The following is a 288,358-nucleotide window of genomic DNA, read 5'->3' as shown; positions in this document are numbered from 1 at the left end:
ACAATTTAAAAAACATCTTCAGTAAAAGATGTGTAATTAAAACCTGAGCGCAGAAAGCCCAAACTCCAAATCTCTATCTGTTCCCAGTTGAAAGTTACACTTGTAAAATGTTACAAGGCTGGTCCAATGGAAACCTATGGGAGAGCAAGTCCTTGAGATAGTGAAAAACGAATTTGGCAGTATTTCACTATCAGGACGTGTAAAACACACCATTACCTATCTTTCACATACACTGCACTCTGCCCACAGGAGTACCTTGGGCCTAACTTAGGTGTACCTTAAACGTAGTAAAAGTCAAGGTTAGGGCCTGGCAAGTGGGTGCACTGTCCAGATCGACATTGCAGGTTTAAAACTAGACTCATAGACACTTCAATCGCAGGCTGGAGACATGTTTACTGGGCTCACACATGTAGGTGGCACAACCAGTGCAACAGGCCCACTAGTAGATTTGATTTACGAGCCTAGGGCACACACAGTGCACATTACTAGGGGCTTACCAGTAAATCAAATATGCCAATCATGGACAACCAATAAGAATCACAATTTATACAGAGAGCATATGCACTTTAGCCCTGATTATTGTAAAGTGCCCAGAGTCCTAAAGTCAACAAAAACAGGTCAGAAAAATAGGATGCAAAAGGCAAATAGTCAGGGGATAAACCCGCAAAAAGGGCCAGGTCCAACAAGTGCTGTATAAATAGTGTACACATTGCAAGCCTAATTGCTTTGTGCCAGAGGATTAGGCACAGGTTTATTTAGTGACTTATTTGGCTCATCCATTTACCATAAACTCTTTCACATTTTGTAACATCTCATCACCATTCATTCTATCTAGCCATTCCCTTTTGCTTAAAGCTCCACTCAAAACTGCACTGATTTCACTCACCACGCAAACTATGTCAACATCGTCCACATCCTCTGCTACGCCACTGTCATCATGCTAAAGGCAATCTAGCAAAGCAATCAGCCGCTAAGTCCTTTGCAGCTGACACATGTTCCAGTCAATCATGGAATTCCAAAAGATGTTGTTGCCATTTGGCAATATGAGGAATTGCTCTTCCTCCCCCACAGGTGCTGAATAAATCAACAAAGCATTTATGATCTGTAATTAAAAGGAATTCAATGCTCCACACAAAATCTTTGCAGCATTAAACACGGCACCAAATTGCCAACGCCTCCTTCTCTATGGTTGAGTAAGCAGACCCTGCACCAAGCAAAGCCCTAGATGCAAATGCTATTATCTCTTCACTTCAAATACATAATTTTCCATCAAAGCCGCCCTATCCAAAATTGCTGATATCAGTCATCACTATTCTCATATCACTTGTATTGAATGATTTCAAATTTTCAGCAGAGACAATATCCCTTTCTACCTGGTCAAAAGCTATTTCACACTCATCATGCCATATATATTTGTACAGGCTCCTATACTAATAAGTCCCTTCCGCATTGACGGTGATGGTCAATCTGACCGGACTCTATGCAGGTCTATTCGAAGCCTGTAATTTCCACATGGACGTTCTACTGCAATTCTACATCTGAAAGCAGTTTTCATATCCTCTAAGTTCATTTCCATGAATAATTTTTATCTTATATGCGCACTTTAGGTGATACACATTTCAATGTTATCATGCTAAGATGTGGCTCCTTCTAAATCGTAGGTTCTCCTCTATACAATTTTCCAAGGTTATCTATTGTCCTGAAGAGACCCCCGCATCCTTGTAGGGTCGAAACACCGTCGACATATTTGCATACAAACTGCAAATGACTACAGCACTATGTACCATATTCACTGTTTGTCATGTTTTTACTCGGCTATGGTAATTCACTTGGGATTCACTCCACACACAAAGCTTTTTTACTATTTTTTACCATCGTTTTAATATTGCACAATAAACATAATTGTGATGATTGTCACCTAATAAGAATACAGATTTTCTCTTATGCTTTCGGTACAACAGTAATTGTGCTCAATCATTGTTATATGTGGTTACTTGAGTTCCATGTGGATAATTGTATAAGTTTTACTTAAATACCCATGTTCACATGGACATGTGGGCCGCTCTTGCATTTCTTTACTATCAAGCTATACAAGAGTCTTAGGGTAGGTCAGTATTGTATCCAATTGTCAAGAAAGGTCAATGCCATCTAGTTTTAGGGTACAGCACTAGTAGATGAAGGTTTTGTAAAAATACTGTAAATAAGTAAGACAAATGTATTACCTCACTGGAGCTCATACCATTCAAGCAGTCAGGCTTTCAATCGGCCATGGGAACTCTAGATTATATCTTGGTTTTATTCATCATTGCAGAAATATTTATAGCCTCTGAGACTGTGATTAATACTTGTTTTGTTGACCTTAAGTCGGCGTTCGATAAAGTAAATCTGAACCATTTGTTGCTCAAACACATAGGGGCATATTAGCAAGGGCTGGCGATATAATTATCACCGCTTTAGCGTCCGTTTTTGGGCGAAAAGCGGCGATAATTATATCGCAATCTCATCAAGGACACGCTAGCGCGTGTTTCCTTGATGTAGAGCCCGTTTTTTCACAGCCTCGCCTCGCATCGCTAATGAGATGCAAAAGAGGCGTGGCTGTGAAAACAACACATGTTAATATCGTGAAGGCAGCTTCCCGATATTAACAAGGAGGTGCAGCGATAAAAAAAATTGCGCTACCTCAGCCTTAACTCAGGAATTTAACACCTGTTAAATTCCTGACTAAGGCATACTTTTAATGGGATATGGATTATGCTGATAGGACCACAGGGTCCTATCAGCAATGTTATCGCTGTTTTCAATGGAACATCACTGGAAAACCAGCGATGTTTCATTGAAAACACCGCTCTCGCTGAAATATTATCGCCATAGCGCTATGCGTTGTAAATATAGCGTTATCATGGCGATAATATTCAGTGATAGCTGGCGATAAATTTTCTACCGCTATGATAATTATCGCTGGCCGTTGATAATATGCCCCATAGTAAGTTAAGTTTTCCATCACTGTCCTATGATACATTTACATGGGTGAAGGTTAAGCTTGGCTTATGTGATGCAGAGTCCCATAAGATCTTGACTAGAATAGGACATAAGCGAGGGTGTGTATTAGCCCCACTACTTTTTCAATGTATATGTATCAGATCTTAAAAATTGGCTCAATAATGCAACTTCACAAAACCCAAAAATCGGAGGTCAACTAAGGACATCCCTCTCACATGCTGAAAAGATAATGGTCTTAGTGAGAAAAATAGCCATAGGCATGCAGAATTATCACTGCTGTGGGGCTTGCTTTGCTTTAGCAATGATATGGAAATACATTTATAAAAAAACTATGGTAATTTTCAGGCAGCAAGTTAGAGAGCCTGGTACATGCAGGGTAGGTTTTCTTTTTGATGAACAAGCAAGCTTTAACCAGCACATTTCCACTCTAAATTCAAAGACAAATAGTTTTGGGTTTGTTTTGAGCACTCTAGGGAAGAAAATGTGCTGCTGCTTGATGTAACCAACCAATGTTGAGTGTGAAAGAGCAGATTCTGATGCTTGCTCTTAGCAAGATATGGCATGTGATTAAAGAACACACTGAGATGTCTAGAAATCCTAGAATATGCACTGACAAATTCTTAGCATTTGAACCTTTGTATGCCAATTCAGTATTGTACACTGTGACTGACATATATTACTTTTAAAATATACTTAAGTGTCAACATTGTACGAAGTTGGAGATTTGTTGAAATTATTAGATTTTTAGTTTGTAATGTAAAATCTGATTTTAACTTTGGTTTTTGATAATTTTCATAATGTTTAAATTAGCTGTGCAAAATAAATATGAATTCAGGTTAAAATATAGAGAGAGCTGAGGGCCTAAAGGGAGTAATATGGGTATCCAGATGGATCATTGTAGTGTTGTGTCCTTGGGGCAGCAGTGGTAAGTTAGAGTAGCTACAGAGGGTTGTACTTTGTAACAAGTGACACCCCAGACCTCAGTGGAAACACATCACAGGATTATGGCTCTTGAATGCTTCGTTTGTTAACTGAACACTTCGGTTTTCAGGTCCTGGAATGTCACTCTCTCCCCCAATCCTGAAGGGAACCGGGCATCACCATCTTCAACCTTAAAGGCGCACCACCTTAAACATACCCCTCTGCCTTGAAGGTACCGGAATGAGGAACTACATCAAATGACCCTTGAGTGGAGAGACACCATCTAAAATACAGTCCAACCATCTCACTTTGATCGCCAAAGATCTCCTGGTAGCATGTATCAGCACACCTCAGTATCCCCTATGGGCTGACATGATTGGCCCCCATAATACAAATCACCTGTACATGTCTGTATGTCTTTGGACTCACATTGCGTTATCACTGCCCTCCTTTCTGATTAGACAGCTGTATCCTTTACTTACCTCTAAGACATGGAGCAGCTGAAGGATCACCACTTCAGGGAACAAATGTGATCTACCAGTAACAACATGTGCTGCACGCCAGCATAACCACCGGATGAAGAGAGCGCCCTGTTTCAGTATTATGTTACTGTATACCTCCCTCACTTTTACAGGATGCGGTGTTTTACTTCTAGCTTTACTTCATGATCATACTGAGTCACCTTCGAATCACAAGACCTTTCAACCGCACTTGACCTGTGGCTTCACATGGCTACAGAGCTCCACATTGACTTGTATCATCCATAATATATCGAAATGGGTGTACATAGGTAATATTAAGATTATTATTAGAATTACTATAGTTATTATTCATATATTATTATTATTAATATTGCTGTCATTATTATTGTTATTATTACTAATAATAATAACAACAACAATAATGCTCCTTTGATTGGGGACTACTGCAGGGCTAGACTTCTTTTTTGGGGAACACTGGCATCGCAGAAATCTCCTTTGTTTGGGGCTGAAGCAAGGCCACACCCCTCTTGCTTTTCTTCTGGGCCTATCTGTTATCTGCATTACACTGATGATTCTTTCCTTGTTATCGGTTGCTATATGTTCTTCTCTTGTAGTGGCTGAGATGTTCTAATGCCTTGTAGTGCTATGTGTGTGAAGGGCTGGCGTGGCTGTGGGGCTGGCTTGATCTCACTTGTGGGGTGCAGGTGTGGTCAGTCACAAGGATGGCTTGAACTTAGTTGCTCTGCAGGGTCATTCTATCCAGTGATTTGGGCTGGAGGCGTGTGTAATGTAATTTCCACCTTAATGCATTTCATAAACCCCAGCCCGATTGTAGACCTTCATTACCTGATTTGTCTGTGGCACTGCTGAAAGACATATCGTTATTACTTTCCATCTATGATGACAAAACCATAACAATGGACGGGTTGGCAAATGATCTTAACATACAACAAACATTATACTATTGAGAGTGGTTTCCAAAAACATTTACACCACAAGGTATGCACCTAAATAGTATAGATGTTTTTTGGAAACATGTTACAGATGACCTTTTCGTCTAGAGGATAAAATGAATAAGAACAGAAGTAGACTTTTTTCAGAAAATCTAACAAGGGAGGAAAGAATTGCCCTTTTTGATCTTAAAAACAACACTTCTTTAGTTATACGTGAAGCTAATAAAGGAGGAAATGTTGTTCTGATGAATTGGCTAGACTATGAAAAAGAAGTCCATAGACAACTGGACAATACCATTTGTTACAAGAAGCTAGATGAGAATCCATATACCAGTGCCACTACAATTATCAATGACTAGTTAATACATTGGAGAGAGATTGGGCTACTATCTGAGTCTGAGTTCGAATTTTTGAAGGTTATACATCCAAGGTTCCCTTGTCTGTATTTGTTGCCTAAAATATACACAAAAAGCCAAATTTCAGGAATATCAGGAATTGGCTCCTTAACGGAACATATGTCACAATTTGTTGACTCATTCCTTAAGCTCCTTGTTTTGAATCTTCCCTCATTTATCCATGACACAATAGATATTTTAAACACATTTGAAGATCTTATATGAGATGATTCAATGTGGTTGGTAATCTTGGATGTAGAATCCTTGTATACTTGCATTAAAAGGGATTTTGGACGCCCTGCACTTTGATTTGTTCATGAGAAGGGTAAATTATTTGGAACATAACATAATGATTTTGGAAATTATTAATCTTATCTTGACTAACAACTTCTTGTATAATAAGGACTGGTATCAACAACTGCAGGGAACTGCAATGGGTTCTAAATTTACCCCATCCTATGCAAATCTTTTTATGGGTTGGGTGGAACATACATTTGCTTGTGCACCAGGAGCAGCTGAATGGACCAAGAAGATTTATTACTGGGGCCGTTACATCGATGATGTTATTATAATTTGGACAGACACAGAAAAAAAAATGAGGACCTATTTTGATTATCTGAACGAAAATGCCTTTAGTGTTAGCTTTACTCTCAAACTGTCAAATACTCGAATTCAGTTTCTTGATGTGGGGATTTATAGAGCAGACAACAAACTGCAGAATACCCTCCTTAGAAAAGAGGGTAATAATATCTTACACTATGATAGTGCGCATCCTTTGTGCATTAAATGTGCAATTCCGTATGGAGTATTGATTAGAATACGGGCAAATTTCAGTGAAGATCACCGGTTTGAAAAACATGCAAAACATACTGTGGATAGACTAGAGAAAAGGTATTATAAATGACAGAATCTTTTCAAAGCGGTAAATAGAGCAAAAAAGACAACAAGAGTTAACACACTAAAGGTACAGTCTATGTTTGGAATAATCTAGCTTTCTCACTGTTTTGTTGTGTTTTTTCAATCTTTGTTTGTGTCTGAACTGTTACTGTGGATGTTGGTTCTATCACATCAATGATAGTGTTTGATGCAAATTTAGGACTATTTGCATTGGATAGGATTTTTTTTTAAATAGTAAAACTTTACAAATAGTACGTTTTCGAATTAACAGATTGTATTTAACCAGTATTTACACTTTTCTAATTGTGAGAAATGTGATTGTGTCATATTTGCAGCCCTGATGAAGCCTTTTTGAAGGTGAAACGCGTTGGCTGCCCTTGCATGAAAACATATATTAAAGAAAAGTTTTGGCTTCCACACTGAAGACTTAAGAACATCTTTCTTATTACTCTCACATATTTGTGGCCTCTCTTTCATGAATGTATTGTCTATAATGTATGGTCTATGAGCAGCGGGCCATTGAGGTGGGCAACAGTGTTCTCTACAAATTTTCTTGTAGATATTTGTGACGTATCGGGCAGTGTGACCTTGTATCCCTTGGCTGCATTTTGAAATTTATGTTTTACTGTCTAAAGACTCCATGGGAATTGACATGGAAATTTTTTTTTTTTGCCCCCCCCCTTTTTCTCAGCCCACGCTTGACAGATCACCCTGAACCTTTCCCTCCACAACTAGAATCACCAGAGCACTTTTTTTTGGAAACTTTCGTGAAGAATCGTCAAACTGCACCAAAGATATAGGCAAGTCAAAAAATGCTTTTCCTATGGAAACATGGTCCTAACTATAACTACCTACTTGTGACCGCTATTAGGTAATATAGCACAGTTTTATGTAGCACAAACACTGTCCAGGAACATTCGGGCACCAGATTACATTACATAAGAGCCAACGGATGCCAAAACTTGAACCTGGTCCGCTTGATCCAATGTCAGCAGCTCTGACTGTTGGGCCACATCCATATTTTTCAATTTATGTGTGGTGAATATCATGCACAATTGTATTATCACATATAGTTAGCATATTCTATGTTGAAATGCTAGAGTCAGTGTTGGCGCTAACAACGCACTGATGGAAAGCGCATGGAGTACTCCTTCTCTCTCTGAACTAAAGCAGGCTTTGGTAAGCTCTTGGCACTGCTTCATGACAGATGTTGGTAAGGATGTAACAACAGCACTCAAAGGCTACACAGTTGAAATTCACATGATCCAGACAAATAGCTACCTAGAATTTCTGACCACGATTCAATAATAATTAATAGCAATCAAGTAGATAATTAAGTGCCAAACATTTCTTATAATAATTGCATCTACAATAGCACATCAACAGAATAATTCAAAATTCTATGGCCGAACTCTAAAAATGTGAGAGCATAGTCACATTGCAGACATCCATTATATCACTGATTGTAGCTAATATATTGGTCAAATGTAAATACTGGAAGAGGCCTGCTTCAAGAAGCTTTGAACTTGTAAGTAACAAAGGGCCTGGACCCAGTGGCGGTCATTTATCTCTAATACCTTTGATTTGTTGACTTCACATGGTTCCTGTAGTGATCCATTTCTGTCACAGGTACTGGGCCCAGCCGCACAAGTAGGGTACAGTTTTTATAAATGTTTTGCATCCATGAAGACTTACAGGGCATTCTGGATAAGAATACATACTTAAATCCACTCTGGACTCCCCATTGATATCATTTTCAGAAACGTTTATGTTTAGTAGATTACCCTGGGTGGTGGCCTAGTCATGGGCCCAAAAGCCGCTGTTACCCACATTGCCAATATGCGTTTATTTTGAGGGTGAAAATTTGATGTCTTCATGTTACTATTTGGGGCTTTTCCTAGGGCAGGTGCTAGGCCCACCCATACACGTAGGGTACTGTTTTGTTTGGGAGAAGTGTAGGAATGCTGTTTGGTATGCATTTTGTAGATCCCTCAGATTTCTGGCATTTCTTTCACAGAAATATGAAGAAATTTTGTGATTTTTGCCAAAGTTTGAGGTTTGCACAGCATTCTGGGTAAACAAATTGTGGGATCCATGCAAGCCACATGACACTGGACTCTTCTTAGTTTCCAGTGTTCAGAAATAACTAGTTTTAGAAGGGTTCCCTGGTTGCCGACTGACCCAGAACCTGAACATTGTAGCCATTCACCATGGCAAATTGGAGGAAATTAGAATTAACCCCCATCTGCTGGCCCCATATACTCAAAAGATCCAAAATTCCACTTGCTAACCATGGGGTTGCTCTAGTCCTCAGGGGAGAAGAAAGACAGTAGGGGGCTTTAGGATTGGAGGTGCGGCTATATGTCAAGAAAGGCTGCCCCTACTCCATTATTATTTTTTTAAACATATCCCTGGCATCCACTGGACTTTCTGCCCTCTACATGGACAGTTAGGGCCAATCTTCCAATCTTTCCCTGGGGGCATGGCCTAGAGCCTTGGAGTGTCAGCCCCACCCTATTTTTTGTCATTTTTTCCCTGGTATCCTTAATGTATTGTGAATACGTCATCCTTTATAATGAGGTGTTCTATAGTAGAATGTTAAAGACTGGTAGAGGCAGTACAGGGAGGCTGTTAGGGAATAAGGACATGCATGCTGTTGATGCTGAAAAAATATATGTAAATAATTTCAATGCTTCATGCCTACTTTTCAACACTGGGGATGAGCTGAGGAAACAACCTGCCTGTAGAAGTGTCGGAGAGAGTTTTCATGAGGAGTTTGTGCTCATCGGACTGCAGACAGCTCTCCGACCAGAGGACTGAAAATTGGCATAATTGAAGACACTGCTGACAACAGAATTCAGCACAGCTGACAACACTAGGAGAGGTGATAGGCAAGTGGAATAATATTAATGCAGATTTAAAGTGTGAACATATATTTTTTTTTAAAGAACTGAAGTGTAAATAATGAGATAAAATTATGTGCAAGAAACTGACTAATGCATAAAGATCACACACCTCTACAAGACACCATGAGCAACAGCCTTGCCAAGTGCCACGCATCAGACGTTAAAGTAACACATTTTGGGTGTATTCCCTGCATAACCACATGGATACGAGATTCTCAATTAATCATCTGACTATATATGTTGATTGTGTTCGTGCCTGGTGGCTGTGCTCAACACGATTTATTTTCCTCTGTCGGGTTGCAGGCAGTGACAAGAACAAATTGGGCCTGATTTGCTTAGCTAAATGATGTCCTGCGATCAATCAATCAATCAAACAGCATTTATAAAGTGCAATACTGTCTCCCCTATGGGTATCTGAGCGCTGTGTCCACATCAAAGAGCCAGGTCTTGAGTCTCTTTCTGAAGTCTGCCAGCGAGGGAGCTGTACGGAGCTGGATGGAGAGGTTGTTCCATGTCTTGGCATTGATGTAGGAGAAGAAGTGAGCACCGCTGTGATGGATGCAGGGGGTGTGTTTGAGGGCGACGGAAAAGAAGACTAGGTGTCTAGAGGCTTGGTGGAAGTTTGGTTGATGGTTGATGTAGGCAGGTCCTAGGTGATGGAGGGCTTTGTAGGCATGCATGAGGATCTTGAACTGGCATCTCTTCTGGATGGGGAGCCAGTGGAGGCCTGTTAAGGGGGGATGTGGGTTCATTTGGGGAGGTCTTGGATACGTCTCACTGCAGTGTTCTGTATGGTCTGGAGTCTTCTGAGGAGCTGGGTGGGAATTCTGACATAGAGGGCGTTGCCCTAGGCGAAGCGGCTGGTGATGAGTGCCTGAGTGTCTTTCTGGTGTTGGCTGGGATCCATCTGAAGATTCTGCAGAGCATGCGAAGTATGTGGAAGCAGGAGTATGAGACTGCGTTGAATTGTTGTTTCATGGTCAGTCGGCTGTCTAGGATGATGCCGAGGTTGGTGGCCACCAGCTGTGGTCCCATGTGGAAGTGTTCTTCCTGAAGATCAGTACTTCAGTTTTGTCGGAGTCAAGTTGGAGGCAGTTGTCTCCAATCCATTTGGCTACATTGCTCATGGCATTGGAGGGGTCCTCGATGAGCGAGAGGATCACTTGAGGGTCATCTGTGTAGGAGATTATGTTGAGTTCGTGGGATCTGACGACGTCTACGAGGGGGGTCATGTAGATGTTGAGCAGGGTGGGATGAAGGATGATCCTTGTGGTACGCCGCATATGATGAGGCAGTCAGATGCTTTGTGTGTGTCCTGTAAGGAAAGGAAGCGATCCACTTGAGGGCATCTTGCTTGCTGTAGGTGATCAGCGCTCCCTCTGATTGGATGGTTCCGTTTATTTTCTCATTGGCTAAAATAATGCTTCATTGGCTGTGGTTAAACCCACCGCTGCCATGGATTAGACGTGCTGCGTGTGTTCAAGTGTATTTTTTATTTAGAAGCCCTTAACAGCAAGAAGTCATGGGTGATGGGAGAAATGACGGGACAAGTAACAATAGCACTGCTGCTGAGAGTCATTAAGTCAGACATGGCATGCATCCCTAAAGTAAGAACAGAAAACAAGAGTCTTTGACAATAGTTTATATAAGTTTAAAAAATCATAGTGTCTCATTTACGAGGTTTTGGCGAAGCACAGCAAATCACTTCGCTGCACTGCCCGGCATCAACAGGAAAGGGCAGGAATGCACTGTATTAATGATACACGGTGTATTCCTGTCCTTTCCCACTGCACTGGCGCCATTTTGGTTGCCTTGGGCCAATGCAGGCCCCCGTGCACCATGCTGCAAGCATGTCTGTGGTGTTGGCATGATTGTTTTTGTGCAGCAAGAGGCACCCTCCTGCACAAAAACAATAACAAGAGAAATTGTCCTCATTCAATGTGTGCTGCAGATTGCAGTACACATGGAAAGAGATTGAAAGAGACAAAAACATGGAAAGAGATAAAAACAAGGAGAAATGAAAAAAAATCTCCTCATTACGCCTGCTTTGGGGAGGCATAGGGTTTTGGTGCTGCCCCAGGTTTACGTGATTTTGTAAATCTGTTGCAGCATAAAAACCCATGGGTGCTGCGTGGGAACATCCACGCAATGCTCATGGAATGCCTCCTTGCTGCAGAGTAAGTTGCCTTATTCCATATCTATGAGGCCATACAAAGCCACCCAGGGTGGCTTTGAATGGCCTCATGGATGTGATTGAGAGGCTTGCACCGATGGAGTGTCAAAAAAAGTGATGCTCCGGCGGCACAGGCCTCTTCTGAATAAGCCCCAGAGCCTGAACCTTAGCAGCGCCCACAGTTGACCCATGCGAAACACGGCTGTTCCTTGGTTTCATGACATTGCACTTAACTTTTTAATTGTCCTTCTGGGTGCCTTTTATGAGACCCAGTCCTTTGGGATTCCTTTCTCTCCCTGGCCAAACTGTGACAAGTATGCCCTGCTCAGGAAAGTTTCTCTTTTCTCTGCTAGACATTCTGTCTGACATTAGGTTGTCCTTGCTGCTTGTTTTAGAATGTTGCTGGTAATACACAGTGCACACCACTTCTCGCATTACTCAATTTAGTTTAGGCCACCTCCTCTAAATATTCTGCCCTGTGACGTGCCTCGCTTGGTGAGAGGATCTTTTGTTGGACGAGTCCCTGCTTCTAAAACACTGCTTTTATCAAGGTGTGAGCCACTGCCCAATGTCCCTAGAACAAACTTGTAAAGATGCAGCCACCAGGACTGTCGCCCAGCATAGTGAAGTAACAGTGTCGCTCAGCGCTGTTCAGGGGAGCCTGAGCTCCAGGGTGCCGAGCCCCAGGAGGCCCCCTTTGGCACTGTGCACGGGTGGCAGCCCCCTGGCCTGAGAGCTTCTGACTGGGTTCAGGAGCATGGGTGATCTCCTCCATGTACTTTGCAGGGGAGGGTCCTCAGGTTTCATTATGCCACTGGCCTGGGGTAGTGAGTTGCAGAAGGCTCTCTGACCATCACCAGAAAAGAACAAATGATGGAGAATTGAAACCACCAAAGGGAGGCGATAGAGAAAAATGAACGGCAGTGTGCAGGAAAGTGAAAGAATGATACATTTGGAAAAAGGGGAGAGAAACAGATGGGAACCAAGAAAATGAAAAGAGGAGAATGAGAAATTAAAGAGTCGAAAAACGAAACAACAGAGGTAGGGGTTGACTAATACATGCAATATATGAAGAGAGGCAGTGTCAAGAATGTTCTCACCTGTAACAAGAAGGGAAGGATAGATAATGTATCAAACATATTTTATTACACTTTTCACTCAAATTTATCATACATTTCCAATATGAAGAGTATTCTGCAGTCCACGACTGGAGTATCCTTTCCACGAACATTTATTTTGGCAGAGGAAATACTGTTGGTGGACCAGTATCCAGAGCCGCTTCAGCGCTCTTCTCATGGGTGTAGCTGTCAATGGCGCAACAGCAGCCGCGGCCCGTGCAGGTAAGAGCGGTGGGGCCCGGTGGTAGTGGGATAGCGACTGACAATGACGAGGGAAAATTAAATAAATAATAAAATTTCCCTCGTTATCGTCCATTTGAAATCCCCCCCAACGGGCACCACCGCTCTTACCTGCACAGGCCGCAGCTGCGCAACAGATGCCAGGGGTTTGAGGAACTGTGATTATTGTGGTATGTTTCCGCACAAAGGAACCTATTGCCCTTGTTTGCATGAAGACCCATGGCTCCTTGTCACAGCATTATTTCTTTCTGTGTATGACTCTTGACAGACTAGGTACAGCAGAAAAGGATCTCAGGTTATCCTCATGCATGTTGGACCTGCCTGTGCCCATAAGCTCCCAATTGTTGCACTCTGTAGATCTGATCTACCATTGGACTGATTGAATGTGTCTAACTGTCACAAGCTAAGAATACTACAAGTGAGCTGCCACAAAGGGATATGTGCTCCATCTGAGTACTATTAAGTTGATACCTTTTATACCCTCTTTTAAGGCTTCTTTGGGCAGAGCGTTTTAGAAAAGGGATAGTTTCTGAAATTAATCTCAACTGCCTTGATCCATTCATGATAAAATGTCACTCCAAGTGTCACGCAAAGAACTGAAATGTCACACATAATAAGCAAGCTGCAAACAAAGATGTCACACATAATACACAAACTGAAAGTTTGGCAGCCATGCAGAAGGTCCCCAACCAGCCAATCACGCTCAGCTCATCACGAGGCTGCATTACAATACATTTAAGGAGTATAAAACCTTGTCAAATGCAGTTTATAAATCAGGAAAACATGTTTACCTGGCGTTTGGCCACCGACTGATCGTTCGAAATGTACTGAAAGGTTTACAAGTCACGTGGGCCTCACGCTTTAGTTTAGGACATACCGCCATCTAGCGGATACTTGTGTTATGTGCACTGACTGTATAATTCTATTCATTGTTACAGCAATCGCCATTCTTTAGCAAAACAAACTTTAAGAAAACAAAGAAAGCATAAAACAAGTTTGAAAACAACATTCGCATTATTTTATAATATATTATTACATTATTAATATAGAATTAACTACAGCAAATAAAACAATATTCAACATTACTCAAATTAGATCTGGTGGCCGTACAGAAGAATATATTTCTAGCAAAATATTTAGACGACCTCCACCGTTTGATATGACTGAGTCACAAAATTGGGGTCAAGGTGGAGAAAATGGCAATGGAGATTTGAGCATTATTTAAAAGTGACATATACGAGACTCACAGATGAGCAAGCAAGAGATCTATTAATTAATGTAATAGGGGATGATGTAGAAGAACTATTAACAACATACTTACCCGAACAAATTGAGACGTATGAAGGCATACTTAAGTGCTCAAATGAACGATTTGACCCACAAAGAAATATTGACTTTGAGAAATATACATTTAATATGACAAAAGAAGCTGATGAAACCATGGATGATTTTGTAAAGAGGTTAAGAAAATTAGTAAAACATTGTGATTTTCACAATTTCGGTAACAAAGATGCAATACATGTATGTGTCATTGGAGGATTTCACTCTGTCACATTTAGGACAAAATTGTTGCACGAACCATTTAATTTACCAACAATTTTACAAATAGCTCGCTCAGAAACAATCATGCGAATAGCATGGAAATTGGACGAAGTAAAATAATAGATCAAGTCAAACACAGGACTACAAGAGAAAATTCAAAAGCTAAAACAAACGTAATGATGAACAAAAATGGAAAATTGTGTTATAGATGTGGAATAACATTTCCACTCTCGGAAACCTGCCCAGCCATAGAACAAAAATGCCAGACATGTGGCAAAAATACTCATTTTGCCAATGTTTGCAAGGACAACAAACAAATGTTTAAGCCAGAAGTTAACATGAAACATGAGAGATCAGAAAAATTATTAAGGCTTATTAAGGCATCATGGGGAATATTCACAATGAAGTGACGGAGCATGACGTTAGCCTTCTTGGCTTAACACCGCACTCCGCCACTTCAGAAATGCAGAGCTGCACCGTATTTACAAGAATACGGAGTAATCGTGTGTTTCTCCCTGCGCTGGCGCTAATTGTAGCTGCCTAGCGCCAACACAGGCCCTCTTGCACCATTGTGCAAGGGTGCCTGCATTGCAGGGAAAGGTTGTTTATGTGTAGGAAGGTGTCCACATAAACAATCACCAATGGCATTGTGTAACTTCTATGTGTGCTACGGGATGCAGCACACATAGAAGCTGCAACGCGTCATTTTTGTTTAAAGATTGTTTGTGTGAAGAAAGGGACACTTTCATACACATAAACAATCAATGATGTTTTGCTGTTTCCATGTGTGCTGCACAATGCAGCACGCATAGAAACATAAAAACGAGGAGAAATAAAGCATTTCTCCTCATTTCACCAGGGTAAGACCAGGCTTTCTTTGGTCTTAATTTTGGCGCTTTCCCATATTTATGCCACCTGTGTAAATATGAGGCAGCATCAAAATCAATGGGTGTTGCGGTGGAATGCCCACCACAACACCCATTGCCCTCCCCTTTCATGCTAAGTATAGCTTGAAAGGGTGTCTTATTTACAAGGCAGCGCTAAGCCACGTTAAATGGCTTAACGCTGCCTTGTTAATAAGTCGAAGCCCGTATCGCCACCAGAACATCAATAAAAGTGACTTTCTGGTGGTGATAGGGGATTGTAGTAAATGGAAAGCAGTGATGGAGAGGATGAAAGCGATATGTTTCCTACCAGAAGTGTAATGGAGTAGCCTCACTTAATAAAAGACAAAAGTGATTGTAATTTAGGTTGCTGTGAACAAGTGCATTATTTACATCACAAACAAATAAAAAAGACAGTTTAAGTAGAGTTAAAAGCAGGACAACACTCGTTTGTAGTAGACAGTGGTGCAACATGCAACATAATATGTAGGCCTGGGCGGTAAATTCCATTCTGCTCGCGGAATTTGGGTAATTTTGCGTTCTGTGGAGAATGCGGAATTGCCAAAAATTCTGCGATCCGCGGCTTCACGGAATTTTTTGCTTGTTCGCGCTTTCAAAATGCGTGTTCGTGAGATATTTCTCCCCGAGCACGCAAACTGCGTTCGCTAACAAGAAAAAAGCATCGCGAACGGGTGGAATAAGCATTCCGCATGTTCGCGGAACTGTTGCGTGCTCGCGGAGATTTTTTACCGTTTTGCGGAGCTCTGAGTAGCACCGCTAAATATGCTTATCTGAATATGAAGAAATGACAAACAAATTAGAACTGACAACACCAAATGTAAATATGTTTCAATGGGGGTCAAGAAAACCAGTGGAAAATTTAATAACATTCAGACACACAATTACATATGAGAATGTATTATTGTTAGAGGAATACATGTGTTGAGAGGAGATATTGTTAGAGGACATACACGTGTTAAGAGGAGATATTCCTCCATGTTTGTTAAGCAATGTAACAGCACAAATGATGGGACTAGTGGCCATGACATATAGTATATCAACTGAGCACCAGATAGATAGGGAATTTCCAGAGTTATATCAGGTCTTGGCAAATGCGAAATACACAAGTTACTCTACATATAAATGAGGAAATATGCTCAGTTGCTCAGAACCACTGTAGAATACATATACATTTGCAAACTGAGTTAGAGGAAGAAATTTAAAGTTTGCTAAAGCAGGAATTATTGAGCCAGTGGTAGGACTAACACCACGGGTTTCTCCAATTGTAGTAGTACTCAATAAAAGAACAGATAAAATTTGCATCTGCGTTAATATGCGCCAACCTAATCTAGCGATAGAATGAGAAAGACATCCTAGTCCACATCTCGGAGATATGATTACTTGTTTAAATGGAGATACTACAGTGTTCGCAAAACTAGATTTATGCAAAGGTTACCACCAGCTTGAATTAGATAAGCAGTCTCATTATATTGATACCTTTTCAACCCATATTGGGCTGATTCATTATAAAGGACTACATTTTGGCATATCTTCAGCCACAGAGGTTTTTCAGGAAACCATAAGGAAAATAGTTTGTCCTATGAAAAAGTGTTTCAATTACAGTAAAGACATTCTTGTATTTTGAAAAGCTCATGGAGAACATGCAAATATCTGATTGAAGCAGGCTTAACATTGAATAAAGACAAATGTGAATTTGATTAAACAGAACTCAGTTTTTCTGGTCACATTTTTTCTAGTCAAGGAATGTGTCTTGATTCATCAAAAGTAGACTCCATATGTTGTACACTACTACCAACTGATGTATCAGAAGTCAGATCTTTCTTAGGCATGGCAAGTTACTGTTCATGCTATGTTCTGCAATTTTCTAATATCAGTGCACCATTAAGTGAACCATCAAAGAAAGGGCAAGTTATTGATTGCATTAAAAAATGTACTGAATCCTTTAATAAAATTAAGGAAAGGGTTACTTCAGCAGAAAATATGGCATATTTTGATCCCAGTCTAAGTACCGAATAACTGCGAATGTGTGTTGCTTGTTAAAAATCATGCTTTCTGCTCGTGAGCTGTCTTAATTTTGGGCAAGATTGTCAGGCCCCTGGAAACTTTTGTTAGTCTGGCCTTTCGAAGCATGCTGCTCTTTACCTACTCACTAAGCCAATCACATTTCATAATGTGCACTGTACCTTTGAAATTTTGGCTGTCCTACATGATTGGCAAGCATTTTTCAAAGCCTCAGATTGTATTGGGATTCATTTTTTTCCTCACCAGGCGGCCAAGTGTGTAAGATCCCTCACTGAGCCATCATTCAGTTTTAGAAGTGAATATGATGCAAGCAGTTGTCACGATCTCTGACAAACGGGCACTTAAGGGAAACCCTAAACACTCCACAGCGCAAAAGCAAGTGTAAGGAAATTCATATTTCAAAGCAGGCTTACATTATGACAACTAGTTTGAAATTCACCTGCACAGTTATGAACTTTGAGAATCAAAGGTCAGTTTAATGTCTGCTAACAACATTTTGGTAAAAAGGCACACTAGCAGCTAAAGCACAATGCTATTGTAGAGTTTAGATACCTATTCCTTTGTACTGCAACTGGTCACAGGAAGTGAGCTGCACCGAGTCCCGACCCAATGCCTGGCATACCTGCGTGACCGACACCCGCAGCGACACTCGCGAGTATCTCTCGCACATCCTGCCAGCCACAGGCGGGGAGTTCGTCACCTCTCTCGCCCCCGGGGCTCCATCCCGGTGGCTGGTGGTGGCATCACAGTGCGACCTGTTTCCGTACTATCACCAGCGCCGCCATCTTGGGATGCGCACCTCCCTAGCCGGGGACGCGCCGGGCGACCACCGAACGCATCACTCGAACATCGATTGCTCGACAATGAAACAACCTAGCCATGGTCTGTGTAATATTGAGGGTGACTAGGCCAGTCGCATTAATGACTACTCGGACACACAGGTGTGGTGTTGGTGGTTAGCCACGAACATAACCATGCCCAGCGCCCTGGGCTTTTTATTTCCTTCCTCATGTGGTCTAGACCTCCGTCGAGCCCACCTTACAAGTCGCTCTTTGCGGGAGTGCTTACTAACATCTCTTCCCCTGTTATTGTGAGAGACGTGGGCTGCCCCACCGTCTCTCGCGATACTACATTCCTCCTTTACCAGAAGGCAAATTAAAAGGAACACAATAGTAAACATAAACATAAGCTCTCAGTCCTGACTGTTGGCTGCCGGTCGAGTTCTAACATAATGAAACAGTCTTACTTGGGAGCTTGTGGCGACGGCTCACCCTGGCTGCGACCCGACCTCCGATCGCCGACTAGCCACTGGTCACATAGTCCTTGTACCTCTGGGAGGGTTTGGGGCAGGGCCGGAGGTGGTACCAGCCTTGACTGTTCCGCAGCTGCGAGTCTGGAGACTGGACAACTGGAGCACAGGTGTAAGTCAAACTTTGCCCTCCACCGGACTCCTGGGCTGGTGGCGGCGACGATGGCAGGTTGGCAGAGCAGTCCGTGGGGCCTGATTGCCCACGTTCGGTCCTTCTGTTTCTCGGAGTTGCAGGTCTACTTAGGGGCATCTCGTCCTGATCGGGGGTGTCTGCAGGGTCGCATTCTCCAGCGGGCGGGACCTTTTTAAAGAATGACACATTGCGGGTGACTGTCTCGGAACCTCGCTGTGCGGTCATCATGGTGCCTTTGATGGCAATGACAGTCAATGGATGCCGTTCGAACCGTGTCCGGAACTTTCCCCCGGGGTGTCGATCTTGCACAAGTACGTGGTCGCCCACAGCGATCGGGCTTTCCATGGCATGTCTCTTCTGAGATGCCGCTTCGTTGGTTTTTTGTCGCCTGAGGTCTGACAGATTCGGAGGATTCGCTGCTTCTTCCCACGTGGAGTGATGGGGAATGGTGTCGGTGACTGTTCGGCCAAAACACAGGCGGCTCGGGGATATGCCCGTGGTACAGTGGGGGGTGAGCCGGTCTGCCTCCGCACCATCCGCAGAGGCAGACTTTGGGATTCTGTCCGGACCTTTGGACCGAGGGCTTTCTGGGTCTCTGCCTCGGGCCTCGTGGATTGGGCTGAATAGCGCAGACTGGTTCTTCTTTGATGGCTACCGCAGCTTTGAGTTCCATATGGGCCGCCCTGGCCTTGGACAATTCTTTGGAACGTCCTAGGGTCAGTATGTCCTTCATTGCCATGTTGAGTTCTTCGAGAATGCGCTCGCGCCGTTTTGAGGAAGCCCACCCTTGAATGAATTGTGCCCGCACTTCATCATCTTCATCAGGCAGGGTGCACGTGCTTGCTAGCTCTTTGAGGCGAGCATAGAATACGTCAACAGATTCCTCTGGGAGCTGCTTCGCCTGGCGGAGGAGGAACCGCTCGTAGTCTGGGTTGGCATACGGCTTGAAATGCGCAGCGATGGCATCGCGCAACGTGGCATAGGTCTTCGGGGGCCCGGGTTCATGGACAGTCTTTGCGATTTTGTGAATGTCCGCACCGCCCAGGTGAAGGAGCATGGACCGCTGTCATCGCTCTTTTATTTCCGCGGCTTCGAAGAACGTCTCCAGCCGCTCCACCCACTCTTTCCATCACGCAGCTTGGGAAGGCGGCAGACCAGTCACGGCGAAAGGCTCCAGAGGTGGGACGGTGATCATGGTGGTACCGTTGCGGACGACCACCTGGGGCGCAGGAAGGCTATGCAGCGGCGTCGATGGGGCACTGGAGCATCAACAGCAGGAGAAGACGTTGGTGAGATGCCACACGGTGGCGCGGAAACTGGTGGCAGAGAAGCAGGAGGCGGCAGCTGGGACCTTGATAGGGCGTGCGCACCACGGGCAGTTGGGACCGTCCCACAGCTGGGGGTCACGTACTAGTGGCTTTTACCAGTTCCTGGGCCAGTGCGGGGGTGTTACCCTGATGCAAGGCAGCAGAGCACCGTGGGGCACAATGTATGTAGTGGCAACTTGAGGGGTAGGCTCCCCTGATGTGTCTGGCAGTCACTCCTGTGAATTATCTGTGCTGTTGGTGGCCATAAATATGGGGAAGAGGGCTGTTCCTAGGTGCCTTCAGCGCGCGACTCCCGGGGCAGGGCCACCCACTGGTTTTGCCGAAGGAAGGCCATTACTGGTGCGATGTCTTCAAACGGCCAGAGGGGGCAGCAGAGAGGCCGCGAGCGCTTACCGCTTCGACGTGCTCCCAGCGGGGCACCGGCACACGCGCTCCAGCGCTTCCGCTCACTCCATGCTCCAAGTGAGCACCGACGGTCCAGTTGAGCTTGTGTGAGGCCACAGATGCAGGCGGGGACTCAGGCGACGCTCGTGTTGAGCGAGGCACACCAGCGGGAGGGGCCGCACAGCGGCAGGCATGTGCGCGGCAGCGGCGGACAGCACGGCGGGTCAGAGGTAGGACAGCAGCTTGCTGACACCACCTCGTCGCCAGTGTAATATTGAGGGTGACTAGGCCAGTCGCATTAATGACTACTCGGACACACAGGTGTGGCGTTGGTGGGTAGCCACGAACATAACCACGACCAGCATCCTGGGCTTTTTATTTCCTTCCTCACGTGGTCTCGACCTCCGTCGAGCCCACCTTACAAGTCGCTCTTTGCGGGGGTGCTTACTAACATCGCTTCCCCTGTTATTGTGAGAGACGTGGGCTGCCCCACCGTCTCTCGCGATACTACAGTCTGCTCAAGATTTTGCTTCTGTTTCTTATTTTATTTCACTTTTAAGTGTTTTTTGGAAAAACGAGGAAGCATGGTTGCTACTTTGTTCTTGTGAGCACGAGTCGGACATTATTTAACTCGCTTTGTATTTACGTGGCTTTCACTGGTGCACTCGGTCTCTGACCCTAGGAACATATTTGAACTTCTACAATTATGTTTGTAGGCTTTATTTTGTTATTCCATCAGAAAATGCTTAGTTTATCGATTAAGTATTTTTAAAAATTATTTTGCCTAACGTAGAAAAATAGTCTTTTTACATTTGGAAATTTACTTTAGTTCTGTGGCTTTTTTGTGTCTCACCTTGTTCCCGGAAGAGAGCTAATTGGAGGTTTGGCTGGTGCTCGAGGAAAGAGCTGTTTAGTCAAGTTTAATTGGAACAAAAGACATTGCATTCGCTCTAATCAAAACATCAAGCTTTAAAGTAGAAGGCGGTAGGTGCAAGCGCACACATGTGTATGTTTTGTGTTTTTTGTTGTTGTTAGGAGAGTACCTTCTGGGGATTTGGCTTGAAATATTAACATAATATAATCCAATCAATACCGCTGGACCTATTTTAATAAAAGCTTTTTAAGTGTTGCATTGTTGGATACGTAATACCCGGGTCATCTAATTCCCAGCACCTAGCAAAGTCTGTTGACTGATCATCGCATGCGATTATCTCTAGCAGGGAGTAACCACCATCAATCATTGTCACATTCACAATTTCACATTTCTTTAGAAAGCCCAACATACTGCAACATTAAGCTTTTGAGGAAGCGCACATTGTTACAACTTAGTGACAAGATAATTCCATTTGTTTACTGCTTATAGTGATCATACCTGAATCAATATTTTGCTGTTGCAACAGTAGAATCTCCCATGATCCTTTATGGTCCCGCCCCTAGACTTTCTGGTATTCACTCAACACTGCACATTTAATCTGACAAATCTAGTCTCCATGTTAAACACAGTCTATAAATGCTAATTCAACAAATGTAGGTACCTGCATCACTTTTTAAAGGAAAGTAAGCAACACTAGTAAACAAGCACTGGCATAGCCAATAGGTCTCGCCTTTGGGACGTTATAAGTGTTTAACCATGCAACAGTTGATGTTGTTGCACCAAGGATATTGTGCTGGTTAACTCAATACTTATAAGGTCCCAAAGGTGAGACCTATTGACTATGCCAATGCTTGTTAACTTTTATTTACAGTGCAACTCAACAGGTAAAACGCAGTTCTTTTTTTCCTGATGCAAAGGCTTCCGACTTGGTATGATTGTAATACATGTTGTTAACTCAACCTGTAATAGTAGAAAGTGGATCAATAAAACAAGTATCTGTTGACAAAAAACGAGCTTTTAATACCAGTCAGGAAGGGCTCAACTGAGGATTTTTCTAACTCGAATAGCTCTGTAAATGAAATATAGAAAGGCATGGGCGGGTTTGAGGATTCCAATCATTTACTCTAATAGAACGCTTGTATTGCCAGGCCCGCCAAGGAATCACAGAAATCTTTAAAGGGGAAAAGGGCAAGGAGCAAAGTGACAAGGTAAAATGGTGCTTTTGTGTCTCCCGAGTGAAACTTTTAACATTGTTGGAATATTTGATGGCTGTTGCTAATGTTAATCTACCTTTACATTGAGCAATATTGGTAATTGCAGTATTTGTGTGAATTCATTTAGGGTTTAAACATGCTATATGTTTTCAATGTATGAACTGTAAATACGTTAACATTCATAAAGCAGCTCCAACAATAATACATGAAAGAGCTATTGGCATTGTAAATTAAAAGGCCTATTTTCAATGTGTTTTGAAAACCTGCAAACAGCAGTGCGTAAACACACACTTTGCACTTAGAGGATTTTCTTAAGACATAAATTAAAGGCTTTGTCATTCACAGTGCCAATAGCTCAAACACCCGCAAATACGAGACCTATTGCATTGCAAATATTTGTTTTACTTTGGGGTGGCGTCGACCACCATTTGTTGCTAGGTTCATCCCTTGTGTGACGTCAGTAGGCGCTCCGGAAGTTCTTGTGCATGGTAGCCATCTTCAGATTCTTTTTTCCCCTTTTCCTTACTTGGAAAGATAGGGTCTTACATCATATTGTCTTTAGTTGTTAGTTCTTTATTTACGTGATCTTCTTTCCCCACCTGTTTGCATTCCTCCTCAGAGGGGAGGGGAGTGGGTCGTATGTGAAACTCTTCAAGCTGCAAAACTACTCCTACTGGTAAGTAACCATTTCGATTTGCAGCCTCAATACTTTTCTGTATTCACATGCTGTGCATTAGATTATGTAGCAGTTTCCCTCTCCTTGGGGTGGTTGTGGTAAGATGAGGAAGATTTTGCGAACAGGTGCAGAAGTACCTTTAGCCCCACTTGAGCCTCCTTAGTCATCTGTATATCCACGCAATAACGTTTGGTGAAGGTGTGTGGAGATGCCCATGTTGCTGTTTCACATATAGGGGCCCATTAGTATGTCGGTCGGAAAATCTCCCCGACCGCCATGGTAGCGGGAAAAGAGCGCCCGCAAGGACCGCGACATAACAGCCGGTCTAATTAGGATGTCCCGCAGCCGAAATCCGACCGCGGCGGTTGGATTCTGGCGATTAACTTTGTGGCGGTCGCTGATGCCAGCAGCACCGCCGCGATGTCAAAAAGAGCATGTCTGCACAGTGCCTGCCACCTGGTACAGGGACATGTTGGGAGGTACCATGGGTACCCGCCTAGTGCACTCACACACCCCCAACACATTGGGGGCCCGTAATTGGCCCCCAGAGACATTCTCTGCATGCCTTTACATGGCGGTTCCACCGCCGCGGAAAGGCTGGCTACTGCCAGCATCATAATCTTGACGACGGTGCTTGGCCCTGCTCCGCAACAATTGTAGTGGTCCAACTTCGCCCGCCAGGCAAGCGGGCGGACTGCAACCAGCGGAAAAGTGGCAGGCGGAAAATCACACCGCAGCGGTCGCTACCGCGATGCTAATCAGACCGGCGGTTTTCCGGGTTTCGATCCTCCGCCATTCTAATAGAGCCTATAGTGTCTATTGGCACATTGGCCATGAAGGCCAAGGTTGCCCCTTTTTTCCTTGTTGAGTGGGCTTTTGGCCGTGTGTTTAGAGTTTTCCCTACTGAGGCATAGCATACTTGAATTGCCTCTACAATCCAAAGTGCAACTGTCCCCTTTGTCACAGGTGCTCCTTTGTTGGACTTGGAGTGACAGATGGAAAATTGATTGCCTTTACGGAACTGTCTTGTCTCCTCTAGATAGTATAGTAAAGCCCTTCTTGCGTCCTGGGTATGAAGGCTTCTTTCTAGTCATGTTTGTCGGTTTTTGAAGAAGACTTCTAGCTGTATGCTTTGATTCATGTGGAATTTGATTACTACCTTAGGTAGGAATTGAGTGTTTGTCCTTACGATAACCTTGCCCTTGTGGATTTGCATGTATGGTTCCACAATAGTTAATGCCTGTAGTTCACTTACTCTCCATAGAGATGTCATAGCTATTAAGAAGGCAGTTTTTATAGTGATGTATAAGAGTTCTGCTTTGTGCACGAGTTCGAATGGTTCTCTCATTCTTTGTGGTAGAACTGTGTTTAAGCTCCACATTGGGGCTGGAGCCTTCCTTGGGGATGCAATCCTTTTGGAGCCTTCCAGGAATCTTTTGGTGACTGGTGATGTGAAGAAACGTCTACATGAATCTCCCCTGGTGTAGGCTACAATTGATGCTAGGTGCACCTTGAGGCTTGAGTAGTTGATGTTGCTGTCAAGCAAGTGTGTGAGATATATAAGCACTGTTTCCTGTGTAGGAATTAAATTTAGGGTATTGATTGTATTGTATTGTAATTGCATTAAAATAGCACTTACTACCCCTGACGAGGCGTCAAAGCGCTTTTTTGGCGAGTAGCACTCTACTCCGGAACCCATAAAGGATTAGTGTTGAATTAATATAGTAAATAACTAAAGTAATTTGAGTGGTGGATATGTTTGTCAGTTATTTGGATTGAGAAGGATAGTGGAGGGATAGAAGAGGGAAAAGGTTTGCATTAGTATAGCGCTTGCTACCCCTGATGGGGTCTTGAAGCGCTCTTTTGGCGAGTAGCATGCTACTCCAGAACCCATAAAGGATTAGTGGTGTATTAGTATAACGAAATAAGAAATTAATTTGAGTGGTGGACATGTCAGTCTGTTATTTGGATTGAAAAGGATAGTGAAGGAATGTTTTGGAGCTCAAAGCAGTAGGAGGAGGCTTGGGATGAGTAAGAGGGAGGTGGAGAGGGGGAAGAGTCAGAAGGAAGAGTTTAGAAAGGCTTGATTTGGGTATCGGAATAGTAAATGAGGTATGAGATGGTGGAAGGAGGGGAGGGGTAGAGATGAGTCTAGAAAGGGTTATTTTGGGGATCATAGTAGTGGTTTGGGATGAATGAGAGAGTGGAGGTACAGGATATATTGATTGAGGTATAGGGTGAGAAATCAGGTAGGGCACTGGAAAGAGTAGTAGAAAGAGGTTTGAGATGAGTCAGAGGATATATTGAGCGTGGTATAGGGTGAAAAATAGGGTAGTACTTTGGATATGCGGAATTAGAAGAAAAGTAATAAATATATAGATCCATAACTACATGGAAGGTATATAGATGCATAAAGGAAGGTAGTATATTAAAGATGCATTAAATAAACTTTGGCTTTCAACTTTTTTTGTACTCTAAATTAATTTTATTTATTTATATATTTTTTGTAATTCAATAGTGAAGCACTTGTATATAAATAGTTATGATAAAAGATTTACTTATTTAAGCAGTCACTTATATACATGTTAAACATACAATATTATAACTGTAAGTAATATGTACATTTGTTAAGCAGAACTAACGAATATCTATATTTTTCAAAAGCAATTGTTTTACACGTTTAAACAAAGCAATACACATTTATAGGGATATATCTATAGTATAAATAAATGCTTATACAAAGAGGGATATGCGGTATATTTCTGTTTGCGTATGGTGGTTATGTGGGGAATAAACAATTCTTGAGTAGTTTTCTGAAGATAAGGTGGTTATCTGTGGATCTTATGTTGGGGGCTAAGAGTTCCATAGTTTGGCTGCTTGAACAGAAGAGGATGTGCCACTCTTGGTTTTTTTCTTGTATGTTGAGATTTTGAGTCAAAGTGCCACTCTAGAGCGGAGGTTCCTTTGTTGAATGTGTTGGTGATTTTATTCCTGATGAAGAGTGGTCACGTTCAGTGTATCACTTTGTGGATCAATCAATCAGTACATTTGTAGAGTGCACAACTCACCCGTGAGGGTCTCAAGGTGCTGGGGGGGAGGGCGGGGCTGCTGCTTCTGCTCGAACAGCCAGGTCTTGAGGAGTCTCCTGAAGACCAGCAGGTCCTGGGTCTGTCGTAGGCAGATGGGGAGGGTGCTCCAGGTTTTAGCGGCGAGGTGGGAGAATGATCTGCCGTGGGCAGTTGCTCGACGGATGCGGGGGATGGTGACGAGGGCGAGGTCAGCGGAGCGAAGCTGGCGGTTCGGGGTGTAGAAGGTGAGTCATTCATTGAGGTACGCTGTTCCGGTGTTGTGGAGAGCTTTGTGAGCGTGGGTGAGGAGCTTGAAGGTGATCCTCTTGTTGACAGGGAGCCAGTGAAGGTCTTTCAGGTGGGCTGAGATGTGGTTGTGGCGGGGGATGTCGAGGATGAGTCGTGCAGAGGCGTTCTGTATGCGTTGTAGTCGTTTCTGGAGTTTGGCTGATGTTTCCTCTTAGAGAGCGTTGCCGTAGTCCATTCTGCTGCTGACGAGGGCCTGGGTGACTGTCCTTCTAGTACCGGTGGGGATCCATCTGTAGATCTTCGGGAGCATGCAGAGGGTGTTGAAGCAGGAGGAGGGGACGGCGTTCACTTGCTCGATCATTGACAGTGCGGAGTCCTGGATGACTCCCAGGTTGCGTGCGTGGCTAGTGGGCGTTGGTGCAGCCCTCAGTGCGGCCAGCCACCATGAGTCGTCCCAGGCGGAGGGGGTGGATCCGATGATGAGGACCTCCGTCTTGTCCGAGTTCAGTTTCAGGCAGCTGATCGTCATCCATTCGGCGATGGCCTTCATTCCTTTGTGGATGTTGGATTTGGCTGTGATGGGGGCCTTGGTGAGGGAGAGGATCAGCTGGGTGTCATCGGCGTATGAGACGATGTTTAGGTTGTGTGATCTGGCGATGTTGGCGAGCGGTGCCATGTAGATGTTGAAGAGTGTCGGGCTGAGGGACGATCCTTGGGGTACGCTGCAGATGATCTTGGTGTCTTTGGAGTGGAATGGGGGAGGCAGACACTCTGGATTCTGCCGATGAGGAAGAAGGTGGTCCAGTCCAGTGCTTTGTCGTGGATCCCTGCGTTGTGGAGGCGTGTGCGGAGGGTGTGGTGGCAGACGGTGTCGAAGGCGGCCGAGAGGTCCAGGAGGATGAGGGCTGCAGTTTCTCCACTGTCCATCATGGCCCTGATGTCATCAGTTGCGGCGATGAGGGCTGTTTCGGTGCTGTGGTTGCAGCAAAATCCAGATTGGGACAGGTCCACGATGTTGTTCTTTTCGAGGAAGGAGGTCAGTTGCCTGTTGATGATCTTCTCGATGACTTTCACCGGGAACGGGAGGAGGGAGATGGGCCGGAAGTTCTTGAGGTCCTTAGGGTCAGCTTTGGGTTTCTTCAGTAGGGCGTTGATCTCGGCGTGCTTCCAGCTCTCTGTCAAGGTGGCGGTCTCGAAGGAGCTGTTGATGATCTTGCGGAGATGGGGTGCAATGGTGGAGCTTGCTTTGTTGAAGATGTGGTGCAGGCAGGGGTCGGATGGTGAGCCGGAGTGGATGGTGTTCATGATTTTGATGGTATCTTCGTCATTGACGTGGGTCCAGGAGAGCAGGGGATCGATGTTGATGTGGCTGGGGGGCGGTGTATCTGAGGTGTCTGTGTCTTTCGGGGGCACCTGGTTGCTGAAGCTGTCGTGGATGTCTGCGATCTTGCGGTGGAAGAAGGTGGCTAGGGAGTCGCAGAGGTCTTGTGATGGCGGGGTGTCGTTGGAGTTGGAGCTGGGGTTGGAGAGTTCCTTCGCGATGTTGAAGAGCTCTTTGCTGTTGTGTGCGTTGTTGTCAATGCGCTCTTTGAAGGAGGTCCTTTTGCCGGTACGGATGAGTTGGTGGTGTCTGTGGATGGCGCTCTTGTAGGCTGTGTTGCTGTCTGGTGTCTGTTCGTGGTGCCACTTCTTCTCGAGCCTACGGCAGGCCTGCTTGGATGCCTGGAGGTCGGCGGTGAATCAGATGGCTTTTCTGTTGGTTCAAGGGTTTCTTGATCAGGGTGAGGGTGTTGGCGCAGTCGTCGATCCATTGCCTTGGGTTGCGGGCGGCGGAGTCGGTGTCGGTAGTGTCCGTTGGTGGGTTTCGGGCGAGGGTGGTGACTAGCTGGTCTTCGGTGACTGTGCTCCAGCTGCGGTGGGGGGTCCGTTGTGTGCGGTGGTGCGTGGTGGGCTTCTCGAAGGTGAAGTGGACACAGCAGTGGTCGGTCCAGTGGAATTTGGTGGTGTGGCTGAAGGTGACGTGGTTGCTGGCTGAGAAGATGGGGTGGAGCGTGTGTCCGGCAGAGTGGGTGGGAGTCGTGATGAGCTGTTTGAGTGTGAGGTTGGCAAGGTTGTCGAGCAGGGTTGTGGAGTTGCTGTCGTTGGTGTTCTCGAGGTGGTAGTTCAGGTCTCCGAGGAGGATGTAGTCCGTGGACGCAAGGGCGTGTGTGCTGACGAAGTCGGCGATGGTTTCGCTGAACTGTGGCCAGGGGCCGGGTGTTCTGTAGATGAGGGTTCCTCTGAGGGTGGTGTTGGGGTAGGTGTGGATCTGGAAGTGCAGGTGTTCGGCAGTGATAAATGTGTCGTCAGTGCTGGTCGAGATTCTGAGGGTATTTCTGTGGACGATGGCGATTCCTCCTCCTGTTCTGTTGGTTCGGTCCCTGCGGGTGATCTTGTAGCTGTCAGGGATGGCTATGGCGATGTCGGGTGCCAAGGAGGGGTTCATCCAGGTCTCCGTCAGGAAGGCGACATCTGGGGAGGTGGAGTCGAGTAGGTCCCAGAGTTCGATGGCGTGTTTGTGGGCGGAGCGGGTGTTGAGTAGAAGGCATCGGAGGCTGTTGCGTCCTACGCCGGTGGGCGTGGTGGTGGTTTGGATGCTGGTGTGTTGGCAGTTCCGGCAGGAGAAGGGTCCATGGGTTCACTTCGGGGTGGCCTGGAAGCAGGTGTGTGATCGGCCGGCGTTGAGAGCGTGAAGGGTGCTGGCATCGTAGTGGCATCGGGTGTCGTGGTGTTCGTGGGGGCCAGGGGTTCTGCCGCTGGGTGCGGTCCAGGCGCGGACGGGCGCAGATGGGCTTGCCTTAGGCGCGTCAGAGGCATGGGAGGCGGGAGCAGGACGAATGGGCGAGCGGGGGGTGGGGCCGCAGAGGACGCAGCGGCGGGAAACGAGAGAGCAGAACGGGCGGAGAAATCAACGGCACAACAATGCAAGGAAATACAGGGAATAAAACAAACAGAATACAAGCACAATATTACAGAGTACAATCAAAATACAGAGCGCAGAGTCAAACGGAGGGCAGACAGGAAAAGGGGCAGATCGAGTGCACAAATACCTACGGCCTACCACTGGCCACCAGGGATGAGAAGCAGGTGGTAGCCTGCGTGTGGAAGAGGGCCTCGAACTTGCGGCAGCAGCAGCGACCTGGGAGACACGGGCAAACAGGTGGTGCTGTTGCTTCGTGGGGAGCGACCTGCCTGGAACAGGGTCAAGGGTCATGATACAAAGCAGGGTCATGATACAAAGCAGCTTGAATGTGGATCTTCTGGCAATCAGTAACCAATGCATGGCTTTCAAGGCAAGGGAGATGTGGTCTTGTGGTTTTATATGTAAGAGTAGTCTGGCAGCCGAGTTCTGAATCTGTTGTAGTCTTTACATGGTTGTTAAAGCCGATCCGTGGTACAGGCCAATGGCGTAATTGAGTTTGGACAAAACAAGGGAGATGGTAGCCTGGACCTTGTGTGGAAACCCCAAATGGGGGAATATTTGTTGCAGGGTTTTTATAGTAACAAACCTTCATCTTGCTAGTTTGTTCACTTGGGCATTCATTGATAGCTTGGAGTCCATGGTCATTCTGAGTTTTTTTACTTCCTTTGATACTTTAGGTGGTGTTCCCAGATCATCAGCCCAACCGGCGAGTGGGTCATAATGTTTCCAATCACCACATGTGAGTATTTCTGTTTTGGAAGAATTCAATTTAACATGGCTCCATGTCATCCATTGATCCACGGCTCCAAGACCACTGAAAACTGGTGAGTTTCCAATGTCTTTGGGACATTCCAGTTGAAGGAGTATTTGCGTGTCATCTGCATAGATTTAGCATGTGAGATGAAATTGATTGAACAGTGCAGGTAATGACTTCATGTAGATTTTGAAAAGCCTGGGTGAGATGATAGAGCCTTGAGGGAACCCTGCTTTTGTGAAGTACGATTTGGACGAGAAACGGGGTTTATGGATAACATTAGTTCTGTTGTGAAAATATGATGTGATCTAGTCTACAGCAGTCCCCTCTAAGCCGGCTTCGTAGAGTCTTTGTATCAGAGTGTCATGGTTAACCATGTCAAAGGCAGCCAAGAGGTCCAAGAGAAGTAGCGCAACAACCCCGTTGCGATCAACTGTGTTCTTCAGGTCATCCCAGATGGCAAGAAGGGCAGATTCTGTGCCTCTTCCTGGATGGAATCCCATTTGGAAGTCTGAAAGTATGGCTTTATCTTCAATGAATTGTCTCATCTGAGCGAATGCTGCTCTTTCATCAGTTTGCCCAGGAAATATCCATTTGTAATCGGTCTGTAGTTGTCACGGGTTCAGCGGGTCCAAGTTTGTTTTCTTCAGTAATGGGTGTATGTATGACTGAGTATTTCCTGGAATATTCCGGTAGTTAAGGAATTGTTGATGATTCTTGTTACTGGAGTGGCAGCAAATGTTGTTGGAAGAATTGTCTTGAAGGTTTGGGGTGGACATAGGGCAGAAGGGCTGCCGGCAGGTCTGCTTGCCCTGTCCAGGTCAATAAATTCATTGTGTGAAATTTTTTTAAGGAACCGAGAGGCTGGGTAAGAGAATGCTTGGGTTGTTGTTTTGTAAAAGGGTCAGCGCTGGTGCTTTGTCTTTGTTTTAAGTATGAGTCCAACGTGTCCGATTTAGCCGTGTAATGATTTGCCACTTTGTCTGTGAAATCTTGAGAAACAGGATGTTCTCCTTCTAGGCAATTTGGTTTATAAAATTCACTGAGAATTTTATAGAATTCTTTATTTGCACATTTAGCATTTTGAATTCTGTCTGAATAGTATTTGTTCTTAGATTTTTTGGATAGCTGACTTGTATAATCTGTTAATTATCTGTAGACAAAGTTTGCCTTGATTGGTGTTTGTTTTGAGCCAAGCATGTTGCAGCTTTCTAATTTGATGTTTTATCTCTATATTTCTCCAAGGTGCTGGTTTCTTTTGGTCTGTTGTGTGGTTTTTAGTAGTATCAGGATATCGAAAGCTTCTTGTAGCCACTCATATAGTTTAACAGAATTTATTGTGTCTAGATCTGTACTGGATGTTAGTTGTGTTTGTAAGTGTTCCAAATTGAGTTTGGTCCATGGTCGATAGGTGGATGCATGTAAGGTGGTGTTAGGTGCGTCGTTTAGTGCTTTATGTTGGAAAGCAAGCATATGGTGGTCTGAGCATGTGACTGGAGTCAATGTTTGAAAGGTAACTAGTTATGTATTTGCAAAAATGTCATCTAGGATGTGTCCAGCGATGTGTGTGGGTTTGTGGACGATCTTATGCAGGTTCAATGCATCTAGGCTAACGATGCTAGTTTTCGGATGGGGCAAATTGGGTTTGTCAGACCAAATACTGAGGTCACCCTGAACGCATAGGTTGGAGTGTAATGTTATTAAGTTTGAAACTGTGTCTAGAAGTGTGTCTGGGAATGTTGCATTGCTAGGTGGAGGTCTGTAAAGGAGAAGGAAGTTACAGGAGGAAGACGGTGTAAGATTGCATCTGGTGAAAAGAGCCTCATAATATTTTATGAAGATGCCGTGAGCTTTAGTGATATGTAATGTTTTCCTTAACACAACAGCTAGGCCACCTCCTTTCATGTCTATACGACTTGGGTGATCATTTGATAGCCTAGAGGAACAGCTTCATGCAGGACTGAGGCCATATCGTCTCACAACCATGATTCAGTTATGAAGACTATGTCAGGTTTTGCCAAAGTGCGAAGGTCGTAGATGTGATGTTTGTTTTTACAGAGCAATCAAGCTTTTATTAGTAGACAGTTTAGAGAATGAACTTTGGCGATAGTGTGATTTTGTTTTGTAGAAATGTGAGCAATATTTTGTGGGCTTGCAGCAGGCTTGTCCTTAGTGTTGGTATTAGCTGTATAAGGATAGCAATAGTGTAGCTGTTCTGTATCGTGTTCCTCGTCTAGCAGGCTAAGTAGGCATTTTGATGGGTCTGCGTCTGTAGGCGGTAGAGACAGTGGTTGAAAGTGAGTTGGAGCGCTGTGTTGTTTTTGTAGTGTAACCTTGTTGTGCAGTAGACATGGAGAAGCAAAGATAAAAGAGAGTTGCTGTATATGTGTTAGGTGGGGTGGAAGAGAGAAAGCTTGAAATGGGAGTTTGTTCATTTGTGTAGTCTGAAAATAGGGTGTATGTATTTAGTTTGTGATGGAAAGTATTATGAGGTATTGCGCTTGAGAAATTTTGTTGTGCTGGTGTGAGTGCTATGTTTTGTTTTTGAGGAGTAGTGAAGGGAGGTGCTTAAGTATTTGTTTTATAAGACGGATTTGTTAACACAGTATTATTTGTGATTGGAAGTTGCAAGTTAAAGGGGGTGGAATGTGTTTGTGTGTAGAGTGTATGTTGTGTGTAAGAGGAAATGAAGTAGATTTAAGAGTATTTGTCTTAGACTTGATTGCTGCAAGAGGTAATATGTGTGGTACAGTGGAGTGTGAGTGTTGTGTGGTTGTGTTATTGTGGTAGAAAAAGAGGAGGGTGTTGGTTGGAGAAATGATGGAAGGCTGAGTATAGGTTTGTTAGTGACAAAAAGGGGTCTGTTAGGAGTAATTAGAGCAGGGAGTGTGTGTCTGGATGGGATGTAGTTAAGCATGGTGTGGATTTGGGTGTGTTAGTGATGAGTGGATTGGTTAGGTGGTATAGGAGAGACTTGTGTACTGTTTGTCGGTGATGGAAATGTGCAGTAGCTGGGATAGAAGGGTGTATAGGTTTGAATTCAGGAGTTTTGTAGTGGGTGCTGAGACATTGAACTTTGTCTTGGGTTAGTTTGAAGTGAATGAGTAGAATATATGTGGTGTAAGTGTTTTACTCTGGTTGTGTATGGGGTAGGGTGGGTGCTGTTGAATGAGAAAATGGGCAGCATTTCTAGCCCTAGTCAAGACCAGTCTCGAACAGGCTCAAACAGGCAACTGCCCTCGTCCACTCCACTCTTAGCCTTGATGCCCGGGATGAGATGCCCTGAACCCTGGCCTTAAATAGCCCTAGTAATCAGGTGACCCCTCAGGCCAATGGAAACTCCAGCCCTAACCCTAGCCAATCACAACACTAGCTCTAGGACCAATAGGAGACACACCTCTTACAGCCAATCCCAGCCCTAGTCCCAGCATCCAATCAGGCATGAAACCCTAAGCCCTACGTCCAATAGAAAGCATGACCCCCAGCCCCAGTCCCAACCCTATTCTCAGCAGCCAATCATACAGGAAACCCTAAACCCTATGTCCGATAGAAAGCCTAACCCCAGCCCTAGTCCCAACCCTAGTCCCAGCAGCCAATCACACAGGAAACCCTAAACCCTACATCCAATAAAAGGCCCAGCCCCAGGAACGAATCCAAAACCATAAACCTATCCACCAATCAGATCACTAGCCATAAGCCCAACATCAATAGAATCGTTGACCCAGGAACCAATCAGTACCCTTAAGAACCCAACGAATGAGAACAGTAACCCTAATCCAAAGAAACACCAGATGGAACCACCAATCAGTGCACACACATACACACATACACACCCACACAGCAGTAGCATCCAATAGCAGCCTATATAAGGTCCCTGTGACCACAGGCAATATTTACTAGCCAGGGAGTTGGCAGCTGCTCCTCAATTCAGAATCTCCTAGAAGACAGACAGGCTCAATCCATACTTTGGAGTTCTGCAGAAAAGGACCTAACAAACGTTGTGCTCTAACAATACTGTTTGTACCAAACTTTACTCACTCTCCTAGCCAAAAAATACAAGTGTACAATCCCTAAAAAACACAGCTTAAACAGCTAACAGCAGATTACTGCTGTCTAAGAGCACCCTCTGTTCAGTCTCTGATGTATAATATCTCTATTGCTAAGGAGGAAAGGGGGGGGGGGGGTAATCTGGTTTCACTCACTTGCTAACACAAAATGGAACCTGGGGTGGATTGCTTAACACACAGGTCTGAGCACAGAGCAAGGGAGAAATTAGGAGGGTAAATCAGGCAGTCAGGCAGTCACAGGCAATGTGAAGAAAACAACAGATTTTGGACTCCAAAGCCCACAATTCAACAGGTAAAATGAAACAGTCACAGGCAAGTAAAAAAACACAAATTTCTAAACAGAACAGGTGAAAAATGATGCAATCACGGGCAGGTTAAAAACTTCAATTTTTAAACATATTTATGTGGAAGAACAAATCTGATTGGTTAAGCAAGGCATAGTAGGAAAGTTCTCCACAATGATTCCACCACCATACACTATTACTTTGCTGAGTTTGTTGAGATCCAGATTGGTCCACTGTCCACGTGATGAAAGCTACCATTTCTGGAGGGGGTGAGGGAGAAGGCTTTTGACAGGCTGGAATTCAGAACCTGATCCTCCTTGAGGGTACAAAGACAGACTAGGGTAGTTCACAGGAACTCAAAAGTTTTTAAACAAAGGGTAACACGGGCGGCGTGGCTTAGCGAGCCAGCATGGCAGACGTCTTTTTAGTAGGCTCCGTCCAGCCCTGCATTAATCCTCCATTTATCCTGCTCCTCTGTCCCTGATACCTCTCGACTGCGGTGCCTGGATGTAGCGGGACGTGGCGACATTCACTGGTGGAGATCTGGGGATCGCGGCGGCATTCTGTGGCGGGAGCGTGGTCTGATTGCTACTGCGGCCTGTGGGCTGTGTGAAAGCCGCAGCCTCGAGTGCTACTCGACCGGCGGACTCCGGGTGGCGGAGCGGCGGCTGAGGGAGTGGCCCCCCGCTGGTGTCGTAAGGTGAGGCACCCGGGTGGCGTAAGCTCCTGCGGGGCGGACCCCCCCTTTGGATCGGCGGTCAATCGGGCCACGGGGTGGGGAGCTGGGGCCCAGAGTGGCGCTGTTCTGATCACCTTGGAGGTGGAGATCCTGAGACCCGGGCCTGGCTTGGCGGTTGTGGCTGCTGATGGTGGACTGCCCTGCCGGGGGCTTGGCCAACTTGGAAATAATTGAGCCGGGGCCGGGTTGCGGAGGCAGACGCGCCCATCGTGTCCTGCGAGAGGGTTTCCGTTCCTCCGCTCTGGACCACGGGGGGTCTCTGGTCTGTGCGAGGGAGTGTTCCCCATTGTCGGCAGCCAACTTGGGCTGCGGGGAGGATCCGGGCGACGTGGGGTGAGTGGAGGTATTCCCCGCTAGGCCCGAGCGGGGTCGGAAGTGTTTGAACACCTGGGGGCCCCCTCCCTCCCCCGTCGTCCTCTCCAGCTCTGTGTGGGGTTCGGCGGTACTATCGGACCGCGTGGGGATACGGAGTGGCGACCATGACATGTCGAGACTTTGGGGTCTATCAGATGGCTCAGGGGTGTATCCTGCCCGTGTCTGGGGCCCGGTGGGGGTGCCGTTGAGGTTCAAGTCTGGGGAATACGGTGATATTGAGGCTCGGGTGGGGCCTGGTGCGACGTCTTGGCAGAACTCGCATCGCATGCAGGGCTGGCGGCGGGGCATTGACGGTCGCCCACTGGGCTGCATGGAACGGTGCCACTTGGCACTCAAGATTTAGTGACACGTTGCGAGGGTGCTTTGGCGGCCGCTTCGGCAGTGAGATCACGCTGCGCGGACCGTCGCTAGCCAGTGGGGTCGCCCTGGTGTCACCTACGATACCCCATCAGAGTGTGCGGGGATAGTGCCTGCCTGTTGGGAATCGGATCCCGGCAATACACCCTATTCAATATGACGAGGGAAAAACATCATGGTGGGGGGCCCTCCAAGCAAAGCACGCTGGACAAGTTTGCTGGTCCTGGGGGCCCGGCGGTGGCGGCCGGTGGGTCCCAGGGCAATGTTCCGGACAATGCTGCCCTCATGGCGGCCATCACCCAATCTAGGGATGCCCTTGATGCCAAGATTGGGGCAGTGGGATCAGATGTTATGTTGCTGCGCCAAGACCTGTGGAATGCGGTGGCACGCATCACTGAGAATGAGACGCGTATCTCTGGCATGGAGGATGTGGTGGCGACTCTGCAACACCGAGTTACATCTCTAGAGACTACGCAGCGGGGCTTGGAGTCTAGGGAGGAGGATGCGGAGGGTAGGGCGCACCGCAACAACCTCCGCTTTGTTGGTTTTCCGGAAGGGTGCGAGTCTGGAAATATGGAGACGTTCATTGCCCAGTGGCTGGAGGGATGGCTTCCCCCGACTCCCTCTCCAAATGCTTTGTGGTGGAAACGGGCGCATAAAGCTCTGATGCAGAAGCCTCCCCCGGGGGCTCGGCCGCGGCCGGTGATCGCGAAACTGCTGAATTATCATGATTGGGACGTGATTCTGGAACTGGCCAGGGCCCAAGAACCTTGCAATATAATAATGCTCGTATCCTGATATTCCCGGATTATACTAAACGGACCAAGCAACAGCGGCAGTCGTTCCTTGCGGCTAAGGCCCGCCTGCGGGAACTTAAACTTCCATATGCACTGCTCTACCCAGCCCGACTGAGGGTGGTCTATCGCTCCCGCACGTACTTTTTTGATTCTCCGGAGGAGGTTTTCCATTGGACAGATGAGATGGTGCGGCTGCGCCCTCACTCCCCGCCTGGGAGAGAATCGGACTCTTCCTCGAGTGGAGTGGTCCGGAGTGTGCAAGGTGGTCGGGGGAGGGGGTCTCGTCGCTCCAGGTCCAGGAGGCGTTCCAGATCCGAAAATGCTCCGTTGCCAAGGGGATCTGCTGCAGAACAAGCTGCGCCAGCTGACTGATCAATGTCTTTATGTGTGTGTTTACTTACCTGCGAGATGCTTGTAGGGGGCAGAGGAGCCCATCCAGGGCCGGTATTCCTGTTGGGTGCTCCAGATGGAGATGGGGGCTAAGGGACAATGGACTGTGGTTTGGGGATCCATTGGTGGGTGAGGGGTGTTTCCTCCTGTTGGGGCACGCCTGCTCTACCTGCCGCGACAGGTACTTCATTGTTTTCGAGGTACAGGGTGGGGGGGAAAGTTGGTTGGGTTGTTAAAGGGAATTGTTGGTTTTTCATCGCACTATCCACTTGCAGGTAGGGGTCGCGCTGTGTGGCATGTCGTGGATTTGATGTCTTAGCATGGCTGCCACGAAGGGTGGATTGGTAGGTTCCTTGGGGTCCCTGCGTATTCTAAGCTGGAATGTCAGAGGAGCGCTAGACAAGATTAAGCGTGGCACTATCCTTAAACAGGCAAAACGCGCCAGCACTGATATCCTGATGCTACAAGAGACACACCTTATGGGGACTAAGGTTCTCTGTTTTCAGCGCTTCGGATTTACTCAGGTGTTCCATGCTGGTTTTGTGAGGGGTTCGAGGGGGGTGGCGGTCTTGATTCACAGACGAGTCCCCTATATCCACATCCAAACGTGGGGCGATGCGCAGGGCAGATATCTTTTCCTGCAGGGTACGCTGAGGGGTGAGTCCATGATTTTGGGTAGTGTCTATGCCCCGCCGCCGTTGTCCTGGGGTTTTGTGGAGAAACTGGTGACCGTGTGGACGGGTATCCCAGAGGGCCTGGCTGTGATTGGTGGGGACTGGAACGATGTGCTGGACGTTGCTGTTGACAGGTGGAGGCCTGGTGGGGCCCAATGGTTCGTGGTCCCACCAAGCTGTCTTCCCTCGTGTTGGGGCAGAATTGGGATGACCCATGGCGTTGGCTGCATGGTGGGACTCCGGGGTTCACGTATCTCTCGGCGGTCCACGACTCCTTCTCTCGCATCGATTATTTATTCGTGTCTCGGGAGGCCGCTGGCAGGGTGGAGGAGGCTGATTTTCTCCCTCGGGGTTGTCTGATCATTCGCCGGTAGCCGTTACACTGCGTGCTGGCCTTGCGCGGGGACCCTTCCGGTGGAGCCTCCGACGGCGGCATCCTTGTGGGAGGCGCTGAAGCCCACACTCCGGGGGGTGGACATATCCTTCTGTGTGGCAGCTCGTAGGGCCCGCAGGGAATCTCTCATCCAGGCAGAAGCAAAGATATTGGACCTAGAAATACGCAGCGGAGATGAGGGAGGAGGGAGGTTGGCCCGCCGCCAGTTGTTGTTAGCACAACAGGATTATTCGTCCCTGTTGCTAGAGGAGGCCAGACAGGCGTGGCTGGCAACCCACGGCAGAATTATACCAGTGGGGGGACAAGTCGAGCAAGCTTTTGCATAGATTGTGTCAGGGGGCGACGAGCTCCCTGGTCCTCCTGGGTGTCGGCCATCGCAGAAAGTTTTGCGGTCTATTATGCGGACCTCTACGCTCCCCGGGAAAGTCTATCGGCAGAGGTTATCGCCCGTTTCTTGGACGATCTCCCACCTAGGGCTCTGACGGATAAGGTGAGCGTTGACCTGGATCGCCCGTTCTCGGAAGACGAGCTGAATTCGGCTCTTCAGGTGCTGCTGCCCGGTAAGGCGCCCGGTCCCAATGGCTTCCCGGCTGAATTTTTCAAGCGGTACTACCGACAGCTGGGTCCCCACTATTGTAGGGTTGTGGAGGAGGCGAGGGAGGCCGGCTGTTTGCCCAGAGATTGGCGACATGCTGAGGTGGTGGTTTTTCACAAGCCTGGCAGGCCCCCGGAACTCCATGCATCTTACCGTCCCATCTCCCTTCTCAATGTCGAGGCTAAGGTCTTGGCCGAGGTGCTTGCTAGCCGTCTTCGCCCCCACATATCGTCTCTTGTACATCCCGATCAGGCGGGGTTCATGCCTCAGCGGGCAACCCGTCACAATATTCGCAGAGCACATGCGGCGATAGCAGTGGCCGAGAGCTTGGGGGTACGAGCGGCCCTTTTGCTCGCGGATATGGATCGAGCCTTCGACTCATTGAGCTGGGAATATCTATTCGCCCTCCTACAGCGGTTGAATTTAGGACCTCGTTTTCTCTCCTATTTAACACTACTGTATACGGACATAACAGCGTCAGTACGCGTGGCGGGTTCGGTCTCTTCGGTCTTTCCCATTGGTCGGGGCACCAGGCAGGGGTGCCCCCTGTCACCTTATCTGTTTGCCCTGGCAACAGAGCCCCTAGCTGCATGGGTTCGTATTGATGCACAGGTGTCGGGGCTCGAATGGGCGAATGAACTGTTGGATCGCATCGCTCTCTATGTGGACGATGTACTATTCTTTCTTACTCAGCTGGTTAGGACTGGCCCACGGTTGCTGCGCATTATGCAGGTGTATGGGGAGACTACGGGTTTATATATGAATGAGAAGAAATCTACGTTGTGGGTCCTGGGCGGAGGGGCTGACCCTGGCGCATGGGCTTCCGTGGTGCAGGTGGCGCGTGGGGGGCTGAAGTACTTGGGTGTGTTTCTTTCGGACGTGAGGTCGGTCTCCTGGGAGAAGAACCTGGTGCCGGTGTGGAGCAGTGTGCGTAAGGACCTCCGGGTATGGTCCCACATGCCCCTATCCATTTATGGCTGGTCGGCCATATTTAAGATGGTCTCTCTCCCTCGCCTGCTGTATCAGCTGCAAAACCATCCATTTCCCATCCCCCCAGGTTGGTTCCGGCAGGTCAATACGGCCTTGAGTCAGTTTCTCTGGGGCGGGGGTGTTGTTAGGGTGGCTCTCCGCACCTGCTTTAAATCCACGTACTGTGGGGGACTTGCAACTTCGGACGTTCTCTCGTACTATATGGCCTCACATTTGTTGGTTCTCAACAAATGGTGGTATGGCGACAGGTCGGATCCAGCGTATGCCTTGGAGCGTCATTTGATGGGTGACCACACACTACACACTCTTCTTTACTCTGCGCCACTGCAGCGTTCCCTGCCGAATGTGACACAGTTGGTGTTTCGGGTCTGGAGACAGGCGTTGCGGAGGATGGGCTGGTGGAATCGGCTGACGGGTGAGACGCCGCTTTGGCACAATGGGCGCCTGCCACAGTTGGCGGCTTTGCCGGGCTTCCATGACTGGGATGCAATTGGTATCTCTACTCTGGGTGATGTCATGAGGGGGTCCATCCTGAAGTTGTTTCAGGATGTGCAAAAGGAATTTCACATGCCGCGTACACAATTTTTTTAATACTTACAGTTCCGGCATGCTCTCTCTCCTAGTTTGGTGGGTCTGGTGGAGTTGGCTGACTTCAGTCCGGTGGAGGCCAAGCTTTTCATGGGGGACCTGCGGGATCATAAGATATCGAGGATCTATCAGTCCCTAGTGACGCACTGCTCCCCATCATTGCAGCGTCTTAGTGCGGCATGGGAGGAGGATGTGGGCACGCTTGAGGAGGAGGATTGGGTGGAGGCTTTGGCTTCCCCGCGTGGGGTGGCTATTGCGGTGAGCCTCCGCCTAATTCAGTTTAAATACCTGCATAGAGTGTACTTTACCAGGGTCAGACTGTATAGGGCGGGACTGGTGGCGTCCCCGAATTGCCTCCGCTGCTTGCATGATGAGGGGACTCTACTGCATACCATATGGGATTGTTCTGCGTTGTTTAGGTTTTGGCGGGGTGTACTGACATGCCTCTCGGAGGTCCTGGGCTGGGATCTTCCTCGGTCTCCTAAATTAGTACTCCTACACGTCATGGATGATATAGGGGACAATATTTACAAGCGCCATTTGATGCTCCTGGGTTTCACCATTGCTAAACGTGACATTGCAAGGGCTTGGAAGGCGACGGTCGCGCCCTCCGTTTCAGTGTGGAAGGCAGGATTGGATTTCTGTATGGGCCTGGAGGCCCCCATTTTTCTAGCATGGGGTTGTCCGCGCAAGCATTATAAAATCTGGAAGCGCTGGGCGGACTACAGGGACTGGATCTAGAACCCATTCCAGAATAAGATTTGAATGGCTTGTGGTTTTCTCCTCACTGGTCTGGGGGGGGCATGGAACACACGCACGTTGGGTGGCATGGTGTCGCCTAGACATGTTACACGGTGAGAGTAGAGCTGCAGTTCCGATCATACCTGCGGATGTTGTTGGGCTGGTTGTGCGATAGGGGGTGGGGTGGTGGGGGGGTCCGGGGGGGGTTTGTTTTTACAGGGCAACATTTCATATGCATGGCCCTTCTGTATTCTTCTGTTGGTATTATATGAGAAAATGGTCAAAATCAGGATTTGGTCCATGGATGCTACGGATGCCTCTGGGGTACAGAGCTCCGCTGACTGTACATTTGATTAATAAAATCTGTTTACAAAAAAAACAAAGGGTAACACTGGACTCTGCATTTTTCTTTATGCTGCTCTGGTGGTATAATAATCGGGCAGTAGAAAGGCCACTACTGGGGCCTGTATCTTGGCAAAGACTCATGGGCAGCACCGAGACTGAATGACCGCATCCTGGACTGGTTCTGATGTTTTTTCAGGAATACTGGAAATACTTACAACTAAGTGTCCTGCAGATTTCAACATTCATTCGCTGTTCTGCACAGATGCCAGGACCAAAGTTGAAGTTATGCAGAGGAACAATCAGATCGTATAGATCTAAAATGGATTGGAATTTCCCTTTAAGGTAATACCTCATTGTGGGAGAAAAGTCACTCTATATTGCCCACAAACAGACGTCAACCACAAGTAGCAGCTGTAAGAGCTCTTAAACATATACATTCATCATCACTGATAGGACCAAAGAGCCTGTGGTTATCTAGGCCCAGTGATAATAGTGGAAAGAAATTCTCAAAGCTGAGTTGAGTGACCCTCCCAAGATAATGCTGAGGAGTGTGCTGGTCCCAAGGACGTCATTAGAACTTCTTCTTGTCTGGTGAGCTTGGAAGAAGGGGGCAGTTGCAGCTGAAACACCTCATTTTCTACAGCTGGCTGGTAGCTGAAAGGAATGAGGCTTCTGCTGGTGGTTTGAAGTGAAAGATCAATGGAGACTTGAGAGACTGGCAGGTCTTCACTTGCTAGTAGAGAGGTGGTGGTCAAAGTACGTTTTGGCTGGCAAGACTTTGAACATGATAGTTCTCAATTTGTGCAGCAGAAACTCAGTGGTTGAGAGGTTGAACTAGTTAATTGTATTGAAAGGGATAGCAATTACTTTCTTGGGTCTCTGGCTTACAGTCTGAACATTTAAACCATGAATGTTGATGCAACCACAGACCAGAGTTCATGTTCATAGCGTCAGGATCAATGAAGAGCTCCAACACCCGCGTTTCACTGGTCAGCAGAGTCTTTGACCAGTTTATGCATATTCTCCTCCTTCACAGAGTCTGGGAGCAAGAGAGCCCACCTGTCAAACTAATGGTACAGGTGCAGTCTTTAGCTGGCCATGATGCATTTGCCTTTCTGGGGGAAAGCCAGCATAACTAGTGAACTGTCTTCCTTACATCTTAAGACATTTGGTTCACATGTGAGAGGAGGATGCCTTGGCCTAACCTGATTTAACAACCCATGAAAGACCCTGCTGACCTTGTACAACCAGACAGAGCTGCCCTGGTGAGCTCCATAGTCATTGTGGAGACTTCTAGCTTGACGTCTTGGAGAATGGCTTCCAAAAGCTCGAGAGTGATGTTCAAGAGGGGCTTCAAAAGGAATAGATGTCCTTACTGTTCGGCAAGGTGTTTGGGCCGCAATGGACTGACATTCTAAAGTCTTACTAGAACTGCATGGAAACACCTGATTGGTTGCACTGGTGATTGTAATACCTGCAACAATGCATGAGGGGTGTATCTTTTCGTGCACTCATTGCCATTGCTTCTTATTTTATTCTAGACGGCTTATGGTGCTTCATGTTTAAATGCCAATGAAGGAAACAAGCATTTGCAACGCTATAGGTCTCGCATTTGTTAAAGTTAGAGATGTTGGCTTTGAAATGGCAATGTTTTTTACTTATGTTTCTTTTATTTGCAGTGGAGTAATACTTGCATAGCGCTATTTCTAGGAGTATAAACAAGCATTGGCATAGCCAATAGGTCTCGCCTTTGGGACCTTATAAGTGTTTAGCCATGCAACAGTTGATGTTGTTGCACCAAGGCTATTGTGCTGGATAACTAAACATTTATAAGGTCCCAAAGGCGGGACCTATTGGCTATGCCAATGCTTTGTGCTGACACTGTTAAGCACCCTTCCACCCCAACAGAAAAGCATTGCACACCCAAAGTGGGACGAACTCCATATAGATCACAAAGCAATGCCAACAGATCATCTGTCTCCTCATGTGCCCCTGTCTTGCAAAGACTGCCTAGCATCTTAATCAGACCGCACAATGATGTCACATGCATAACATAGCACTAGAACTACATACCTGCCAACTTGAAGAACAATGTCACTGTGTGAGGAGGGGGTGGGGCCTCGTGCTGAGATTCACTTAAGGGGCACTTTTGAACTCCACCCACCCCTAATTCCCCTCCTCCCAAAGTGACATTGCTGAGGCTGGTGTCGATGTCCTGGGGTATTTCCACACCCCTTAATGGGCTTCGGCAGGTCAAAGCCTCGGAAAACGAGCTGGAAACCCCTATTTCCAGTGGTTGTCACTTTTTTTTCCCTGCCATTGTGTGATATCTGCTCCTCATGTGGAGATCGTGTGATGGGAACCGATATCATGTGTAAAACGGTGGCACCGTGTAAGTTGGCAAGTATGTAATTATGTAACTGTGTCAACACACTCCTCACAACCTACCTCCCAGTACCAAAATACCACCTTAGCTTAACTGCACCACATGCGCCTCACACAGCATCAAAGATATAAATATAGGTGTCCAATGATGAGTAAAGTAGCACAGACACCTCTGAAAATTAAAACCGTTCACCCCTGTGAACTGCAGAATCCTATAGGACGCACAACTGCATAATATGTAACCTACTAAGATCCCTGGTAGAATTGGTCACATCACGTTCATCCCTAAATCCAATATGAACCATTAATAAACAAAGCAGTGAACAGACCCATCTTAATAAAAGGTGTTTATATAGGCTACGCAAAGATGAAGTATTGATGTGGATTTGTTGAGATTCAAACCTGCGACCTTGTCCGTAGCCAGCAACCATCTGAATAGTTTAAGAAGGGGAATCCTTCAAAGTGCTTGAGCGCTTTGCTCCCTATTTAAGAGAAGTTGTGGCTTAGTGGCAAGAATACCCTGTGATTATTGGGAATTCACTTAACCTCCCAGTACCTAGAAAATTGTAATGCATCATGCAATTCACAGTATTGTCCTTGGCCAAAGTTCATGCTACACAGAACTGAAATAGCAAAGATAATAATAGCGCATTCATGTCACACAGTATTACAGCAGCACTATACAGCACAGTTGGCTGAAAAATGTGAAACTTGTTAAACCGACCTGCAGCCATCCCTCAGTTATAACTGAGGGATTGTGAAGAGATCAGTGAACAACTTAGAATGAATATCTCCAATACTAACGGATTGGGCCAGCAGACTTCATTATAAAACAAGCATTGCTATTAGTGGAAAGGCGGACACCGTCAGAGAGCAACAGCTGCAATGTTTGTCGGGGGAGCACGTGCACCTTTCAGGTAGTTTGCAACACTTTTTATCTGAGAGAAGTGGCACTTCACAGCCTGACTAAAATACCTTCAACAGGCAAATGTCTGCTCTTCTTGGCCAGGCTTGGAAGCACTTAACAGACAGCACTGACACTTTTCAACCGGGAGGCAGCACTAAAATACCGGCACTTCGGATATTAGCTTGCAACCTGCAATACTTTGGTACCAGAGTATCCACAGATACTTATCAGGCAAGTTTCAATACGTTTCTTTTATTAGCCTTATTAATTCTCCACCAGGCTGCCATATTTACATACATGCATGCTGACACGTTCAAGTTACGGCTCGTTTCAGTCAGATTGCACTACTTTTATATGAGTGCAAGCACTTATCTCCGTTTTCAGCCGAGTTGGCGTGATAATATATGAGTACTGACACTTCTAATCCGGTTTGCATTTTTAGGTCTCATGCCTAGTGATGCAGTGCGCAGCACTGCTCGCGCAGGCGAGAGTCTTTTTGTGGAGGGTTCCAAATCGGACCCTGGAATCGCACACACTCGTGCGTGTGCAATTCCTTGTGGTCCACAGTATTGTTTTTATATATGGTAATGCCGCATTGCCACCCATGTTCAGTGTCTGTAATACTTTTAGATGAGTATAGGTATTTGTAGATCAGTTTCTAAAAGCATTTTACGGCACCGTTGCAATGCTGATAGTATACATTTACAAGCACTGGACATTCAAGGACAGGTTGAAAATACCCTCATTTTTCTGCCGGTCTACAATATTGATAACATATTGGCAGCACCATTTCTCAGCTGTTTGTCAATGCTGAATCTATGCGAGCACTTGCACTTCTCTCCTGGGTTGTAATACAGATAATATACAAGTTCTGGCACTTCTGGGCTGTGAAATAATGTAATACAAGAACACTGACGCTTCTCAGCTGGTTCTCTATACTGATAATACAGAAACAACGGCACTGCTCAGCTGGTTGGGAGTGCTGATAATACAGAAGCAGTGATGCTTCTCGTCTGGGTTGTTGTAATTTAGATAATATACAAGTACTGCCGCTTCGAGACTGGATTGTCATATATGAGCAGTGGCACTTCTCGTCTGGGTTGTAATGCTGGTAATATATGCGCACTAGCATTTCTCATCTGGGTTGTAATATTGGTAACATATGCACACTAGCACCTCTCGGCTGCGTTGAAAACTGGTTAAATACGAGCAGTGGAACTTCTCCACTGGGTTGCAACACTTGTAATATGTGCACACTAGCGATTCTCCGTTCCGATGAACACTGCATATTTTCTTTCCAAACACTGCCTGCAAGTGGCTTAGCATAGATCTGCCGTCAGTGGGCACGTGGGTATTCATGTTAAATAGGTTCGCCTTTACAACCTACACTTAGGAGACAGGCCACCCCCGCTCTCTAGTGAACACATATTTACATGCTCAGAGTTTAAAGCCCTGAAACACCTTCGGCTTCCCTTAGCAGGCAGAAAGAGCTCGCTGCCAACTCTCCTGTTCACCTGACTCACAACGCACGCGAGCCACCTATTTTGATCAGAGCTGAATGACACACGAGCCACCTTCTATATACAGGGCACCTACACAATGCTTATGTACCTCTCCAGTCACTTTGGCTACAGTGTTATTTCTTCCATGATAAAGTTTACACAAATAAATATTGAAACAGGGCAATAAAATGTTGTTGTGGTAGAAGACAATGTCACTATTACAGCGCTAGGGCTGAAATTAAAAACAAGGGGGAGTGGCAAGGGATGCAATGCCTCATGGATTCACAGGCAGGGGAGCGAGAGTAATTACAAACAGATGGCCCCTGTGAGCCGCTGCTCGCTCCCGCAAGGTGGATGCCACCACAAGCACGAGTGTGAGGAAAAGGGCAGACCAAATTCTGAAGGTCATCTCCTGGAGCAGCGCATGTGCGCTGTGCTCGGCTCGACCTAAAAATAAAAAGTAAAAACACCATTGTTTTGAACTCTAAGAGCTTTAACTTTAACGAATGGAGGATGCATGGCAGTTCGATGGCCCCCAGTGAAGGCTGATTCTATCGAAGTGTTCATGGTGCTGGCGGTGAATTTTTCCTACAGTGCAGCCCCCAGCTTTGAAGGCAGCAAGAGGGCAGGAGATCCCAGCCCCTACTGCATTGCAGGGGCACAGCTTGAAGCACCATATTCCTCTTTTTTGATCTGCAGAAGGCCTGATGTTTACCGCAAACCAAGAGCTTAGTAATAAGCCAAAAGTGCAGTGTGCATAAAAGTAATGCGCATGCCGCCTTTCTCAACCTAAAAGTTAGGCATGTTGCGGGGGGAGAAATGCAGTGTGCATAAAAGGCATCTTTTGCCTTTATCAAAGCGAAATTGTGAATCAATAGTTCCTACATGCTTCACCAAGTAGATACAAGATGTAAAAAGATATTGTAACAGAAATCGCTTCCACGTGCGTAAAAGAGAAGCGGTATCGGAAATATTGTGATGTAAATGAAAGTCATATACTGAATTGAAAGCGACATCCCAACATAAATAAAAATATTGTGACAGTTAAAAGCAGTTTTCTTCTTTGCAGGTGCTTGTTGAGAACTGCTGTCATTTGTACAGCGCTTGCGACATTTGTAGCACTATACCAGAGAGAAATGAAATAGAAACATATGTACGTATAAAGCGCAGCACACCCTGCCCACGCAAAACGGATTTCAACCTGACAGCAGAGAAGGTTTGTTCGGATTGTCAGGGGGAACTTAACTCACTCAACTGGCGGATTCGAGGTCTTCCTGCTCTCTTTATCAATGTAAAAGCTAGGCATGTTGCGGGGGAAGAAATGCAGTGTACATAAAAGGCATCTGCTGCCTTTATCAAAGTGAAAGCGCTGCATGGTGCGGGGGCCAAAATGCAGTTTTATCATACTGCTGTCAGGACAGCATGGTTGCTCAATTCATAAAAACAACTTATTTGGGTGCTTCCCGGTCCACATTATCAAGATAAAAACGAGAAATGAAGACTTTAGACAGACAACAGGAGGTACCGGAAAACAGGCAATGAGGAAGTAGTGACGCAGGGGATCAGAAAACAGGTGATACGGAAGACAGGCGTTGTGTGGGACCAGAAGACTGGCATCGGGTAGGTCCGGAAGACAGACTACACGTGGGACCAGAAGACAGACAACTTGTAGGTCCGGAAGGCAGGCAACTCTTAGGTAGGAAGAAAGACAACTCGTAGACCGGTAAACAGGCAAGTCTTAGAACTGATAAACAGGCAAAGGAGTTCTAAGCGCTTCCTCAGAAACCTACCTTTTGGTGTATCTGACTGTACTCAGCCAGTGTGATGCTGTGTGTGTAGAGATTCCTGCAGTTAATAAACTTTTACTTTGTGATTAGAAATATTTGTATATAGTTATTATTAAATCCACTAAAATGTTATTTAATGATCTTGACTTAATTTTTCTTGTTCCCATGAATAACACTGTTGAATTATCTTTATGGTATAGTAATGTTATTAAATTGAATAGGAATGTTAATTTCTGGTTTTCATGGATTAAGGCTGGCATTTTTTATCTTAAAGATGTCTATTCTAATAATACGTTTATTTCTTTTGAAACGTTGCAAACAAGTTTTGGTTTATTTGAATCTGATCTTATTAAGTATCAATATTTGTGCAATTCAATTTTAGACTCTTTTCCTACTGCCATCCCCTCTACTGTTACAGTTGACTTAGCAATTTATATTCAAACAGTTTCAAAATCATCTCATGGGGTGTCTATTTTATATAAAAAATTATCTGATACTCTAGGTAGCAATATAGAGAGGATTTCCACGTTTTGGAATAATGAACTTTCACTTTCCTTGTCCACTGACACATGGAAAGATATTTGGCTTAATAGTATATCTGGGTGGTTGCCTGTTTCAATCTACCAAACTAATTCTTATATCCTGTATAATCGTATATGGACTCCATCACGTTTGTTCCAAGCTAAACTTCTCCCCTCTCCTGATTGTTGGCATTGTAAATCACACCCTGGCTCATTACAACACATGTTTTTTGATTGTCCTTTGGTTTTTAAATTTTGGTCCGAAGTCTGGGATATCATTAAGAAGATTTTTAAATTTCAACTTGATCTTTCCTATCAGTTAATAATCTGTAAATCTGCCATTCTTCCACAAAACATACATGATTTAGAGAGTAAACTTTTTGATTTTCTTATTTCAGCTGCTTTAAAATCCATTACTTTTTGTTGGAAAGATGTCTCTGTATTATCTGTTCATGCTTGGTGGTCATGGGTTATTCTTTCCAGAAGAGGTGCTCAATTATCTATGAAGGGGATCACTCATAATTCTTTTTCTTATCAATCTTTTTGGTTACCTGTTGATGAATATTTATCCATTTAATGCTGTATGAATAATTTTAATTCAAATTTGTACTTAATTTGATCAGTTTTATAATGGCATATAGTAGCTCTGTTTGCATTTTCTACGTCAATTGGTATATTTGTACCTTCCCTTCCCCTCCCTCTATTCTCCCTTTTGGTATTTTTTGATTATGTATTTTCTCATTACCTAAGATAATTTTTTCTATGATTTTGCTTACGATATATAATGTTATTTAGGTATTATTGCTTAATCATAATATTTTATGTGCTGTCTATCTTTTTAGTTGTATTTGAACAAAAGTCAATAAAATATTTTGAACACGAGAAATATTTGTATATTCCACAGAATTTTTACGGCTGTTAGCTTTTCGTGGCGCCTTAATTAAACTGAAAGTGCAGCATAGCGCAAAAATACCAAAAAATTACCAAACTGAAAGAGGGTGAAAAATGCGGTGTGCATTAGAGCCGCCTACCGCCTTTATCGAAGTGAAAGCATGGCATGGCGCGAGGGCTAAAATTAACAAAAAATGATATGGGTGGGCCAAAAAACAACTACTGCAGGGGCTGTCTGCGCTCGGAGGTAAGGGAGAGGGCGTATAACCTGAATCAGAGCGGAATGAAAACAGGAAGAAGCCGCTACTAAATAAAATAAATAAAAAATACAAATTAGGTGCTTGCAAGAAAGAAAAAAATAGTCCATAAATGACCTACGGTGTAAGAAAACTGTAATTGGCCGGTGCTCCTGGTTTAAAAACAGAAGTGATGTATCTGGAGCAACGGCCAATAAGGAGCAGCGATAGAGTTGTCAGCAGAAGGAAAGCAGCAGCTGTAATTGCACTCCTGTGGGGTGATTACAGCAGGTCTCGCAGACAGTACTGCAGACAGTACGTGTGCAATGATGCTCGACCTAAAAAACTGCAACAGGACTGGTGGAAAGTTGCGCAGGGTTAACGGGAACTGCACTGTGTTTGGCAAGAGCTGCACCAGGACTGGTGGCTGAGGGATCTAAGGAGATTACACAATCTTAAACTTTACATTCAGCATATTCAGAAGTATACAAACAAGTAAACAAAAAGTGATGGATGGGATTCTTAAATTAATCACTGCCACTGGTATTTACTGGGGTACCATCCCAGGCCATCACTATTTTGCACACCATGCCATATGATCTTGGATATTTTCAAATCTGTCTTAACCCTGCTCTAATGGGAACAGTCCAGCCCAAACTGCCAGGCCATGTCCTCCCTGAAAAAAAAACACAGCAACACAAGACTGGTTTTAACCTTTTTAGGGTGCATCAGTCAGTTGTAGGTTGGCTGCAGTGGCACAGTGTGCACGGAATCCACATCTACGCATCCCATCTCACTTACGGTATCACACTACAGTATACAAATGTTATAAATGGAATGCTTGAATTGATCTCATTACTTGGGCCGCATGGTGTACCGTTTCAATTTGGCTGTATAGCATTGTCTTGGGTTTGTTTTCTTGCCTCCTTTAATATCTCCATTGTTCTTTGCTGTAAGTTTAAATGTTCAAACTCTATGTATTACGGTGCCAGGCTGCTAGTCTGAGGGTTGCTGGTTCTGGGTGAAAGTTTTTACCCCTTTGCGTTGTGAGACGATCCTTCTCTGCCTTGAATTTGATCCTCTGTCCTCTGGACAGTTTGAATAGGCTTGAGTACCAGGTTTGTCTTGTCCATTGAGGAGCTATAAGAATTAGATTTGTTCTTGGTTGTCTGGCTTTTTCCAGTACCTTTTGTAGCAGAGGAATCAGAGGAAAATCGTATGCAATTGTCCCTGACCAGTTTAGCGACAGGGCATTTCCTATTGATAGGTAGTGTTGAAACCTGGAGACGAAGAATTAGCATTTTGTGTTCTCCATTGTTGGGAATAGGTCTATTTCTGGTGTCCCCCAGAGTTTGAAAACCTGTTGCAGGCTCCTTTGCTCTATCTCCTATTCATGTGAGCTGCTGTTCTCTAGGGTGAGTTGATCCACTTTGGTGTAGTCCTTCCCTGGCAGGTGCATTGTCTGTAGACTGATTCTCCTTGAATTGGCCCATTTCATATTTCCTGAGCTAGCTTCCTTAGGGTAAATGATTCCTCTCCTGTTTGTTGAGGTAAAACATTGTTGTGGTATTGTCCGTCTGGATCAATACTGTCTTCCCCCCCAATGTAGGCTTGGAATGCCTTTAGTGCCAGGAACACCGTCTTCATCTCTAGGAATTTGATGGGCTTTATGGAGTCTGCATCGTTCCACTGACCCTGTACTCTCGAGTTTCCTGAAGGTGCTCCCCTACCCTTGTGGGGCACATCTGTTGTGATGGTCACTGAGGGAGTCAGTGATTTGAAAGGTCTGCCTAGTGTTATGTTCTAGGATGCCCACCATTGTATCTTTGTTTGAACCTTTTCTGTTACATCCACTAGATCCTCCCAACTCCCTGTGGTTTGTGACCAACTGTTGCATTGCCACTCATGTAGAGCGCGCATGTGGAGATGTGCATGGGTGATGAGGGGAATGCATGATGCTGTCAGGCCCATTAGTTTCATGACTGTTCTGTCTGTCAGAGACTGACCCTTCTGATAGAGGTGAGTTTGCTGTTTGATACCTTGTATTTATTGTATTGGGTCGGCATGCCAGTGCAACCTTGGTCTTTAATCTTGCTCCTAGGAAGGATTTTTCTTGCTCCAGTTTTGTTGATGACTTTTTGTGGTTTATCGAAAAACCCTATTCTTGCAACGTTGTGATCACCTGATGAACGTGTGTGTAATATCTTTGCTTTGAATTTACCTTCATCAGCCAGTCATCTAAGTATCGATAGACGGGGATACCTCTCCTACTTAAGGATGCTGCTACAGCTTCTAGGCACTTTGTGAAGACTCTTGGTGTTGATTTTATTCCGAAGGCCAAGACCTTGAATTGGTAAAGAGTGTTCACATGGGTGAACCTGAGGTATCTCTTGTGTGCTTGGTTCATGAGGATGTGCAGATAGGCGTCCTTAAGATCTATTGTTGCCATGAAATTACCTTTTTATAGCTGTGCGATTACTTCCTGTAGTGTTCACATCTTGAAATGCTGTGTGCAAATGAATGTGTTCATGAATCTAAGATAGGTCTTAGCGTGAGATCTTGTTTTGGTACCAAGAAGTAAAGTGAGTAGTTTCCTTTGCTGTGTTCTCTCTTTGGTACCCTCTCTAGTGCATATTTTTGTAGAAGTTCATTTATTTTCTGTCTTAATTTTAAGAATTCTGTTCTTCGGAACCTCTTCTTCCTTGGTGAATTTGGTAGGGGTTTGTTAGTTCTATATAATAGCTGTGGCATACCACATTTAAAATCCAAGTGTCTGTGGTGATGTTTTCCCATTGAAGTAGGTGATGCGCTATTCTGCCTCCCACTGGAGTTGTGTGGGGGGGTCTTCCCTTGTGGGCAAGTCACTGAGTTTGCTCCTCCCCCTCTTGAGAGTTGTCCTCTGGCTCTTCCTCTGCCATAAAAGGACTGACTTGGTTGCTGCTGCCAGGCCTGGTATTTCGAATGCTGGTCTGTTTGCTGTCTGCTGCCCTGTGTTTTAAGTGGGTGGTGGCCTGTTGAGAAGACCCCCCTTCATCTGGGTCTTCTGAGGTTAAAACCTCCTCTTTTGAAGGTGCGCTTCTGCTGCAGGGCTCCAATGAACCTGGCAGTCTCACTGCCCTTCTTTATTTGTTCTAGGGATTCATCGACCTCACTTCTGAACAGGGTGTCTCCTGTGGAGGGTTTTTTAATTATGGAGGTTTAAACTTCTTGCTTGAAGCCTGAAATTCTGAGTCAGGCGTGCCTTCTCAATGTTGTACCTATGCACATTTGTCTGCTGGCTGTATCAACTGCGTCTAGAGCTGATTTCAGGCAGGTGTTTGCTATGTTTCTTCCCTCCTCTATGATGGATTTTTCTCTGTTCTTATCCTCTTCAGGGAGCTTGTTATCAGTTATTCTATGTCGTCCCATTTTAAGTGACCATACCTATTGAGGAGGGCATTAGAGTTTGCAATGCGCCATTGTGTTGCTGCCTGTTTCTCTATCTTTATCCCCACCATGTCCATTCTTTACTTTATCTCTCTGGAGGTGGGCCAGTGGAGGTGTGAGCATTGCTTCGAAGGTATCCTCCTCTTCGCCGGACTCTGTGGTAGTGGAGGGTTTCGTCTGGATTCTGAATTCCTTCAGCTCCTTGTTGAACTTCTTTCATAGAAGAAGTGCCGCCATTTCTGCCTCCAGGTGTATTTTCTTTTTCTCCACCTCGAGGGCCCTTTCGGGAGAGGATCACCACCACATATGCTGGGGTGTTGGGGAAGGGCTTACTCTATAGTAAAAAATAATTTCCTCTGTGGAAAAAAAGAAATATCTGCATGTGCACCAGTGACGGCCCGTGTAGGGCGTTTTACCGGGGCGGTGACGTGGTGCAGAGGAGGGGCAGGGTGGGGGGTTGCAAAATGCGGCTTACGGCCAAGTACAGGTAAGTTACGAAAAAAAATATTTTTATTAATTTTTTTCGTAACTTACCTGAAATCGGCCGTTTGCCGCATTTTGCAATCCCCCACCCTGCCCCTCCTCTGCGCCACGTCACCGCCCCGGTAAAACGCCCTACACGGGCCGTCACTGATGTGCACACGGGGCTGCATTGCCCCTGTGCAGACATCTCCACTAGGAAAAGCTGTGTACATGGGAAATAGAAACCCTTAGCAATAGTCAATCTATCAATCAGTAGATTTATAGAGCGCTACTTGTCACAAGTGAGGGTATCAAAGTGCTGGCAGGCTCCAGTTGTTTAGCCGATTAGTCAATAATACTCCCAGAAGTACACCTGTGCCTCGACATTTTTCCGGAAAATATGTGGGAATGTTTGTAAATGCCAAAATCTGCATGTGCTCTAAGTAATAAAAATCTTTGCATACCCTGAATCTATCAATTCCTAGTTACAGAGTCACATCTGAAAGAAAACTGTCACTGTCTTGCATGTCAGAAAAAATATAAATCAAACGCCAATGCATATAACTTTTTAGTAGATACATTTATTTTTTTAAGGAAATAATCTTTTTGTTACCACAGATGTCGAACACTATAAATACAAAATAAAATAGAAATCTCCTTCCAAAGTTATGAATCCTCTGTAATTAAAACTGTGACATACATAGTACAGTGCAAAACAGTGAAAACCTTGCGAAAATATACCCATTGATTCTGCAATGTAAGTTTAACACAAAGAAAAATGAAGAAATAAGCTTACTGCATACATTACAATAACAAGTGATTGTTGATTTCATATTTTGTCCCTCAGCACCTTGATTAAAAGTGCTTACAGCAATATTTTTGTTGGCATTTATATCACAATTTCATTTTTTTTTATTATTTTTAGAAAGGGGGGGTTAGGGGAATTTATTGTGCATCTTCTTCAGGGGAGATGGCTAATAAAAGAAGCATGAAAATTGGTATTTTGAATTTACTACTTCCCCTTCAAGAAAACGGAAAGATCAGAAGTCCTGGTTCGAAACAAGGGTGACAACAGGTGAAAATAAGGAAATCGTGAAATACATTGTTTCGCCTCACTATAATTAATCTCCAGAACTGCCTTCCAAGTATTTTCAGCCCTGGTATGCCGCTGTGGCATAAGCATTTTTGGAGGCTTTTTCCTTTTTGCTCTCCCTTTTTGCAGCACTAATTCCAGATTTGATGCCTATGGCTGCAATCTGGCGCCCTCTCCTGGAGGCTCCCTATGGCTGCTGCCTAGAATCTCCTTCATGTGGGTTTATCTGAATGCCTGTTTATCTTTCTTCTCCATTCCTTCCCTTTATGACCTTTAATAACTCATTTTCATTCCTCTGCCTTACCTCGGTGCCAGCTGAGGTCAGCTACAGCGAACACTGGGACAAAAGCTTCAACCAAGATATTTAACTGAGAGCTTTGGGACGCACAATGTGCAAGACTCTCCCTAGCTAGGAAAGAGGGTCATGGTTTTTCAGGGGTCTTCTGGTCTTAAGACAGTCTTACGGCTGTATTTTCTTGTTAAGATGATAGAAAACCAGACAAAAACCTTTTGTAAATCTGGTTTATGGTTTTTAACTCCACCACGAAAGAAGAACAAATTCAGCAAATTTCTATTGATATGCTAATAAATCCTCTGTAATAAATTGAGCCAAAAAAATCGCTCACTTGAATCAAGTGCAAATTATCTGTATAATTGTGTAAATATGTAAGATGCTGGGTACCTTGGTATGTAGTATCTAATGATCAAGGTAACCGTAATAAATATCTGGACACTGATTTGAGAGAACTGGAAACTGACAACAATGCCGTAACCTAAATCTCATAACCTGTCATCTTGACCCCAGGCTATAACTTAATTTCACCAGTGTGTGCCATCCAAATTCCACCACAAACTTCACAGCCAAAACAGTCCGCACTGCATGCGTCAAGTTCTCACTTCAATATAAGTGGCTCTTTGATAAAATATTGTGTGTGCACAAAACGTAATGCTGCAAATTTATTATCGATTTTTTTGTCTTTTACCAAACAGATTAAAGTTTTTCTTGTTATAAAATCTATACATTTTTTTCACAAATACATAGAAAGGCACGTGTAAACAACCAAACAAAATAGTCTCTGAAAACACATGGAAATGCACCAAAAGCAACAGCATTTTAAATAAAAAATAAAATGCTTTAATCCTTGCTCTCAAAGAAATGTATTGACTGGAAAGGCCACTATGGTTTTAATCTTGACTTGATAACCCCGAATGGAGGCTGTACAATATCTTAACACAGATCAGCAGCACAAATCTACCCAGTCTGTTTGGAGAAATTAGTGTATCTGCTTAGATATAGGGGGCCTGCTCTACATTACTTAAAGGCCAGGTTGAGATGCAGAAAATGACTTATCTGTAACAACTAACAAGAGCATCAAGTCCTGTTGTGGGCACTGGTGCCCACTTTTGAAGTGGGCGTTAGGCATAGTGCTCCATGAGTCAGGCGTCATATCCATACCGGACTATGTTTATGAAAATTAGTAACGCAGCTTGTTTTATTTCTACAATGAAAACACAAAAATGCATTGTTTTGGTAAGGTCCACATCATCCTAGAATCTGAAATGTACAATTGTACTACCAAACACACTGAGTACAATGAATGAATCAAAATATCATTGAATACATTTTTCACTAAAGTGATTTCGGACTGTGGGTACCTTACTGTGGGCTCTATTCCGAAATGTTGTTTGCATGAAGGGTAGGTGAAGACCGACAATCATATATGTACTCACATTCCCTTTGGAGGTACTTTTCCTGCCCCGCGAGCTTCGGCAAATCTACTCGTATAAAGGGGGCAAAAAAGCACATTTCCAGGGTAGATTTTGGGAGGGAACATTCTTGTACTTGATCTGGATGGAGGAAAAGCTATTTGTCATCGAGGAGAACTATTTAGTGTCAGATTTACGAAAGAAGAAACTTTCAGTTACTGAAACTCTGCATGTGTACATTTTACACATTGTAGTATACACAAGCAAGTCTATGAATATTGTACACTTCAATGAGTAGTCCTGGGCGCCTGTGTGAAAGCCAGAAAAGTCAGAAATGTGGCCTAATCATAGGAGATATTCTATAATGGCAAATTTCAGCTTTTGTTTGTGAATCAAGCAGGGAAGTTGTTTACTCAGAATAATTGCTCTCTTGTAAGGGAACAATTCTGTAATCTTCGCAACTATATTTGTAATCGATTGACAAGAAACAGGGCACCTTGGCAAATGGGACGTTTTTAAGGCTGTTTTAAATAATACCCACCTCTTTGGGTTTTATAACTAGGAGGAAACAGGTGGAGCATAAACTGTGCTTGACAAAGCTACTTCAAATTATTGTAGTGTGCTCGAAATGGCACTCTGACCTCAGAAACAATTCATAACCTAACACTTTAAAGAGACAATGCAATGCGACACAAAAGTCGAATGCATATTGCAAATGAATTGGCACAACAGGGCCCATTTTAACAACAATGTTTCCAATTCAGAAAAACACAATTTGCAGAATGTGTAATTTATGTGTAGTTTGGAAGCCCACACTCTTTCACACTGTGATGAGACAACAAATATTTGGTAAAGAATGGAATGGCAAAGACATCTGATTCACACATAGAAATTAAATGATCATGGACAGTCAATGATAATGGGCTTAACAACCTTAAAAGAACCAAGACAACATTGAGGTTTACTAGTTCTCCATCAGAGGCAAGTGATAGACCTCTGTTTATCCTAGCCGTCACTTACCCACGTTCTAATCTGGCATAAATCAAGAACTGAATTGGTACAAATGGAACATATCACGTAATTCAATGTTCGCTAACAGTACAACTCCCTCCACCGTTGTGGTTTGTTTTGTACCGAAGAATATTCCAATTTAGTTTTCACAGCACTGGGCTATGAGTAAGTTTCCTGTACAGTTTAGGATAAAAATATTAATTTTTTGAAATAACAACGAGAACAAGCTTGTGTTTGCTGCTACTGTCAAATAATCATGCTACAGACACCCGTCATCGAAGCATCCATGTCCTGGAAATGACGCCCCTCATGCATTGACTACTACTGTAGAGTTTATGTTGATCTCCTGAACAGAAGTTGGGAAAGCTCCTAAGAACCTTAAGTGTACCCGCCCACATCATCTTCCATCTAGGATGACCTGAACATGTGAGGTCTTCATTCCTCTACCTGATTTTGATCAAGCAGATGGTTGACCGATCCCTCCGAACTGTACACAAAGCTGTGTACAGTAGAGTACCTGTTGAAAGCACTTGTTTAGGAGCAAGAGGCCATGTCCTAGACCCATCGCTTGCTGCACGAGTGGCAATATAGACTTCATTGAGAGGTGCCTGCTATCACAAGCCTCAGCTCCTCGCAAATCATCCCCACTGTCCCTGTGCCTGTAGGTGGACTTCAGGAAGTAGAACAAATGCTTGAAGACCTATCTTTTCTGTCAAGCATGTGGTTCTGATAAGTTGATCAGTCTCAATTACCCCTGCTCCAATCACATAGATGCTCCCTGTGTCCCGCGCGTTTGATAGCAAACTATACACAAAAAAAATAAATACAAATAAATACATTTGGAAAAGGCGCTGTAGGCTAATGACACTTCATATGAAATCTTGGGAGCAGCACAAGTGGTTTTCACAAGATTTGTGACCCGGCCGTGCTCTCGTCCCACAGTAGGCACAAGTATGGTAAGCAACCCAAATGGTGAAGTCAAAATGTAAGATACTATGACCAGTCAATCAAAACTTCTGTGACACACGTGAATACAGCCTTATTGGATAAGCGGATTTCAGTTTTTAGAACTGGCATACGCTAGCTACACCTGCCGTGGTAGTGTATAGAGTAGCATTTCACATTTGAAGTCTAGTCCTAGCTGGACACATGGCCTCCAGACTCAATTTTTCATGCAGCTTTGCAAGAGCTCATTTCCTTGTTCCATTCACAATGGGTTCTGGACCCTCCACCTTGAGCGCTGCATATATATAGTACCTCCCTCATCTCCATGGACCACAATAGACTACAATTGCAAGCTATGGATCAAGAGAACACATGACAAGGGCTATCAGATGGTTACCTGCCCACAAAACGTAGAAATCTAATGTAAACTATTGCGAGGTAATCCATCAAATATCTGCCATGATTAAAGCTGCAACCACAGTCTGCTACATTTTTTTTGGCTTTGCTAGCAGTAAGCATGTTGTGTACAGCACATGAATCTTGCCATTCTTCGAGGAACCCCTATTTGTGAATACCGAGGGGTGTTGGGAAACATTCTGTGCACAGATCATCTGTGATACTCCAGATTTTCTTACATTTGAATCCTGTGCAGATCCATCTCAAATTCTGTGGACTCCTTGCTTGCTTTTGCAATGTAGATAACAGCATCCATGAGGAGCAGCAAACAGCAAAACACAACACTCTGTGTAACACTGCTGCTGTTCTGTCTTATTGCTTCTGAAAGAGATTGAAAGAGTCATGTTTGTAGCCAAGTGGCTAATTTCTATGAATCAGCCAACATTCAACACGCAGTTTTTTCACACAATTTGTGTCCATTTCCTGAAACAGAGAGTTGAATAAAATAATTCTCCGACTGCATTTTTCCCTTCTGAAAGTCTTCATCTTACCACTATAGTTTTCGTTCAGAGGTGGTTCTGATATCCCAGCTATCAATGTTCTCTAAAGACAAAACGCTTTAGTCCACAATGTCCTCCTGTCATCTGCCCGAGAAGAACTGTATTTTGTTGATCGATCTCAGACTTTCTGTCACGTTCGCCTGAAAATCCCCATCATGCACACCTGTTTTTCGAAAAGCGCTTTTTCCAGTACTTTTCTTTTCATAGTAGTGGTCCCAGTTTCCGTTGCTGTCTGCCCCAAAGCCATACACGTCCACCTGGGGTTAAAAGAAGGCGAAAGCAAATATTAAGAGAAATTGCATCAAAAGAGAGCCTTGTGTAAGCAACATTATGGTCTGCCAGTTTTAAGTACAGCTTGCTGTTCCAGGTGAAATTCACCAACATCAGGGCATTGTACCCAATCCAAACACTGTCAATACAATTTAATAATATAGAATTATGTGTTTCTCGACAATCGTGCCCCGTGCCCAGATCACCTCCTCACCTGAAGCACAGAGCATGCCAAATGCTTTTATACTAAGGAAACAAACATGTGTGATTCTCGAAGAGCCTATTGGTAGCCGGCAAAGGTTCTGAAGCTACACAGCAAACAAAATGCATAACATCTACACAACACAGTCCGGATTAAGCAGCATAGAGAGATCAAGGCACCAGAGCATCACACAGTTCTTCTTCTATGAATTGACTCACCCACAATATCATCCGCAATGCGCAATCAAATAACCCAGTTAGCATTTAAGTAACTCACCGGTCCACTGGCTACACCCAACCAGTTTAGAACCCACCCAGTCATCACCCGCAGATATCGGGCTGTGAACTACTCAGTGCAATTCACAGATTCAGGCTGTGATCAAATCCTCAAAACCCACCAGGATGGTTCAGAACTGACAAGTGATGCAAAGTCTACCAAAGGCAGAATTTTCACCATTTGAATATGTATAACATGAAATAAAGTTTAAAAAACCCCAAGAGTCAGGTTCGCCGGGTGTGCCACCTCAGGAATCTTTCCTAAAGGTCAAGTGATGTTGCTGCAATCAAAAATGAAGTTCAGTGAGTTCTATATCTGATTAAAGAGGACAGATGTTCCTCCCTCAAATCCAGGGATTCCTTATCTGTGGGATCGACACTAGGACCTGTACCAGGGTATTTATTCTGACTGTCTGTAACCAGTGCCTACAGTGGGCGGGTTCTCTGTCTCTCCTGGACGGACTCTCTATGGTTTACGTTTGCTACCTGTAACCGGCTACTTCTTGGTTTGGTCCTGGGTCAGCCCTATCAAGCACAGTATGAAGTTTCTCTTACAGTACCAACTCTCGATAACAAAAAGGTGAACGTTATGTATATTAGCTGTGCATTAGGTCATAGCGTCTTCCCCAGCCAGGGTACCCTTAGATGACTATGCCACACACAAAGCTTATTACTCTTCTTTATTCTTGTGCGTGTTCTTCTACGTGTAACTGCAAACTCAACATTCTAAATCAGCTTTCATTGCATTCTGCTCTAACACCTATGTCACAGCTCTAAGGAGCCCATCTGGAGCCAAAAGTGTTCCATCATTGCTAACTTGCAAGACATTAGAGCTCCTTGACTTGTGAATTCCTGCAATTGTTAGTCTAGTATTATCTTTGTTGTTAGTGAGCCTTTCAGCACTATAGCAACCTTTTGACTTAGCAGACTGCCCCTACTCAGTACGTGCCTGTGGTTTACCCATCTTTCTCTCCTGGGTAGACTCAGAATTTACTTTGGGTGTTAATCATCACTGCTCCTCAAACAACTTTTTAGAGATAGTATATTACGTTGTCCTGTATCCACTGCATGCCTTAGAGTAGCTCCTCTTTCGATTGCTGATGGAACCAGTTCAGGGCTCATGCAATTTGCTGAAGCCAGCGTGTGCCATAGGACGCTCCTCTCTTACCTTAGTGGACCTCCTTTTATTCTAGATGGCTGTAACCAGTGTACCTAGCAAACACAATAAGATGATGGATGGAGTGCTGAAACCTTTCAACCACTCACCTCCAGTCAAGAGATCTGGGTTTAATCTATTTTTTGCACACTAAGCCATCCTAGTTTGGACCAAGCCATATGCAAATCAGTTTTGGCTCTGCTCCTCATGGGAACAGTCCAGCCCGAACTGCCAGTCCTACATGGTCTTAAAAGAAGCATCCTAGGACCGGTTTCATCAGCCAGGCTAGCTGGAATCCAGGGGCACAGCGAGCAAGGGACCCACATATGGGCATACCCTTTTTTTGTTTAAATCTGTTTATTAAAATTTTTCACATTTTACAGCATACAACCATAACAATGCCTCTACACCGTGAGCAGTTATTTGCAAATGTCAAATTATCCAGTACCCATCCATAACACGTCTGGGCATACCCTTGGCCACTTGAGGCAGACATAGCAAACACAACGAGGTGATGGACGGAGTGATGAAACTTTTCATCAACTCACCCCATGCAAGGCGATGTAAGCCAATGCACGCCCTTAAGTTAGGTTTACTATGCCACGATGAGCCACCTTGTGTGGCAGAGTAAATCTGGTGTAACGCTAGGCAGCGCATGTCGAGGCGAGGCGTAACAAGGAGAAATATATTTTTTCTCCTCGTTATTTCCACCTTCTACTTGTGCTGCATTCAATAGCACACACAGAAAGGTGACCATTCCTGCACATAAACAATCCTGGCAGCAGCGGCTCCTCCGCAATGGCAGAGGAGTGTTGCCCCACTGGCTTAGAGCCAGCAAGTGAGAAATAAAAAGATATTTTACTATCATTTTATTTTTCACCTGTTGGCTCAGCCAGCATGTGCAGGGAGGGGCGGGGCCATCAAAGGAGGGAGAATGACTGGTTCCTGCACTGTAAGGGCCCGATTCACAGAACTAACTTAAGACAAAATCCTAAACTTACTACCATTTTGGTATTCACAGAAGGCACTTACTCATTTTGGTATTCACAGAAGGCACTTACTCATTTCGGTATTCACAGAAGTTAAGAGTCCTAACTTTAGGACTCCTAAATGCCTTCTGTGAATACCGAAAGTCTTAAAATTAGGATTTTTCTCAATTTAGTAGTAGTAAAGTTAGGACTCCTAACTTTAGGACTCCTAAATGCCTTCTGTGAATACCGAAAGCCTTAAAATTAGGATTTTTATCACTTTAGTAGTAGTAAAGTTAGGAGTCCTAACTTTAGGACTCCTAAACTGACAAAAATCCTAATTTTAAGACTTTCGGTATTCACAGAAGGCATTTAGGAGTCCTAAAGTTAGGACTCTTAACTTCTGTGAATACCGAAGTGAGTAAGTGTCTTCTCTGAATACCAAAATTAGTAAGTGCCTTCTGTGAATACGAAAATGGTAGTAAGTTTAGGATTTTGTCTTAAGTTAGTTCTGTGAATCGGGCCCTATGTGTGCATGTGTGTTTGGCCGGCTGTCTCAGGCTGGCCAAACACACATGCACACTTAGGTTTCTCTAATTAGGTTTCGCCAGACTTGGCTTTCTCCAACCCGGTTGTATTAGACAGCCTGGGCTGGTGAAGCAGCGGAGACTCTCTGTCCTGAGCAGTGTGTCAGAGCAGCCTGCCCAGTCCAATCCCCACTCTGCTCTCATGCTTGAGAGCTGCACAGGGATTACACAGGGAGTCTCTGATGCTGGCCCAGGGGCTGCTGGGACCCAGGAAGCATCGTAGAACTGAGGTTCAAGTTGGCAGAAACAGCATCAGGTACGTTTTTTTTAAACCTGTGCTCCCCCTCAATGCTCCCTCCCTACCGGGCTCTCCCCTGCCCCCACATGCTCCTGTTGCACCACCTCCACCCACCCCACCACTGTTTACATGTATTGGCCGCCACTGAATCCTGACTGTAAAGTAGGCACCATTGGGCAAGGGTGTCTGTGCTGGAGCTAGGCCTCCACAACCGCACCATGGGATAAAGAGAGCAGGGATGTACCATATATATTATTAATTATGTCACAGTATATCTTGGCCTGAACCCTAAACACAAGGCTTATAAACCCACAATGAAGACAACAAACATGACTGGACAATTGCATCTCTTAACCATTGGTGGAATCCAGTGTCTGTTACCATCTCAAACCTTCTGCTTATCATTCTTTCATGCTGAGCCAATAGTACCTTTTTAAAGCTTTAACGTACAGCTGAAGATTAGTGCCTAGCTCTAATTAAACAATTGTTTCAATTAAATACAGGTCCTCATTTAAAAGACAACTATTTTAGTTGGGCTGTGGGCAGTGCCTTCACCACCTCAACCTGCCCATCAAATCTTTACTTGGCCACCGAGCCAAATATGTTCCCACTGACACAATGGGAGTATCTTTGGGAAAAAGTTCCAGTACTGGACTTTCCATCATGCCATGTTTGAATGATGTTTTGGCTTGCATTTTTCTGTTATTTTGGTGTGGGAGGAATAAATGATCAGTCTCCCTGATGAGCAGAGAGTTTTTTTAGTGCATGGAAACACTGCTAATTTTCTCCTGCCCGATAGCGCCATCTGGCGATCCTGTGAAAGGAAAACAATATGCCACCTTAAATAAGGAGGCCCTTTGGGCACCTTGTTAGCAGGGTGTATTGCAGCATAAAGGGTGATTCCTGTAGAGGAACAAGCTGTGGCTCTGCAGGCGAAATCCCCACACCTACTCCACCATGAAATGAGGCTGAGGATCCAAGAGGCAAGCGAATGGATCATCTGCTGTTTGTTTGCAGATGTCCTGTTACCGCCAACCTCCATTCTTTTTAATAGATTTTTTTTACAAACTTTATTTATTGCTTTTACGTTTTATGTCAACACCCACATTTTGTACTCTTTCATTGGTTTCCTGACATACAGTTGTTACATTGTGTTACATACATTATGTATCTGACTTGTGCTGCCACTAGCTTCCACGATACTGTTACTGCCAACCTCTAGACGTGGTCTTTTTTATTTTTGGTAAAGAATGTGAACAGCTACATATGTACAATATATGTGAGTGCGATTTACCACCACGAATACATGGAATTCCACAGAGAGAAAGGATATGAAACCAAAAGCTGTGAGCTTAATGTACTACTCAATGAGTCTTCGATTGAAGGTTCTTAAAGTTTCACAAGCCTCATGCAGAGACATTGGAATTTTATAAGGAACATGATTTTTGTACTGTTGTCAGGATTATTCCTGCGAAAAATGAGCATTACAACTGTGCATCAGAGATCATGAAATAAGTCTTGATACATTTGGAAAACCAGCACAGAAATTGCATGTCACCCACTTTACCATACAGTAAATTGATCTAAATGTTAGCTGTAACAGCATGAATGAACATCAGATCTATACAGTGCATGTCTTCCAAAGAATAGGGCATGCAGGCACTAAAGAACACAAAGCAAGGAGAGAAGTAAGGACACTATGAGCCAAAGAAAGAATACGTGTTCAGGAGTTTGACAAAAGACAAGTGATTTTCCAGATAGTTCATTGATGGAGGAAGCCTTTTCTATGTACTGGCAAAGACCACTGCAAAGACACGGCCTCCTGATCATGCACGATTGATTTTTGCAAAGCCAACGCATTGGTCTTCGTTGAGTGCCACCATAAAAAATAAACAGCCCTCCCTGTTTCACCAAACTTGCCCTTCACCAAGTAAGGAAAATGCATGTAGCAAACTCTCCACTACAAGGGAAGGATCAGATTCAGTCTTACAATAACTGCCTTAGAAAAGGACCTACAGGGACACACAGACTAGCAGCAAACCATGTACATTAGGCTGAAAAGAGTATTATCTCTACAATATGATCAGTCACTTTTTCAAACTATAATTTTGATCTGGTGACCACGGTATTTCCCGTCTAATTTTTAATAAACATATAACTTCAGCCTTTCAATTGACGAAAATGTCTTCAATACTTTTGCTTATGGAAAGAAGAATCTAAGGTGGTCTAAAACCTCATGTAATAATCATGGTTCTAGTTATCACAAATCTTTATGATGGATCTCAAGAAAGTGAAAGCCGATCAGTGCCAGAGATTCCACAGAGATCTCCTAATTAGAGCTGTCTGTTGATGATCATAGCTTGTCAGCATCATTGAAAGTCCTATATGTTCACAATGATTGATGCTTCTCAGATCTGGACCAAAAGCTTTGGAACACACATCTTCCAGGCATGAAGGCTTTTCATTATCACCTTGCTGCTTCCGAACTCAAGTCCAGTTTTCTAAGATTAGTGCACTGTAGGAGCCACCTGCACACTCAAGCACCCAGCCACCGTCTCCGTTTCTGGGTCGCTCTCTCAATAAATGGCATGATCGGACTGCTTATCAATATTTTTGCCAAGTAACTAGTAGGGCAGATCTATGAACTGTTCCCACAGCTAGATGCATATTTACAAAGGCATTGACTACAGAAATGTCACTTTTACTGACGTTCCAGTGGCGCAATGCCCTACTCCATATTTACAAAGTGGCGATACGACACTGTTTGTGGCGTAACGCCACTTTGTATTATGGTACCCTTTCACACAGGTATCTGCATGAAAGGGGCGACCAATGGGTGTTGCTGTGAGAAAAACACCATGAATGATTGTTTATGTGCAGGTTGGTGTCCCTTTCTACACATAAACTATCACTAAATAATAACGATTTGCTACATCTATGTGTGCTGCAGAATGCAGCCCACATAGAAGTAACAAACACCATTATTGATTGTTTATGTGCTCTTAATGCACATAAACAATCATTCCCTGCAATGCAGGCACCCTTGCACTATGCTGCAAGGGTGCCTGCGTTGGAACTAGGCAGCTAATTTTAGCGCCAGTGCTAGGGGAACCACAGGGGTGCACCATATTGTTGTAGATGTGGTGTAACCCTGTATTTTGGAAATGTCGGAGCACGGCACTGCCAAATTTGACACAGCTTCGGACTCCGCCATTTCATTGTACATATGACCCTTGATTTGCAATTGTTTCTAACGGGGTGTTCTCTGGAGGCTACCTTTCTATTTTCCCACCCCATCTAAACGCTGCTTTCCTTGTCATGCGCACTATGTGAATTTATTACAAGGTCATACTGCAAATTATGCTTTGTTTTAATCACTGCTTACACATACTGTTTCTGCACATTTAATGTAATTTGCCAGAAGAATTCACAAAATTGTACCTGATCACAAACATGGAGTGCAAATATTATGCACATAATTCCAGTGGAGGGATACCGGCCATGTTTTTCCATCCAGTTGAAGTAAACGTAGTTCATGAATGCGGGATTATAGATTAATACCTGCAAAAAAAGAGCCATAAATAAATATATATTACAGAGTTACATTTTAAGTCACCTTACCTTAAAAGTAACACAGACATTGTGTGTGATATGGTCTATATAGCTAAAATGATGACTGTGGAGGCAGAACTGTTTTGTGGTACCAAACTGTGTGATTTCTGAGGTTGTGGAGGATAATGAACTAATTAAAAATAAGGGTGAACTTTTTGTAGCACAGCATATTTAATAACCTCCTGTGACCTTCAGTCTCGAGAGTAATTTATTATGTTTAGTCCAGGAGAAGGATACAAATTACTTTGATAATGATTTTTATTTGGATATGCTACTTTCTATGGTGCCGGCTCTCATGATCTTGTAAAGGGATTTCATTCGCTGACTACTGCTGAAACACAGAGGGTTTACGCATAGGCAGTCCAGAGTGTTTTTTGTAAGTTAATGGGATTGAAAAGAGAAATAAATGGGCCCTGTTGAGGTGTTGCAGATAATGAATATCGTTATATAAAAATTAATAAATACAGTTCCACTGTAGCAGAAGAGAACAAAATATTTTAAACTGTTCGAAAATTCAAAAAGAATACACAAAACAGATGATTGGTTAAATGAGGTTTCCCAGTACTATATGAAATTAAATACTAAAGAGATGGAGGTTCCAATGCAAAAATATTTAGCAACACACACATTGATGGGCCCTTACCCCGCCACCAGCATTTGTACTCAAATATGCTAGTTCTGAAGTTAAATTAGTAATGTAACCAAGCAAATTCGTTAGCAAATGAGTTTGCTTGGTTTAGTAATTTCTATTGGTTTTTAGTTTTTTTTGGCAGATGTTTTTCTATGGCCAATATTTTCTGAGATATACATTTTCGAGTCTTTATTTTTGCAGTCGTTATTTTAGAGGTCTTTTGTTTCTCATGGAAATGCTTTCGTCATCAGCAGTAAGACAAAATTATTACTTATAGGTTTTTTTGATACCGCATCATTTTGAACATAAACATTGCACAGGGCAATCATAACTGTATATTGGCCACTACACTATACCAGCTGAAATCATTAGGAATAGATAATGAGGTAGGAATAGAGTCGATGAGATGAGAACGGGCAACACTTAAATGTTTACATGTTAGAAGAGGCCTCTGGCATCTTAGCCGTAGGCGCGGTGGTCAAAGGGGTGGCCTTCAGACCAAAGAAGATGAGATTGAGGTCATGTACCGTAGGCTGAATTCTGTATTTGTCCTCTATTGTTATGTAGTGTATTTCACACATAACACACTTTTTAGTGTATACACTCTGAACATTTGTAAATTGCACTTGTTATTTGTTCTGCTTCGACCTATCTCTATTATATGGAATGTTCTTGCTTCTATCTAATGTCATTTGTATAATAAATTCAGAGATTTGCAAAACTGTCTTAAAAAGTACATGTATAAGAAAAAATGTGCATTTGAATTTGTAAAAAGCGTATTTGTATAGGTTATGTATAATAAACAGGCTTAAGTTAAGGAAGACATTAAAAAGAAACATGTAGGGAGGCTGCATCTAGTAATAGTAGTAGAAAACTTTATTGCAGTTACCATGAACCATCAATGTGTACATACAATAATACAATAAAATATGCCTAAAAAATAAATAAGTTAATAAATACGATTGCTCATGCTCAAGTCGGTTTAAGATTTTTGCCCTCTCCACGTAACTATAAAATCTCAACGAGTACACATTTAATTCTTCCAAATGATGGATTGATACAAAATTAACTGAAGAACTGAATACAAATAATGTGATTATCAAGGGATTGAAAACCTCAGCAAAATGTTAAAAACATTATAAATATGCAAATATATAATCCAGTGAGTGTGATTGTAAAAAATTAGTATACAAGGTGTCTCAACATGTTATCTCCTTTAGAATTTTACTACGCCTATGCCAAACAGCTTGCAAACATTTGCTGACAGCAAAACTAATAGCCAGTGTTGGGTCACTTTTTAAAATTCTATTGGCCGCTAAATACCCGACAGGCCTAAAGACTGACATATTGGTTAAATCCATTTACGACGAGGCCCATGGTATGCTGAACAAAAAAAACAAGATGTGCATTTCTAGTACCTTGAGAGATGTTTGGTCTCTAGAAATAAAATCATGTTCTAATCGATACTTAATAAAGATAATCAAATAATCCAATAGAAAAGCAAAATGGCATGATGCCTTATGTTTGAGAAATTGGTTTAATGAAAGTAATAAGAAATAGTCATCCCTCCCCAATATACATTCATGTAGAAATACCTTGTCTTTGCTAACGTTGATTTTACGTGGAACTCTAGCATACGTGCTGTAAAAAAATAAAGAAGGCTTATTACATTTTTTATATACAGTACAAACATCTAACAGCTCTACCCCAATATAAAAAAACAACTTCACCCATATTACATACATACTACAAATTTAAACTGTTATGATATTTGTCTGTCTACCACCACCAAATTTCATTTAGACTCATGCTGTTGATAAAACATCTCCACTGCTTATAGTAGAGAAGTGTAGACTTCAGTTGACCTTAAAAGAAGTACATTGTTTCTCCTAAAATGTATAGAACCACTGTAAGTAATGGGGTTATTGGTTCATGGGTGTGAAACCCTACTCATGCAACAACCACAATCCTTGCCAAAGTGAACCACAAAAGTCACTAAGTTACCATGTGTGTAAACCTCTGGTAGCTTGGCACAAAAGCAGTCAGCTGTAACTTGTTAACTACTGTTAAGTATTTATGTTGCACTTAAAAAGTAATAATGGGAAAACACAACACCAGAAAACTTCCACACCAATTTTGCAAAATGTAATAAATAAGATACCAAAACGAATTAAATCCAATCAATAGAACCAGAATTATAAATGTTTAAAGTTTTTAATGAAAACTAGCGCCTAAAAGATCAAAGTGTCAACAGCAGGTGTCTAATGACACAAGCCGGGGCGAAGTCAAAAGACTGACCAGGATGGAGTGTGGTATGGCTACACAAGCTGGTTTGGTCTGGCCTGGACTTACCTTCAGACTTAGAAGAAATTCTGTGAAAAATTCTAGAGGCACATAGAGTTCACCAGGGCAAGGCTGCAAGTGGTGTCTGAGGAGGAGTTGTAGTTGCCAGGGAGCAATGGACAAGGCTTGGGGAAAAATAGCACCTAGCCAGAGATGCTGGGTTCTCAGGCCGAGGAGTGTATCATCGTCAATGGGGACACTGTCGTCGGAGAGCCTACTGAAGATTTTTACCTTTGGACTTAAGACAACTTTTTTGGAAGAGGGGTCGACAAGGCTGGATACCGTTGCTCAGAGGTCCAGCTGAACAGGATTTTCTGCTGGGGTGATGCACCTGGGGTGATTGGCAGGCAGGTAGGTCCTGGTTTTCAGTCAGTTCCCAGGCCACGTTTTGGTGAAAATGTTTTTAAGTCCCAACTTTTAGGATAAATCAGGAGCAGCACCTTCAACACCAAAACCAAGAGTCCAGGACTCAATGGACAACACTTGGGGGGAGGGGGTATGTCTCTCTATTTACCTGTAGCTCACACAAGAGGCCAGTCAAATAGTCCTGGAGGTCACTCTGGCAGGCCTGGGTTTAAGCAGCAAGGCAGACCTCAAGTAGTAGGGGTTTTCTCTGAGGTACAAGGCAGAGCTCAAGAATCAAGGTAGTCCTCTGGTGGCATCAGGGCAGGCATCAAGCAGCAGAGCAGTCCTCTGAAGTCTCTGAGGTACAAGGCAGAGCTCAAGAATCAAGGTAGTCCTCTGGTGGCATCAGGGCAGGCATCAAGCAGCAGAGCAGTCCTCTGAAGTACTGGGCATTCTTTCTAGTGTCCTCCACAGGTCCAAAGGTATAGTGATGAGTGGTGCAGGAGGTCAAATATTGATACCTGGTGCCGGCCTTTGAAGTGGGGGAATCTTCTAGGCTACCCCCAAAATCTGGTTATGCAAAGTTCTTCCCTTTCCCTGCCAAGGCTCGAGTCTGGGGTGACAAAAGGCTAGTGTCAAGTTCCTATGTGTGTGCAGCAGTCAAGTCCTGTGAAATGTAAGTGGGGCTAAGTACAGCTCCACGCCACCCATCCTGGCAAGATGGCGCAACCTGCCAACACCTAGTGCCCTTTTGTCTCACTGTCTGTGGGGATTACAAAAATATAATTCTTTGTGAAGTGTGTGGCTATAGAGTCACCACCTCGTTTAAGACAATGACATTTTAAAATATCCCAATTAGCGCAAGGCAAGAGTGCATATATAGGAATATGCAGGTAACTTCAACAAGTTCCTTGATCACTATGCTTACATTTTATGTGTTTTCAGTGACACCCAGTCATGTGTGCTGTTATATGAATGTTGCACTGAGGCAAACTGCTACCACAAGAACATGATGACACATAGAACACTGAAAATATTGTTCTACGCCCTAGGTGAAAATACAATAACAGGGAAGGTAGGACATTCCGTTTCTGTTTGAATGGTATTTATCCACACACAGTGAAGAACGGGGATCCTTCTACAGCCCTGAAGAATTCCAGAGAACAGTATGTGGCTAAAGGAGGGCAGAAACATGTGGGCAGATTGTTAGGATGCCCTGGACATTGTCGCTGGAAGCATCCACTGGCTATATAACATAGTATTTTTAATCATACCTAAGTAACCCCCAATAAAGGATGCCCCTGTGGTATACCTTAAGGTATTTTTAAAGCAACTGGATTTTTCCAGAAGGTTAATATAGCTCAAGAACTCCCTCAACAAAGGTGCGGTTTAGTCTGCCCTGGAAGTACCTTCTTACCAGGGTGGGATGCGGTGACCAATAATGAAGCATTCTACATTACATGGATGAGGGAGGGGGGTGCACCCAATGTACTTAGTACATAGCTAAGGGGAATACTGTGATCTTCCAAGTTGTCGTGAACAGATGGGGCACGGCGAGGGTACCGACAGTATCAACATGTCAAATGTTTCATATTGCTCACTCCCGGCCAATGTATACTGCTACCTTAAAGGAGTTTGATGTCCGCTACATAAAAGGCAATAAAGTTTGTTTAAAAAAAAATGGATGAGACCACCTCATTAAATATATCCATTTTGGTTAATCACCTAAGATGGAGGGTTAGGTTAAGGTAATAGTAGCCCTCCTATAGCAATCCCTCGCAGCATTCTGTGTGTTAATGAGTCTATAGGAGGCAATAACATGAGTGACCTTCCTTTTCTCTCTTTGTGCTAACAGGAATACAGAAAGGCCACCCCACAAGTTATTCACAGTCATGTGACCCAGGACACAGGCTACATGCACCAAGTGGTTAGGACAAGAAAATGGCAACTTTCTCAAAGTGGCATTTTCAGATTTGTGACTTAAAAATATGACTTCACCACTAAGGAGGATTTTAAATGACCTTGAGGCCAAACATGACATTTGTATCTGTTCCCAATGAAATACGGTTTCTCAATTTAATCATAAGGGAAAGGTAGGCCACACAGTAGTGAAAACGAATTTGGGAGTTTTTCAGTACCAGGACATATAAAACTTAAAAACACATCCTACCATTTGAATATAATGCATACTACCCTATAGGCTGTTTAGAGCATAGATTAGGAGGGAATTATATATATTAAAGAGGGAGGTTTAGTGCTGGCAAAAGGTTTACTTTGGCAGGTCGAAGTGGCAGTTTTAAAAATGCACTTCAGGCTGAAATGGCAGGCCTCAGACAAGTTTTAAAGAGCTTCTTTAGTGGATGGCGCAATGAGTGCTGCAGGCTCGCTAGCAGCATTTAATTTACAGATCTTGCATGCATTTAGTACTGTATAGTTGGGACTTATAAGTAATTAAATGTGGCAATTGGATGTAAGCTAATTTTACCAAGTTTGAGTAGGAGAGCACAAGTCCTTTAGCTCTGGTTAGCACTGGTAACGTTCACAGAGTCCTCATACCAACAACACAATTCAGAGAACAGGAGAGGTGTTGACAAGAAGTTTAGGGGTGACCCTGTAGAGAGGGCCAAGTCCAACAATCACCCGTACCATGAACAAGCCCAGCAAAGTTGTATGAGTTTATATCTTCATTCACAACTAACGAAAATATGACTTACCTGTAATACAACTGGAGTCCACTGTAAAGAACCGAGAGTAAGCCGCAAGCATGCGCGAACAGAGTCTCATGCCTCACATTACTCAGTGTGTCCGTCACGCCACTGTCACTGACATCTTAGTAGCCCAAGAAGTCCAAGTGCAAGGATGCAGATGCCTCCCCAAAGGAAATGGGAGCGCTTGGCCACTCCCACTCTCAGTGATCGACTCAAGAACAAAGGCCTGCGACCATCACGGCAAGTCTTCACCAACTGTTGTCCAGATTCACCACACGGCTGGCAATGCCATCACGCCAGTCCTCGTCAAATGCGTCAAACACTACTATCTCCAGAGTACCGATGGACTGGAGTTCTACACTGTTGCCAAACCAGAAGAACCAGAGGCTACCTGCTAACCTGGCTTACACCTGAACTGCGGCAGCGAGAGCATGTCTTGACCAAGACTCATCCATCCGTGAGGTTTGTGCGAGCGACTAGGTACTGGCTCCTCGATGGTCTTGTGGCTGCCCCCACGTCGGCACACAAGCAGCCCCCGCATCGGCACAAAAGCAGCCCCAGCGCAGCCTACAAGCAGTCCCATAGCAAACCCGACAAAGGACCTTCCCAGGTGGGAGAGTTGGACTTGATATTGCCCCACTGCCAGATTACAGGATACAGTGAAGTTGTCTAACAGAAACTTCAGTTGACAAAGCAACACCTTTGTGAACCTTCACCATGGTCTCCAGCCATGCTCAAGAAGCACCCTGTTTTGATGCACTGTTCGAACCCACCACAGACCATCCTCAACGTCAGCGAAGGGGAGCAACTTCAGACCAAAGGACATGTTCCCACTGGTATGCTCCAGAGTGCAGCTGACGTCTCCAAGCCAGCTTTCGTGCCCTGAACCAGTCAGGTTATATTAGGAGGGCCAGTGAAGATTGTCCAGCTGCAGTCAGTCACCAGCCCCATGTCTGCTGTCTTCCCGCTGCCGGACTCATAAGGCTGATAGACCCTGTGGTGTTTAGTTAACTGTTATTTACCCCCACAGGTTGGACTGGTGTTTTGTTATGTTCTTCAATAAAATTTGGGAGGAATTTAGTGTCCTGCTGGACACGTTCTAGTGTCTCAGCAGGCACTTGTGTTTCCAGCCATTCCCTCGAGGGCTGCACACACTTGCACCCCACACCCATCCATCACAGGTGTCATGAGTGACGTGAACCTGTTAATAAAAGGGCCCGAGTGCACGTGGTTGTGGCCAGTTCCAGTACCCAACTACGCCGTGTCTGAGTGGTCCTTTACCCAGCATGTGGACATAGGGCCCACGACATGACATTGGCAACGAGGGTGGGATCCCCCGCCTTGCCGCCTGTGGCCATCTGTGGAATGGGAAGATAGCCCTCCCAATATACCACCGGTGTCACCTGCTCTGAGAAAGAGATCACGTCGCCCCAAGATGAAGGGCATCCTCTTTGTACCTTGAAGGGAGGAGGGAGACTGCAGCGCCTCCGTCTCCTCGCCTGAATAGCTATCACCCAGTGAGAATGCTTTCCAGGGAGGATAGCGCTATCTGCAGGAGGCCGAAAAAGCATTGACCTGACCTCGCCTATTACGACCAAGCCCCACCAGGCAAGGCCCGAGCCGGCCGACATCCATCCCCACAAGAAAGGAATTGGCAGCATGACCAGAGAGCGCCCCCAATGCCTCCCTGGTAACACCACTGCCTGTGCAGACAGACTGGCCTGTCCCTCCTTTCCACCCATCTGCTGCCACAGAGTCAGCGGTACCCCCGGAGAGAGGCACACCAAAGTGTGCACTGCAGGCCTCAGCTCGTGGCTACATCACAGAGGAGCAGCTACCCACCTGTACAACACCGCGTGAAGCACAGGAAGACTGCTGCGATCAGTGAGCTGTCCAGAGCCGGACCAGAAACACACTCGCATTTTTAAACTCCGTGACTGCATCTTCCTTACTTGCCTGGAAAGAGAAATTAATTACGCCTGCCACGGCCGCAGCACCACCTAGCGGTATCATGCTTGCACCGCACCCATCGCTTTGTGAAGCAGCCCCTAACAATACCATAACGGCACGCAGCGCAGCAGAAATGCCCACTAACAGTAAAACACTGACGGACGGCTGTTTTGCAACTGCTTTGCCTCACCTGCCTTCTAAATGTCACAAGGTGGTAAGAAGAAACGGCAGCCTGGTAAGTGGCTTCGTCGTCCATGCAACCTGCTACTGTTTGAGTGTGGCACCTACTGACAATGAGACTGAGCCCGCATCTGCAACGAATGTACTGAGGCTGCATATGTTGAATGCCCCAGCGCCTATATGCATGCGCAAGAGCTTCATAGCCCACAAGTGAATAAAACTGCCGCGCCACCTAGTGGCAGCCTGTTATTAAGTACCAAATCAGCAAGTGGCTCGCATACTGCGGTGGGAGAAAAGGTAGTACAATACGGCCACCTGCATGGAGTAAAGCCTGTGGCACCCCCGCGATGTTGCATTACATGGATGCCCCGCTGTACAACAACGACAAAGAGCATGCAACAGCACACACTGTTGTCAAGAAAGCTACCCAGATGAACTGCACTGTATGTGGTGCCCACTCCCCAGAGTCAAACAAACACCTGTTGCTCCCAGCAGACCTAGCATGACACTGGCAGTGCCCTGTCTCTCAGCAGAGAGAGAAGATATCTGTAGGGCATACCCCCAAATCAAGAGAAAAGTACTGACTTTGTCTTTAGCATAGGAAGGAGGGACTAGCTAAGAGTGTTCTACTGGTGCTTATCTCTAGCGGTTGGAGGGGAGTGACTGTAAACCCCTGCTGAGGTTGTGCCCTAGGTAACCCACAGCGGCCTCAAGCACCCAAAGAACATTGAATTCACAACACACAGCACGCTGCATGTGTACTGGCCAGAAAGCAGAGGCCACATGTGGACAAGTAATGTCCCAGGTGAGAGAAGACAGCGGAGCAAAGTAGCGAATGCCTGCCACTGCGGTCAAGAAGACATAGCTGAATGCCCCTGGTGGTGAACAACCACTACCGGAAGCGAAGGTACAGGCATCCCAGGCACCAGCTCACCAAGGTGCACCCTGGCAAAGACAAGGTGCAGAGACAATGCAAGAGCCCCAAGATGCCCAAAGCTGCACCAGCCCATACAAGCATCAAATAGACATGAGCAGCAAAGCCCAAGAAGACATAAAGCCCCACATTAAGTACACAAAGAATGTGTATAGAGTGTGCCCCCAGTGGCTGTCTGACGTCACCGCATGTGAGGAAACTGCATCACTCGCCCTCAGTGGTGAGCGGGCAAGCCAATCGCCAGAAGAGGGTGACCATGAAGAAGCCAGAGGTACACAGAGAGAGCTGCACTCGAAAACCTGACAGCACGGGCAGGCGCCCGGAAGATAACGACATCTCCACAGAGAAGAAGCAATGCCGAAGGCAGCAAGGACAGCATCCACATCTCCACCACACCAGTGAAATCCCGCAGCGGGCCTAAAACAACAGAGTGTCCTCCCTCACACTGCCTCAAGACGGAGTTGCCGGGCACCCAAGACAGGCAAGAGGAGAGTTGCACACTCTACGTGGCAAGCTGCCACCACACCACATTGTTCCAAGGACATGCAACACATGCCGGACACCACATGCGTACTGCAAGCATGGAGCGCATCACTCGAAGTGACCAACCCTGCTAAGTATGCCTGAACGGAGGCAGAGGCAGATGTCAAGACCTGAAAAAGAAGAGAGAAGAGTGACTGGAGGTCTCGCCCGCATGGCTTAGAGACCATTGTAGTTGATAGGCGCTGTCGGCCTGTTTCGAAGAAGGTGCATGCTACTGCACCAGGAGGAAGAACTGAAAAGAAGAGTGACAATCCTGTCACCATGAAGAACCGGACAAACACAGGTGTGCTGGAGAGAACAAAAGGAGAAGCACAAGGACTCGTACCACCGCAAGCCAAGAATGCACCCCGAGACAATAGACAGCCACCAAGGTGGACTGACGTCCCTGGAGACAGCCCCGTGAGAGAACCAAACATAAGCCGCAGCAGGCGCAAACCACGTCTTTTCTTAAAGCTTCCCAGTACGACCGTCCATCCCGAGTGTCGGCAGTCCAAGTCAGACGGCATCCCTGCTCCTGACCGCAGATGCTATGGGTGAAGGAACAGCCTCAGCAAGGCAGAGACTTGTAGCTGCGAAGTCCCGCCAGAAATCTCCTCGCCTAGGAGATCATCACCACCTGTCATCTATGTCCAATGGAAACCACATCATCATTGCCATATGCATGACACCGCACCCAGCAGGAAATATGGAAGCGTGACTGACCAAGTTCAGGAGGAGGGGAAGTCGTGAATGGCCGGGTCGGACGTTGAAGAGAACTCGAGCTGCTAAAGGAGTGCATCCTGACACACCATCAGTAAGTGAAGTGGGTAACAACCAGAGAATGGCCTGGCGACCGCCTAGCAGGAGAGCAAGCGGCAAGCATGCACAAACAGAGTCTCATGGCTCACATTTCTCAGCGTGTCCGTCACGCCACTGTCACCGACGTCTTAGTAGCCCAAGAAGTCCAAGTGCATGGATGCAGATGCCTCCCCAAAGGAAATGGAAGCTCCTGGCCACCCCCACTCTCTGTGATCGACTCAAGAAAAAAGGCCTGCAACCATCACGGCAAGTCTTCACCAATGGTTGTCCAGATTCACCACACGGCTGGCAATGCCATCACGCCAGTCCTCATCAAATGCATCAAACACTACCCTCTCCTGAGTACCGATGGACTGGAGTCCTACACCATTGCCAAACCAGCTGACAAGAAGAACGAGAGGCTACCTGCTAACCTGGCTTACATCTGAACTGCGGCAGCGAGAGCATGTCTTGACCAAGACTCATCCACCCCTGAGGTTTATGCAAGCGACTAGGTGCTGGCTTCTCGGTGGTCTTGGAGCTGCCCCTGCGTCAGCACACAAGCAGCCCCAGCGCAGCCTACAAGCAGTCCTATAGCAAACCCGACAAAGGGGCCTCCCCAGGCGGGAGAGTTGGACTTGATATTGCCCCACTGCCAGATTACAGGATACAGTGAAGTTGTCTAACAGAAACTTCCGTCGACAAAGCAACACCTTTGTGAACCTTCATCATGAACACCAGCCATGCTCAAGACGCACCCTGTTTTAATGAACTGTTCGAACCCACCATAGACCATCCTCAACGTCAGCGAAGGGGAGCAACTTCAGACCAAAGGACATGTTCCCACTGGTACGCGACCGGAGTGCAGCTGATGTCTCTAAGCCAGCATTCGTGCCCTGAACCACTCAGGTTAAATTAGGAGTGCCAGCGAAGATTGTCCAGCTGCAGTCAGTCACCAGCCCCATGGCTGCTGTCTTCCCGCTGCCTGACTCATGAGGCTGATGGACCCTGAGGTGTTTAGTTGACTGTTATTTACCCCCACAGGTTGGACTGGTGTTTTGCTTTGTTCTTCAATAAAGTTTGGGAGGAATGTAGTGTCCTGCTGGACACGTTCTAGTGTCTCAGCAGGCACTTGTATTTCCAGCCACTCCCTCGATGGCTGGACACACATGCACCCCACACCCATTCATCACAGGCGTCATGAGTGACGTGACCCTGTTAATAAAAGGGCCCGAATGCACGTGCTTGTGGCCAGTTCCAGTACCCAACTACGCCGTGTCTGAGTGGTCCTCTACCCAGCATGTGGGCCTAGGGCCCACAACACGACAGAAATTATCTATTTTTCTAGAGCTTTACCCGGTATGTAGCTTGTTATCCCGTTCATTATGGCGTAATGCATTGTTGCTTTGGCACCCCCTATGAGGTGGCTTATATTGAGACCGCGAGAGCATGTCTTTATCCACTGGTATTATTGACTCTGTTGGGCCCCCTGAGAATTAAAATAGTGGAATTGAAAAGCTTTATTTCGATCTTTATATAAGGTCAAATCTTCCTTTCGGACAGCCTTTTATGTAGGGTGACCTGACATCACGGATTTCCCCGGACAGTGCTGGTTTTCTGAGGACTGTCCAAACGCTTTTTCTAGTTTCAAATACATGTCCCGGTTTTTGGAATTTGGAATATTTCTGCTAACAGAGCTTATGGCGACTAAATTAGATAAATCTGTGGGCAACGACATTGTCAGAACTCTAACTCCCACAAAGCAAGTTTCTTGTTTTGGCATCAACCAGTGATAAAGGGGACCCCTGGGATGGTTTCGTGGTGCCGCCCCACAGTGGAGGCGTGTTTCGTGGAGCATCAAACAGTGAAAGTGCGTGTGTTTTGGGGTGCCTTACTACAGTGAAGGTGTGATTTTTGGAGCATCACACAGCAAAGGTGCGTGTGTTTTGTGGTGCCTCGCCACAGTGAATGTGTGTGTATGTTGTGGTGCCTCACCACAGCGGAGGCGTGTTCTTTGCGGAGCACCTCACCCCGTGAGGTTAAAGGCTGTGTTTAGAATTATAACCTGAAGTTTATATATTCACCAAATCTAGTGTTACAAGGAAATAGCCACTGGGTGGGGCTAGAGCCCTGTTAAATGTGAACTTGGTGCAGGAGAAAAATGAAGAGGAGAACTGCGCTCGCTCTGCAGGCTTCCCGTTGCCGATCAATCACGGTTCGTTTAGTTCGACATGATGGCTCAACATGCAGTAATTAAGTATTTGTGCACGCTATCTGTGAGCAGAAAACTTCTAACCCATCTCTGTAAAAATTCTATTCTGTAGTCCTGAATGAAAGAAAGCGATTGTATTCTTTTTTTGTAAACCCGATAAAACGCATGAAATATATTTGTTAAAGTAATATGCCCTGAGCAAGTAACTACCTATGTAGAATCGGAGCACCTCGATCTAGAATAAAAAATGTAGCCTATGAAAGTCAGGCCACCACAGCTGGATGTGTGGTCGAATATTGAATTTTTGATTCGTTTTATCCAAGTTGCAGCGGTGCACATGTTCCTACTTTAAACTCCTGTGCAACTTAAAATATCTTAACTTGGTCTGCAATCTTGTGATGCAGCGGATTTCCTTTCTTGGTATCGTCAATGTGGATTTAGTTGCAAGCATTGGCAAAGACAATCAGTCTCGCGTTTGACAGGTGTTAAGCAACCGTTTGGGTTTAGCATGTTGCTAATGCTGAGCAACATTGATTAAAAAAAAAATGGATTGGCAAAAACATCCAAAGTGGCAGTTACCCAATAGGATGATGTATATGTGTGCATGTGTCATCTCGTATGCACACATATTCATCATGACGTTGCTGTAGCCATTTGTTTTAATTTTTTAATAAATTGTGTCAAGACATGACACCCGTCTTGGAGTGGTAGATGAAAAAAAATATTAAAAGTGTGCAAAAGTGCACTGGAGAGGAAGGAGCAGCTCAGCAGGAAAATGCAGCTTCTGGACCATTCTAAAAACAAGCATTGGCATAGCCAATAGGTCTCGCCTTTGGGACCTTATCAGTGTTTAGCTATGCAACAGTTGCATAACTAAATACTTATAAGGTCCCAAAAGCGAGACCTATTGGCTATGCAAAGCGGCCCTGCGGCCGCGAAAGTGAAAGTGATCGCGATCAAACATCAAAGCGGCCGTGCGGCCGCGAAAGTCAAATTAATAGCGGTAAAGCACGGCGCGCGCGCCCGCGCATATGCACTGTAGCTCTAGGCTGGCCTGGTAGCACTTTTTGGAGCCCTCTCAATAAGTCTCGCCAGACCAGCGCATGCGCTGGGTCAGGCAAGACCTAAAAAGAAGAAGAATGCATTTAAGAAAAGAAAGAAAAATAGGGTGAGGGGGTGTTGGATAAACAGGGGTGCAGGTGCAGCTCAACATCAAGAACAGTGGGGAGCAAGAGGCAGCGGGGACAGGGATAGGTGCAACAAAGTGGCTGTGGGATGAGTGGTGGAGAAGCAACACTGCTAGTGCGGGAGACTGGGGATGTGTAGGATAAAACAGCATATGAGAGAGAGTGCAAGACAACACATGCACTACCATGAGATGCTCAAAGATGAAGCAAAAAAAGCAGTTCCCTGATGTCTGCCAAGTGTGTCATTCACTCAAAAGGATGGAAAAGAAGCTATGCTCCAGAAGTGAGACAAACATAAGAAGGGAGACCTCCTTATAGACAGCAAGCAAATGAGAAAGACAAGAAAACCAACTCATAATACGCAATTGGCAGGCCCGAAGTTCGCCTCAAGATTTGGTGTTGTGGACAAAAGGTCTTATGGCAACAAACAGCAAAGCTTTTGAAGGCCAGATCTAAAAATATTACATGTGTTTACTCTATAAAACATGGAAGACAATATGTGGGGTCTGCACTTCTATGCTCACATATATTTTCAAGAAGTAGCAGTTCAGACCTGACCCATTAATGCAGGAAGTATGCCCAGCATGTGATCAACAACACAAGCTGTAAACACCCAGCAGCTGGCTCTGCAAATCACTGCCGGCAAAAATGCAAGTAAGTTGGAACCAACTTTCCATTGTGAATTTGGGAATGATAAGTGGGTACTAAAAATTAGGCCTGGGTGGTAAATTCCGTTACCCTCGCGGAATTTGCGGAATTTGGGTAATTTGATGTTCCGTGGAGAACGCAGAATTGCCAAAAATTCCATGATCCGCAACTTCGTGGAATTTTTTGCTTGTTCACGCTTTCAAAGTGCATGTTCGCGAGATATTTCCCCCCGAGCACGCAAACAGCGTTCGCGAACAGGAAAAAAACATCGCGAATGGGCAGAACAAGCAATTCCGTGTGTTTGCGGAACTCTGCGTGCCCGCGGAGTGTTTTATATCGTTTTGCTGAGTTTTACGTAGCACGACTACGCAAATTCCACCCACCCCTATTAAAAATAGTCCCTTGAAAAGAAATGAGGACTACAAAAACAATTCCGACCTCAGCCACTAGATGGCGTTGTGATGCACAGCACATGGATCCAGTGAAGATTCACGCTGCAAAACGGAGCATAGAGACAATTCAAAAAACCCTTAACATGGTATGTGCACAAGTAATGAAATATCACATTTCAGAAGCAATCATCTTTCCACATTGTCGGCCATCCAAGAGAGGTATTCTTTCAGTCTGAGACATAGCAATCACCTCTCGTAAACTACTACTCTGGTGGCTCAGTGGACTAATGCATCCACTGCAGGGGCCTGTGTTTGACCTTAGGTTCAAATCACTGCGGGTTCACTCAGCCTTTCATCCATCTGAGGTTGATAAAATGAGTGCCATTTAGTTGGGTAACAATAAACATCTGTTATTCAGCGACAAGATACCCCGTTTGGGGCGAACGAGTGCTTTACAAATACATGTTATGTTATGTCATAACTCGCCTGATGTAGAGCAATATGGATGGCACTTTCAGTGCTCAAATTCTCACCCTAGGGACCTAGCTGGTTGCTCTTCTGAGGCTTCTGTTCTCTTATTCTGACTACGGCTGATGTTTATTAGAAACATGTTTATGATGCATGGATGGCAAAGGGCACAGAACTGTGTTATGTGCTAGTGAACTCCTCCAGTATAATGAAATGAGAGACTACTTCATTGCTATGACAAGTCAGTGGGTATGTGAAGTGGCACATTGATAACTTTTTACTGCCTTCAAGGGGTATGTCAAAACTCTCCTAACAGACCCAAACCCAATACACCCTCTCCACCCACAAAATATATGCACAGATAGCAATCTGCAGGAGCCCACCTATTCTTTCAGCCCAAATGGGAGTATACTGATGTCAACAGCAGTCCTTAATTTGAGCCGGTGGTGTCTGGTGCTCGGCACCGGCACTTAATTGTCAACACCAGCACATGTGACTGTGTGGTGCTGTCCAGCTAATTTAAAGATTACCACAACAACAGGTAATTATGAATTCAATATACATTAAAAATCACTATTACCTTCTGCTAAAGCCAACCTTATAGCTTTGGAGGCCTGAAATAGTCTGAACTGTCACACTTGTAGGAGTGTGATGGTGTGCAGTTGTATTGCTACTATCGTCAGCCTAGCAGGGGCAATGTGTAGTACAAGCTGCAGTGGCCTCCTGACGAGAGCCAGGGCACTTATTTATTTACAAATTAAGCACTGGTCAAGAGTCTCTCTTCCCTGCATAGGGTCGTGGAAAAGAATGCGGAGAGGACACGCCATGCAGAGTACCAATCTGTTTTCAAAGCACAGTATTCAGCGCTGGATGCTGAGTTAATTTTCAAAGCTGGAACTTGGACTATCTGATGTACGGACGACTACTTACTGAAGCCACAATGCAATCACACAAGTGGAAAATGCAAAAAACAGTCACACCAGAAGCTGTCGCAGTCTCAGGAGGAAAAAGCTGTAGGCATATAAAAACTTCCTTGAAGGATAAAGACCATCAAATTGTTAATGGAGTATTCCAGAGCACAGGCCTGAATACCAGAAGAAACACCTCCTAGCATTAGCAACAGGGACCAGCAGGTGGCGAGAGCGAGGGTCTGCTGAAGGAGCGCAACCATGTTGCGATGTACCTTCTGACCAGCCTGAGCCCTTTTATCAGAAATAAACAGGAACAGGAAATATTGAAACACCCCATGTGACAATCAAGCAGTTGGATTGGGAAACCTAATAGGAACTAAAGAAATAAAAAGCCATATTAGAAAGAAGAAAAGTAATTGAAAAACTGAGAGCCAGACTTCCTGTAGAGTCCCTTTAAAGCCTAACTTTCAGGCAAGTGATTGCCCTCTTGGAGTCAAGCTCCCCAGAAGGAGGCCAGGAGTGCCCAGCAGCAGCAAGGAGCTGGGAAGCTCTAGTGAAACCAGCCCCATGTAAGCATTTCTCTTTGGCTGCAGCTACAGGCTTGTGGTTTGGCAGGCACCATGGTATTGCAGTTCCTGTGTACCATGACACCACAGCCCCCAACCACTGGTGTAGCAAAGGGGGGGTAGGGTCCGCCCCGGGCGGCATGAGTTTTGGGGTCAAGGGCTTCCCCCCTCTTACCAGTGGCCGTCGCTGAGCGGCAAGCGCAGAGGCCGCCACTGGCAGCCAAAGGTCTAGCTTCGACACTGCATAAACCTGTGTTTGCAACACATATGAGATGTGAAGATATGGATCTGATAGGATCAATCCTGCAGAAGGTGTGACCAATGCCCTTGGGGGGGTTAGTGAGGAAAGTCTTGAGTCCTACAGGCCTGCCAAGCATCACGCATCAGGCGTGACTCCAACGCATCACCGCACTGAAATGCATTGTCACGCAAAATGCCGTCTCTCTGCTGTACCTGCACTGAAGTATTGGCCACGCCAGGAAGTGTGTGTCTGTGACCTGCGCTGGCTCTTCTGCTACCCGCAGACTTGCCAGCTTCCGGGCGCTGCCACCAGCACAGGCTCAGTGAGTCCAGTCCATCTTTAGCACTCACACTACTGCTACAAATGTATCTTAATAGCTGGCTGCGCATTGAAATTCCTGCCACGGCGCCGATTGGGCTGAGTCACTCAGACTACAGCCCAGGCCTGACGTCACTGCCGGGCCGAGGTAGTCGGGGTGCCTAATACTGAGACAGTGACCCCCGCTGGGCAGGGCCTGCCCTCAGTGGTTACGTGGTTACTGGCTGTGGCGTCGCGGGGGGGCCAGGATGTTTCCTCACGTCCTGGTTCTGGAAGGAAGTGAGGTTGGATCAGGAAGCGGGGACTCAGAGGCGTGCCGTGGGCTGGCAGGCAGTTACAGTGTCCCAGCGTGCGTCCTTTCTCCTGGTGAGGTAGTAAGGCCGTCGGACCCCACTCCCTCACATGGTTGTCATTCTCACCTGGTCTACTGCAGTCTGGCAAGGAACCCTGGGAAAGGTAAAAGCATCTGGTTACCTGGTGTGACCCCAAATAGTGAACAACTTGTATCAGCTGAGCTCCATGTAATCGCGGGTTGTTGTGAGCCAAAAATTTGATTAAAAAAATGAGTTGCAAAATAAATTCAGAAGTTGGCCTTGCCGGGAGAAAAAGCAAACAGACTATTTCACTTTGTAGTGTATGCCAAAGACCATGTCTAGAATGTGTGTTTCCTGTGTAAAGTCGTCTTGCAACCTATGAGGCAGTAACAAATAGTTTCTTACCTGTCGGGGTAGTTTTGCAGCTTGAAGATCTTTCTGGATTTACTATGCTGTGCATTATTCCGCGATCTGGTGGTTGGGTCCGGATTCGTAGTCTTTCTTTTGGTTTTTTTTGTGTTTTTTTGTAGCCCAGGTGGGCGTCGACGTCCCACCATTTGGTGCACCTCTCGTGAGGTCGTCGTGCTTCCTGCGGAAGTCCCACCTTTGGGGCGCCATCTTCGGGTTCTTTTTTCCTCTTGTTTTTTTTTATTTTTTTTAACCCTAGGCGAATGATTAACTTATATGTCTCTTTCTGTAGTATTTCATTCCTTCTGTACTTCTCTGTTTTTCCCCCTCTTCCTCCAGCCTCATCTTCCTGGCGGAGGTGGGTGGGTTCGCTAGTGAATCCAGAAAGATCTTCAAGCTGCAAAACTACCCCGACAGGTAAGAAACTATTCGTTTTGCAGCGTGAATCTTTCTGGATTCACTATGCTGTGCATAGACTTTGTAGCGGTTTGTTATCTTTGTGGCTGCTGGGTGGTAGATGAGCGTTGGTCGTTGAATATGTGTTGAAGCACCTTCTGTCCTACTTGTGCTTCCTTGTTCATCTGTATGTCCACGCAGTAGTGCTTGGTGAACGTGTGCACCGAAGCCCATGTTGCCGCCAGGCATATGTCCTGAATGGGCGTGTTTGCCAGAAAGGCAATGGTTGCCCCTTTCTTCCTTGTGGAATGAGCTTGAGGCCCCTCCGTTAGCTCCTGTCCTGCCTGATTGTGGCAAAACTGTATAGTTAGTGCAATCCATCTCGCAATGGTGCCCTTTGTCACTGGTCTCCCCATGAAGCTTGATGCAAAGGACACAAAGAGCTGCTGAGTTTTTCTGTGCTCCTTGGTCCTCTCAATGTAGTGCATCACCGCTCTCCTAGCGTCTAGAGTGTGTTGAGCCCTTTCTGCGTTCGAAGTTGGGTTTTGAAAGAAACTCGGTATCTGCATACTCTGGTTCAAATGGAATGCCGACACGACCTTAGGCATGAAGTGTGGGTCCGTTCTCAGGACAACCCTGTCCTTGTGTATCTGTATGTAGGGCTCTTGTAGCGTTAGTGCTTGCAGTTCGCTCACCCTGCGTAGCGAGGTTATGGCTACCAGAAATGGCGTTTTCATCGTCAACATTTGCATTGATGCCTTGTGTATGGGTTCAAATGGTGCTTTCATCAGCTCCGTCAGGACCACGTTAAGGTTCCATGCCGGCGGCAGTAACCTTTTAGGTGGCGCGATTCGTTTCGCTCCTTCCATGAATCTCTTTACTACCTGTGACGTAAAGAAACTTCCACCCTTCTCCCCTCTTGTGTAGGCTACTATCGCCGCTAGGTGTACCCTTAGGGAGGTGGAGCATAGGTTACTTTTCAGAAGGTGCGTGAGGTATCTCAGCACTGTTGAGTCCTTTGTCATTTTATTCTGCAGGCCTTTTTTGCGACACCATATTGTAAATCTTTTCCATTTTGCACTATAGCATTTGCGTGTAGTTGGTCTCCTTGCCTCTCGCAGCACTCGCATAGTGATTGCAGGCAATCTAAGGTCTGCAAATTCTAACTCTTCAGGAGCCATGCCGCCAGGCAGAGGCTTTCTGGCTCTGGATGTAGAACCTCTCCGTTCTGCATGGAGAGCAGGTCCTTTCTTTTTGTGAATCTGTGGGGATTCCCTTGAGCCATTTCTAGAATTTGGGAGAACCAAGTCTGCCTTGCCCACTGAGGTGCCACCAGGATCAGTGTCATGTTGCTGGTTCTGCATTTCTCGAGCACCCTGTGTAACAGTGGTACCGGCGGAAAAGCGTAGGCAAATGTCCCTGACCAGCTTATCCATAGGGCATTCCCTTGGGATTGCTGATCTGGTTGCCTGGACGCGAAGCTTCAGCATTTTGCATTCTGACGTGTCGCAAATAGGTCTAATTGTGGGAGTTCCCCATTTCCGGAAAAGCTTCTGCGTTTCGTGCCCATTGAGCTCCCACTCGTGTGAAGCCGAGGTCTGCCTGCTTAGCCAGTCTGCCTCCACATTGTCCTTCCCTGGTAGGTGAATCGCTAGCAGGTCTATCTTGAGAGGTATGGCCTATCTCCAAATCTCCTGTGCCAGAGTGGAAAGGGGGAACGACTGTGTCACACCCTGTTTGTTGATACAAAACATGGTTGTGGTGTCCGTTTGAATCAACACTCTCTGGTTGTACAGGTGCTTCTGGAATGCCTTCAGGGCTAGCAGGACAGTCTTCAATTCCAGGTAATTGATATGTCTCACAGCATCTGCCGGGGCCCACAGACCCCTCACTCTGAGTTGGTCCATGTGTGCTCCCCATCCCCTTTGAGATGCGTCCGTGGTGATGGTCATAGTTGGGCTTGGTGGTGCCAGGCTTTTCCCTGTAGTTATGTTGTCCCTGTTCCACCAAGTTATCTCTTCCTGCACTGCGTGCGTAACAACCACTAGATCTTCCCAACTTCCGCTTGCCTGTGACCATTGCTGTTGTAGCCATTCTTGGAATGGTCTCATGTGAAACCGTACATTTGGGACCAGGTGGATACATGACGCCATCATCCCCATGATCTTGCTCACTGTTCTCACTGTCGGAACTCGCCCCTTCTGGTAGAGGCTCGTTTCTCTCAGTAGGGCTTCTGCTCTCAAGTCGCTGGGCACGACCGTCTTGTCTATGGTGTTGATCTTTGCTCCCAGGAAAATCTTCACCTGTTCTGGCTTCATTGATGACTTCCCCCAGTGTATGGAGAGCCCCAGGTTCGTCAGTGTCTTTGTCACCTGTGCTGCGTGTTTCTCGCACTTTTCGTGAGTGTTTGCTTTGATCAGCCAGTCGTCTAGGTAAGGGTACACATGAATCCCCTTCCTTCGTAGGTATGCTGCGACTGCCCACAGCGTTACAACAAACAATTGATGGACGGAATGCTGACAATGCAGACATTCTCCCCCAGTCAAGAGATCTGGGTTAAATCCATCGTTCTTTTGCCCACTACACCACCCCAGTTTAGACATGGCCATATGCAAATCAGTCTTGACCCTGTGCCTCATGGGAACAGTCCAGCCCGAACTGCCAAGCCATGTCTTCCCTGGACCGGAATCAAGCATCCTAGGACCAGTTTCTGGCTATCAGCCGTCATCAGCCAGGATAGCTTGACTCCAGTGGCGTAGTGAGCACGGGTCCCACGTCTGGGAATACCCATCCCACTTAGGGCGAAGAGCGTTACAACAAACAATTGATGGACGGAATGCTGACAATGCAGACATTCTCCCCCAGTCAAGAGATCTGGGTTAAATCCATCGTTCTTTTGCCCACTACACCACCCCAGTTTAGACATGGCCATATGCAAATCAGTCTTGACCCTGTGCCTCATGGGAACAGTCCAGCCCGAACTGCCAAGCCATGTCTTCCCTGGACCGGAATCAAGCATCCTAGGACCGGTTTCTGGCTATCAGCCGTCATCAGCCAGGATAGCTTGACTCCAGTGGCGTAGTGAGCACGGGTCCCACGTCTGGGACTACCCATCCCACTTAGGGCGAAGAGCGTTACAACAAACAATTGATGGACGGAATGCTGACAATGCAGACATTCTCCCCCAGTCAAGAGATCTGGGTTAAATCCATCGTTCTTTTGCCCACTACACCACCCCAGTTTAGACATGGCCATATGCAAATCAGTCTTGACCCTGTGCCTCATGGGAACAGTCCAGCCCGAACTGCCAAGCCATGTCTTCCCTGGACCGGAATCAAGCATCCTAGGACCGGTTTCTGGCTATCAGCCGTCATCAGCCAGGATAGCTTGACTCCAGTGGCGTAGTGAGCACGGGTCCCACGTCTGGGAATACCCATCCCACTTAGGGCGAAGAGCGTTACAACAAACAATTGATGGACGGAATGCTGACAATGCAGACATTCTCCCCCAGTCAAGAGATCTGGGTTAAATCCATCGTTCTTTTGCCCACTACACCACCCCAGTTTAGACATGGCCACAGGCATTTCGTGAATACCCTTGGTGCTGATTTTAGCCCGAAGGCCAGGGTCGTGAATTGGTAATGGTCCTGGTTGATGCTGAATCTTAAAAATCTTTTGTGCCTTCTGTTTATTGGGATGTGCAGGTAGGCATCCTTGAGGTCCACGGTGGACATGAAGTCTCCGTCCCTTATTTGGGGCAGCACCTCCTGTAGTGATGTCATTTTGAACTTTTGTGTTCTGATGTATTTGTTTAGGTATCGCAGATCCAGGATGGGTCTGAGATTTCCGTCTACTTTTGGTACCACGAAGTTGTTCGAGTAGACCCCTTTGTTCCTTTCCTTGTAAGGCACTGGCTCGATGGCTCTCTTTTCGAGCAGCTTCAGTGATTCCTCTCTGAGTTGAGCAAGCTCCTGACCTGAGCGTTGCCTTCGTCTTGGTTTTCTGTTTGGGGGCGTCCCCTCCAAGTCCACGCAGTAACCGTGTTGTATGACGTTCAGTATCCACTTGTCCGTGGTTATACGTTGCCATTCCTGTAGGTAGAGGCCCAGCCTTCCGCCTACGGGTGTTGGATGTTCGTAGGCGATTGGGTCTCTTCCCCCCCTTGTTGTTTTTGCATTGCGCCTCACCCCTGGGGGTATGTCGGGGGTGAGTGTCCCCATGCATGCCGAGTCACTTCGATGAGGGTTGGTCACTCCCTCGTCTCCTTTGGCCACATCCGTTTACCCTCCCGTGAAAGGACTGGCCCCTTGGCTGGTACTGCCAGTTTTGTTTTTGCTGACCTTGCTGGCCGTGACTTTCACCCTGCTGTCCCTGCTGGAACGTCTGGTGCGATGTTCCCTGCTGGTTTACCCCTCTACCGTAGGGTCTTCTAGTTGTAGTGCCTCTTCTCATCCCCCTGAACTGTAGGGCCCCCATGGACCTTGCCGTCTCGTTCTCTTTCTTCAGCTGGGTGAGTTTTTCGTCCACTGTCGCCCCGAACAGTGTTTCCCCGTTGAAAGGGGTGCTTAATATGTTGCTCTGCACCTCCTGTTTGAATTCAGAGATTCTCAGCCAGGCCTGTCTTCGTTCGGTGATCCCAATGGCCATTAGTCTGCTGGAAGTTTCCGCCCCGTCCAATGTAGTTTTAATGCATGAGTTGGCTATGTTTTTACCTTCTTCTACAAGGTGGGATGCTCTTTGGCGGTACTCTTCAGGGAGGTGTTTGACTAACTCCCCCATCTCGTCCCAGTGCTGGTACTGGTGTCGATTGAGAAGCGCAATGGAGTTCGCCATGCGCCAGTGCATCGCCGCGTTCCTTTCGACCTTCCTTCCAGTGAGGTCCATTCTCCTGCTTTCCTTATCGGGGGGTGCCCCCGAGGTCGTTGGCACATTGGCCCTTCTCCTGGTCGTGGAAGCGATGATGGAGTCGGCAGTGACCGCTCCCTTGATGTAAGGCGGGTCCAGGGAGGAGTGCTTGTATTTCTTCTCCGTCCTGGGCGTGATGGACCGGCATGTTGCTGGCTCCTTAAAGGCTTCCTTCCCCTGGTTCATTACGCTTTGGAGCATGGGAAGGAACTGGCTCCTCGTCTGAATGGGGAGCAGGGTCTCGAGAAGGAAATCAGCTTTCGGCTTCTCCTCGTCCAGTTTTACCCCAAAGGCTGCTGCAGCACTCCTGACGACCATATTATACACCCCGATGTCGTCTGGCGGCGAAGGCCTCGAAGGATACGTGTCCACGGGCTCTTCGGGATTTTCGGCGTCGCTATCTTGCCAGTCCAGTTCGTGAGTGGTTGATGGCGCCGAGCCGTAGAATGACTGCTGGTCGGCCTCCTCGTCTTCGCCTTCATAGTAGGTGCCTTCTTCCTCCTCCTCAGGTTCTCTCGGCAGCCCTTCGGCGTAGAATTCGTCCTGCTCCTCGATCTCGACGACATCCGTCGACGGGAGTCGTTGGAATTCGGAATTCTTTCAATTTGGCGTCAAACTCCTTCTTCCTCTGAAGGATGCTCTCCATCTCCGCTTCGAGCCTTCTCTTCTTCTTCTCCATTTCGGAGATGCTTTCGACGTCGACCGCGGCTCTTTTTGACGGAGCTTGCGTCGACGCTGGCCTGTCTTTCTGCGTCGAACGCCCCGCTTCGTGGGCTGCTTTCGATGAACTCAGCCTTTCGGCGTCCTTCTGCACCAGGGAGTCCTTCTCGCAGGATCCGCTCGGCCTTTTGTCCATGGATCCACCCTTGGTCGTTGAAATTTTCGGCGCCGGTGCTCCTTTTGAGGACTTTGACACGGATTTTCGAGAGTCTGTCTCGGGTTTTCGAGGCCCTTTCGGGGGTTTTGAACTCGACGATTCTCTTACCTCATCAGGCGTTTTCGTATCAGTCTCTGCGACCATGAAGACGTTGGGTCCTTCGGCGATGTTGTCCTCATCGTCGGTGGAGAGGCCCAGATCGTAAAGCGACGGGGCTTACCTTTGCCTTCCATGCTGAAGTTAGCTCTTCTCTGGCGTTCTCTCACTCGGAGCGTCTTCGGCGCGAAAGCTGAACAGGCGTTGCAGTCCTTGCTCGGGTGGTCGATCGGTAGGCAAAGGTTGCAGACCGGATGCTGGTCCTTCTGCGCGAACTTGTGGTGGCAGTTAGGGCAGAATTTGAATGGTGTCTTGTCCATTGCGCTCAGAGCCTCTGAGTGCGCATCCTCGAAGGGCGTCGAAGAAAATTCCTGGGAATTCTTCCTTCTTCGCGTCCCGGATGTAGTTTATTCCTCTCTGTTATCTCAGCTGTTTTTTCTCGATGAAACTCGCGTTTTCTCCTTCTTCCTTCGATTGAAATCCTGGAGCTTCTCGATGACGATCCAGACCCAACGGCGGAAAAAAGAATCTGAAGATGGCGCCCCAAAGGTGGGACTTCCGCAGGAAGCACGACGACGTAACGAGAGGTGCACCAAATGGTGGGACGTCGACGCCCACCTGGGCTACAAAAAAAACAACAAAAAAAAAACAAAAGAAAGACTACGATTCCGGACCCAACCACCAGATCGTGGAATAATGCACAGCATAGTGAATCCAGAAAGATTCACGCTGCAAAACCAGTGTTATTCTCGAATCAACTTCCCTGTACTGGTTTAATTAGAGGACATTTGACTTTTGTTTGTGCTTTCATAACAAGCACGGGAAAGGGCGTTTATTGGGTCAGTTGCTCTACATAATGTGGTTTGGGGTCAGATGTATTCTCATAGCCATGATATAAACAATATCTAAGCAATATATACAATTTGTAAAGTAGTTGTCCAATGAGAGCTGGACAAATTGATGTGTGCTAGTCGTTCCAACTGTGAATTTTAATAATACCATCGTATTAAAGGATTTAACAAAATGCTCGCAGTCGTATAAGAGAATGTACTCTCGCAATGATTAAGGTGCCAAATAAAACAGTTTGACTTAAAATATGAGCGGCAAACCGGTGCTGCGGATTTCCGGATATCCGTTTTCATCCCGCCTGATATTATAGTTGTCTTTGTAGGAGCCACATCAAAACACAATTTCATGAACGGCTGCTTAAACACAGCTGTAACTCTTTGATATCTAGTTGTGACGTCAGATCTTTTATCTGTGTTTGCACAGGCTGGTATACAAACAAGTAACCACAGACAACCATGCCTTTCGCTGGTACAATTTAGTGCGAGTTGGTTCACCCATAAATATATTTAAATCAACAATAACTGTTATATAAAGTTGAACCTACATACCCAGCGTTATATAACCGTTATATATTAAAATAAATACTCGGGGCTCAGAGGACCAGGCCCCGTGAACGATTTAACTTAAATTGACATATTCAGATGCTTGTGCCATTTTTTTCAGGTATGTTATTCTCATTCAAGTGCTTTTCTCAGAAATTTCTTTTTGCAAATTAGTGCAGAATTTTTCCTTAAAATGCATGAAGGGCGGGAACTATGACAACAAAGGACCATGGCGTTGTAAAAGCCGTTGTGGGCAGGGGCGTAGCTTCAGCTGATGCAGCAGTGGACTGGGACACAGGCTCTGAGGGCTGGCTGAATTCGGAATCTCCCATGTTATCCTTTATTCAAAAATAATCCCTCACCCCTGGAATTACTGATGGTCACGTTAACTCCGAGCCATTAGCAACAGGTCCTGTCTATCCTTATTTTAATACTCTGATTTTGTAGTGAAGACCTGGAAGCAAGTCATGGTCTCCTACTGGGGCACTGACTTGCTATGCTATGAAAATGTGCTTCTACTGGCCCAGTTACTGTGCTCAAATGGGTGTAATTTCTGATATTTATATTTTCCCTCGTCTTCATTGCTTGATTTTGAGAAAGCGTCACTCATAGTCATTGAAATGTCACTCATAATTACGCTGTAATTATGAAAATGTCACACATAGCAATCGGAAACCTTGGCAGCTACGGTCCTAGGGCTTCTTTAGCTCGGCTACTGAATGTTTTCGGTCCACCATTTGAGATTTTGTGGGATTTCTAAACAACTTCTTCCTGTTTGTGGGTGCCTGCCTCGGAGGGAGACAGAATTGGGCTGTGTGTCCTGTAAACAAGACTAGCTGCATTGTGTGATTCTGTGGCAGCACGGTTTTCTGCATGATTATAGATCTGCCGCACCTGACTCATCATCTACATAAATCGCAGATTTTCACTACAGAAATGTTTCTAGCCAGAAGAAAAAAAAAAGTTAGTAAAAAATATTTACACACATTGCTGCAGAGTGGCAGGCTCTGTGCTCCGCAATCAAAAACGTGTAAAAAGGACAAAACGGGGCCGTAATATTGGCAGAAAATGTGCCGCATTAAGCTGCACAATTTGCCTTTTCTTGCCACTAAATTTAGTCAACCCTGCTGCACAGTTTGGTCCACCCCTGCCGCATAATTCGAGAGAGAGAGAGAGAGAGAGAGAGAGAGAGAGAGACTGTGAGAGTAGTCTCCCCATTATAAGAAGTATTCTTACTGCTTCATTGTAATTAAAACAGAATATTCAGTGTATTGACTATCTTTCCAGTTTAAGGCACATCAGTCCGGTGGAGAAGTGCTTGCTAATTTCCACTAAAACATGGACACCCTGCTGAAGAGATATGTTAAATTAAAATTATAATAGACATTTTAATAAATATAATTATTGTGTCACCCAAACAGTCCTGCATATTGTCATGCAGGGTGGTGCACGCAAGTGGCAGCAAAATTAAAATGAGCTGGTGCTATTAAAACAAGACTTGCGACGGTTTCTGTTTCTCATCCAACATTGTCATCTAGTAGTGCTTTGTTGCAAATGTTATGTTTTCTAGTAATTGCAACCTGCCTTCTTCTCCTTTAAACAGTCATCGCTTTTCATGGATAAGTAAATGAACACCTATATATTTCACTATATTTCTCACAAACCGCTTTTTTATGTGGCCTCCTCTTTTCACAATCCATTTACATCAATCCTAGCTCTAAACAAAATTAAAATGTTACATGACCAGGGTAGGACTGGGGCAGAAAATAGGACTGGGCACTAATATAAAATTGGCTCCTAATAGCAAATCATATTTGTAAACAAGCATTGGCATAGCCAATAGGTCTCGCCTTTGGGACCTTAAAGTGTTTAGCCATGCAACAGTTGTTGTTGCACTAAGGGTATTGTGCTGCATAACTTAATACTTATACGGTCCCAAAAGCGAGACCTATTGGCTATGCCAATGCTTGTTTCTTTAATGAGGTTCCCTTACTGCCCGTGCACTCTCGCCTGCTCCCCCACCCCCGCACTCCCGTTGTTTGTGCCTTTTCGCCCCCTGCCCCCACCCACACTCCCATTTGCAATGCAATAGGTCACGCATAAATTCGAGCCCTATTGCATTGTAAATGCTTGTTTTCTTATGGGAATGTGGCATATAGCTCTTCTTCAACAGACAGGAGAATGATCTAACATTTATGGCTATTAAAATTTAATGTAATTTCTCTGAAATTCACACATTCGCGGCAGCATTAAAAGACAGCAGTCGAGTCACGTAGACGTCTTCCTCTTGTTTTTATATTTATATTGCGAAAATAATAGAAAATGCAGTGCTCACAGGTGAATGGGAATTTTAGTTTGCATGTTTAAGCCACACCCTTAATTGCATTGGCCACACTCTATTTTGTTCATCCCACTTAATGCCCTCCCTGTAACAACCCCTACCTAGATGGCCAAATCACACATCTCGGTAGTTGTCACTTCCGGCCCTGTTGTGCAGTCTAGTGATCCCCAGAGATACAGGGGTACGCAATGCCTTCTATTCTTGTACAGTCACAAACAGATTATGGTTGTATGTCTTGGGGCAGAACTGGATACATGCGTGTGGAGACACACGGTAGAAATGTGAGCACTGCACATGTTATGTTGATGTTAAGCAGATTTGTAGAGTGCAATATTGCACAGGAGGATATCCTGGTGCTGCTGAACAGGTGTGATTATAGCCAAACCGAGGGCCAAATGGGACTACTTGAAAAGCCAGGTCTTCAGCTTCTTGCAGAATTTATGGTAAAGAGATGTCAATCTCCCGGTCCTGATCATAGATAACAAGTCCCTCTCCATTAGACTCTAGATCACGTTAACAGACATCTGCTGGTTGAGCACTAGCATCTCTTCTTCATTATTTGATCTCATTGTGCTATACTAGCCGGACTCTTTCAGTTAACTGAGCCTGCCATAAGTTTGTTTGATCGCCTTTCCAATGAATCCCTTATTGCTTCCTCTCTGAACAGCTGTTCCCTTTCTTCTGTTCTGGGGAGTTTGTGTTTTAAAAAAAAATGTTTTGGGAAGTGCTGGCTTGTTTCCCTCTGGTGCTTGACTCGTTTCTGTGTCGGTGGCTGTGTCAATTCCACACCTATTCCTTGTTGATTCTCACACCTCCAAAAGCCTTGCTTTTGGGCGATAAAGTTCGTTTTGTCACCCTTAATTAGTTGAGATTGAGCAGGCACTTGTCCTTTACCTTAGCATAGTCTAGGCACAAAGAAGTGGCCCGAGAAGTAGACTGTAGCCATACATGATGGTGTTAGCATCCGATTGTCATGTTGAGAGAGCTCTGGGCTGTTACGTTTTCCTGCTATACGTCTCAGAAACATAACCTGATTGTCCATGTGGTATGTTGGGATTCATCCTTCGAAGAATCTGCCATTACCACCACAGACTAAGCAGCACAAATCCCAGATTCAAAGACTGAACTGTCCTTGTGAGCCAGTATTTGTTGTCTATTTACTTTAGGATGGCACACTTGTAAAAAGGCTTCCACCAGTTTTTTATTTGTGTTTTTAAACATAAATAATAGGCATTGTCATTTCCAATGCCAATAGCTTAAACTCGTGTAAATGCGAGACCTGTTGCATTGCAAATGCTTGCTTTTAGCATCTTATCAAATAAAGTGCAGCATCTGGCCCTTACTGCCTTGATTTAGAAGCACAGAGAGAGGCACTGGGAGCAGAGATATCTGAAACTGAGGAAATAAATGCAACAGGCCCAGGAGAGCAGCAGCACATTTTCCCACAATGAGATACAGCGGTTATTCCATATGTTTGATTGAAAGCTGCTATCTCGCATAGTATTTACTGTGAATAGAGTAATCAGCGTGGCCAGCAATATTCAGCTCAGACATTGTCACATCTTTGCTGGCTGCCTGCTAGTGTTGACTATATGTGGACAGAGAGGATTGTCTGGCACCCTGGAGAGGTGATTCTAAAAATGGAGTAGAATCGCCCCGAGCGATTGTGGCCATCGAAAGAGCAAGAATCTATGGGCCTGACGTAGGAACGGTATTTTTAACTTGCATAATTGTGTTCTCTGGAAGTGCAAAACCCACAGTTGTAATGTTTGAAAGGAACAGGAGATGTTTGTGGTGCACAAAGTTAACATTGCAATCACTTGCGACATTAAAGTAAAAGGGGGCAAGAAAAAAGGTGCCACCCGCCCCTCTCCTTGAGACTTTCAAGGATATGTGTTTATGGCTTGCCATACCACTGTGGTGAGAAACAGTTGGTGAGCTAGATACTGGGTGGTAGCCATTGCAAAGGAGATGCTCTGCGTAAGAGACAGCTCCCATCTTGTGCATGTGGGCAGCACTCATCGGGAGAACAGACTGCTGAATGCCCCCTCAAGTGTCACTTCGCCAACATGCCAATTAATAATAGTTTATCTCTTATCCCTTAAATGGTTGGTGGCTGCAATGTTGGCATTCTGTACATTCAAATGAAGCAACGAAGTGCTGCAGCCCCTCTTGGGTTTCCATTCACTGTCATTGGGAAGAATTCACACAGAAAGGTCTACCTCGTGAACAGCATAATAAGTGACAGGCAAGATTGTGCGAAGCCTTCCAAGATGAGGCTTTGCACAGTGACAGATTAGTGAAAAAGAGCTAAAACAGTGAGTGCATTCCACCCAATCCTTTATGCACCAGGCCCCATGCTCCGTACAGATCCTACACTCCAGGTTTTGTAGTTTCCTCACTATTGGCAATGTACAGATTATTGGATTAAGGTAAATAAGACAATTGTGCACTGTGCAGTAAATGCAAATGATGTGCCCATAGTGCCACGAGGTGGAGGATGTAGTGCAGGCTGCCAGCAAGGCTCAGTGAGCCAAATGCTCACCAATAAGATACCAGTGACCGTACAAGGTCAAATTCCGGCAAGGCTATCTCACCTTCCATCCTTCTGAGATGATAAACTGAGTGCCATTATATTGGGTGATATCATCACCTGTTACGTATAGTGCTTATCTCAGAAGTGCGGTGAAAGGCACTTAAGGAAAGAAAAAATATTAATATTGGTGAGTAGTTCAGAAAGACTAGTGTAAGCCCTCAGACGGGTAGCACGATTGGTGAGGAGAAAGGGGAAGGAGCAGACACTGTTCCGAAATGGGATAAGGTAAAATGGGCAGTGCTCTTCAGAGTGAAAGTTGACTGAGTGTGACACTTCTGCCACGGTGGAAGAAGATCAGTAGAAAGGGTTGAGGGGTATTGTGCGTGTTAAATTATTCTTCAATTGATGAAGAGTTTTCTTCAAGAAGTTTGACTGAAGAAAGGAAAAATGGTGTGCTTCTCTCCACATAGTTAAATTAAAATTATTTTCTGTTCTGTTGCTGGCGTCAATTGAACGTTTGCCTGGACGCGTGCCACTGTGAGTTTCATAACAGAACAGTGACGCTGCTGTCTGGAACATCAGCGCTGAGCCTCCCACTGTACACGGCTGCATCATGTGACCCTGCTCCCAGACAGTGAAGCCGTTGGCAGATACCAGTCTCAGCCAGCAGGACGCCTGCTGCCACCCTAAAATTGTACAGTATTGTCCGCCCAAGTCTGGAAACCGGGACTGAGACAGGGTGAGTGGGGGCTCTGCTGGGTTAATTTGCTGGGTTTATTTAATTATTAGAGCCTGAAAGTCCCACGATAGTGCAGAGTGCCAAATTCAAATTAAACTAAACAAAGAGCTCAGGTACTGAGCGCTTGTGTTCTTGCCAGTAACGAATGGAACAAGCATTGGCTCACGGAGAAGCTCACGAAGAACATCAAAAGTGATTGTGATCGCAATCAAACATCAAAGCAGCCGTGCGGCCGCTAAAGTGAAAGTGATCGCAGTCGCAATCAAGCGCGGCACGCGCCCGCGCACATGCTCTGTAGCTTTAGGCCGGCCATGGTAGCATTTTTTTAAGCCCTCACAAAAAGTCTCGCCAGACCAGAACATGCGCTGGGTCAGGCGAGACCTAAAAATGACCCACAATTGCAAATCAGGGCAGTTTTAAACTTGTCAAGACATGCTGTACAGAGGTTAGGCAAGGTAAGGGAGACGACATGCATGTGTGCTTGCTGCACGCACTGTTTGTGCTAGTATCAATGAAGCCAACAGTAAAAACCGACCTGTCAGACCTTAAAACAGGCCCACAAACAGCCAAAGAAAGCATGCACACTGATTTGTGAGCCCAGCCCTTCTGGCACTGTCAGAGTGCGCGATAGGCCACTTCGACCCTGTACATGACTCTCATAGAAAGAAAAGTTGAATGGGGCAGTCCTCCTCCTTATGAACAGTGGCGGCTCCTCCGCTATGGCTGAGGAGCATCGCCCCACTGCTTTTAAGCAGTTCGAAGTAGAAACATTAAATGATAATAATTTTGAGTTGTTATTATTTTATGCTTGTGCTGCTTTGCGGGCGGGGCTGCTCTGCTCTCGGAGCAGGGCAGAGCAGGAGTGATTTGCCCACTACTAAATACACATGACTGTTTGGCCGGCCTTCTCGGGTTGCATCTAACAGTCATGCGCACTCTCCCTGTTCTCCATGATGGCTGCATTACAGCCTGCGTGGAGAACATACCCACGCCCCCATTCCATGGCTGAGCGTCGAACCAGGACGCTCAGACCAATCACAACTCTGCATTGCAGCGTTTTGATTGGTCAGGGGAGCCTGGGTGCCTACCAATCACACAACGCTGCATTGCAGCATTGTTATTGGTCAGTGCGGTCTCCCTGTGCATCATGTTCCTGGAGTTCAACGAGGAGAGCAGCAGCAGAGACGCGTGTCCCGGTGGCAAAGTAAGTTTATTTAAAAAAAAATATATATATATATATATATTGCATACCCCACTGCACAGCCCCGCGCGACCCCATTCCCGTGACCCCCCCCCCTCGTGCACACAGCTCCTCGTAATATCAGAGCTATATCCAGAAGTATTTTGTTACAGCAGTTCGTGTGCTGTTCAGACTAGCGGAAACACTGTTTACCCTGGACATTCGCCAAAACCTCAGTCTACATTTTAACAACAGTGGCAATACCAATGCCGCCATATTGGATATATTTAACTGCACGTTTATTATTGCTGCCTGTGTCAGCTGCACTTAAGAATGGACTTTTGTGAATTTAGATTTAGCCCAGTTATAAGCCTGGCGACAGCCAAAGCCTTTTGATTTTACTAAAATTATACTATATATAATTTACATACTTAAATAAGCTTTTAGCCAGCCTTCTACATCAATTGGTCACTTGTTGTGGGAGTGAAATTTTCGTCTGCCCACTTCGGTACACAGCATGGGGCAGTCGGCCGGCCCACTTCAGCCACTGGCTTACTGACTGTGAGGGCAGGTGATCGGCTCTTTCACGAGGAACATTTCCACAAAATAAGTTGTTCCCTTCCGTGCCAGGATCTACTGTGTGTACTTTTTGAGAACACAAAATATTTTTGCTTTTAGCAAATTCTCTATTTTGGGTGAGGCCCAGTAGCTCCTCAAACAATAAAGTTATGCAAAAAACACGACAAAACGTTAACAAAGGCAAAAGGGCTGACAGCTAATGCCAGACCTACTGCCTTTACCAATGCTTGTTTTAGGTGTATTTCTGCACGGTTGGTCTCACAGTGTCGCGCTTCACTGGACAATCTCTCACCTTTATTGCACATTGCATTAAAAGGAAGCAGCACAGCATTCTTGTGTACCTCCTGCCTTCCTCGATGCCAAGTAAGGCGCTTACACCCTGCAATATAGGAACCACTGGAAGCGGATCATGTCACCTTGGGACTTCAATGTCTGATTACTGCTTCTACCATGTTCTTAATGAGTCCTAATGGGTCATTTATGCTGCTGTCCTTCTTAGACATGTGCACTAATCACTAATCACAGACACAAAATATAGGATCATTTTGAACTTTCGCACTGTACTTCTTACTAGTAAATTCTATTAAAATTATATTTTTATTTTGCAAGGCATACATTTTTTGCTGTGAGTAGAAATGTACACAGATAAAAGACACTCTCTGATCTGGATATTAAATTATTGCATGGTGAAAAACTTCCCAATTTTTTCATTGCGGGCTGTTGCACCATCTATGCGTTTCTAGAACCCCTAAAGGCTGGCTTATGTCTAGCATCTTAGAATAATCAATCATAGATAGGATATAGGCTTGAAGAATGAATATCTAGATAGGTAGCTAGCTAGGCAGTTGGGTTCTACAATAGGTCGCTATCGAAGAACTCCAGAGCAATTTCTTACATTCAATAACACCTTAGATTTCTCAGTACATGGTTTAGGAGGCGGCTAGCTTGGAATTTCACCCAATGCAATCTTGGAACTGAGTGAATAATCCACTACAAATAGATTAGACATTGACGCAGTCGCGTCTGGGTTGTCCCTAGGATGGTAGGGCCGGGGGACAAAAAAATTCAAAAATTCACTTACCTCCATAGAGCGACATCCTCCTCCCTCATGTGTCTTTCAGGAAGCTCCCGATGCAGGAAACTGCACAACCCAATCTTTGCACAGCATGAATGCAGCACCAGGATTGGATAGAGCAGGCTCTCCCAGCGCTCCTATGAGCACTTGAGGCCTGCTCTTTCTCTAACCCAGCTGTCTAAAACCGCTAGGTTAGAGAACTTTAAAATGCGCATTTCTGGCTGGCTGGCCCAAGATGGCCGGCCAAAGAGATGTGTATTTTAAAGCGCACAACTCCCTCCTGCTGGCACACAGCAGTGTTGGCCCCGGGTTGCTGAAAAATAAAATGGTAATAAATAAACTTTATTACCATTACCCAGGTATGTCCTGGGCCACAAGTACATTTGACACAGGCTCTCAGTCACGCAAACACATATATCCCATTCATTCACACACATATATACATCCCCACAGACCATGCACTCACTGATGCACATAGCAGCCCTATCATAGTACCCCTAGTCACAGAATTGTGTTCAAACCATAGTATCGGGCTCCATCGGCATTAGGTTTAAAGTCAATGAAGCTGGGTGAGGGGTGTCTGGTAACAAGGCGTGAGTTACTTCTCCTTCAGTAGCTCATAACAGTTTTCACTGATCAGAGGTAGCTCTCACTAAAGAAAAGGTTGGAGACCCCTGCTTTAGTGTGTACAGAACTACGTTTTTAGAACTTTTCCATATTTGATTAGAGATGGTTTCATAAAATGTATTGATGGCCTTTTAACACGTTATACTTATCCAGTTCTAGGCAGTGGCAAGAGAAACACAAAATGCTTGTATTTATTATTCTAAAATTTCCCCCATGCTGAACACTTACAATTTAATTACCAACGAAGGTATTTTTTGCATGAGGGACTTAAATCCGTCCCAATGGAAAATAATAGCCGGAGTTCTCTGAGAGACATTTAAATAAATGAAGAGAGAAAACCCCAAAACACCCAAGTTTGACCATACTGACAGAGATGAGGAATACATGACCTGCTGCACCACCCTTGAGGGGAAAGACCCCTCTTGTTTAGCGCATGGCCTGCTATTTGCCTCTGCCTTGACCACTAACCAAGAGGCCACATATGGTCGGTTTCATTGAAGGCCGCTGAAAGACTACGAGCTGCCTCATGCCCAATGTGCCGACACGTGTTCCCTGATGGTCAGAAGGATGGCCTGTGTGTTGAGTGCTGTTAATGTTGGACTTCCACAGAACAAGCAAAGAAAGAGCACTGACAGTATAAAAGCTGCACACCTGCCAATGATTTGATAATCTCCTTAGTGACTAGAAAAGAGTACAACGTGAAGTGGAAAACATATCTTCCTATGGGTTTAACAATAATTTATGTTCAGAAGAATGCTGTCTTCAGTGTTGGGCAAACCCTGCTCCGTGTTTTCCTCAGATGAATGACGCAACATGCATGTCTGGTGGAGATGCTTTTTGTGTTTACTGTGCTGTTTGGCAGCAAAGTTTGACTCTGCTAATGGAGCCACTCACACCAGGCTTTGAAATAGCTAGCTGTGGTGGCAATTAGGTTATAGGTTGGGGGCACAAGTCTTTTTTAGCTTTACCCCCGTAGCTTATCCAGTCCAAAAAAACTGGAGTCTTTTGCCCATGTCAATGTGGGGAACATGTTTGAGTGGTGTGTGTGTGCATGTATTTTATTGTGTATGCATCTTACTCCTACCATCTATTTCAAAAATAGGGTGCTGATATTGTGTGGAAAGTTAATTAGGGTCCATGTCATGCAGTATTTGTGCAAGGCCTTTCTTTAGAATTAGGCATGTGATTTAAATATATTCAATATATTCAGTAAATGTGAAATTGGAAGAAAATATGCATGTTTACACTGTGGATGCATAACCACAAGATTTCAATTGTAATTCATCCTTAGATCAAAATCTCACTTCAGCATTAAATTGACATAACGCTGGCATTGACTTGCAATAATGGAAGGTTCTCATCGTTGACACCAGGGGCTGTATTACAAACAGTGCCCAAAGCGCTGGTGCACATAAAGTGCAGGTGCTATCTTCAAGGGGCGTTTCCTCGCGAGCATGTGGGCAAACTCTTTGCCTCTGTGCCCGCACCCTATTATGAAGGTAGGTGCAAAGGCATAGAGGCTGTCAGGAGGTGCACCTACTGTGTGGAACAAATAGGTGGCTTACCGTCAGTGCGACGCCTCAGTGTGACACCTGCAAGAGGTAAAAGGGGGTCCCATGGAACCCCCAGACTAAACTCTGCATGCGGGACTGTGGGTGACTTCACCTGCCTGCTGGAAGATCCCAGTCACTGCATCAAAGTGCAAGCAGATGCTGCCTTCACCCAGAAAGGTGGAGTAGCAGATTCAAATAGCTGCTCTGTGTTTCACTAATGCACTGTCCTTGGGGCAGCATGAGTTTGCGGCTGCCCATGGGGCAGCACATTACTTCTAATAGGGAACACTGTCCCTGTTTGCAACTGGCACACCTGTTTAAAGGTGCACAGTGGCGCAAACAGGGACAGTGCACCGTTACGTAACACGTGCCTACATTGGTGTTGGTATTTGAAACTGGTAAATAAAAAAGGCGGCGGACTAGCTTTGATCTTTCATAACAAACTCTCAGCAAAAGTCACATCTATCCCTTTACCTACTTGCGAGGTTCTATACTTCTCCATTCAGTTAACGGCATCACATACCTTCAAGGGCATCTTACTATATCGCCCACCGGGACCCAGAACAGAATTTCTCGGCACCCTAAATACGCTGTTAGAACCAGCAGCAACTGAATCCTCCTGCACAGTCTTAGGTGACTTCAATTTTCATTTGGAGAACCATCTAGATAGTCAGACTAAAAACTTACTCAATGACATGGAAGCAACAGGTTTACTCCAGCAAATCCAAACTGTCACGCATCAAGCCGGCCATATCTTGGATGGCCTTTTCTCTAACTCTCAGACCATCCGTATTCAAAATATCCTCCCATTAGTATGGTCTGATCACCATGCGATTCTCTTTGAAATTCTGATTAGTGCTAAGCACTCACTTAAAGCCTCTGTCACGAAATTAGGCCCACAGAGAGCTTGGAGGGACACAGACCCACAGCTGTTAAAAAACTATCTATCCTCTATCCAACCTTTACTTTCTTCTGATCCTAATACAGCATCATTAATCTGTACTAATTGGCTCAATGACGCGTTTGATCAGCTGGTGCCCATCAAAAACATCTCGAAAAATCGGAATGCCCCATCAGCCCCATGGTTTTCGGAAGCCCTCAGAGAAAAGAAAAAATTATGTAGGAACTACGAAAGAAAATGGCGTAGATCCTACAACCAGCATGACAAACTAGTTTATAAAATTGAGCTTACTAAATACAAACTACTTATTACTCAGGAAAAAAGCAGATACTACACCACGCAGATTGAGGCTGCACAAGACTCGAATAAACGCTTATTCCAAGTAGTTGTAAAACTATCTGGACAAGCAACTGCTAACAGTGTCATCCCCACTCAGCCACTTTGTGATTCCTTAGCAAACTTTTTTGTTGATAAAGTGAATAACATCTACACCAAGCCCGCACCAGAATCCAACACTACGGCTCAATCAACTGAAAAATACCCCCTCGATCACTCCCTTATGGATTCCGAAAACACTACCACTGATCAGATTGCTAATATAATGTTGACAATCAAATCAGGCTCTGCCAATGATCCCTGTCCGCCGGCGGCACTTATGCCTGTACTGGATCAAGTGGCCCCAGTCTTGTCCACCATCTATAACACTATGTTTACCTCAGGCATATACCCTACAATATGGAAAAAAAACATAATAAAACCTTTATCAAAAAAAGCCAATCTTGATTCCAGTGAAACCAAGAACTACAGACCCATAGCCAGCCTGCCTTTCCCGGCAAAAATTATTGAAAAAGTTATGAATTTCCAAATCTCTAAATACATTGAAGATCACCATCTACTAGATACCACTCAGTTTGGATTTCGGAAAGGTCACGGGACAGAGACCGCACTCATTAAGGCAACCGAGGACATTAGAGTTATTCTGGATCAGGGAGGCACAGCAGTTCTTGTGTTGCTTGATCTCTCAGCAGCCTTCGACACGGTCAATCATAACATACTCATTGACCGTGTCGCAGAACTAGGCATCGGGGGCAAAGCCCGGGACCTGTTAGCCTCCTTTCTTGTTAACCGTACACAGACGGTTAACCTTGGTACCTTCCAGTCCTCTCAACTGAGTCTTCCCTGTGGTGTTCCGCAGGGCTCGTCTCTGAGCCCTACCCTTTTTAATGTATATGTGGCGAACCTAGCTAGAATCATTAGGAGCCATCGGCTGGATCTCACCTCATACGCTGACGATACGCAGCTGGTGCTGGCCATACACAATGACGGTAAAGAAGTAGCTGAAAAATTCCAATGTGGTCTATTGGCCATCAGTGATTGGATGACCACAATTGCCTCAAATTGAATTCTGATAAGACGGAAATCATGATCTTTGGCAAACTAGCTCCAGCTTGGTCCTCTACCTGGTGGCCTCTGTCTCTGGGTCCTCCACCCCCCCTCCCAGTCACCAAGGTAAGAAACCTAGGAGTCCTGTTTGATGATAGACTAACTTTCTTTCCTCATGACAATTCGGTGGTTTCAGCTGCCTTCTATAAATTACGGATGATAAAGAAAATTCTTCCCTTTCTTCCCTTGACTTTAGGAAAAACTCTCATAAGCACCTTAATCATGTCAACCATCGACTACTGTAAAGGGCTTCTTTTAAATGCCCAAAATAAGGTCATTCACAAGTTGCAAACTATCCAGAATGCAGCTGCCAGAATGCTCTCAGGAACCCCTAAATACAAGTCAATATCCCAGGTGATCCGAAAATACCACTGGCTCCCGGTGAAGAACCGTATTATGTTTAAGGCCTTATGCATTGCGTATAAAACTTCACGCAACATAGGACCTCAATTTCTGATCAATGACCTGGCAGCCTATATTCCTACCCGGGCGCTTCGCTCATCTACTTCATCTTTGTTCACAGTGCCTCACACCAAAACAGCCGCCTGGGGCGACAAACGCTTCATTGTCGCAGCTGTCAGACTTTGGAACTCTCTTCCCCTTCATATCAGAACCTCTCAGTCATTACTTTCGTTTAGAAGAATGACCAAAACGTGGCTATTCGCACAATGAGTCTTGGTTTAGGTCTTATGCTGCCGTCCTTAGCGCCGAGACACCCACGGGTATTTGAGTGCTCTATAAATCTCATAAACATAAACATAAACATAAACATAAACAATGAACAGAAGCAGTTGCCACATATTATTGCCTGTTTTCGTATGTGCCATTGTTCTCCATGTATGGTAGCTTTTGCATTTGTTTTTGATTGCTTCAAGACTCTGAAGACGGTGACCATGCATAGGAGTTTCTGGGGAGGGAGTTTGACATGGGGAGCGGCTGGATTAGGCACTAAATGGTGGGACAGTTGACACCGAAGAAGGACTACTAATACAAAGGAGAATACCGGACCCGACCAATAGATTTGCACTGCAAAACAAATCACTGCAGTTCAATCACAAAATGACCAATAAAGCCGCCTCAAACAATGAACTAGACTTAGCCTTAGTATTTCTTCATTCCTGGCACTGTAATTAGCATCTCCGTTGCCTGATGATAAATACAAGGACTTTAAAATATCAGCACCAGCCAAGAAGCATTCTTACATTCTGGGAGGGGAAATATGGCAATGCCCTTCCCTTATCTCAGTGCAGCTAATCAGTGATTCAGTGACACCTGCCTTCCTGTAGTGCTGCCTGTGGCCTAGCAGTGGGGACCTTCTCTTGGCACTGCCTAACCAATCAACATGCATGCCAACACCTTTGCCAGTCTGACCTGGAATGGCGTTCAACTCTTTGTGGGATGCTTATCGGAATTAGAACTTTTAGGCTACGAGTGCTCCGGAGGATACTGTGTTATTTATTGCATCACGTAGAAACCTATACTCTGGGGTCCAGAATCCACCAGGTGCCCTATATAGCACTGATTACATAAATAATGGGGCTTGTCCCAGTATTTGCCAGCCCCTTTTTTCCCTCGTTAAGTTTTCGCAAGCTAGACTGGTAGGTGGCAACTCTATAGCACCACTAGTAATTGCAACCACTGCGCACACAGCTGCTTGCATTGGGGCCTGCACTTTAAGAAGGCGATCAAGGCCTACGAAGAAATAGGCACTTCCCCTAGTTAAGAGATGACCTTTCATTTTCAGTAAAGCTGACAGTTAGAGGGCTCAAACTTCCTGCTATTGAGTCAATCGTTGGGTAAATATTGTCTGTTAGTCGTACGTCAACCAAACATCGAGGGAACTCTCTACATCTGCCCCGAACAGGTGTACATCAAAGATAGACTCTCTGCTGAATTGCTTTATTCCCAAATCAAACTTAGGCAAAAAAAATTCTTATGGCTAATCTATTTTGTTCAAAGCATTTCTGTCTTGATTTTGTGGTATTCACTTTGGCAACAGGAAGTCTTCTTGGTGTCTATGTGCTTTACAAATAATAAAATACAAGTAAGGCTTGGGTGAAGGCTACATCTTCTAGACTCTAGTTGTGACCTGTGGAAGAAGAGGATTTGTATTGCCCTGCATGGATACTAGTTGCCCTGACCACTGGCACATCAGTATGAGTCCCACATGACTGAAGGGCCTGCGTGAGGTGCCAAAATTGCCCTGTAATCACGGCATTCCTGGCACGCAGCTGGCCTGTGAGCAAGAGAAAGGCAACAGTCAAGCATCGCTTGGGTTGTGGAGTTGTGTAGATCATTTCCAGCATTGGCAGTGGTGGGTCAATGCGTCCTAAGCCGGTTCTTACACTTAGCAACCCCATAATTGCCTAGCCTCTTTCTTAGAGGGACCTGGATGTTTAGAACCTTTATGCCTTTTACAAGTGTGGGCAAAAGCAACTTAAATAAAGTCTAGTTTTTCATAGAGCCATCTAGAACACACTCGACCAAACTCTCTTCCTTCGCCACAGAAGCTGTGAAAGATGGCGGGCCCCAGTCCAGTGGTGTATAAACCCAATCCTAGCAAGGCCTTGGCCGAAGAATGTTCACAGTAAGTAGAGGACACAACCACCTTCAACTCTGTCGCGATGAACATCACATTTTCTGTATGGGAGTGGGGGCCTTTCACTGCTCTGGAGTCTCACATCCCTTTCAATGACACAAGGTGGGCCTTTGTAAGTATTGGTTTCTGGGTCCCAAGACTGCATCTGAAGATCAACCCAACGACATGATAATTGGCCCTTTTTTCCATGAAAGGGGCTCATAAAATGTATACGCCCCTATTCCAGAACAGATCTGCAAATGTACTTCACTATTATAAGTAGAAAAGTGCTAAACTGTTGTTTAGTTACATACATTGTCTAAAACGTGTATTTTTTCCACAGCAGAATAGATGTTCTACATCATGAAATGTCGTCCATTAGCTGATGAACACATTTTCAGTGCTCACTCTTAAAGGGCTGGTCGTCGCTGACTTCCTTTCATCCTGGTATGACTGATGAACAACACTTAAGGAAGCTGTTGCTAAGGATTGCCACCCCCTGCTCCTTCCCATGAGCTATTAAATCTCCTGAGAACTTGATTCAACAAAATTTTTAAAGGGCGTTTTCCCACTTCAGTGACTTGATTTCACAATATTTGTAGATGGATGCACACGTCACGTTTGAGCAATTAATGCAAGGTGTGAGAACGAAAAACATGACAAGTTTACTTAATGTAACTTTCGTGTTGCGCAAGGCTTAGCTAAACTAGAAACAGAAACACACAGGTACGATAGATAGATAGATAGATAGATAGATAGAGAGATAGATAGATAGATAGATAGATAGATAGATAGATAGATAGATAGATAGATAGATAGATAGATAGATAGATAGATAGATAGATAGATAGATAGATAGATAGATAGATAGATAGATAGATAGATAGATAGATAGATATTATTATTTCCAAAATTCTTTATTAAAATGCAATGTGCAGAATTTATGTCTAAACATTAAGTGTGTTAAATGCACAAATTGTGGAAGGCAACCCTACTTAAAAGCTATAGGCCTGTAACCTAGTAATGGAACACAGATTCTTAACTTGACATGACTGAAGACGTCACGATTTAACATGAAAGACCATTAATATTGAAATGCTTGTTTTCCACTTTAAATAACTGTGGTACTAGTTGCTTTTCATCTCTTTGCTGCAGGCGCTGCAATTTCAGAAGCTACTGTTTAATGTATACACATTTATTGCAATAGACGACTAACAGTGAGTTTCTCACCGCTAAAGATGTAGACGACAAGGAGGATGATTCACGAGAAGACTTTTTAGAAAACAAGAAAGGATGTGCCACAACATTCAAGGACACATGGTTAAAAGATGATTGCATTCTGGTGAGAAGATGATGAGTAAACCTGTTCCCAGGAGTGTGCCGAAATCGTATTGGTCAACATGAAGAAGAAGGAATATTAATGTTGCAATATGTGTTTTATATTAATGGGTGCTCCTAGACAAGGTAAGGCAGATTGATTCGGATTCTGAAAGAGATCTAGATTTGCATCAGTTGGTGGATGCTCCCTTTTTTCCCCGACTCTCTGAGAGAAGACTCTGTACTGATTTTCTTGGACAATTCTTGGTTTATCTCTTGACCTGTTGATCTTTGAGCTAATAATACTTTTCAGCTTATTATGCTAAAGCTTTATGCTTATGCTTGATTCTTTCATCAGGAACCTTAGTGGGTATCTGAACTGACATCTTTAATCCTTCTTGCATTTATCTTGACTAGTTTTGATTTGCTAAATCGACTTTCCTTATTACTAAATATTGATTGACAGATTATGTTAACCTTTAATGATGAAACCTGGAAAATAATCCATAAGTAAAAGAATGGACAACTAACAGATTTGAAACTATAACCCTTTAACTTACACTGATCTGGACTTGGCTGACAAAGCACTGTAGGAACGGGTTCCATCGACCACTGGACGTGCTTATTCCAGCCAGGTGGTCTAAGTGTTGTAACACCAAGTCCAGTCCATGGTACAGTGACAAGTTAGCCAGCTTGCATAAAATCTGCAAAAGGTTGGAACCGGTGTGGAGACGTGATTATGACCCTATTGCCAAGGGGCATTATCAGGCAGCCACCAAATTCTACCACAGGGCTATCCAGTCAGAGTGGGCAGTCTACTATGCAGCCGAGATCAAGGGCAGTAAAAATCCTGCTAAATGTATCTTTGGTATACTTAAAGATCTCAAACAGGGAGGGTTACCCCCTGCACCTCGCATTACATCAGATGAGCAATGTGAGGCTCTTGCCTCCTTTTTTGTGGAAAAGGTGGAGAATATCTCCAATTCTTTCTCGCCAGTTTCCCCAGTCCTGGGTTCAGCACTTAGCCCCTGCACCACCTACACACTTGCTTCCTTTCCTTCCATATCGCAGAACGAGCTGCGTGTATTATGCAGCAAGGTGAAATCAGGTTCTCCTGCTGACCCCCTTAAACCAGAGCATTTTATGATTTCCTTATCCTTGCTTCTGGCCCCTCTGTGTCAGGTGATCAATCTGTCCCTGTCCAGAGTAGTTGTTCCGAGGACATAGAAACAAGCCAGGCTGACCCCCCTGTTGAAAAAGCCTTCTCTGGATACAACTAAATTGGAGAACTTTCGTCCCATATCTCTCCTGCCATGGATATCTAAGATTACTGAGTCCCATGTCAACTCTATTCTGACAGGCTACTTGGAAGACAACAACATCCAGAATGGCTTTTGCCCTGGCCACAGCACAGAATCAGCCCTCCTGGTAGTGACTGAACATCTGAGGGCTGCACTGGATGAGGGACGTACGCCGGCATTGATTTTATTAGATCTCAGTGCCGCGTTCGATACAGTCTCCCACCAGATTCTGCAGCAACGGCTGGAGGACGCGGGGATCATGGGGTTGGCCCTTGACTGGTTTGCCTCCTTCCTCTCTGAGAAGACCTTTCAGGTGTCGGCTCCCCCTTATTCCTCGTGGACTCATACCATTCAACAAGGGGTGCCACAGGGCTCAGCGTTGAGCCCTACGCTGCTTAATTTGTATGTTCAACCTTTAGCAGCGGTGGCTAGGAGCAGAGGCCTGACACTGATATCGTACGCCGACGATACTCAGTTGGTTGTGGCACTCTCTGGCAATTCAGCTCAGGATGCCAGCATGTTTCAGAGCAATGTTAAGGCCATCTGAGTGGATGTCTGCTAATTGTTTGCAGACCAACGTTAGCAAGACTGAAATCTTGTTGGTTGGGCGGGATGGCGAGTTGTGAAGTGAACAGTGGTGGCCTACTACCATGTGCCTTGTCCCCATCCCCAAACAGATAGTAAAGAACCTGGGAGTCTGAGTGGACTCTGCTTTCAACTTCCATGCCCACACCAAGAAAGTGGCAGGGACCTGTATGGGTATTCTGCGTGGGCTCAAACCATTGCTAGGATATTTTACCCATCTACTCGGCAGGTCATCATCCGGGCTGCCATCCTGTTGAGATTGAATTACATCAACTCACTATACTTGGGGGCTTATAAGTCTGAGATTCTTAGATAACAGAGAGTCCAGAATGCGGCGGCCAGAACCCTTCTTGGCCTCCCGAGGACTTATTCCACCTATGTTGTCATCCGCCGACTACACATTGGTTGCCGGTGGCCAGACAGGTGGAATTCAAATCTCTGTGCGTCGCTTTTAAGATCTTGAAGTCCTCTTCCCTAGCCATCTTGGCCACTCTGCTCTTGCCTTATACTCCCCCCTACAACCTCCGCTCAATGGGCCAATACTTGGCAGTGGTGCCTAGGGTAAGGAGAGCGTGGGCGGGGTTACGTGCCTTTTGCACACTGGCGGCCAAGCTCTGGAACTCTCTTTCACTAACCATCCGTAGCCTAAACAACTATCTGGCATTCCGCAAGGCAACCAAAACCAATCTTTTCTCTTTACTTTAGGCTGTTTGTTCTTCTGGTGGTCCTCTCCCTCTGACTGTTATTAGCGCCGGGACGCCCCTGGGGCTGCTGTGCTCTCTATAAGCCATATAACATAACATAACATTACATAACATTACATAACTTAACTCTCTTTACTGACTGAACTAAAAGTAATGATAATTGATCAAAATGTATATTGACTTCACCTCCTCACATCTCAACCGACATCTAAGATCCATCGACCTGTACGCAGGGTTCATGGTAATGAGCAAGTGACAGTGGAACAGCAGACAGACAGACAGATAGATTTTGTACCCATGTGTGATGACAAACTTAGAGAAACAATAAGTCTCTTTCTAGTCATTCACACATTGGCAACGTTCCAGTGACTAAACATTGATTTTCTTAATTCCCACCGAAGAACACATTGTGAAAGACTGTTTGATCTTTAACATTTTGTTCTCCACATCTATTCTGAGTCATATGTTGCACATACTTGACACTATTGAAAGACAGAATACAGATGCTCTTACTGTATTCAATGAGCAATCGGGTTGAATCAGATATGTTGCTAAAACCTTAACGTCCCTTCCAAATGACTGGGGAATTCCATTAACCCAGGAAGAAATGTGACCCTCCGGTAAATACAGAGAATGCGTGGTGCAGTATTTACTGGGTGCAAAATTACCATAGTATTCCAAGTTCCGCACATTGTGAGGATTAATGTGATAACGATGTGTTTCTTTTTTCTCTTTTCTGAGTTGCCAACACCCAGAATGGTACAAATTTTCCTTACGCAAATTCTGCCTGATTTTACATGATGAAACCTTGCAGGCAAATACCTGCAGGGACGGGTATTGTCAGCAAATCATGAAATATCAACCTGGATGTACATTTGTGTTTGACCCTGAATCAGGATATCCACAACCATCAGAATAAAGCTATATGTGTAAGCAATGTTGAATTTCACCATTATTTTACAGAAAACCTGCATTTTGTTGTCAAACTATCAAGGGCTAGTGAGGTGCAGATTTCTTGGAACTAAGGGATTTATCATTTTAGAGAGTTAGATATTTCAATATTGAGCTTAACTCTTACCTTAACATGAATGTGTCCCTTTAAATGGCTACCAAATTTACACATGTTTAAATTAGATATTGGAAAAGCATTAAATAGTATTGGGAAAGTTGACGGACCATGTGTCACAAAAAGCGTAGGAAAGAATATATCTATTCTCAGGATATTAGTCTGAGAGTCATCTTCAAAATTAATAAAGAATTCTCAGACATGAAAAATGAGAGTGAAAGTATCTGCAAAGGTGTGTTGTGTTCTCATAACATAACATGAATGCATTAAAAATATAGGAAAATATTGGGGATATCCACACAGACATAGCGAAAGGAATATAATGCCTAGCACTTATTGTCTACTCAATTTGCAATACGTATGTGATAAGAAAGAAAACATATATTTATGAATCTCTAGTGGATCATCTGGGAAGAGTCTCATGCTTAAAATATTTTCCTATATTATAGCTAGGGACATCTGAAAATACTGCTATGCAAAATTTGCTACCAAGATGTGTCCGTCACTCTTAATACTATTAATGCTCAGAGTCTACAAAACACTGGGTGGGGTGGTATTGTTGTTTTAATGAACTTTTTATGGAGCACCATCTAAGAGATATGCATTTTGAATGAACAGTTATGGGACTTACCTGTGAACAGTTATATGAGCATTTAAATTAAATGAGATTCTAGAAATATATAAAGAAGGGACAATCTTTAAGCCTTTACCCCTTTCTGAGAGGCATGTGAAAAAAGGACTTTTGCAGGTCTATTAAATGTGTTATTTTTTCTGATCCAGGAAGGGCTCCAGCCTCTGCAATATCTAATGGGGCTTCCCTTTCTTTCTGGAATTTGATGCCAAACACATCCCTTCCCTGTATTTTGCCAATAAAAGATCATTCATCTATGATATGTTATGTTATTATCGTGTTCTTTAAGAATAGTTTAAGGTTTATATTCAGGCTATGTAGGAATATATTGCTCTACATGTGATTACTTCCAGAGGAGGTGGCATTGTGACTATTTCTGTGGTTGTGTGGTGAAGTCAATTTTATTGTATGTTCATTAGTGACAGAGCATTCAATGGTACATCAGTTCATACTTGTCACAGTAAAACAGTGTTTACATCTTTCTTTGTGTTTGTAACTATCAGTGGGTATGTGGCCATACAATACTGATGGAATGTTTATATTACATGGCAATGTTTGTAAGTTGTGGAATGTGTGTTGAAGTATCTTACTGAATGTTTTACTTTACTTCACTTTTATGGTATAATATCTTTGTTGTTTCATGCTGTGATTGTGCTTTGTGTGATAGTGAGATAGTCGGTGTCTTTGTCTATGTTAGCACATTTATAGTGGTTTATGATAGGTGTTGTCTATCTCAATTATGTTGCATGTGTTTTCAAACAGTCTGATTTTGACTTTGGTGGGTGGAGGCGTGGCCCAAAGTTAAGTGCTGAGGCGTCTGCCCCCCTCCTTTTTGCAAGTATGATGAGTGTCTGCCAGGAGGAGCAAGGGTCAGCCAGACAATAAATTCTGGTCAGGCAGCCAGATACTTTAAAAGCGCTTTTGCCTGAACCAAGCTTTACCAAGCTGAAGGTTTCACAGCAGAGAGCATGCCCTTATCAGCCCAGCAAAGCCCTCTGATGTTCTCCTCCTCATGACAAGAGGGGGTGATTGACCAATAGAATCAGACCTGGGCGCTTCAGTGTTAAGCTTTGAAGACCCCAAGGCTAACTGTCTGTCAGTGACTCCTCGTCACAGAGTGATGTGGGGTCAGCAATTCTGATTGAACCCATCCCACTATGTGACGAGTTAGGGAAGGTCTTACTCTCGATGGCTGGCCCTTTACAAGGTCAGCCAATGAGATGAGTCAGTGGGATCTTACGTCTCTCTTCTTATCCCAGAGCCTTCAGGAACCACCAATGCCTTTCTGCTGCTCCCTCCGGCCACCTGATGTCACCGCTGCAAACTGGTAAGTGCTTCTTGAATGTTCTATTCAAGTGTTTATGAATGTATGTGTATCTGTGCATGCATGCTGAAAATAGATGTGTGCATGTGTATGTGCTTGTGAATCGGGGTGTATATGTGTGTAGTTGAGAATCAATGGGTTTGACTGAGTGTGAATATTTATGGGTGGGTATGAGTATGTGTGTGTGCTTATGGGTAAATGGGCAGAAGCAAGTGTGTGCAAGTGTGCCACAGTAGGGGCTGACACTGGGCGGGTGCCCTGCAGTCAATCAGGGTGATTAAGGACACTCTTGTCTGCCACCCAGGCCACACTCCACTCTCTATATTTAGAGATCACCACCAGCTCAGTAGTGATCTTTGCGTCTTCAGAGGAACCACCATCACAGCAGTTCCCTTAAAGCACGGGTACTCATAGTACGGCCCGCGGGCCGCCAGCGGTCCGGCAAGCCTTCCCTGGCGGCCCGCGGACCTTGCAGACATCGTACCTGTGCAAGCACCGCCGGTTGCAGCAGCGCGGACCGGGCAGGCGATTCTTTTAAAAGCCAAGTCACTTGTTAATGAGGCTTTGTTGTATTTCACCTCTTCTTAGCGCCCCTGCATCTCCCCTCTGAATGAGGGGAGATGCAGGGGCGCTAAGAAGAGATCAAATACAACAAAGCCTCATTAACAAGTGACTTGGCCTTTAAAAGACATGTGAAGTACTTGGGCGCGGCGGCGGTTTGGATTCCAGGGAAGCTGACTCAGCGCGCGCCGTAGAACTGCTGTGATATCTGAGACCGACTATCACACAGCGATTGTCAGACTCACATGGGCACCAGCCCCTCCCTGGCTTTGGGATCTGGGCACGCTGCCTCTGCCAGTATGTGAGATCTGTAGGTGTGTGCACACAACTCCTTCCAAAATGTGAAATCTATGTACACAGCATGCAAGCCCTGAGATCTGTGACTGGCTGTGAGATGTATGTCGCCAGTCCCTATCAGACTGTTAGATTTATGTACACTACACACTCTTACCAGATTCTGCGAACTGTGCCAGACCGTGAGTTGTGTGCACACAGTCCCACCTATGCTTTGAGATCTGTGCCTGGCTATGAGATGTGTGCACACATCCAGCAATGCGCTGAGATATGTTCCTGACTCTGAGGCATGTGTATGCAGCCCAGCCATGCGGTGAAATCTGTGCCTGGCTGTGAAGCCCGTGTATGCAGCCCCAGCCATGCGGGGGCATCCGTGCCTGACTGTGAGATGTGTGCACAAAGCCCCAGGAATGCGCTGATATCGGTGCCTGACTGTGAGATGTGTGCACACAGCCCAGGAATTCGCTGATATCTGTGCCTGACTTTGAGATGTGTGCACACACCCCCAGGAATGCTCTGATATCTGTGCCTGCCTGTGAGATGTGTGCACACAGCCCCAGCAACGCGCTGATATCTGTGCCTGACTGAGATGTGTGCACACAGCCCAAGTAATGCGCGGAGATCTGTGCCTGGCTGTGAGGCCCGTGCATGCAGTCCCTGCCAGGTGCTGCCAGTCTGCAGATTCCTGTGTACCTAAAAGTGACACTACCTATTGAAGGAGGAGGGGCGCTAGGATGAGGGAGTCTGTAATGCTCGGATTGTGGTCATTAAAGCAGTGTCATAGCCAGTGTATCATGACCCCTATTGCAAGGAAGGCGGTGGCCCCCTATGTTATCTGTTTGAACTGTAAAATACAGCAATATTCATGGTTCCGTCGACCTTTGAAGCTGGTGCGGCTGAACCTGCTGCACAAATGGAAGCTCCACCCCTGAATTAAATAAGGATGCTTCTGAGAGTACCAGTAGATTACCGAAGGAACAGGCACAACACAATTTGTGGCGTGAACTGCAGTGGCGGCGACCACCTATCGAAAGTGGTAGGGCCGTCGCAGGGGGATAAGGGCCAGGTGATGGGGAGGGGGGAGAAATAATATAAAAGTAAAAAAATAAAAAACATACCTGCCACTCCACTCGCTTCCGCTGACAGACTGCTCGCTGCTCCTCTCTTTGGGCTGGAAGGGGATGGGCCCTCAGAGCATAGGCTCCACACCCAATCCAGACGCTGCTCTCAGAGCATGAGAGCAGCACCAAGATTGGTCTTAGCGGCCTCGTTTGCTGCTCAGACAGTGAATTGGAGCCTGTGGCTTTTCTCCCAACAGCTGTATAACACAGCTCGGTTGGAGAAACATAAGTGCGCATGTGTGTTTGGCCGGCCTAGGACTGTCGGCCAAACACACATGCGCATTTATAAGCCCACTACTTCTGCTCCGGAACATGCCTGGCCCGCCCAATACTTATTGCGGGGCTCAGACAGCAAGCACCTATTGCCATGATTTACACCATAAACATATACTTTTCACTCCCCCATGCCTCGCTTCAAGGTCTCACGGGGTCCACACATTAGTAGATAAACTCGCCAAGCTGCGTTACTTCAGAGATGGTCGCAGCATTCAAAGAGCTGTCTCTGGGTGATGAGCTGCACATGCATGGACTCTGAATCCTGGGGGCACAGGATGGACATGAACCTGGCAAGGGTCAGTGTCATGAAACAGGGAAAGCAGAAACACACAGTTAAGGCATGAAAAGAAGAAGAAAATGCATAGCTAGCAGAAAGAGAGTGGCGTGAGAGGTAAGGTGGTGGAGAAAGGGAGAGGGGAAAGGAGAGGGAAAGAAGAGGATAAGGAGAGCGGAAGATGGAGAAACACAATTGGGATGGGCTGAGGAAGGTTTTGGGAGGAGGTATGATGTAACAAGCATTTGCAAGGCAATAGGTCTCACATTTACGCAAGTTTGAGCTATTGACATTGCAAATAACAAAGCCTTTTATTTTTGTTTTAGTTTTTAAAACAGAAATAAAAGGCATTGTCGTTTACAGTGCCAATAGCTTAAACTCTCGTAAATGTGAGACCTATTGCATTGCGAAGGCGACTGCTGCAGGGGCCTGTGTTCAACCTCATGGTCACAGTTTTTTTTGTTGCTCTAGCCCCGCCCCCTCCCCCACTGACCCCGCCCCCACCGGTGCGGCCCTCTGCCACAAACCACACTGTAAATTTGGCCCCCGAGAGAAAGTTTGTGAGTACCCCTGCCTTAAAGGAACTGCAAGTTTGGGATATTTCACCTCCGCTCTTTTGTGTTTAAAAAACAAACTCCAGAATATCACGGTTATTACTAAAGGAATACTGTTTTGAACACTCTTTTCACTGTGCCCCCTTTAATGAATCAGCACAAATTTAAAATACTAAGAATGAGCTAAGCATGCTAAGACCAAAAAACGTTTTGAAAGCTAATTACTTGAAAACCATATAACAGATTTACAACAACTCAAACAAAGACACTTCATTGAGTAAAGTTTTACTTACATGCCAAGCTTAGTGTAATTCTCTTCATTTGTTTTTTCGAAAACGTCGAGTGAAGCATCCTATCAGGGTTAAAACGGCAGATGTCTCTTTTGGGATCCCTCATTTGTTGGCCTTGGTTTTTTGGATCTGCATTTAACTTGCCCTGAGGACTACAATGTGAATGTATTTTTTTGTGTAACTTTCCATGTAGACCTGTCGGACTGCGTCACTTATTAAGAAAACAGACAAGGCTTTCTCAGTGGAAACTCTCACCTAATCTTCGCAGGTGTTTTTTATTGCACATCGGGCATCACAATAGGAAAATTAAAAAGTGATGAGTGAAATGCTTGAATTAATCTCAGCCACTGAAATTTACTCAGGGCAGCATCTCCGTTCATTGTTTTTTTGACCCCCATGCCACCTGACGAACTGATGAGTGGAATGCATGAATTAATCTCATCTCTGGTAATGACATAGGTTGCATCAAAGTTCATCATTTGTAATATTTATTAATAGCACAACATTGCTTACTATGATCAATAATATATTTTGTATACACACAACCCAGATTGTGTACTCTTTGTCAAGGAATTGAAGAGGTCAGTTTGAAATAATAATATACTACTAGCCTAATGTTTCTTCGTTGAATATATCTATCTATCCATATATCTATTAATAAATATCTATATCTATCTACATATAACATAAGAAAAATGCTACTTATCAGTATGCATCTGTTCTTGGCATGTAGAGCTGTAGATCCACACACTGTGCATAGATCGCTATCTGGTGTTGGGCCCGGATGTTTGCACTTTGTTGTTGTCCTGGAAAGTCTTTGGTAGTCACGGGATAGGTGGCTCCTCCTTTGGACAATAGTGCGCATGGGCATCGACTCCATCATCAGATTGTTTTTCGCCAAGAAGGGAAATGATGGAGTTTTGTAAGAAATAGAAATAGATGTCCATGTATGTTGTATCTAAATAAGATAGTACTGGAACAGATAAAGGTAGCCGATGAGGTGGGTGGGCGTGTGTGGATCTACAGCTCTACATGCCAAGAACAGATGCCTACTGGTAAGTAGCATTTTCCATTCGAGGCATTTTAGCGGTATATCACACACTGTGCATATATTGCATAACAGTACTCCTCCTTAGCGGCAACCACCAGTATCTGTTGCAGCAGTTTGAAATAGTGTTTTGAGTACAGCTTGGCCCACACTAGCTTGTTGTTTTGCCTGCACATATACACAATAGTGTTTTGTGAATGTATGCGGTGTAGACCATGTAGCTGCTTTGCAGATGTCATCTAGGGGAATGATCCCTAAAAATGCCATTGAAGCCCCTATCTTTCAGGTAGAGTGGGCTTTAGGGGGAATAGATAGTGTTCCTTTTGCTTTGTGGTAGCAAATTTGTATACATTTGACAATCCACCTTGCAATGCCAGATTTTGATAAGGGATTGCCTTTATGTGGCGGTGAGAAGGATACAAAAAGTTGTTTTGTTTTATGAAAAGGTTTTGTTCTGTCTATATAGTAAAGGAGTGCTCTCTTTACGTCCAGTGTATGAAGAGCTCTTTCTGCTACTGTTTGTGGTTGCGAGAAGAACACTGGCAACTCAACAGACTGGTTCAGATGGAAGTGAGAGATAACTTTAGGAAGGAATTTGTGATTTGTTCTGAGATCCTCTTTGTTATGATGGAGTTGTAAAAATGGTTCTTGAATAGTTAGTGCCTGTAGCTCACTGACTCTTCTAAGAGATGTAATGGCCACAAGAAAAGCGACTTTCCATGTGAGGAATTGTAGTTCACATTTATGCAGCGGTTCGAATGGAGGACCCATTAATCTTGTGAGGACGATGTTTAGATTCCACACTGGGGAAGGAGGTACCCTGGGAGGAATTATTCTTTTGAGGCCTTCCATAAATGCTTTAATGGAGGGCACCCTGAACAGTGACAGGTGCTGTCTATTTTGTAAGTAAGCTGCAATGGCAGCAAGATGTAACCTAATTGATGTGTATGCTAAATTACATCTCTGAAGATGCAGAAGATAACATATGATGTGCTGAGTGGAAGCATCTAGAGGGTTGATGTTGTTATTGTTACAGTATTTAACAAATCTTTTCCACTTGGCTGCATAGCAGGCTCTAGTGGTGGGGCGCCTAGCCTCTTTGATAATGTTCATGCAATCAGGGGGAAGATTGAGATAACCAAACTCTAGGACTTCAGGAGCCAGATCGCTAGGTTGAGCTGTGCTGGATCTGGGTGTCTGATCTCTCCATGGTTCTGGGTTAAAAGTTGTGGGAGGGGCATAGTTTTTGGTGCGGGACTACTGATAGTTCCAGCAATGTTGTGTACAAGGGTTGTCTGGCCCACGTTGGAGCAACTAGGATCAGTCTGAGCGACTGTTGTTGCAGTTTACGCACCACTAATGGAATGAGTGGAAGAGGCGGAAAAGCATACGCAAACTTGCCTGACCAATTCATCCATATCGTATTGCCTTTGGACAATGGGTGTGGATATCTGGCGGCGAGGCTTGGGCATTTTGTGTTGTAATGTGTGGCGAGAGATCTATCTCTGGCTGCCCCCACGTTTGGAAGAATGGTTGGAGAACCTGTGGTGAAGTTCCCACTCGTGAATCTATTGTGTCTGTCGACTTAACAGATCTGCCATGTGATTTTGAGTTCCTGGGAGATGTTGAGCTGACAGGAAAATTTTCTGGGGAATGGCCCATCTCCATATGTTCTGTGCTAATTGAGAGAGCTGGAGAGAGTGCGTCCCCCCTTGTTTTTGTAAATAGTACATTGCTGTCATATTGTCCGTGTGGACTAAGATAGCTTTGTCCGTGTGGACTTAGACAGCTTTGCCTATTATGTGTTTCTGGAATGATTTTAGTGCCAGAAAGATTGCTGGCAACTCCAAGTGGTTGATGTGGAGTAGCCTTTGCTGAGGTGTCCATGTGCCTTGTATGGTGTGATGAAGTAGATGAGCTCCCCAGCCAGTGAGCGATGCGCCTGCTGTTAGCACAATCTGTGGACCCGGCTCTATGAACGGTCGCCCTTTGGAAAGGTTTTGGGTGTTCCACCACTGCAGAGAGCGATGTGTGCGACCGTCCACCAACACCAGATCTGTCAGCTGACCTTGAGCTTGGTTCCACTGACGTGCTAACCATTCCTGTAAAGGGCGCATCTGGAGTCTTGCCTGAGGTACTATGAATATGCAAGAGGCCATCATCCCTATTAGTTGCATGAACACTCTAGCTGGAAGTGAGTGTTGCGGTTGGAATCTTGCTATAAGAGCTTGCATGCTTGCTATCCTGGCTGGACTGGGATATGCAAGGCTTTTTGAGGTGTCTATTGTGGCACCCAGATATTGTGGGATGGTTGGAGGTGAGACTTTGCAAGGTTTATGTTAAACCCTAAGTGGTGAAGTAGTTGTATTGTAGCGTGTGTGTGATTTACACACTGGATATGTGACTTGGCTTTTATGAGCCAGTCATCTAAATATGGGAAGACGTGAATCTGTTGTCTTCTTAAGTGGGCTACTACCACTGCCAGACATTTTGTGAAGACCCTGGGTGCTGTGGTGACTCCGAACGGGAGGACCTTGAATTGGTAATGCTGGCCGTCTACCACAAACCAAAGGTATTTCCTGTGAGCAGGGTGAATGGGAATGTGGAAGTAGGCGTCCTTGAGATCTGATGTGGCAAGGAAGTCGCCCTGTTTGAGTAACGGGAGGACCTGCTGAAGAGTGACCATATGGAAATGGTCTGATTGTATGTACAGGTTTAATGGTCTGAGTTCCAAGACAGGTCTCAGGGTTCCGTCCTTCTTTGGAATGAGGAAATACAGGGAGTAAACACCTGTGTTTTGGTGATGAAGGGGGAACTGGTTCTATGGCATGTTTTTGTAGGAGGGAAAGTACCTCCTGTTTTAGAAGCGTTAAGTGTTCTGCCGACATTGGATGCTGTCTGGGTGGAATGTGTAGGGGAGTTGAAGTAAGCTCCAGGCAATAACCGGATTGGATGATTTGTCTCACCCACCTGTCTGTGGTAATGTTGTTCCAGACTGGTAGGAACTGTAGCAATCTTCCCCGACCGGAGTAGAGTGGTCCGGGGGGAGTGGAGGGAAGTCATTGTTTAGGGGTGGAGGCAGTACGAGTGTTGGTAGTTTTGCCTCTACCCTTATAGTTATTGCCCCTGTAGCCTCCTCTGTAATAGCCTCTGTTAGATGAGGTCTGTGTTGGACTCTTGTACTCTTGTATGAAGTAGAGGGGTTTTCGGTGGAAAAACCTCTAGAGGCGCCTCTGTAAGAGGAGCGACGAAAAGAACTTCTGGGAGCTTGCAATTGCAAGGCTCCCATCGATTTGGCAGTGTCAGTGTCCTTTTTCCTCCTTTCTAAAGATGAATCTACGTTGGGTCCAAACAGGTATTCTTGATCAAATGGTTGGTTTAATATATATGGTTTGGACCTCTGGCTTGAAGCCGGAAATGCATAGCCATGCATGTCTGCGTAAAAGGACGCTGGTGTTAATAGCCCGGGATGCTGTGTCTGTAGCATCGAGACCACAACGAATGGAGGTGTTTGTTATGACCTTGCCTTCCTGGATGAGATCATGAGCTCGTGTCTTGTATTGATCTGGAAGGTGTTGTAGTAGGGTCTCTCGCTCGTCGTAGTGTGCCCTATCAAATCTTGAGAGCAAAGCCTGTGTGTGGCAGTCCTCCACATGTTAGCTGCTTGGGACGCTGTTTTTTTGCCCGACGCGTCCAGTAGTTTTGATTCTGTATCAGTAGGTGGGGCATCTCCTGTGGTTTGCGAATTGGCCCTTTTCCTGGCGTTAGAGACCACTAAAGACTCTAAGGGTATTTGCCCTTTAATATAAACAGGGTCAGATGGGGCAGCTTTGTACTTTTTTTCTACCCTGGGGTTAATCACTCTGGCTCTAACAGGATCCTTAAACACTTCAGGAGCGTGTTTGATTGCTCCTTTTAAAATGGGGAGAATGGCACTGGAACTTTGGGATGGTTCGAAAGTGTCCATGAGGAAATCTTCCTCTATAGGGTCTGTATGTAGGTTTACCCCGTGGTATTCTGCTGCCCTATGTATCAGTTGAGTGAACCCTATAGTGTCCTCAGGAGGGGATGGCCTAGATGGGTAGATGTCATCCTGAGGTGTGACGTCAGTACTTACGACCCTCTGCCCCGGAGTGATGTCTTCGACGTCGGAGTCGTCGGCTTTGGAGGAGCTGACATCGCTGTGTTGGATCTGCTCCTGTACATTGATGCCTTTCTGGAAGATGTTGTCGGGAATGGATGTCGAAGATCGAGCCATTGTTCTTTAAGCTCGACGGTCCCGAATCGTCTTCTTGGAGCGGAAAGAGGCACAAGCTGGACATTCTTTTGCCTCGTGCTTGGGTGAAAGGCAGAGGTTACACACCTCATGAAGATCTGCATGTGGAAACTTGGATCCATATTTAGGACACTTTTTAAAGGGAGTTCTTTCCATGAGCCGAAGGCCCAATGGCGCAGGTAGGCCCGAAGGCCTGTGTCGACGACTGGAATTGAAGATTTGAAGGTCTGGAGAGATGTGCGTCCAAGGGGAAAGCGATCGAAACAATACCGAGGTATGGGTGAGGATTTCGCGTCGAAAAGATGATCAGTAACGACACCGAACTGGAGTGCAATGAACACATCCAAGCCCGATGGCATAAAAAAACAATCTGATGATGGAGTCAATGCCCATGCGCACTATTGTCAAAAGGAGGAGCCACCTATCCCGTGACTTCCAAAGACTTTCCAGGACAACAACAAAGTGCAAACATCCAGGCCCAACACCAGATGGGGATCTATGCACAGTGTGCGATCTACAGCTCATATGCCTCGAACAATGGATTTTCCATGGAAACAGTGACCTAACGTATAACTACACCCCCAATATCAAGAGGTGAGAGAGTTAAACTCCTCTTGGGAGGGTCCATAAAGCCTACTCTATGCATATATTAAACATATTGGTAACTAAACGTCCAGTGGCAGCTCCACTATCAAGCCAGACCTCAAATGGATTATGTGGTGAAAAACTAAATGCAAAACAACGTCCAGTACAAACTGAGATTACCTATATATACACATACATAAAAACCAGTGACGGGCATATGGCAAATTTTCAGAATTTACAACATATGGCATTATGCATTGAAACATTAATGTGAATGAGTTCCAGAACCGTAATTTGATTGAGTATTGAAATTGGTGAAGATGGAGCAGTGATATCGTAATGTGATAGAGTATTGTAACATGAGTGAGTAATTAAATCAGAATGCGATAGAACTGTGATACCAAAACATGCCTGAGACTGAAAGAGTGATGGGATTGAGTACTAAAACCATAATGTGTCTGAGAACTGAAATCATAAAGGGATTGAGTATTGAAACTGTGATTTGATTGAGTACGAAAATTGTGATTGGATCTAGGCGAATTATGCTCCTTTTAAAAACTTTGAGAAGACTAGAAGGATGTTGAAAGTCGAGGCTTGGTGGAAGGATTTTTTTCACCTAAGTAAACAAACAATTTCCATTCTACACCTTCTATTAGCAAGAGGTGCTTCTATTAAAAATATGGGACGGATCTTAAGCAGCTCCTTAGTATTGCCTTTCAGTACAACCAGTCCTCTGTGAGTGGGCCACAAGGCGAGGTGGCGCAGTGGTGATACCAGGCCACAGACAAAAAGGCCTGAAAAAGACCTTTTCTGTGTATAGGCAGTGACAGAGATGATAAAATTTCTTATTTTATTCAGAGTCCTTTTCCTGAGTCTGCCTGGTAGTCGAGACCTAAAGAAATCCTGAAAACATGGAAATGTCACTTCAGCAGGCACTCCTCGCCATTCTGCTGCGTATCCACAGCGCCAAGACGCCCTTCTTGGGCAACGGCCACGTTTTAATAAAAGTGAAATCAAATCAAAAGCAAATCTATGTGGCTGCTGTCAATACTGTGTAGAAGACAGAGTTCTGCCATACTTACTGGTCGATCTTTCCTGTAGTGAGGGCACTGATAATCCACTCCAAGTCCAGGGTCTTGAAAGGGATGAGTATCAGGGTGGCATTCTCCTGGATATTGTAAGCACTCTCAGGGTAGATGAACTGGTGAGTGGTTCTGCTTCCAACATCAACTTCATATCCCACCGTGACAGCTTTGTTCATTCTGAATCAGACAAGGGAGAACAATACATTTGCTGGTCAAAGAACCCCCGCTTGATGCTGCTTTGACACTGCCCACAGAAGTAATCAGGCAACAGCTGATTTCAAAAATGATGGTGGATTGGAAATACTTTTCTCTGTACTCGAGCCAGCAAAACTTAATAAAATCTGCAAAAATCAATGATTTAGTGGGAACCTTGCTTGTCATATAGAGCTCCGTGCACAGAAAAGGTAAGGGAATATTTCATATATGAGTTATATAAAAGAACAATAAAAAGGAAAAAAAAGAAAAGCAGAATACACCTTCTACTTGAGAATCCCACACCTGAACCCCAATTCACACAAATCCTAGTCAACAAAAAGAAAGGAGCAACCTAATAAGAAGCCTCCATGACAACAAGCAAGGAAACACATATGTAGAGCATGCACTGTCTTGCAGCTTGTTAAGCAAGCATTGCATTGAGGTAATAAGGAGCTAAGATGACAGATTATTGCAATTTGCAAAATGTACAGCAGTTATGGTCTCTACAAAATGTAAAAAATTACAATGATCATGGCTTTGAATGAAGGGAAGTAGGATGCTTAGAGAAAAGGGGGGCAATCAGTTCCTTACAAAGAATGAGACGTGAAGGTGACATTCTCAGGTGAGGGTGTCGCTCCAGAGGCAGGGACCAAAAAAGAAAAAAAAAGATGTTTGTGTGTTTTCCATCTTCGTATTTGGTACTACGAGGTTCGATGGACTGGTGCTCAGTGCTTGAAATGGAAAAATAGAAGTGCAGGTACTCTGTAGCAGAGTACCTGCTTGTTTCTGAGAAATGCCAGTACTCTCCAATGAAAAGTATAGCATGTCTCAGTACCGGCCCATTTAAAGCACTGCTGGTGCTGTGGGCAACTGCTGCAAGCACACCTTTTGGTAAATGTGAGTGTCAGCTGCATACCGCCGAAAGGTAAAGTCTTCTTTGGCTAGGATGAATATGATTGGTACAAAGATGCAACCCTGAGGGACTCCTTCATTAAAAGGGGCCATATTTGTAGGTGCTTGTTTGGGTATATTCGTTTGAGAGAAATAGCAAAAACCTTTTGAGGACTGCCTCAAACTCAACCATTTGCTTGGGAAGAGTTCTAAGTAGTACTTGATGCTGAGAGCATCAAATCTGCTGAGACATCAATTGGATTTGGAGGAGGGCTCACCAATGTCTATGAGGGCGCCATTGAAACCTTGTATGGTCTTTGATGATTTGGTGCTGCAGAGAGGATGTAGGTACAATTGGCAGGCTTCCAGTAGTTTGTGTTAGTCCACATGAATCTGAAGTTGCAGTGCTATTGCTTTTATAAGGGCATTGAGCGGTAAACTGAAAGGCTTACAGGGTCCACATTTGGTTTCTACAGTTGAATCATGGGAGCATTTTGAGGATGAATAAGTGGAATATGTCATCAACATATAGCATTTCCATGGTCATTTCCTATTCTTAGAAAAAAGACACAAAAATGCATTTGTTGCTTTTTTTGGTGTCAGGTGTTAGACTGGAGCTGTGGAAACTTGATGCAGTGGCTTTTTGAGTCATGAGTTTGGGAACAGTCAGGTCTTGCTTTTCTGCTTCTAGATGGATGTTGATCACCCTTTTTCTCTTTTGAGCAAGTTCCGGCGTGTGCATGTCTGAAAAAAGAAAGAGCTTCTTCCAAGGCATTTTTTTAATTTGGGGCTTGATCATGATTTAAGCATTTTTGGATCTGAAGTTTGTCCTTCGACTATACAGTTTGAAACGGGGGCCTTATTTAGAGTTTGGTGGAGAAGGAAGGCTGTGGGAAACCGGCTGTGCTCCTGCTGATACAAACTTGTGATTCCCCCACTCTATTTAAAGTTGAAGGAACCTCTGGCCTGGTGGTCTATCCCACCCTATTGAGGGCATGGCAGCTGTCACTTATGTTCTCTGCCTGTGTTTGCCACGTGATGCATAGTGAACAGGAGAGGGATAATGCTAAATGGCCCGACGTGAAGGGAGAAAACTCCATGCTTGACAAAACCATTTCTTTTGTTTAGTGAAAACAAATTTATGCATTGGGAGTTTGGTTTCTCTAACCCAATAACTTTGCTTAGCAGGCACTTGAACCATGGCTGTCTGTCTACAAACCTTCAGTGCTGTTAAGGAGCTCTCTTCACAACACAAATGTCCCCATTGGGAGGCGATGATCTCTCAATAGAGCAGATGGTCTTCCACCAGGGTTTTGGAAGCCATGGCCTATGCTCCTCTGGAAGATCATTGGACTATCTGCCGGGACCTGAGGCCCAGATTTACTAAGGATGTGCATTGTCCTTGCATGATGCAAATTGTTGCAAGGCAACTCAAGTCCTTAACTTAGCCACGCAAGGGGCAATTTGCATGCCTTGCATGGCTTTGTTAAGAAAAAGTAACACAACACAGCCCCTTGTGCTGGGTTGCATTGCACTGTGTCTGGGAGGAATTCCACTCAGGCACTACCCATGCACTCATTCATTCATTCAGGCACTACCCATGCCCTCATCAATTCACCCAGGTGTTCCTATGCATCCACCCATGGATTTTGGCGCATTCCCAGATTTACTAAAGCTAATAAACTTGGGACAGGGACTGGAAGTAAGAGGTTACCTTTTCCCTCTCTTCTTCAAATCTTCACCTTTTCCTTACTACACTCAAAGCTTGCTCAGGTAAATTTCCACGCTGAGTCGGCTAATGTGCGATTCCCTTAGCTAAGAGGCTGCCCACTACAGTACAGATAGCAAAATTAACAACTAGTTATGTGTGAAGGTTTTCAGGCCTGGTTCACAGGGGCCTTGCTGGAGGATTTTACTAGGATGACACCAACATGTTTTCAGTGAGGTGAGTCAGTGAAATCTGTGTGTTTAAGTCATAACATTTCTTGGGAAGAAAACAAGCAAACTGAACTGTTAACACTCAAAACAGAAGGTTCAGCATCAGAGAAAGCCAGTGCTTCACTTTGCTTTCCATATATCTGTTAAAGGCACTTCAGATGAAAGCTGTATCCATTCAGGTCAAGACCTTCCCAGTTCTATTAGCCTCACCGAGGATGGCTCACCATACTTTCTAGAGTTGGGCCATCTACTGACTCCCATCTGCTACTGCTGCTCAGCACACACATGCAGGGATCGAGCTGTCAACGAGGAATCAGTGGAACGGGAATAATTCCGCAACACACCATGACTGTAATTGTCTTGCCAAGTGCATGTTGCACAGATTAAATGTAAATTCTTTGTGTAAGAAGTCTACCCATGTTGTATTTTACTGAATAGGGGTTCCAATTCAACAACTGATGAATATCAGCACATGAATGTTTATGTTGCAGAGGTATGTGTTCAGTTACATGTAGACACAGTAGAAATCTTGGCAATTGTACTCATTGGCAGTCTGGCTACTACTGAAAATCTCATAGGCAATCTAATCAATCAGTCAAAATTGTTTGCCATCTACCAGTAGGCCCACCACTTTCAAATGTCACTAGCCACCACTGTTATTTGACCATATTTCTCTGCAAGAAGACAGATCCTGTGCTCTGGCTCACTTGCAATGTGATGCAGTGGGCTGTGAAAGAGATTTGTGTTGGTATTTGCCAGCCTAGGGTCTGGGGGACCTAGCTAATGTAGTTCTCCCTGCTCAGGGCTTGTATGACTACGCATTGTTGATTCGTTGTAGCTAGACACTCAGATTATTTGAAAGACTGATGCAGAGGGCATTTACATCATGAAGACATGACAACACTAGGGCTATTGTTGGTGGAATGCAGTGAGAAAGGCCTACATGAGGGAAGACACCTCAGAGTTTTCAAAGTACTGAAAGCATCTCTGGTTATTATGATATGATGGTTTGGAGTGAGAAGTTTAAGTCTATGATCAGACTGAGGTTCTTCAAGTCTTTGAAGTATCTAGTGCTGTCCTAGCTCAGATCAGCAAGTGAATATAGGATGATAGTTGTGCCATGTACCACATTCGAGTATTTACGTGTTTTTTTTAGGTAAGTTTAAGATGGTTTCTTAGCATCCAGTGTTATATTTCTGACAGGCATTCCCCAAGTCCTCAAGGTTTTTGAGTTTTAGGATGATCTAGGTACCATCAACCTAGATATAGCAGGTAATCTTGAAGGAGCCGATGGTCATATGCTACAACATTGCGGCTGAAGTACCAGCCTTCTAAAATATCTCATCCACTATATCGACTACCTCTGTGGTGCGAACGTATGTATATAGATAAATGTAGGTTCACAGCTACTTGTCTTAATGATATTGTGGTAGTTGATGTAGTGTATGCATTAGCTTTGCAGGTTGATATTTTGACCGTGATGTATTGCTTTAATACTGAAATGACAAGGTCTGGAAGTGAGGTCGGCTATGTGCTAAAGAGGAGTGGTGCGACAGTGGAGCATTGAGAGGGGGTGAATGGGTAGAAGGGTGTGATAATGACAACTTGCACTCTCTCAATGAGGTAGAATTTTTTCAAATTCAGAATCATGCCCTACATTCCTGTGCCTTCTCATTTTTGTACTAGCAATTGGTGTTTTAGCTTTAAATGATGACAGTAAGAGTTGTCCTGCATGTCCATTCGAATTGGTGGTGCTTTGAGGTCCTCCCAGTGCAGATGAATGCCAAGTTCATGCTTCTTACAGTTCTGTATCCTTACAAAGAGAAGTTTGGTTGCTTAATGAGGCTGGAGATACAGGAGAACCATGCTTTTCATTGAGCACACCCAAGAATGGTCTTTTGGATTTTGGTCTGTAATTTGGTCAAGTCCCTGCTTTTTAGGTCCGCCCTATTGAACCGTTGGTCTGCATTAGTATGGAGATCCTGGGCAGTGAACATGCAGTGATAAATGCTCTGGTATAAATAGGGTGAGGTGACCGTCACTGTGAACTAATGGCCGACAGTCCACCAGTGCAAGGGCTTCCAACAGCAAAGGAGCCTGAGGCTCTGCAAACCGAGAGGCAGTGGTTTTCCCACCTTTAGATGGAGAAAGGGTGCTTTCTCTTTGCAAGACTCTAAATTACCCCCTTTGTCTTTTGGTAATCTGCTTAGAACCTGGGCTGATCCATCACCAAATATCCGAAACCCATCTAAGCAAGACGCGGGCTGTAAGTGGGAGCCAGAAAGGCAAGCAACTGGGAAACGTTATTAAAATGGTGGCCCTGGCGAGCAGCCAAGATGCTAAATTAAATACGGACTCAGGAGGTTGCAGCACACATGCATGGAAACCAACGAGCACAGCATTTTCCATGCAATATTAGACAATATCAGGGCCTGAACATTGGAATATGTGTTTCCTCCGACACAAATTACTTGATGTAATTGTTAATGGTAATATGTGTTAATTGTCGCTTTTTCACTATTGTGGTCATAATATATTTGAGAGGTCAAAATAAAGAAATCTAAAGCATTATATCCCTGCCTTGGTGACTGCACTGTTGAATCCACTATTTATGGAAAGATGTAAAGGATATGTGAGGGAAGTGGAACATTGAAACTAAAACTGATGCTTGAAACTATGCACATTCTTCATTCACGGATATGGAAAAGAAAGAAACATTCTTCTGAAAACCTAGTCAAAGATTTTAATCGAGAAAGAGGTTGTTCTCAATTTTCCTTACAATATAATTTTGATTCACAAACAACGAGCAAGAACAAAACATACACATCTATATTAAAATTATTACATTGCGAAATATCTCTATCCCACATCTATCTCTATGCAATGCATTTATCCCATCAACGAAGGACAAAATCTTGCCTTACACTTGTAGAGACCATTATAAGAGAAACCCGTTTCCTCTGCAGATGGGACTGTGGGACATAGTGCAATAGAGAATCTCCACCCAGTTGTCTGTAGGTTTTGTTTGAACAATGGCTTACAGCTCAGCTATAGCCATTTGTTATTCGGGTTACCAATTCTCTATCGTAACTTGTTGCAAAAAGAAAATATGTGATTATAGAGACAGCAATGTAATTGTTTTAGAACGACGCGGTGTGTGTTCGGTGAAAGTTCTCTTTTTAGGCACTAAACGTGCAATTCGTTATAAAATTGGAAAAAAGATTTGCAGGCACTCTGTTATTTTTCTCATACCCCAGTGCTATCTCATTCACTTGAATACGCTATTCAGCCAGTTTCTTTCACTCATTGCTTTGTGCAGTATTTCGTGTTTTTTCGTGTGTTGTTACACTATGTGTGTTCTTTGTGCTGTGCATCCTATCATACTTGTTCAGTTTCCAGCCTCTCTCTTATCCGAGGTGTGATTTGTTGACAAACCCACCCCTAATGATTGCTGCCATATAAGTCTTCCCACATCATCACTTTTTAGAAGCCAACAAGCAACAATATATACAACGCTTATTAACTCACCGCAAAACAAGATCATGGCCGTCAATCCATATTCCATAGCCCGAATCCTTCAGATTGCCAGAATTTCCTACCACAGCACATCTTCTACACTTGTATGGACTGATCTCCGGAAGGTCGGAATCTCCAGAAATGGTCTCGAACACCTGGCTTATAGTTTCATTAAAAAGTTTAGGATTGGTCTCCCTCTGCAATTTCTGAAAGAAAAAGTAAAATGAGACGCCATACAAACTGAATGAGGTTTTGCAAATACAAACTATTGCGTCACCGTCTCAAATGTTTAAATGCACGTATAGGGCATGCTGACCACAGCGATCATGTCATTAGAATCAAAGGAGGGAAGAGATTTCACATGGCTTCCTACCCATGATGATATCATAGGAAGCAACATTATGTGAACCCTGTTTATTTTAAATAATGTTTTATAAACTCCTATAAATGAATATTATTAGTTACCTGGCAAACACAACCATCAAAAAGTAAGAAATACTTATTTTCAAAACATAAGTAGGCAGATTGGTTAAATCTAAAAGTGTGTGAAGGCGCTAACATGGATAATTCAGAACTTCCTGCAAATCTTTCACATTTTTTCTTCTTTAAAAAAAGAAAAAAAATCCAGCTAAATCGACCCTTTCTAGTGGTTGTATTCTATTTCTACTGCCACAAGGATACACACATCAACCGTGTTGGAGCCCTTTACCATAGCGCACCCATGCCAAAAGTCTGAGCCCCACCCTAGTTCCTATATGTCAAAGCAAGGCCTGTTTTTTCCAGTTTTTAGGTCGAGCCTAGGCAGCACATGCGTGGCTCTGCTAGGCATACTGTATCTGGAATATGTGCTTCAAGGACCTCACATTTTTAGGACGAGTCTGGGCAGTGCATGCGCTGCTCTGCGAGCCATGCTGTATTGGAGCATGCAATAGAAGCCCTGCCCACTCTCCGCCCATATTTGTCATTGGCTTTTGTCATTGTCCTTCGTAAATGCTGGCTTCTGATTAGCTAATAGGCTTGTTAGTCCCTCCTTAGTATTGTCTTGTCTTCATTTCGTACCTCCCATGAGTACTGGCCCTTTAACTTCGGTTGTTACACGGGGAGTCTTTTTTAGTCTGTAAGCACTCTTTTATTTAAATAGTTTCTCCTACTGCAGGTACCAGCCGCGGCCGTGGAAGGGAGTTCTGTGGGGCGGTAAGACGGGGCGGGGGAGGGGCAGGGTGGGGGGTTCTAAAAACCGGAATATGGATAATTGCAGGTAAGTAAACAATTAAATAAATTAAACGAATTTCGTAGCGCGCGCTGCATCAAATGCGATGCAGCACGCGCTACGAAATTCGTTTTATTTATTTAATTGTTTACTTACCTGCAATTATCCATATTCCGGTTTTTAGAACCCCCCGCCCCGCCTTACCGCCCCACGGAACTCCCTCCACGGGCCGTGGCTGGCAGGTACGATATGCTTTCCTGCAACATTCAGCGTGCCTTGCGCGCTTTCACTTTCTAAGCAGCCCGGGGCAATGGCGTCCGCTGTCGATCATTTAAAACACAAATGGCTTGATTGTGCACTACAAGTATTGATACACCGTAGGTCCTAGATTTAGTCTGATAATGCTGATAAAGCAATACTGTTATTAGGAGCTATATCTGTGTTACATATTGAAATCAAATTGAGAAACCCAGAGGCGTTTAAACTTTCATAGAGGAACGTGGGAATGGTCTGTACCATTTGCTGCGTTATATGTATTTTTTTCTAACTTTCATTACTGTTTTATCTTCTTTCTCTCACAAGGTCTTATTTAGTGTCTACATTAGTGAGTTTTTTTTCATTGTATATCCTGCTCAATAAAAAGAAAATAAATGAAAAAATATAATCTAAATGCCACAATTTCACGTTATGAATACATAACACGGATAATATCCTCATTGTTTAAGAGGGTGTGTTTCCAGGGGACCATAGAAGGGACTGCTATCTTATCTGTTATCGCCACCTAGCGGCCATTGCGTGAATCATTTTCAAAACATTTATATAAATCTCATTACAATTTCAATTACAGTTAGTGTAGTGAGGCGATGCCGACTCCTTCAGTCCGAAGCATAGGCACATGGGAAATGTGTCAAGTCCCCTAGCTTGAGTGGGCGAGACTTCTTAATACTTCACGCAAACCCCAACCTGGTGTCCTTACTTCCTCCAGCAGCAACCTCAGCAGCTAACCCCAGCTCCCCTTTCAGCAGCAGTAATATTAAACAAGCTTCTGCAATGCAGTAGGTCTCGCATTTGCGCGAGCTTGAGCTATTGACATTGTAAATGACAATGCCTTTTATTTATGTTTTGATTTTTAAAACACAAATAAAAGGCATTGTCATTTACAATGGCAATAGCTTAAACTCTCGCTAATGCGAGACCTATTGCATTGCAAATGCTTGTTTCTATTGGCTCCTCTTACTGCCCTTCATAAATTCTAGCATTTGATTGTTGAAATGGCTTGCTAGTCCCACCTTTTGCACCTTTATAACCTCCCACATGGACTTGCCTCTGTTACTCATGCTCTTACTCTTCATGCTTTTGGAGTTCTCTTTTTGTTGACCTGCCCATGCTCGTGTAGTGGGAAGTGTTCATATTTACTTCATGCGCTGGCTTATTTTAAATTGGTACGAGCACTTCCCATCAGTGGTCATGGTTTGTTTTCATTCTCAACGCAGCGCAAGCTTCACTATCGCTGCGCTGCATCTGGTTTTAGTGCACGTTTTGTTCATCTCATCAGTGGTCGTGTTTTGTTTTCATCCTCAACATGGTGCTCGCTTCACGATCGCTGCACTTTATCTGGTGTTAGTACACATTTTTTAATCTCAAACATATGTATTGTGTACTTTGCCATAACTAGAAATACTTTGTTTTTGCAAGCCAGTAGGTGGCAGTATGTATAAAGCTTTCCTCAATCCCCCTGAACATGTATTTTTTTTCTTGTAACAAATTAATTTACTTTCTTCTTTTTCGGGATTTATGCCTTTTACATTTCAGCATTACAATTTTAAATATTGCTTGGAGTTACTTTTCGGCATGCTTTTCGATTGCGACGCTTGATCTGGTTTTACCACAAATTTTCGCATCTCAAACATATTTTAGGGGGACTTTCCTATTGCTAGAAACACTTTGAATTTGCAGGCTACTGGATGGCAGTATGTACAATGCTTTCCTCAATTCCCTTGTACGTTTATTTTATTTATGTAAACAAATTAATTTACTTTCTTCCATTGCAGGTGTTATGCCTTTTGGCTTTTAAATTTGAGAGTTACGTTTTTAATAAAGTGCTTCTATTTACTTTTCTATTACAGTCGCAATTCATGTCAGCAACTTCTTTGTGCCTTTTTCAAAGCTTTTCCTTCTGGATATTCAGATCTGAGTGCAGCCATTAGCAGTTCCAATGTGACATCACATTCTGAGGTATGCGAGTCAAATGCTGAGTCAGCTTCCGGTCAGTACGCGTCTAATTGCTTCATACCAATTTTTGTTGTTTCAGATGACCTACAAAGTTGTATCGGCAGTGGGAATAAGTTTGCAGACGACATGGATTTATGAACAGGAGCTAATGCTGTGCACTAAAAAAGGCAAAGAAAAAATTATCAAGGAATGCAAAAAAATATAAAGAATGTCATAGAATGTAGTTATTTTGGCAAAAAAAATGCATCAACCCGAATGGTAACCAAACAGTACCTTTTATGTATATGAGCAGCGCACTACATATACATTTTTCACATAAACTTTACAAAAAGACACGCTTCGTATTGTGTCTTAAATAGTGTTGTGGACTTTTCTTTTAAATAAATTCTCTTTTAGGGTATCCTACAAACTATTAAATATGCAGAGAGGGTTGAGGACTCTCACAAAACAAATAAAAGGCCAGCTGAACAACTATCTAGCCTTTCCAGAACTGCCTGAGTACGTAAGACACCGTGACATTTGTACAATCTGTACTACACATACTCTGGGCTGGTCATGTGGTGAGCAGGGACGCTCACACCTACAAGCGCCATGGTCTACTTTGTCCTTTTGGTACTACTCACTGTGGTTAGCCACAGTGCTTAATTTGAGCCGGTGCTTTCCGGTGATCAGCACCGGCACCTAATTGTCAACACCATACTTAGAACAGTCCACCACATGGTGGTGCTGCTCATCTAATTTAGAGATGAGCAGAACAACAGCTGTTTATGAATTCAATAGACATTAAAAATACTAATATCTGCCTCCCCAGCCATTCCTTAAGCTCTGGGGACCTGGAATGATCTGAACCATCGCATTTGCATGTGAGAGAGATGGTTAGTAGCTGTTTTGGCACCGATGACAAGGGCGCTGGGTGGTACAAGCTGCAGTGACCTCCTGGTCAGAGCCCTGGCACTCAATATTATACAAATTAAGCACTGGTTAGCCAGCACCCTAACTTTATTCCTACCAGCATCCCTGCCAGGCACTGAGTGACACCCAGGAGATAATGTTTGTCTGAAGAGCTTTCCATTTCTGCAGCATCACTGTATGTTACGCTCTGTTCCTTTGAATGTATTGCAACTTTTGAGCATAATCATCGGGAATGCTGGCATCATTTCACTCTTTCTTTTCATTTTCTGTTAGTGAGGGCTATGCTCTCTTGAAATTCTGTATTGAGGATATTTTGAATTCGATGTTTTAACAGGGTGTGCTCCAGTTAATGCTTCGCTCCATCTCTGCAACTTTGAAAAACAGTTCAGCAGATGCTTAGCAATTATCAGAAGCAACAAACCACGCTTGGTTAACAGAGGCACACTAATGACCTAGAACGGCAGGAGGCGCAGAACAGCAGTGCCCGCACGAAAATATTTGTAGCTGCTTTCAGCCATGTTTGAAAGTCATCTGGGGAGCAGGCTCAGTTTTAAATGCTGGCTGGAAGGAGGCCGAAGAGGGCACACTTAGCTCACCGTTCCCGAGCTGCACTATCTGAAAATAAAGCTCTAACTCAGCAACGTGAATTCATTCACCCTGCAGGTGGCTGGTAAAGGCGCACGCCTCTGCACTGCGCCATTAAAATCCATCATGATACGTCCCTCACAGTATCAGCCATTATTTCCAAACTTTGCTAATAGTGATCATTCAATGTGTGCTCACTAATGATGCTTGAGGGATGCAACACAGCCAGGACTTCCTCAATTAAACTTCATGAGAAGTGGATTGGACCCTATGGATCTTCAGCAGTGTTACCATGATGCAGCTTCTAGAGGGACCCTACCAAGGACAAACAAGTCCTCCATCCTGCCATGGGCCTATCTGCCATGGAATTATCTGGCAAGACTTCCTCATTTGGTTTGAGATGAAATTAACATGTACGACTTCAATTATATACTTCAATTACATGCTTAGTTTTCGAGTTTGTGTATCCATTTGAATTAGCACAGGCTTGTTTTAATATGTAGAGAATGTTAGCTAATGTTCTATTACCCACAGTACCCAGCTGAGATTGCTTTTTCAGTTATTCTTCAATGATGTTTGTGGTCAACAGTGTCCTTGCTCAGCACGTGCTTTGCTTTTAGTTACACTCTGCCATGGATGGGATGCCCACCAGCAATCATTTAGGGCCTCCTGGATGGTCTGCAAGCCGTAACTGGCCCCTATCCGATGATATGCAAACACTCCAGTACCAAAAATAGCATGTTTTTCTTGATAGTCGAAACTGACCGGAAACCAATGATATTCAAGCTTTTTACTAAAAATAATTCTGATGGTTTTACTTGCAACGCAAACTTGGTCAATTGTATGTGCACTTCTCCATTTAGTCTTTTCTTACTGTTTTTCTTGAAAGCCATCTCCGATATGTAGCCAATAGAATGCAATCTTTGTCACATTTTGTTCACATTGCAGGCCACCTTTCACTGCTGACCCATTGTGTCCCAGCTTTCTGGACGATCCCCATTGTTTACTTTAGAGGCCATGTCTAGCCTACTGACCAGTGAGCCTTTAGTCCTTCATATCAGTGCAGCGGGATTCTATGTAAGTGTCCTTCCAAGAGGCGACTTAAAACGTTGTTGCAGTACTTACCAGCCAAAGAACATGAGATTAGGTACAACGGGATAAGGTGGGTGGGACTTTGGCAAACTGTGCTAAGTAGTGGAGCGCGAGTGTTACATCAGGGCCAACACATATCAATCAATCAGGATTTATAAAGCGCAACTAATCACCCACTAGGGTATCCAGGCGCTTGCAGGCCCTGGAGGCTTATTCGATTAGCCAGGTCTTGGGGCCTTTGGAATTCCGGAAGTGAGGTGATGGTCCGGAGGTTCGTGGGGAGGCTGTTCCAGGTCTTTGCTGCAACGTGGGAGAAGGAGCGTCAACCACTTCTGCTTCGGTAGATGCGGGGAGAGAAAGGGAGGTGGAGCGTAGTCTTCTCCATGATTGATGGAAGTTCAGGCTGTGGTTCATGTAGGCAGGTCCTTGGTTGTGTAGGGCCTTGTGTGCAAGAGTCAACAGCTTGACTTGGCATCTCTTCTGTTTCCCAATTCACAAACAGAATCCATCATAAATCATGCAGATTTATGAATTTTCCCTATTCAAAAACATTTCCAGTAGTTTGGCTGTAAAACTGTCACAATACGACAGGTGTGCCACCAAGAATATCAGGAGACATTTTTGGGTGTTGCTATTTTCCTAGTAGAGTATTGTGCGAACGGTACAATTCTGCATAGCGGCAATGGCAGCCCATATGTTCTACTGCAGATAGTTGTGTTTTTTTCTCCAAAACATTTGACCCCAGGGAAAAATTGCTTCCTCTAAACCCTTAGCAATTTTGATGGAGTGTTGTTCCACTTCCCACGTGGGTAGCGAGTTTAGTTCAATTCTACAAGAGCAAATCTCCGACCAGTGCAGGGTGGGAAACGGTAAGAGAAGAGTTTTTGAGTGCAAACAAACTCGAAAAAGTGTGAATATTCACCAACTCAAGGCACATCACGCATTGAGCCTCTCACTTCCAATCCTTTTCTTGGGAATGAGGTCCATGCAATGGAAAGCAGCTATGGTATACAGGTATGCAGAAGTACACAGATCTGCTGCATTGAGTGCCTAGCCCTGTAGATCCTGCCATTTCTGCTGGTCAGCCTGATTTAAGAGCACACACTGATTTCTGAATGGGAGCCACCGTGTTGCAGGTAGCGAATTGCACACAACCTAGCTGTTAAGCCTCATAATGTATTGTCATTAACATCTAAAGTAACAATGATATTGAACTGACCAGTGGTGGTGTGTGGTATGCGGTGAGGTGTATTATGCGGCACAAAAGGCCTACATTTTTCCTCGGACTGGGTTACCATGCGTAGCCTGACAGGCGGTTCTGGCTATTCTTAGATACAATGGACCTCAACTGGGGGTAGCCTGGAGTAGCAGCTGGCGCCCTGGTCATTGTTCAGGGCCCCATGTGCAGCCCGTGCTACCCCTTGCTGTCTCAGGCGTCATAAAGGCAGCACCAGGAAACAAAAGTAATCAGGCCTCAAGGCCGCGTTGACTTTCTGCTGTTTCCACGCCACACACAATTTTGCAAACATTGCATTGTATGCCTTTAATGTCGATAGAGAGGGGCTTTTTTTTTTTAATGCGATGTTTGCCTTTTTACCCCGCTGTCATATGATATGCCCATTATGGAATTACATTTCGAGCTGTTGCTATATTTAGGTTGTGTGATACTATTCCGATCTCCCTATTTGTGACTTTGGACTGAGTTTAAAGCACCTGTTTTAGATACAGCAACCCAAGGAACATTTGCAAATTCGCACTTTCACTGTTGGCATACACCAACGGACTTTGGTATTCCAGGGCCAACAAAGGGTCTTGTAGCTCCGTGGGATAGCAGAATCGAAGCGCCATGGACATTGGACCACCCTTTAATGTTATGCCATCAGTGTGTTTGTCCTTGAGTGCATGTTGCATGTTGCAATTTAGGTCATGCTCTATTTCTAACGGGACAAGTCGGTTACAACAGGATGGCTGTGTCTATTGCTTTTCATTTTAGGCACAGCAAGTGTTGCAAATCATTGTGTATAATAATAGCAGCTCGTTTTTATGTACTGCATTTAGGCAGTTTTTATTTGATATACAAACAGGGCAAAACGCAATGAGAGAAGTGGCACTACATCTGATTATTATATGCCTCCACCTAAAACGAGTAGATGTAATTTCTATTCTCTGTGTCATTACACAGCAGAAGAGTTATTCGTTTACAATTATTCAGCAAAGTATGTTAATGATGTATTATGCCGAGAGTTTTATACATTAGCTGGTACTTGGATTATTGGTACTGAGTGAATCTTAGCTGTGATTTGCCAGTGACATTTTGCACATAGTCTTTTTACTATGTCTACTCACATTTGAAGGAGTGGGAGGGCTATATATATCTTTGAAATGTTGGTGCTACTTAGATTGATAAAGCCTGCTGCGCAGGCGAAACGCGTCTCTTTTTACTGCGGGGTCGAGGGTGACCTGAAATAACATTAAATCAGCCCCGTACTTACAGACCGGAGTGCGTGCCTCTTCTTTGGGGAAGTAGGATTGGGGTTGTGATATATATATATATATATATATATACAAACACACACACACACATACACACACACACACACACACAAGCATGGCTTTGAGTGGGATTAAAAATCTGGGGGGGGTTTCTCAAAGGGGCGTGGCCAATGTAATTAAGGGCGTGGCTTGAGAACATGTAAGCTAAAAATCAGTGCTTAGCATAGTGTGCTGCCGACTTGTATTTTTCTGTTTCTGTCATTGCATCCAGATATATGATACAACAAGTAAGAACATACTTACAACAAGTCATTACTATTGGCTTTGTCAATGGTTGTTAGCTGCATATGATAAATAAGCTGCAACTATGGCTTGTATATAATATTTAAAAAGCTTCCACTTAAAGCCCTGGTGACACCACGACTATGTTGCTGCTCCTGTGCTTCAAAAAGAGAAGAAAAATCCAGAGAGAAAAAGACTCGTTGAAGGATTACCCTTCTCCTGCAGCTCACCTGGCATGATGCCATGCCGTAAATTCTCCACTTCTTAACAAGAGGGTATGCCGTTCCTAATAATAACGTAGTGTGTGTTAGAATCACTAGGTCCCAAGGTGATGGTGTGAAAATGGTCTAGTTAAGCGGAGTAGAAGGTACTCCTACTGGAAATGAAGACCCTCACACACCCAACAAGCGGGTGTCTTGCTTCATCACCGGGTCTTTGCTCCTTATCGGGCCGGCGGTGCAATGCCCGATCAGGCACCCCAAGGGGGCCTTCCTGTCGGAGATCTTTATTTCCAAACGCCGGTGAGTGAGGTGTGTGGGGAAAACGGTTAGTTAATATAACTAGTGTAGGTGCAAGTGGAGTGAAAGGTAAGTGTACTAAAACAGGGTAGGTGATCCACTTCAAACAAATTTAATAAAGTATGGTCAACACCCTGATTAAAAACAATCTGCACATCTCTCACCATTAGGTGTATGAGTGATATGTGCTACAACAATAAAAAGGTCAACATGTTTCTTGCCTGGATATTAATTAAAGGGCAATTCTTCAGGACCAATATATACGGCTACCTGCACCTTTCTGGTGGTGGCCACAACCTCTAAGAGGTGTCAATGGTAGCCACACGTACAGCACCCTAAAAACGTGTGGTGCCGTGTAAATCAAAAACACACAACCCCATTGGGCTGTGGAGACAATGTGGTCAGGGTAGGAACACACTAATTGTTAGTGTCGGTTGCGTTGACTTAACGTTACCGTAAACCTATGACCCCGCCAGCCGCTCAAGTCTATATATATTCGAAATTTTCGAAATTTTCTTAAAGTAACGACGCACACTCAGGAATCCATTGCAACCACAGAGGTTTATTAAAGTGAACCGCTACGCGTTTCGACACCAAGAGTGTCTTGATCACACGATTTTCACAGTGATTGATGCCGTGTATATGACAACAAGAAACATAGAAAAGGTACTACACTCGTAGATCTCAATATTGCCCCGTTTTTTGGCAGCGATCTTGTAAGTGTAACCACAGTAAGTGTTGTCTGTCTGAATGGATGTAATCTCACCAGTAATATTTACAAATTGACACAAATTAAAACATACTTGATGAATCATGATCACATACTGTCCTATTAGTGATGAATACACGAACTAAAGTAGGATTACAAAATTAAAAAGTTGACAATTTTGTACATTGAAAAACGTCTAACTCATAGTTAACATGATTCTCAACTCAAGTCAATTGTGTCTAGGATCTGCAAGTGCAAATTCATGTATAGCATCTCAGACTTTAGGATAATATTTACAATCAATATTGTAAATGAACTCGACAAGTGTCAGTTTTACAGACAATAATGAAGCGTAGGTACTTCCCATGGAAGTACCATGGCGTTGTCTATACATGGTGTTATTGTATTCAAAGTGATTTTCGGTGAGGGCTAGTCTGCAACATTCAAGAATGAAATGTCTTGGCGTTTTGTGGTCCCATTGTTGACTGAATAATAGTTCTTCCAAAGTGTCTAGTGTCTTTTTTTGTGGAAGACTGGTATACAAGCTTTCTACATCCAGACCAACTAGGAGCATCTTGTCTGATGAAAATTGTTGGTCTTGTAGTAGTTTAAGGAGGTCTTTCGTATCCTTGAGATAGGTGGGTGTCTGTTGTACCAATGGTCGTAAGTAATGGTCCGCAAACTGGGACAAAGGTTCCAAGACTGATCCGATCCCTGAGACTATTGGTCTTCCTGGTGGTGGTCTTCGTTCTTTATGAATTTTCGGTAGTGAATAGAAATAAGGCATCTTAGGTGTGCGAGTTAGTAGGAAGTCTGCCTCGGTCTTTGAAATCCAATTGTTTGTTTCTGCTTCTTCCACCATAAGTGCGATGGTTCTCTGTAATCTCTCTGTCGGGTCTATCGTGATCACTTCATAGAATTTCCTATCTGTTAGAAGGTCTAGGCATTGTTGGTCATAGTTTTCCGTGCTGAGCAGTACGATTCCTCCGCCTTTGTCGGCAGGTTTTATGACTAGGTTGCCATTTCTCCGTAATGAATCCAAAGCTTGTTGTTCGGTTCTGGATATGTTCATGAAGGGTCTTTTGGTTTGATCTTTGAGACCTTCTATTTCTCGCATTATTGCCTGTTCAAAGGCTAGAATTTCCACTGGGACCTGATGGTTAAGTGGACAGAACGTGGATTTTCGACGTAGATTGGTGTCGCCTTCCCTCATGGAGTCTTCCTGATCTTTGAAGAAAGCTTTTAATTTAATCTTCCTGCAAAACTCGGCCATCTCGCATTGAAGTTTGAAAATGTCCAGAGGGGGAGTGGGAACGTAACTGAGGCCCTTGTTCAAAATATCAACCTGTTCTTTTGTTAAGGTCATGTCAGTTAGGTTGAAGATGAGGTCGTTGCGCTGGTCCCTTGTTTCGTGTTTGTCATGCTCCTGGTGTGGATCTGGCACTGTTGATCGTCCCAGGTCACTCCTTTTCTTCTTGCCTTGTTGTTGATCTGGCCTCTCCCTAAAAAAGGAGGTCTATGTGTGTAATTCTGGCTCATGTTCGGTGGGGGTGGAATGCCCATAGGTGGTGGTCCTGAGAAAAAAGGGTTCGCCCAACCTTTGACCACTTCCCATTGATATTGAAACATATTCTAAAGCTGCCTTTTTAATATGTTTTTAACTGTGTGCTCTGTTTTTTGTTGCATTCTGGGTTTAGTATTTCACGGGCACCCTACCCTTTTCTTCAGCTGAATCACCAGGGCACTCTACATCGAGTAAAGTGACGTAAAAACTTTTTACCTTTTCAATTATAACTTTATTCACTGTTATTTTGGTCCATGTTTCACTGTGCAGGACTATATTCCGTGTGTGACTGCTAGAGGTCTTACAAACAAGAATCATGTGAAATCTTGCTTAGAGCCACTAGGGCGCCTTTATTGAGATGGGTCCATCACTTGTGGATAACCTATAGAGAATTTTTAGGGCACTTGCCTGCTCAACTTTGTGTGTAACTTCATTATTGTCTGTAAAACTGACACTTGTCGAGTTCATTTACAATATTGATTGTAAATATTATCCTAAAGTCTGAGATGCTATACATGAATTTGCACTTGCAGATCCTAGACACAATTGACTTGAGTTGAGAATCATGTTAACTATGAGTTAGACGTTTTTCAATGTACAAAATTGTCAACTTTTTAATTTTGTAATCCTACTTTAGTTCGTGTATTCATCACTAATAGGACATTATGTGATCATGATTCATCAAGTATGTTTTAATTTGTGTCAATTTGTAAATATTACTGGTGAGATTACATCCATTCAGACAGACAACACTTACTGTGGTTACACTTACAAGATGGCTGCCAAAAAACGGGGCAGTATTGAGATCTACGAGTGTAGTACCTTTTCTATGTTTCTTGTTGTCATATACACGGCATCAATCACTGTGAAAATCGTGTGATCAAGACACTCTTGGTGTCGAAACGCGTAGCGGTTCACTTTAATAAACCTCTGTGGTTGCAATGGATTCCTGAGTGTGCGTCGTTACTTTAAGAAAATTTCGAACATTGTTGCCGGCTTGGGTTTCTGCCGGCTGACGCATCACCTGGCGACGGGACCGATCCCTGAAGGACCCGCATCTTGTTTGTTATATATATATATATATATATATATATCAGAAATACAGTAGTTATAGTTTAATGTGCCCCTGTCATGAACTTCTTATGACCTCACATATTAATTACATCACTCAGGACATGTTAAATGACATAATTGATGCCTTCGCTGAGAAAGTCTCAAATGGCAATATTACTCACTACACACTGGACCTCTAAAAGCTCACACTCAATTACCACTGGGCTACTGGTAACGAACCGATTCCTCCTCTGTGCTCTGCAGCTACTGTGACAGAGTCTTGGTAAAATGAATTATTTGCCACCGACAGTTTTTGTAACAGCCACAGAATGCATTGCCCACAGACGCGTGCGAATGTTCTAATGTTCTTTTCCACTTCCTTCCTAACTGCATGTTGAAATCATGCCTCTCAGCCACATCTTGTTGCATAGAGATGTAGATAATGAAGCCAGCACGGTGCTATTCTAAGTAACACATCTATAACAAGATATTCAACTTTCCCTGACAGCATGATGACAGTTCTCAAACTTTTATCACACAGGAAGGCCAGTTGAGATTAGTTCAGTCTAAGCATCGGTTTTTTCCCCCTACATTTTTTTTAAGATCATTGATTTTGCAGTCATGTGTAAAAGCATGACAAAAATGGCCCAGAAAATACAAAGCCCCTTGGGCTGTGCAGTGCAGATAATGTGTTTCTTTATTTCATGTTCATAAAAAGTGCAAAGTTTCGTAGCTATTTTACCATAACAAGGCTTTTTGTTCCGGGTGGCTGTTCTGTTCATTTTTTAGGTCTGGCCTAAAGACTGTTTTAGTTGTTCGCCAGCCTTACATAATAACAAAAATCATAAATATAAAATGTATATATATATATATATATATATATATATATATATATATCTATATATATATATATATATATAGATATATATATATATATATATATATAAATATAGGGCCCATGGGTAAGCCTGCTTCATCCATTGATCTATTCTATCAATTGTGTTTTGCTTCGCTCACCAGAGCACATCCCATGGTTCAATCCAACAACTGTTCACTCTCTTGCATCGTGAGTGGCACATGTTTCCTGATCACATGTGTACATCCACTTCAAAGGTGATGCATTTCTTTGCCAGGGTTGGTGTGCCAATACCTTATTTTGCCATCGTTTTATTCTTTCCATCCTTTTTATTGCTTTCAGTCATCCTGTTTCAGCTATGTGTTTAAGGTACAGTAATTGACAGCCAGTATTACCTTTTGCAACAACAACCTGCATGTGACCGCACTCTGGGACTCACTGACAGCTTTCAAGTGAAACCTGACTCTGTAGCCATGGTCAGAGTAGTCCATCTCTGCAAAGATGCAGTTCTGCCAATGTAGCAAAGCTTGATAACTTTTAGTTTCTACCAAGATTTAATTTTCTTAGCTTAATAATAATGAATGTCTTCCCATGGGCGTAGGAAGTGTGGGGGACGCGGGGAATATATATCCCCCCCAGATTTTGGAGTGGGGGGGACACGGGGGACAAGAGTGGGGGGACGAGGGGACAAAGGAATTTCCTCTCTCCCTGCTGTTATTGCAGGGCCATTAGCACGCGAAAGCGCTACCTAATGGCCCTGCACTTGACCTGCCTGGAGTCAGAGGCCACCCGCCCTCTGCCTTTTGTTATGCTGCAGGAAGGCTCAGCCGTTCTGGGAAGGGCAGAGAACGGAGAACAAATAAACGCTGTCTCTTTTCCTTCATGGCAAGGACCGTGTCCACTACTCCTGATCTGCCTCTGGCGGCTGCCCCCCTCTCTTTAATCCCCCATCTCTTTCTGTCTCTGTCTCGCTCCTGCTTACGTGCCGATTTCAAGAGGCAGCTCTTAAGGTACTCTCTCTTGCCTCTCCTTTTCTTTATTTGTTCCCCTGTGAAATTGATCCAAAAAAGGCTGAACACTTGGGCTGTAAATGTCCTCATTTTCTGACCGTTTTCTATTGAAAAGAAAAACCTCGGAATGGAGAGAAAAAATAGTTAAATACCTAAATAAAGCAATACAGAGTGGACAGCAGACAGGCCAGACTGTTATTTACACCCACACACATTAGCGCCACTTTACAGAGTTTGCCAGTGAAAGCGCTACTTTCTTTTTATCTTCTTTCTTTGAACAACATTGTTTTCCCAGGGTGGGTAAGTGCGCCATTCCTAAAGGGACTGCAATACCTGGTTGATGGGTAGAGTGGAAACGTTTAATATGATCGTTTTCAACTTTTTAATCATTTTAGCTTATAAAATGCGGCTCTGTGTTTGGGGATGTGGTCTTTTTTAAACCAAACTGCATACATTTTGAAAGGATATAAGCAATGGACATTGAAAGGGGTCCCTTCCTGGTCCTGTAGCCATGTCTTGAACTTTTCAGGCAAAATCACTTACTGATTTCTGAATAATGAGTTTAAAACCGTTAAGGTAACCATGTTTTTTGTCTAATTACAGTTCACATGCTTTGCTTATTCTTGCATTCCCTATGAGTGTTTGCTTTTTCCAGGGTGTTATTCATTTTTTTTCAGGCAGCATTTTACTGTTGTCTAGTGCATAATTTGAATTTAGTCACAGCACAATTGAGTTGTGCTGAAGGCAGTGCGAGTTTCTCTCAGTGGGGCAGTATGGTGTTCAGTGTGGGAGAGAATGTGGCACTCTGGCCAGAGCTGCTGAATTTGGAACTGGAGAACCATGTTCAGACCTTCATGACCAGTTCACCATACCACACTCCTGACAGAGCGTATTCCGATGCTACACCTTCGAAGGCCCGATAGACCTTAGAAGCCCAGGTGTCTTAGCACCCGCAGGTGGACCTGTCCACCACAATCCATACTGCAGTTCACTTCCAGTCTTACGGGCAGGCATATGAAGAAGCACATCCTAGATCGACAGTGAATCTGTCACTGAGGTCACAAGACCCTTGAGGCCAGTCCACCTCACCCATTACCTCCATTGGCCTTTTTCCAGCACTAGCAGTGCAACTTGCCAGGGGTTGGCAATGTAGGATTTGCATGCACACCAAATTTAGGGGGTGATTATAATGGCAGTGGGACCGCCACGTCACCCCGTCGGTGGCGGTCCCACCGCCATTGGTGACTGCATCACAGCCCGCCATATTACAATGGCGGGTGGTTACCTGGCGGTCGGAAAGACCAACCACCACGCACCCGACGGGCTTCTTGAGCCCGCCAGTGTGGTGGAGGGGCTCGTGGTTCCTACAATGCTGGTGGTGCCTACCATGCACCACAGCAGGGATTACGATGTCCCTTACCCGCCAGCTTATCAATGGCGGTTCACCTGCCATGGAAATGCTGGCGAAAGGGACATTGGGGGCCCGTAGCAGGCCCCTTTACCCCTGGCCCTCAGACATGGGTCCTGGGGGGCATCTATGATGCCCCACAACATATCACTGCACCATGTGACAGGCACCGATATATTTAACATGTTCCTTTTTTTTTTACTTTGCGGCGGATGATGCAGCCAGCAGCACCTGCTGCAATGTAAAAGATAGGTACTGCGAACACCGTAGTGGCAGTCGCATTGTAATGCCTATCGTGGGGCCTCCACCTTGAAGGCCAGCGGTCCCATTCCCCGATTCAATGGCGGTGGTACTGAAGTCCGCCTGCCATCGTAGTCAGCCCCTAAGTTTGCATTTTATGAATATGATTCAGCGGGAAATAAATTGATGTTTCCAATTTAATTGACTTTGGTTGGCCTCTTATCTATGAGATTTCCCTGTTGAATGTGCCTTTACAGTATACACTTTTGGTTGTATGAATTGATTGCATGCTACACTCTCCTACAGGTATTAATTTGAGTGTCATTAGGAGTGTCTGGGACCAATTGTTTTCTTAGGAATTGTTTTCTTTACTAACCTTTGCAAAGGGCCCTAAACTTCACAGCAACACAAGTCACATTTCTTTTAGTAATTTGGGATCCGTTTGAGCTACAAAATTGTTTTGGAGGAAATCATTAGATTATGCAGCAGATGATGTATTATGTGGCAAATATGATACAGCCATAGTTAAGTGGAAAACATGTTTCCACTTAATTTTGCCCCAACATTGTAGTTGATCAATTTGTAAGTTCCCCAAACCCAAAAGTCGAGTTTGGGCACAATTTGCATTTTAAAAGCAGCCCTATAACACAGGGCTACTTTTAAACTGACCTCAGGCTTCAGCAGTGCACACATGCAAGCGCAGAAAGGGCTGCTGGCCTCTAAACTGCCATGCCTTATTATATTCTAGGGACTTAAAAGTAGTTCTAATCCCCCTGCCCTATTATGTACTAGGGCCTTATAGGAGAGGTCATGCCAATAATAGGGGTACCCTAACCCATAGTGCATCCTAGTGTATGTAGGTGTTTTCACTGTATTTTTAAGTGCCTCTTTCAGAATAGCACTGGCTGTTTAGGCAGAGGCCAGGGTCAGTCAGTCAGGTACCACCAGTACCAGTCAGCAAAAAGTTGGGGAGTGCCCAGGGCGGCTTTGCAACACTAGAGAAATACAAACTCAGAATGTAAAACATAACACCATGGTTGGAGGGGTTCTCTTCAATAATCAGAATTGATTTCTATCCTAATGAACCCATTTTCCAACATTAGGATAGGGAAAGACTGGGGAAAAATCATAACGTTCTAATCTATACATTGAAGTTTTTATGCAGCTCTTTGATGACGGTTAATAGCTCACTGATAAATGTTAGGATTTTAACTTATAAACTTCAAATACCAAAAGAATATCTCAGACAAAAGCAGTAACTCACTGACCTATTGAATTAAAACTTACACTAGACAAGTCGATCTCTCTCAAAAAAAGAACATTAATCACCAAAGTTATCTTCACATTTTTATTGTTGCCTGAAAATTGCTGGAGACCAGGAATGCAGCAGCAGGTACTTTTCAAACCCTAATGCACTTGCAAACACGACGCCCCCACCCTAAGTCAGCGGCCTTTGTTTGCTTTGTGCATTAAGATGCAAGATTCATATATATGTTTTTTTTACACATTTGGTCTCATTACTATATGAATGTAAATAACAATAAAGCATACATGCAAACTGTGACTACATGCCTGTTTTTCTCAATATTTCACTTCGAAAGTATGCGATTGTATTTGTTTAACGGGCGGTGATTTGTATAGGGTCACTGGAAAGTGCACAAGGTTGTCCCTGTCCCCCCCAGAATTTTAGTGTCTCCTACGCCCCTGTGTCTTCCTATGTTTAATTTCCTAGCCCGAGAAATGTGTGTCGCTATTTACGAGCTCTACGGTGCAGCACAGCAGGCACTGAGTGCCAAACGTTTTTTCTGTATAATATTTTAAGCCCGATGGCATCTCAATTATTCATCAAACAGTATGCAACAGCAAGGGTCAGCCCCTCTGGTGTGTAGGCAACGGTCCTGGGAGCCATTGTATTCCACAACTACCTCTATATGGCCTTACTGAAAACAAGACTGGCACTCAATAATAGCGCTTAGCTGTGGATTTAAAGTAAAAAACAGCCCAGTAGTCTGCCTAGCGCATTCTGGTCAAAGTGGTCAATCTTTGGAAATGTGCTTTTGTTTGCGTCAATATCAAGCATATTTTCATATGATATGCATTAAATTAAATAGGGTTTCTTTACATGTTCCAAGTACACTTGCATGCTAGGAGGCATCTGTACTATTTTGTTAAATGTTTATGCAATTAATACATTTTTCGTACATTTAAAGATTTTAGTGCAAGGATATGGGTGCCACATTTAGACAACAGTATACATATAATCAGAATTACATAGCACATGCGTGAAGGCTTAGGCCTGTCCTTGACTTAGGTGGAAGCACCAAGAAGACCCTCTGAAGTGACAAGAGGACAACTGTTCCTTTCACAGGTTCAAGTGCATAGCGCAGTGGTGGCAGCATAACGTGTTATGTAGAGGTCCTCTCATGACAATGTGAATGGGAGCCAACTGACCCATTCACTTACAGTTTCCTTGCCAACAATGAACCCAAAATCCTAGCACTGAGTTCTTGTGTGCTTGGAGTGTGAAGGGTCCTTCAGAATGGAAGCAGCCCTTTGTCTTTCTTCTTTATCACTATCAAGTGTGGCTGTCTAGAGGTTTAGGCTCCTTGCATATCTTTGTGTCTCTGATGTTGGTGCTTCATCCTGGAGACAATCCCATTGTGAAGAGCATCACTCAAGACAATGGCTGAGACTGGAGGACAGCAGAACAGGACACATGAAAAGGGAGCCAACACAAACTGGTTTTTCAAAGCCAGACATAAAACCCCCTGGCTGCTAGTTCTGTTTAAATGTGGAAGATGCTGACCTACGAATTGCTCCAGTTCCAATTTCTCTCCTACCACGGAGGAGGTGCTCTCCTGAGCACCAAGAGGACTAAGGCATAACCAAGTTAGTGTCCGTCTGACTAGAAGAGTTAAACTTGGTGCAAGGGTCCATCCACCAGAGACTCACTGACTGTGCGACCGGCATGATCAATGCCGCAGAGAGCCTGGGAAGTACAGCAAGGCTTCTGAAGCATGCCCCAGAGGGCTCCTGTGTCATCCCCATCACCACTGCCGTGGCACTTGAGGAAGTATGCCTGAATAATTGACCCGACTGAAGACAAGATCTACCTTTTCCCTGTGGCACTCGCTGCATTTCTGAAACCCCAGACGGTGCGACAGCAACCCTGCCAATTCTGTGCTGTGCAGTCCCGGCAGTCCTGAAAGTTAAAATGGTAAACCTGTAGGGCACTTATTCCTGTACATCGCTGGCGAACCCTGTAAGGATGAATAGATGGGGGTATTTAGCCCTAATAAGTGACTGTGCCCCACAGTGAATGGCTAGTCCAAAACTGACCTCCAACTGTGTCAACAAGGACTACGCTACTCTGAAGATCGAGGCCATCCCATCGAGACACTATATCCAAAACTAGCAAGGCTCTGAAAACTCCAGTGTCCCATTAGACTGTTGCTCCAAGCAGCGTCTAGATGTACACCATGGTCTTAGAACTAGGCCTGGGCGAAAATTTCGTTCCGTTCGCGGAAATTGCGATAATTTGACATTTTCGCGTTCCGCGGAGAGCGCGAAAATGTCAAAAATTCCGGTTTCCGCAGCTTGGCGAGAATTTGTTTCTTGCTCGCGCTGTAAAATAATACATTCTCGCGCGCGCGCGATCGCCTTACCTGAATCCCTACGTTCGCCGACAAGTTTTCTTGATCCGGTCACGTTCTCCATGAGATGTTGTATTGTTTTTAGCCATTTGCGCTGTCTCGCGACAGTTCGCGCCCGCAGTGACGTCATGCGTCGCGCGATCACGTCTTTCTTCTCGCGATCATGCACCGCGAGACAACTCAAAACAAGATGGCCGCGCCCGCAAGCAACCACATGGGTAAGTTGGCGACCCGCAACCATGCAGACAATCTCGCGAACATGCCGGAAAAAAACTTCCGCATCTTCGCGATATTTCCACTTGTTTGCGATAATTTTAAACATTTTCGCGATAATTTGCGAAAGTTAATTTCGCAAATTCTGCCCACCCCTACTTAGAACCCCCCCAGGAGACTGCTGCACGCCTCTCCACCTTAGGAAGTCCAAGCACGACTGACAGCATACTCACTGGATGATTTGGGCCCGCCAAGACTGCAAGGCCCTCCAACACTGAGGGACCATCAGAGCCTGGAAGGGGGCCAATGCCAGAAGCTGCAGGTTCTGCTGCTGCTCCCAAAAACTCATTGTGTGGCCTCCAACTGCCCCACCTGAGCAGGATTGATACAGCTGTGAACCTCTGGAAGGATGAATGGGTGGAACGTTTTAGCTCTAATAAGTGACTGTGCGCAAAAAGAGGGTAGACAGTGCTGCACCCGATCCAGAAATCACGCCACCAGAAACCAAAACCATAGTTAGTGGGAGATGGAGTTATATATAGATATTTACTGATTTTTTTCAAAAGAGAAGCACTGTGTGGACTATAATCTTATGTTATGTTATGTTAGCAATTTGTTAAAGCGCAAAACAGCTGCCCCAGCAACGGAGCGTCCCGGCGCTGACCTAAACAGTACCACTACTATTGAGTGCTGAGCCTCTGTACCACCATACTAACGTCCCTGAGAAGTCTGTGACTGCTTCCCATCACTATCACAGAAAAAGCTTAAATTTGAAAAGACTGTACTTGGCCCAGTCTGTAGAGCCATAGTAGGATAGACCACAGGGCAGTAGAGGCAAATGACCACAACCTCCATGGCCCCTATGGTCAGCTTGGACAGCTCTGCTACCTAATGTGGCTGTTCTGACACTCACTGTGACTATGAACCCAGCCATGGTACAAATCCATGGGAAATTAGAAGTATTTTAGTGTTGGTTGACAGCTCACGGGTAAAAGTTTACGATTATCTTCAAACAGGTTTCACTGAAACTAGCTCTGGGGATAGAAAAATGAGTGGACTTAACTAAAGGGATGCAGAAAGTATTTCATGTCTTGCAAATTTGGTGTACCTTAGTTGCTGCAAACTCTTGTTTTACAACAAGGTATAGTAGATGTCAAGGGCAATAATGAGGTTGGGGTGCTGTTTGCAGTAAATGTCTACAGTGGAGAATGATTGCGCACCCGTTTAGGTGTGTCCCAGGCCATGCCTGCTGTGGTTGTTAAAGGGGTGCTTAAGTGGTTTCAGTCCTAAAGATTTGGCAAAATAAATGGGGTGCTTTTATCGGCACCTGTATAGTAGTGGTCTTGTGATGGAAAGAGCGCAACAGGCACCATGGTTTTGCTATGTACAATGTTCGCTTAATGATCTCGAATTGAGCTCCTTGCGGCTGTCCTCCAGGGGTTCATTGCATCTGATAAACAAAGCAGCGCAGGTTGCTTTTAGGGAATTGAGGCTGTAAGCAGAAGAGAAGCTGGTGGACGACAGCCGCCATACCTTATCCTCTTTTGAAAGGAAAATGGGCTGGCTCTGAGAGCTCCCTGTCTGAGATTCTCAGACCTGGCTTCCATCAGACATAGTTGGTCATCATGCTGGAATGGGGAGGAGAGATCACATGATGAATGTAGATGCATGTATGATCCAAAACTAGTAGAAACTGTTGCTGTTTTCCTCTTTTGTCCAACAATGATTTATTGCATCATTGAAAAAAGTTTCTATTGTTGGTGTTGTCTTGCATGAAAGCACACAATAAATAATTGTATTGATATGTAGTGCTGCATACAGAACAGGATAGGTAGCTTGCTAGGTTAGGACAGAGAAATATACAGGCATGTTTACAGTGGGGACTCAGGATAACAAATGTGAAGAAAAAAGGAAGAAACACATCACAGTGGGATGATGCTGGGAATGGAAAGGATTCAGCCGATGGTGATGGGAAGATTGAGGCAAGATGGTTCACGAATATTACACAGTACAATGCAGGACTTTACCTCACATGCCTTTACCCCACGAGCATCACAATGCATTGACCTTTATAATGTGTTGTAATATAACACAGGTCAGGTCTTTACAACACATTCCTTTACCCCACAATGCATTTGTATTGTCTGATATATATCTTAAACTCCGTGTAAAGACAGCAGGTTAGTCACCTTTGCCTCCAGCACAACGGACACGGACCAATTAGTAGTGCAAAAAGTTTTTATTCCTAGTACTTCGCCATAACGTTTTAGCTCGTCCGAGCCTTGTTCACATATATATTCAAACGCTCCAAGTCTCTGCCAATGGATCCCGCACTCACGAGCCGGTACACTTCAGTTCCCCACAAAAGTAGAAACGACCAGCACTCATGTTACTATAAATCTGTTACAGATTTATTGGCGAAAAAAGAAATTAACACAACAAACGCGTTTCGGCAATACTGCCTTCGTCATTGATTTATAGTAACACGAGTGTTGGTCGTTTCTACTTTTATGGGGAGCTGAAATATATATATATATATATATATATATATATATATATATATACATATATTTATATATATACATACATATATATATATATATATTCTTCACACAAAAAAAACAAGTTTACAGGGACGTTATAGTTAGGGTCTGATTTTACTCATACCTCATAAAAAAACAGAGAAATTCAGCCATTATATTAAGCTCACTTAACTATAACTCAAGCCCCTGCAATGCACTGCTTATGACCTCACATATTACATCACTCATGACATGGTCAGTGACATCACTGATGACTTCTCAAATGACATGGGCAATTTACTATTCACTTTAATGGTATTACCCACTTAAACACTTCACATGACCCACAATTTTAAATAAAGCGGTTGGCAGGTATACATTTGGCACTGTAATTACAATTTCTTCCTGGCCCTATGGACTATGCTCCACAGTTTATTAAGATGCACAACACATGTTCTTGAGATGGGCAGAGTGACATACAACCTTAGAGCCATGCTTACTTCAGTGAGAGATAAACCACTTCTAAGTGGGACACCTCTACATCCTACAGTATTCAACAATATCCGATGCCTCAAATCTTCAGTAAAGCCGCAGGGCCACCATGGGCAGACAACTGCCTTGCCGGGCATGGCCTTCTCCTCTGGGGAGAATGAGGTTGGCCTTGCAGTCATATCCTGTGCCAAATCCTTCACGGGCAGCTTATGCCCTGTTGTTGGCCTGTCCCCCAAGGTCAGGCAATACCCATGGAGACATGGAGACACACACCACATTTTCCTTTTTTGGGGAGATGCACAACTTCCTCCCCTTATGGAATGCGGTCTGGTGGTGGGCTCCCTAATGGCTCATGGAAGGGAATCCTTCTTTTCCTCCCTTTAATTAAACAACGCAGCCCTGGGCCACCATTTTTTCTTTTTTTCCCGCGGGAGTCACATGGGATTTGGGTGAAAATTACAATTTTTTCTCAATTTTGGGACCTGGGTGGATCCCTCTGTGTCCCTATTTGGGGCCTAGGGAGGCAGGGTATCCCTACTCTGACCCCTTATATCACTTCTTTTCTTACATTTATGACAAGGGACTTAAGTTCCTGAGTTCTATAACTATTTTTATTATTATTATTGAATTAATGTTAGTGCATAGCTACCCCATGGGGTCTCACAGAGCCTGGAGGACAGATAGAATTGCTTGGTGGGGAGAGCTAAAACAGCCAGGTCTTCAGTTCCTCATGGAAGCTGAAGCACAGCATCTCAAAGACTCAGTGAGGGAGTTCAATTACCTGGGCCCCCAAAAAAAGAAAGCACGGCCACCTATGATTGCCCTGGGTTGGACAAGGGCACCCAACTAATAAAAAACAAGCATTAGGAATGCAATAGGTCTCACAGGTTTTTTTGAGTTAGAGATATTGGCATAACTCAACAGCTACTGGACAGAAATTGCCACTTTGCAGGTACCGAACAGAGCATTGCTCCGTGAAATTGCCTGAAAGCCTAAAACGATATTGATATCCTACAAAATAAAAAGGCAGATCAAGATGACCAGGAGGAACCGCGGACATATTGGGATGGCCAACGCAAGCAAACAATGAGTGAAATCGCCTGGGCGTGACCCAAGCATGCAAAGGCCAAAGAATCAGACACAATGCACCAATAAAAGCCCCATATTTCTAAATGTCACAACAACGAACAAATGGAAATTCATGGGCATGCCAAAAGCCGATACAGGAGATAACCACAGATCTTGCAGACAGCACATGACCACTGCCTAGGCTCGACATAAAAACAACGTGTGGCAGCGTGGGCTCCCAGTGCTGCCAAAAAAACATAATAAAAAGGCATAAATCGTGTCTGTGGGTGCCTCGGATGGAAGCGAGTACCCACAGTAAAAACAAAAGAAAAAGAAGATTTAGTCACTGCTCTGCTACTTCAGTAGAGAAGCAGTGAGGCCACTCTTTAATTACTCAGTGCTCCCTCCCAGGAGTGCCCCAAAATGCGCTACATGGGCTTTGTTTGAGAATATTCTACTTATCGTGTTGCCGCAAGAAGGGGCAGGAACATCATCAATTATAATCAAAAGGGTTGTGGGAGGCTAGAGGGAGCACACCAGTCCTCCAGGAATTTAAAGAAACACAGCAAGACTCCTGGCTCATTGAATGCATGATGCCAGAAAAGCTAACTTTTGTTGTCATAGTACTCCAAGCTGGAGAGTATGTTCTTCAGCTGGAGTGTAGGGATCCATTGTGGTTGGTCTTATGGCTGCATTTTGTGACATGAAAAGTGTTAAAGAAAGAGTTAAACACGTTTATGTGGTTATGAAACAAAATCCTTTCTTTCATATGATTTGTGACAATAATTAATATGTATTGCCAAATGTGCATTTATAAGGAATACATTATATCAGTGTTATTGATAAATCATTATGGTGCCTTTTTCACAAATAGCGTTGCTTTAGGTATAGTGATGTGCTGATTGATCCCCTGATAATGCCAGTAGGCCTCCCATTTATATTTTTTGTGCTATGAGCCTTTGACAAAGCCAGTGGTTTTGGCTTACTTAAAATGACACTCTTTATGGTTACATTACATTAAGAAAACCTCAGAAACTTTACTGAAAAAACAAAGGTTAAAGCCAGATTATAATTAGTTTATAATAATATCAACATTTACATTAATAAAACTCATAATTCCCTGACAAAATGTTATAGCCATGTTAACATTATGCCACTTAAAAAGCAATGAAATAAAGTTTTTAAAAAACAATGCAATTCACCGGATATAGTTAAAGAAAGAAACATAATTCCCATGCCCTCGCCATCTATTGCTTAAGACTTTACACAGTACATCACTCATGATATGTTTTAAGACATCCTTGATAACATCATTCAGTGAACTTCACTTTAACATTTGTTTTATTCTTCCCCCCTGAACTCTGAAAACCTCTATCAACCTTTATCTTAACCCGGCCTGAACCCTAAAGACCCTTACCTCCCTTTGCCTCTATTCTCCCCAGAACCTTAAAAACCCCTTATCTCCCTTTGCCGCTACCTGCCCCTGAACACTAAATTAACCTTTTCTTTATCACTACTTGTCCCTGAACCCTAAAAAACGTATGTCTCTTTACCTCCAACCTTCCTGGGACCCTAGAAATCCCTGATCTCGCTTTACCACTACCCACCCATATTGCCTAAAAACCTCTAGCCTTCCTTTACCTCTAGCCTCCCTTACCTTTACCCAACCATTACTCCCTACCCATCCCTTTATCCTTAATCCCTAATTATGTAATTAAAAAAAATACATATGCGAGTGATAAAGTACCATTGGGTAAAGTACCAAAATGTGGCCAGCGTGTTAGTTGCCAGCATGGTACCTACCTGTGTGGTGACGTCGAGGAGGAGGTGTCATCTACGGGGAGCTGCTGAACGAACTCACAGTGAATATTCCTATGTCCAGATTTAGGGGCATTTTTACAAGGAATTATCAGAGTGCGGACCTGTGCCAAATTTATGCACCGACATTTCCCAAAAGGCAGGGATGTGCCGTATTTACAACAATATGGCACACTTCTGTGTTTTCCCTAGTGATGGCGCTGACATTAGCTTCCTAGAGCCAACCAATGCACCCTTACACTATAATGCAAGGGTGCCTGTGTAGCAGCGAATGATAGTTTATTAACAGGATGGTGTCCCTTCCTACAAATAACCAATCCATAATGGTGATGTGTTACTTTCATGTGTGCTGCATTCTGCAGCACACATAGAAGTAACAAATCTGCTTTATTTAATGATTGTTTATGCGCAGGAACTGACAACTTCCAGCACATAAACAATCATTAATGGTTTTTTGTTTTTCTATGTGTACTGCAGAATGCAGCACCCATAGAAAAAGCAAAAACGAGGAGAAATAAAAGTATTTCTCCTCGTTTTGCCATTCTAGCGCCTGCTGTTGCATGGCGTTATTTTTGGCACTGCTTCAGATTTACACCTTCTTGTAAATCTAGGGCAGCGTCAAAAGCAATGGGTGCTGCGTGTAAAGGGGCTGTATTTACAAGGCGGTGTTAAGCCACAAAAGGTGACAACTCTACTTCATAAATATGGGGAAGGGCATAGCGCCACCAGAACATCACAAAAAGTTACTTTCTGGTGGCACTATATCCTTGTAAATATACCCCTTAGTCTCTTTCAAAGTTGAAAATCTCCAGCAGGAGGCAACTGCAGGCTGTAGCCTATGAGGGTTCCACGAGGCCGGATAACCTTTCTGCGAGGAGCCGCTGAACAGGATTGGCAGTTGCGGAGAAGAACGTAGTAACAAAGTCGGGCTGACCGGCGATGCACCTTGGACGGATTGACAAGAATGTAGGTCCCAGTCTCCTTTGGGTTCTCAGAGCACATTTTGGGCATAGATTCCCAGGTGCAGTTGCGGGTTCAATTCCCGCACCTGTACATTCTCTCCCCGAGGCTCTGATCAGGAGGCCAACCAACTAGTCCTAGGAGTCACTCTGGAAGTCATGGTTCAAGTAGAAGAGCAGGACTCAAGCAACTGGGCAGACCTCTGGGAGCTCAGTGCAGGCTCCAGGCAGCAAAGAAGTCCCTCCAGGTGCAGCAAAGCAGTCTTCTGAAGTACACAGCAGGCCACAGCAGCAGGTGTCTTTCTGAGAGTCCTTCTGAAGGTCCTGAAAGTGAATTGAAGAGTGGGTCTGAGGGTCCTATTTTTATACTTGTTGCCCCCTTTGAAGTGGGAGAAACTTCTGGAGGCTTCCCTCCCAAAGAAGTGTCTGGACTTGACTACCTCCCTGCCTTGGTCCCAGTTTGTCTGCAGGTACGATACACTAGTGTAAAGGCCACTTTGTTGGAGCAGTGGCACATTCTTTTCAAGCAAGCAGAGCTATGTACAGCTTCGCCCCCCCATCCTGCCTGCGATGGCCCACCCAGGCACACCTGGTCCCTCTATTGTGTGACTTTCTACACCTAGTCATGGGACCCAACGACAGGCTGCAGGCAACAAATGCTAAAGAAAGAAAATATCAACTTTCTAAACTTGGCATTTTAGAATTGTTCCTCAGACAACAAACATGACTTTCATACCTGGTTCCAATCAAACTTGACCACTAATTCAATGCAATAAGATAACCCAATGCTATTCTATGGGAGAGGTAGGCTCCAGAGTAGTGAAAGACAAATGTGTACGTTTTTAACTACCAGGACATGTAAAACGTAAGTACATGTCCAACTTTTTAATTACAATGCACCCTGTCCAATGGGCAGTCTAGGGTTTCCCTATGGGTAACTTAAAATGTAATTAAAAGGGAGTTTAGGGCTTTGCAAGGAGTTATTTTGCTAATTTGAATTGGTAGTTCCAAACTACAACCGGCTGCAATGGCAGGCCTGGGGCACCTTTTAAGGGCTACTGTAATAAGATGGTTCCATGTGTAGAGGTGACACAGCAGACGTAGCCGAGATATGTCTTTATGCTATTTATTAAGTTCTTAACATCCATAGTAACAACTCCACCAGGAGCAGCCTGCTAGCTGCTCAGCCCATCTTCTAACTATCTCACTTATACCAGCACCCAAGCATTCCACTCATGTCAACATTCCACACAGCACACTCACACTGGCTCGAGCAGCTAGTTACAAGGTAAAGGGGAACATATAAACAGAACATGAAGATACTACAGCTACTGAAGTGGGTGACACAATAGGTGCTGCAGGCCCACTAGTAGCATTTCATTTATCAGCACTAGGTATATGGTACAGTGCTTTACTAGAAATTTATAAGTAAATTGAATATGCCAATTAGCTGTAATCCCCTTTTACCATGTTTTAGGGAAGGAGCACAAGCACTTTAGCCAGTAGCGGCCAGTGTCACGATAGAGTGGCGGGGCGGGGTGAGGAGGGGGACGGACGGATGTCTTGACAAATGAAGAAAAGCAAAAAAACACATGTAAATGTAAATGTAAACATACCTGCCACATCGCGCTCCTCTCCACTGCAGGCAGAGGCTCCCAGAGTCCATTGTGGCTATTATGATGCTGCTTTCATGCTGCTGGCAGCATGAGAACACCCTCGATTTGCACTCCAAGTTAGACTGAGAGCGGTGCCTGCTCTCTTTAACCCGGCAACGCAGCTCAGGTTGGATAGCGCTTCAATGCGCATGACAGTTTGGCCGTCCTGAGAGTGGCAGCCAAACCGCCATGCGCAATGATAGCAGTGCAACACACTGCCCGTAGTTCCTGTCATCCCCCTGGCCCCACCCACAAGCCTCGGCTCTGAGAACAAAATTAAAACAATAATAAACAAGGGCTTATTATAATTTTATTTTTCATTTTTTGGGCTGATGGTGGGGGGGCGCCGCTGACTTTAGCAGTAGTTAGTAGTGCTAAAATGCTCAGAGAGTCACTAGGCTAACAAAAAAAACGAATTCAGATAAATAGGAGGAGTGAAGTTAAATAATATGGGGTGACCCTGTAGAGAGGGAAAAATCCAACACCGCTACTTTGCCTTAATTTGGACTACATGCCACCATAGAACTAGTTTTGCGGTGAAAAGTAAATCCAATTTCAACACTTTGTGCTAGTTTGTGTCAAATTTGTGATGCAAACCTAGCACAAAGTGTTAGGAAACATGGGTCATAGTCTTGATCCAAATGTTTAGATAAATTGTGTGCTTTAAATTGCTAGCCTGCATCATATTACAGCAATGTGTATCCCATTCAATAGAGATAAATGTTTGTTGCACCAAACTCTTTCCATTTTATTAATCTTATCTTTGTGGGCTCATTTTCTGCACATGGTAGGGCATGCCAGAATAAAATAGGTAGAAACTCATCTTGATGTAATGCGGAAAGTGATTGCAAGAACCTGCTTCCACAGACCAAGAAAAAACACCATGGACCATTAACAGCCATTGTGAACTTTTAATAGTGAACGCTAACATTCATATCCTGTGATAATGTGCCAATAGGGTGATTCCCAGATCGAAATATGAGTTAATAGAATCTTGAAAATGAGAATCTAAATATCATATTGGGCTAATGTACTAATACACAAGTTGTATAAAATGGATGCAAATTTTGCACTAACTTTTTGCGACCATTATGTTTTTTTAAACAGACCTATGTAAATTAGAATGGATCGCAAAATACCCAATCGCAAGTCTAATTGACAAGTCTAATTGATATTCGCCAGGGAGGTCGCAATTTGCAACCCTCTGTGATGGACTACAATTGCAGAGATCCTGGCCACCATCCTAGTGACTTCATTCCAAAATGAAAATCTTTTTCTTTTATTTAAACAAAAAACAACCCCAGTTTTGCAAAGGAATGGGGCTGCTTTAAAAAGAGGTTTTCATTTTGGAAAACATGAATGGGACCAGGCAGTGGTTTCCTGGACCACTGCCTACTCTCCCAAGTCACAAAGGAGAAGGGGCATAACAGGGTTCCTTTCTCTTTGTGAATGAATTGCCACCCCAAGATGGAACTTGGTAACTGCTCAACAGTTTGCGACCAGAATTATGGCTGCACAGGAGTAGTTTCTTACCTGTAACTCCAGTTCTCTTGTAGGGGTATTTCCTAATCATGTGAATAGTCCCGCCCATGTGGGTGGACACCGAAGCACTTCATTAGATATATCTTCTTAAGTTGTCATCTTCTGCCTTTCTTCAGGAAGGCCTGTATGGACACTTAAGAGATAAAAAGACAATAATGCAGCCTAAGAAACTAGGCTACACTGGCCATTACTTCATCTTGAAGTGAAAAAGATAGCCAGTTTAATTTTAAGTTTAGTAATTTACTAAGTTTTACACATAGAAAACTCTCCTTCACAAAACTCCTTTTTCATGATAGAGATGAAAGGAATGGATAGAGAAGCCCATATAGGCTGCCATTATGTGTCTGCAAATGGGTACCGTGCCTTTAAGAGTCTCCAGAGACCCCCGGTATCCCATGAGGAACAGCCAGAGGCATTTACTTTCAGTTCTTTTTAAAGGTGTAAATAACCAGAGCCTGCTGAGTCTTGGGAACATCTGTATCTGCCACCAGGGAGGAGGTCGGGTTGCTTAGGACTATCACAGAAATACCCCTACAAGAGTACTGGGGTTACAGGTAAGAAACGACTCCTTCTCTTGTAGGGGATTTCCGTGTATAGTCATAATCATGTGAATAGACTAGCAAGCCCATCCCCAAAACAACTCACCAGCGGTGGCAGAACAGAGGACAACCGCACTATTGTGCAAATCGATTTCGAAGTGAAGCCTGTCCAACCTGAGCATCTACCCTAGCATCAGTATCATGGCAGTAGTGCTTAGTAAATGTGTGGACTGACTTCCAAGTGGCAGCCTTACAGATTTCTGAAATAGGTACATTACGAAGTAAAGCCGCAGTAGCTGCTTTACCTCTAGTAGAGTAAGCCCGAGGCTTACTAATCAAAGGTTTGTTTGCTTTTTGATAACACAGCTGAATACATGAAACAATCCACCTAGAAATGGATTGTTTAGGGGTAGCTAGACCAGTTCGAACTGAGCCATAGTTTACAGTATAGCTGGTCTGTTTTACGGATATCCTTAGTCTTGTCTAAATAGAATTTCAAGACTCTCCTAATGTCAAGAGAATGCAGTGACCTCTCCACAGGAGAAGATGGATTTTGAAAAAACATAGGTAAAGTAACATTCTGGTTTACATGAAACTCCGACACAACTTTAGGAAGGAACTTAGGTTGCGTTCTCATAACTACCTTGGAGGAATGAAAGACTGTATAAGGTCCTTTACAACATGAAGCCTGAAGTTTGCTAACCCTGCGGGCAGACGTAATGGCCGTCTTCCAGGACAGATGCTGAAGAGAAGCCTTATGAATGGGTTCAAACGGTTCCTTCATTAGTTGTGAAAGGACTACATTCAACTCCCATGGAGGCGAAGGACACCTGATGGGAGGAAACACTTTCTTCAATCGTTCAAGAAAATCTCTGATGACTGGGATTTTAAAAAAGGAAGTTTGTGAAGGACATTTCCTATGCGCAGTCAAAGCTGCCAGATGAACTTTGATTGAATGGAACTGAAGGCCAGAAGAGGGGAGAAGTAACCCTTCAGGGCTTAGGACCAGCAGGGGCCTTATTCCCTGTAGACTGCTGGTTGGACCGTCCTCGTGACTGTCGTTTATGAAACGCTTGTCGCTGAAACTGTTGCTGTTGATGTTGATCATACTGACGGCCTTGCCCGTGCTGGAACCACTGATCCTCCAGACATTCCTTGGGAGGCCGCATATGGAGGCGTGCATTTGGAGTGAGGAAGATACAAGATGCCATGGAACCTAGGAGAGAAGACACCTTCCGCACCATCGGGGAGGGTATGGTCATGAGAATCTGAGCCTTCCGAAGGATTGATAAGCGTCTCTCCTCCGAAGGACACATGCTTGCCTTGCGAGTATCGATGGTGGCTCCCAGATACTGTAGGCACTGTACAGGAGTCGAGACAGACTTCGTGATGTTGATGTGAAGGCCCTAACGCCAAAGTAGAGCGGAAATTTGATTGACATGTCGTTGCGCTTCTTGAAACGTCGGTGTCTTGATCAGCAAGTCGTCCAGATATGGGTAGACGAACACCCTGTCCCTCCGTAGGTGCGCTGCTACTACAGCCATGCATTTGGAAAACGTCCTGGGCGTGGACGCTTTGGAACGGGCGGAAGGTCTTATGCTGCTCTTTGGGTTTCTCCAAACCGAGAGCCTTCAAGGTTTCCATCTCGGATTTCATCCGTGCCATCTCCTCATCTGCATGTGAACCGAAGAGAGTCGAGCCAGAGAATGGTAAGTTCGCTACTCGCTGCTGAGCCTCCGGTTTTAAAAAGGTAAGGCGAAGCCAGGAATGTCTTTGAAGAGCCACGCCGTGACAATATTCGTGGGACGACAAGAGTGACGTGTCTGCCTCCGCAATGATGACCTGGTTCAGTATCTCCTGAAAGTCCTCCCGCTTGTCCCTGGGTAGGAGATCTACAAATTGGTGGAGCGATTCCCACAGGGAGCGGTCGTACCTTCCTAGAAGGGCAGTGGAGCTAGCCGCCTTCATTGATGTGGCTGCAGAGCTGCAGACTTTTCTCCCCAACAAATCCAGCCTACGCTTTCCTTGTCTGGTGGTACAGCAGACGCCGGGGCCATAGCATGCTGCTTTTTTGCTGCCACCACGATGACAGAGTCCGGGGTGGGGTCCATCTGGAGGAAGACAAGAACCGAATCGGGTGCCCTGTACTTCTTCTGTAGCCAGGAAGGCACAGATTTTACCGAAGAAGGCGTCAGGAACAGCTCCATAGCCGGTTCCAGCAAGCCAAGTACCAGTGGAGTGTCTCTGCTGGAGTGTTTCAAATATTACAGATGTTGAAGGTACTGGAGACGGCAACGGGATATTGAGTTTAGTAGCCCCTCGGACCAAAACCTCCTGAAAGGTGGTGACATCATCAATAGGTGATAATCTATTAGGAGGAGAGTCAGCGTGGGAGAGTACTGGCCTGTACTCGTAGAAGACGTGTCCCTGGTATACCGGGAGCATAATCTCCCATGGCTATGGCGCTGAGGAGAGCACGTTGATGAACGGTGACATTCACGAGAACGATGTTTCGGGCGATGCCTTGATCTTGATCTGCTGGGCTCTGTGCGAGGCACTGTCGAAGGTGCTGTCAGCCCAGGTGCAGGCAGAGATGGAGGTAACACTGGAGGAAGAGGAGGAGGAGGAGGAGGAGGAGGTGGCGGCGGTGGTGGTGGTGGCAGTGCTGTCTGCTGAGGTGTCCTCGAAGGAGAATAAGTACGGGAGTACTATGAGTCCGAAGAAGCGGCCACCCTTCTTTTTTGTGCCCTAGACTTCCTCCTCAACCTTGATGGACTGCTCAATGGCAAACGTCGGCGATGTCTTGAACTCCCTGTCGACGATGACAGGCTCACAATCGAGCGCGTCCAGGAGTGATACCTCGACGTCGAGCTTCTTTGATGGCTTCTCGACGTCGATCCTCTCGTCGACTTCGACCTTCTCGACGTTGACCATCTCCTCGACGTTGACCGTCTCCTCGACGCTGAGCGCCCCCTTGACGTTGACCGTCTCCTCGATGCTGAGCGCCCCCTCACCGCTGATCTTCTTGTTGACGTCGATTGTGATCGGCGGTGTCGTCTCGACGGCGAGTGCCGGTCAATTGAACTCGGTCGACGGTGATGGTGCTTCGAAGTCGATTGATGCCTCAACGGCAACCTCAGCTGAGATCTCGCCGTCTTTTCCCTCGACGTGGAGCATCGACGTCGCTTCGATCCAGAGTCCTGCGTCGATGGGAAGCAGATTGTCCTCATACCTGCTCTCGCCGTCATCGCAGCAGTTTCAGACGTCGAAGGGAACCGGTGCAGTTTGTCAGCCTGTTTTCAACTGGGGAGCCCCCCAGAGGCCGGCGCATGGGTCTTGGTAGAGGACTTATCCCTCTTCTTGCCCAGAGGTCCCTGTAGAAGTTGCCTGTCATCTCTGCTCCATCTTTGAAGTCGAATTTTCACCCTGTCACGCAGGGTGCACCTAGAAAAGGTTGTGCAAATGGCGCAGTTATCAAGGATATGAGAGGCAGGCAGACACAGAATACACACTCTGTGTGATTCAGACTTTGCCTTTTTCCTCCCACAGTCAGGGCACTTGTCAAATAAGGATGGCATTGTGACAAGCAAACTGGAATTTCTGCCCAAAAACTACAGCAGAAAAAAGAGAAAGGTCAAAGACGTCGAGTGAAGTCTAAAAACTCACTTTCAAGCTAGAAATATTGAAACAAATACCAATCAAGGTAGAGCTCAATGCTCCAGGGTCCTGCTAGCAGGAGCCGGAAGAAAGAACTGAAAGTAAGTGCCTCTGGCTGTGCCTCATGGGATCCCGGGGGTCTCTGGAGACTCTTAAAGGCACGGTACCCATTTGCAGACACATAATGGCAGTCTATGGGAGCTTCTCTATCCATTCCTTTCATCTCTATCATGAAAAAGGAGTTTTGTGAAGGAGAGATTTCTATGTGTAAAACTCAGTAAATTACTAAACTTAAAGTTAAACTGGCTATCTTTTTCACTTCAAGATGAAGTAATGGCCAGTGTAGCCTAGTTTCTTAGGCTGCATTGCTGTGTTTTTATCTCTTAAGTATCCATTCAGGCCTTCCTGAAGAAAGGCAGAAGATGACAACTTAAGAAGATATATCTAATGAAGTGCTCCGGGGTTCACACACATGGGCGGGACTATTCACATGATTATGACTATACACGGAAATCCCCTACAAGAGAACCATTGATACATACCATACTGTCTCACAATCGGGAAGTAACGGTAAATTGCAGAGTTTGCAAGTGCCCAAGGCCCATTGGCTTTGGCAGTAATGTCACGTGCTTTCTTTTCATTTTCTTTTGTAGGAAATCATAAAAAGCTCACTTATCAAACATTGGCAGAACTTAAACAAAACTTAAATCAAACATTAATCTCAGAAAGTAGGGGAAAGGCTTTAAATGTATGCAAAGTATGACTTCTCATTGAAAATATATACATTTCAAACTAGGAAGTGATGGACGTTACAAAATGTTACTAGCTTCTGTTTTAAAAAAAAACTCTTTTTCTTTTCTATAGAATGTTCTACTAACTTCTGTGGCCGAATGAGCGGTTTACTCTAAATGTATGTATGCATATATGTATGTATGTATGTACTATTTAGATATAATGAATCAAGCCAAAAGGCAGCCAAGTACTACTGTACAGGGTCATGGTAAAGATATGGAATGAATGATTGGAGATGGAGCTCATACTGAGAGTGCAGGTGCTCTGTTACTTTGTTGTGATGTATTGTTCTGTAAACAGACCCTCCAGGATTTCACAATCTAGCGATTTGCAAAAAAGTTGCTAAATTGGCAGTTTTGTAAAAAAGCCTGCACCCTTTTATAAAAGTGCCCGCAAAATTAAAGGATGTGCCCCCTCCTTTTATTGGCCCAGTCTTGACCAGAGAGCCAAATAAAAGGAGGGGGTTCAGCGGGCAAGCGAGGTGTTTGTTTACTCACCTGCCTGCTTCTGTGTCCTATCCCCCTGCCTGGAGGCACCTGGATCGAGCCTGCCACAAACAAGAGAAGACAGAAGAAGAGGACCAGAAAAAGACAGAAGACAGACGGGAAGAAGGAAGAGAGAAAATGGAAGTATAGAAAGAAGAGAGAAGAAGAAAAAAGGAACACTGCTGCTGCTTGGACCGGGACACTAAAGAGGAGGTAAGTTGTGTTGCAGGCTGTCAAGATGCAGTTTCTCTGCTTTCCATCAGTACTCCCATCATTCACGGGCTAAAAGCGTATGTGTGACTGCAGGGGATTTACAGGAGAGATGAGGAGCACATTGTGGTGAGCCCAGGGTGCAACACGTGTTTTTCTTTTTTTCAAAGAAAACAAAATCAGGCCCGCCATGTGTGGGCATGCAGCGGGACCCGCTGGGGGCCATTTTTTTTTAATAAAGAATTTCGATACGCTGTCTGTGGAATGTAGCGGGTCCTGCTGGAGGCAATATGTTTTTAGAAAAAAAGAAAGACTTTGGGCCCGCCACCTATGGGCATAAGGCCCCCCTGTGGGCAATTTTTTTTTTCTTCCAAGAATTCTACCTGTGGGCACACAGTGGGACTAGCTGACAGCAATATATTAAAAAAAGGAAAGCAAAATAGTTTGCAGTAAAATGCCACTAAATTTTGTGCCACTAATATCCTGGTTTTCCGCTGCTAAATTTTCTAATATATGCCACAATATCCTGGGGGATTTGTTTGAGGAGGAGTGTCTTCAGCTCTTTCCTAAATGAGTGCATGATAGGGCAATCCTGGGGAATACTCCGGATCCTGGGTGCATACATTGAGAACATCTATTACCTTGTAAAGCAATGAAATTTGCAGAGGGAAATGCTGCTTTTGAAGTGTGTAGTCATGTATTTAGGAAATTTCCATTAAGACATCTCCATTAAAAGTTAACTGGAAAACATATCAAATAACACAGGGAAAGAAGTTCTTTGGAGTTGTGCTATAATACACACACAAGTAAACATTATACAATTTTCAGTCTTTGCAAAATGTTTTCAAAGTAGGTTATGTTGAGCAAATCAAGATCCATCAAAGCGGTCATCCCATCTCTCATCCTACAACAAGCCATCACTCAAAACTTCTAATTTGAAAGGTTCATTCCAAACTCAGCAATGACACGTCATATATAAATTAGAGTACAGGCCATGCTCTCCCACTACTCCCCTTGCCTGATCCCTTCCCTAACTATTTAAAAAGCTGTGGTAGTCAGAACATCCATGACTTTCCTTAGCTTGGCCAATGCAAGTACCAGGTTGCCTGCCTTGGAGTAGTCCTCAATGCTGGAGTCAGACTGCGGTGATAAAAACAACTCTTCGGTCTCTTTCAGAGTAAACTCATGGATATTTCAATGATCCCCGTTGAATGCACGTGAATTCTTCAAGATTCTCTGCTTCACCCATACTCATAGCAGTGATAAAAAGACTTCATCTCCAAACACTCTTTCCATTCCAGCAAACAAACATCTACTCCATTATCGCATCCAAAGGCAGACACTGCCGTGTGGTGCACACAACCCAGCTATGGGTTGTCTCCCTATGGACATCGATGTTGAGGACAACTCCCTCTAAAACAACTGGAAATGTATTGCTTCTAACCACTGTTCTCCAAGTGAAGGCCAACACATATTTATACATCGATGTGAAATGATATGGTTCTGCTAAAACAGCGGTCACTGACCTGCCACCATCTGAACACGTCATCAGGAATCTCGCTGTTCTGTTTGGTCAGCAAGTGTGGAATAGATTCATTAAATCTCTCTTCAAACCAAGGCGAATTACTATTTTCAACAACACACGAAGTGCAGCTGCATGGTCTTGTAGGAAGATTAACCAATCTTTTGAGATGTATCGACAACTTCAAAAAATACGAATCAGGTTGCAGGTTGTCGATAATGTAGTTGTGCGTATAAGTTAACAAGAAGGTAGTCATTATTACAGCAAAAAAAGTTAGTCCGAGAGTACACACTTTAAGACGTCCTTTTTTCATACCTATTGATGTTTTCTTTGGTTTCCCGGTTTAAAAAAAAAAAAAAATTAGAGCGTAGCAAATAGAGCACAGAGGTAAACCTTCCAGGTATAATCCGATATTCAAGTGTGGAATACTAATTCACAAGTACTCTGAAAAAAGTACTAGTCCTGCAGAACGAAATCTTAAGAATATAATAGATCCATTTGTATATCATTAAAAAAAAATGAATTGGCTCCCTCTCAAAATCCTTAGTATTGCAGCGCAAGTCTCCTACCAAGATTTTAAAAGAACAATCCATATAACCCGTTAAAAGTACTTCCCTCGGGTGTTAAAAGACGATTTGTGACCATGTAAATGACTTTACTTGCACTGTAGGCTTTGCAGGCAAAGGACGGAAAGGGAAGGTCGCTTTCTTTCGTTGATGATCATTCTTAGTGAGAGAAATTGATGAGATCAGTGTCTGGCTCCTCTAGACCATGTTTCTTGGTTCTGCTTGAACACCAGTGTTAGTCTTGACATCTGTGTACAAAAAAGAGGGTAGAGTCAGGCATTTGGATTGCATTATAATTAAAAATACTAAACGTGGCTGTATGTCAGAATAGAAAGGACAAAAATACTGAGACCTACATATCGAGGTCCATAATATTGTGAAAGTGCATATAGTTACTATTCATAACTCCACATCTGCATATTTTTAAGATATATTATATCGTCATGATATACATATATATATATATATATATATATATATATATATATATATATATATATATATATATATATATATATATATATATATATATTCATTTTCAGATTGCTCCTTCCGTCTCCCCACGCCCAAGGCAGGCAGGTCGTTCGGTGTCGGCGGAGCGCGCCGACTTTAAGATGTCCAAATACGTCAAGTATAACGACCACCACTGAGCTTTTCAATCACCAGATCTTAGTTTATTAGGTAACGCGTTTCGCCTGACACAGCAGGCTTGATCACACACGGAGTCGTGGGATGAATACACGTTTATACTATCAGGGAAACAACACTGAAAACGGACAACATACAAACTAGTATCAACCAAGTGTGTTAGTTTGGCGGCCATTTTAAACTAGTCAAAATTATAGATGATACATATGTTCAGTCTAGTGCTGTATATGGCCTAACACATGTTATTTCTAATTAATTGAACTATTGTATTCATAGTTTCAAACAATTATTTCCTCATATTTACATGTTGATATCCTTTATACATTGTGCCTTGAAAAAATATCCTGTATACAGTCTAGTGCTGTTATGTGAATCCTCAATATATACACACAATTTACACTATTCATTGAGCATAGTGCTCTGATTTAAACTATTGTATTCAAAACAATTTTTTTTTTTTTTTTAATACAATAGTTTAAATCAGAGCACTATGCTCAATGAATAGTGTAAATTGTGTGTATATATTGAGGATTCACATAACAGCACTAGACTGTATACAGGATATTTTTTCAAGGCACAATGTATAAAGGATATCAACATGTAAATATGAGGAAATAATTGTTTGAAACTATGAATACAATAGTTCAATTAATTAGAAATAACATGTGTTAGGCCATATACAGCACTAGACTGAACATATGTATCATCTATAATTTTGACTAGTTTAAAATGGCCGTCAAACTAACACACTTGGTTGATACTAGTTTGTATGTTGTCCGTTTTCAGTGTTGTTTCCCTGATAGTATAAACGTGTATTCATCCCACGACTCCGTGTGTGATCAAGCCTGCTGTGTCAGGCGAAACGCGTTACCTAATAAACTAAGATCTGGTGATTGAAAATCTCGGTGGTGGTCGTTATACTTGACGTATTTGGAAATATATATATATATATATATATATATATATATATATATATACATATATGTGTGTGTGTGTGTGAGGTTAAGTATAGAAAATGTATACTTACCTACATACATTTACTTTTGCAATATTTTGTTCCTCGATATATAGGTCTAGATATTTTGGGCCCCACAATATTTGGTAGTCAATATTGTTGTGGAATACCACTAGAAGCTGTGCAAACGGGGACACTATTAGATTGGATAAGAAATCATAGCTCTTTTTTACACAAATGAATGGTGTTTACCACCCAGCATTAGATAAAAGAAGGGTGCACTCTCCCCAATATGAAAATCCGCCTGTACCGGGCAGGGTTATCCAGCCACATGTTTCCTCACTTGCAGTGTTAGATTTTGCGAGACAGGCAGAAGAACCTCTGCCCCATACACACATTTTCACCCACCTTTATAATATGACATAAGTGGGAGGGTACCCAGTAAAGGCAGATTGTCCAGTATTACGAAGCAAGTTACAAGAGTACGCACCCCAATGAAATGTAGACCAATCTTTAGCTGCCTATAGGCTGTGTGTGCTGGGAAACTGATTGGTCTCTATGAGACGTAGGTTGGAGTGGGGAGGGGGGGTCCTGAAAACCACTGGTACCTTTGAGAGGCAGAAGCGCAGGATACGGCTCCACAGGGAAGAAACTACACCGCATCACTCCACTGAGTGGAGCCATTTCCACCTCGTGCACAACACTTCTGACAGGAAATAGTATATCAGGGGAAGGCCACTGTCATAAGATTGATAATCTTGACCTACAATAACATCACATCCAGTACATTGCCTACCACTGCATAGCCAAGGTAAGTATATTATCATAATTTTTACATCCACATCAACTTAAAATATAATTGTCACATGAAATAATTCAGGGGATATGGGGGGTTACAGAGAGCTTCCCTTCCTGTTATCCCCATGTCTGCTGGTAGACTATTTACTTCTCCCTTTCTTTGCTTGCAGTTCTTTTACCTGGCACAAACATCAGTACCTGCCTTGGCGGTAACAATTCTGATCTGCCAGGGTGCCCACAACTCTCCGCCACACAGCTCCTAGTGTAGAATTTATTTAATGCCGGCAGCATGGTTGCAGGCAATAGCCGCAGGTAGAGCCCTGGAACTCATATGTTTTAGTTGTTGTTTTGAGAAACAAATATGTATTGAACATGGACTGCTGCCATGTTTCAGTAAACCAATATTTTACCAATTAATCATTAGATGACCCTGGGGAGTGGAATTAAGGCTTTGATGGCCAGATGCTTTCTATTCTTTGAATTTAGGCCTGGGCATGAAATTCCTCTCCGCTCGCTGAGTTTACGGAGTTATTCCCATTCCGTGCTCCCACTCCTTGCTCCGTGTACTGTGTGGAGTTCAGAATAACTCTGCTCCGCTTATTACCTCACTCGCCAGCATTAAGTTGGCAAGTGCGAGAAAGGAAAACATTACTGCAGACCACCTCCCGGTGAGATTTCTCAATGCGGGCTGTCGCGGATGGCCACCACCGCTTGCATTAGACACCTTCCGCTCGCGTTCAGGAAGCTGCCGCTCGATAAGAACATCTGCTTGAATGGCAGAAAGAAGCAGTACCCTCTTGCACTGCACATGATGCCGTTCGCACGGATTTTCCAGTGTGGGACAAACACCCGGTGCTGAAATTCAGCGCGAACTGCACGACCTAATGCATTGCAATGCACGCTTGCAGAACACAATGAAACTGGGGTCCACTGAAATGTTCAATAGCTAACCAACAACACATACTACAAAATAGAGAATTCAGCATTCTTGCTACCCAACAAAAGCCTTCAGCAATCAAGGTGAATTGAGAGGACCTAGCTACGACTAAAGAGTTCCCCTACCTAGGCAGTATTATCGGACATGATGGAGGGGCAGGCAGTGACATGAAGAGCAGACTGAACAAGGCCACGAATGCCTTCAGGACACTAAAGAATGTGTGCAGGTAATCTCAGTACAGCACCAACACCAATTTGAGGCCTTACTAGAGAAGCATTCTGTCCACACTCTTGTATTGATCAGAATTCTGGTGGATGACACAAAGCGACATCATCAAACTGTCAGACCAGTAACAGGAGAAGCATTTTGTGGCTGCTCATTATCTCCAACCAGCAGCTGTTCACCAGATGCAAGCAAGAGAGCAAGGACACCAGCATTACCAAAAAAAGATGGAGGTGGATAGGACAACCATCGGAAAAGAAGACCCCGTCACAAGAACAGCTCTCAAGTGGACCCCAGAAGGCAAGCGGACGCCAAAGAACACCTGGTGCAAACTGTGAAACAGAAATGAAGGCCCTGAACCACAGATGGGAACTGTACATAAACTTTCCCGAAACAAATGGAAGTGGGGGTCTCCAGGCGGCATAAAGGATGGGAAGTATGTAAGCATATATACCACCAGCAACAGGATGCAGTAAAGGACATGTGTGACTGTCCAACTAGACTTTCAATAAGCGCCGAAGACATTCAAAGAAGGCAGCTGCTCTGAAGTAAGCCGCCTATCACTTCACTGCTTACAATCAGAATTAAACTAAGGAAAGAGCTTTAGTGCAGCTCCAGCCAGAGAACGCATGCTGGCAAACTCTAGCCCACCTGGGAAAAGAGAGGACACATTACACATGGTTTGGCTGCACACGCGTGACACCTTACACTTGGTAGACAAGTGAAACTCACAGCCTCTAATCAAAAACATGCCAAGACCTGGCGGTCACAGTGAGTCGTTTCATCTAGCCACTATTATATCTTTGCAGCTGAACCGAGGCATCAGACGGGCACCTGGATTACAGCCGTCCTGCACAAGGCATGTCCTGCCCGAGTGACTAAAACTGTGGCAGCCTACACTTGCACTTACCTCAGACCCAAAGAGCATCACGTCTGGTGGGTGTCTCTTGCACGGGCATGGGGTAAGCACTGATGACGTCTGTGTGAGGGGACCAGCCCAGGCTGGGAGGTCTGCGCTCCCCTGCACACCACCGGGCTGAGGACGGCGCACTGTGTCGGATTCTTCCAGGGCCCCTGGGCCTGCCTTGTAATGACGGCGTCAGGGTTCACCTTAGGTCTGGTAAACACATTTCACTTACTCATGTCTCCATGGTAAAGGAAGTCTGGATGCTTCGTTGCGGCTCGCAGTACTTGCTGTGCTCTTGACTAACGACCTCGGGGACTCCGGGCCCAAGACGGCGAGCCACGGAAATGGTGTCTGCATGGGACTCACGCAGACAGGGAGGCGCGGGGAAGGAGCTGTGGACTCATTCTATATAGGGCGCATATTCAGCACTGTTTGCATTGCTGGCCCCACACTGGCATCACACGTCTCTGGGGGTCTCGGGTAATTCTGCACCTGCTGGTGCTGTCAACGCTGCCACCCATTGAAAGAGTGATGTTGCCTGACTTTTATAGGATTATCCTCATACAATTTAGCGCCAGGAAACCCGCTGGGTAGCCCTGCGCTCTATAAGTGGAAATCCTAATAATAATACAACTCAGGACATACTCATCTGTGGGACGGGGGATTCCACTTGCAGAACCCATCCTAAGTCCATACAACTCCCGGACCAGGCGCAAAATGTAGGCAAACTACTAGGAGGTCTGCAGTTCGCAGCCGCCCCTTTCGAGGGGGGAGTACGGATGATTTTGGGTTGCCCTCATGGACTGCTAACTGCATTGCTTCTCTGATAAGCAAGCCGGGGATGCATTGGTACCTAGTCGGGCAGCTTGGATGAGATGGGACCATCTGGTCTCGGCCTGCACTTCGGAGCCCTTGAGCCATAACACTGAGGATCCTGACGAGCATGGGTGCAGAACCACTCATAGGCGGCTGAGCCCCCCTTATAGCCCAGAAGCCTACTTGTCTGCATGCAAAGACACGGTAGACGAGGCTGCAGCCCTGTGAGGGCACGCAGCCCGGCGAGGGCGCGCAGCCCGATGAGGGCGCGCAGCCCGGCGAGTGTGCGGGTGGCACATAGCTATGTAGGCACACACAGGTGCGCATGTGTAGCAGCTGAGGCACCAGATCTCTAATACAGCACCTCATGTTGTTGGGCGGGCAGAGGGACAGTCCCCTTGCGCCACCAGGCAGCAGTTCAGGGGCCATCACAAGCGGGGAGCAGAGAGCGCCGAGTTCCTGCTTTAAACTCTATTCAAATATTTATAAAAACAAACCTGTAATCTTTGTTATTATGAATGATGGGACATCTGATGCAGAAATGCCACTCTATGGTGCCAGATGCTATACACAAAACTAAGGCGACTTTTTAAAATATTTTGATTCAGGCGACTTGCGTGTGTGCCAGGTGTCAGCAAGTGGGCACTGGGTGTCGTTTTTCTCCCCTTGGTCTTGCCAAAATAAATGACAAACCTTATGATATTTCATGTAACACACCCAATGCCTAGTGCGCAAGTTAAGGTCTGAAGGGGCCCGAGTTATGTTATTGCTTTCACTCACTTAACCATAGAATGTTGGAATCCCGTGAGCACATCTCAGGGTCCTTGTTTCCTCATTTGCCATAAATGGGAGCATTCAGAAAACGACTGAAGACCAAAATCAAACGGTCTGAACACATGGACCAGTCTGCTTAGCCTTAAAGTGCAGAGAGACCGATTATCTCATTTCAAAGCACTATCCCATTTCAAAGCACTATAGATATTTTTCCTGACTACAATTCAAACACGGAGTAAAATTATGTGGTGATAGCACACGGGGAAATATCAAAACCACGAGACTCGAATGTTTACAGATCTGTAAATTACGGTTTTTCCCCATTCTTTGAGCTGCAAAACTTGAAACAGTGTGGGATTTCCACACGGATTTCTGCATGCTTTGTGTCCTGAACTATAAGTGATAAAAACCGATGGATTTGTGCGGTAATTTTGAATAAATTCTAACGGCGCTTGAAACACAAATTTATGCGTAACCCGGAGAAACGTAAACCATGTGATGAGCGAAGCGTTATAACTGCAAGGAAATAATGTCGTTTGAAAAAACACACGATCTGTCTTTTGGTGCAGGAAGGCCAGATGTTTGCTCAGCAGAAAAGCAGGTGAATAATGTAACGCAGGGACAGTGGCGCCTGTAGTCCCTTCACCCTTCCCGGACTTGGGGGATATAAATAGCCGTAGGCGGGTGTAACCATAGTGCCGCGTTTGAACTCACAGGGCTGCATTTGGAAATCTGCCATCAGCGGCTTTGCCTGTTCAAAACGACTTTTAACTTGGGAATGGGCGTGACTGAAATTCGTGACACTCAGAGCCACCCGGCTGCGATCGTAACTGTAGCAGACTGGGGTGGCAGCGAGCATCTTTCACCGGTGTGTAAATTGCGCTCTGGTGGCGTTTACACAGATGTGTTAGGAATCAGTGTTCCTGTAAATAGCGCCACAATAAACGTCATTGCGCACCAAGCACATTGGCACCCGCCTCCGTTATCAGGGTTAGATTCCGTCCAGGTCCAATCCATTTTAATGCGAGAGGCAGGGCTCACCTCAGGTGACCGTGACGCCTGACGCAGACATCTGCCGCGCACGCAAGTGCATCTTTGGCATGGGAAGCAGGCGCGCTAGATCGATTGTTCCCGATGTGACTGCTTGTATTTCCGGAAAATTACACAATTTCTGAGGAGTGGCTGGATCTCAGCTTTTGAAAAGCTCAAGCGCGCGCGGAGATAGAACACAAGTTTCAGCTAAGTGTGTATTTGATGAGGAAGAGTGACAGATCCATTCATTAGGTCTGTCGCAGGGTCGGACTGGGCCAAAACACATAGGTCTAGTCACTAAAATGAAAGTGGCCCTCATTAGTAATCCAGATAGCTAACAAAGTGGCCCATGTTTGCAAATGAGTCCCTTTTTGGGTCTCCATGACCCAGCGCATGCGCTGGTCTGGCAAGAGTTATTGAGAGGGCTCCAAAAAGTGCTACCAGGCCAGCCTAGAGCTACAGTGCATGTGCGCGCGCGCGCGCGTGCCGCGCTTTACCGTGATCACTTTCACTTTCGCGGTCACACGGCCGCTTGCCATAGCCAATAGGCCTCGCTTTTGGGACCTTATAAGTAATTAGTTATGCAACTGTTGCATGGCTAAACACTTATAAGGTCCCAAAGGCGAGACCTATTGGCTATGCCAATGCTTGTTGAACTTGTAATGACGCGCTGTATGGGTATTTTGCTATATATCGAAGACTACATGCCTATCAATGGAGCCGGCTCTAACCCCGCCCCCCACCCCCCCCTGTCATTGGAGGGGATGACCTGAAGGACACGGACTCAGATCGTGCCTTGCTCTCGACACATAACTCCGAGGACTTCCAGCCCCTGGTTGCCTCCGGCACTTCTGCCGAAATCATTTAACTGCGCTAATGTTGGTGATATGGAACAGTGCCATGTGTGAGTCAAGGCTGTAACTGTAAGCTGCGCCTGCTCTATTGTTATTTTGCCTTTGGGGTCAGTTGTGACCTTAGTTACGGTGCTTGCCTTTTGGATGGTGTGATGTGAATGGGGCCGGACTGGCCGTAGCAGGCATTGGGCGTTTCCCTGGTGGGCCGCCAAGGTCGGGCCGGTTTTAGACCCCTGGGGGGGGGGGGGGGGGTTCTTAACAGGGCCCGGTGTTGCAGCATAGCATAGCATAGCTGCAATATCAGCCCCCTTATCAGCCCCCTGTAACAAAAGCAGCACATGGCTTTCCACTATGAACCCCCCCAGGGGCCATCCAAGCTCTTTGTCAGGGCCAGTTTCGGTTCCCAGTCCGGGCCTGGATGTACAGCTGGGAGGCACCATGGCTGGCGCGCTCCATCCCTGTACCGAAGTTGTGCGTGTGATGATAGCACGTGTTGAATGTTTGTTTAATGGTTTGGATGGAGAGTTGTTTTCTTCCTGTCCTGGGGTTAGGGGATTGGGTCGTTGAGTCATGGGTTCTTGGGCTTATATGGTGGATTGCCTCTGCCTCCCCCACCGGATTCCTGCCAAGGTGGTTACAAGCCGCTACGCAATGTGTGAAATTGGGTCTCCTGCCTGGGTAATTAAAGAGCCACTATCCTATTCCGTTATGGTATTCTCCGTGATCTATAATTTTATCAGCTGGAAAGTTAAGGGGTCTTAACAACATGGCCAAACGGTACAAGGTATATACATACCGAAAGAGAAGGGGAGCACATATAGCCCTCGTACAGGTGACCCATCTTACTGCCACGGAGAGGGATTCGATACGCAAGAGATGGCGGGGGCAGTTATACGCAGCTTTACACACTGCCTTTGCCAGATGGGTTCTGCTGTGGATCTGCCCGGGGGGGGGGGCATTCCAAACATGAGTGAAATGATCGACCCTGACGGGAGGTATGTGATAGTGACGGGTCTCCTTCTGGACTGTGACTTTTAACCATTGTTGGGATCTATGTTGTAACATAGACCAGGGTGGGATCTTTGCTGAATTGTCTAAAATCCTGGCCCCATATATGACCCAAAGTATCTCACTGGGTGGAAATGATAATAGTGTTGCAGATTGAATTCTTGACAGAGCCCACCTGCCGTTAGATGATTCCCTGGTTCATCAGCTGTCACAGGTTATCTTGAACTGGCAGCAGGGATGGGTGGACTCCTGGAGGCACCTGCACCCCGAGGTCAGTGATTACTCTTTCTACTCGGGAATGCATGAACTACATGCACGTCTTGATGCTTTCCTGTGCTCCCTGGAGGTCCACAGAGATGTACATCATATAGAATATCTATGTCAGATGGTCTCGGACCACAATCCAGTGTTACTCTCCCTAAATTGACACAGAGAGCATCAATGAATGCTGGACTGGCACATATGAGCCGGGACCTTGTGTTCCTACATACTATAGGAGAAGCTATACAGGACTACTTTGTAGACAATTAGGCTGCAACCACTTTGCCCCTGATCAAATGGATGCTTTTAAAGCAGTAATTAGGGGGCGTTGTACAGCTGAGATAGTGGGAGTATGGCACACACTGGAGGGAGAAGTCAAAACCCCAGAGAGGACATTAAGAGACCTGGACCTAGCGAGGCCTGGGAACCCGGATCTAAAGCAACAGCTCATGGATGCTAATGAGCTGCTGGAAGTCCAGACTGAGAAGCTCCACTGCTTTTACCATTGTGAATACATGATACGTGCCCAAACTGAGCACGATAATTAAGGCAGGGACCCTACTGGAAGGACTCCCAACCCCATGTTCAGGGGCTCCCTAATCCTAGAGGTAGAATTAGAATTAGGTGAGCGTCTCTACACCCATGACAACATAAATAGTAGATTTGTGAAGTACTATACAACACTATGCACCCCCACACCGCTATTGTCCCCCTAGATAATGGGACAACTTCTTGGGCTCAGTGGTATTCCTGATGCTTATGCAGGAGGAGGCAGATAACTTATGTGGTGCTATCATGCTTCAGGAGGTGCGGGTTGCTATCAAGGCCATGGCACGAGGCAAAGTCCCTGGGACCAATAGCCTGCCAGTAGAATTGTATGCAACGAATGCAGAGGAACTGTGAAAAAGTTGGTTGCCTTCTATGGTGCAGCCTAAGCGGCGGGTCGCTTGCCCATCTCCACCAGCAAAGCTTTAGTGGTCCCACTGATAAAACCAGGCTGCCCACATGATGTTAGTCAATACCGCCCCTTATCAATGCTTAACATGGACTATACAATTATCAGCTGGATATTGGGCATTCGCCTCTTAACTTTCATGTCCAAGTTGATCGATGCTAATCAAGCTAGGTTCATTTCAGGGCGTAACACAGCAATCAATATTCGCAGAATCCTTTCGATCCTCGAAGAGGAGTTCCTAGACTAACACAGGGCAGCGACTGAGGCAACTGACATCGAAAAAATCCTTTGATAGCCTACGTTGAGTTTCTATATTGGCTGATGTCGAAAATGGGTCTTGGACCTGGGTTCGTCCCGTGGACTAGGCTCCTTTATTCGGCACCTGCCACCCCAGTTTGAACCAGAATATGTATCTCTGACTCCTATGTTGTAGGACGGGGAACTATCAATCAATCAATCAATCAATCAATCAATCAATCACTCAATCAATCAATCAATCAATCAATCAATCAATCAATCAGTACATTTGTACTGTGCACTATTCACCCGTGAGGGTCTCAAGGCGCTGTGGGAGGTGGGGGGGGTGCTACTACTGCTCGAATAGCCAGGTCTTGAGAAGCCTCCTGAAGGTTAGTAGGTCCTGGGTCTGCTGTAGGTGGATGGGGGGGGGGGTGTTCCAGGTCTTGTCGGCGAGGTGGGAGAACGATCTGCCGCTGAGAGGAATTCCAACTTTCTCCTTTACTGTTTGCCATCACAGTTGAATCATTTGCTAGCAGCGCACGCTTTGGTAAGTCGTATTGGGGGTCAGAATTGCAGGGCATTTCAGACCACACCGCCATATATACAGATGACATGCTCTTGTTCCTGCGCGATGTGCGAGAGCACTCCTGCAGCATTTTGGAAGGGGAGGAAATATAGCTGAAGTGAGAGCTGACTTTCACCACAGGACAGCATGTCTTACCCTGATTTCTAACATGTACGTTTGTGCCATTTATATACCACATAAACCCTGGGGTATCCAAGCACTTGTTGCATCTGGTTGATGAGGTGGGAGCAGATCACCTTGACCTGTCCCTCCGGCTCACAGTAATTGACAGAACCATGCTTGGCTTTGATGGACTGAGTAGGCTTCAGACATGCCCTGGTGAATTTCCACCCACCTAGTTTTTTCCTAGCATTGCCGGGCTACCAACTTAAGTTGGGCCACTGACCTAAGGCTAGGGCTAAGAATGGGGAGCTTGTCCTGTAGTAAGGCATGGGAGCCGGGTCTGTGTGGGTGGGACTGTGTCTGTTCTGATGAACCATAAAAGCTGTTTTCCACTAGATGCATAGGAGTAGCATGAGGGAGTTTTTGAGCTTTCTGTGGCTGCTATTAATGTACTATTTTAGGAATCTTGTGGCCAGTAAATCCGTTTTTGGATAAGATAAAGCATGAAGGTTTCCAAGTTACATGTGTACAACTGTGTGCGCGCCCTGTAGCAGAACACAGAGACCCACATTCAGGATCAGGACATGTCTATGCAAATACCTCTTGCATCTGTAAAAGGGGAGGACATGCAGTTACCTGAAGAGTTACAAAAGAAGCTCAGATCTGTTTCTGTGACGTGAGACCTCAGTGTCTCATCTCATGAGAGGCACTCAGCGCCATGCCATGAAGTCATAATCATAACTATAAGGTATAATGGTACCACTACTGGTTGGAGAATGCATTTCCTGAAAATATAGTACTAGATGACGTCAGAGACTTTGATAATCTCGCAAGTCGAGAGAGGCACCAGGCCTGCTCCTTCCGGTGCCACTTTGCCACTTGACTTTGTTGTTCATCAGACATCTGTGCACCACTCAGCTGCCTATGCGGCCATGGCAGAAGACTCTACTGAAGCGCCTTAGGTTCATAGGGCCCGATTCACAGAACTAACTTAAGACAAAATCCTAAACTTACTACCATTTTGGTATTCACAGAAGGCACTTACTCATTTGGGTTTTCACAGAAGGCACTTACTCATTTCGGTATTCACAGAAGCTAGGAGTCCTAACTTTAGGACTCCTAAATGCCTTCTGTGAATACCGAAAGTCTTACAATTAGGATTTTTCTAAATTTAGGAGTAGGAAAGTTAGGACTCCAAACCTTAGGACTCCTAAATGCCTTCTGTGAATACCGAAAGTCTTAAAATTAGGGTTTTTCTCAGTTGAGGAGTAGTAAAGTTAGGACTCCTAACTTTGGGACTCCTAAATGCCTTCTATGAATACCGAAAGTCTTAATGTTAGGTTTTTCTCAGTTTATGAGTAATAAAGTTTAGGACTCCTAACTTTACTACTCCTGAACTGAGAAAACACCTAACTTTACGACTTTAGGTGTTCACAGAAGGCCTTTAGGAGTCCTAAAGTTAGGAGTCCTAACTGTACTACTACTAAACTGAGAAAAATCCTAATTTTAAGACTTTCGGTATTCACAGAAGGCATTTAGGAGTCCTAAAGTTTGGAGTCCTAACTTTACTACTCCTAAACTGAGAAAAATCCTAATTTTAAGACTTTCGGTATTCACAGAAGGCATTTAGGAGTCCTAAAGTTAGGACTCTAACTTCTGTGAATACCGAAATGAGTAAGTGCCTTCTGTGAATACCATAATGGTAGTAAGTTTAGGATTTTGTCTTAAGTTAGTTCTGTGAATCGGGCCCTTGATACTTAATAATGGATATAGGGAAATCTACTTAATAATGGATATAGGGAAATCTACTTAATAATGGATATATTGCTATCTACATGCCCACATACAGAGCACCATTATAATAGGTGAACGTAGAAATTGTAATCTACAGTGTTATTTGCAGTGTTTAGAAAGAGCGGAAAGTTAGTATGAAGCACTACATAAACACATTATTGTTATTTGCGAGTCTCGACAGGGAAGCTCAACAGCCTGTGATTCTGGGCAATTCACTTAATCTCCCCGTGCTTAAAAAACATGAATGTGTCCATCTGTAACGCAACTGATGCTCATTTAAAACGCTCTGATACCTTCTGGTCGAGTTTGCGCTACATAAAACTACCCCCCAACCCCCCCAAAAAAACAAAAAAAAATGCAGAGGTTCATCAAAACAAGCATAGAAACATGGCCTGTTTATTAAAATGTGAAGTGCCAATGAGGTTGCCATCTTGTTTGAAAGTCCGCCACATGGTAGACAGGCACTAATGTTCTGCCTGCTGGCGCGTGACTGTTTGTGTACAGTCATTGGGGCACTTCGCCCTAACCGTATAGCTTCCAGACTCTGCTTCTCTGCCCCATCGCCAAGAACACCCTATTAATCTCGCAGCAACATGTGCAATTCATATCTAAGAGTGACACATCTCGAGCAGGGTTTGAGGGTTATTGGTGCAAAAAGGTTATTGGCGAGGTACTTAACCACGTGTATAACTGACGTCTTCATTTCTGAGAACAATCTGCCCCCGGGAAGAATATGTTATTTCCGTGACTCATGGGTGCCACACTGCCACCTGTAGAAACGCAATAGCCAGCCGGCCAGCAGAGCGTCTGAACCTGTTCCCAGTAGATTCCAAGACATAAGGGGCAGCCATGTTTATCCACACTTACCACCCTATTGTTACCAGGTGAAAAACTGAAGGCTGCCTCATTCCAATGTACTGTCTCATTTTCCTAAAATAAAAGTACCGTTTTGTGGTATGCAGAGGTTGTTCCACTAATGCAATTTGCATCTCTAAGGCCCTCATTACTGGTTAGCTATTACCAGTGTTTTTATCGGCACTACGAGTCATGCATAGATTTCTCACTCACGTGCTGCCCTTTTCTCCGTACAAATATCAACAGTTAATTTCTGGTGAAATGTGTTCCGGAAATAAATGCAAGAATCTGAGTTTTGCAGCTGCTCGCTGGAAATCGGGCAGTTTTACTGCATTACCGTTCACTCTCATTTGCCGATCTCCTACTAAGGATGTAATACTACACCAGTTAATAAATACACCCAGCAATGCTGGTATTTCCCCAAGTGGTATCACCACAGCACTCAAAAGCGTAATAATTCATAATCAGGGCCTCACAGTTATTAATTCCTGCATCTGTCTAACAACACATTCAAGTATGCAGCACCCACAATGAAATACATCACCTTCCTGCATATTTTGCCTAATATAAGTGTTCTGCTGCAGGAGAAGTACAACCCTTCCTAATTTTTTCTGGGGGTGGCAGCACCACATTAGGGTCACTATGTTTTGTACTGTCATGTCCCCACTCGCAAATGTTTCTGAATGGTTTCCCTCTTTTCATGATTTCAAGCAGTGGGGTGATCTATTGTGCTCGACCAGTGTCGTCATAGGGTGGGCAGGAGCTATTGTGCCCCAGACCCCGTGGTTTCCAGGGCCCGTGCTTCTTCATTATTATTTATAGATTTTTAAGTAAAAGCAAGTTTGCAGTTTTCATTAATGAAGTGCCAGGTTATACGGCCATACCACAAGATGGTGCCAGATACCATGTTTTCTCTTGCCCTCCAGTACCTTTTTCAGGTTTTGCCTAGGCAAAGCTTGCGCTGTCTCTTCGAGACATGCTGTTTTCAGGATATGGGCATTAAGATCGGCCCATTTTCCGCCCATTTTTTTAATTGGCTCTTGTTACTGTCCATTGTAAATGGTGGCTTTTCATTGGCTAATAGGCTTAGTAGTCCCTCCTTAGTACCGCCTTTTCTATTGTTGTAAACTCCCATGTGGACTTCCCCTGTTACATGTGTTGTTACCCGGTATGTTTTATTTACAGTCTGTGAGCACTACTTTTTTAAAGGACTTTCTCCAACCTGCTGTTGTAGGCAGGACACTCTCTCCTGCAACTGCTTGTTTTGCAGTTGTAGCGTGAACCCGACCGGAAGCTATTGCAGTGCTTTACGTAAGCACCTGTTTTCTAGTTATAAAGTGGATGCTCGCCGCGTTTGTGCTTTAATAATGGCAGCTGCGGATCTTTTTTGTTTGCTGTGGGCTCTCCCAACTCAATGTTTTTTTTTCCCCTTTTGCAGCTTGATCTTTATCAATGGCGGCTGCATGCATTTTCTTTTGTTGCACGCAACTCACCTAACTCAACTCTTGTGGCTTTATTGGCAGCATGGCATGCCATACTTGATCTTTAACAATGGTGCCCAAGGATGATCTTTGGAGCTGAGAAGGGAGCGGTAGGCTAACTCGCGCGATCCCATTCGGTCTTGGGTCCTGCTGGGGGAATGCTGGCAGGCGGGTTTGATTTTCCATGTTCTTGCCCGCGCCGCTTCCGTCTCTATGGGCGGACGAGGTTAACTCGCGAGCAACTCCCATGGCCCAGGTTTGGGGCAGGGTTAGCAAGAGGTACCCACACTGGTGACGCAGCGCCACCTCCCCTCGAAACCCAGCCGCCCTCCCAGTACTTATGTTGTTGGCGGAATTAGCAGCTGGAAGAAAAGACTAGAAGTTGCCTAGCCATGGCGGGTGTCCTACAAGTAGGTCATAAGTGACCTACTTGTAGGACACCCCCGCGCCGCACGGCCACCAGCTGCTGCGTGTGCCCCCTCCGCCTTGTGCCTCGCTGCCCGGCTGCTGCCGCTTGACCACGCCCCCTCCCTCGAGCCTCGAGGTCCGTGGTTGCTCCTGTGCCCTGCTGTCTTCTGTCAACCTTAATTAGATCTGTATTCTTTATTTTGTGTGATTGCTTCATTTTTTTCTTAAATTGTCAGCATTGTCGTCTTCTGTCCCTCTGTTCCCTCCCCGCTCCCCGCTTCCCGCCACCGCCGCTAAGCCCCGCCCCTTTTGCCTTCTGTATCCCTCCCCGCTCCCGCCTCCCAGCTGCCCCGCCCACCCGCGCACTTGGCCATATATGGCGACCGTGCGACGCAGGTGAGTGTGACCTACTTGTAGGACACCCCCGCGCCGCACGGCCACCAGCTGCTGCGTGTGCCCCCTCCGCCTTGTGCCTCGCTGCCCGGCTGCTGCCGCTTGACCACGCCCCCTCCCTCGAGCCTCGAGGTCCGTGGTTGCTCCTGTGCCCTGCTGTCTTCTGTCAACCTTAATTAGATCTGTATTCTTTATTTTGTGTGATTGCTTCATTTTTTTTTCTTAAATTGTCAGCATTGTCGTCTTCTGTCCCTCTGTTCCCTCCCCGCTCCCCGCTTCCCGCCACCGCCGCTAAGCCCCGCCCCTTTTGCCTTCTGTATCCCTCCCCGCTCCCGCCTCCCAGCTGCCCCGCCCACCCGCGCACTTGGCCATATATGGCGACCATGCGACGCAGGTGAGTGTGACCTACTTGTAGGACACCCCCGCGCCGCACGGCCACCAGCTGCTGCGTGTGCCCCCTCCGCCTTGTGCCTCGCTGCCCGGCTGCTGCCGCTTGACCACGCCCCCTCCCTCGAGCCTCGAGGTCCGTGGTTGCTCCTGTGCCCTGCTGTCTTCTGTCAACCTTAATTAGATCTGTATTCTTTATTTTGTGTGATTGCTTCATTTTTTTTTCTTAAATTGTCAGCATTGTCGTCTTCTGTCCCTCTGTCCCCTCCCCGCTCCCCGCTTCCCGCCACCGCCGCTAAGCCCCGCCCCTTTTGCCTTCTGTATCCCTCCCCGCTCCCGCCTCCCAGCTGCCCCGCCCACCCGCGCACTTCGCCATATATGGCGACCGTGCGAACGCGCAGCGGTCACGCGCAGCGGGCGCGCCGATTGTGCGCCGAAGGCGCGCCAAAGGTAAGCCCGTCTGCGCCCGTCCGCGCCTGGACCGTGCCCAATGCCAGGACCCCTGGCCCTCGAGGACCCCGACCGACCCGCCTGACGTACAACGCCGCCACCCTCATCGCACTCAACACCGGCCGAGCCCCGGGATGCTGCAGAGCCACCCCACGACGCGTCCACGGACCCTTCAGCTGCAGCACCTGCAAGTTCACCTGCATCCGGACCTGCCCGACACCAGCACCTGCCATGCCGAACACCAGCAGCAACCACCTCAAGTGCATCCTGCTCAACACCCGCTCCGTCCACAGACACGCCATCGAACTCTGGAACCTCATCGACACCACAGCCCCCGACGTCGCCTTCATCACGGAGACCTGGATGAACGCCTCCTCAGCGCCCGACATCGCCATCGCCATCCCAGAAGGATACAAGATCACCCGGAAGGATCGCAACGCCAACCAGGTGGGAGGAGGCATCGCCATCATCCACAAGAACACCATCCGCATCACGACCAGCACCGACAACTCCCCACCCTCCGCCGAACACCTGCACTTCCAGATCCACACCGACCCGAAGACCACCCTCAGAGGCACCCTGATCTACCGACCTCCGGGACCACGCACTCAATTCAGCGAGGACATCGCCGACTTCGTCAGCCCGCACGCCCTCCCCTCCGCCGACTACATCCTCCTGGGGGACTTCAACTTCCACCTGGAGAACAACAACGACTGCAACACCAGCACCCTGCTCGACAACCTCGCCAACCTTGGACTCAAGCAGCTGGTGTCCACCCCCACCCACCTCGCCGGACACACTCTCGACGCCATCTTCTCATCCAGCAAAGACATCGCCTTCAGCCACGCCACAGAACTCCACTGGACGGATCACAGATGCATCCACTTCACCTTCAGAAGAACGACGATCCACCACCACCAGCAACAGGCTGCCCGAAGAAGCTGGAACAAGATCACAGCCGACCAGCTCGCCGCCTCCCTGAGCCAGCACCCTCCGGCCAGCTCAGCGAACCCCAGCCAGGCCGCCGACAACCTCACGAAGTGGATCAGCGACTGCGCGGACGAACTCGCCCCACTGAGGACCCCGCCCAGCAGACCCGGCAGCAAGAGAGCCCCATGGTTCACCGACGAACTCAAGAGCTCCAAGAAGAACTGCCGCGCCCTCGAGAAAGCCTGGAGAAGGGAACCCACGCCGGACAACGGGACCACCCTCAAGCTCGCCACCCGGAAACACCACCAACTGATCCGCATCGCCAAGAAGACGGCTTTCAAGAACCGACTGGACAACAACGCACACAACTGCAAGGAACTCTTCAACATCGTGAAAGAGCTCTCCAACCCCAACGCCGGAAGCAACGACATCACCCCTTCGCAAGACCTCTGCAACTCCCTCGCCTCCTACTTCCACAACAAGATCGCGGACATACACAACAGCTTCAGCACCCATCCGACCCACGCCACGACCGCAGCAACGCCACCCACCACCACCCTCCACGCCTGGACCCCGGTCAACACCGAAGACACCGTCCACACGATGAACTCCGTCCACTCCGGATCTCCGACCGACCCCTGCCCTCACCACGTCTTCAACAAAGCCGACGCTGTCATCGCACCCCACCTGCGGGACATCATCAACACCTCATTCGACACCGCCACCTTCCCCGAGAGCTGGAAGCACGCCAAACTCAGCGCTCTACTCAAGAAACCTACAGCAGACCCCACCGAACTCAAGAATTACCGCCCCATCTCTCTACTCCCGTTTCCAGCCAAAGTCATCGAGAAAACCGTCAACAAACAGCTGGCCGCCTTCCTCGAGACGAATGGATCCCTCGACCCATCGCAGTCCGGATTCCGTGCCAACCACAGCACCGAGACCGCCCTCATCGCTGCCACTGACGACATCCGAGCCCTGATGGACAACGGGGAAACAGCGGCCCTCATCCTCCTAGACCTCTCCGCGGCTTTCGACACGGTCTGCCACCGCACCCTAGTACAGCGCCTCAGCAACGTCGGAATCCAGGAGAAGGCGCTGGAATGGATCGTCTCCTTTCTCGACGGAAGAACACAAAGAGTCCGCCCACCACCGTACAAGTCAGAGGCCACCGAAGTCATCTGCGGCGTCCCTCAGGGATCCTCACTGAGCCCGACTCTCTTCAACGTCTACATGAGCCCTCTCGCGGCCATCGCACGCCAACACAACCTCAACATAATCTCCTACGCCGACGACACCCAGCTGATCCTCCCCCTGACCAACGACGACCCCGCCGCCGCCAGAGCCAACCTGCACGAAGGGATGAGAGAGGTAGCCGAGTGGATGACGACGAGCCGCCTGAAGCTGAACTCAGATAAGACGGAGGTCCTCATCCTGGGCTCCTCGCCCTCCGCCTGGGACGACTCCTGGTGGCCCCCCGCCCTGGGCACCGCACCCAAACCGACAGACCACGCACGCAACCTGGGTTTCATCCTGGACTCCTCCCTCTCCATGACCAGGCAAGTCAACGCCATCTCCTCATCGTGCTTCAACATCCTGCGCATGCTTCGGAAGATCTTCTGGTGGATCCCCACAGAGACCAGGAAGACCGTCACCCAGGCCCTCGTCACCAGCCGACTGGACTACGGCAACGCACTCTACGCCGGAACCACCGCCAAGATCCAGAAGAGACTCCAGCGCATCCAGAACGCCTCAGCCAGACTCATCCTCGACATCCCACGTCACAGCCACATCTCCGGACATCTAAGAGACCTGCACTGGCTCCCGGTCAACAAGAGAATCACCTTCCGCCTCCTTACCCACGCACACAAAGCTCTCCACGACCAAGGCCCGAGCTACCTCAACAACCGAATCAACTTCTACGCTCCCAAACGCCACCTCCGATCCGCCAGCCACGCCCTCGCCACCGTCCCACGCATCCGCAGAACCACTGCTGGAGGAAGGTCCTTCTCCTACCTGGCCGCCAAGACCTGGAACTCCCTCCCGGCCGACCTGCGCCTGACCCAAGACCACCTCTCCTTCAGGAAGGAGCTCAAGACCTGGCTGTTCGAGCAGTAGCGGCACCCCCCCCCCCCCCCAAGCGCCTCGAGACCCTACGGGTAGGTAGTGCGCTCTATAAATTTCTTTGATTGATTGATTGATTGAAATGGTACAAGTGCCAGACTGGCTATTACGTCTCTTCTGCCCGAGTTTATTTTGTTTGGTTTTTATCCAACTTTGTTAGCCGCAGTGTGTGAACAAACACTTTTAACTTTCCACAATATATACTGCAAGCGTTGGCTAAAAAGCAGTTTTGGTATTTGCATGTTCTTTTGCGTTTTAATAAGGAGGTTACGAGTTGTGTGGTGGTTGGCACAAGTAAAACAGTAATTGCTGGTTTGCAAGTGGTTTCGGTTGACACGTCCAGCCAATGCTGGCTTTTTAGCCAACTATACTTTTGGTTATGGGAAATGCAATTTTACATTATAAGCATAGGTAAGTACTGTCCAGGCTTTTTAGGTCTCGCCTAGGCAGAGAGCTAGGAACATTCCTCCCCCTTCTAAACTCTTTAGGTAGCTTGCCCACGCACTAGCAAACAAGCGGCATTATTAAAATCAGCACTTGCAGCTTTCATTTTGTCCACATGTTAATTTTACTTTATGCGGCTGCATTCCTAACTCCCATCCCTACGCTACATTTAAACGTCGACACGCTCTCACTTGTAGCCCTTTCCCAGAGCAATTTTTATTTTTTTCCAGCCAGCATATTACGTTTGCTTCCCCTCCCTCATAACCTATTTCCCATTTTCAGGTTCTTCAGCGCCGCAAGGTCTTATAAATGGCAATAACACTATGCAAATATCATCACTCCACTGCATACAAAAAAGAAAAGTAAATGACTGTCATTTTCAACACCAAAAGCGCTAGCGTTCACAAATGCGCAACGTAATACTTTACAAATGCTCAGAAACAGGTGAGTGATTCAGCATCTAAACTGTTGCACTGGAAGAAATGCCGCTTTGCATCTGAAAACACCTTAGTGGTGAATTTGGACTCCACCACCTAAGTTTAAGGCTGAGCATGAACGTAGATGTGAAGCAAAGAAAACAAAATGTGGCAAAGTGTGGGCTATCCCACCCCGTGAGGTAGGGCACCTAGAAATGGCCCTTTCTCTAGAATTGAACCCCTACATGAACTTTCTTACAGGGTGGGTATGTCTAGTCAACAGCGAGTGCTGGACAGTTGCAAAGAAGCATACAAGCCTCCATCACTCAACACACCGTTTGCGGTGTGTGGCATAATACAGTGCTTTTATGCCACACACCGGAACACAGTGTTTTTCTTACTGTATTAAAATACAAACCAGCGACCCAGTTGATAAAAGGTTTCTCCATCAGAAGGTGAGATGTATACATAAAGTACGCATGTCTTACCACTGATTTCCAAGAATAGGCCAGGAATACTCCAAAAGTAAGGGCCTGATTAGGATCTTGGCGGACAGGGTTACTCCGTCACAAACGTGACGGATATCCCATCCGCCAAATTACAATTCCGTTATAACCTATGGAACCTGAAACACGGCAAACGGAATATCCGTCCCACTTGTTACGGGGTATCCCATCTGCCAAGATCGTAACCAGGCCCTAAGTCACAACAATATATTTGTGCATCTACCATCTGCTTTTGCGAGAATGTTTTTTGTGCAGGAGTTGTATGCACAAGTCACATTCCATAGGACAGCAGAGCAGTGTGAATTGGTGTGCAACCACAGATCATTTGTGCATCTTCTCCAGTTTGGCTCTGTCCCCACCTTCATAATTCATTTCCTCCCTATTTTTAGAATATGTAAAGTGATTATTAACACATTTTGGATTTTCTCAGCATAATGCAATAGCAGCTGGTACCATTCTCAGGTCTGTGGGTTCAAAACGTATTCACATGGGAAGGATTAAAGGCTGACTTGGCATTACCAGGATACAGTCTCTTTCATTTTGAGGTGCTCATGGTACAACCTCATCTTTTGGAGTCTGAAAAGTGTACCCTGCAGGTAACAGGCTTCAATGTTGATTCCGTAACTCAGTGAGCCCTTTTATCAACATAGTAAAGCTGTAGACTTATAATTGTTCAGTGAGCAAAGAAACACTTGTAACGGTTCAATAATTAGATGTACTGGCAATTAAAATTTCAGATACTGGGACCAAATGTAATGATTCTGGCCAGTATCCCCACGTCAATTAGCGGCCATTATAAGCTGCTGGGCCAGGAATCGGAAAATCAAGCGCGACACAAAATTAAAGTGTCCATTTCCACAAGCAGTCCTCAATTCCATGCACATGTGCCTCCTGCTCAGAGCAGGAGAGAAATGTTTGCAGAAACACATTTCATTTACCTCGGTATATTCGGCAATACTTGTATTAGATGCCCCTCCGCCATCTTGTAATGGGGTAGTAAGAGTATGTGTGAGCCGAAGGGAGATGGCATACTGTTCGGTCCGGGGGCTCCTTACTGGCATGGAAGTCTCTGTTTCTATATCAGTGTGAAGCTTGGACACTGTGCTTTGATCACATGCACAATAACCTCTTTATAGTAGATGGAAAAATAACACGGCAATATCTGCATTGATCGGGCAACACACAGCTACAAAACAAGCCTTTAATGTACCTACGTTCTTCATTTAGACTGGAAATGAGACCGAAAAGAGATAGCCAAACAGGTGCTAAACTTGTTTTAATTGTCAGATTTAACAGCTCAATTAGCTGTAATTACAATGTCTTCAATCCAGCTCCTGTATCTACAATGATGTGGATTCCGTCAATTGCTCTCATTTTAGGCAGAGAAGAGAACTGAGGCACAGGGAGATTGTGATTTGCCGAGGATCACACAATTCAGCCAAACTCAGGATTATAAAACAAATATTCTCTTTACACCGAGGAGAAGTTAGCCACAGGCCCACTCCTCCTCCCCTATATGCTAATGTACAGGATAAGGCAGTCGACGTTTATTAATCCTCTACCAGACACTCCCTGACCCTTTCTCTTGCACTTGTTCCTGCCTTCTGTTTCTGATGGTTTTGCAGTCTTTTGATTCCTATGACTTTCCGATCTGAGTGTTTTCCGCTCTCTTGCACTCTGTAAATATCTGGTATGAGAAAAGCAAGTGACGGTCCCCAAATATAAGCGGCCCCTACACCGGCAACCACCGGCTCAAATTAACAGCACTTGCATCTTTTTTCAGTGCAAAATGTATTCTTGCATCCAATATAGACACGTGGACACATTTTGTGTAAACGTATAGCACTAAACAATGGATTTGGGCATTGGAAACTAGATATAATTTCACATAACTTCCCCAAAATCCCCAGAAGACTGCCCTGGAGCTTGAGGCCTACCTTGCTTTTAAGGGGACTGCCCTACTGCAAACAGAGGACATCCCTGCTGCTAGAGGTCTGCCTTGTTCTCCACGGGACTACCTTGCTGCTTGAGGCCTGCTCCGCTCTTTGGGAAGGAAGACTGGACCTGCTCCTATCATCACCAGGCTAACCTGAGCGGCTCCAAAGGTCAGTTGGCTGACCTCATGTTTTGAGCTATGGGCAGTAGTGGCCGGAATGGCTCGCGGGTGGGGGGAATTGCACGCAGTGGGGTCATGCGGAGGGAGGGGGTTCACGCAGAGGGAGGGGTTCGCGCAGAGGTTGGAGGGTCGCGCAGAAGTTGGAGGGTCGCGCAGAAGGAGGGGGGTCGCGTAGAGGGAGGGGGTCGCGCAGAGGGAGGGGGATCGCACAGAGGGAGCGGGGGGTCACACAGAGGGAGGGGGGTCATGCGGGGAAGGGGGTCTTAGTTTTAAAAAAAAAATGTAAAGCCTACATTTCCACCGGGTCACGCATCCTCACTGCTCCTGCTCTCCCACTCTCCTGCCTCCGACAGGAACAAGAAGCAGACAGCCAGGCTCTTTCCCCTAAGCCAATCACAACGCTGCATGCAACGTTGTGATTGGTCTGGAGTGCCGTGACACGGCGCTCCAGCCAGGGGCTAGGGGGGTTTGAACGTTTTCCATGCAGGCTGCATTTGGATGGAGGACAACGTGCGCACAACTGGTTTGGGCAGCCCAAGAGGGCCAACCAAACAGTCTTTGCGCAGTCAGGAATGGGCAAACCACTCCTCCCCTGCTTTGAGAGCAGAGCAGCCCCACCCACCCGCTCGCCCACAATGCAAGAAAGCAGGGAGCGATGCTCCTCTGCCCTAGGCTATGGGGACTGATAGGGGGACCGCCCCTGGCTATGGGGAGTGACGAAGCTCCAGAGGCCTTCCTCCAACTGCCCAGCTGACCTGCTGCAACTGGATATGCCTCGATCTGCAACTGGACCTACCTAAGCCCTGCTGGTCTCTGCTAGAATGAATCCCTGATCCCCAAGAGGTGTCTCCCCAGGTCCTGTACTCTTGACTGATTACAGAGTGCACTTCTCAGTACTTCTCAGTACAGAAAAGAGAATCCCTGAAGATTTGGACTCTTTGCAACTGCGAACTGATCCATTTGCTCTGAAACTTTGCTGCCTGCAACAACCCCCAATGTGAAGCTCTGGTGAACCCAACTCGTCATGCTACAATGACCGCCAGCAAACGTTGGCAACACAAGATCTGCACTTCACGCTACAGCCAGCAACATGAAGCTGCAGCAAGGACCTTCTGTGACACCTGACCAGATCTTCGTGCTACAGTGAAATCCACCCATGACGCCGTGCTTATTCTTTGTACTACAGCGACTACCATCTGTGACAATCTCCATGCTTCTTGTGGCCTCCTCCACCACAAATGGAACTGTTAGCACCGGACTATGAGAAGGTACATTTTTCAGTGAGACTAATGTGGTCCCTGTATCCGGTGCATACACCATCGTGTTCAGCCTGCTCTTGTGACTTTACCTTGGTCTAGCATGACCAGATGACTGGAAGATGTGCTTTGTGCCTAAGGGTGCTACACTTACTTATAACTTTGAAAGTGAATTCATTCAGTTCTACTGATTGGATTTCTGTCATTCTGGTATCGTTTAGCTTATTCAAATGTACTCTATGAGGCATATTTACAAGGAAGTGGTGGCGCGCGGCGTTACCCTCCTCAGCTTAATGCAGCACTCCGCCACTTCAGAAACGCAGGGCTGCACCGTATTTACAAGATTACAGTGCAGCCTTGCGTTTCCCCATGTGCTGGAGCTAATTTAGCTGACTAGCGCCAATGCAGGCACCCTTGCACCAGAGTGCAAGGGTGCCTGCTTGGAGGGGAATGATTGTTTATGTGCAGGTAGGTGTCCCTTCCTGCACATAAACAATCTGGAATGGCTAAATGCAGCACTCATAGAAGATGCAAAACGACATTTTTTTATGATTTTTTATGTGCAGGAGGCACACCTTCCTGCACATACACAATCATTCATGGTGTTTTGCTGCTTCGATGAGAAATTAAACATTTCTCCTCGTTTCACCAGTGTAAGATTAGGTTTTCCCAGGTCTTAATTTTGGCGCTGCCCCATATTTACGCCACCCTTGTAAAGATGGGGCAGCATCAAAAGCGATTAGTGTTGCGGTGGATCGCCCACCACAACACCCATTGCCTGCCCCTTTCATGCTAAATATAGTATGAAAGGGTGCATTATTTACAAGGCATCGTTAAGCCACGTTAAGTGGCTTAACGCTGCCTTGTAAATAAGGCAAAGCCCATATCGCCACAGGCACGTCACTAAAAGTGACGTTTCTATAGCGATAGGGGCTTGTAAATATGCTCCTATGTTCCTAAATTGGTTTGGGATTTTTTGTGTTGTATTTTCACTTTATTACTTTTAGTGTGTTGCATAAATACTTTACAGATTGTCTCTAAGTTGAGCCAGACTGCTTTGTGCCAAGCTATCAGAGGGTTAAGCACAGGTTAATACTGTAACTTTTGTGGTTCACCTTGACAAGGTTGCTTAAGTAGGTTTTTCACCCCCTCAATCAATAGCCCACTTTCTTACACTGAGGATGCACAATGCAATGCTCACCTCGCCTTTCATGGATATATTAAGGAAGGATAGGCCTTTGATCCATCTACTTTAAATGCCTGGTAAGATTTACTGAATTATCAGAGGTAACATTGATGCACATGGTTTTGGAATACTCGAGATGCTAACACTCAAGCATATGTTGTTATATATACCTGGACCTGCAGCTAGGCTGGTCATTATTTAATAGTTCTACGAAAAGATCCAGAACTAGGTATAATATAAAACACTGTCTCAATTGTACACTATCCCAAACAGATGATCATTGTGACATGCAGCACTGACTGACTTTGCTACTAGGAGGGACTATTACTATAAATGTATGTAGAAAGGTGGCCATTTCATATACAAGGGGCCTCGTAGATCCTGCTTATAGCTCCCCCTGGGCTCCCCATATTAAGGAACTGAAATAATGGTACTTTTCTGAAGGCCCTTCCATTTTCTATTGTAGAACATGTCATGCTTGGTGCCTAACACTTAGGTGCCCCAAGCCAAGGGGCATGTCAATGAGCCAACTCGCTCCCCCAGTGTAGAGCTGCAGGTTGAGAAGAGGGTCCGGTGGAAAGTATGTATGTTGTAAGTATAGTGCTATGTTCACCCTAAGTGGCCAAGGGTATGCCCAGACATGGGTCCCTAGCTCACCGTGCCACTGGTTTCAAGCTAGCCTGGCTGATGAGGGTTGATACCCTAAAATGGTCCCAGAATGCTTATTTCCGGTCCAGAGAGTTTCCTGGCCTGGCAGTTCAGGCTGGACTGTTCCTGTGAGGAGCAGGGTTAAGACTGATTTGCATATGGCTAGGTCCAAACTAGGGTGGCGAAGGGAGCACAATGGATTCAACCCAGATCTCTTGAGTGGGGGTAAGTGGTTGAAAAGTTTCAATACTCTGTTCATCATCTTTTTGTGTTCGCGTAGGTATAGTGCAAACATTGCTAGAAAGCAACAGAACTGAGGTAGTACAACACAACCAGTGGAACTAGTGTCCAGGCAGGCTATCAGCATTCCACATTCAGTGGGATTGAGGAATGAAGCTCATTTCCTGGCATTAAGAGAAGATGCTCAGGTTGGACTGTTAGAGATGAATGACAGGATCAATGGGATGTTCTTGAAGTTCACTGAGTAATTAGTAATAAGCCCCAAAGAGTGAATAAAAAGGTACTAATCCTACAGTGAAAAGATGTGTACCATAGATTTATGTTTCTCGGTCACAGAAATTGTTTACTGATATCCTAAGTGGAAGGGAGAAATAATGTAGAATTAGTGATTCTTGCAAATACTTGTCCAAAGTTTGGATAAAAGCTATACGTAGTGGACTGAACATCTGCTAGACTCTGTGCAGATTTCACCTAGTGGTAAGCTGATGTAGTTATGCCCAAACCTGGGTCTTAGATTAATTCAGATGATAGATAATTGCAAACAGACGTAATGTGATAAACTTATCAAACGATATGACTAAAATGAGTATAAAATAAAAATATATACAAACTCCAACAAGGGCATCGATAATCCCCCACTTTAGCAGCTACAGCAGATGTGGGCCTCTTCTGTCTGCAACTTGACAGACAAAAGTTCATAATTAACGCTATATTAAGAAACAAAGATGGATGCCTATATAAGGGAAAGAAGGACAGAAGGTTGAAAGGAAGGAAAGGTGAAAGGAAGGAAGTGTGAAAGAAAGGTAGGAAGGGTAATAGGACATATAGATGGATGAGTAGGTGAAAAGATGAATGAATGGATTGGTGGGTGGGTGGACATGTGAAAGGGTGGCAGAGTAATAGGAAATTTGAAAGGATGGATGAATGGGTAAATCAATGGATGGCTGTATGAGTAGATGGATGTATTGAACGACAGAATATAAAGGTGAAATTGTGGATATTATCGGTGGGTTCAACAGTAGAAGGATGAGTGGATAGATGCTTAGATGGAAGAGATGAGGGAGGTCTTCTAGGGAGGGTTGGGTTCACTTGCATCACCTGTTTGATGCCATCAGAACATTAATTCAAAGTAGTGGCATTTTAATTTTCTGGCTACTCCCTACAGGGTCAGGCAGACTCAAGCTGATAAATAGTTATGTGTTTTAAGATATATTAAAAGTTAATGTTTTACACCCAGAACAGTAGTGGACAGTTTTTTGTTTCTGTAGTGAGACGAGAAAAGAATGACATCAATGGTGTCTTTGGTTATTATTCAAGTTGAGCAATTACATGTGCAAAGTGGAGGCATTGGGGTTAGAGAAATGCATTTATATATCTGTATGAACAAACAAAACCTGCTCTACATGGTATGGGTAGAGTTTGAGAGCTCATGTCGACATAGCATTGGTTACGCTGTGAGACCCCATCTTGTGCTTTACCATACAGTGTCATGAAAAAACACTGGAAAACCTGCCACACTGTCCAGTTCAGTTGCAAGAGGTTCTTCATCTAAAGACAAATTAAGAGCATGCTTTGGGAGAGCCAACAGATCTGGTGTAGGCTGCCAGCCTTTTGACTGTGTCAATGTTTGTATGTGATGTAATTCTTTTTGCAAAACTTTGTTTGGAACACTGGCCCTCGTCAATCTAAAAGCAGCTGTGGCTAAAAGCAAAAATATTTTTTGTGGTCTCAAAAAGAAAACATTGTCATGGTAGTCCCTGGCACTTAAGGGAACTAATTTGTGTATAGATGTGCTCCTTGTGAAAGAGCAGCATACCATCACTCACAGTGAAGTCAGCCAATGGCTTAAGTGGTCTGAGCCAATGCCTCATGCGCTATGCTGTAGTTGGCAGAAGGAAACGGTGGCTTACACAATAACAGACCAATGGATGAAGAGCACGGGCGTACAGCCCCTTTTGGTAATGATATTACCAAATCAAAAGGTCTTGGCTAACTCCAAATCTAAACATTGGTACCAAGGGGTCAAAGTACAGTACATACATTTAAATGTATGGCTACGCTCCTTTAGAGCTGGAACATGGCACACCACCCAGCCCTAAACCCAGACCCACAACATGCAGCCCACCGAATACCTAAATGGCCAACCCAGACCTGGATCTGCACTCATCCATCCACAAAATAATAAACATTGGCAAGATCAGAAAAAAATGCCTCTAATGGCCACTGCAATTCATTATACGAAAATGTAACTAGTGCCTAATTTTGATAAATATCCTAAGAACTGATTGGAACTTACGATTCGGCTTGTCACCTAGTCTCCCTCCTAAATTGTTGATTAGCTGCTTACTCAGTGGTGGCTGGTGACATTTGAAAGCAGTGGCGCGTACATTTTTTGCCGTATGGCAAGCGAGCAAGCACGAACAACTTAAGAGGGGTTCGGGGGGTTCTCCCCCAAGACAATTTTGAACAAAAGAGTGGACAAATGGTGCATTTTCAAGCAAACTTGAGGAAGCAGGAAGGTTAATAAAGCAATACGATTGAAATATTTATCATTTAAGAAATTGCCAATTTTTATGCGTTAACCAGAAGAGTGCCCGCGCTTTTACTAAATGGCCTGTCAGCACTAAAACGAGTTTGTTCCAGCAACCGCTTTTCAATAAAGAATCTTCAGTCTGTTCTTGTTTTCCTCAGAAGATCCCTCAGCGTTCTGGTCTGTTTTAATGCAATTTCTAAACCATTTTAATATGCAAAGCCAGAGTTTCCCAATATTTATCTTCCTTCATGGTAATAACTGCTTTATTCAATCCACAATAAAGGGTCACTCAAAGTCTCAGACATGTCACAGATAAGCAAACCCAATCACTGGAAATGTCACACATAAGCGAACTGGAAACTTGGCAGCTATGTATGTATGCATGCAGTGTACAGCTTTTCAAAGCGACCTGCCTCCGGTGCTAATACTAGCCCACGAAGGCATACATGCGGGGTACGTCCAATCACGAGAGCACTTCAATTACCCAAAGGAGTCCTTCTAGTGTGCCCTGTTCCCGGGCGGCAGCTATAGGCAGTAGGGAGCGTGAAAAACCAGCTCCTGTAATCTACGAGCCTTGACGGCCTTGATTTAGTACCCGCTTAACACTGTCACTGGACTTAGCAAGTAGGTAAATACAGCTCCGTAAACCGATTGCCTGAGGCAATTTCAGCTTTCCATATTGGCGCTCGCCATTCATTGTGATAATAATAGAAACCCTGTTTTATATAGTGCTTCATAGCACACTATCGTTTCTAAGCACAGTCACCGGTGCTCATGTAAAGCGCTCCAATACCTTCGGGTCGAATTCGCGCTATATAAAATCTGCAATAAAATAAGCACAGTAAATAACCATCTATGAGATGATGTTTTCTCTAAAGCGCAAACTTTGAACTGAATCACTCATAGCAGCTCACAGAAGTATCCGTTTAGAAAGATACCAAAGTGATTTACCCAGGAACAGACTATTGGGGAAGTTGCAGAACACTTCCAAGTCGCACCCTCTGCTGGACAATATTCCCTTCGGTTTCTAATTCTACCCCAGAGGACAATTATTTTAGCACCTTTATTTTCAAAGAGCTACATTTCATGTTAGGAAAGTAACTACAGGCAACGCAGAAAACTAAATGGATTTAAAACTAAATAGCTCCGGCCTACATTTTATACATTAAGAGGTGGAAAAGATTCGATTTCTATGCATATATCTCAAGATACCAAGACTCAAGAAAAAAGATCTGTTTTGGCAGAAGCACTGTGTTTCAATAGGAACAGTAACATACATGAGGCAATTTTGAGGTCCTACTGACCCAGCCAGCCCGTTCTCGAGGTGACAGGCTCAGTGGATGCTGGGGGGTGGTCGCGGGTGGTAAATAAAATAATTAAAGACAGTAAAACTTACCTGAGTGCCTGGTACCGCCTCTGCTGCTGGCTGGTCACGCTGTACTGGTGCAGCGGCAGCTTACCTGGGTCCGCGACGCGTGTTCCTGTCTGCAGGAAGCGGAAGCAGCCAGCTTCCCTCCCCTACCACAAGCCAATCGTCGTGATTGTAGGCGCTGCAGGAAAGCGCCCCAGCCGGGACAAGAGAACAAGGGGGAGTGGGCGGTCCTGCTGGAGGGCAGGGGGGGAGTGGCTTCCCCACTGTTGTGGGTACTGATCGTTTGGTCGGCCCTGGAGCCGGCCAAACGATCAGTACCCACAACAGTGGGTAAGCCACTCCCCCCCTGCCCTCCAGCAGGACCGCCCACCCGCCCGCCCCAACCCGGCACAGAGGCACTTCTGCTTTCACGCAATGCGAGAAGGCAGAAACATAAATGGTAGTTTTTACCGTTTATGTTTCTGCCTTCTCGCACCGCGAGAAAGCAGTGGGGCGACGCCCCCACGCCCAAATGGGGGAGCCGCCACTGTGTTTACTAGGACTAGCAATCCCTGCACTGTCCCTCTTGAGCAGAAGGCTTGAGTTGCAAAATCAAGACCTTCCATTTGCAAGGCTGAACATTCAGATGGCTTGGATAGCGAAACAGTACAAGGGTTAGCAGGGGCGTAGCACACATGCTGCGGTGCAGGAAGGCACCTAGCCTTTCAGGAAGCCCCATTCTGCCCAAGGCCAATGAATCCCTTTGTGATTTGGGAGACCCTGGGGCCCCTTATCACATTTAGCAGGCAAGTCCCATCATTCTGCGTTACACCGCAGACACTTGGCCGCTGCTCACTGGGACTTGGTACATCAAGATGGCTGACTTTCCTACATGGAGTACCCAAAGCCTCCTCTTCCTCTTACGTTCTCTGTAGATGTGAGATAAATTAACCAATGCGCTGTGAAATGCGTGGCATCTTGCACAGGTACTCATAGTTTGCACGTTGGGCATGTTTATTACACGAAGAGCTACAGAGCTATGATGTTCACAGCTCCAGGCAAACAGACCTACCCTCTGGAGCACTGCAGAAACCAGGGCCGGACTGGGAACTCAAACCAGCCCTGGCAATTCGGTCAGACCGGTCGGTGAGGCTGGGGGGGCGCCTGTAACAAAAACTACCCCCCACCGCTCCAAAACCAGCCCCCACCCTTCCAGCCCACCAGGAAAACGCCCAATGCCCGCTACTGCCAGCCCAGCCCTGGAAGAAATGCATAAATTCTGCCTTTTCTTCAGGAATTTGGCACTATCATAGGGGAGTGAGAGGGTTGCTGACCTGTGGCTTGGCACTAAAAGTGAGAATTTAGAAGTGCGATTCTCTAGCCAAGAGGAGGGCAGCTTAATGCTTTCTTTAAAAAAAAAAATCAATCTGTGCTGTTTCAAGCAGAACAGATAAGAGCCTTGGTTGTTTGTATAACGATTCGAAATTCCAGGGCAGAAAATACTGCTTTGATGCTCCCATCCCGAAGAATGCAGCTTATTGTTTACTTTAATCACAGTTGTTGACTGGGTACTACAGAGGTGAAGGTATGTGTACGTCCTTGGGTTCCAAATATAGCGTGTGCTAAAATATCAAACATTCCACGAACATCTAACCACAGGAACAGTGGCACAAATGGTAAAAAATCTGAAGTTGCCAGTGTTACGCAGGATTTTACTGCTCACCATTCAGTTTTACTTGAATATCAGCCAACCTATGCGACAAGTCTCACGTTAGGTCCTCATGTCTGACTGATAAAGCACTTACGCACTAATTCCGACGGGTGTGCAAATCTCGATTCATATGCAAACTCAGATGTGTTAAGGACTTGTGAGTCCAAGGCAGGCACAAATTGTGCAACTGGGGCTGTATTATGCATTTTCATTGTTTGCGCCGGGCGCACCTATTAAAGGGTGCACCTGGTGCAAACAATGAAAGTGCCCCCTATTAAGGGGAATGCGCTGCCCCCAGGGCAGCACATTCATGTGAAAACACGGAGCGGCTGCAGCTGCTCCGTGTTTTCACAGTGCAGGCGGCACCCATGTCCACTTTTCAAGGGAATGTCTGGGGGGGTCCACAGGACCCCTTTTACCCCCCCCCCCCCCCGAGAGGGATGCTCTAAGGGAGTGCGCCCTGAGGGCTTGTTTGCCTCTGCGCCCGCTATTGTAAGATGGCGTGGGCGCAGAGGCAAAGAAATTCTCTCATTTACATATGGCACGCCCCTATGCAAATGAGGGGACACCACCTGAAGCTAGCACTGGTGCTTTAAGTGCGCCAGCGCTGTCAATATTACTGAAGGGGACACACAAGCATCTGCTCCCCTTTCTGTAATACCAAAGTGCCCCGGGGGTGTGCAAAGCAGGCGCAAATGCCTGTTGCACCCTGGGGCCCTTACTGTAATACAGTCCTTAAGGTGCTTTGTCTGCATGATTTTTGCCAGTTAAAAAAAAAAACCTGATGCACATTGTGAGGGCAACTAGGACCTTTTTCGGATTGGTGAACCTTGGAATGGTGCAAAATAAGTGTAATCCCACTTGTGGGGTTCGAACGTTGAAATGGCGCACAAGTGCAACACTCAAATTACTGTCCTATATGATATCATAATTTGTGGGTGCTTCAGTAGGCTTGGCCAGGAAAGTCATCATGGCCCCTATTTGGAATCCCGTGGTTTATAGCAACTTCTCCTGTCCCAGTTTTACTACCCCAAATTCCCCTACTAACCTGTGGTCTGCAGTGACCCTTCCGCGGTGTAATGGCCTCCAGAGTGAGGCTTGGCACGTGCCTACCACGCGTCACCCTAGCCCTCCACAGCCAGAGGAAGTGATGAGTATGCACGAGAGACGTCAACAGCCCACTGCCGCTTAGTGTTCCACATAAAGTTGTGATTGACTGGCTCTGTATAAACATAACCTCAGGCACCCAGACAGCGTGCACTGCGTACACACTGAGCAATCCGGGCAATGACCTCAGCTTCGACTCATCTGAGTTCACACATCAGCAACAGGTGAACGGCTCCAAACAGGAGTAGAGCTTACAAAAGGCGTGTATGTAATTACATTTATTGGATATGGTCATTATTTGTACCGGAAATGTCGAGTGTGGATTACAGAAGGCTATATAATTTGGCAAAGAGGAAAAACTGGGAACAGTTCCAAAATGGATGCCATACCAGCTAGCAACCAACCACCTCCCTTTGCCGCGAAAAGCCCTGCCTGTGCTCCAAGCAAACCTGGCTTGGCAGATGTACACGTCACCGGAGCAACACCTGCAATAGATGTGTGTGCCAGACAAACGTAAAATAGTCCGGCCTGCTGAGATTACGGAGCAATGGGGAAAATAGAATTGCAGATTTAGATTAAAGGGTGATGGTGTTTTATTACATTAGCACTTCGGCTGTCTTGAGTCTTCAGCCTGAAAAATGTTATAACCTGTCTGAACCCATTCATTCATTCACTCATCCATCTATCTATGAACTCAGTAAATCATTTCTCAGCATCCTCATTAACGTTTCCATCCATTAACCCACACAGCAATGATCCATGAACGCAGCCACTCATCCATGCTCCCTCTCATCCATCCAGCTCCTTAAACAATGTCACAGGTACACACTATACCCCATCCACTCAACCTCACACATACACTCGCCAATCAATAAAAAAGAACATTCAGTTATAAAATAGCCAGGCTTATTTGCTTTGCTAATACCTGTTAGGGAGGTGCTCACACATGACTGCCTCCATGCTCACTGGTCAGATGCCTTATTTAGAGTTTAGAAGACAGGCTACTCCACTACAATTAACGGCTATATAATATAGCCCGCCGTAGCGGGCTATACCGGTTAATAAAGGCCCGCTCCAGCATTAAAGGCCCGAGCTGAAGGCAAGGGACTTTAACAAGGGAGCGGGACTTTAATAGCCGGCATAGCCCAGCTACAAAGGGCTATAAGGCTTTTAGAACATTCTGCCACAAGAGGGCAGAATGTTCAAACAAATTAAACAAAGGCTTTAGGGAGCGCAAGGGGATTGAAATCCCCTGAGGCTCACTGAAGCCTTTGTTCACAGCCACAAAGAAGCATTGGAATGTTGGAGCTCCGGGCTTATACCAGCCATTATAAGCCTGGAGCTACTCCATTGTTTTCAATGGAGCTTCCAACATTCCAATGTTCTAATTTACATTATATCCGATGGAACTTGTAATATGCCGACGGGATATCTGTTACCCCTTCATTGAACTCTAAATCTGCACCTCTGTCTGACGCCAAAATGCTATCTTGTGCACGACAAATGTCTTCCGTCTTAGCGACTTGATGCCTATGGGTAATTGCTGTGCTTTTTAAATCTCAAATCAAATCATAAATTGTGCTAGCACTGCAGTGCACGGACAAGTTAAATATAATGTTTATAACTCGGGGCTCTGACACGTATTTTCAGGGCTGTGAGCGGACTGCTTAGATGGTTAGTAATGAAAGAGGAGCTCGGACTTTTGAAAGAGGGAATAGTGCTCTAAAGAACTAGCCAGGCCATGAGCTCCGGGTTTCTCAGATGGTTTGGTTTCAGTATTCTCTCTAATGGCATAGAATTGCCCTTTCCTAAGACAGTACATACATGGCTACTAGTCAGACAGGAAAGATACACTCGATTGTGACCTTCAAGGCAGTCACCTGAAGAACTAACAGAGACTCGCACAAGCTCACAATGTTCTTTGGCAATTGCGAGCCAGCCTCCTGCCTGAAAAGCAAACGGCCTAAACGCTTAGACCACACATACTACCAGATAGGGCACAAACATGACATGAGCATCTCATCTTTAAAAGGGGATACTCAAACACAAATCCCTTAAAGTGTTCTCTCACAACTCCTTATTTACCCATGCAATATTTTTTCTTTAGCATTACAGAAAAGGCTGCAGTAAAAAAGGGATGCTGTTTTCCCATACTGTGATGTCAGAATGAGCCCCAACTAACGTTATGATGTCAGGGCTTCCTTTATAAGATGTCACAACGATACACAGGAAGAGTTATTATACATATCTGTGATGTCACAGTAGGGTGCAATGACTTCCTCTTTCACCTCGTTCTGTAAGCAGCAGCTCACCCCACCCTGCAGCTGTCTGGCCTGCAGGGGGCAGCTCCTACCTACTTCCTTGTCCCCCTACTTTTGTGATCTTCCCGGAAGGAGCTGTAGGGAAGGCGGAAGTGGGTGGGTGTGAGTTAGAATCTGAGTAGGAGCCCCTCCCTCTGTAGGGTCTTGTGTTCCTGGATGTCTGTGTACTTTAGCTTCCTTCCTGGTTAGAATGTTGGCGATGCTCAGACTGTTACATCGGAGCCTCTCTCCAAACTCTTGTAAAGAGGGTGCGGAGCAGCGCAGTGCATTTGAGGAGGCGTTCTGAACTTCTGATTGAGATGGAGAGCAGAAAGGTTTTACATTGGGATGGGAGTCACACCAGGGAGCGGGTGGGGGCGGGGGGGAGGGTCGCAGAAGATAATGCGCATATATGAATTAACCAGAGCTGTCATGATGAGGACTTGCATTTAGTTGCTGAAGGAATTACGCTTTCTCACAAGCGAAGACATGATGTGACCACTGAGGAATGTTAACAAGAACCATATTTTCCTTTGGCTCATATATCAGACATTAACTTTATGCTTTCAAGAATGCAACATAATTCTCGGAAGAACATACCTAGTAGAATCTACAAACTTTCAAAAATTGCTTCCAGATTTGAGAGGGGGAAAAACATCTGTTGAAGTGAATACTTACAGCACTACAAACAGGACCACGGCGAGGGTTCTCGCCACCACTGGCACACCCCGGGGCAGGGGAGAACATAGCTGATTGCACGGGAAATATGACGCCATGGATGGCGGGCACGCGTCGCCTTGTTCCAGGCTAGAAAACAGGCCCGTTTCTCAAATGCCCTTTCACCTGTTCGAGGGGGTGGGTTTTCCTGACTGCGAGATGTGCCTGTGACGGAGTAAAGGCACTGCGGGCCGTTTGTGGAGGGCCCGGTGTTTTAGGGGGGGGGGAGGAGGGGGCTTAACCTCTCAAAGATTTTGACCTCATAGGGTCTGATTGACGAACATTAGTGAGGGACTCTATGAAACTGTTAGAGATCCTAGCGGTCTGCGTAGGTGAGAAATCACACAATCCGTTCAGTTCAAAGTCAAGCAACTCCACAGCATCAGACGTGTTAAGAACAGAAAAAAGAGACTTAAACTGTTCTTCCTTTTTGAAAAACCAAGCTCTGCAGTTCTTTTGTGGGTGTACTTCAATAGATACTTCTTTCCTGCACTTACAAAGTGCTTTAAACTCGGGTACCAAAGCCTCTTCAGTAGCAACAATCCGCATCATTAAAAGGCTCGCATGGACTTCGAAAGATGAGATGCCATCAGAGAATGAAGCTGGAAAGAATAGTGGACTGATGCAGCCGGGGCAGGGCTCTCACTCTTCCCAACCCCAGGGATGCATGCTTGCCACTTGCAGACTCAGAAGGGGGGGGCTATGAAGTGTTTCGCTGCCCACAAGAACCATTCCCGGTGTGCATGCTAGGCCTGGCCAGAATGCCACAGTAATTGCAGTAATTCTGTATTACTCTTAGACATGGAATTACCGATTATTTTGTGCTTACTCTTCCTTGCCTAGTTAAGAATAATTTGGTGGGTGCCGGTCCAACCAGGAGAGTACATTTATCGAACTCAAACGGCTGCTCACGCTGGCTATCCATGTTTTGCTGCATTTAGCCCTATTTCTTAGCCAGAAATGCATCCTTGCGTCCATTCTGCACTAAGAAATAGCGCTAAATGCAGAATTACTCTTCTTGCATTATTCAAGCATAATCTCGTGGAATTCTTAGGTATTTTCATAAGATGATTCTTTCCAGAATGATGCGATTTATGCCCACCCCTCCCACATACCTGGCTGTCTGAAGGTACACTCCCCATACAGCAAGACACGAAGGGGCAGATCTATATTGGAGATGATCCACTTTTACGCCGCCGATGCGTCACTTTTGTGACGCAGCGGCGGTGTAAACCCTGCGCCACGTTGCGCCATATTTACATCGTGACGCATCTATGGAGATGCGTCAGGATGTAAAGCCCTGCGCCACGTAAAACCTGCGTCAGGTTTCACGTGGGCGTGTCGACAGAGGGGGGGGGCGTTCCGTCGCAGGAACGCCCCTGAAAAGTGACTCAGTCAAATCTATAAGATTTGACTGAGTCACTTTCCCAACGCTGATGCGCCAAAACCCTGCGCCTGCTTGAAGCAGGCGTAAGGCTTGACGCACCATTTATTTATTTATTTATTTATTTGCAGGTTTTTATAGCGCTAGAATCGACTCCAACTGGAGTATCTCTGCGCTTCTGGCATGTTAGGGATAGGGTAGGTTGGAACAGTGTTGGAGTTGCTTTGCGCTTGCGACGCAACTGAAGCACTGCGCCAACCTTACGCCATCGGATGCGTCACGCATCTGTTTATTCCTGCGCCATGATGCGCCGCATTGTAAATGCGGCGCATCATGTGTGGCGCAAGGGTAAACTTGCGTGACGCATCAGTCCTGGCGCATCCTTGCTGATTTGCAGGGATGCGCCAGGAAACATAAATCTACCCCGATGTGTTCACTGGATGCAGAGGCATTTATCAATCCCGCCTCGTCTCTTTTTCCTAAATTGTCCAGAACAATATATAACTATCCAGTTATGTGATTAATGCCCTGCCAGCAAGGTGTGAGAACTTGGGAGTAAAGAAACTGCAAGTCCTTCCAATGGCGGACTTACAACTGAAAGGGCATTGGCAAGCATAACAAAATAGAACAGACTATCTGTCTGCACATAACTAGACATGAGTGGAGAGTTCTGGAAAAATGCAGGTCGCTAAAGCAAAGAGCAGCAGGCTGGACTGCATGTGTCTCATCATCACTATCAGCTCTAGTGCAGAAACTGAATTTCTCTATAGAATGCCATGTTGGGCAGGGTACAAGTCTTAAAAAAAGAAGTGGGGGGGCGCTGACGTCACGACAGGAAGTGACGTCACGAAAGGTGTCTTGCACCATCAGACTCATTGCCTCCCCTCGCTCACCCCTTAGATGCGATTGCATCAGAGAAGACGCAGCGTTCTCAATGAGCTCCGATCTCGCCCCAGAGAGGCCAAAGAGTGAATGTGTGGCTCTATTTGCTCCAGTTATCGAGCTCCCGGTGAAATAAATGGGGGGACGCCGTCCACCTGCGTGGTACCCCGAATCGAGCCCTGATGTCCGGTAAACGATGGGTTTGATGGTTCTGAACACTGGGGAGGTATCAAAGCGTGGGAGACTGGTGTGGCCTGCTCTGGTGAAGAATGTCAATGTTTTAGGTTTCAGAGAGTATGCAATGGATGTGTTTAGATCAATTAAGGCATCCAAAGTTTGAATTGTTTCTCCACTCACAGTGACATTAAACGTGTGGCGAAGTGAGGTGAAAAATTATGAGTCACCAACATTTTTGGACACCCAAGTAGAATCTAAACCCTCAAAAATGTGCAATTGGTGTCAATAAAGTCCACATCCTGATTTACAACAAATAGATTTGTGTGATTCATCGGGAATTTAGATCGAGGAGAGTATGCCTTCTAGAAGCAGTGACTGAAATCACAGGCAACACACACAAGCTGGTACATGACGTGAGTGAGTAATCACAAACGTTTAACAGGTAGTCTCCCCCGCCCACAGGAAATGCATGTACATACAACTACTGACGCAAAAGGCGGGACTGTGGGAAAGGGAAGGAAATACCGACAGATTTCGTGAACGTGATGAGGTGGTTCTACACAAGAAAAATAATTTCATTTTCGAGAAAAAAAATTAACATTTACACGTGTAGAAGCACATTTCCATAGATAACACATATTTTGTTCCTAATGAAATGCATGCATGTAAATGTAATAACACAAAATCAATATATTTCCTGTAAGAGTTTGTGCCCAGTGCACAAAGTAGATATCTGACTTTTCTTCACCCCCCACCCCCCTTAGTCAATCAAGTCCTGGGATGGAACTTTTGACAATGTGGAAAGTGCAAAAAATTAAAAGGAAAGTAACAAGCATTTACAATGCAATGGTCTCGGCATTGTTAAAGTTAGAGCTATTGGCATTGCTCATGACATTATTTTTGTTTATGTTTTTGTTTTTAAAACATTTAAAGAAACGGCATTGTTATTTACAATGTCAATAGCTTAATCACTCTCAAATGCGAGACCTATTGCATTTGCACCCACACACAGAGCCACACACACAAAGCCACCCACACACACAGAGCCATCCACACAGAGCCACTCACATAGAGCAACCCACACACAAATAGAGCCACCCACAGAGCCACCTACACACACACACAGTTACCCACACACAGACAGACACCACGCTGAGAGCCACCTACAAAAAGAGCCACCCACACACACACAGAGCCACCCACCCACACACAGAGCTACCCACCCAAACACAGAGCCACCCACTCACTTCAGACCTGACAGATAGATGCATGTAAAAAGTTAAAACGAAAGCCATAAAGCTACGGTTGCAATGCACAACTTGGCAATCAAAACCTAAATGTTTAAAGAGGGACAGGATTCGAGGCAACATGTCCTACTTTTTAATGCCATGCACCCTGCCTGAAGGGCTATAAGGACTACTTAGAGGTGACATTGTTAGTTAAGCGTAAGGTTTAGACCTCTGGAAAGGGATTATTTTGGCATGGTGAATTGCTGTTTTTACACATCCAGTTAGGCTACAATGGAAGACATGAAGCATGTTTACACTGTTAGTATAGTGGCCGGCACAATAGATGCAGCACTCCACTAGTGGAATCTAACTTACAGATCCTGCGTACACTTTGTACCATATATTAGGGAATTAGGTAAAATAAACATACCAATAATTTTGAATTATAACCAATTTCAACATGTTTTAGGTCAGAGCACATGGTCTAGATATCAGTGCTCCTGTAAACAGTGTAAAAACCATTATGTTTCTCGTTCAGACTCTAGACTAACAAACACCACGCTTTTCTTATGAAATCATTCTATTCTTTCGGTCCATCTCGTTAACCGGTATTTCTCTTGGTCAGGTGTGAGAATTGCATCAGGAAACTGTTTCCAGAAAACATTATGGAGAGCAAGTGAATACAATTATCTTTTTTAAACAGAATTCTCTTCATGCCCGCTTTTAAAGTGACTATTTTGGCAATATGCTTTGATGCAGTTCGCAAATAATTCTGAATTCCTAATTTAATTATTGTTTCAAGTTGCTTAAAATATTACAATTAGTAAAATATGGATGCTAAAATAAAGAGAGAGCAAAGAATCCCATAAGACTAAAAAATAGGGGTTAAGAAAAATTATAGTTCATTAAAATACAACTTAAACCACGGTCTGTTAAACTAAGGTCTTGTTTGAGGTCACTGTGTTTTAAGGTCAAATTCCTCAATTCATAAACATGTTTGCCATTGAATATTCAGGAACTGATATTCATGATATATTCAAATGTTAACAGTGTCTATGAAAGTGCACTTCCTCTTCTGGCTTCTGCTTCAGATGGATAAATATGTTGATGCTTAGCTAAATACATTTTTATTAAAAGATTTAAATCTATTAAATATGATGCTCATAAATTTGACAAACCGGGATATCTCAGACGGAATACGGGTTTTAAACCGTCTGAGAAATATCCCATTTTTATTTTTTTAGAAACATTGGTTTAAGGGATAGTTTGCGTGCCAACATGAATTCTAGGCAACGGTAAAGTAGGTGCAAGATGGATTGGCTTCTATAGTTACAGAATCCAAAATGAGGGGTTGCAATGGCATTGTTCCTTCAGCCATAGGTATTGTGAAGCGAGATAAACACTTGACTCAGAATACCATCCTTCAGGTGTCGCTACAAAGACTACAATTAAATAGGGGACGCAACAGAGATAAGGAGTGATTACACATGGCAGCAGTGTATTATAAATCGCTAGATTAAAAATATCAGTCATTGTTACATCTCCGCGGTGGCCACATCAGAACTAGCCAAATTAGTAACAACATGTTGTCAAATGTCTGAATATAGAAATCAGGAGCCTGCCCGGGTGCCCTTAAGGACCTGGAGTGCTAGTTAACAAACCCTGCATTTTTCGTTAGTAAGGTGAACTTCATGCTCAAGGGCACGACTTACCTCTGACATGCAAAGGACATTACCGGTTTTAACAGATGCAGGATAGAAGGCCCTTTCAGTATCACAATAACGTAGAATTAATCTTTTCGGAACAAAGGCAGATCAGAAATGTCAAGAGTTTTACAAGCGGCTGGTGCAGCAAGGGATTGTAGTTATGTCTAGTGGTCGGACAAAAACCAGCTCTATACAGGAAGCAGGATAGCCTTTGGACTATATCTTTACTACGCGAATAAAACAATACTTGTTATCCAGCATTTAAAAACTGCAGTTATGCAAATGTCCTCCTCTCCCATTAAAGTGTTTGCATAAAGTATACTCGGCTACTGAGAGCACGGAGAGTGAGGTTGCACTGACAGAAGCGAAACCCCGAAAGCATATCACTCGTGTCGGAAGAGATAAAAACAACAGCGGCCGTCTGGACTTCAAGCATCACAGCGAACGCGTCCATGCAATGTCACCCGTCCTTACCAGACAGCGAGAGAGCACTTCTAGCCAGAGGAAACATGACTGCACAGAGAGCAGGGACACCGGGTGCACTTCCCACTATAGTACCCTTGAAAGGAGTGATAAACAAAATGGCCACTATCCTCAACCGGAACTTCCGGCAGCGGAAAAGAGGCTGCAGTGGAAAGCACCGGGTCCCGCCTAATCAGGCGGCTCTGTTGGAAACACGGGGGTATTGGTGTTTTCTAGAAGTAGTTTAGAAAGAACGAGGTTTATTGTTGAAGTAATTTGGAACTGTGAAGTATGTATTCGAGATTTTGTAAGCGAGATTAATTGCCCATCTGTCTTTTGCGCAATTGTCATACAAATTTATGTGGCGCCACTCAAGTGTGACCACTCTTTAAGTGGAGCAGAATTATTTTTCAACCATAGAGGCAAGCAAATGTCTTAGATGGGGGTACAGTTTATAGGGGTTCGCCGTGAGCTGATGGAAGTATCTCAAAGACTAACATTTGTCTCGCCGCCATACATTTTAAGAACACCGGGTCTTTAAGAGTAACACCAACATACGAGTGTTCTCGGACACATGTATTCTGGGAAATGTAGTTTCTGTGACGCCCGACCTTAGGGAGTGCACTATAAACAACACATTTTATCAGATTTTACACTTAAAATTGGCCATGCTATATACATACATTGTGTTGTACACGCCGCAACTGTGATATGCGCTTAAAGACAACCCAAAACCGGAAGGCAATCGAGAATTTTTTTTCGATGGATAAATATCGTAAGGCTAAGAAATGGAGGATCTTTGATAATGCGATCGACTTTAATTCAACAAAAACAATATTGTATCACTGGAACAGATACAGGCATTCTATGCTTCTTTAGGTACATTCACTTTTCAGCTTTCGTAAGAGTGTCAGGATGGCATGGCAAACACCGACCCCACACCCCGCCGACTTTGTAACCATGTTTCTCCGAGGTGAAGCAGAAATGCTTCGGAGAAACGGAGCGGCATTTTCGGATTCGGGGGCGTGTTTTTTCTTTATCTCCTCTTGCCATTGGCTGGAATGGTTACATTCCAGAGGAGAGAAAGAATCGAAAAAACACGCCCACAAATCCGAAAAAGACGGGGCTTGTTTGGAGAGACAAAGCTCTTCTCCAATGGCTGACCAGCATTTAAGAGGCCAGCCAATGGAGAAGAGGAGAGAAGAGGGGCGGGTTGAAGCCCCACTACTCCAAGTCATTAAATCTCGCGAGCGAGACTGCGTTAGCGCAGCCTTCGCTAGCCGAGACCTAAAAAGCAAACATCCACATGCAAGGAGCTACAGACAGTGAAAAAGTGAGAGTCATAGAGAAAGGGGGTTATTCTGCCGGCAGTTTGCAAAAGACCCCAGTCAAAAAGGTACCTGGGCAATCCCCCCTCTCCAGCTACTCTGTCAATCCCCCAAATTATGCACATTTCCTCTCAGGGCAATCCCGATTTACCGTTATATGAAAGTCTTACTTTAGGAGTTCCAGCTGAGACCAATGCTTCCCACAATGCTTTTCAACAACAGTGACATGTCAGCTTAATGCAGGGATGTGGATTTCATATTTTTTTCTTTAGACCTTAAGTTAACAGATTGTCTACGGTGGTTTGCTCCAAGTACCATTAGTCCTTCGTGCACTGAATTCAGTGACTCTCACAATTACTTGAACAATATAATTTAGGTGATTTGAACAGGAGGTAGGGGGGCACACTGCCTGCCCGACGGCATACGTTCTCCAAAGAATTCTGGTAAATGCAGGCCCTAATAGTGTTCATACTCAAAGTCATTCAAGTGTTGGCCACCCAGTGTTGGCACACCAAGTGCTGGTTACTCCTAGATAAGCGCTACATACTAATTGGCCTTCGCTGGCAAGGAGCAATCTATTAATTTGGGGATGCTTGGAATGCTGCTTTCAGTATGTCAGGTTCTGAACCAGTCCCAGCACACACGTGCATCCCCAGGCTTCAGCCACCAAACATCCTTTATTAATTTAAACAGTGGGGGGAAGGGGCGCACACTGTTGGCCTGCCACTTAAAGCCCTGGCCTGGGGAATAAAGGGGTCATCGCCCAGCACATGAACCCAAATCTGCAGAAAAAATGAATCCTCTTTCAATATCCGAGCCATAAGGGAATAAAAGATTCACCTCCCAAAACATGAACTAGAGTGGGAGAAATAAAGGATACATCTCCCAGTACACAAGCCATAGTCTGCAAATGAAGGATTGTTATTTTATTTTTATTTATTTATTAATCATGTGAACAATGAGTCAGTCGTTCATCTGGTTGCCAAGCTGGGGTACAAACTATCAGGATAAAAAGACAACAATGGATGTTGAATTGGCTGGCGCCCTGCACTAACCCTTATTATGAAAGACAACAGGATTCATCTCCCAAAACATGAACAAAAGTCGGGCAATACAAGATTTATGTTATAAAAACGAGATTCGAGTTGGTGGCGAAGATGGTGCATCTCCAAATACAATACCAGAGTCGGCTGAGAGAAAGGATTCGTCTTCCTCCACTTACAATGGAGTTTGAAGAATTAACCCTGTAGCCTCGTCATTAATAATACCCCAACCAGAGCCTGTGGACATGAAGGATTCATCAGCTGATAAGATAGATCAGCGAGCTAGGCGCCTGCTGCTGGGATGGACCTGCATGCATCCTGTAGGTCGGAGGTTTGAATCCTTGTCATTTCCAGGTCCATCAATTGTGTAATAAAGTAGTAATCACCACATAAAACATTATCATGTTTTGGTACGTGTATTACATGCTCTCATTTCTCTATACACAAAGCAGAATGAGAAATAAAGCAATCAGGCCCAGGGGCGTAGCTATCAATAGTGCAGCTGGTGCAGTGGCACCGGGGCACACTGCACCGCTAATATGACTGCATTTTACCTCCCAGCCAGGTATCAAGGGGGCGTTTTCCTGCTTGTATTACAATCAAAATGTAATCAAATCAAATCAAACTCCTGCTACGCCGCTGCTTATGCCCCTATAATAAACAAACATTGGCCGCACGGCCGTGAAAATGACACGGCCGCGCGGCCAGTGAAAGTGATCGTGGACGCGATCAAGCACGGCGGAGTAAGACACATGGCAGCTGCGCGCGTGCCCGCAAGCTTTAGGCCACAGGCAGCACTTGGAAAACCCGCATACAAAATGTCTCGGCCTGTCCAACGCATGCGCTGGATCAGGCGAGACCTAAAAAGCTGTGTGGAACTGAAGGCTGTCATGAGCACAGAGACCACCAGTTTTTGAATGTAATTAGGTAGTTAGATTTTAAAGAGTTGAGTTCTGTGGCGCCCGCTGGGTCCCTCTCTTTGTGCAATCCATGGGGACGCAGCAACAGCATCACAGTCCCCCTCCCCCCCCCCCTCCCCCCCCCCTCTGTCACTGGCCTTGAAGGGTCATCAAGATCTGGAGCGCCCTGCAGAAACAGCGGGATGGACAAACATTGGCAAAGGAGACAGGTCTCCCCTTTTTAACTTATTTATTGGCTCTGCATTACTGGCAAAAAAAAAGCTCCATGACTTTATCGTGAATGCGTGCGTGCGTATGCATCATGCTGATATGCTTGTGCAGTATGGAGACGAAAGAGCTTCTTGCATCACCACGCACATGCACACGTAGCAATAATGAAGCTACCATTTTTTTTTATTTACTGTGCCAAGAAGGCAGATGCTAATCACCAGGTGGTAAATAATAATAAATAGTTAAATATGTGCAAAAGCACTCTTTTACAAAAAAAACGTGCAGGCACCTCCAAAACATTTAAAAAGAAAAACTTAATAAGCAAGCAAGCAAGCAAATGAGATTGCCAAGAAAGTCAACCAAAGCTAGGAAATGGACTGGCCAAGGCCACTGTAGGTTTTGGTATTGTATAGAACAGCTAAAGTTGGACTGCTGGCGAAGAATAAAGAAGCAGTAAAGTGTGTGTGCTTGGGACAAAGACAGGATAGGGTGTCTGTTTCAGGCGGGGGATACGTTAGAGAGAGAAACAGTGGCAATCAAAGCATTGTGTGACACCAGACCAGCCAAAAATGCATTTAAGCAAGTGAGACACACCTTTAAAAACGAAACAAAAACTTGACAGCAATACTAGTTTTGGCGGATCTGAGCAAGAGTCCTGAAAGCCAAGACTATCTTCAAGGGGCAGGCATGCTTTCGAGGACTTATGTCACATGTGCAAAGGCAAATAATAAAGAGGTTTGGTAGCCTTAAGCAAGATGTAGGGGCAACAGTTCCAACACGCATATAATTGCTCCTATTTTTAATGTTCACATAATGATATCATATTATAGAGGGCCCTGGCACTAGAGGGCAGCAGATTGCAGAAGAAAACCCAGGGACTAGAGTTTGTGAAACAACTCATCACATGCATGTATGAGATCATCCACTGATAACCTTCCTGTCTCAAAAGTGACCCATCCCCCAAATTTCTCTCAATAGCCACATTCAGGCGTCACCATTTTATAGAATCAGAGCGTTACGAGGACAAACAGAGTCAAGGCTCCGTGCACAGCATTCAGTTCCTGCAAGAACGTGTCTTTTTCACTGGTTAAATTGCAATTTTTGCAAACAGATGACCTGGAGTTGAATCCCAAATTCCCCACTTAACCAAGCTGTGCAGACTTGGACAAATCGCGTTATGCCTTGGTGCTTCGGTTTCCTTGTTTGCTCAATATGTCGGCACTTGAAGCACTCGAGTTTGTGTCCACACAACATTACACAACTTAATGCAGCATAAGTCCATGCCATTTAAGGTGTCAACTTAATTCATAACGTTCTGCATATATAATGGACTATTTCAAACCATAGAGTGGCATCTTGGTATAGGAATAGCAGGGCGTTTTGGGATTTATGGCTGCCCAAATTCATTTAAATATTTTTTATCACGGTTCAGGTTGCACGGAAACCTCTGACATGGATGCACCATTTACATCGACGCTGTTCCTGGCTTTTCACGAGCCATGCACGAAGGCATGTTTCCATTCCGTTTGTCGACACTTGTTGAGCATGCTATTGGTGCAATGCTGCTTCGGCTATAAAAGGGGCGCTTAGAATACTTGTTTTCTAATTATTCGTTTTTAACAGTTACCAGAACGCATCAGCACTATTCATTCTGTGGCTGACAAGAAAGATTTGCATTCCTCACTAGTAGCGCAACCAGTTGGCTTCAAGTCACGAAGGACGCTGTCCCGCAGATATTGGCTTTCTTTTAAATGTTAAATGTTAAATGTTGTATACTTGTAAAGCGCACAGCTGCCCCAGCAAAGGGGCGTCCCGACGCTGTATACCGCTGGAGAACCCATCCTGGCTTTCCCTGTGAGATGGTCCCTTACTGGGCATCTCCAAGGTGAAGACCAAGCATCCCCAGCGCTGATGGGGCCGTTAGTGGAGATTAAGCAAGCTATTGCCCAGAGTTGCTGAGTGTGATCCATGATTAGAGTAGGCACCGAGGCGAGAATTATCGAGTCCGCTGACCTTGGCCCAAGACCCTGCCGCGTCGGGAATCGAACCCTGGTCCCTGACCGACCTCTGCTTCCGGGTCTGCCGCCTCTAACCAGTGAGCCACACCACAACCAAATGCATTCTGGGAGTTGCAGTCCTGGTCCTAATCCTGGTTACTACCAGTCGTTTCCATTGAACTACCACAGCTGAAAAGAATCATAATAGAAGAAAGGAGACATCCGATAACCTTCCTCCCTGTCACACGAACAGAAAATCTGTCGTAACTTCCTGTACCGAGTCGCTGACGAATCGTTGCAACTCACAAGTCACTGACCTGCAGCAAATTAACTGTCCGCTTCATTACCTTAACAAAGAGCAGCTCCATCTCCTGAGATATGATGTCGTCAAATGCAACCTTTTCAGATGCAGCAGCCGAAAGGATAACCTATTCTAATAATATAAGCAAACTCACATCGAAGTGCATTTCAGTGTGTTCACTGCATGTTCGCGCGCCAGGCTCCAGAACCTTCCATAACCTCAGTGCTCGTTGAGGTATGGGGTGGAGGCAGCACGTGCACTTTACACGCTTTCTTTCCTTCTGCGCAGCGCACGCTTTTCAGAGCCGACCTGCGTCGATATCAGAACAAAGAACCAGCCAATCGCGCCACGCGCTAGATTCTGTTTATACGAGGTGTGACGTTTGGAGTAACCCGTGTTAGCAGCTCCTGGTTTAGTACCTGTCACTACCCTCTATCTCTCTCCTCGAGAGTTGGAAGGCAAGGGTGATCCCAAGAGCCCCGCTTACTCCTGTTGCTTCCAAGTATCCGTCAGCTGGCTCCCCAGTAGGACACAGGTAGCTGGTGAGTGGCTAAGGGTGGGACCAGTGGCATTCCACATAATGATGGGGGCCCCTTGAAGACTGTTGAGGGGCCTCTGAAACACACAGACGTCACAGATATGCATAGTCCTCAGACTGAAGGGGCTGCGGTGAAGGGTAGGCCCCCATTGCAATGCAGGGACTGCTGGTTTCTGTGATGCGCCCCACGGTGGGACAAGGGTAGGGTGACCAGATGTCCTAGTTTTCAGAAGACTGTCCCGACAATTTTCTTCATTTCCAACACATGTCCCAGATTTTGGGACAAGGGACAAAGGACAAGTCATTCTGCAAAGCAGAATTGAAACTATGGTCTCCTTTTAAATGGCGCCTCAGAGGTCTGAAGTAATTTCAGTTATCAATTACTTTCAGGCAGTACAGGAGGAGGTCGTCTGAGCGCAGAGGAAAGAGAGGGGAGGGACAGGCGCTAAGTTTCAGGTGGAGGGGTGTTGGTTGGGATGTTACATGCATCCCCCTAATAAATTGACTCTGCACTGCTCTCTCTTCCACTGCCCATAGCCCCCCCTCATAGAATATATCTTAGCAAGATATAGAAGCCATGTTTGGAAATTTGAAATCTCCCCCACCCCCCTCAAAGTTTACTGACCAAGCTACGCCCCTGTACACATGATGTACACACACTTAAAAGCCAATGCAACAAAAGAGAAAGGCCAGATATAGAAGTAACAACAAAAGCTTTAGTCCTACTTTTATGTCTGACCTGGTCCGGTTTTTGCTTCTCAAAATCTGGTCATCTTAGACAAGGGGTCGCCTTTGATGTCAATCGAGACAGATGTTTAAGATGTCACCTGCTTGTGCACTGGCGTTTTAACGACACCTTTGCTTGTGTGTGGCCTCTGCATCCGCCGCTGTAAAAATGCGGTTCGGTGCCTGCGTTTCATTCCGTGGTAAGAAAGGCTGCGGCGCGCTCGCCAACACCCCTCAAACAGTTGGTTTTTTTGCATATTTATATAGCGCGAACTTGACCCGAAGGTATTGGAGCCTTTTACATGAGCACTGTATTTACATTACACATTCAGGCACAGAGAGATTAAGGGGTATATTATCAAGACAGGCGATAAAATTATCGCCACTTTAGCGGCAGAAAACTGCAACTAACACGGCGGTAATGGGCTTGATAATAGGCTCCATGGAATTCCAATTGAAGCCCATGTTAGATGTGAAGGACATCTCACATGGGCTTCAATTGGAATTCCATAGAGCCTATTATCAAGCCCGTTATCGCCGTTTTCGCGGCAGTTTTCTGCCGCTAAAGCGGCGATAATTTTATCACCTGTCTTGATAATATACCCCTAAGTAATTTGCCCAGAATCACGGGATGTGGACGCGACCTCGAGGCTCGAACTCTGGTTTCCAGCACCAAAGTCGTCAGTTTAAGCCCACGGACCACATCCTCTCAGTTCCGCGCGGTTTCTGAAAGTATATGGCAATCTTTTTTAAGCACACTTAGCACAGCGCCAGCACTCAAGGGGCTGGGCGGGGGCCTCCTCAGTGTGGATGGACCCACCCTAAAGCTGCACGCTGCATGATAAGATGGCGCTTCAGAGCGGATGTACAGACAGGGCAGAGGCTCCGCCAACAGGGCCTGGGAGAGGTTCCTCTTTAGCCTGCAAGCTGAATGACAATGGGGGAGTTTCAAAGACAAGACTTGAACAGGGGAGAGCCTAACGCTTGCCCGGGCTGCCCGGTCCATCTTACCTCAACGAGACGTTTATTAGAAATATATAAATATTCATTTTATGTTGTTTCTTGCAGGTAAATGCGTTAAACTTTAATCGGATGTCTTTCGTGAAACACACTAATAAAAATGAATAAAAATGAACCAGTGAGGGTGAGTCGCGGTTGCATGCTCACATGTAATGTTTGCTGGTCGGTGAGCACCTGGCCTGCATGGGGGTGGGATTATTGTAGGGTCCTGGAGGTAGAGCATGGCTGGGCACCTACGTTTTATTTCAGCACCCCTCCACTTCCGCCAATGGGAAACGCCCGATGGAATAAATGCAAAAGTGTGGAGCTAAGAGTTCTATAAAACATTATTATTACCTGTAGGAGAGAGTTGGTCATTTCAATTGGCGAGGAAATATGCACGTGGTATTTATTTGTTAAAATACATCATTTCAATGGACATATTCCAAAAGTACCAACCTAATACCGGCACACATGACCTAAAGCAGAGGGTGGCACATTAAACCGAAAAGTGACAAAGTCAATAGTTTTGCCTTTTACATGCTGAAGTGATGATCCGAGCTTCTTCATGAAGTCACAACTTCTATATCATCGGCAAGAAGACATCTTCCCTCGCAAATGTAACATAGTGTGGGGCGCAGAAGAGTCAATACAGCCAACTCCTTTCGGCGAGTGCAGGCAGATGCAGTGTTTGATTCCTGCAATTGGACAGGAACGCGTAAGGGTGAGAGGTCAGGGCTGTGATCTTGCTGCAAGGATGCGGGGAGGGCTCGCGGGATGTTGCTGCAAGTGAGTGAAACAAGAGGAGGGGACGTTTTGCTGGGAAGGGAGTTGGAGCAGACAGGCTGGTGGAAAAGATTTAGAATGGAACGTGCAGGGAAGACGGGCCGTGGACGGGTCCTTCCTCGAGGGAAAGGGGTTCTGCCTCATAGGAAGCGCAGAGCGCAGGAATGTGGTGTGGGGGAAGCATGCATGAGAGTGCTGGCGTTGCTGTTCTGAAGCGCAGGGAGCTTGCAGACTGAGGTCATTTTTTCAGGGCAGAGCATGGTTGGGCCGATCCCAAGGCTCCTAGGACATAGGATTTGATCCGTGGCATACCAAAACTTGAGGGGTCGCTAATGCTGAGTACATGGAGGGTGCCTCCCACCCTCTGGGCCCTAGGCAGAAGCTTTCAGGCCAGCGGCCCGACGCCCATGCACCTGGAGCTTGGGGCCCAGCGCGGGGACTGCAGGGGCTGTTGTCACGCCGCTGGATTCGATGGACATGGACAGACACCGATCATTTCGGCCTCGTCTAGCTACTGGTAGCTGCCCTGAACCAAGGCAATTGATGTATGCACTCAGGTTACCTGGCATGACTGAAACATACTGCAGCCGTTCCCACTTCAACAGAGTCAAACACCAACACAAAGAGCATTACAGTCCCATCATGGTGAGCGGAACAAATGCAGCGCGAACCTGAACCAGCAGCAGCACCGATCACATTTGGCGCGAGCAGCAGATACAAACACAAAGCACCGATGCCCTATTCTTGTGCGCAGAGCACAATGGAGAACAAACCCAACACATCTCAGCGGCGCAACTCCACACAACCACCCCATCAGAGGACAACACTAAACGTCAGGACGGGGTCTGACAAAAGCCAACATCGACAGACAAAAGCATCGATTCCTTACCACACAGGACTGGTCTGGTACAAGAGGAACATGGTAAACGTAATCCACACGACTCCCACATCTTTCAGCTGTAACCACCGACCCTCTAGTCAAGAAGGAAAATCTTTTCTGCAATTTCATCGTGCTGACTGGTAGTGGCTGCAGCCCGAGGTGGGCAGGTCAGCGTACTTCTCTGCTTATTCAGCTTGCAGGTTTGTCCGTGGTGGTGGAACGCCCTTGTGTGCAAAGCAGTAAATTTATCAAAACTGTTGTGTCCACCCAACATCCGCTTCCACTGAGCAGCCGTCGACTTTAATACACTGAGCGTTGACCAGGCTGTAAAACTGGACAGAAAGGAACACCAGCGGTGTTTCAATGACGAAACCAGGTATGTATTGACAAAAGGCTGTCTTGTTGAATTAGCATCCTTGCTGATAAACACTGCGCCATCTTTGCTGCGCTGGATGTTGCCACAGCAAATAGTGAGGCTTACGACTTTCCACCCATGCAGCTCGGCAGGGTGTCCACAATATCTGTTCAGAAAGTAGCCCACCATCATTCAGCTGCCACTCTCAAAAGCACAAGCAGATACGCCCATTTACATTGTTTCAATCGAACTCAAACACCAAGCTGTAGAAAGACTGTGTGGCGACAAGTTAGGAGAGCCCTCGCGGGCTCTGGTCTCACCTCCCACTTGCTACCTCAATTAGAAGAGAGGCCCTTCTTGAGTTTTTCTTTTTTTCTGTTAACCACCACAATTAGGATAGAAACACCTGAGGATCAGGCCTTATTTCCCAACCAAAAACAATTAGCAGAGAGACCCGCCAGCCCCGGTTTCACTTCACAAAAGCCCCCAGAGTTAAGAGGGAAGACCCCGCTGGGCCTAGTCTCACTTCATACATGCCACAACCGTTAGGAGAGAGACCCTATAGCCTCGGTATCACTTCACACATGCCACCACAGTTATGAAAGAATCACCTCAGTCGCCCCATTTCACTTCACACACACCACCCCAATAGGAGAGAGCCTCCTTTCACTTCACAAACGCCAACCCTGTGAGGAGAGAACATTCAGGCCCTGGTCTCACTTCACGCACGCCACCACAGTCCAGAAAGAGACACCTCAATGACAGTCGCACTTCACACATGCCACCACAGTTATGAAAGAATCACCTCAGTCGCCCCATTTCACTTCACACACACCACCCCAATAGGAGAGAGCCTCCTTTCACTTCACAAACGCCAACCCTGTGAGGAGAGAACATTCAGGCCCTGGTCTCACTTCACGCACGCCACCACAGTCCAGAAAGAGACACCTCAATGACAGTCGCACTTCACACATGCCACCACAGTTATGAAAGAATCACCTCAGTCGCCCCATTTCACTTCACACACACCACCCCAATAGGAGACAGCCTCCTTTCACTTCACAAACGCCAACCCTGTGAGGAGAGAACATTCAGGCCCTGGTCTCACTTCACGCACGCCACCACAGTCCAGAAAGAGACACCTCAATGACAGTCGCACTTCACAATTGCCACCACAGTTAGAAGACAAACAGACAGACACCTCAGGCCCCACTCTCACTTTTCAAGCCACCACAGTTAGGGGAGACACCGCGAAGGCACTATAAACACACCATCACATAGGAGAGTGACACCTCAGGCCATGGTCTCGCTTTACACACGGCTCCACAATTTTGAGGGAGAGCCATAAGGTCTCATTCTCACTTCTCACACACCACCACAGTTAGGAAAGAGACCCCTCTGACTCTGGCCTCACAACACACACATTATCATTGTTGGAAGAAAAACAACTCGGATAGGAAAGCTGGGAAAAAGAAAAAATGCAGTTTTATTTAATTTAATCATAAAAACAGGACATTTTACCCAATATTAAAAAAATAAAAAATAAATAAGTAACGAACAACAACTGATTTTTGAAAAACCCTGCATGTCTCCTTTAAGTTGTTGAATGTAGTGAACACGTGAGAGGATAACTTGTGCTCAGCCGATGCACCCTCTTCCTCTTTCGCACCTAAAATCGGAATACTTACACCTCATGAAGGCGAATATTCACCAGTTTTGCTCTTCAGTCTTTCAAAGGCAGTGTGCTTCTTGTTTTCACAGCTCAAGAAAAGTCCCTAAAATACCCGCTGTCGAGTGTCCCCGGGCGGCACCAGCCGAGTGCAACAGGGCATCACCACCAGGTCCAGAGCAGCAAAACAAGTGATGCAGAAACTCGTTAATAAGCATCAACAGAAGACTCTTCCCCTTGCTGTGATGTAGCTGAGCTAATTATGATCATACTGAAGTGAGTGCACAGTGAATTATGGAAATAGGATTCTAGTCCTCAATGGCATGAGACCCACAGTCCCTGACTTTTTCAGATATGTTAATCTGCACCATGTCCAATTAGGACTTTAAGGACTCCCATGGAGGTGCTTCGGTTCCAGCTCTCAGGCGGCCTTTGAAGTTTTTAATGAGAAACTACCTTAGACCCGAAGCTTCAGCGTGCTCTATTACGTGGCCTATATAACGCGTCCAATTCTGGTCGGCGAAGACGAGACGGGTTTTCAGGATAATTATTTTGGAAAGTGCACCATATAACCTTCTGCACATCGATGCAACATAAATCAACAGCATTTCTACTACTTCCGAAAGCATATGTGATTCCATTGACACACCTTTTTAGCATGTTTAAAGCCCTTAAATGCATAACACAACACTGCATTTGTGGTTGGTGAGTGTTCTCACAGCTGTGAGCAAGTGCCAGTGCCACCAAAATCGTCAGAATTATTCCCACAGAAATCTTGGATTTCTGTTTACATTTGATTTACCATAAGCTTATGCTTGCATCCATTGGTACTGGAACATTTTAGAGGCCTGATTGACAAATGGCTTTGTGCATCCAGGTTCCACAAAACAGCAATTTGCCAAAGCAAAGTCCACTAACTCATATTACTTTAGTCCACCATAAAACAAGCATTGAAAATGCAGTAGGTCTCGCCTTTGATTAAGTTAAAGCCATTTGCTTTGCTAATGGTATTGTATAGCAAAGCAAATGGCCTTAACTTCATAAAAGGCGAGACCTATTGCATTTTTAATGCTTGTTGTTCTATTCTCCTCATTAACAAGCCACGGATTCACCCTCCGCAAAGAGCCGTCTGCACAGATGGTTGGTCTTGGGTCCAGCTGGGGTGCCCTGGGGCGGCATCAGACCATACTAGTGCTATAAATGGGCAGGCGCTATCTATCGGGTACCCATCTTTTAGAAATGCACGCCAATCATTAGGACTTTATATCGACTTCTTTGTGTGCGTGTACTCTGTGTTCTTTGAAAGTTCTCCTTTCGTTGCATTTCAAATGAGAGTTGAGGTGTTTCCCTTCGTTCTGACCCACTGTGTCCAAAGTGTGATCGTCCTGAGGTTGTTTGACTTCACAGCAGAATCACCTAAACATCACACTCCAAACCTAGAAGATAGTGTGTAACAGCGGAGGGGCTGGGGTTAGTATATTTGTAAAGTGCACGTTCACTCATGGGTATCTTGGCACTGAATAAAAGAAGTTTATTGTTACCCAACTCAATGATACTTATTTTATCAGCTTCAGAAGGAAGAAAAGGCTGAGTGGACCCACTAGGATTTGAACCTGTGACCATGAGGTCAAACACAAACCCCTAAAGTGGATGCATTACTCCACTAAGCCAACAGACCCAGCACCAACTGCAGGTGATAGGTTTGAACCTTGGCAACTTTTCAAGGTCAAAAGTATCAGTAACAATGAGCTGGCAAACAGGAAACCAGTTGCTTACATTCAAGTATGGTTTAGCAGCTTGGATCTCAATCCACCCATCCAGTGGCTGGGTCTGAAAGTGTCTTTATTTCCTGTGAAATTAGTTAGCTTGTGGGAGGAGTCGACATAGGCGGAGCCTCAATGTGGTGTCTACTGTAGTACCCAACATCATAGTCTTTTTTTTCTTCTTCAACGAACCTCCTGCAATGGAGAGGTGGGCGGGGTCGCATGTGAATCTAGAAGATTTTTAAGCTTCAAAACCGTAATTGCAGTTAAGTAACTGGTGTCTTGCGTAGCATGTAATCTCTTCTAGATGCATATGCGTTGCACATCTTATGTAGCTGTATTGCCTGCCTTGTGGCAGTGGGTAAAAGAGGGAGTGGAAGCAAACCATTTTTCAAGCATGACTTGCCCCCACTTCAAGCTCTTTGCATGAATGTAAGGGAATACAGTAATGCTTTGTAAAAGAATGTTCGGAGCCAATGTGGCTGCTTTGCATATTTCTGGCATAGAGACATTGGCAACAAAGGCCATTATAGCCTCTTTCTTCCTGGTAGAGTGCGCTCTTCCAGAGGGACCTACAGTTGAATACTCTGTACAATCCATCTAGAAACAGCTGTCCCTAGAGCTTGAGTTGAATGTGCCACAAAGAACTGTTGTGTTTCTCTGATATGTGTATCACGTACATGTAGTACATGACTGTCCTCCTGACATCCAATGTGTGCAGAGCCCTTTCTGGTGCATTTGAAGAAAGCCAGTATGATGAAAATCTGTTTAATGTGAAAAGCTGAGACGACCTTTGGTAACAAAAGATTTGATGTGTCCTCATTATTAGCTTATCCTTGTGTATGGATATTTATGGTTCTTGTATGGTTAGAGCTTGCATCATACTCACTCTCTTTAGTGAGGTAATTGTCGTCAAGACTAGCAGTGTTAATGTAAGGTGGTTGGAAGTAGCCTTATGCATTGGTTCAAAAGTCACTTTCATCTATCCTGACAACACTAGGTTCAGACTCGTCTGCGGAGGAGGTACCTCCTCTGCAGGAAAAGTCTTTTTGTCCCTCCCATGAAAAAAATGTTATATGTTTGTAGTCTGTATGCAATTGCAATTGAGTGTTGAGATGTGGTGCTAGGAACGTTTTCCTCTGTTTCCAGACTGGGAGACGATTTCGGCAAGTTCACTGTGAATACTAGTGTGATACCACCTTTGGCATTTCTTCTAGGCAAAGCTTCAAGCGCTTGCTTTGACTAGTTACTCATTCAGGTAGGGATAAACACACAGGCCCTGTCTTTTGAGGTTTTCAGCTTTCACCACCAGTGTCTTGGTAAAGACCCTTGGCGCAGACTTTACTCCAAATGGTAGAACTTTGATTTGATAATGTTCTCCCTCCATCACTTCAGTACTTCTTGCATGCTGTGTGAATGGGTTTGTGGAAGTAAGTGTCCTTGAGATCTACTGTTGCTAGGTAGCCTCTTCTGTTTAGCAAAAGTATAACATATTGCAATCTTGTCATTTGACATTTTTGGAGTCCTTATGTACCTGTTTACAAAGCTCAGATCTAGAATAGGCTGCATGGTTAGGTCTGGTTTTGGTGCAAGAAAGAAAAAAAAACCTGTGTTTCTTCCTCTTGCTGTACCTTCTCAGTAAGTGCTCTTTGACAACAGCTCTTGGAGGACTCTTTGTAGAATTTGCAATTGATCCTCCATATAATGCTAATGTTTTAGTGGCTTTGTTGGTGGCTTTTGTATGAAGTCTATTAAGAAACCGTGTTAAACAATATTTACAATCCTCTTGTCTGTGGAAATGGCTTCCTAGTCTTTGAGGAAGTCCTTTGTTCTACCCCTACAGGTGTGTGGTGTGTGGAGGGAGGGAAGTTTGAGTCACTGCCTCAAAAAAAGGGCTTGGGTTGTTGTTGCTACGACTGTGCATGACCTGGGAATTCCTTCTTCATCTCTTCCAGTGCTTGGTCCAAACTCAGAGCTAAGAGCTGGTTCCCTTTGAGAGACTGGATTGTACCTCAGGTTTAAAACCTAAGATGTGTAGCCACCCATGTCGCCTCATGACAGTCCCCTTAGCCAGCTGTCTACTTGCTGGGTCCGCAGGGTCATAGGCAGACTTCAGGCAGACGTTTGTGATATTCCTTCCACCCTGAAAAATGCTTTTAGCCCTTTGGTGGTACTCCTAAGCGAGATGTAACATAAGGTAGGTAAGTCCACCCAGTATTGGTGGACATCTCGATTTAATAGGGTGTTAGATTTAGCAATCCGCCACTCCGTGGCTGCAGCTCTCTCCATGTTTATTCCTACAGCCTTCACCCTTTTACTCTCTTTATCTGTCTTAGGTTTCCCACGGATCTTTTCCTTCCAGGGCACCTGTCCCTCATCCCTCTCCACATTTCATCTATCTTAGAAGTTGAGGCGATGCCATTCAGCTTATCTTTACCAGTAAAGTTTTGTTTCCTAGCAGGATGGGAAATTCTCTGTGCTTCTTTGACTGAGTGTTTCTTCTTCATTGAGGGCTTAGCGTTTTGTGACCTTAGGTTGTTGCTTGAAGACCAGTGCTTCGTCTTCTTGGACGTTGTGTCTGAATGCCTCTCTCCTTCGATAAATCAAGTGTTTTACGGGCATGTGGCACTGTGGTCTTAGGGTCTCTCCAGTGCTGTTTTTCAACCTTGTATGTCTTACTAGCGCCAGGACACCCCAGGGTAACCGTGCGCTCTACAAATGCAACTAACATAACATAGTTCGATGTCTTGGTGTTACCCCTGAGCCTCTTGCGCTTGTACGTCATTGTCGTTAGAGAAACCCATCTTCTCCATTGACGCAGCACACCTCTTCTGCTTTCCCATCTCCGAGAAGCCCACTAGGTCTGTATTTGCCCATGTGCTCAAAGAATCTTGTCTCCGTGAACCAGTGTCATCTTTGGTTTAAAGTACGAGCATGGGATGCAGTCCTGTGAATTAAGGCCTAGAGGAGGACAGACATACAGAATGGATGTTCGTTGTTGAAGGTGATTTTTTGGGAGGCAGTTCAGACAGAGTGCTCATACTCTAAAATGGCATTGAGGAAGCCCAGCGATTCCACCTCAATCAAGAAGCACTCTCTGTATGCTGATCTCTCCTCTCAGCAACGACGCTCAATATCCTGTGATTCTGGGCACATCACTTCATCTCCCCGTGCCTATCAAAAATGAATGTGTCCTCATGGAACGCAACTGGTGCTCATGTAGAGCGCTCTGATACCTGATTTTGGATCAAGTTTGTGCTATATAAAACTTTGAGGAAAACAAACAAAAAATCTCTCTCCAGCGTTGAGTGCTGATCTCGGTTTTCCCATCACCCACTTTCCACTGTACTTCTCAACAATCTTCTGTGAATAAATATCGGCAGCTCTCCGATGCATTTCCATACCCAACAGGGGCAAAAGAATGTAAGATGGTGAGCATGCACGTGGACGTGGTGGACTTACGGTCAACGTCATACAGGGGTTCTGCCTATGCCGACTCATCCCACAAGCAAACAAACAACATTTTGGAGAAAACAAAGCCACTTCTGGACCCAATCACTGAGTGGTGGGATTGTGCAAAGCATGTTAATCTAGAAGAGATTTCATTTTGTAAAGTACTTATTTGTTGACCACGAGCAGACTATTTCAGATTTGACCCTTGACAGCACAGTAACAGTGGAAAATTCTTTCCAGGAGTGAAAAGGCAAACCAGGATTTTACCATCATCTTCCATCTGACTTCCTGAACCCCTAAACGCGAGGCACTATGGAGGACAGATAACTGTCTAAATCGATTTAGCAAGCACAATTGGAATGTGAATATTGGTGGGTGAATCCAACATGATGCCTCTTTAGCATTCATGATTGAAACTCAAAGAGACAGCTAAACTATAGGTCCAGCCTTGGGATGCTGGTGCATTGGTTTTTTTTTTGCAAGCATATGCCACAAATAGAAAAAACATGTTGGCACCTAAACGTATGTATATTTGTTGCAGATTTATATAGTTCAAAGTCAACTTGAAGGTATGGGAGTGCTTTACTTGAGCACCATTTACGTTACACAAAGTCACATTAATTTCCTCAATACTGTCTCACTACTTAAAAACAAAAAAGCATTCATTTGTGATGGCGAAAACAAGAAATCAGGCATGCAAATTACAGGTGGCTATTCTCCTGTTTTGATATTCAAACACTTCATAACAACAAAGGAAATTGGAACTAAATCACCATCTAAATGGGCACTTGAAGACCAGGAAAATAATAGCTGTTGTTAAAGATAAGAAATACAATTTAAAGAGCACTTTAAATCATCTTTATCACTTTCTTAAAAGGAACTATTGTTAAGTGGATGTTAATAATGTACAAAAGCTTTATATAGTCAGTCAAAGTGCAGGGAGCCTCCTGGTGCTGTGCTATCAGGTGATCATTGTTCCCTGTGCACTATGTGCAGCACTGCCTGTAACCGATTGGAAATGTAGGGCCTCGTTTATGAGGTTTTGGCAAAGGGCAGCACAGCAGCTCACCTCGCTGTTCTGCTTTAAGTCAAAGTGAAAGGGCAGGAATGCAGCATATTTATCTAATACGATGCATTCCTGACCATTCTTTCTGCGCTGATGCCATTTCGGCAGCCTAGCACCAATGCAGGCATCCTTGCACAATGATGCACGGGTTCCTGTGTTGTCAGCAGGATTGTTTTGTGCAGGAAGGGGCACATTTGTGCACAAAAACAATTTTGGGAGGCTTTTTCCTCTTTCTGTGTGTGCTGCAGAATGCAAGACAAATGGAAAGAGGAAAAAACGAGGAGAAATTTAGTTATTTCTCTTCATTGCACCTCCCCTGGGGAGGCGCAAGGTTTTGGCACATCCTTATGTTTACATGGTTTTGTAAATCTGGGGAAGCATCAGAATCCATGAGTGTTGCGTGGGAACATCCACAGCAACGCCCATGGAACGCTTCCCTAGCATAGAGTAAGGAAATGAAACGATTTGCGCTGCCTTGCCTCACACCATATCTATGAGGCCATTCAAAGAATTCACAGTGGATTTGCGTGACCTCATAAATATGATTTTGTAATTTGCACTGCCGGAGTGTCACAAAAAAGTGATGCTTAAGAGACCAAGGGGCTCATAAATATGTCCCATAGAGTCAACGGTCACTTTAATTAATGTTTGTGTCTTTAGCACTGAGAAGTTAGCACATTTTCATACCCAAAGCAGAAGCTCCATGTCCCTCAATTGGCAACTAGCGGTCGTCCCCTAATGCATTTATTATTGAAAAGTAAAACTGGAAGGTCCAGAATACACAGCAATGAAAGGATAATGTGATTAAAACACTGGCTCAACACATTTTTTGGATATGTCATTTTGTAACATTCGCTACCAAAAAGTTGCCTGTACAATAGTTTGCAAATGGCACCAAAGCTCCTCTAACCATTGCTTTTTTTGTGTGAATTCTGGTACTTAAAGTTCTGCTGCCTACAGACTAAATTGCAAAAACACACATAAATTAACAGAACAGAGTGAGCTACCCACAATTTTTCTGTGCAGTCTAATACTTGCAGTTCTGGTACTGAAAATGGTTAGCTAAAGTAGGAAGTGCCAGACAAGTACGAAGAAATTAACATATAAGGGCGAAGTACCAGCCGCGGCCCATGCAGGTAAGACCTGTATGGCAGTGATGGCGGTTGGGGGGCGGGGGATTAAAACAGATGATAATGGAAAACAAACTAATTTCCCCTTGTGGTTGTCTGTCAAATCCCTCTCCCTCGCCCTCAAGCTCGGCCCCACCTCTCTTACCCGCACAGGCCGCAGCTGCGAAGAACTAATAAAAATCATGGAACTACATTAAACTGCAGCTGTTTGCAGTATGGCCACAATGTCTGAATGGAGCATTGCTTCACTTTGTACAGTACCTGCCCTGTGTTTGTGTTAGAGAAACTTACATTAATGGTGTCCCTATTGTACCTATTCTGTGCTCCTGAGAGAATCGTATCCTTCAGCTGCCTGAGCAAAAATGTACTGGGCATTAGAAAAGGCAGTGCTGATGGTACCGTGAACATATTGTACCATTATTAATCACACCTACTCACGAAGAGGCCCCATTCATTGCCCATTCAATTGCCAAATCAATTTATTCTGATACCGGGTGCATTAATACCTCAATCCTTGTGGTCCCTGATGAAGCAGGTTATATCCATTACCAGCCTCATCAGTAATTGTAGGCCACTCCTGACGAGAACCTTCAGGGAGAAAGCCCTACAAAAATAGGATTTGAAGACAAAATTTCCTGGAAAAAACACAACTTTTTACAAGCGTAGTCTCTTGCTAAAAGTGTTTCATGGAAAGATTTTCTGCACATATTTTTGAGACAATTTTGGCCTTCTAGCAAAGTTTTACAAAGTTGCGTAACTTTGCAGTCTTTACAAAAGTGTGAAGTTTAACATTGTAAAACCTCACGGCTCCTGCAGACCCTAAAAATCTGATGGAGTTCTTCAAAAGAAATCCGTCAGGATAATGCTTCCCCTCAACTCCCTCTTCCACAGTGCATTGAAGTCATCATCCATGTAACCGTTGTAATACACGTGTGCCACAATGCCCTGTTTGCCGTTATCTTTTTATAGACCTGCCTCGCACCTTCTCATGATCCATGCCAATCATAACACTGAGAAATAATCAACTGATGAATGTCTTCACACAAATCATGTAACTATCACTAATAAGCACATCAATTGTTCACACTCTATTGCCCAAAAAAATCACATCAAATCATCTCTTAGCAAACCCTTGACTATTATTCTCATTCTCCTCCAAGATCACCCTCATGAGCAACCGACTTAATATAGTCTCCAGTGCACTCCACCATAATGAGACCCCAAATTCACGATCTTCCCAACTAGAACCTTCACATACCTCATCTTTATTACTGAGATAGCCGCCTGTGCTCCATCCGACTCATTCAATCGGCAACCCATAAAGCACTCGTTTCCACTCCAGAGTCCTATGCTGTATCACTTCAAACATTCTCACCTCTCTTGAGTTGCCTTAATACTTCAAATTAGTTGTACACAAAGATTTATTTAAGCGATCTACAGGACACCTTCCACACTTTACAATAATCAATCCACCTCTCAACTCCAACTTCCTTCCGCATAAACTAGTGTTTAATGCCTATTGTTCACATGCACTTTCTTGCCTTACACATAATTAGAAGATGATTACCTCAATTCACTACAGTTGTCTGCTAACCATTCTAATGCTTCTTGACTTCCATGTAATGGTCGACCCATTTCACTGCTTTACCTTCTCCTCCTTAGCAGTCACTGATATAGCTCAAAGGAAAGTTGTCATCTGATCACTTTATCTTTTTTTGTGATTCTCACTCTTTCCACCGCTGCTGCTGGGAATCCCTCAAGGATCCATGTTAGATCCCAGACTCCTCTTGTTAGGAATAGCTTCCCTTGATGGCATTACCTCCCAGTTTGGATTTTTTATGCAGAAACACAGATCTTTTTTGCCCTATCTTTTTACTCCACCCATCTTCAGAACGGATTCTCAGGGTTTCTGGAATTCATTTGATACTAGCTGGGTCAGAAGCAGAATGATACCTCCAATAGAAAGAGTGATATTGAAATACTTCTGTAGGCTGATACAAGATGTGATTGTCAATGTCTCAAGCCAATTGCTGAAGAATCCGGAGCCAAAGAAGCTAGTGAAGATGGTGGCAGACATGAATTTCACTACATGTGAATATTATATATTTTTTAAGAAAGCAAAATTTTCACTTGCACTAGACCTAAAAACTAAACATATATACAACATGAAATGAGAATTGATTGCATATCTGGTAAGGTGTCTGTTGCATAATATTAGAGAGTAAAAATTCCCGTCAAAAGTGGAAAGAAGTGACTTTTTTATGTTATGGTATTAACCTTTGTATATCACACATTCTGTCACTTGGTGGCATAGCTGGGGGGTGGGGAGTCCGCGAGCGGCATGAGGTTTGAGGGCCCCCACTCTTACTTACCTGCCATATTGGGGTGGCAATCGCCAGGACTCGCACCCACTCTTCAATGTGGCTGCTGCAGCGGGGGCGGCAAATGGAAGAATCTCCTGCTCTTCTATGCATACGCTGGGGGGCAACAAACACGGGGCCACCACGGGAGGCCAAAGGGCTAGCTACGCCAATGCTGCCACTAGTAGGCCGTCACTGAGCTTTTGGTAGTCCAGTGACAAGTGATGGTTTGTCTGGTGCCGCTCTCTGCAAGTAATAGTCAAAATGGTGAGCGGCTGAGTGAAGGGCTGAATCTCTCATTGTACTGGTCCCCGTGGAAAAAATCTACAGCTTGTTTACATCATTGGAGATGCTGAAGACAGTGCTTAATTTGAGCCAGTGGTTTCTGGTGCTCTGCTCCGTCACTTAACCATCACCATCAGCGCTTTTCATGAGCGCCATTTAAGGACACATTTATTTATGGTAGACACAGGGAGAATAAGTGATTTGCCCAGAATCACAGGATGTTGAGCTGACAAAGAGACTAGACACAAAAGGGTTCAGCACTATTTAAAAGATTATAACAATTCGACATTAAGCATTCGAAAACCAGTGAGAACACAAGAAGATGTCCAGATCATCGATGTGAGTTTCTTAAAAGACTTTTCGCTTTATTTCACATTTTCATAAGAACGGAAGATCATTGCCGATGCGTTTCGTCTCTAAAAAGAGACTTCTTCAGGGCTCCACAAAGTAATAAAGAGGATATTCACATTGGCATATGTATAATTCAATCCAGATAGCTGAGAATCCAATATTCGGAAGTCTTCTCAAACAGTAGACATTGTCAGGGATGGCATGGTAGCCCGTAGCTCATGTTCACCACGTTTTCAGATTCGAAAAAGAGACTAGAAGCTGGTTCCCCAGTGCCAAAGTCAGCAGCTCTAGCCACTACGCCACATCCCCTTCCCACTTTCATGGTTAGTGGTTAGTTCTGTTTTAGGTGGCGCTAACAGGAGAAATGGGCTGGTGCAAGCTGCCTCCTGACGACAGACCTGGCACTTATTTTTTTTTCTTCAAATTAACCACTGGTGAATCTGAACACTAAGCAAGGAGAGGAGAACTCCTCATCCTCGTACACTGGGTGTGGGAGTGTCAGTGAACTGCTCGACCCGCCATCCAGGTAAAAGGGAACTTGATTTAAAGCTGAAATGGATCTAAAATGGATTGACCGATAGGAACCCAGTGACACCCTGGAGCGTGGGACATCAGGCTGTGTCATCTTAGCTCCAGTAATGAGCTGCGGTACAAACCAGCACTGAGTACTTTGTTGGCACGACAAGACAGGTGAGTTGATCCAGAGTAAACACACAGAGTAAAGGCTGTTCTACTAAATTATACACAGTCTGAAGCAATTTTTCTGGATTGCCATTATAATGGGAGGTAGACATTGCAACAGTTCCAAGAGCGTTTGCAGGAAATGGGTAAAAAGGCTAAGAAAAAACACAAGTTGGGTTGGAAAAAGGGTTGATTGGATAACCCTGATGGGATAATGCTGGTGTACACTTTTCTTTTGATATGGGTAAAGTGATGGCGATGCTGTATTCTAATGTAGAAGGTATTTATATAGCATACACCGAAAAACAAGGTTTACCTGGCAAGGGCCAATGACAGCCAAGGATTCACTGAGCATATTTGATGGCACTCTGACTGCATCTATTGGAAATCCTCATTCTCACATTGTGTGGATGTGTTGGTTCAGTAACTGCTACTGCTGCATTATAGTGGCGAGTCTTGAACCTCATTAAATGTGTCAATAGTTCTTCTACATTTTTAGGTCGAGCCTGGGCAGCGCATGCGCTGTTCTGCAAGGCATGCTGTATTCAGGTAGAGACTTGAAGCTCCGCCCATTTCCCCAACCATCTTTTCAATTAGCTCCTGATACTGTCCTTTCCAAATCATTGCTTTTCTGCTTTCCTTGTCTGCATTTATAACCCCCCGTGAGGACTGGACTTTTCACTTGTGTTACACGGTCTGCTTTATCTAGGCTGTGAGCACTATACTCTTGAATGATTTGCATATATTCCACCCACTATGGGGTTTCCTAGCAGCAGCACGCCGCCCGCTTTTATTTTAATTACTAATGGTGGCCCGCGTTAACTTTAGCAGCCACGTTTCTTTATTTACATTAGCAGGGCGGTCCGCTTTAAGTATAGCTGCTGGGCTTCTTTATTTATTCAATTTGGCAGTGCCGTCCGCATTAACTTTTGTGGCAGTGAAAGCCCATCATACCATGGTGTCACTTACATAGTGGCCGCACCCCTTTCTTTAGATGCTACTGTCGTATTCAGGTTACAGCGAGCCGCATCTAAAGAAAGGTGCGTGCCCACCATTAAAGTGAAAGCACATCATGGGGCGCTTTTACCAACAACAACAAAACTTGTTTGTGAACAAATGGGTTTTTTTTGTTGGTAAAATCGTCCCATGATGTTCTTTCACTTTAATGGTGGCCACGTCCCTTTCTTTAGACTCGGCTCGCTGTTACCTGAATACGGCTAGCAGCATCTAAAGAAAGGGCCACAGTCACTATGAAAGTGGTCTCGCATTTGCAAGAGTTTGAGATATTGGCATTAGAAATGACAATGCCTTTTATATGTGTGTTGGTTTTAAAAAAGAAGGACATTTCCCGAAGTGAATTGAACCTGACCAAGTACATATGAGGAATGATCTAAATCTTACAATTGCTTACACAAACATTTAGTCACAATACTTGCATGATAAGAACATGGTTGTTTGAGTCGATGCCGGCCCGACTTGAATAATTTGATTAATCTTTGGCATGAATGGAATATGTAGGATTAAAACAATACATTTTAAGGCTTTTTGTTGTACACTGGGCAACTTGCGCAGCACACCATTGGGAGTAACTTTGAGTGATTTGTGTGACCCAGTGATGGAGATCAGTTGCATGCTTTAAAAGCCTACGGTCCTCATTATGAGGCAATCTGTATATTTCTACAAGTATGTAAACCAATAATTATGCACGGCTCAGAAGTACAGGTTTTTAGTTATTTAGCGCATCTGATAAATAACTCTACCTTTATCAAATTTTGGCAGATCAAACCAGCTGAAATTTAACGGAGGAAAACCAGATGGTATTTACTGTATCATGTGGATTGCGGTGCGTTAAAAAAACATAAATCTGAATATAATTCCGCATCAACTCGTAATAGTCAGTATTTATCACATGCGATAAATGACATATCCTGTGGTATTGTTATTTATATGGTGTGATAAATACCACCTATACTCGTAATCCGGCTCTACATAGCATAGAAGATGCCATAAAACTGAGTCCAGTGGAACGAAGCAGTTATAGAGATTTCAGTAGGTAGCTCGGTGACTTGAGTACCTGCTGCAGTAATGATGACACTAGTTAAAACACCCAGACAGTGTGAATACAAATAGGGCAAAATAAGCCTTTAATATTTTGATGATGATGAAGTGGGTACCGCTGGAATCAGTGCTTAATGAGAGCCGGCGGTTTCCTGTGCTCAGCACTGGCACTTGGTAACCCTGGTACTTGTAAAAAATTGGCCACATGGTGGCACTGTGTGTCTAATTAAATCTTTGCCCAGACAATGATAAACAAGCATTGCCAATGCAATTGATCTTGCCTTTGGGACCTTAAATGTATTTAGCTATGCAGCACATTAGCCTGGGTGCTGACACATCTACTGTTCTTTAGGGAAAGTAAGCACCAAACTGAGTGACGCACCAGGTATGGGAACACATCGAGAGAAATGTTGCCTTTCAGCAGGAAATAGAATAGTCCAAAGCTCTGTTTTTAATATAAAATCAGGGCCATTAGTGGTTATATCACAAAAAATACAAGATTTGCAAAAAATATTGTCTACGAGTACTCGCGGAAGACCATTTCTATGGACTGGAATCTAGAGAATGCTAAAGTGATTCTGATATTGTACTGACCTGTGCTGGTCGTTTTCTATCAAGAAAGTTAAATAGAGGCAGTTGCCAGAAAAATAAAAAAAAAGAAAGTCCCTCAGCAGAAATCAATTCTGGTATTTTACTGACCTCTACTGGTCGCTTTCTATCAAGACAGTTAAACAGAAGCAGTTGAACAAGCAGAAAGAAATTCTGGTATTTTACTGATCTCTACTGGTCATTTTCTATTAAGATTAAATAGAGGCAGTTGAACAGAAAAAAGTCTCTAAGCGGAAGCAGACAATTCCTAGGGCTGATCTCCGGAGCCCACAAAGGACATACACATATAAGTATATACTAAAGTATGTACAAGAGGTCTCGAATGCTCGACCTAAAAATGATAAAATAATGAAGTAACATTGCCACAGAGTGTGGCGCGTTATGCCACATTATTTCTTTGATGGCCTTATACTTAAGTCAACCTTGCCATATAATTCCAGTGGCCCTGCCTACAAGCAACAAATGATACAGATGTCAGCTAGAATCACAATATGATAGAGTCAAAATGTCCATGTCTGTACTGATATACTGTGACTGGGAGAGAAACTAAAGCTGTCTATAGTTAAATAAACGCTAGTCGGTTACATAATTGAATATATAAACAATTCTGATACTCTACACACACTTAAGAGCATGTTATGTTATTTAAATTTACAGTTGGATATAACGATTTATGTAAAACATTAAAAATCACTTCACGTTATGCAATTTCCTTTTTTTTGCCCGAAAATATTCATCAAATTTGGCAAGAACTCAATTAGACTACAAATAACCTCACTTTTTTCCAAGTTAAGATTGCTAGTTTTACATATTTTAAACATGTGGTACTAATCAAAAAGGAGAACAAGTTAATGAAACAAGCAACTTTGAGTGTTTGTTAAAATCACTGGCTTTTCTAAATTATGTCATTGCACTTTCCTCTAAACTTGGGATCCGCCCACTGAAACTTAATTAGAAAAGCTATGATTTATTTTTCTTTTGTTACGTTATTATTCAAATATTGTAACAGAACTCTTTTTATCATGAAAACACCAGGAGAGGGACATTTGCTACGCCTACATGTTGGGAACCAGGAGTACATGTTTTGTTTGGGCAGAATTTGTGAGCGCTTCCTCAAAAAAAGTTCTTGCGCTTTACACAGCTGTGATCATTTTGTTCATTTATCCAGCTGTCTAAGTTGAGCTTTCATGGGCACACACATGCTATGTAATTGTCCTAGATACCGAGTTCATTTATGTGGTTTTTCTCTGGCAGCAGCTCAGATGGGAGTAGTGCAGTCATTAACCTACATGGATTTTTTAGGTGTGGTCGACAGTGCAACTGTCACCTGACTTTTAACCTACAGCACTATTAGTGTACTGTTATTTGCTCTACACTAATGTATACCTATTCCCACATGATCTACTGGTAATACTTCACATTACCATACAACATTCTTTTAAAACCAGACCAATTGGCATTGCCACTGCTTGTTTTTACAATAATATCAATGTATTGTCCCATTAGAGTCACTGGTAGAAAATACTTCTTTACAAGATGCTTTTTCCCCCAATGAGAAAAGGGCCAAATCTGAACTATGACATGTCGTTTTACTCATTTAGATGGGGCAACAATATGAACTGTATTTAGCTATTTGCTGCACTCCATCCCTTCTCCTAGATTCTGAAGAGGACCTTGTAAATGTGACATCCTCATTCTGATTTGCAGATTCAGAACTACTCACATTTTACTTTCTGTATGTTCACTTTTGGACATGGCACATTCACCAATACAGCTATCTGGCCCACTTGCAGAAGAAAGAATAGTGATGGCAAATGCGATGATGTCACCATAGAAAGGTGGTACAACTGTCACATTCTGGTGCTTTGTGGGTATTCTCAGTGCTTAATTTGAGCCTGTGGTTTCCGGTGCTCGGCACCAACACTTAATTGTCATCATGACACTAATGTCAGTCTGCCACATGGTGGTGCTGCTTATCTAATTTAGAGATGAGCAGAACAATGGTTGTTCATGAATATAATATACATTAAAAAATACTAAAACCAGCTTCCCCAGCCATACCTGTAGCTTTGGAGACCTGGAATAATTTGAACTTTCGTACTTGCAGACAAGAGAGATGGTTAGTAGTTGTTTTGGTATTGTTATTGGCAGCGATAAAGAGGCAATGGGTGGTGCAAGCTGCAGTGGCCTCCTGGTCAGTGCCCCGGCACTTAATATTTTACAAATTAAGACTGTTCTCAAAGCTCCAGTAAAGTAGTTTTCCATCTCGGAAACTCACATATATTGTCTCACCTGGAAGGTAGGAAGGAATAAGTGCATTTCAAGAGAGGGGGGTGAAAGGGGACACCCCACATTTAATGGGGGTACAAGTGAAAAGGAGAGTTTCTCCATGGGGAAAAATTATGTTCACACTGGAGAGACAAGTTGCAGAGCAAAAGCGAACTCCTGTTAAGTGTCTTCATGCAGATTTCTATGCCTGATGGAAATTCCACCAATAAATGTTATGCATTGAGATGCTCCAGGAAATCTACAGCTGATGATTTTCTAACTTCCTGGGATTCTCTGTGAATCCATATGTAGTTGGAATTGGTCTCGAAATGTGGTATTAACCATCCCGTAGGAGAGTTCTGTTTTTTTAACGTGTGAGTTGATGATCTGGGCCTAAAAAGGCAAAGAAGAAATGACTGAGAGGGAGCAACAAGTAGGCAGAAATAGCAGCATCAATGTCAGAAGGAGTCACATAGGTATGAATAGGCAGTGCTTAAATGCATCCGGTGGTTTCCGGTGCTCAGCACCAGCACTTCATTGTCAAACCTGGTACTTATGACAGTCTATGGAAGAGGAATGGGGTGATCCAAACCTGCATGACACACTGATGAAAAAACTCCAAGAGTTTCATAAGGGTTATTTAATATTCATTTGAATTATTTAAACACAAAATAACATGACAGATTATCTTTGCCTGTTACAAAGGGTAAATACCAAAGTATCACTTGGTTGAACACATATGAATAACGTGAAAAAAAAATTACAATCAATCTTTCCTTGATATCTCGTTAGTACACAAGAAATATATGTGAAATTAAACTGTGTTGGATTTTCTTCGTAGAACAACGTCCCAATGCATTTCGAGTTTTTTGAACCCTTCTTCAGGGGTTATAATGATGTGAGTGAAGATAATTTCCAAAAGATCCACCGTTATGGAAACTACAACAAAACAGAAGGTCACATTGTATTCAATTGTTGTATACATTGACAAAATCAAACGAGGATTTGCACTCGGTGAGGAAAAGCTATGGTAGGCACCGTGAAGATAGTTGAAGTGAATTCAAAGATAAAAATGCATGCACGTGCTATCGTAATTGCGAGATGTGGTACCACGCGTTCTCTATGCAAAGTGCCAAAGAGTGAGCAACAATAATGTGAGAGTGATTAAAAGAAGTGATTAAAAGAAGTGTGTTGAGTCTGTGCAAGAAGAGGAAACGAAAAATCACTGCACATAGAGCAGCGGAAAGGACCGCTAGTTATGCAAAAACAGGAATGGGCATGTGCGCGTGAATATACTCACACAGAGCTTGATCAAATTGCTGAAAGTAGCTCTCAGACATCTAGAAAAGTAAATAGACGGAAAATGTACTCCCCAGCTAGTTTGTAAAAGTTTGGTAGACCCCTTCTGAAAACACCCAGTGTTCTACGTAATATCTTACCCAGGCGACTCAGAATCTTAAGACGTGTGTGCGTTGAGAAAGTCTAAAACAAAACGAAATGAAGTTTGTACTTGAGTACGGACTACAGCCAAAGGAAGCTGCAAATAAATCTTGAGCGCAAGGTTTCAAAGGGCTTACCGGCAAGTCAGTGTGAAAAGCAGCCAAGTACGTGATCCGTCACTAATTGGAAGCGAGCGTGAGGACGTATGTCTTCGCGCTGCGTTTTAAAGGGACCACGGTGTCGACATGGTGAAAATGAATGAAAAAACTTTATTGACCATATCTGAAGTAGATCGAACAAGATAGATAATAAAAACGCATGATTCCGAAGAGAGAAGTGGGAAGAAAAGAATAGAGAAAGACTGTTAGAGATGGAGACAATGAACTCCCAGACTTTATAAAATTGTTATTTCACTTTCCTCCAAACTTGGGATTGGCCTACTAAAAGTTAATTAGTAAAGCTATGATTTATTTTCTTTTGTTAAGTTATTATTCAAATATTGTAACAGTGCTCTTTTTATCATGAGAACACCAGGAGAGGGTCACTGGCTACGCCCACATGTTGGCAGTCAGGACTACATGTTCTCTTTGGGCAGAATTTGTGTGTGCTTCCTAAAAAAGGTGCTTGCCCTCCTCACAGCTGTGATAATTTTGTTTATCAATCCAGCTGTTGAGCTTTCAAGGGCACACGCATGCTATGTTATTATCCTAGAAACCTAGTTAATTTATGTTGTTTTTCTCTGGCAGCAGCACGGATGGGAGGACAGCAGACATTAACCTACATGGATGTTTAGGTGTGGTCGACAGTGCAACTGTCACCTGACTTTTAACCTGCATCACTATTATTCTACAGTTATTTGCTTCTACATTAATACACGCCTATTTTCACGTGATCTACTGGTAATACTTCACATTACCATACAACATTCTTTTAAAAGCTGAGCAATTGGCATTGCCAATGCTTGTTATTTTTTTACAATGATATTGGTGTACTGTCCCATTAGTCACTGGTAGAAAATACTGTTTTACAAGATGCTTTTTCCCCAATGAGAAAAGGGCCAAATCTGAACTATGACATGCCGTTTTACTCATTTCAATGGGGCAACAATGTGAACTGTATTTAGCTCTTTGCTACACTCCAGCCCTTCTCTTAGATGCTGAAAAAGCACCTTGTAAATGCAATTTACTAATTCTGATTTGCAGATTCAGAATTTCTCAAATTTTACTTTCTTTAAATTCACTTTTGGACATGGAACATTCACCCATACAGCAATCTGGCCACTTGCAGTAGTGATGGCAATGAGATGATGTCACCCTACAAAGGTAGTACAACTGTCACATTCTGGTGCTTTGTGGGTATTCTTGGTGCTTAATTTGTGTCAGTGGTTTCCGGTGCTCAGCACCTGCACTTAATGGCCATCATCACACTTATGTCAGTCTGCCACATGGTGGCGCTGCTCATCTAAAGTAGAGATAAGCAGAACAACGGTTGTTTATGAATTCAATATACCTGAAAAAAGACTAGTACCTGCCTCACCACCCATTCCTTTATGTTTGGAGACCTGGAATAATCTGAACTGTCGCTCTTGCAGACAAGAGAGATGGTGAGGAGTTGTTTTGGTACCATCATTGGCAGTGATAAAGGGGCAATGGGTGGTGCAAGCTGTGTTGGCCTCCTGGCCTGGGCCCTGGCATTTATTATTTGACAAATGGAAGGTGGTTTTCCATCTCGGAAACTCACATATAGTTCGCCTGGAAGGTAGGAATAAGTGCATTTTACGTGAGAGATAGGTGGAATGGGACACCCCTCATTTAATGGGGGTACAGGAGAAAAGGAGAATATCTCCATGGGGAAAAATTCACACTGGAGAAACAAGTTGCAGTGTAAAAGCAGAGTCCTGCTAAGTGTCTTCATGCAGATTTCTCTGCCTGATGAAAATTCCACCAATGAATGTTACGCATTGAGATGCTCCAGGAAATCTACAGCTGATGATTTTCTAAGTTTGTGGGACTCTGTGAATTCATATGTAGTTGGAAATGTGTTTGAAATGTGATATTAACCAACCTTTAGCAGAGTTCTGGCCTTATAACTTTTGAGTTGATGATCTGGGCCTAAAAAGGCAAAGAGGAAATGACTGAGCAGGAGAAACAAGTAGGCAGAAATGGCAGAATCGATTGCAGACAGAGCCCCATAGGGAGGGATAGGCAGATCAATTCGAGTTAGTGTCTTGACATAGATGCATCAGTGTCAAGTGTAACATCAAATGCATTTTGACTTCTCCATTGTGTGCCACCCATCTCACTACTGCTCATGTCCCTTAATCACCTGCAAGCATTAGTGTGATATTACACTGATGCATACATTGCTAGTGGCAAGGCTCTTCCATAAGAGAGGTATGCTCTAATAAAAGAGTTATGAATGAAGCTCTTCACAAGTTCTCACATGAGATCACTACCTAGGTAGCATGTTTTAGGTTTCTTTATTTGGGATGTTAGACCCATCAGCCCTTTTTAGAGAGCATAGCAATAAATCACTGCACGTTGAGCCTTGGGTGTTTTTATTCCATATCTATTCTGCTCTTAGCATGGAAAATGTACTATTGCCATTAGAAGGAAAAGAAAATAGTACTTTTGAAGGTGTCTGCACAAAATCAGTTAGGTAGGGATATAAATTTAAGATTAAATAAATGCATACATGAGAACATTTTAGAAGAGGAGAGTAGTAGCTTTTTCAAAAACAAATCAGGAGAATATATTTTCCCCATTGACTTCTATTAAAACAGAGGCAATTTGAGGCAGGAGACAGCGGAAATAAAGCCAATTTTGTCTAACGCCGGATTTGAGCATATTGTCATGTATGTAAATGTCCCAAATATATATAAAAGTTCCAGAAGCCACTCATATTAAAAAAATATGGCTGATTCACAAACCTTAATCAGATGCACAGTCTAGGGCACCAAAGTGAATGAGAGAATAACTGAAAGAATGAATCCAGCAATACTTGAATAAAAAAATTAATGAGGATATGAACAAATGCATGCGTGAACAAATTTGCTCTTTGCATAAACTTCTAGGCACTGAGGAAGGCAACAGCTTTGTTAGTTAGTAGGCAAAGTGGACAGCCTTTCATCATTGTGCAGTAGAGAGTGTATGATGTCTAGCATAGGATTTATACTGTGACAAATAAAAACAGAAAAGCTCCTGCTGCACCATCCGAAGCTCTTAGATTCGGCAAACAAGTCTGCAGAAGGCAGGAAAGAATCTGGCGAAAGAACTATGAAGCAGATGAGAAAGATCAGTATAAATTACTGTTAGCAAATTATAGGAAAAAAATAATTGCCGAGAAGAGCCAATATTATATGCTGAAAATAGAGAAGGTGGGCAATTCCAGCAAGGAACTTTTTAAGACCATAAACAATCCGACAAAAGGACGATGCTGCCAATTGCACTCAAGACTTCTGTAACATACTGGCTCAGGCTTTTAAATCAAAGGTTGATCAAATTTATGATCAGTTTGCCATAAATAAATCAAATACCAATGTTACAGAACAGGAAGCTAAGATTGTAACGCCTCTCCTAAATTTTACTCCCACCTCCTCAGTGCAAATAGCCACCCTTCTCTCTAGGACCAAATCTGGGTCTCCGGATGATCCCTGCCCCCGAGGATCCTCCACAATATTAGCCATCTTATTAGCCCGGTGCTATCTGACATATTTAATCAGGTGATTTCGCAAGGATTATTCCCAACTATGTGGAAACAGGCCCACATTTTGCAGTTATTAAAAAAAAACAATCTGGATATAATGGACCCAGCCAATTGCCGACATATTGCAAGGCTTCCTCTTCCTGCGAAAATAGTTGGAGAAAATTTGTAAATGTGGAACTTTCCACTTATATTTTAGATAACCACATTTTAGACTATAGTCAATTTGGGTTTAGGGTAGGGTCATAGTACTGAGACAGCTCTGATAAAGACCACGGAGGAAATCCGCATTGCACTTGATGGTGTGGAGGGTCGGCGGCTCTTATCCTCCTCAACCTGTCCGCTGCATTTGATACCGTGGACCACACCTTGCTGATAGAACGATTAAAGACCATAGGTTTAGGAGGAAAGGCCCTATCGCTTTTAAAGTCGTTTTTGTCAGATAGAACCCAGACAGTCTAACTAGGCGATTTTAAATCTGCACCTTTTATCCTGCCTTGTGGGGTGCCGCAGGGCTCCGCGTTGAGCCCTACGCTTTTTAAAATGTATGTCTGAATTAGCACCTTTTATCAGAAGCTTTAATCTAATTCCCACCTCGTATGCCGATGACACCCAGTTGGTCATTTCTACTATAGACAAGGATGTTAACTATTCCAGCAAACTTCATGACTGCATGGTCTCTCTGAGCAACTGGATGAGTGGGCACTGCCTGAAGATTAATTCTAGTAAAACTGAGGTGGTGCTATTTGGAAAGCTCTTTCCTCTGTGGTCGCCAGTTTGATGGCCAAACACCTTGCCCCCCCCCCTACACCGGTAGCTAAAGCTAAAAATGTGGGGGTCATAATTGATGAGAAGCTTAATTTTAAGTCTCAGATTTCGAGGGTGGTGTCGTCCGCATTTTTTACTATTAGAATTTTGTGTAAAATTCTTCAGTTCATCCCTAAAAATACCAGAAAAACAGTTCTAACTTCTCTGGTTTCATCAAAGTTGGACTACTGCAATGGCCTATACATTAACTTACAGTCCAATCTACTCAGAAGATTGCAAATGATACAGAATGCCGCTGCTAGATTAGTACTGGATGTTCCCAAACACCAGTCCATTAGGGCTGGGATACAGAAGCTGCATTGGCTGCCATTCGGCCAGCACGTGGAATTCAAGGCACTTTGTTTTGCACTTAAGGCACTTTACAGAGAAGGTCCACAATTTCTATGGGATGCCTTAAGCTGGTACACTCCGAGCAGACCGCTACACTCGGCCAATGCTTTCCTGGTGCCCATCTCTAGAGTCAAAAGGTTGAACTGGGGCAGGGGCGTGGGGGGGAGTTTCAGACACAGCACTATCAGGATATGGAACTCTCTCCCGCTCTCTCTCAGGGGGATTTCATCCCTCTTTGAATTTAGGAAACACCTCAAGACATGGCTTTTTACAAATTAGTTTCGCTGACACAGTATGCGATCTGTAAGTGCCTAGACACCTTTGAGCATTAGTGCGCTATATAAATTGTTATAACATAACATACTAGAACTGTTCCATAAAAATTATAATGCACAGACAAGCTCAGAAGGATCCCAAATATTTAATATGTGTTGTGCACTGCAGCATACATGCAATGCATGTTTTTTTTATTTGTCTTAAGAGATAAACCCATTTTCCCTTATAAGTACTCATGATAGAAAGGCATGCATTTTTTACACAAAGCTTAGACTGGCCAACTTAGTAGGTCAGGATATGTGTCAAAACCTATGGGTGCTTTTTCCTTAACCCCGATGAGATTCGACTGGTGAAACCATCCTAACAAACGTCCAAATATGGCTGAGGAAGGCATTGGTGCTGCAGGTGTAATGGATGTCACTGCTCTCCAGGAGGTGCTGAAGGCTGCACTCATCCATGATGGAGTAGCCTGTGGCATTTGCGAAGCTGCCAAGGCATTGGACAAACACCTGGCTCACCTTTGTGTACGTGCTTCCAACTGTGATGAGTCCATGTATGTCAAGTTGGTTAAAGCACTGTGTGCTGAACACTTGATTAAAGTTGATGACAACAAAAAGCTGGGTTGGCCTTTGCAAAATTGACCGAGAAGGCAAACCCCAAAAAGTAGTTGGCTGCAGGTGTGTGGTTGTCAAGGACTAGGGCAAATATTCTCAAGCCAAAGATGTCATCGATGAATACTTTAAAAAGAAGTAAACCATCTTGAAATAATAAAGCAAAAAAAAGAAGAACCTATGGGTGCTTGCACTAATCCACCGCAGTAACTCTCCAGTGATGCCTCTATAATGCAAAGCAGCACAAAGGCATTTTTGTGCTCTTAAAAAGGGCACCTTTAATGTGCAAAACACCTTTTTTGCTGGATAGCAAATACCTTTGTGAGACTTTGCACCACTTTGCGCTGCTTTAACCATGCCCAAAGCCTTAATATATTTGGGAATAAGACACTAAACAGCTCTCTTTTTCCTATGGGGTATAGGGGAAGAACAAGGAATAGAAGCTACACAGGACACACATGGTTCCTAGACCCTAGTTTGTTTCCTGTTCTTGCAACTCCATTTGTATCTCTGGATACCAGGAGTTTATTAGGGCATAGTGCAATAACCACACTCCACGCTGTTGTGATGGTGTAAAAGGCCATTTATTAGGACACGGTTGCTCACACACCAATGAACTTTATTAACATTAACAATAAATTCCAAATTATGATTCGTTGCCGTAACCCAGTCAGTTCCATTCTCCCAGCACCATTCACTATTCACCCGCTTCCACGTCCCCTGTTACACCGTATCATTTGTTCCACACACCCCCCTCAATCACTGACCTCATTCCATCTACCCAAACTTACTTTCACTTGCCCTCCAAACATCCTCCCTTGAAGATCCTTCCCTTGCTCGTTGCATCCTGCGCACCACCATTGGTTTCCTGTGCACAACCCCCGCACCCCCGCAGGGGTGGATATGGCTGTATGTGACTCACCCCCCCAAAATACCACCTACGACCTGCAACCCGTCCTAACCTGGCAACACGCAACAAGGCATTTACCACCCCTTTTTCCTACAACATGTAGGGTGGGTGGGAGGCCTAAACAAGCATTGGCATAGCCAATAGGTCTTGCCTTTGGGACCTTATAAGTGTTTAGCCATGTAACAGTTGATGTTGTTGTACCAAGGATATTGTGCTGCATAATTAAGTACTTATAAGGTCCCAAAGGCGAGACCTATTGGCTATGTTATTGCTTTTTTTTCTTTGTTGCAGTTTTGTATAGCGCGAACTCGACCTGAAGGACCTGTAGGCTCTCTACATGAGCACCAGTTACATTCATTTTCTATTTAAGGCAAGGGAAGATTACCTGATATGTCCAGAAACACAAGATGGTAAGCTGAAGCAGAGACTAATAGCACCAATAGTGTTTTAAAGAGAGCAAGCATTGAAAAGCTGTGTTTGTTTATAAGCTAAGCCTATTATCCTGAGGGGTTTTATCAGTGTAAAACAAACGTGTAACAACACAACAGCGCTTGATGTAATGGCGGCTTTGTGCTGTGTACTGTGGGTGAGAATTATGTAATCTTCGGAGTGTCCCACTTCTGCTCCTTTGTGTCGAAGACCCTTACACAGATGTCCAGAGTAGAAATGGCAGTGGGGAGAAAAAGTCCCCGCACGCAGGTCCCACCATTAACAAGAACAAACAAAACCTTTGGTGCCTGTCACAACAGTTTTGTATAGCGCAAATTTGACCTGAATGCATTGGAGCACTATACATGAGCGCCAGTTACATTACCCATGGTCACATTCTTTTTTTTTGTTTTAAGGCACAGGAGGATTACGTGATGAGTCCAGAATCACAGGATCTTAAGCTGACGCCGAGACTAATAGCTACAATAGCGTTTTAAAGAAACAAGAATTATAAAGCTGTGTTTGTTTGTAAGCAAAGCCCTGTTGTCCTGAGGGATCTTATCAGTAGAAACCAAACGTGGAACAACACAACAGTGCTTGATGTAATTGCAGGCTTTGTGCAGCGTACAGTGTGGGTGAGTGAGAATTATGTAATCTTCGGAGTGCCCCACTTCTGCTCCTTTGTGTTGACAACAAAACACAGATGTCCCAGCGCGCAGATCACACTATTAAGAAGATCAAACGAAACCTTTGGTGCCTTTCGCAGTTTTGTATAGCGCAAGTTAGACCTGAAGGTATTTGAGCGATATACATGAGCACCAGTTAGATTACACACGTTCACATTCATTTTCTTTTGAAGGCATGGTACGATTATGTGAAGTGTCCTGAATCACAGAATCTTAAGCTGACGCCGAAACTTATAGCATTGATAGTGCTTTAACAAGAGCAAGCATTGACAAGCTCCATAGTCGCACAGTGCACCCCTCTCAAATACATTCGCCCCCTCAATTTAAAGTTTACTGTGTTGCTGCTAAGCCGCGCTGTGCATGCCTGGAGTGACGCACTCTCACAGGCGCCGTGCTGAGCCAGGGAAATGCTTGTACCATTTAAATGCAAGTGTGGGCTCCAGTGAGTTCCTGAGCACGGGACAATGGCAGTGTGAGCAAAGCGCGCACCCTGCTGTGTCCGCTGCATCAGCCGCTGCTTGAGAAAAGGTGAAGCATGCACTAAGCATTAGCCATTTGGAGGCTGTCATTTATTTATGGCACAGACAAAACCAACAGACACTTACATTGCCTAACTTGCATTGGCTGAATAAGAGACTCGCGGCAGCTCCGTGTACATTGCTGTGGGAATGGGAGTTCTGGCAGGGTGTGGCGGGGGAGAGAATGGACAGGGAAGCGGAAGCACTGATGTGTGAGAGAAGGCCATGACGTGGGATACGGCGCAAGCTCAACAAATGTTTGTCTATGGCTGCTTAGATATTCCCTGATTTGAAAACTTGATCGGATGGGAGAAGCCAGACCAAATTTTTTAAGGCAGCGAGAGGGTTAAAGTTAGCTTCTGTATTGTTCTTCTATTTTTCTGGGAAACTGTTCACAATCAATAAGGAGGCCAACACGGCACCTTTGCTTCTTCTCACAAACGTTTTATCAGATGAAGCTACGCTGTGCTCGGGTGTTGTTTCTCGCGAGCGTCGCGCGCGCATCCTTAAATAGTGTTCTCCCTTTCTATGAAACCTTCAGGACATTGAAAGCATCTGTACTCCGCGAACCTGGCTCTGTAACCATACAACTGTAACTTGTGGTAGCAAGCATGCGTGGGAATCTGAGGTCGAGTTATGGCGAGCACACAGCCCTCTGGAACCGAGTCGAGAACCTGACAGGAGGCCAAGCCCCACGGCGTTGTAGCAGCACCCCCAGAAGAATCACTCGGAGATCAGAAAGTGATACGAGGGATGGTACTTTTCAGGGGACATTCCTTTGCGCGCATCCCTCGCCTGCTTAGCATATCATCGCGGTGAAAACGAAAGTGATCGCGATTGACATGGTAAGCACGCGAGGGATGCACGCGCAGCAATGATTTGAGAGGCAGAGCAAGGCGCACGTGCTTGTGCACGTGACCGCAAGCTGGTGGCCGGCGGGTAGCACTTTGAAAAGCCCCTTACTAAAGTCGAGCAAGCAGCACATGCGCTGCTCTAGGCTCGACCTAAAAACCTGTTTTCCCGCCCAGTGGTGTTCAGGTATCAGAAAGAGGCTGAATACTCCTCTCCTGACACTTTTATACCCTACCATAAACCCGTCACTTCCCCCTAACTTGGCCTATCCCCAACCCTGTCCTATTGGCCTTGCACGAAGCACCCCGGGGGAAGACTGGTCTGCGACCTTCACTTTCCCTGGGGGCCGACAGTTGCAAGGATACCAAAGGGTAAGCAAAGGTAGCATCTACTATCACTGGCTACTCCTAAATGACGTCCATGCCTTTATTGTTTCATGCACTTTTTGATTGGATCTCTGGTAGGGTGACCAGATTTTGGAAGCAAAAACCGGGACAGTGCAGACATAACAGCAAGACTATAGCCGTTTTTTGTTACTTTTATGTATGGTCTGTCCCATGGTTTTTGCCTAGCCTAGTAATATGCACACGCATTTACAAGGCGCTACATTTATATAGCATTAACTGTGGCAGGATCCCCATCCTGAGCCCCTGCCCTCCTCCACACAGTGTCTACCCTCTGCTTCCAGCCGGCAGCTGACCGCCTCCTGTCACTGTGCAGCCTGCAAGAAAACAGATAACAGCTCAGCCACTTTAGAGGGTGCTGTTAAAATGCGATTGTAGTTTAAATTTTGCTTTTCGGAATGACTTGCCCTTTCTCCCCAAAACCGGGACATGTATTGAAAATTCAGTAAAGCGTAAGGATGTCGGGACAGTCTCCTAAAAACCGGGACTGTCTGGGGGAATCCAGACCGTCTGGTCACCCTAATCTGTGGTAACAGCATGTTCAAAAGCCAGAAGTGAGATTAAATCGCAACACGTTCTCTAATCTATAGAATGCGTATTTGATATTGTAAAACTCTTATCTGGAACGTTAGATAAACTGTTATTTGCAAGCTTCAGTACCTTTCAATGTAACCATCCCACAAGTTTTTATAATAGGGATTAGTAAAGCAGAAAAATGGCGGGTAAAATTGATGGGGGCCACCTTTGTGCCTCAGAAGCAAAGGCGAATGTGAAGTATGGCAGCAGACTGGGACACCATTTATTGGTGGAAAATTACAATAAAGCCACTGAAAACTACCTGGTATTAAAGCACGGGGAGCGCTACAACAGCACAATTACATTTTACCTTCAGCTACAAACATCTTTCCACTGTTGCACATGTTGTGGTACTAAAAGAGGGCACCACTGAAAGAATCTGATGGAAGAAACAGGGGATATAATGGATCGATCTCGGTTGAGACATAATAACCGAATAGTGGACAGCCAAATTAAATACATGTTGTCATCCAATGTCCTTCATTCCTAGTTAGTGCTCTGTTTATTTCTGCGATGACCCAAATTATTAAGTAGATTTCCTTAACAAGAGGGGTGCTTCATTCACACCTGCTGTAGAAGTGCTGAACTGGAAAAGGCGACACGATGAAAAGAAGTTAAAAAAAAATGTGAAAGAAAAAGAAGATAGGATACACGTAAAGATAGTAGGACGGAGAAGAAACAAGAGAAAGGGGAAGGGAAGAGAAAAGAAAAGTGAAAAGACACGAAAAGGGAACACGCACAGGAAAAAGGAGGGTAAAAGATAACTTGAAAGATAGAAAGGAAGAGAATAGATCAAAGCAAAGTGAGAATTAAAATGAGAGAGAAAGGGAAGGAAACTGCAAATGCAAATTAAAATAAAAAGGCAAATGGAGAGCAAACAGGAAAAGGTAAAGGCAAAGTGGAAAATAAAGTTGGAAGAAAACGTGAGAAAGCACATGAAAGGAATTTGAAAGAGGAAAGAGTAGAAATGGATAGCCAGGAAGAGGAATCATAAAAGGAAAGAATATAAACTAAAAGGAAGGGGAGCAGGGAAAGGGAAATGGAAAGGGGAAATACACGTCAAAAGGGCAAGAAAAATGCGAGAAATGGAAAAGAAAGGTAAAATGATGTCAAATTATCTCTAAAGGGAACATCTAAATATCCAGAGCAGCCGAGTCAGCTGCAGCCATGCTTTTACACACGTTTTGATAAGTGAGCCCATATATGAGGTTCACAACGTGAAGCAATCAAAGTATTCTCGCCGCCATAGATATAGCGATATTTATAATACACCCTCTGTAGCGAGTCTGTATTTGATGCTTTTTCGGCGCCATCTTGGTATCCCTATGGTTGGTGCACTGGGTGACCACATTGTTTTGCTTGCTCCAAAACCATGCGTGGGCGTGACACATTGCTATATTTCTGCTGGTCATAATGCACACACTCGTTTGTACTAAATGTATATACATTCAGAACATTGTTGGTTGAGCTGTTTCAATAGCAAAAAAAGTATTAGTCGCCAGTGAGGTTGTCAACCCTCTGCTCTAGCAGGATGGATGGTGAAACCATCCATGGATGGAAGGGTGAAATGAAAGATGAGTCGAAGGGCGGATGGGGGGAGGATGGATAGAAGGTTTACTGACAGCTGGGAGGGTGAGACTGAGAATGGTTGAAGGGGGAATAGATGGATGAAAGGGTAGATGGATTGATTCTAAGCTGGATGCATGAACAATGGAGGGATCGATGGAGCTGTGTATGGGTGGATCGATGGAAGATGAATTGTGAAGAGATTGAAAGGTTGGTGGAAGAAATGGTAAAGGAAGGATGAAACAATGATTGACTAAAGTAACGGATGGATGAGTGAAAGGGCTGCTGGGATCAATGAAGTGGTGAAAGAATCGATGGAAGAAAAGTTCGAAAGGAGAATAAGGGGATGGGTGATTGAATAGATGGATGATGGAATGAAAGATGGAAGGTTTGAAGCAAGAGTGAAAAGATGAATATATGTAACGAAGTTGATAAATGACAGGGTAGATGATGGAAGGGTGAACCATCATCCTTAGTGGGGTGGATGGATCCAAGAATGGGTAGATTAAATGATGGATGGCTTAAAGGATAGTTGGATTTAAGAGAAGAGGGCCGGATGGATGGATTGATAGATGGAAAGGATAGAAGGAGGAAGGGCACTAATGGAAAGGCTAATGGAGTGAAAATGGGTGGATGAATCAATTGATGGCACAATGAATTGACAGGTGAAAGCTTCAATAAGATAAAAAGATTGATGGATGAAAGAATGGTTGGAAACATGATTCGGTGGATAAATAGATGTGTTGATGGGTGAATGAATGGAGGGTGAAAGGCTGGGTAAATGGATGGAGAATGGAACGGTGAGAGGAACTCTTCAAGGGAGGGTTGGGCTTCGCTTGCAGGGTGCCATTATGGTAGGTGGAAGATGTTGTAATTTTCCAGCTACTCCATGGCTTGTCTTTTGTTATATGTAAACATTTTGAAAGTAGCCAGAACATTTTCCACCTCGCCTGCATTCCTAAACACTTCGGTCAGGACCTTTTTTGATTAATTCTAAACAGCAAGTTACAAAACCGGTGTTACTTCCTTAGCATAATATTTTGTATCAGCATTTATTATGTGGGCCACGATGTATCATATATGCACTGATCTCTGCTGTACAAAATATCTGTCTCCTGTGCAAATAGTGGTTTTGTACATGATTTCTACTTAAGCACATACATGACTTTCTGCTTTGGAAAATATTACCCCTGGGTAACGTCAGACACTGAAGTACTGCATAATGTTATTAGTTCCCTTTGAGCAGTGAGTGTAAATCCCATGGGTGTATAACATTTTAGTTATATATGTTCATACAAATGGTCCATCCATGCGACACGCTCTGACTGCTGGTGCGGCACTTAGAGGTATAGACCACAGCCTCTCATAATTTAGTTTTACAAAAGAGATGATGCCACACTCCCAGGGGTTCAATTAAAACAACTTTTTATTCCGGAAAACAGCTAATGGCAGCTTTACTTTTGAGCCCCATGACGCGTTTCGGCCTCCATCTTTTTCAAATGGTGATTGCTCTCAGCTGTTTCCATGCCGTGCTTGTGCTTATATGCAAAGCAGTCTGGGAATTTCAATCCTTATGTTGGTTAGTATAAGAACATGGTTGGTGTATATTATTAACTGCTAAGTGCTGTTTTGTAACACTAATTTATAACTCTATTGTCCTTGATGTATGTTCCCATAAGTTCATTTTCGGGCAAGATTTATATGATGCTATTGACTCCTGAGCCCTTACCTCCCACATTTTTTCTCGGGTCGCATCGGTATGCTGAATCAAAAGGGCATAACCACACCTTCTGTTTATGATGAGGCTGTCCTTTAATAACGTAGACACGCCAGGCGGAGTTTGGAGTGTTAGGCTCTCCGCTCTCATTGTCTCTAAATGCTAAGTGCACTCCACAAGAGATTTGTATCTCCTCGCCTGCTCCGTAACTTTTAAACACTGGGGGCAGCTGTCAATTCAAATGGTCGTACAAATGGTTCATCCATGCGGCGTGCTCTGACTGCTGGTGCGGCATTTAGGCCTATAGACAACAGCCCCTCATATTGTAGTTTTGCAAAAGTTATATATATATATCTATACACTTAAAACAAGGATGTTATAGTTAGGAAATTGAATTTGAAAAACCTTAGAAATTGGGTTTTTTTCAGTGAATTTCTACATTTTTATAATGTTATTTCCTATCACTAACCTGTAACCTTTGAGAGAGAGTGTGTGAGTGAGTCCATGAGTGTCTCAGTGGGTGTGTGAGAGAGTGCAGGAGTGTCTCAATGGGTGTGTGAGTGTCTGTATTGGTCTTGGATTGGCTGCATAAGTGTCTCTCTGGGTGTGTGAGTGAGTGCGTAAATATCTGAGTGGGTCTGTGAGTGGGTGCATGACTGAGTGAGTGTCTGATTGGGTCTGTGAGGGGCTGTATGTGTCTGAGTGGGTTTGTGAGTGCTTCCTTGTGTGTGTGTTAGCCAGTCTGTGAGTGATCCTGAGTGTCAGAGTGGGTGTGTGAGTCTCTGAGTGGATCTGTGAGTGTCTTAGTGGGTCTGTGAGAGGCTGTTTGTGTCTGAGTGGGTCTGTAAGTGGGGTGTTGTGAATCTCCGTGTGTGTCTGTGAGTGGCTGTGTGAGTGGCTATGGATCTGTGAGTGGGTGCATGAGTGAGTGGGCCTGTGAGTGGCTGTACATCTCTGAGTGGGTCTGTGAGTGCCTGAGTGGGTCTGTCAGGTGTTTGAGTGGGTGAGTGCATGTCTAAGTGTCTGTGTGGGTGTATCAGTAGATGTGTGAGTGACTCAACCAGAAAGGAACCGCAACTGCCCTTTTATCCAAAAGAGAGCACAGTTTCGCACAAAATGAGGTGGGGCTGCTTGTTAAGCTTTCCATCATCCTGGCAAAAGACAGGAAGCCATTTGGATACTACTAAGGTGGGCGGGTCCGAACAGGAATTCATCCAAGTCATTTGCACATTTACATACTCCTGGCAATTTAAAGGGATAACCATGGACTCTGCTCTCAACAGGAGAGTACAAGAAAGAACCCACTTCTCAAAGTCACATACAGATTACGCGTCAATAGACCAATGATTCAGTCACCTCTCAGAAGGATTTCAGATCATTTTTCAATATGGAATTACCATGAAAACACAATTGCTTTGCCTTTGACAAGCCCTGGAGTTAGGATCATTTGTCTTTCACAGAAGTGGAGCTTCAACAAGGGCACCTGCTATGTTTAGATTTGTAAGTGCCTCTCGCTGAGGTTAAGGTTCTGTGAAATAAGCATCAGGTACAGAACGGCCCTAGGGACCACATCCCCAGAAGCCCGGCTACAACTTAATGGGTGAGAGGGGCTGCGGGACCCCCATCCCTGGGCTGATTTCGGCCCCCTGGACCTCATTACCTGGGGCCCAGCCAAAATACGTTGGGAGTTGCACCATTTGTTTCTGTTTTTCAAATATTTGGATGCAGAAAAAGGCACCCCATAACTCCTCAGTGATGGTTGACTTTGCTTTCTACACTCACTCATATTGTGCAATGTGGGGCTGGTTTAAACATTTTTTGCCAGGGTTACTTTTGGTGTCCAGTTCTGCTCTTGATAATGCGTTGTCTAATGCAATGTGCACTTAGCATCTCAAATCTAAATTAATTAAAGGTTTTAACACAGCCGTCATGGCTGCAGGGATGTGTTTAATGGGCTGCTGAGGTCTCAAAAAACAACTGGAAAAGCTGGGATCCTGAGACTTAGAGTCTTGGTCCTTACGGATAGTTGTCTATATAGCACTTAAACCCAGATGGTATCAAAGCTCTTGAGCACTGGAGCAGGTACTGACTCAGGTATAGCTAGGAGATAGATAGGGCAGTGACAATGCGGCTTGAACAGGCACTGACAGATTTTAGTACCGCATTCCTAGCTTCCTCTCCAAACACCTTGTACAAGGGACACATAAACACACCTCTCTATTGCAATGTGTGCTCATCTTCAACCATTAATCATGAGAATTTGATTAATGTTTTGCTATTTTGCTATACAAGCAGTGCAGAATTTGTGCCAGTAGTTGCAAGATGTGGTCGCTGGTACTCATTTTTGGGGACCAGAACTTATTTTTCATCCTCAGAGAGAACAAGTGTAAGAATGGTAGAAAAAGCAGAAAGAAGTAATGAGAGAAAAACAGTAACCAAGAAAGGAAAGAGAGGAAAGGTAATGTAATTGCAAGAGTGAGGTAAGGAGATAGGAAGTGTAGGGTAGCAGAAAAAAGAGGCATAAGTTGGAATCAAGATAGCCAATCTTGGTGTTTGCCAATCACAGCATTCATGTGCACTAGCGGTAGTCTCCACAGAGAGACTTTGATCCCCTGCACTGACTTTTTAAAATAAATTGATCACTGTGCTCCATGGAAGAGCATGGCATGACTGTAGGGTGTCCCAAATGTCATTGTAATATAATCTTGCAGTTTCCCGGTTGTTTGCTTCCGCACCACAGAAAGCTTTTCTGTGCATTGCAAAACCATTTTGATCATGTTGAAAGTTAATTTTCAGTCGAATCAAACCCAACCAAGATGGAAAACACACACAAGCCTTCTCACTGCAGTTTGCAGAGTTGTTTATGCACAATGGCAAATGTGTGAACATTCTGAGACTTACCTTTTTCTGCATAAATTGTCACAACATTCATGATTTTCCACTCAATTCTGGCAAGTGTGTCTTTGCAACTTTCTGAATTTTGCAACGCTTTCTCTAGAACTTTGTGAAGTCTAATTGTGTTAATACTCCAGGTCTTACTTAGTTGTGCAAAGTCACACCAGTTCAATGCTGCTGATAAGTGCCTATGCATCAACGGGAGAAAGTGCAGTTTGTGTGCAGTCGCTAGTAGGCTCTAGTACCAAAACTGGTACGGGGATACCCTTTTGAGCCGAACAATAATGACATCTTTAAGACTGTCTGCTCTGTGCCATAGCTATGAGGAGGTTGAGCCCATGTTTAATTAGTTACTTTAGTGGTTCACCCTGACCAGGACTGTGATTATTACTTGAGGTGAGTACTTACCCTTCTCAACTAATAACCCATTTTTACATATGTTTTAATACATTAAGGTTTAAGCTCAGAGAAAAGAACTATCATGTAACTGAACTTACATACGGTAAACGAGGATAGATTTCTTGGCCTAAGCATGGCCTTTAGAGAGAGGATCGAGCACGCCAAAATATATTGCATTTTATAGGTTTGTTGTAAAATGCCTGATACCCCTTGCATCATGTGAATACACTGTAGATTGTGTGAAGTTCTCACTCAAATATATGTGATTAACACAAAGCAATAGCTTTTTGGACACACGCCCTACAGCCAGGAACTTCTAAAAAGAAAGATCTAGAAGCTAATATGGATTATTTTATTAGATATCTCTAAAAGGGAATGATACCCCTCAAACTCCCTTCATTGTAAAATGTTTACTTGTGCATGTGCAAAAAACATGTTTTTTATACCTGCTGTTACAACTGTGGATCGTTTAAAGAGAAGTGTTTCTATTTCCGCAGCCACCTATAAAAAAGTTTTGATTAACTTCCTCGTGATTACCAGTAAATGATTCACGCTGTGCCATGGAAGGAAAAACGGAAGCAAATTCCATGGCCCTGCCTCATGAGTCATGGAATCCGCTTTGGCGTTTGCTCTCTTGAGGAGGCCTCCAAACATTTGCATTGCCTGCCATTGACCAGTACTTGAATACTCCTCCTCACCCTCGTTTGGAGTTAAAGTGGGAAGCACTCACAGGTCTTGTGTACGAACACTCCATATTCACTATTAGGCTTTATGGAACACACTAGGCCAACCTACACATGGGTGTCCAAGCACGGGTGAGAGTCACATTTAAGACGTACCTCAGAGGCGCTGACAACACTGCCCTGCAAAACTCACCATGGAGACAACCCTGAAGGGGAATGTGGACGTCCTTGGATGAGCTCCTAAACCCATACGATCTGCCATGAACAGCACTAACAAAATGAAACAATCGGCTCGAAATCACGCCCCCACGGGATCAAGACACTATCGAGAAGAAAATAAACTTCTGGTATGCTACCTCTTCTTCTCTCTACCTTAATTTCTATTTATTTCCCCCTTCACTCATTCCTTTCCTCTTACTAGAACACTGGATAGGGAAACAGCCAAGCATATATAATCTGTAACTGTACCACTAACACAGCCAGTTTGGGCTGCCACCCTGTAACGATAAAGCGTTGACGATTATACATTATATGTTATATGTTGTAAAAAACAATAAAAATTATATTGAAATAATAAATAAAAAAAGATGAGCGGAGCAAAGCTTAAGCGCCTTTCAAAATGGAGGTTTTAAAGGAGTATGCAAACTGCAACCGAAAGCAAGTTCCATAACCTGCTCAACAATGCCAAACCGAGCTTCCACCAGCTACAGCTTTATCGACTCTGTGAGTTTCTAAAGGTCACTGGTGCTTAGATTTAAGGTTTCTAGTAATGTGGTAAATGTAAGTTGCACAGCTATTTTTTATTTCTGTTTTTTGCAGTATGAGCCTGGCCTAAGGCGTTAGAGGGCTCCACAAAACATCAAGCCATGATGTATGTTTTTCTAGGTATCAGGCAGGTCTGTATTATGCAATGGGTGGACTGTCCCCGCACCTTTAAATAGGTGCGCTGTGTGCAAACAGGGGCCGTGTGCCCTATTAAAATCAATGTGCTGCCCCGGGCTCATATTGCCTTGGGACAGAGCATCAGAGAATGGCGGACTCGCTGGTTAATGCAGCCGGTCTGTCTTTCTCTGTGAAAGCAGCACCCAATTGCAATTCAAAGAGATCCCCCTGAAGGTGGGTGCAGTGAGTGCCACATGTATGCGTCATGAAGCATGTGAGTTGTTCTGGCACCATTTTTTTAATTAAGAAAATTAAGTAGCATGAAAGCACTTTCATTTCTAAAGTGGAAGGGCCAGCATCAATTTGCTGTTGACCTCCTCTCAAAATAAGGGAAAAATTAAGGGGATAAAATAGGATTGCAGCAAGGGACAAGGGGGGCATTCGGAGGAGTGGGTCGGTAGCAGGTGGTGAGATGAAGGGAAAAGAAGCGCATGAGAAAGAGAACTATTGTTGTGAGAGGAGACTCAACAAGGGAGAGAGCAACAGCAAGTGAAGGGTGATGGACATGCGTGAGAGTATCATGGACCTCCGGGGAGAACAGCACACGGGCAAGATAAAGCAATATGGAGCACATACGGAAAAGAAACACAGAGACAAGAAATAGCATCACACAGTGCAGGGGGAGTGAAGCACATGAAGGAGACAGCTGAAAAGCACATGCATTCTCATAGAGTACTCAAGCAAAAAGAAACAAGCAGTGGCAAAGCCAATAGGTACCACCTTTGGGACCTATTAGCTTTTCCTAGGGTTTTTAGCCATGTTGCACAGCATTGTGATGCTCAATCAATCAGGGTTTTGTAGAGCACACTAATCACCCGTTAGGATTTCAAGGTGCTGAGGGTGGGTGTGAGCAGCTCCGTTGGGGTCATTCGAAGAGCCAGGTCTTGAGGTCCTTCCTGAATTGGTGCAGTGTCGGGCTTCAACGGAGGTGAAGGGGGAGGTCGTTACAGGTCTTGGCTGTGAGGTAGGAGAAGGACCTTCCACCGGCTCTGGTCCTGTAGAAGTGTGGGAGGGTGGCTAGGAAGAGATAGCCTGAGCAGAGGGTTTTTTGGGGGTATGGCAGGAGATGCGGTTGTTGAGGGATTGGAGTCCAATGTTGTGGAGGGTCTTGTAGGTGTGCGCGAGCAGCTTGAAAGTTATTCTTCTTTCGAAGGGGAACCAGTGGAGGTCGCGGAGGTGTTGGGTGACGTGGTTGTGCCATGGGATATCGAAGATCAGCCTGCCTGCAGCGTTCTGGATGGTCTGGAGTTTGCAGAGGAATCTTTTGTTGATTCCGGCTTAGACAGCGTTGCTGTAGTCCAGTCTGCTGGTGACAAGTGCGTGAGTGACTATTTTCCTGGAGTCGGGGAGGGTGGTCCACTTGAATGTCTTGCGTAGTATGCGGCGGGTGTTGAAGCATGCGGAGGAGATGGCGTTGATCTGGTGATTTATGGTGGGTGTTGAGTCTAGTATGATGCCAAGGTTACGTGCATTTGTTGGGGTGGGTGGGTTTCTGAGGGGGGCACCAAGAGTTTTCCCCATGTGGAGGGGGTGGAGCCGAGAGGACTGTGCAGAATGGCAAAATAAAACTAAAAGGTGCTATGATGTGGCGGCTACGTCATCTTGTAGGACCAAGCATCATGCATGCGCACTCCTACAAGGTGGCAAAAGTGCACGTTTTTTTATTTACATAGCTGGATTGGCACGGGTGGCAGGGAGCATCACAAATTCCAGGTGAGGGGAAATCAATATAAGGGAGACGGCTAGAGGAAACATTGAAAGGAAGCAGTTGGAGGAAACAACAAAGTGTGCGAGTGGGAGAAACAACACAGAGGGCATGGGTGATGGCGAGCCACAAGGAGGGCGCTGGTGGGTGGAAGCAATACAGGTTGGGGGATGGAAGCAAGACGAAGGGAGGGAATGAGGAAGAAGCAACAAGTGAGAGAAACCAATGTGGAGCAGGTGGGGAGAAGCACATGGGCAAGTAAGCAATGCGAGAGAAGAAGTACACGGGCTAAGATCAACATGGAGGGAGCGGAAGTGAAGCACAGAGAGACAGCAACATGGATTGTGGCTGGGAGAAAGAAGTACACGAGGGAGAAAGCTGGAAATCACATGCACTCTCATGGATGCACTCCTAAATGCTTAACCTTAAAGGAAAAATAGTGGTTGAAAACCAAACAATGGACAGACACACGTAATGCGGCTATGTTCCAGAAATGGTGCAAAGACAAACAGGGGAAGAAAAGCCCTCACAAGCTAATGAATGAAAAGCAACCAAATGAGAGAGACAGTAAAGCCCCCCGCCTCTCCCCACACACACACGCCTCCCCATTGATACCATTTACGCACATTAAGTCACGTGCGCTGCTCAAAAAAGGACTCGAGTTTAAATACGGATAACACGTGTTGATCCCAACCAAATCTGATAAAAATCACAGGCTTTATTAAGGTGATAAATCGCCGTTTTCTCGGATTTCAATTACAGGAACACGCTCTTTACATGGCAAATTAGGTGATAATCCATGTCACACCATCCTAAAAGGATCAGCGTTCTAATGTATGCGAAAACGTCCTTTCAGCCGCCGCAAACTAGACAGGGGCAGACGCTCTCCCAGCAGCCCCCAGGTGGCAGCAGACATTGCGAGATGTAGCGCGGGTGTGTGGAAATGGGGGCTGGCTGTCGGCTTCCGTAGGTGGCAGGGACGCAGAGCAGCGCTGCTCTACAACTCACCGGGAACGGCCAAGTCAGCCCTCAAGCCATTCTTTATTACATATGTAAATATAGGCGTGTGACGTAAATCATTGGAGATCTGCGATTAGGATCCTGCCATACAGTATGTGTATGTGCAGATATGCTATGCATGCACAGCACACAGGGAGGTGAATACATATATGTACAAGTATGCTGCTGACCTGCGCAGCGCCCAGGGACGGGCAGTATATCACGGACAATCACAGCAAAACATGTATGTACACAGGCATGCTTCTGACATGCGCAGCACATAGGGATGAGAAGCGCAGCACTGACAATCACAGCAAACTTGTATGTACAGGCATGCTGCTGACATGAGCAGCACGTAGGGATGGGGAGTACATCACTGACAATCACAGCAAACATGTATGTAAAGGCATGCTTCTGACATGGGCAGCACATAGGGATGGTGATCCTAACACTGACAATCATAGCATAAATGTATGCACAGGCATTCTGCTGGCATGTGCAGGGTTAGGGAGCGTAGTACTGACAATCAGAGCATACATGTTTGCACAGGCCTGCTGCTGACATGCGCAGGACATACAGATGAGGAGCAGCGCTGACAATCGCAGCATACTTGTATGTACAGGCATGCTGCTGACATGCTCAGCACATAGGGATGAGGAGCAGGTACTGAAGGAACAATGGTAGCAATTACAGCAATGGGGATTAGATGCTTAGTTGTGCAGGCAGTGAGAGTGAAGGCATGGCGATAGGAGACGACTGTACAGTACAGTCAATAATAGCCTGGCGGTGTGTGCAGGTGCACTGGCGTCAACCATGGATGCGCGAGAGTACACACCTACCAATCACAGCACAGATACAGCTTGGAAGCGTGTGCATGTACAGCTCTCACAGACACATCATGGATCTGCTCACACACCACCCTGTCAATCACAGCCTGGCGGTGTGTGCAGGTGCACTGGCGTCAACCATGGATGCGCGAGAGTACACACCTACCAATCACAGCACAGATACAGCTTGGAAGCGTGTGCATGTACAGCTCTCACAGACACATCATGGATCTGCTCACACACCACCCTGTCAATCACAGCCTGGCGGTGTGTGCAGGTGCACTGGCGTCAACCATGGATGCGCGAGAGTACACACCTACCAATCACAGCACAGATACAGCTTGGAAGCGTGTGCATGTACAGCTCTCACAGACACATCATGGATCTGCTCACACACCACCCTGTCAATCACAGCCTGGCGGTGTGTGCAGGTGCACTGGCGTCAACCATGGATACGCGAGAGTACACACCTACCAATCACAGCACAGATACAGCTTGGGAGCGTGTGCATGTACAGCTCTCACAGACACATCATGGATCTGCTCACACACCACCCTGTCAATCACAGCCTGGCGGTGTGTGCAGGTGCACTGGCGTCAACCATGGACGCGCGAGAGTACACACCTACCAATCACAGCACAGATACAGCTTGGGAGCGTGTGCATGTACAGCTCTCACAGACACATCATGGATCTGCTCACACACCACCCTGTCAATCACAGCCTGGCGGTGTGTGCAGGTGCACTGGCGTCAACCATGGATGCGCGAGAGTACACACCTACCAATCACAGCACAGATACAGCTTGGGAGCGTGTGCATGTACAGCTCTCACAGACACATCATGGATCTGCTCACACACCACCCTGTCAATCACAGCCTGGCGGTGTGTGCAGGTGCACTGGCGTCAACCATGGATACGCGAGAGTACACACCTACCAATCACAGCACAGATACAGCTTGGGAGCGTGTGCATGTACAGCTCTCACAGACACATCATGGATCTGCTCACACACCACCCTGTCAATCACAGCCTGGCGGTGTGTGCAGGTGCACTGGCGTCAACCATGGACGCGCGAGAGTACACACCTACCAATCACAGCACATAAGGGTGTTGAGACACATACTGCTGCTACTGCTTTGGAGAGTGCATGCACAGCTTCCACAGATCTGCCTACACACCTCTTTCAATCTCAACTCGTGGGTGCTGTCAATCACACATTAGAGGGCAGAGCGGTTCAGGAGGCGACTAACTTTACATTTCCAGTGCCAGTTGTATAACACAATTAGATCAAAACTGACCCTAACCAGCAAATGCAGACTATTGTGCAGTGCGTGAGTCACAGGCATTCTGCTCTCCTTCAGGGTGTCCTCCGCTGCAGAATCAATCATGATTGAGACTCGTCTCATCTCTCTTGTGCAGCAACCAGCAACATGACATATGTTACAAGCAGTGCTTGAAATGGAAAAATAGAAGTGCAGGTACTCTGAGTACCTGCTTGTTTCTGCGAAGTGCCGGTACGCTTAGATTAAAAGCATTAGGTCATTATTGAAAAGTGCTGGTACTCTCCCTCTCAAATTAAAAAAGTGCCGGTACTCAGTACCGGACAGTACCGGCCCGTTTAAAGCACTGGTTACAAGTATGTTATTCTTGCTCACTCTGTTAGTTTTCACTTGTAATTAAAACGTGTGTGTGTGTTCTGCTGTGTGTCTTTTCTTCTTGTGTTGGCTGAGTTGCAGTAACAGTTCTTGACCTCACTTGTTTGAACATGTGGAGAGGGGTTCACTAAATTAACTATAACTCCGGTGTAGTTACTTTCACTCCTGGTACCGCTGTGAGTTATGGTGGTACCAGCAGTATCTGCTGCTAGGGCGCTCCGATCTCCCCGACTCCGATTCTAGTGATACTGCTAACGCTGGATAGTGTAACACTTTAATGGGTAGTATCAAGTCCCTTACTGCTAGTAATGTCACCAATAGTATTACCGCCATCATTAGTAATTCTACTACGAATTGCACATTCCTATTATTACAGCTGCTAGTAATGATGCTACTTCTGCACTTGCATTTCTACAATTCCTCAAGCTGTATTTACTATTACTCATTGTGCTGGTGTCAGCAAAAGTACTACTGGTGGTGCCATTACCAGTATTGCTGGCACTGTCACTTTTAGCACTCTTAATTGGTAATATTAATAGTAGAGTTGCTCATACAAAAACAAGCACTTCGAAGTCTATACTATTATTAGCGATATTACTGACAGTAATGCTACGTCTACGACTAATAAAATAGTAGAACTACTGCAGCTCCTAGCACTACTACAAGTACAGCTACTTGTAAAAATATGGCTAGTAGTTCTACTCCAAGTACTACTACCAGCATTGCTAATACACCTACCAATACTACAAGTCCTTCTGCTTCTAGTGCCATGATACGTGCTTGCAGTCCAGCTGGGAGGAGCGCTACTCTTCTTGCTAGGAGTAGTAAACCTCCTGGCACCACCGCTAGCACTACTTCTGATGCCAACCCGTGTGCATCCATTTCAAACTCATAAATCCCAACTCTTTCACAGTTCATGTGAATGATGGGCCATGGTTCACCGCAGTGATGCCATTTCAGAGAGTTATGGAGTTTGTAAGCTTAAAAAATCGGAACTAAAAGTACTGTAATCGTTTCAATCCATTTGGCTTTATTTGCGTGGCAAGGACGCCATTGACGCCAAAGTGCCGTCTGTAAAACGAATGGACCCAGCAGAAAGGTCTGTACATGACGCTTTCAGTTTGACACAAATGTTCGCCCAATAACATAATATAATTGGACAGACCTGCCTGGCACTACACTCTGTGTCTACGCTGATCCCGGGCGTAATATTTCTGCCAGCAAGTTCTGTCGGTGCTATACTGCATGCTGTACATTCTCCAGCACATATAGAATGCAGCTTGGCTATACTTCATCATATGCATACCACTGCTACTGAGGGGGCACTGAAGAAGACCGTGGAGGGGAGCCTCTGGGGTCGAAGAGACGGGTGCATGAGCAGTCCCCAAATCTCCCTTTGTTTCTCACAAATATGTGTTTCTGAGAGAGGTCACAGCGGCACCTGAGAACCACAGCAGAACCACCAGACCACAAAAGAACTCAACTCACTGACCACAGCGACATCATCTCCCACAGCAGCACCTCACAGTATAACAACCCCAAGGACCACAAAAGCACCCAGAGACCACAGCAGCACCCGCAGAAATCAACAGCATCCAAGAAAACACTGCAGCGACCAAACCCACAGTAGTACTTACCAAACCCAGATCACCCACATAGCAGGGATAACAGCCCAGAAAGCAAGCACAGGACACAGGCGTACTTACTGGATCAGCGGTCACAGATCATAGGCGCTACCATGAGGCACACAAGTACCCACAGTAGTACTTAATAAACCAAGATCACCCACATAGCAGAGGCAACAGCCCAGAAAGCAAGCACAGGACACAGGCGTACTTACTGGATCAGCGGTCACAGATCATAGGCGCTACCATAAGGCACACAAGTACCCACAGTAGTACTTAATAAACCAAGATCACCCACATAGCAGAGGCAACAGCCCAGAAAGCAAGCACAGGACACAGGCGTACTTACTGAAAACAACAGAGGTCACAGATCATAGGCGCTACCATGAGGCTGCACTGTTACCCACAGTAACCCAGATAGACCACATAACAGGAGCAACAGCCCAGAAAGCAACCAAAGGACACGGGCGTACTCATTGGAAACAACAGTGGTCACAACCATAGGCGCTACCATAAGGTGCACAAGTCCCCACAGTAGTACTTACCAAACCCAGATCACCCACAAAGCAGAGGCAACAGCCCAGAAAGCAAAGGACACGGGCGTACTCACTGGAAACAACAGTGGTCACAAATCATAGGCGCTTCCATAAGGCACACAAGTAACCACAGTAGTACTTAACAAAGCCAGATCACCCACATAGCAGGGGCAACAGCCCAGAAAGCAAGCACAGGACACGGGCGTACTATCTGGAAACAACAGTGGTCACAAATCATAGGCGCTTCCATAAGGCACACAAGTACCCACAGTAGTACTTAACAAAGCCAGATCACCCACATAGCAGGGGCAACAGCCCAGAAAGCAAGCACAGGATACGGGCGTACTATCTGGAAACAACAGTGGTCACAGATCATAGGCGCTGGTATAAGGCGGTGCAAGTACCCACAGTAACCCAGATCACCCACATAACAGGGGCAACAGCCCAGAAAGCAACCCCAGGACGCGACGTACTCACTGTAAACAACAGTGGTCACAGATCATAGGCGCTGGCATAAGGCGGTGCAACTACCCACAGTAACCCAGATCACCCACAAAACAGGGGCAACAGCCCAGAAAGCAACCCCAGGACACGGCGTACTCACTGGAAACAACAGTGGTCACAGATCATAGCCGGTTGCCAACAGGCGCACAAGTTTCCACCGAACAGCGCCCACACTGCGACTGACAAACCCAACAGCAGCAACAACACACAAAAGTGCACAAAGTCCAAAGCAGCGCCCACACAGCAGTGAGTATTCGCCACAGCAGCCACGCAGTTGTGGCCAGCATGTCTCGCTTGTGGCTGGGTGGGCATAGTGGAAAGCGCGCTGCGAAATGTTTTTTTTAAAAAACAGACTTACCTTGCCGCTGTGTTCCGCGTCTCTGCTCCTGGTCGGACTCTAGGAACAGGAAGCACAGCCAGGCTCCCCTGATTAATCAAAATGCTGTAATGCAGCATTGTGATTGGTAAGCACCCAGGCTTCCCTGGCCAATCACGATTGATCTGAGGGTCCTGGTTCGACACTTAGCCAGGGAATGAGGGCCTGGACATGTTCTCCACGCATGCTGTAATGCAGCCTGCATGGAGAACAAGGAAAGTGCGCATGACTGTTTGGCGCTGCCCGAGAGGGCCAGCATAACAGCCATGTGCACTTAGGAGTGGGCAAACCACCCCTCTCCTGCCCTGCTCAGAGGGCAGTGCAGCCCAGCCCACCTGCCGGCCCGCAAAGCAACACAGAAACAAGTACTGTTAGAAACATAATATGATAATAACTCAAAGCTATTATTATTTTATGTTTCTTTTACTTTGCACTGCTTAAAGGCAGTGGGGCGACACTCCTTCGCCATAGCGAGGAGCCGCTACTGCAGACACATACATAGGTACAGAACACAAAGGAATCTATGCAGAAAAACTCACAGGACACACAGCACCCAAAGGACACAACACATCATCACACACACAGCAGCAAACGACACCTCAGCGAGATGGAAACAAAACGATCCACTTCCAGTCCTTCGCTGCTGCAGTGTTTCGGAAAGAGAATAAGTCCTCGGTTCCTATTTCTAACAGACATGGGCGGAGATGTAAAGCGCTCTCGTGGCGTCAGGGTGCTGCCTAATGAATGCATGGTGGGATGTGGAACCAGGGAGGTTGCTTTCTAATTCTGCCTTCCCTTGACTGTGTTAACCACAAGGTGATAGTAATCATTTGCTTGCCTGTGCCTCGGGCAGTTGCGTTTTCTGCCAAAGCTGGCGAAAGTAAAAAATGTTTGCAATACTTTCACCTACGAAACACGTTCTCACTTCAAACTGCAGAGCGCTGTGGGGCATGTTCTGAAATTAATGAATTAAAATGTGCTCTGGGGCAAATGTTCAACTGTAAATGGTGCTGCATGAGTGCTTGAAGTCCTACACCTGCCTGGTTTGTTCGCCCCTTGTTTTACGAGGCACCCTAGGTAACGGGAGCTGACAGGCGCCTGGGGTTAGTGTCTCTGACCCAGCCGCCCCCCTCTATAGGCAGGTACAACCAGTTCTAGCGGAGATTCCTGCACGTGCTAACTCTTCCCCCCCCCCCTCCACTCGCACCGCTGCTAGGCCACATGAAGTGCCTATGACTCATAGGCACTTCATGTGGTCTGGCAGCGGTCTGGGGGGCACATAAGATGATACCAACCATGGTTTGATAAAAAGCGCCATCTACTAACAATGGTAGATAATGCTTTGTGCCAAAAATGTATGCCTCCTCAAAGCAGGTGCTAACAAGGATGTTTTTATTTCTCCTCATTGTTCATACGAGGCATGTGTGCTGCCCATGACAGCACGCACAAATGTGAGAAAAGTTTAAATGATGTCTCAGTATAGTAATGTGTACCGGAAGGAACCTCTTTATGTTCAACTCTATGCGTAACATCATGCACATACGTAAAAAGTACATTAGCACCTGCTGCTGACATGAGTCTAGAGATCCCCAGGGCCCTGGCTCAGCCTTTCATCTCTCTTAGAACATTGCATTTGCCATCAGTGGCTACCAAGAGCACCTTTTTACTTAAGTGTCAATAAATGGAATGGGGGGGGTGTACTTACAGAAACGTGCTGTCCATTATGACGCAGTGATGCGGAATGAGTGCTTGGGTAGGGGCAATGTGGTGCAGTCGGCCCCCTCCCGGCCCTGGGACTCGGTGTCACAGCACCTGCTGAACTATTCCGAGGTAATCCCCTGCTATGACGCCCAGGATCCCCAGAGACCCTCAAGCGGCTGAAGCAAGGAGGAAGGACCCTCAAAGATCTCGGGTCATGGGTCGAGGAATGCCCGGACTGCGAGTCCGAGGCGCTTCGCAAACTTCATCTGCCCAGAAACATTTTAAGGCAAATCGTGTTGTGCTGGGGACTGGGTCGTAAAATGTCAGCCTCGGTCCCCCTCCCCTACTCTGCCTGAAACTTCGCACCCCACCATTCTTTCATACTTTTCCTAATGCGCAATAACGCTCGGAAGACGGAAGTAGCTGCAAAGATAACGGGTGGCGCTTCATAAAGCTCCGTAATTAGTAGGAAGCGCTCTGTGAAAAGAATATCGCTTAGGGCTAAGCTAATGGCAGCACGTGCACTGCGTAAATAGATGTAACTTCAAAAACCAGCGAAGAGGTTAAGGTGTATTTGGTTGTAGATTCTTTGCACAGGGACCTGTAAACCTGGCACAGGCGTCCTCTGTGCAGTGAGAGCCAGGTAAGGGGTCCCATGCCTTTGTCTCTGAAGTAACCCGACCCCACACTGTCCGAGTTGCGGGCTTCTGTGCGCACTGGAGCGGGGGAGGCAGGGGGCCAGGAGTTGGTCTGTGAACCTCCCGGCTCTGTCTGGAACAAGGCCCCCGTTACATTCCTGACAATAGCGAGATTGTTGGAAACACACAAAAACTGTGCCCAGAATGGCTGCCTGTTCGGAGCGCCTCTCGGGGAGTTCACTCAATGCGACCCGGGCTGTCTGCGCGCGCACGGAAAAGGGCCACGCGAGTACCCCTGCACCGCTCCTCCGTGGGAAGGGGGCTGTGGAAATGGGAAATGTATAACAGGAGTTACAAGGGAGGGAGAGCAGGCAGGATCTCAAGGTGTAAGCAAAGGGTGGCCAGCTCCTTCCCCAGGGCCCTGGGGCAGCTCGGAGTTTGCATTTTATGAACTTTCACAGGTAGGTGTTTAATGCCAAAGAAGTGCGCTGAGCCATGAAGGGCAAATTGGGTACCGGGGCGCTGTGTCAAAGTGTTTGACACCTAAGTTAGGAAATGTTTGAGGCAACTCACCCTGACCTGCCGGCAACTTCGCACCCCTCCCCTCTTGACCAACTACCTCATCACCTCTCTCGCAACCCACGACTGACGGGAAATATTTCACAAGAAAAAGTGAATAAAGCTGTGCGTCATCCCAGGAAACCCTGTGAAGTGACCCATATGTTTGTTACATTCGTCATCAGATTAAACATCAAGGGCGAGGTCTGCCTTGTATCAGTTAATTACACGTTGCCTGCCTGACTCTATCCCAACCGTCACTATCATAACTAACCCTCAACCAATGGCGCTCAGCGAGCGCCCTGAGGCTGGAACGGACTTAATTCAAGATAACGGATCTACAGAAATCACCTTCTATAATGTGAAGAGGGGGCATTTTACATTGCTGCCAGATGTAAAACTGTGCTTGGTTGTATTTCATTTTTAGGATAATTTCTTTAACTGTCTGTTTACGCTTTTTGAAATATACTTATTCTCACACTCACTCATACGCAAATTAGGAAACTAATGTCTTTTAATGCTTGAGCCTGACGCTCAATGAGTGAGTTAAAATTGATTATCCTGTGTGACCTATAAGATAACTGCTGAATATTGAATAGTAGAAATAAAAGTATAAGTCATGTCATTAAATACAAATGTCAGCTGGATCCAACAAATACAATTGTCAAGTTCCAAACATTCAACTAAAATCAAACTAAATTCTCTGTTCAGCAGTTAATTAACCAATATATCCCACAGAAGAAAAGCAGAAACCATCTGTGACTGGCCAACTGGAATTTCCACTAGTGCCCCTAGTTCCAGGCCGGCGGAAGTCCTTCCATGGACAGAGCTAAGTAGCAGGAATGCAAAGCGAGGGTCAGGGCGTGAAGTCCCCGCCAACGAGGTCCCCGCAGATTGTGCTGAGGTGGGAGGGGGGCGCCTCACCCAGACACCACGGGCGAAACTCGCAGCGGGTGGCGGGATCCGGAGAGGCGAGGGTGTGAGCCTAGAGCAAGTATCTTGAAACCTGGGGGCGGGTCCCCTTAGGGGGGCCTCAAATGTGATCCCAGGGAGGGGGGCGCCAGTCTCCGTCCAAAAGAAGCATTATGCTGATAAGAGGGCTTCGATGCCCCATGACAGGAGTAACCCGCCTTTACTCAGCAGAGAGGATTCCGCTGTTCCTGCGTCCACTGCTCATGCACCGTGTTTCACTTCCTCTCTCATAAACACCCCTCTTAAAATACCCGATTCTCATCAAATACCCCAATTAGCACATCCCCACTCGGAGTGGCGCTGTTTCCTGCCCACGGTTTTTGCAAGAGTGGAGCAAGCAGAGCTCTCACGTTCCTTTTTCCTGCGGTTTAACGAGGGACCGCCGACATCGAGGCGCTATCGCTGCCCGCATTCACCACGTCACTTAAACTCGTCAGAGCAAAGGGCTTATTTAGAGCGTCACGGACAGGCACGTGGTCTCTTTGTACAATAACGAGATTGGGGTGCCAGCCGGACCCTTTAAATGAGGTTCAAGCTGCAGGGCTACAGGATGCAGGCAGTGACAGGGACGTCCCTCAAAACGAGAAGCCTCGGTCTGCTCCCCCCACCTCTTTCTCCACGGCCATATATTATATATGTATTTCAACAGGCAACAACCCGCTATGTACCTCACGCGCCAGAAATAAAGTTCTAAAGAGCGTCATTTCGGATCGAAGGTGGCGCCGGCCCACTTTCTCTCTTGCAGTACTGTGGACAGGATGCTTTTCTGTGAGTAACACAGATGAAAACATTAGTGGGAAAAATCGGAAAGTCCCCTCAACCGCACACAGAGGGGCATCCGCCCCTCGTACACAGATGTATAGGTCTGAGAGGTTCAGCACAATCTCGACTTAAAAGAATGGGTACGTGGAATCATACGGAAGCCAAAAGAGTAGTTATGACCCCCTAAACATAAACTCCACTCCGGATAGGTGCAGTTATGAGGTAGTCCACAGACGCCATTGGCCTCAGTGAGAGGCTCTTCTGAAGCACTCACCGCACGCCTGTCCTACAAAAGGACAAAACCTATGGGGTACTCTGAAGCAGCTCCTCCATGGGCAGTCCATTATGAGGTATTCAACAGAAGCCCCAGTTCCCACTTTACAGGGCCAGTTATGCGGCAATCAATGAGGGGCGATTATGAGGTTTCCACGGAACCCTCAGCATTCACATCTACACGAACAGTTATGCGGCACTTCACCGACCCACCCTGCCCGTTGAGGGGGTAGTTATGAGGTTTTCACAGAACCTTCAGCATTCACATCTACAACAGTTATGCGGCACTCCACCGACCCACCCTGCCCATTGAGTGGTAGTTATGTGGTTTCCACGGAACCCCCAGTCTTCGCATCCACACGGATAGTTATGAGGCACCTTTCAGACCCCAGGCACACACAGGCGTAGTTAGAGATGTCCCACAGAAGCCCCAACCCACCGAGGGGTGCTTACGAGGCACCCAGCGACCCCACAGCCATGAGCTGACACATACCTCTGCTCCTCTCCCGCGATGTGTCCGAGCTCCAGTGGTGCCTCAGTCCTCCCAGTCCAATATCCGCGTTCCCAACTGTCTGCTGCCACCAGAGCCCTGGCACGGACGGAATGAGCCTGCTAACGGGACGGAGGAGCGCCTTTCTATCCGCGGCTCGTCCAGGCGTAGCAGCAGGCGGGCGGGGGTGTCGCCTCCGGCACTACTAGGCAGACCCTCCCTCCTGGAGCCGGCCTGGAGCAGGGAAAGCCCTCGCCTCCGAGGTGGAGGGATCAGTGGCGGCGAGAGTTGGGCTCGTCCTCCTCCTCCTGCCTTAATCGGATTCTCCAGCCGAGGCTTTGCCGAGAGTGTGTGTAATGTGGGGTCCAGCAGGGCCACGTGGATGGCAGCGGAGCTAAACATAGGCTGAGCAGCTCCGCCCCAGACAGACACTTAGGAAAAGAGAGACTCAAGCTGGTGCCGGGCAGTGAGGGGGCTGCCCGGGCCGGCCCCGCTCTAGGGGAGGGGCGGCTCTGCCCTCGCCAACCTGGTGCCAAGACTCAGACCAAGGACAGTACTTCCGGCTAACATCTCATGCACTCACCACAATGAAGGAGGTGCCTTCTGCCAACCTGATGCCAGTCTGCGCTGGTGATCTCTGAAGGGCGCGCGACAGATTACAGGGGGGACAGGTGATAGCGCAGCGGCACACAGGGATGATAGCAGGCCCCGCTTCCTCAAGGGGGGCAGGGGTTTGCTGGGTAGGGGCAATCGGCAGTCGGACTCAGGGAGTCAGACACTGACAGCGGCTCGGAAGAAGCACCGATTCATTCTTGCTGATGCCCCCAAGCTGTGATTAACTTCTAAAAGAAAAAGTGTCGGAGGAAAAAGTTGAGCTCAGAAGTGCGCAGCTGGCGCTGTCAGATGGCGGGGTGAGCGAGTAACAAGGCTGCAGGCTGCACAGTCTTTATTCTACCTCATGCCTCCATTACCCCCACCACACACTCTCCCTTACAACTTATCTCACCTTTTATCCCCTTTTCAGGTACTTTTCATCTCTTTCTGTGCCAATGTTTTTCAGTCTTTCTCTTCCCCCCTTTGCACTTCTCTCTGTTACACTCGGTCAGAGTCTGACGGAGAAACCTGCTGGTTCACAAAGTCAACAGCAAAACACACAAGATGATGGACGGAATGTTGCACATTGGCAAAACATTCACCCCCAGTCACAGATCTGGGTTTAATCCATCATTATTTTGCTCACCACACCACCCCAGTTCAGACATGGCCATATGCAAATCAGTCTTGACCCTGTGCCTCATGGGAACAGTCCAGCCCGAACTGCCAAGCCATGTCTTCCCTGGACCAGAATCAAGCATCCTGGGATTGGTTTCGGGGTTTCACCCCTCTTCAGCCAGGATAGCTTGACTGGGGGTGAGTGCTTGCAATGTTTAACACTCCATCTATCATTTCCTTTGGTTTTTGCTTTGTTCGCCATAAGTTGGCAGGGTATGCTCAGACGTGAGTCCTTTGCTCACTTTGCCACTGGATTCAAGCAAGCCTGGCTGAAGGCGGCTGAAATGCCAGAAACCGGTCCTAGGAAGCTTGTTTCCGATGCAGGGAAGACATGGCTTGGCAGTTCTGGCTGGACTGTTCCCATGAGGCACAGGATCAGACTGATTTGCATATGGCCATGTCTGAACTGGGGTGGCAGAATGGGCTAAAGAATGGTGATGGATTAAACCCAGATCAGTTGACTGGGGGTGAGTGCTTGCAATGTTCAACACTCCGTGGATTCAAGCAAGCCTGGCTGAAGACGGCTGAAATGCCAGAAACCGGTCCTAGGAAGCTTGTTTCCGGTCCAGGGAAGACATGGCTTGGCAGTTCGGGCAGGACTGTTCCCATGAGGCACAGGGTCAGACTGATTTGCATATGGCCATGTCTGAACTGGGGTGGCAGAGTGGGCTAAAGAACGGTGATGGATTAAACCCAGATCAGTTGACTGGGGGTGAGTGCTTGCAATGTTCAACACTCCATCCATCATTTCCTTTGGTTTTTGCTTTGTTCGCCATAGGTTGGCAGGGTATGCTCAGACGTGAGACCCTTGCCGGTCCTAGGAAGCTTATTTTTGGTCCAGGGAAGACATGGCTTGGCAGTTCGGGCTGGACTGTTCCCATGAGGCACAGGGTCAGACTGATTTGTGCATATGGCCATGTCTGAACTGGGGTGGCAGAGTGGGCTAAAGAACGGTGATGGATTAAACCCAGATCAGTTGACTGGGGGTGAGTGCTTGCAATGTTCAACACTCCGTCCATCATTTCCTTTGGTTTTTGCTTTGTTCGCCATAGGTTGGCAGGGTATGCTCAGACGTGAGACCCTTGCCGGTCCTAGGAAGCTTGATTTTGGTCCAGGGAAGACATGGCTTGGCAGTTCGGGCTGGACTGTTCCCATGAGGCACAGGGTCAGACTGATTTGTGCATATGGCCATGTCTGAACTGGGGTGGCAGAGTGGGCTAAAGAACGGTGATGGATTAAACCCAGATCAGTTGACTGGGGGTGAGTGCTTGCAATGTTCAACACCCCGTCCATCATTTCCTTTGGTTCTTGCTTTGTTCGCCATAAGTTGGCAGGGTATGCTCAGACGTGAGTCCCTTGCTCACTTTGCCACTGGATTCAAGCAAGTCTGGCTGAAGGCGGCTGAAATGCCAGAAACCGGTCCTAGGAAGCTTGTTTCCGGCCCAGGGAAGACATGGCTTGCCAGTTCGGGCTGGACTGTTCCCATGAGGCACAGGGTCAGGCTGATTTGCATATGGCCATGTCTGAACTGGGGTGGCAGAGTGGGCTAAAGAACGGTGATGGATTAAACCCAGATCAGTTGACTGGGGGTGAGTGCTTGCAATGTTCAACGCCATTCCGGCGTGCATTGAGGCCACGCCCCTTTTTCGGAGGCGACGCCCTTGTTTAGGCCACGCCCATTACCGAACATACTTAAGGTGCCGACCACAAGAGCTGATTGATGCTTGCGAGTTCTCCTAAGGCGGAAAGCCGGAAGAGTGTGTGTTGTGAAACCTTTTTAACAAAATTTGAGAGTCACGTATTTTTCTGTGCTTTTACCCTCACAATCCCTCCCCTCCTGGCACTTTGATCCGGGGCACTATGCTCACCTGGTCAGGCTGTGCAGAGGAGTCGAGCGCTGCCGCCATTCCGGCGTGCATTGAGGCCACGCCCCTTCTTTCTCCTACATCCGCAACTATAAATCATGTGCCTCTTCCGGCAGCGCAGCGGACGAGCGCAGCGGGCACGTCGGTGGCGCGCCGGAGGTGCGCCAGAGGTAAGCCCGTCTGCGCCCGTCCGCGCCAGACCGAGCCAGGAGCAAGGCACTGGCGAGAATCCGAGGCTTACATACTCCAGAGAATTCCTATACCATCTTAATCAGCCTCTCATACACCCTGGTTCTCATTCACTGGGACCAGATTTTCACTGCATTAATTGTTCCCACTGTCCATTTAAATTTACCTCCGCGATAAACGAGCACCACCCTCAGACGACTATAAATATGGCTCTGCTTAATTGCAGATCACTCCCCAAACATGCCCACGAAATACATCTACTCATTGAAGAAAATCATCTAGAGATTTTGTTTCTTACTGAAACATGGCTCGTCACCGATTCAGACGCTTATATCGTGCAGGCACTGCCCCAAGGTTTTTTCATACAACATCTGAACCGTCCGAAGGGCAGGGGAGGGGGAATAGCCGTCATCTATAAAGACTCCTTCTCGTGCAGATTTCTCGATAGCCCAATGATGGACTGTGAAAACATTCATTTCACTATTCAAATCTCCCCTTGTAACTCCCTTTCAGGAGTTCTTATTTACCGCCCACCAGGAGCCATGGGACAGTTTCATAACTCACTTTTGGAATGTTCCTTGGCCCTGGCTAGCACGCGGCCCAATTTCCTAATTTTAGGGGACTTCAATGTCCAGTTTGATAACACCAACGATGCTACTGCATCCAACTTGATCTTAGATCTTGCAGCTCATCAATTTCACCTATTAAATAATCTTCCCACGCATAATCTGGGACACCTGCTTGATCCTATTTTCTGCAATTTCCCTGATTTTAGGGTGGGAATACCTATACCAGTGCCCTGGACTGATCACCGACTTATTCCCTTCAGCCTACAGATTAAGATCTACTCTCCCCCCAACCAAACACTGGGCAGACTCTCTCGCCCCTGGCGAAAACTTGACCGGGATAAATGGATGCGTGTACTAGAACACACCAGGCCACGGCCTGATAGTAACCCTCATTCTGCGGACGTACAGTTTATGTCATGGATCGAAAATTCCCTTGACACTGTTTTGCCACAAAAACCGTATCTAAAACCTAGGAAAAAACCCACCTCCCCGTGGTTTTCTAATGAGATCCGCCTCCTAAAAAAAACCTGCAAGAGAGCAGAAAGAATATGGAGGAAAGACTTCGATCTCAACAGCAAAAGGGAATACAAAGGAGCTATTCTTACCTACAAAAAAGCTCTCAAAAAGGCGCAAACAGTCTTTTTCAATGATAAAATTAGCAAGGCATCCTGCTCGTCTAGAGAAACGTTTCAAATCATGAAAAAACTTTTAAAAACTCCAGAGCCACCTCTTACATTTAATTTCCCTGATAACCACTGTAATGAGCTAGCTACGTTTTTTGACCAAAAAATTCAAAATATCCTCTTACATCTTCCCCCCCTTTCTCCCAATGATCCCTCATCTACCTATTCAGAGCCGACTCAGAATTTGAACATAGAACTTGATATGTTCCTCCCTATTTGTGAAGAAACCCTACGGCCCATCTTCCAATCCCTCAAAAGCGGGTCCCCGCTTGATCCAGCACCAGTCAGACACCTCAAACAAGTTGCTCCCACCATTCTGACACCCATGGTGAATTTGATAAACTCATCTATAGAACGGGGTCTGGTCCCGCCAAGCTGGAAGAAAGCGATAGTCAAGGCCTCACTCAAAAAGCCCAATCTCGACCCTAACAACTTTGCCAACTTCAGGCCTATTTCCCTGCTCCCATGCGTGAGTAAGATAGCTGAAAAGTTCATTAACAGCCAGCTTTCTAATCACCTGGAAACTAACAAATTGCTAAAATCTTCACAGACAGGATTCCGCCCGGGCCAGGGTATGGAAACAACGATGGTGGCGGTTGTCGAAGAGGCTAGAAAAATTATTGATGCAGGAGGATCAGTGGCAGTGATCCTTCTGGACCTCAGCGCGGCCTTCGACACCGTCAACCACAGTATCCTGGTCCAGAGACTCCGTGACCTTGGTATCTCGGGCATGGCCCTGTTGTGGCTAAAATCCTTTCTCTACAACCGATCCTTCCAGGTGGCGGAGGTGACTTCATCTCCAGGGAGACTCCTATACGCTGCGGAGTACCTCAGGGCTCATCTTTAAGCCCTACGCTCTTCAACGTGTATATGTCGCCATTAGAAGGTATTGTCATCCCGTATGGTATTAAACTTCTGACCTACGCGGATGACACCCAGCTGGTTGTCTCCCTCAGTCGGCAGGATAACCCCGATATAGATCTGCACTCCTGCCTGAGGGACATAGTCAGCTGGATGAATTTATCACATCTAAAACTCAATGGCGACAAAACGGAGATTATGGTGCTAGGCGACCAATCCTATTCCCGGCCGGAGTCCTTGTGGCCTCCATGCATGGGCGCGCCTCCAACCCCCAAAGCTGAAATCAAAAGTTTGGGGATCTGGCTTGATCAAAATCTCACCTTAAGCACCCAGGCAAGAAAAACGGCTGGAGTATGCCTTGGTCTCCTACGCACCACCCGCAAGATCCTCCCCTTGCTCCCTTTCCAGTCAAGGAAACTCCTCTTACAGGGTCTTATCCTATCCAGATTGGATTATGGTAATGCTCTGTATCTCGGGGCACCAAAAAAAGTGATTGCCAGACTACAGGTAGTGCAAAACGCTGATGCTCGGATTCTTACTAATGCTAAGATCCGCTGCTCTGCCAAACCAGCGATTAGAGCTCTGCATTGGCTGCCCCTAGAGCAAAGGGTACACTTTAAGGCCTTGTGCCTAACCCACAAAATCCTCCAGGGAAAAGCTCCGTCTATCCTAAAGGACCTTGTGGTTCCGTACACCACTACCAGAATTCTCCGATCCTCGCACGCCCATCTGGTTCAAATTCCCAGGATAAGGAAAGCTCGTTCAGGAGGCCGGCGTTTTGCCTTTCATGCGTCCAGACTGTGGAATACCCTTCCGCTCGACCTCCGGGCCCAACATAATCTGCTTCCTTTTCGAAAGTCACTAAAGACATGGCTGTTCCCATAACCATCTGCTCCGCAATCGGTTGAACTCTCTGGTGCATTTACTAGCGCTGGGACGCTCAAGGGCAGCCATGCGCTCTAGAAATCTCCATACATACATACATACATACTCCGTCCATCATTTCCTTTGGTTTTTGCTTTGTTCGCCATAAGTTAGCAGGGTATGCTCAGACGTGAGTCCCTTGCTCACTTTGCCACTGGATTCAAGCAAGCCTGGCTGAAGACAGCTGAAATGCCATAAACCGGTCCTAGGAAGCTTGTTTCCGGTCCAGGAAAGACATGGCTTGGCAGTTCGGGCTGGACTATTCCCATGAGGCACAGGGTCAGACTGATTTGCATATGGCCATGTCTGAACTGGGGTGGCAGAGTGGGCTAAAGAACGGTGATGGATTAAACCCAGATCAGTTGACTGGGGGTGAGTGCTTGCAATGTTCAACACTCCGTCCATCATTTCCTTTGGTTTTTGCTTGGTTCACAAAGTGAGCACCCCCCCTCCAACTTTCGGCTCTAATTAAGCACTGTCCCAGGCATGAGAACTCACACCCTACTACAGCAGGGGGGATAAGTCACTGACAGCAAGCATGCACGAGCTACTCTGCCGATACATACAGCCCAGGGGCATAGACACTGATAGAAAGCCAGAGATAATTCGTCATTTCAACTGGCGCCCCTGCACACTGACAGTTTAATGCTTAATTAAAGGCTGGAATCATACACAATCCGATGCAGCACACAATCATAGCTTACCAAAACATATGCACTTATTACTAGGTAATAGTAAACGTCCCAGGCGGAATTGTTCATCTTCAGAAATAACGCCTCACCCTGGGGTAACACCCGGTGGCCCATCGCACTTGGACCGTCGGTGACCCCCACGGACCACTCACACAACCTCAGCATCATTCTTGACAGTCAACTCACCATGAAGTGACTGGTCAATGCACTCTCCTCTTACTGTTTCCAGACCCTCCTCATGCTCCAAAAGATCTTCTGATGTAGCCCCTACATCATCAGAAAAACAGTCATGCAAGCCCTCTTCTCCAGCCGACTTGACTATGGAAAAACACTCAATGCGGGAACCACCACACAGCTCCTCAAATGACTTCAGGCCATACAGAACACAACAGCCAGACTCATTCTCAACCTTCCCAAAGGATCAAGCATCAACCCCCACCTCAGAAGTCTCCACTGGCTCCCTGCCAGAAGAGATGCAAGTTCAATCTGTTGACCCATGCCTAAAAGTGATTCATAACATCGGACCCACCTATATCAACCACTGCCTGACCTTCCACTAACCCATCAGACAACTCCACTCCGCCTCCCTCGCACATGTCCCCAGCATCTATCGGAGCCGCAGCGGAAGTCGTTCCTTCTCCTACCTCACCACAAAGTCCTGAAAAGACCTCCACCTTCGAACTTCTCCTTCACTTGCCAGCTTCGGGAGGTGGCTCAAGACCTGGCCCTTCGAGCAAGGCTCCCAGGAAATCAGCACCTGTATACCCCCAGGTGTGATAAGCTGTGCTATACAAGTACTGTTTGATTGATTGATTGCTACGCACCAAATCACAGAAAGAGAGGTGGGTTTGGAGAGACCTATTAAAGGAGTACTCCTTTACGACGACATAGTAAGACCATGGAACACAATGTTGCTGTGGTAGTAACAAGGGTGTGACAATGGCTTTGCTGCAGTACTCCTATGATTCACTCATGCTGAGGTCCTAAGTTTGACCCAAGTAAGGTGGGGCAGCTGGATCATATTTCTGGACGGCCAGTCCCTAGCTCATGCAAAGACATGCAGTTTTCCCCAGCAGTCAAATAGAGAGTTTGAGGCAGCTGCCAGTCAACAGCCAACGAGGATTGTGAAGGATCAGTGTAGTCACTTGGAATCTCTGATTTCTGAGTAGTACTATTTCATTGTTCCGATGAGAACTAGATTGTGACATATTGCAACATCATATAACATTCCAGGCCAATTTCACCTCTTTGTTCAGGGCAAGGCTCCATTGTGCAAGAACAATTAGACTTTTTAAACATTTTATTTTTGTTTTTTTTAGTTGAAATCCAGGCTTACAATACAAAAGACCCTTTGCTTTTTTAGTAGACGTATTTACATATGTTTGTCAAGCCAATATTTTAGGTTTGAAATGAAAATATGGTATCCAAAGTTTAAAAAATGTACACCACCAGAACGATACTGAGCAGCATTGCCATATGTTATATCTAAATAAAAAACTGAAGACTTGTTATGCTAATGAAGGAATGCTCTCAATGCCTTGTTCACATGTCTTTAAGTCTTTTCAAACTTAGCGGCATTTTCAGTAGACCACTTCCACTTTGGTCTATGATAAATATTTGAGAACTCAAAATGAGTGTTAGGAAATGTAGATCTTAATATGGAAAATGTCTCCTCCATCTCAATTTCCAATGTAACTTCAGTTAAGTGTCCTGTAGCATTGCCACCACAGTGGATGACCATAGAGTAGGGATGGTTTCATTTACTAACAGAGGAAAGTAGAGGGAGTAACGTATTCCATTTCAAACCTTATTTACCAATCCCTGTTAGCTCAACTCCTTTCAAAACGAAATTATTTTCTGCACCTACTTTCTTAGCATGCTGTCTATCCCAAAACATGAAACTGTGCCAAACACTCATATTCTATATTCCTGCCAAGTTTCATCTACATCTGATAAACAATTTTCACGCTGCATCTGTTTAAACTACACTCTACTAAACCACACACCTCTGCTCTCTACACCACTATTCTCTATGCCACTCCACTCTAACTATTCAACTCTACTCTATGCCACTCTCTTCTATGCCACTCCAGTCTACGTCACCCCACTCAATGCCACTCTACTCTATGCTATTCTACTTAACACCACTTAACTGTACACCACTCCACTCTATGACACTCCACAGTATACGACTGGACTGTATGCCACTCCACTCTACGCCTCTCAATCTCACTCCCTTCTACGCCACTCCATACTACACTATTCTACTCTATGGCACTCCATTCTATGTCACTACACTTTGGCCCATGACAATGTACACTATTCCACTCTACACCAGTCCACTATATGCAACTCCACTCTACCCGATTCCAGTGTACTCCACTCTATGCCACTCAACTCTATGCCACTCCACTGCATGCCATTCCATTGTACGACACAAAGCCACTCCACTCTATGCCATTCCATTCTATGCTATGACACTGCATGCTATTCCACTCTTTGCCACCACACTGTATGCCACTCCAGACTGACACTTCACTCTATGATACTCCACTCTCTGCTACTCAACCCTGCACTGCTCTCTACGCAACTCCACTCCGCTCTACACTATTCCAATCTATTGCACTCCCCTCTACACCATTCCACTCTATGCCACTCCATTATATGCCACTCCTCTCTACACCACTCCACTCTATGATATTCAACTCTATGCCACCACTCTACGCCACCCTGCTCTACACCACTCCGCTCTATGCCAATCCACTCTATGCTACTCCACTCAACACTATTCCACTCTAGGGCACTCCACTCTATGCCACTCCATTCTATGTCACTCTTCTCTATGCCACTCCCCTCTACAGTATTCAACGATACTCCACTCCACTCTATGCCACTCCACTCTAGGCCATTCCATTCTACACCATGACACTGTATGATATTCCACTTCACGCCTCTCCACTCTACGCCACTCCAGTCCATGACACTCCACTCTGTGCCACTCCACTCTGTGCCATTCCACTCTACACCACCCCACTCTGTCACTCAAATCTATGCCACTCCACTCTACACCCCTCCAAATTATGCAACTCCAATCTCTGCCATTCTACTCTATGCCACTGCACTTTACGTTACTCCACTCTAATCCACTTTACTCTATGCCAGTCCACTTCACGCCACTCCTGTGTACGCCACTCCACTCTCAGGCACTCAACTCTTTGCCTCTTCACTCTCCGTCACTCTGCAGTATGGCACTGCACTCTACACTATTCCACTCTATGCCACTGGACTCTATCCAATTCTACTCAACTAAACTCTATGCTATTCCACTCTAGTCCACTGCACTTTACAGTAGTCCACTGTGTGCCACTCCAGTCTATTCCACTCCACTCTACACCCCTCCACTGTATACTGTTCCACTCCTCTCCATGTCACTCAATTATATGCCACTCTGTGCTACACTATTCCACTGTATGCCACTCCACTTTTTGACACTCCACTGTATGCCACAATATGTATGCTATTGCACTCTGTGCCACTCAACTCTACTGCACTGCACTCTACACCACTCTACTTTACTCCACTTTATTCTATGCCATTCCACTGTCTACCCCTCCCCTCTATGCCATGCCACTGTACACCACTACACTGTACACCACTCCACTACATGCTATTCCACTCTACGACCCTTCACCCTATGCCACTCCACGGTATGTTATTCCACTCTACACCACTCCACTGTACGCCACAGTACTGTATGCTATTCTACTCCACTCAATGCCAATCCACTTCACACCACTCCTCTCTATGCCACACCACTCTACGGCACTCTACTGTGCGACACTCCACTCCATGCTATTGCACTCTATGCCACTCCACTCTGCACCACTCTACGTCACTCAACTCTACGCTATTCGACTCAACTCCTCTCTATGCCACTCCACTCTTCGGCACTCTCTACTGTACGCCACTCCACTCTATGCTATTTCACTCTATGCCACTCTACACCACTCCACTCTATGCTATTCCACTCTACACCACTCCACTCTATGCTGTTCCAGTATATTCGACTCTAGGGCACTCCACTCAATGCCACTTCATGCTACCACCTTTCTCTATGCCACTCCACTGTACAACAATCCACTATACGCTACTGCACTCTATGACATTCACCCTACGTCACTCCACTCTATGCCATTTCCACTTTACCCCACTCCACTCTTCACTATTCCACTCGATGACACTCCACTCTATGCCACTCCACTCTAAACCACAACACAGTATGCTCTTCACACTCTATGTTAGGTTACTTTATTCCACTCCACTCTGAGCCAGTCCACCCCATACAACTCGTCTCTATTCAACTCCACTCTATGCAACTCCTCTGTACACCACAACACCGTATGCTATTCCACTCTATCCCACATCGACTATTCCACACTGCGCCACTCCATGCTATGTTATTCCACTCTATATCACTCCATTGTATGCCACAACACTGTATGCTATTGCACTCTTAGCGATCGGGTGCTACGGAAGAGAACGTCTCGCTGTCATCCATAGGATGGATGACCCAAGGATTTAAGGTGTTTATCCAATTTGGCAGCTAGAGAATATACATGCGAAAGAGCCTTGTCATTGATAGAAAATGTAACACTTTTTGTGGCAAGAGAGAATATATAGGGTGCAAGAGCCCTTGGTGACTATACACAATTTAATTATCGTTGAGGTCATCGCTTACTACATTATCAGAATTTCTATTGTTTTCCTGCCGATCCGAGTTTTGAGCTATTTTTGGGTTCAACAATCCTTTCGTAAGGACTGAGTGTGTTAGAGTAACAGTATCTTCTTACGCCTACACAACTTGTTACTATCATAGGAGCCTAGACTGCCCTGCCTTTATCTACGTAGCGCAGTTTCACATTTTGTGTATGGCCACAGATCTATATAATCTTGAAATAGAGACAACTCGAGCACCTCAACAGAAAGGCATCGACGATCGAGTTTCCTACTTAATAACTGAAGTTGTTCACTATAGATGGTTCCCTGACGAAGGCAGAAGTGCCGAAACGCGCGTAGCTATTATCTACTGCTAGCCTTCATCAAATCTGTCCAGTTTTTTGAGAAAGTAACAATTACGGTTTATATTATTTGGATTGACTTTTTCTTTTTATGTACATATCTTATGTATTTATTTCTTCATTTTGTATATCTGTACGATAACACAACTGATTAAAACTAAATACTAAAACTAAAGAGATTTAAAAATTAAATAAAATATTTTCATACCAAGAAATAAGATGATGTCTCAGTCAGTTGTTAATAGTGGCACACTATGTGATTACACATGTATGTTTAACAATGCCTAGAATATTTAACCCTTTGCTTAAATGGAAGATTGCTATTGTTTCTTTACCTATAATGCTATTGCACTCTACACCACTCCACTTTACGGCACTCCTGTCAACACCACTCCACTCTTTGTCACTCCACTGTATGCCACAATACTGTATGCTATCTCACTCTGTGACACTTCTCTCTATGGCACTCCACTTCTCTCTATGACACTCTACTCTGCACCACTTCACTCTATGCCACTTCACTGCACACCCCTCCACTCTATGCCATGCCACTGTATGCCACTCCACTGTATGCTATTCCACTCTAAGCCACTCAACTCTATGCCACTTCACTTTATGCCACTCTGTGCTACGCTATTCCACTATACACTAAACTACTGTACGCCACAATACACTATGCTATTCCACTCTACTCAAACCAGTTCAATTTTGATTCATACAAAAAGTTTTTGGGGATGATGGGGTCCAGCCCTTTAAAAAAAATATTTGGTAGGTGTTCTGGTGTGCATTCAGTGCACTCACACTGCAGTGTTTGATTGGGGGCTGCCACAAGGCACCAGTTATCCCAGCCAGCTCCCCAGACCGAACCTGTCTGCTTTTTGGTGGGAGCCAGCACTTCCTCTTTTCTCCAGGCCTGTCGAGAGCAGCATTTTTTATCTGCTCTCACAGGTCGGGGTATGCCCACACTTGCCCGAACAGGAAACCACAGTGTCCCTAGATTGTGCTCCCCAGGGGACGGGTTCCCCGGGGCCGATATCAGCATAAGGGGCACTTAGTCCCATTCCCCTTTATAAAGAAATTAGACCTTCGAGTGGCTCTGGGAGTAGGGCCGTGCAACCCTCTCCTCTGTTGATAATAGCTGCCCCCAGGGATGGGGTACTTGGGGACTGAGAAGGCTCTTTTTTTTTAATAATAACGGCCCCATAGATTGAGGTCCCTGGGGCATATCTATGCTTGGGGAGGGGGCCTCATTACTAGTGCTTTATGATTACATAGAAGATTCCATGGCATTACGCCAATGGGTGGAAAATATGCAGCTCACACTACTCACGCTGCAATTTAGCACTGGTAGCCAGAGCAGCGCTGAAAAATTAGCGCAAATAGCACAATGGATTGTGCAAGAGTGGCTCCTATTTGAGCCGATTTTGCTGATGCTCGAGTAGAAAATCTCCTCAAGCGGCAGGAGATGTACTCGAGAGGCAGCCCTCTGACTGTGGTTGCTTGTGACAGCCGGCAACAGCCAACATAAAAAAAATCGCACTAGGGGATGCCAAATCTCACTTGCACTCCCAGCTCACATTTTCTGGAGCCTCGTGGGAGAAAAATTCATCCAGATGGCGATTTGTGGAATTTGTCTGGAACTCTACATTAAAGAGTAACATGGAGTGACCAGAATTCTGCTAATTCCAAGGGTGGAACAAAACATTCCATCCAGCTCTACTCATTGCAATCCCATCTTGTCATCTGACACATTTCTCCACAATTTCTGACTATGTGAGTTTATGGCTTCCACTACTGTTCCATCTTCTAGATTCTATCAACTGTTGCAACTAAGCACTAGTACATGACACCCAACCAGTATAGAGCCAAAAGAAAACCAAGCCTAAGCCCTTATATTTTCTTATAGCTTACCTTACCCTACACTGTCACTTATTTACCCCATAGCCAAGGAACAAAATAGTTATCGACATTTTTTTTGGGGTGAAGGGTGTAGAGTGGAACTCAGACCGGACTCAGGAAGGATAAGAGGAGGGCCACTGGAATTTAAGATGACACACCATTAGCTTCCCCAACAAATATTAAACCATCCAGCCCTACCAGGCTGGCACCATTAATGCTGTCTGTCACATAGTTCAGAAAATTGTGCAGCATTAATGTAACCCCTTAACTGCTATGCCTGTCCACCCTCAGGGCTGAGCCCTTTTTGGCTATTTCAGGTATTTTATGCTTTCTGCTCCATAACTTTTTTTCCACGTAAGGTATCTACACCAAATTTGCATCCTTTTTTCAATGCCCTAGGTAATTATAGAGATACCTAAGGTTTGTAGATTTTCCAGGAGGGGAGCAAGAAAATAAGCAAAATATAGTTACATTTTGAATTTTTTAGGGAAATTAGGAAAAAAGTGCTCTAAAAAAAGAGTGTCAGTTTTTTCCTAAAGAGGCCATCAATGAATGGTTTGCTGTGCTAAAGTCACCATCTTCCCAGCTTTCCCGAACATGCAAAGCTGAAAATAAACAACTAATTGTATGCCACAATTTTGGCATTTTCCAAAGAGATATTTCATTTTTTCTTTTTTTGTGCTCTCACCCTACTTGTGGTGGAAGCACCCATGAAACTCATGGATAATCCAGGATATTTACCATTTGCTGAAATGTAGAAAAAATTCGAAATTCAGAAAGGGGTGAGATGTGTAGATCCCTGAAGATTTTCCCAAAGAAACAAACTGTTAAAATCAAGAAATATTAAAAATGAGTATGAAAAAAATGGCCATTTGTAAAAACATTTTGTCAGAGTGGTCGATTTACAAACGCTATAT

At 45.2% G+C, this 288,358-nt stretch overlaps 1 protein-coding gene and 1 pseudogene across 2 annotated transcripts; one reads left to right on the top strand and one right to left on the bottom strand.

The window, feature by feature from the left end:
- Nucleotides 1-54,519: 54,519 nt before the first annotated feature.
- Nucleotides 54,520-273,853, bottom strand: ST3GAL1 (ST3 beta-galactoside alpha-2,3-sialyltransferase 1). Of its 2 annotated transcripts, none has more exons than XM_085604882.1 (7): nucleotides 273,413-273,853; nucleotides 169,398-170,207; nucleotides 132,115-132,308; nucleotides 125,560-125,739; nucleotides 69,205-69,250; nucleotides 66,808-66,927; nucleotides 54,520-59,927 (listed from the first exon to the last, which is right to left on the bottom strand). In XM_085604882.1, exons 2-7 carry the CDS (start codon nucleotides 169,704-169,706, stop codon nucleotides 59,751-59,753), a joined length of 1,026 nt encoding a protein of 341 aa, XP_085461008.1. In that variant the 5' UTR covers nucleotides 169,707-170,207; nucleotides 273,413-273,853; the 3' UTR covers nucleotides 54,520-59,750. The 2 variants fall into 2 exon arrangements, with proteins under 2 accessions (XP_085461008.1, XP_085461009.1); XM_085604883.1 differs by lacking the exon at nucleotides 273,413-273,853 and adding an exon at nucleotides 221,985-222,088.
- On the top strand, nucleotides 246,977-247,352 carry LOC146830691 (small ribosomal subunit protein eS12 pseudogene; annotated as a pseudogene).
- Nucleotides 273,854-288,358: the final 14,505 nt, after the last annotated feature.

The sequence above is a fragment of the Triturus cristatus genome, chromosome 5_1, assembly GCF_964204655.1.
Source record: "Triturus cristatus chromosome 5_1, aTriCri1.1, whole genome shotgun sequence".
Lineage (NCBI taxonomy): Eukaryota > Metazoa > Chordata > Amphibia > Caudata > Salamandridae > Triturus > Triturus cristatus.
This window is presented reverse-complemented; position numbering and strand designations above follow the sequence as displayed.

Excerpts from the sequence above, each read along its gene's own strand:
- ST3GAL1 (XM_085604882.1), bottom strand. The coding sequence starts at position 169,706 with ATGAAAAAAGGACGTCTTAAAGTGTGTACTCTCGGACTAACTTTTTTT. Across the intron at positions 66,928-69,204 it reads TCAACGTTAGCAAAGACAAG|GTATTAATCTATAATCCCGC; the intron begins GTATTTCTACAT and ends CTTTTTTTGCAG. Across the intron at positions 59,928-66,807 it reads CACTCCATGTTTGTGATCAG|GTGGACGTGTATGGCTTTGG; the intron begins GTACAATTTTGT and ends TTTTAACCCCAG.